The following is a 288,358-nucleotide window of genomic DNA, read 5'->3' as shown; positions in this document are numbered from 1 at the left end:
ATTTCATTTTTTCCAGATCCTCCTTTGTTGCCAGTTCAGGGAGTACAGCTTGTTGAGTATCAGATTTTTCCATCTCATTTCCCTTTGGGGTTGCTTTAGGTGATCTGGGAGTTTGGTTTTGAGACTTGTTTAAGTACCTTCTCATTTCAATACGGGGGCGGGGGGAGGTGTGCTGCTGGTGCCCATGAGGCTCACCTCCTTGGCCCTTGAGGTGGTGGTACACCAGCCCAGAAAGTTCACCTCCTCTGGGCTGGGAGCAGTTCTGTGCCTCATCGCTGGTGGGGGGCTGTGGTATGGTGGCCTGGAAGGTTCACCTCCTCTGGACTGGGGGTGGCTCTACTCCTCAGCACTGGGAGAGGTGTAAGGCAGCCCAGAATTTTGCAAAACCCTATAATTCTCATACATTGCTAAAAGCACTTTTGTTGATGTCTCCTTTCTCAGTTGATAACCACAAAAAATAACAAGCCATATGAGTGAGGAGATATGGACATGTTAGTCGGTCCAGGTAATCAGTCCTGTTTCCAAATTTTCCTACGACCTTCCTCACTGGATCTATTTCTGGAACATATCTTAAACAATCTTCTCTAAGGTGAATTCTATTAGATAAGATATTAGACTCAAGTTTGTCGTGTATAGCGGTTTTTACACATTTCTAGATTTAAGTTGCCAGTATCTTGTCAATAGTTTTCATATAGATGCTCATCATGCATGTTGGTCTGTAGCTGTTTCTTATTGTAATGCTTTCCTCTAGTTCTGTTATCAGGATATTATTATAACCTCATAAAATCACTGTTTCCCTGTCTTGAGTTTTCTGGAAGCAATTGTGTAGCATTGGTTTTACTTCTTCTTTTTTTTTTTCTGGGTACCAAGGATTGAACTCACGACCTTGTTCTTGTGAGGCAGGTGCAGCACCACTGGTTTTACTTCTTTAAATGCTGTTTCATTTTAGTGAAACCATCAGTGGTTGATTTCTTTTTCATGTGATTTGTAACTATGGATTCAGTTTTTGAAAATTTGTTGTAGTCCTATTCAAAATATCTTTTTCATGTTGTATGGTTTGGTATTTTATGGTTTTTAGGGTATTAATCTATTTAATATAAGTTCTCAAAAAATCTGTGACCAATTAATCTATGATGGAAAGTTTTATCTTCTTTATTTATGCTGGGAATACACACACACTCACAGACACACATACACACACACACGCACACACAGCCACAGTTATTCCTCCATAGAGATCTGAATTCTCCCCATACATCCTAGATTCCTGGGATAACTAGGAAGTCTCTGCCCACATCTTCTTAAATGTATCTATTTCTCCAGTCACTTCTCACAAGTTGAGGTTTCTTGTGTTCTTGTCTTATCTTTTCTCTCCTTGCCCTATGTTGTCTCAACAATGCCAGCTCCCAGAGCTTGAAGCTTTTCCTCTCTATATCACTGAGTCCTAAATGCATGCCTCCAGTCTAAGCTATTTCTTCTATGCTCTAAGACTGACTATCAGCCATCTAAGAGAAATCTTCACTGTGCATTTATCTTGAAGTTCAACATTATACTCTACTTCATTTGTGCCCCCTTGAAACCTTCTGTAGGGTGTTCCCTACTTCACACTAGATCTTATTTTTTGGCCAAGGAAAACGTGAGAATACCTCTGGCTCTTCTTTATCTTTCCCATCCAATTAACCACGCAATTCTCACTTTCTCCGTATCACGCGTTGCTGCCTGTCTCTCAACATGACACAACTCTATCAACTGCTCGTTTCCACCTGGATTACACTGCAGGCTCCCCATGTATCTTCCCACTTGTTTATCTTCTGCAGTTTGTTCTTCACACTGAGAACAGTACATTTTAGGAAATTAAAACCTTCCCCATGCATCATTAAAGATGTTATAAAAATTGACCACCAAATGAATGGCTTCAAGCAACAAAGGTTTATTCTTTCATGGACTTGGTAGCCAGCTTCCTGAAATTCAGATGTTGATGTGGTCTTGTTCTCACAAAAGCTTTGAGAGAGTATCCCTTCTTGCCCAGACGTCAGGGGGGCTCATGACAGTATTTTGCTTGTGGAAGAATAAGCCCCATTTCTACCCTTGTTCTTCAAATGAGTCTTCATTTCTCCATTTATCTCTTTGTGTCTTTGATCTCATTTCCTTATTTTTTTCATTAAGTTTATTTGTACATTTTAGGTGTACAATATGATGACATTCATCATTGGAAATTTGTACCTGTACATGATATATCTTGGTTCTTATTTTTTCCCCATTCTCCTGCCCTCTCTTCAACCCCCCACCTCTCCCTATTTACAAAGACTTTGTTTCTGTTTGTTTCTTTTCTCAAATTTCTTCCTTTCCCTTCTTTCCTTTCCTCCACTCCTCCCACTTCCCCTTCCCCTTTGCAACTTTTCTTCCTATTTCATATTATCCATTACACATTTTGGTCCTCATTTACACTTTCAGTTTCTCACAGCAGTTTCTCACAGAAATTTACATGTGTAAATTCAGTAGTTACACATGTGTGCCCTATTTATTCACTTAAGAGTATGGCCTCAATGTGCATCCATTTAGCTATAAATGTCTCCAGTTTCTCATTTTTTATGGCTGAGTATTACTCCATTTTATAAAAAAAACCCACACCTTCTTTGTCAAGTCTCCAGCTGATGGGCAACTGGGCTGTTTCCAAGTTTTAGCTATTACAAACTGTGCCACTATAAACATGAGTGCATGTATATCACTGTGATATGATGCTTTTAATTCTTTTGGGAAGATACACAGCAGGGGAATAGCTGGGTCAAATGGGACCTCTAGTCCTAGTTCTTTGAGGTAATCTCCATAGTGATTTCCACAGTGGTTGCACCAGTCTACACTCCCACCAACAATGGAGAAGGGTTCCTTTTTCCCCACAGCCCCACCGGCATTTGTTATTGGTTGATTTCTTGATAGCAGCCATTCTTTCTGGGGTGAGGTGGGATCTCAGCATTGTTTTCATCTGCGTCTCTCAAATGACCAGTGATCTCTTTCTTTCTTCTGCAAAGACATCAATCATTAAGTTTAGAGCCAACCTAAATCCAGGATGACCTCATCTTTGAGGTCTTTAACTTAATAATATCTACAAAGACACTTTCTTGCTATATGAGGTACTATTCACTTGTTCCAGAGTTTAGGACATGGATATCTTTTAGGGGGATATTTTCAGCCTACCAAAAGGATTCATCGTGTGTTAAGCAAAAATGAAAATGTAAATATTTCATTTGATTGAGAATAACCTGGGTGCTGGAAAAAAATCCAAGGAAGTATGAATCCTAACAGGACTCTTTACTTCTAGAAAGTCATGTTTGGGAGGATGGATAAAAGGAGGATTGTAAAATGGTGTGGATTACCCTGAGATTTATAAGGAGCCATACAGCATTTTGCAGTCAGATGCAATGAAGTGACAAGCACTGCTATCTAAAGTCCAAGTCCAGCCTTTTCCCCAATTCCTGGTTATCTGGCAGAGCAAGCATGGCAAGCAACAGAAGTATGGTGTTGAGATGGTGGGTGTTCACGGTCTACATAATATTAGGTCTAGTTGGCAATCTTCTGGAGTCCTTTGGCAAATAGCTTTGGATTCTACCCATCTTGATGAGTTAGGTCATAATTCGGATATAGGCTTCCAGAATAAGGAATATGCATCAGTCAGCAGGATGGGGTCCCTTTCAACAGCATGTGTATCAGATTCTTTCATTGATACAGTGGCTGCTTCCACCTGTTCACATTGATTGTCATGAATTTTTATATTTACACAATTTTATAAAATTATGTTAAATTATTTTATAACCATGGCAGTGCCTGACCCCTTTCCATTAATGCAACAACCAGAGAAATTAATCAGGTCCATTCTGCTTTAGGCTTCTTGTATTGTTTCCACTCTGTTTCAATCCCAACTGTTCTATTGTAATTGAATTCTGGCAATAATCACCCAGAGATGGAACAGACCTCAGAAGTTGAAGGACATGAATTCCACTAAGATTGTCTTTCCCTCAGATGCCAGTGTTGCCACAGAGATCTCCAGGCCGCCACACTCTTGACACTCTTGGGAGGGAAGGCAAAGTTTCTGTGACCTCTCCTTTTGAGCTGGGTATGTCACATTCATGATGAATCCATTTATTCATGAATCAGGAAGCTCTGCTTAGCTCGTTCTTGGTTTTTATTGGTGTTTCATAATAAAGTCATGATCACTTCAATCATGGGCCATGCGATTGAACTCAACCTCCAGATCCTCTCAGTATTGGTCAGCTGAAGGTCCCAGTACAGTAATAATCTGCTGAGTCCTCCTGGTGACCAGCCCCTTTCTTACATTAGCTTATGGCTCTGCATAAGTCCATTCATTACTGTAACAAGGACACTCCTATAAGTCAAGAAATTCCAAGAGTTTTTGAAGTTACAACTAGAAACAAATACTAGACAAATTCTACACTATAAGGCAGCTTCTGATCAAACAACTTGAATTAATCCTTATCCCTTCCTTTTCCTATCCTATGGACTAAAATCTCTACCTTCTGGGAAAAGTTGGTAAGATGCTACTGTTTATAGAGGACAGTGGTCTAGAATCACAAGTCTCCCATCAGAGTACTGGGACCCTGCTCATTCTTTACAGAGTAGGGTTAAGTAGGCATAGACAGCATTTACTTTATCTTTCATGTTGCAATTTACTCACCTTCATCTTTTTCCACAGATGAAGCCCCATTGCTTATTTTAACAGTTTTATTAAAGAATAATTGATATATGACAGAGAGCATATATTTAAAATGTATAATTTGACAACTTTTGGCACAGATATCCATGAATCCATCACCACAGTCAAGATGATGAATATATCCATTGCCTCTTAAATGTTCCACATACCCCTTGGTAATAGTTTTCCCACTCACTCACTTTTACCTCCTTAGCTAGCTAATGATATGCTTCCTGACATAACTGGGTAGTCTTCATTTTCTAGAATTTTGTATAAATTAAATCATACAGTAATTAACCTTTTTGTCTGGCTTCTTTCACTCAGCACAGTTATTCTGAGATTCTTCCATGTTATACCACACACTGAAAATTTATTCATTTTATTGATGGATAGTATTGCACTATATGGATATGCCACCATTTGGCTACTGTTTCCCTATTGATAACATTTTGAATGCTTTCAGTTTGAGGCTGCAGTAAATAAGATTGCATGAATAGTCACATAAAAACTTTATTAGGACATATGCTTTCATTCATCTTACTGAAAATTGAATGATGAATCCTATGGTAGGTAGATGTTTCACTTTCTAAAAATAAATTGACCAAAAGTGTTTTCAAAGTGGTGCATTCATAAGCTTTCCCACTTCTGGGTCAAATACCTGATACCTACAACTTCAAGGAGGAGGGGTTTATTGAGTTCCTGGTTTCAGAAGATTGAGTCCAGAGTAGATTGACTCCGCAGAAGAAAGGCAGCAGGTGGGTGTGGTGGATACAGCTGCTCATGTCATGGTGGAAGGAAGCAGAGCACAGAAGAAAGCCCCAGAGGAGGAGGTCAGGGACCAGATAGAGACTCCAAAATCACACATCCATAACTCACCAAGACATGTATAGATGTGTGCTTTACTAATCTCCTAGGTAGCTCCCAAGCTAATCAAGTTGACAATTAAGCTTATCAGTCATATTCCATCCCTTGTCTACTTGACACCCCAAAACATCTCCTTTAAACCAGTCTTAATCTCTAAGTGAAGACAACAGCAAGTTCATAATTCTGCCTAACATGATAAAACTAGCCTGCACACAACTGAAAAAAACAATAATTCCTTCCCCCAAAGCCTCAAAATGCAAGTTACATATTTCCAACATTTAATGTACACGGTAAACACTCTCATTCCAAAAGAGAGGACTATGGGAATAAAAAAGTCTGACCAAAGCAAGATGGAAACCTGAGGGGGGCAAACATTAAGTCCTGAAGCAGCATCATGCCCAGCATCCAGAGCACATGGTGGCAAGATGTGAATCTAAAGGGTTTGTGTCATTCCCGCTCTTATGGCCTTGCCAGTTGCAGTCCACAAAACCTTTTGGGTATTTTTTCGGGGAGGGGGGATCTGTCTCTACTCATTGCATGTGTCTTTTCTTGGTAGATGGTCTATGTTCCTGCCATCTCAAACGGGGTCTCCACTGCACCTTCAGTTTCATTCCTACAGCTTCACATACCCATTTCTCAGGGGTACATTACCTGGCTTCCTAACCCTTCCTGGGTGGAAATCTGGGTGGAAGCCTCCAGGACCCCACACTTCTTACATTCTGCATGTTTGAACACCCAACAGTACATGGACATCACTGAAGTCTGTCTCCAGCTTACACAGTAGCTGAGCCCTCTGAGTACCATGGTTGCAATGGCTTCTGAGTCCCTGGGTATCTGAGCATAGTGAGTGAATTTCTGGGGAACCAATTCTGCAAGTATCCCTTCTCAAGAAGAGAGTCCAGAGCTCAACTTTAATGAAATTTGACAATTTTGCACCCCTGAACCTGCAGTGGGTGATGGTTGGGATCTAACTAATTTCTGAGATTTGCTCAATGCATTTTTATTGTACCAGTTAAAATTAAGTGTTTTCTTTTTAATGACATCAGTATCTTTAATGGCAATCACACCTCTTATGGCACAACTTTACACATGATTATTTTAATCCTTCTCTGATTTTTGCTGCAAATTTTCACTACAAATCTAGCTAAAAGCAGCCAATGTCACCCATGCTATATTCGGAACATTGGGCTGCATTGAAATTTTCTTGTTAGATCATTTAGTCTGCCACTTTTAAGTTCAATCTCATACAAAGTCTTAGGACATGGGAAAAATTTACATACTTTTTTGGCAAGGGTGTAACATGCACGACCTCTTGTCCAATTCCCAATAGAATCCTGTTCCCACCTGAAACCACTTGGCCAGGCCTTTACCACCTGCATCCTTATCAGTATTCTGATCTAATCTCTGGCCAGAATTGGCCACCAGGCTCTGATCTTAGCATTCTACAACTTCTTGGGACAACATCTCCAAATCTTTCCAAATTCCTCCCACAAAGCAATTCCAAAGACTTCTGAAACACATGTTCAGCTCTAGTCAAACTAGTAAACTCACTTATCTGGCACAAATTTTCTGTACCTGTCAACTTTCCCATTGCTGGAAGTGTCCCATTACTTGGGACAAATACCTGACATTTGCAACTTTAAGAGAGAGAGATTTATTTGGCTCATGGGTTCAGAGGATTCAGTCCATGATTGCCTGGCACCAAAACTGAAACATATGGCAGGAGGATAACGTGGTTCAAAGCAGCTCACTTTCTGATGGTAGATAGGCAGACAAAGGAGAGGAATGACAGAAAGTAGGGGCCAGGGGATGTATATACACCCCAAGATCACAGCTCTATGACCAATCAGATACATACAGAAATGTGCTTAATTAATCCCCTAGGTGTCTCTCAAGTGAATCAAGCTGACAACTGACATCATCCCAAGTTGTAACATTTTATATTCATAGTAACAGTACAAGCATCCCACTACACCCTTGCAAATATTAGGTAAAGTTCATCTTTTAAAATTTTAGTCATTCCAATATAAGTATAGTGATAGCTCATCATACTTTTAATTGAATTTACTTAATGGCTTATGATATTTGGCATTTTTTCCTGTGATTTTTCATTATATACCATCTTTGGTGAATTGTACCTTACCAGATTTTATAGCACTTGTTGCTTTTTCATTATTTTAACAGCATCTTTTGAGAGCCTGTTTTCATTTTTATAAAATAGAGTTGAACTTTAATAGATTATACATTTTGATAAAATAGCTAAAAAATAATTTTCTAGCCCAAAGTCTTAAAGAAATTTTTTTCTAGAAATATTAGTTTTATGATTAATATTTATACCTAATTATAGTACAGTATTAATGTTAATTATATAACAAACTATTTGTGCTCTAATTTTGTAGAAAGCACCAGTCATAGATTTTGTTTATTCTCTCTGAAATAACTAATTATTTTACCACTGAATTGACTTTGTAATTGGTCACCTACGTGTAGTTCTATTTTAGGACTGTCAATTCTGTTCTAATTGATCTATTTGTCTACTTTGAACCAATATCATATTGCCTTGCTTAAAGTTGCATTATTATTAGGTTATAATCAGATAGTGTTAATGTTCCCACTTTATGCTTCTTTTATGATTTTTCAGTGATTCGGAATTCTTTATATTTCTATTTATTTATTTATTTATTTATATGTGTTTGCAATTCATGCAGTTTACAACAATCTTGGGAGAGGTTACATGTACATATTACAGCTTGTTTCTTTTTTTTTTTTTTAATCTCCTTCCCCTTCCCTCCCCCTCCTGGACCAATTTCCCTATCCTTTTTTTCAAACTTGTTGATATTATTTGTCTTAGATCTTATTGTGGCATATAATGTTTACATTAATTGGGGTTATTAGGTTACTATACATGGCATATCTTTATTCTTCTTATTTCCCCTTGTCCTCCTCAGCCCTCACCCTTGTTCCCTTGGATGACTTCTCTATTACAAGAGGTCCTCTTTGTACTTTGCCTCTCTCAGATGAAAGATTCCAACAGTATTTAAACTTGTGTGTCTGCTTTATTTTACTCAACATTATATTTTCCAGATGCATCCATTTTTCCTACAAGTGTTTCAGATTTGTCATTTTTATAGCCAAGTAATATTCCATTGTATATAGATACCACGTTTTCTTTATCCAACCATCTGTTGGTGGATATACACGCTGCTTCCAGAAGTTAGCTATTACAAATTATGCTGCTATAAACATTGGTATTCAAGTATCACTGTAGTATGATGACTTAAGCCTTTTGGAGAAGATACCTAGCTGAGAGATAGCTGGGTCATATGAAATTTCTAATTTCAGTTCTTTGAGAAATCTTCAAACTGATTTCCATGATGGTTGTACTAGTTTACATTCCCACCAACAATGAAGGAGGGTTCCTTTTTCACCACACCCTCGCCAGTATTTACTATTGTTTGAATTTTTAGTGATTGCCATTCTTTCTGGACTAAGATGGAATCATAGAGTTCCTTTAATTTGCATTTCTTTACTAGCAATATATGATACACATGTTTTCATATTTCTGTTGACCTTTTGTATTTCTTCTTCTGTGTGTCCGTTTCACTTGCCCATTTCTTGATGGGGTCTTCAATTTTGGGTGGTTTAACTTTTTTAATATATTCTAGATATTAGCCCTTTGACTGAAGAGTAGTTAGCAAAAAAATTTTTTTGCATGCTCTAGGTTATATCTTCACTCCACTCACTGATTCTTTAGCTAAACTGAAGCTTTGTAGTGTGATTTAATCCTATTTCTTGATCCTTGATGTTATTTCTTGTGCAATTGATATTCTTTTAGAAAATCTTTCCAAATCTATGTTTTCAAGTGTTTTACCTATTTTATCTTCTAAAAAGTTTAATGTTTCTGTTTTAATGTCTAGATCTTTGATCCATTTTGATTTTAGTTTAGTACATGATGAGAGATAAGGGTCCAGTTTCAATCTTCTTCAAACAGATAAGCAGTTTTTCTCAACACCACTTCTTGAACAGGCTGTCTTTCCTCCCAGATAGGCTTTTGGTCCACTTTTCAACAATCAGATAGCTGGGTATGTCTAGTGAGGTTTCTGTATCTTCACTTCTTCTTCATTGATATACATGTCTGTTTTTGCTCCAGTACCATGCTGTTTTTAACACTATGGCTTTGTAGCATAGCTCAAAGTCAGGTGTTGCAATGACGCCTGCTTTCCTCTTGTTGCCAAAATTACTTTTGCTGTTCTGGGTCTCTTCTGGTTGCAAATGAATTTTAGGATTGTTTTTCTATATCTATAAAGTATGCTGCTGCTATTTGGATTAGGACTGCATTGAATCTGTATAACAGTTTTGGAAGCATGGTCATTTTGACAATATTGATTCTTCCTATCCAGGAACAGGCAACATCTTTCCATTTTCTAATGTCTGCTTCAATCTCCTTTTTCAGTGCACTGCAGTTTATTTTACAGAAGTATTTCACTTCCTTGGTTAGGTTAATTCCTACATAGTTTCATTTATCTTGAAGCTACTGTGAATGGTATTGTTTTCATAATTTCCTTCTTATCCCATTCATTGTTGTTGTACACTAATGCTAATGATTTTTGTGTGTTGGTTTTGTATCCTGCTACTTTGCTGAAGTTGGTTAATATTCCTAAGTGTTTTTTGCTGGAGTTCTTTGGATCTGCTATGCAGCATATTATGTCATTTCCAGATAATGAGAAATTGATTTATTCTTTCCCTAAATCTATACCTTTTCTCTCTCTTGCTTAATTGCTTGGCTAATTTTTCAAGTACCATGTTGAATGGAAGATATCATAGCAGGAATCCTCATCTTGTTCCTGATTTTAAAGAGATTGCTTTATTTTTTCCCATTTAGTATGATGCTGGCTATTGGTTTGGCATAAATACCCTTTATCATATTCACATATGGTCCTTTAATACCTGTTTTCCTCGGGGTTTTTATCATGAAGGGATGTTGGATTTTGTCAAAATCCTTTTCTGCACTTACTGACATGATTATGTGGTTTTTGACCTTGCTCCTGTTTATGTGATGTGTTACATTTATTGACCTACATATGTTGAACAATCCTTGGATCTCTGGGATGAAACCTACTTGATCATGATGCATCATCTTTTTGGTAATATGCTGCATTCTATTAGCTAATTTCTTGTTGAGAATTAATGAATCTATGTTCATTAAAGAGATTGACCTATATTTCTCTTGTACAGTTGGATTATATCCAGTTTGGGATCTGGGTGATACTGGCTTCCATAAATGAATTTGGAAGCACTCCATCCCTATCAGTTTCTTTGAAGAGGTTGAGTATTGGTGATATAACAACCAAGGCTATATTTTCAGGTATCATTTCTACAGTTGACGATCCTGAAAGGTTTTGTAGAATTGAGCAGTGAGTCCATCAAGTTCTGGGCTTGCTTTAGTTGGTAGATTCTTTATTATTGCATCAATGTCATTGCTTGTTTGGGGGCTATTAATCATATTTATATCTTCTTGGGTTAGTTTGGGTAGCTGTATGTGTCAGGGATTCTGTCCATTTCTTCAAAATTTGCTAATTTGTTGGAATGCAACTTTTCAAAGTAATTACTATCTTCTGGATTTCAACAGTATCTTTGTGATTTCACCTTTTTCATTTCTAATTGCATTAATGTGAGTCTTTTCTCTCTTTCTCTTGGAGAGTGTGGCTAAGGGCTTATCTATTTTATTTATTCTTTCAAAGAACCAGCTCTCTGATGGGTTGATTTTTTTTACAGTTTTTAGTCTCAATTTCATTGATTTCTGCTTTTATTTTTATAACTTCCTTCCTTAATTTCAGTTTGGAGATGGTTTTATGTTGTTTCTCAAGTGTCTTAAGATTTTTCATAAGGTTATTTATTTGGGCTTGCTCTGTTTTCCTAAGGTGAACACTGATTGCAATGAATTTTCCTCTTAGTTCTGCTTTCATAGTGTTCTAGAAGTTTTGGGGGGTTGTAAAATCATTGTCATTAACTTCCATAAATTTTTAAATGTCTTCTTTGATTCATTCTATGACACATTGGTTATTTAGAAGTATGTTATTAATTTTCCAGGAGCTTTCTCATTTTTCAAAATTTCTTGTCATTGATTTCTATTTTTGTTTAACTGCAGTCTGATAGTATGCATGGGGTGATTTCATTCCCTTACATTTACTTAAGTAGACTTTGCGAACCAGTACGTGATCTATTTTGAAAAAAGTACTTTATGGTGCTGAAAAGAATGTGTACTTTGTTGTAGAGGGGTGGAATACTCTGTAGTTAACTATTAAGTCCATATGTTCAAGGGTGTGGTTCTGCTCTGAAATTCCTTTATTGAATTTTTTGCTTGGTTGATATGTCTCTTTGTAAAAGTAGGGTGCTAAAGTGCCCTACTATGATTGTGTTAGTATTTATTTGATCTTTTAATTTCAGCAGATTTTGTTTTATGAAGATAGGTGCTTCAGTATTCCATGCACATATTTTTCCATGTTGTCTCTTCTTGTTGGATTGTTCCTTTAACTACTACTTCTAATCAGTTTTGACTTGAAGTTTACCATGTCTGATATTAAAATTGCTACCCCTGCTTGTTTTGGAGGTCCTGGAGCATAAAATATTGTTTTCCATCCTTTAATGTTGTTTATGAATATCTTTTTGGATTAAATGAGTTTCTTAGATGCAACAGAATGTTAGATTCTGTTTTTTGATCAGTCAGCCAGTCAAATCTCCATTGGAAATTTGAGGCCATTAACCTTGAGAGATATTACTGAGATGTGTTGGTTATTTATTCTCATTGCCTTTTATCTGTTGGTATCACTTGTTTGTCTTTTCCTGATCTTTTTTGTTGCTGTTTATCTATTGATCTCTCCAGACTCCCCTGTGTTTTCACCTATGTCTGGTTTGTTGTTTCTGTTGAGAATATTCTTAAGTATTTTCTCTTGAGCTAGTTTAGCACTCACATATCTTCTGAGCTTGTCTTTTTCATGGAAATATCTTATTTCTCCATCTATTTTGAAGGATAGCTTTGCAGGGCAAGTTAATCTTGTTTGGAAGTTATTTGCTCTCTGGGCTTGAAATACTTCACTCCAAATTCATGTGCCTTCAGCATTTATTCTGAGAAGTCTGCTGTGATTTGAATTGGTTGACATTTATATTTGATATTTTTTTCTCTGGCTGCCTTTAAAATTCTGGATTTTTTACTGAATATACGTAAATTTAATGAGGATATGCCTTGGCGAACTTCTCCTTTCGTCATAATTGTTTGGTATTCTATGAACATCATTTATTTGTATTTTAAATTCTTTTTTATATTTGAGAAATTTTCTTCCATCATTTTTGTAAGCATGTTAGTGAATACATCTGTGCTATCTTCTAGTTTTCCTCTAACTTGATCAGCTGTAGATTAGTTTTCTTGTCATCTAATAGCTGCTCGATAGTCTTCTCTTCTCTAATTTTTTTTTTGGCTTATTTGAGCTCTTTATTGTAATTCACTATTTTGTCCTCAGTATCAGACACTCTGTCTTCACATTGGTGTTTCTGCAATGTATGAGTTATATACTGTTTTTTTTTTTTAATTTCAGGCATTTCTGCCTGACATCTTTTCAAGGATGTCATATTTTTGTTGAATCTGTCATTCAAATTTTGAACTATTTTGGTTACCTCATCCAGTTTTTTACCTATTTCCCCCAAATTCACTGTGGGCATATTGAGTGTAATTGCTGTGAACTTTTGGTTCTTTTCCTTCTTGACCTCATCTCTTTTCTTCATCCTTTCTAGGGACTTTTCATAGAATTCTGCTACCTGGTATTTGCTTTCTTCTCCCTTTTTGGCCCTTTGCTCTGCCTTGGAAGAATTGGAGGGTTTCAAAGATCTTCTATTTCCTTTTTTCCCCATTTTCCTACTTATATTTGTGTTTGTTTGTTTGTGTGTGTGTGTATATATATATATATATATATATATATATATATATATATTTAATTATATATATATAGCTCCCTCTCCTCCTCTCTTTTTTGAGGGTATTGGGGGTTATCACAGGCTGGGGAATAGAGAAAGGAGGAGTGTTTGTGGCTTTTTGAGGTTTTTAGTAGGATGCTGCCTCCCTGTGAATAATTTTCAGGTTTGTATGTCCATTGTTAGTATTTACTCCTCTATTATTTAATTCAGAGATTTTGTCTCTGTCCCTATGTTTTGCCAGAAGAAATGCTTCTATTTCCTACAGCATTCACAGATTCAGTCTTACAGCACTTCTATATGATAGTCCTTGCAGTTCCTCTTCCCCGCTTTGTCCATTCTCTAAGCACACTATGACTCTTTATTACTTGCAGTCCCTCTGCAGTGAGGTAGGTGAGGTGGGGTGGGGAGGATGGGAGGTGGTTGGGTGAGTGTTAAGTACTAAGGGGGAGGTTGGAAGAGGAGAAGAGTGGCAAATGAGAAGGAAAGGGGGGGTGTGATTCTGATTTTATTGGAGTACTTTTAGTTGAGTTGATGGTTTAGTATTGAGAGTTTTCAAAGGAAATTTTGTGGAGGGTAGGGTGAGATAAGGGAGAAAAGGGTTTCAATTTGTTGTTGTCTGAACTTGTTTATAGGAACGACAATAAGCTAAGTAAGATGAAAGAGCCAAAGGCTTAATATGGAGATGATGGAGGAACTATACTAGTGAAGATAGGAGTGACTATGAGGGAGCTAAATTTGTTGCTTTTAAAAATTTGGGAGGAGGAGTTTACATGTTTGGAAAAGAAATAAATAAATATGTTAAATTGTCTTGGGGGCTTGATGTGAAGAAACCATAGAGAGCTGAGACGAGGAAGAGAATCTAAACACCTACTAAATCAGAGCCAATGAAAGAACAAATACACAAACGTAACATCCTAATAAACACAGGAAACCATAGAAGAACATAACATAGCTCCACATTACTAAATAAATCAAGAAACATACAAAAACTTAAACCAATGATATGTCTGATGGGAACACAGATTAGACACTCCAGTGAGACATCACATATGTGATTCCCAAGTAACCTCTTTGCCAGAGATTCTGGGTGCTCACACCCCAGTAACTCCTCTGATCCCTCCACCCAATGCTGACTCAGACTCGGGACTGTTGCTACCAGGTCGCAGGCATTCTCAAAGTCTGATCCAGGTTGAGTTCTGTGGTGAGGAGCTATTGCTGCTCATCTCCCTGGGTGTATGGTAGATTCAGCAAACTGTTCACTGGCACTAAATTGTCCACTGATATTAGCAATAGTTTTTCTGTTTTTGATGTACTGTTATTCATCATTTTCTTTCTACTTTCTTGTGGTGTAATTTTCCCTTTATTCTCCATGGTTTCCTATGGAGCTGGGATCATTTATTTAAAGACATTTATTTAAAAACATTTCTAATCCTATAATGTTACCCTCTGAGAACTTTATTAAACAATATCCACACTTCAACTACTTTTCCCTTTGGATTTTTCTTCTTTGACCCATGAGTTATTTAAAAGCTGGTTACCTAGTTTTAAATTTGGGGGGCTACTGCAGAGATGACTTAGTTAATGTTCCTTAATTAATTTTTTTGTGGGAAATAATTAACATAGGAAATGAACATACTCTGCATTTCTTCAATAATTCCAAAATATTGAAGCTTTTTTATGGAAAATTTTGCATGTGCATTAGAAAAGAGTATGTATTTAGGCATTATTTCCTGTCATGTTACATAAAATTTCAGTGAGGTTACTTTGGTTTATAATGTTGTTCAATTTTTCTATACTTGTTAATCATTTGAGTACTTGTTGTATTGATTATTAAGAGAGGAATATTGAAATTTCCATTATAATTTCCTCTAGTGTATAATTTTTATTCATTGATTTTGAAACTATTAAAAATATGTCTACTATTTTTATGTTCTTTTGATGAATAATTCATTTATATTTACACTTATAAAATTGCTTCCCAAAGATGTCCTTTGTTCTGCAATCTATTTTGTCCAATACTTAAAATAGCCACAATAGTTCTCTTTTAATTAGTATTATTACTAGATAAATATTTTCCATCCTTTTATTTTTAGCCTATTTCTGTCTTTATTGAATGATGTTTCATGTAGAACACATAGAGTTCAATCTTGATTGTATATCAAATCTGAACATTCTTTCATTTTTATTTTGAAATATTTTAGATTTGCCAAAAAATGGCAAAGAGTATAGTGGGATAGTGCTTATATCCTTCATCCTATTTTTTCTAAGGTTAACACCTGATATAATCATTTTTAAAACTCAGAAATTCACACTGATGCATTACTATTAATATAACTTCAAGATTTATTTGTACTTCATCCACTTTGTTTTCTTTTGCTAATGCCCTTTTTCTCTTCCAGAATCTAATCCAGGATAATAGTTGTATTAGCTATCAAATGACTCCAACCTGTAGCAGTTATTTAGGCTGTCCTTGTTCTTTGTGAGATTGAAGTTTTGGAGGGGCTAGTAAGGCCTTTTGAAGAATATCCATCCATTTATATTCTCTGAGTTTTTCTCATGATTATACTTGGGCTGTGGGTTTTGGGGAAGAACACGGAAATAAGGTTTCATTCTTGTAGCATCATGTTAGACTATACAATCATTTATTTCTATATCAACTTGGATCACTTATGATGGTGCCTGCCAAATTCCTTTACTCTAAAAAAACTATTTTTCATTTTCATTTGTCAAGAGGACATCATGTTCAAGGACTTGTGAGTTCTGATCATGTTCAAGGACTTGCTGGAGTGAGTCAGTTTAAAAGACTTGTGCGTACATGTTAAAATAACCCCAGTAATTAATATATGTTTCAAGGAAGATTATTTGAAGTCGCATAATGTTTCTCTTTAAAGTTGCACTCAGGAGGTCTGTGCACACCCTACCAAGGTCGCGAGTCACGCGGAACATGGCAAATCAGCCTGCACAATCCATTGGACACCCCCACACACACTTCTCTGTACAGCCACCTGGTTCCACACTACAAAGACGCAGAGGACACTGGACCACCAGACAACAGTACTGAGTCCCGCAACTCCCAGCCCAGAGGTAGGGGCTTCTGAGCCACAGTCCCACTGCTCCTGGTCCAGAGGAAGTGGCTTCCCAGCCACCATCCCTCCCTCTGCTCCCAGCCCAGAGGAAAGGGCTTTTGGGACACCATCCCTACCACTGCTCCCGGCCCCTGTCCCACCTCTCCCAGCTTAGAGGACGTAATCCATGCAGGTGCTAACAGCCCCCCACCAGACGAAATGAGAAAACATGTAAATAAGTCTCAAAACCAAACTTCCAGATCACCTACAGCAACTGCAAAGGGAAATGAGATGGAACACTCTGATACTCAACCACCTGGACCCACTGAACTGGCAACAAAAGGGGATCTGGAAAAAATAAAATCAGAAATAATTTCTCAGATAACAGGAGAAATTGTGCTCCTAGTGCAAGACATGATTAATAAATCTAGAGAGGAGCTGAGGAACATGATGGTATCCCAACATAGGAAACAAATGGAATCCATAAAACAGATGCAAATAGATTTCTAGGACATGAAAAACTCCATTGAAAGTCTACACAGCAGAATGAGCCAATGTGAGGACAGAATTTCAGATATAGAAGATAAGATTGCAATTAGTGACCAGAAAAAGAAAAATTGCTTCCAAATTATAAGGGAACATGAGAAATCAACCCAGCAGCTTCTAGATGATGCAAAGAAGAATAACATAAGACTGATTGGAGTCAATGAAGAAACAGGAGAGAGTGCAGATGACATAAAAAAACTCTTCACAGAAATAATGGCAGAAAACTTCCCAAGCAGGGGGAAAGAGCTTGACATACAGATAAGTGAGGCATATAGAACTCCAAATAGCCTTGATCAAAAAAATCTACACATAGGTATATAATTGTTAAGATTCCAGAAACACAACAGAAGAACAAAGTTCTACAAGCAGTTAGAGAAAAGAAACAAATCACATACAAAGGAAAGCCCATCAGAATCACAGCAGACTTCTCAACACAAACCATCAAGGCAAGAAGAGCTTGGAGTGACATATTCTAAGCCCTAAAAGAAAACAGCCTCCAACCCACATTGATGTACCCTGCAAAACTATCTTTCAAAATTGATGGAGAAATAAGATACTTTCATGACAAAGAGCACCTTAGGAACTTCGTGAATACCAAACCAGCACTCCAAACAATTTTACACAATAGCCTAGGAACAGACATTGAGGATCACAACCCCAGGAAGCAAAGCAGAATGAACCCATCTGGCATGACAAGAAATTAAATGTAAAGGGGAAGAACCCAACAAAAAGAAAATGTCATGGCAATGACAAGACAATACATTTCAGTTATAACTATCAACATTAATGGTCTCAATTCACCAATCAAAAGAAATAGACTGGCAGAATGGGTCAAGAAGCAAAATCCAACAATATGCTGCATACAAGAAACTCACTTCATTCAAAAGGAAACTCATAGACTGAAAGTTAAAGGGTGGAAAACAATACTCCATCCGACAGGAACCTGAAAAAAAGCAGGAGTAGCTATCCTTTTTGCAAATCAAGTAGATTTCAAACCAACACTGACTAAGAGAGATGAAGAAGGACACTACATCCTTGTAAACAGAACAATCCAAGAGGAAGAGATGACAATCATAAATATCTATGCATCAAACACTAGTGTGCCCAACTATATAAAACAAATACTAACAGACATGAAAAGTCATATGTGCACTAATACAATTGTAGTGGGGGACCTCAACACCCCACTGTCACAAATAGATAGATCAACTAGACAAAAAATAAGTAATGAAATACTAGAACTCAATTGAGCTCTGTAACAAATGAACTTAACAGATGTTTACAGAGTCTTCCACCCCACAAAATCAGAATACACATTCTTCTCAGCTGCACATGGGTCATTCTCCAAAAAAGACCACATACTCACACATAGAACATGTTTAAGTGCAAAGGAATCGAAGTTATCCCCTGTACATTATCAGACCATAGTGTGATGAAACTGGAGATCCATAGCAAAAGAAACTCAAAAAATTTCATAAACATGTGGAAATTGAACAACACACTTCTGAATAACCAATGGGTCACACAGGAAATTAAAGAAGGAATCAGACAGTTCCTTCAATTAAATGAAAATACAACATATCGGAATCTATGGGACACAATGAAAGCAGTCTTATGAAGGAAATTCATAGCAGTGAATACACATATTAGGAAAACAGAATGAGCCCAATTAAACAACCTGATGCTGCACCTCAAGCTTCCAGAAAAAGAAGAGCAGGACAACCCCAGAGCTCATACAAGGGAGCAAATTATAAAGATCAGAGGAGAAATCAATGCAATGGAGACTAAGAGAATGATACAAAAAATCAATGAAGCCAAGAGTTGGTTCTTCGAAGGAATCAACAAAATTGACAAACCCTTAGCCAACCTTGCCATAAAAAGGAAAGAAAAGGCCCAAATCCATGCAATTAGGAATGAAAAGGGTGAAATTACAACAGACCCAGCAGAAATCCAGAGGATCATCAATACCTACTTCCAGAACCTATACGCCAATAAAATGGACAACACAGAAGAAATGGACAGATTCCTAGATATATATGAATTACCAAAGTTGAATGAAGACCTAAAAATTCTGAACAATCTAATATCGACCAATGAAATTGAAAATGTAATTAAAAACTTATCAACTAAGAAAATCCCAGGCCCTGATGGTTTCACTGCTGAATTCTACAAGACAGTTAGAGAGGAACTGCTGCCACTACTGTTTAAACTCTTCAATGAAATTGAAAGGGAAGCAATACTCCCAAATTCATTCCTGGAAGCAAGCATCACCTTGATCCCCAAAGCAGAGAAAGACCCAACCAAAAAAGAGAACTATAGGCCAATCTCACTAATGAACATAGATGCAAAAATCCTTAATAAGATACCGGCAAACAGAATGCAGAAAATCATAAAGAAGATCACACACCCTGATCAAGTGGGATTCATCCCAGGGATGCAGGGATGATTCAATATAGGAAAATCAATCAATGTAATACACTATATCAATAGAGCCAAGGACAAAAACCATATGATTATCTCCATAGATGCAGAAAAAGCATTTGACAAAATCCAACATGCATTTATGATAAAAACCCTACAAAAAATTGGAATAGATGGTCTCTACCTCAAACTGACAAAAAGCCATCTATGAAAAACCAACAGCCAATATCATACTAAATGGTCAAAAACTGAAATCCTTCACACTAAAATCAGGAACAAGACAAAATTGACAAGACAAGGATGTCCACTATCACCACTCTTGTTCAATATAGTTCTGGAAACATTAGCCACGGCAATTAGACAAGAGAAAGAAATAAAAGGAATAAAGATAGGTAATGAAGAAATCAAATTGTCATTATTTGCAGCTGACATGATACTCTATATAGAAGACCCCAAGAACTCCACCAAAGTCTTCTATACTTAACCAAATTCAGTCAAGTAGCTGGTTACAAGGTCAACACACAAAAATCAATAGCTTTCCTCTACACCAATGACAGACTCACTGAGAGAGAAATAGGGCAAATAATTCCTTTCACAATAGCATCCAAAAAACTGAAATACCTAGGAATCAACCTAATGAAAGAAATCAAAGACCTTTTCTCTGAAAACCATGGCACTCTGAAAAGAGAGATTGAAGATGATATCAGAAAATGGACAAACATCCCCTGCTCCTTTGTAGGAAGGATTAATACAGTGAAAATGGCCATACTTCCAAAACTGCTCTATGGATTTAATGCAACTCCAATTGAGATGCCAGCAGCATACTTCATGGACCTTGAGAAAACAATCCAAAAATTCATTTGGAACAAGAAGAGACCCAGAATAGCAAAAGCAATTCTAGGTAACAGAGACATGGCAGGGGGTATCACAATCCCCAACCTGCAACTCTACTACAAAGCTACTGTGATAAAAACAGCATGGTACTAACAAAGAAACAGACCTGAGAACCAGTGGAACAGATTAGAAGATGCAGAAACAACTCCAGACACACTCAGCCATCTCATCTTCAATAAGGGAGCCAAACACCCTCACAGGAGGAAAGATAGCCTCTTTAATAAATGGTGCTGGAAAAATTGAAAAATTGGGCTTCAACTTGCTAAAGATTAAAACTAGACCTATATCTCTCACCATGCACTAAACTAAAATCAACATGGATTTAAGAGCTAAATATTAAAATAGAAACTCTGAACCAATTGGAACTGAAGGTGGGTAGAACCCTTGAAGACATCAGTGTAGGAAAAGATTTTATGAACAGAACCTCAGTTGACTGTGAACTAGCACAAACAATCAACAAGTGGGATCTCTTCTTATTAAAAAGCTTCTGCAAAGCAAGAGAAACCACCAGCAGTGTGAAGAGACAACCCACAATGTGGGAAAAAAATCTTCACCTGCTCTTCCTCAGACAAAGGTCTACTATCTCAAATCTATAAAGAACTTGAAAAAATCAGACCTCCCAAATTTAAAGACCCAATCTGAAAATGGGCATCTGAAATGAACAGACACTTCTCAGACAAAGAAGTAGAAATAACAAATAAATACATGAAAAAATGTTCAACATCACTGGTCATTGGAGAGATGCAAATGAAAACAACGCTGAGATCCCACCTCACTCCAGAAAGAATGGCTGCTATCATGAAATCAACCAATAACAAATGGTGGCGGGGCTATGGGGAAAGAGGAACCCTGCTCCACTGCTGGTGGGAGTGTCGACTGGTGCAACCACTGTGGAAATCAGTATGGTGATACCTCAAAGAACTAGGACTGGAAGTCCCATTTGACCCCGCTATTCCACTGCTGGGGATCTTCCCCAAAGAATTAAAAGAATCATACCACAGTGATATATGTGCACCCATTTTCATAGCAGCACAGTTTGTAATAGCTAAACCTTGGAAACAGCCCAAATGCCCATCAAGTGGAGATTGGATAAAGAAAATGTTTTTTTTTTTATAAAATGGAGTACTACTCAGCCATCAAAAATGAGAAATTAGAGACATTTATAGCTAAGTGGATGCACATTGAGGCGATACACTTAAGTGACATAAATAGGACACAGATGTATAAATACCTAACAGTTTCTCTGGTGTGAGAAACTGAAAGTGTAAATAAGGACTAAAATGTATAATAGGTAATGTGAAATAGGAAGAAAAGGGGCAAAGGGGAAGGAAGTGGGAGGGCTAGGGGAAAGGATAGAAGAGAATGGGATTAATATGAGAAAATGGAAAAATAGGAACAAAATCTTTGTAAATAGGGAGGAATGGAGGGGTTGAAGGGAGGGCTGTGCAAGGGTGGAAAATAAGAACCAAGAGAGACTATGTAAAGGTGCAAATTTCCAATGATGAATGTCATTATATCGTATACCTAAAATGTACCAATGTTTAGAATGAATAATCGATAATGCAAAATAGGAAGAAAAGGTCCACAGGGGTAGGGGTAGTGGGAGGGGCAGAGGAAAGGAAAGAAGGTAAAGGAAAAATGATGAGAAATGGAAAAAATGGAAATAAAGTCTTTGTGAATAGGGAAGGGTGGAGGGGGTGAAGGGAGGGCTAGGAATGGGGAAAAAAATAAGAACCAAGATGCATTATGTAAAGGTACAATTCCCAATGAGAAATGTAATTGTGTTGTATACCTACAATGTACCAATAAAAGAATTTAACAAAAAAATAAAATAAAGTTGCACTCAGATATTTTATCATTTGTCATGAATCTTGTCCACAGCTTATTGAATTTTGATATTCTAATGGTGTTCTTCCATTGACTTCAATTCTTCCACAAATATTAATTGAAATTATTTTTTCTGGAATAAGATTTGTCCTTTCATTATCCATTATTTCTTTGGTCCTGAATTTCTATAGGTATGATATATTTTTCAGCCACATCCAGTCTACTGAAGAGCCCATCAATTTATTCTTCATTTGTTACAGAGTTTTTGATGGACAATACTTTATATCTGTAATATAATTCCTATATTTTTGCTCACATTACCCACTTGTTCCTGAACATTTTCTACTTTTTCAATTACAATTTTTAAAATATTATTCTCAATTGTGGTAAATTACCTGTCCCTTGATCCACAAATATTTGTCTCATTGAGTTTAGTTCTAATTCTTGCTTTGTATCTTCATATTTGTTCTTTCATGCCTTGTGATTTTTTCCCAAATAGTAGTATTGGCAATCAGCCTAGGGATCTTTTGCTCAATTCAGATGGAAACCATGAGGGGGGAAAAGTGTAGCTCTGCTAGCAGTCCTGACATCCCCAAATGATGCCAGGTAATGCCGGGTGTGAACAACTGACAGCCAGCTGCTGGTCCTTGACATCGGGAATTTCACCACCTGATGCCAGCTTGTGTCAGACACAGTGGATCCACTCTACTGGGCACTGGGTCTCTGCCATGCAACCCATGACCCTCTGCTGTCAGTTTGTGCTGGACTCCATAGGTTGATTCTACTGGACATTGAGTCTGCTGCTGGACTGCATTTGCTGCTGCTCTCTGAAGCTCTTTCATGTCAACAGCTCTGTTTCATCACTCTGTTCACACTACTCAGGATAAAAATCCTAAGTAGAGTTATATGATTTTGGAGCCCATGCTACCCAACAAATAAATCATGAGCAGGCTTACAAGAACACCAAAGCAAGTCTTTATTGTAACAGAGCCTGTGCTGTGATACAGGGCATGACCAGTACATTGGACAGAGCCCACCTGGACTAAAACCTAAGTGGCTGGAGTGCTAGTTAGGTAGCAGTTTGCAGGCCTGTGTCAGTGAGAGGCAGGCCTGAAACCAGGGAATCTGCTGGAAGCCTTGCTGTGAATGCTGGATATGCAAGTAAGAAGCCCAGATCCCTCCCCTCCTGATCTTAGCCACTCCAGGGTGCCCTGTCTGTTCTGGAAAATGCAACAGTATTCCTGAAGTGTGGGAGGGGGAGGGACACCACACTGCCTCCCTGGCTGCCCTCATGTTGGGCTGGAGAAGGGTAGTTTGATAGCCAGGGAGGACACTGAAGCAAACTGTCCCAGGCCAATGGGGAGGGCAGCAGAGGGAAGTGAGGGAGAGGGACAGATAACAGACACCCACTGGCTAAACTGCACCCCCTCTAGGCAACCAGGGAAAATTGAATCAGTGCTTCTTTTCTGTCCGAGTGGTCATGGTGTGTTAGGTAAGCAAAACTGAGGTAAATAGACCTTCAGTGTGTGATTTTATATTACTATGACAAGGAGTTGGTCTGAGCTTAATGTTGACATAGCTATCGATGTCAGAGCATTCAAATCCCCCTGGTATCCTTGGATTTGTCTTCCCTGTTGTCCTTTGGATTCCCTAAGACCTCTTTAAATACAGTCTTCACCTTACCATCTCTCAATATGCTGTTAGACAAGAGGCCTGTGGTGTGGGTGTAATGTCGGGAAGCAGAGGGACATTCTAAAATTAAGAACTCTCAGTGTTACTAGGTCTGCATAACTGGACTGCGAAGTACACAACAATCTTTACCCTTTCTCTCCTCTTAGGGGAAATAGTGCAGAGACCAGAGCCCACCAAGGCCCTAACCCCAGACTGAGTAAGCTCTGCTCAAGCTTTTCTCACTGGAGAATTGACAACCGTTACAGAAAAGGCTTTAAGTGTTTCAAAATTGTTACTTTCCCCTTCCATCTGCTAGCAACAAGAAGGTGGACTTTTGGGTAATAACCTTGGAAAAATGATGAGGTTCATGGAGGTAAACTCAGAAAAATGGGAGAAGAACCCTTAACACTTGATCCCCACAGGTTTGTTACTCTCACATTCAAGTGTGCTCATCCCTCAGAAACTCTACAAGCTACCACTAAGACTTCACCCAGGATTATAACTCCAGGGACTTCTGCCCATGTAAGAGATCACGGCTCTGCCTCTGCCGTCACCTGTCTCTTCAGGTGGGAGTCCAGCTCTCTGATGGGTACAAAGAAAGTCACTGACTTACAGCTTTTCTTCTTTTTATGAGAACAAGAGTGATGACACCCAGGTTCTTTACATATCAGTTGTAAACCAGAAGTCTATTTTGTAAAAATAGAATTGATGACATACTCATACTGAGATGCTTTAATTTCATCTGTGTCTAATTGCAAATATTATTATGCTACTTTATGGACTGCATAAAGACCTAATGGTAGTAAAATTCCATCCTGCCTCCCATCTCTTCTGGTATTTTATATATATATATATATATATATATATATATGTCATAAACAGACAAACACAAAATTACATTTTGCTTTAAATTTCTAGTTACGTTTTAGAGCATTAAAGTAAAAAATGGTTTTATTTTACTTTTATCTTTTCTTTCCAACATTTTGTGTGCATACTTCCAGTTTCTTACATTGATCACGTTCCTTCAGCCTAAAGAAATTCCTTTATTAACTTCTTGTTTCTTATATATTGGGTCTGCTGTCATCTATTTCTTTGGTTTTTGTTTGTTTAAAAATGCTTTTTTTCCACCTTTATCTTTGAAGTATTTCTTGCTATATAGAAAATAGAATAAAAAATTCTAGATGACAGTATATTTGCTTTCATCATTTAAGAAAAATTCCACTGTGATTTGGGCAATAATCCCTAAAGACAGAGTCCCAAATATTATATAAACCTAATGCTGAAATTCTACATATTACCACACATTAATTCCTTCACCAAAATTCAGCTTCCTACCCCATTTATATAGCCTTTTTTTCCCCAAGAGGGAATCGGGGTTTTTTGGGGAGCCGGGGGTTGCTTTCCAGATTTCAAAATACAGTATATTAACCTTTGAGGTTGGCAGTTTGAGATTTTTGGTATTTAGGGATTTAAGAACTTGATCTCTTAGTACTTGAGGCTTCGGGATTGTGTCTTTTGGAAGTCAATCAACACTACACTCCATTGTCTTCTGACTTACATGACTTCTGCCTGTAAATACCATATCTATTTTGTTTACTCTCTCAAATATATATTTTTTTACTTTGATTAAGTTTGAATATGATATTCCAATTGTTTTGTTTACTCGTTTGTCTGTTGTATCCTGCTCAATTGCTTTGTAGTTGAATTATAGTTTTATTGATCTTGAACAATTCATGGCCATTATTTATCAAATGTTTTGCTTTTTTCCCCTCCCATTCAAAGATTCTGATTACAAAATATTTTCATAATTTTCAACAATACTCTTGTATTTCAACTCCTTTTTTATTTTTTCTGTTTATATATTTTTAAAATTGTACATTTTTATAGAATACATTTTGTTGCTTCAATACGTGTATACAACATCCATGAATGAAACCAGGGTTATAATTGCTTCCATCTTTTCATTATTAAACTCTTTTAGTTATTGAAAATTCCACAGTCCTCTTTTCTCATCATTTTGAAATATAACATAGATTGTTTTCCCTCTAGTTACCCTATTGTGCTATAGAACCTGGAGTGACTCCTCCACTCTGTTTTTGGTGCTGTTTATTAAATTTATTTGTTTCCCCTCTCTTTCCCTTGCAGGTCCCTAGGCACTACTATTCCATTCCATTTTTTTCTACAAAGTGGACTTAATAAATGGCATTCATTTGCCTTTCTATGGAATTAGTCTTTCTGTATCTGGCTTGTTGTATATAATATATTAATCTCCAGTTCCACCCATGATACTGCAAATGACAGGATTCTGTTTTCATTTATGACTTCAATATTCCATTTTACAAATTTGCCACATTTTCTTTGTTCATTCATCTACTGAAGGCCTTGTGGATTGATTCCATATTTTAGCTACTGTGAATAGAGCTGCAATAAACATGAGAGTACAAACATCATTTTGGTATAATGATTTAATCTTTGGATATATATCCAGGAATGGAATCACTAGATTATATGGTAGTTTGGTAGTTCTATGTTTAGTTCTTTGAGAATTCTCTCTACTGTTTTTCATAGTGGTTGCATGCATTTACATTCACATCAGCAGTGTATTAGAATCCAATGAGGTTGTTTGCTTAATTTTGCTTTTGGATTTTTTACTATTAGAGTACAGAAAGACTAACTGATTTTTGTGTTGATTTTCTATCTTGCAACACTACTGAAGTTGTTTACCAGATTTAACAGGGGTTTTTTTAGAGTCTAGTGCTTTCTGAATACAAGGTCATGTTATCAGAAATCAGTTACTTTCTCTTTGTCCACTTTCATTTGGAAACCATTTATTTCTTTTTCTTGCTTAACTTCTCTGGCTGCTCCTCAGTGCTGTTGCCTATACTTTATTTACCTTGGACTCTCACATATTCCTGACCCTCCTGCAGGATGGGACTTCATTTTTCCTGTTTCTCTCCTTCAGCTCCTGCGATGTTCCTGTGTATCATGTGCCTATGTTTTTTTGTTGCTCTTCTCCTCAAAAATAAAGACATTTGCTAGGGAATTCTAGGGGCTTCTGTTTATTGAATTTGGTTGCCACTGTTTCCCTACCTATGGTGAAGCTTTCTGTAGAGATGGGGGGAGGAGGCCTACTGGGGTTCCCAAACGAATTTCCAGGAAGGAAAATCCACTAAGAAGATGCAGCACCACTCCCCTTCAGCTAAGGGCTTTCAGGGGCTTTCCTTCTTAAATGAGCTTACACTCATCTCTGGACAGAAATTGAAGTTCAAGTTTCTGCCGTAATTATGGTATTTAAACCACTTATACCTGATTATTATGTGATACTGATATGTTTACAATGAAAAGTTGATATTGCTATCTGTTCTCATTTATCTCACATCTGCTCCTATTTTTCCTTAACTTCTACTTCTTTTGTATTAATTGCCCATTTTTATGATTTCATTTCATCTCCTTTATTATTTATAACTCTGTTATTTTAGTGTTTACTTTAGGGTTTGAATATAAATCTTTTTCACAGTCTATCTTCTAATGGTATTATACCACATCATGTGTTGCATATATGGTACCTAATAGAACATATTTCCTTTTGTCTTTTCTGTCTTTGCATTCTTCCCCTACAGTTTACTTTTGCATATGTTATGCCCCTCTCTATATTCTTATTACATTATTATTGTTCTTATCACTTAAATGGTTGATTATGTTGTAAAAGATTAATATTATTGAAAAAAAGAGTATTGTGGACTTTCCTTTGATCTTTCTTCCTTTCTACACATCATATTTTCTCAACTTTGGCACTATTTATGTTAATTAATAATTACTTAATGAAAGAATAATTATTGATTGATTGGAGAAGTTCTATTTTGCTCATTGAGGGATATTTAGCTGTATTTCTAATTTCTACACACTAGAAGCATCCACCCCTTCCTCAGTCATGACAAGCAAAAATGATTCCAGACTTTGCTAAACATACCCTAGGAGGCAAAATTGCCCCTAATTGAGAATCACTGTTGTAGGTTCATGTTTCCATTTCATAAGTTCCCTTTTGCCTTTAATTGGGTTTTAATTGTAGGCTTGTTAATATATGTTGTAGCTTTTTAAAAAATGAATTGAAATTAGCATAGCATAAACTATTTTAAAATAGACAATTCAGTTGTATTCAGTATATTCAACATATTATTCAAACACAACTTTTAAATAGTTCCAGTATTATGAATACTATTACAAGCATTTACATACAAATTTTTATGAGGGAATATATATTGATTTCTCATGGGAGAAGAAAATAAATAAATCATATGGTAGCTATGATTAGCTATTTTAGGCAATGCCATATTTTTTCCAAAGTACATACACAATTTTTTAATTTCCATCAGCAACATACAAGTTTTCTAATTTATGTTCATTCTCACTAATACATGTTAATGCCTTTATTTATCACCATCCTAATGGATGTGAAGTGATGTCACACTGTGGTTTTGCTTTGCAATTCCATAATGATGGCCAGCATTTTTCATGTGTTTATTGGTCATTTTTAAGTCTTTGGAAAAATATTCAGATCCTTCACCTTTTAAAAATTGAATTATTTGCTTTTTCACACTGAGTTTTACCAGATTTCTATATATTTTAGATACAAGTCCCTCATCAAATCTATGATTTTCTTCTAACATAGAGGTAAAACTTCCCAACAAAGCATGATAAATTACAGAAGAATATGTCATGACCCAGTGGAATTTATTCCAAGTGGGCAATTAATATAATGCACTACATCAAAAGGCAAAATAGAAAAAGTCATATGCTCACCTAGTACATTCTTACAATTATGACTTTAGATAATCAGCTTTTAGGTAAATTATGGGTAGAAGATTATGTTTTTCTTTTATTCATTTCTCTGACATGCTTTCTTATGTAAATTTAGGTTTCTAAGTAATTTTGCTTCTCCCCGAAGAATTCTTTTAGCATTTATTTTACGGGCTGGTTCTCCTGGTGATAAATTCCCTCAATTTTTATATGTTTGAGTAAGACTTTATTTTTACTTCAGTTTTGAAAGGTAATTATAAAGGATATAGAATCTGCAGGATATGGGATTTGCTCGTGTATAAGTAGTAAATTACCTATTTTCAGTTTTGAAGGTTATATGCTTGAACTGAATTTGCATCAATTTCCATGAGTCATTCTATATTCAACTTTTTGGGGAACCACCACACTCTTCCTCTGTATTCCTACCATCATTCCTTAAGGGTTAGAATCTCTCTACGTTGTTATCAACACTTATTACAACTTCCTTTATAAAAATGTTACTATCTTAGTAGCATGAAGTTTTATATTAGTGTGAATCCTCTGTACAGTTCTCTAACATTTAAAGATACTGGTCATGTTTCACATCCTTACTTGCTCTTTGTTTTTTGGAGATCTATCTATTCAAGTTATTTTCCCATTTTAAAATTGGGCTTGTTTATATTTTTTACTATGGGCTAGTTGCTTTGGTTCTAATATTTGTGCCCTTTGAATTTTTCATCTGTACTTTATTACTATTTCTGCATGAACTGTCTTTATACATTGACTCAGCTTATTGTTATGATTGTTTCCACTATTTTATATATAGCAGGCCTTCTCCAGTCTGCTCCTTCAGCTCAGGTAAAGATGTAAATGATCAAGCACACCTTGAACAATATTCCTGCCTTAAGGGCTATTGTCCTTGGGAAAGTGCCATGGCTAGTGTCCTTCGAGGCCCTAAATACATGTGGGCATCAAGCAGTGCTACACACAGAGCAAGGCACAGCACACTAAGCAGAACAACTCTGCCCTTTGGAAAACAGGAAAAAGAGATGAGTCATTGTCTTAATTCCATGGCTGTCATCCAACAATTTTGGATTTTGGGGGGAAAATTCTCTTGAAAGTATGTTTGAAATTTCTGGGGTTTCGTGCTACAGCACTTCCTTTTCATTTCCCAACCTGTTCACCCTAAGTTTTCAACTGTGATCCACACCCTGCCTCCTGATCTGTCTTGCTGACTATTCCCTTGATTTGCTCTCACCTTCCAGCAGTCTCTAACCTCAGATGCCTGTGAAGAAGCCAAGGTTCTGTGCTTTTGTATCTGTGTGGGAATAGATCCGGTCATTCACCATGATCTCCCGTAACTTCTGAAACCCCCACCCATCTCCAACAGTTACTGAAAGTGCTCCTGGCTTCCCTTCTCTTCTTTGATGGGAGAGGAAGCTCACAAGCCTTCATCTTTGCATGACTGTTAATTATTTGTCTGCCATAGAAGTACAAATGCTGAAAAACCCAATGCCCAGAATAGCAAAATAAGCAGGTGGGGAATATCAAGGATTCCAGAAATATCCTTTTTAAAAGAGAAAGAAAAGGAAGGAAGAATAACAAGAAAAGCTAAAAGACAGGTGATTTTGAGGCTAGATCGAGGTCTGTATGTAATACCATCCTTGTTCAGAGTTTCAGTTAGTGTCCCTTCCGTGATAGAATTCTACCTGTCCCACAGTTTGTATGAGACCCTCTACTCTCTACTGAGGTCATCTTTAAATTGAGGACACATATGAGAAGGACACAGGTTATATGAAAGATCATAAGAGGTAACTGGCACTGATTAAGTAACTAACAAATGGTACCTAATATTAGCACATCAAATTATTTTAATAGTCAGAAGATTCACATAACATTTACTTTCTGTTTCATTGTTGTTATTTTTCCTGCAGAAAAGAACCTCTTTTATGTTGTTTTTCTTTCAAAAATATATAATAACTTCAATTTTCCCTTTTCCTTCTTTATCCTCGCAGCCTCTGCACTGGTTTAGAATTTCATCATCTCTCATTTGTGCAATTTCAGGAGCTTAGTAACCAGTCTCCTTGGCAACAGTTTCCACTCTACTCATTGCCTAAGGACTGATTTCCTTCCCTCACTTCCCATACCCTCTTATTCTTCTATCTTCCTGATCAAATAAATTTTAATGGCACACACATAATACATAGTATAATATTGTTTGTGTGCCTGGCCAGGCCTTTTTTGCATATGAATACATGTTTTTTTTTAGTTGAAATGATAGCTATTTGTAATTCACATTCTGATTTTCACCTAACAGTAATTTTACAAGCACTTTGAAGACTGTTAAAAAGCTGTAACAATTATTTTTCTGGGAAACATAAGAATTTATCAGAGAAAAAGACCATTATTCATTTAATTATTATACAAATTCAGACTATTTTCAATTTTTCAGAGTAGTTAAAAGTGATAGTACTTTGAAAGTGTAAGCATATGTTGATGTGTTCCTTATTCTTGATGAATTTCATTATAAGAAAAACTCTAAGGTTAAAATTTTTTATAACATTTGATTATAATACTAGTAGATTTCCAAATGCAATGGCTCAATCTCCAATGACCCTCCTGTGTATTACTGCATTATTTTTTCAAAAATCATAAGAAATGCTCATTATCGTTTATCTTGATTTTACATTTAAGGAATGAAACATTTTCCAATATAATGATTATGAATTGAAAGCAATGGTTTAGTTTAATGATAGCCAAGTTAAATTATCCATGTTTTCTACTAAGTGTTTTATATACTGTCTTCATGTGTCAGAGAGAGAAAGAGATAGTTTGGACCACAACTATGGCTGAAGTTGTTAAGAATACCTGATTAATACAGATAATAATGGCATACCTATGACATTTCCTGTTGTTTTTGTTTTGTTATTGTTCTTGGTCGAGGTAGGGCTTTCTTTTTCCTTTTCTCCTTGTACTTTTTCATGCCATTTAATATTCTTAGTTTCTTGTGTTCTTTTTCTTGTAAGAACTTTCCTAACATCTTTGGGTCTCATTATTGAAAAAACATGTAATGGAGAGTAATATAAGATCATGAATTCTGGGTTAGATGTGCTTCTTTTGTGCTGAAGCTACACCCTCCCACAGCACAGCGAGGTACCCTAAGAGAGACCCTCTCTGTGTCTTCCTAGGACAAATGGAAATAATAACCTTGGACTAATATAATTACCCAGAGACTTCCTGAAGAAATGGATGTACAGACCCAGGTACAGCAATATATACCATCTCTAGGCTCTATTTGCTCTTTCCTGCACTTTCCTTCTTTTGTTATATGTGTGGCATTGAAATTGATTTGATCAAGACATAAAACACTAGGAGGGGATGGGAAGAAATGGAAGGAAATCAGTCCTTAGGCAATGAGTAGAGTGGAACTTGTTGCCAAGGAGACAGGTTACTGGGCTTCTTTGAGTGCCACTTAAGTTTCCTGAGACAGGTCTATTGTAATCTGAGGTTTTCTTAAACGAATTAATGCATCCTCAATAGTGTGAGTGCCTACCAGACAAACAGAATACTTTATTTTATTTGTTCCCTACCATGTATGGCTCGAATAAGGACATTTAAAGTTTATATTGAGTGAAGGCACAGGACATGCTGTGGAGTGTGGTGATTTCAGAAGGTAAATGACTGTGGGCATGATATTTCCAATAAAGTCAGACATCTGAGACTTCAAATGTGCTCTAAGGTCCTCAGAGCAGGATACTAGGGTGGGAAAATGGCATTAGATGTGAGATAATAAATTAGAAAAAGTAAGCTTCATGAAAACACGTACTACAGAATCAGCACCTGGTTTCAGAAATGTTACCTCTGCTTCTTTCCTGGAACACATGAAAGTAGGTCTTGGACAAATTGCCAAAAATGTGCAGTTTATTGGGCAGAAAGTATTTGAAAATTGTGCCATTATCATTGTGTGGTCTGGCTCTTAATTTATTAAACTGACCTCTATTTCATATTTTGAGGTGCTATTATTAATGGTGTGGGTCTTTTAATGATTAATTTCCATTTTTATTGCTACACTATAGACATAAAATTTGTATATTTACAGTCATATATAAGAAATAATAAAGAAGGATCCTGTGTGCTCTTATTGAGTTTCTCCCACTGCAAAAATCTTATAAAACTGTAGAATAATGTCATGAACAGGATATTGATATTGATACTGTCAAGATGTAAAACATTTATATCATCTATGAGGATTTCTAACATTCCCTTTGTATAACCACTTTCACTTACCTACCTGCACATCCCCATCTTTAACAACCACTAATCTGTCCTCAACTTCTATAATTTTGTCATTTCAAGAATTTTATGCAAAGAAAATTTGAGAGTGAGTAATCTTTTGAGCTTGGCTTTTTTACCCAATTGGAATAATCCTCTAGAGATTCATGTAGGTTGTTATATGTATTGATAGCTCATTCCTTTTTATGCTGAGCAGTGTTCATAGAATGGATATACTACAGTATGTTTAGACATTAATTCATTGGTCTCTGAGTTTGTGTTAGTCCACTTTCCATCGGTATAAGAAATACTTAAGACAGTAAACCTAATATGAGGAAAGTTTTATTTTAGCTCATTGTTTCAGAGGTTTTAGTTCATGGTCCAGTGGATTCAGTGCTTTAAATCTGTAGTACTGGGGACAAAGCATCACACAGTAATATGAAACCATGGTTCCAAAATACCCTTCAAAAGCACATTTCCTTCTTAATGTTTCCACCACCTCCCCAAAGCAGCAACATAGGGACCAAAACTTTTACACAAGTGCCTTGGGAAACATTCCAGAGCCAAACTATAGCAGAGTGGTTTCTAGTTCCTAGATTATGAAGAATAAATAGGCTGTACACATTCAAGATAGATTTTTAACTAGGTATAAGTTTTCATTTCTCTGGGATTTCCCAGGAGTGCAATTCCTGGGTAATATAGTGATGGCATTGTGGTGATTCTAAGAACTGACACTTGTCCACGTGGACTATATGTAACATGTGGATTTCTACCAGTATGTGTGAATGGATCCATTTTCTCTAAACAGCATTTTGTGTTGTTAATTTTTTTCTGTTTTGTTTCATTTTTCATAATTCTCACAGGGATGTACTCTCTCATTATGATCTTAGACTGTATTTCTCTCACACGTGATAATATTAACCGCCTTTTCATGTTTTCATTTTCCATCTGTGTACCCACTTTTGTGAAGTGTCTCTTCATTATTTTGCCCACTTTTCCCATTTTTTCTTTCTGTTTTTACTTTTGAATTTTGAGGTTTATGTATGCTAAATATGAGTTTTTGCCTGAAATGTGGTTAACAAATGTTTTGGCCCAGTCTATAATAGGTCTGTTTATGCTTTTAATAGGTCCTTGAGAAAGTCAAGTAATGATAATGATAGTAACAACCTGATTATTATTTGTATTGCTATTATTATGTTCATAAAGTCCAGCTTATGAACTACTTTTATAGAATTTGCTTTTGGTTGAACTCTATTTTAGTTGTATGACCTGAAGATAGCCTTCTCTGTTTTTTTCTAAAATTGTGTTTCCATTTTATATTTAAGTATGCTATTTATTTTGAGATTATTTTTGCATAAGGTAAGACAGTGTGTTTCAATTTTTCTATTCTGCTTCATTGATCAATGTGCCTATCTCTGTGCCACTATTACACATTATACTGTATTAAGATACAACTTACATAAACTAAAAATTATCTTTTTTCAACAGACCAAAGAATGAATACAGGCAATGCTGAGCTACATTCCATCCCTGTTTTAAATTTTATTATGAGAAAGGGTCTTGTTAAGTTGTCAAAGCTTGGCTTCAATTTGCATTACTCTTGCCCCAGCCCCCAAAGTAGCTTGGGTAACAGGCATGTACCACTGTGGCTAAAGTTCACCCTTTTAAAGTGTACACTTCTGTGGTTTTCAATATGTCTACAGAGTATTGCAACCATCACAATTATCCAGTTCCAGAACATTTTCATTATGTCAAAATAAAACCATGTCCACCATTAACAGATCCTATTTATTCCCTCCTCCACCAAAAACCCTGGTAGCTGTTAATCTACTTTCTACCTCTAATAAATTTTTTATTTTGTATATTTTACACAAACAGACTCATATAACATGTAGCCTTTGACCTTTGGTGCCTTTTGTGTCTGTTTTTGTTCAGTTCCCATAATGTGTTCAAGATTTATTCATATTACAGTATGTATCAATGTTTAACTTTTTTCAGCAGGAAGATACATTATTTTTTGACTGTGCACTACCAAATTTTGTTTATGCATTCTTCAGTTAATGCACATGTAGTTTATTTCCATCTTTTGACTATACTGTTATGAATATCCATGTACAAGAATTTATTTCAATGTCTGTTTTAAAATATTTTGTACATTTAATTAAAATTGTTGAGTCTTATCACATTTCAGTGTTAACATATTTTTATGTGCTGTTATATGGTTTTCCAAACCAACGTGGAGGCATCGTTTTACTTTCCCAATAATAATGTAAGAGATTCAACTTCTCAACAGCCTCAACAATACTCGTTAATGTCCAACATTTTTATTGGGCCATTTTAATGGGAGTAATGTGGGTCTCATCATGTTTTGATGGATAGTTATCTGATGACTAAGCATAGTGAGCATGTTTGCCTAAGCTTATTGGCCATTTGGATGTCTTCTCTGGCAACACATGTATTTAAATGTGTTGTCCATTTTCTTTGCTCGGTTATCAGTCTTGTTATTTTTTGAGTTGTAAGATTTCTTTAAATTCTGGCTATTTATCTCTTACCATATGTATTACTTGCAAATATTTTCTCTTACTCTTTTGATTATCTTTTCACCTTTTCATAGTGTGCTTTGAATCACAAAAATTGCTTAATTTTGATGAAGTCAGTTTACTGATGTTTTGTTACTAAAGCTTGTGTTATTGTATCTATGACCTATGACCACATACGACCTTGTCTAATGCAGGATTATGAAAGTGTAAATTCATGATTTCATTTAAGTACTTCTCAGGTTTTTGTGTGAATCTTCAAGTTGTTTACTTTGGTTTTAGGCTTTGTTCTTATATTTAGTCTAAGGTCAATTTACAGTTAACTTTTTTTAATCTGGTGTAAGGATCCAATTTCAATGTCAGCATCTGAATTTTCAGTGTCTTGAGGCCATTTGTTGAAAAGACTATCCTTTCCCATATCCAATTGTTTTGAAGCTCTTGTTGGAAACCAATTGTCCACAAATGTATAAGCTGATTCTTCATCTCTCACTTAGATTCCATTGACCTCAATGACTACGTACATAGCCATACTACATTTTCTTCATTACCACTGTGGTCTGTACGTTCACACTGAAGTCATGTTGAAATTTATTCCTAAAAGTCACATGTAAATAGTGTTTGGAGATGGGGTCTTTGGAAGACAGTTTAGATTAGATGAGATCATAAGGGTGGGGTCCTCCTGATGGCATTGGGGCACTGGAAGGAGAAGAAGAGAGACTAAAGTAAGCATAGTTGTTCTATCTCTTCATGAGATGACCTTCATTCCCTTAGGAATTTGTAGAGTCCTCCTTTAGAAAAAGACCTCACTTATGTAGCTGTCAGATCCTGAGCTTTCTAGCCTTCAGAAATGTCATCTGAATAAACCATATGCTTTATAAGTTACTCAGTCTGTAGTATTCAATTATAGTAACAGAAAATGGGCAATGACCAGTTGTTTTCTGCAAAAAGGAAAATAAAGAAGGCAGACCTGGAAATGCAAGAAGACTGTGTTGAATCTATAGATTAATTTGAAGAGTATGACCATCTCAAAACCATGAATTCCTCCTGTCAATACACATGGGATACCCTTCCATTTAGTTAGTTGAATTTTGTCAAATATTTGTTTTGTTGCATTGAGATGATCTTGTCACCTTTTTAATTTTGCTTTACTAATTTGATGAATTAAATTGATTTTCCTATGTTGAACTACTCTTGCACTTTTTGATAACTATTTTGCCATATAGCATGTAATCATCTTACATGTTGCTGGGTTTTGTTTTCTATTCTTTTGTTGAAAATTTTCACAGAAATATTTGGATATAATATTCATTTTGGGGATGTGTTTTTTATTTTTGGTATCTGGGCCATACTAGGGTCATAAGATGAATTGTAAAGAATTTCTTTTCTAATTTTTAGGAGTTTATAAAAGATTTGTATTCTTCTTTCTAAACATTAGTATAATTGTCCTAGAATATATTTTTATTTTTCAGCTTTTCTTTGTGGAGAAATTTTTTTTTAAAGGAAAGGTTTATTTCAGCTTACAGTTTGTAGAGGTTTCAGTCTACAGTCAGCTGGCTCCAAGGCAAGGTGGCATGGCAGAGGAGCATCACAGAGGAGAAGTGGTTCATGGTGCAGTAGGCAGGAAGCAACAGGCACCACCAGCAGCAGCAGAAGAAAAAGTCTTCTTTCTGTCACTTTATATTCTATCCAGGCCTATTGATTGGTGCCACCCATCCCAGAGTGGGGCCCTCTTAACCCCAGATTCACACAGCCTAGACCCAGTCACCTCCAAAAATCCCCACCTATGACTACATGAGGCTCTGGGGGAACATCTAGACCTATCTCCCCTCTTCTGTGGGAGCTCTCTGCTGGAAACAGACCAATAGATCTCAGAGCCATAGTCCAGCGAGGAGAACCTGGCCCTGCCTTGAGCTGCCCTCCTCACCCTGTGGCCCCACCCAGTCACCATCCTGGAGGCCCCACAGCGATAGGATATCCGGCCTGGAAACCAGGCGGACCGTGCAGGAGGCAGAGTTCTCTCCCAGACCCCCACTCCTCCTCTTCAGCAAGGCTGGTCCTCCTGTTTACCAGACACCATGCTGATGTAGCAGAACCCATCTGTCACACTGCTCTGATGCCAGGTTCTGGACCCCTTTCCCAAAGCACTATTGTCACTCTCTAGTGTTCATGCACCTCTTGCCTCCTTGGTGAGGCTGCCTTTATTCATGCCTTGGAAAGAAGTAGGGCCAGACCCTGCCCAAGCAGGAAGAAGTTCTCTGAGGCCAGAGGACTTGGGACTCCTTTCCCTGCTGTTGCTCCATCCCCAAGATGTAACTTTCTTGGAGAGAAAGTTAAGAAAAAGTATAGATGGATGGGTGGGAGAAGAAAAGTATACTCGCATAGTGGGAAGAAAGGCAGGTAGGAAGAAGGACAGAGAGTGATATCTTCATTCAGAAAGTGGGAGCCATTCCAGCCCCGACAGGTGTGGTGGGAGGGCAGACAAGAACATGAGCACATGTGCTGCCATGGGGCCCACTGAGGTGCTCCCTGACAGGCTGTGTCATCTTTCACAGCTGAGCATTATGCATTGTACATAACTGTGGGTGTCATACATCTATATCACTGGCACTACAGGCCTGTCTACACCCACATCCTCATACACACACACACATGCACACACACAGGCACACAAACAAGTGATGTGCCGCACTACCTTGTTATAGCGGCTATGAATTTCCAGGGCCAAAGGAACGGTAATCTTTTGGGACTGCCTTCATATATTCAGCTCCTTGTTAGCACTGTAATTGCTGCAAATAAACATGGAGGCTGACACATCCCACTCTACCACCTGCTAACTGGAGACTCAAGGCCGATGGGAGGTTCTGCTTTGAAGACAATGTCCCACCTCCCGCTTTATAACACTGTCAGGCACAGAGATTCTCCCCTCTTTCATCTTTCTGTTCTGGGTGGACCCTCGCCTGACTGGAGGAGGCCCCCCACACTGGGGAGGGCTGTCTGGTTGTGCAGAACACCCACCCAGAGGTATTCTCATCCAGAAACACCTTGCAGATACACCCAGGAGGCATCTGACCAAGTGGGCACCTGCATCCCAGTCAAGGCAACATGGAAAATGAGCCATCACAGAGGCTAGGCTGTGTCTCGCACCCTCATGGAGGCAAGAAGTCTCCAGGATGTCTGGTTCTCACACACATCTACACAGGGGGAATTTAACTCAGAACTGTAGGAAACCACACAGAGAGGTGTTGGACAGGCTGCACCCACATTCTGGAATGAAAGTGTATCCTATAGGTGAGCTATAAAAATGCTCAGTACAAACAGGAGTCGTGGTTGGAGTGACTTCCACAGAGAGCCACATCCATTGTGGAGAAATTTTTTTAATGATTATTAACAAATATCATTGCTTATTATAATTCTTTTCTAATTTTCTATTTTTTGCCAGTTTCAGGAATTTGTATCTTTATGAAAAATTTCCCTTTCTTCCAGGATATGTTATGTTGGTTTATAATTGTTTATAGTATTCTCATAAGGCCCTTTTTATGTAAGTTCTCCTTTAGCATTTCTGGCCTTAATAATTTGGACTCTTGTTTTCTTTGTTAGTCTAGCTATACATTTGTCAATTTTGTTGTTTTCTCAAATAACCAATTTCTCAATTGTTGGGTAAATCTCTATTGATTTTTTATTCTATAAATTTATATATTTCCACTATAGTAGTCATTATTTCATTTTTCTGCATGTTTTGCCTTAAGTTTGCTCTTCTTTACTTCTTTTTATATAGTGGGGGATTTTTTTTATGGTACTGATGACTCAACTTAGGGAATGCTGAGCTATATCCCTGGCCCTTCTTTTACTTTTACTGTAAGAGAGATCACACTAAGTTTACCAGACAGAATTGGCCTCAAATGTGCCATTCTCCTGCCTCAGCCTCCCAAATAGCTTGGATTGCAGATATGCATCATTGTTTCTGGTTTATTTTATCTTACTTTCTAAGATGAAAAATAAAGTTATTTGCTTGATATCTTCTTTTTTCAGATAAATATTTACATATATATTTTCTTCTAAATACTATTCTGTGATATTCTCTAAATTTTGATATAGTGTGTTTTCATTTTCATTTATCTCAAAGCATATCCTAATTTTCATTTTGTTTTCTTACTTTACATTACTTATTAAGGAGTGTGCTGTTAACTTCCATACACTTATGACTCCTCCATTTTTTGTTTCTTTGATTCCTAGATCTATGTATGATTTAAATCCTTTTGAATTTTTTGAAAGTCATTTTATGGCTTAGAATATGGTACCCTGGACAATGTTCTGTATGCACATGAAAAGAATGTACGCTAGGCTGTTGTTGGGTGGAGTGTTTTTCGTTTGTCTATTATGTCTAATTGGTTTATTGTGCTGTTCGAGTGCTCTACTTCCATGCTAATTTTCTATCTAGTTGTTTTATCCATTACTGAAAGTGCAGTATTGAAGTAACTAACAATTATGTTTGAATTGTTTATCTCCCAGCAATTCTGTATTGTTTCATGTGTTTGGGGGCTCTGTCATTAGATGAATATGTTTATAACTGTTTTATCTTTCTGATGGATAGAACATTTATTACTAAAACGCCTGCTTTTTTCCTTTAACAATAATTCTTACCTTAAAAGTTGATGTTCCAAATATTAGTATCAGTGTTCCAGCTCTGTCCTTGGATAATGTTTGCTTGGTACATCTTTTAGCATCATTTTATTTTCCATCTGACCCATTTGTGTCTTTTGCTCTAAAGCATATTTCATTAAGAGAGTTAAATTTATTTTCTATTAATTCTTCAACATCTGTCATTTAGTTTTCTTTTAATTAATTTACATTTCATGGAAGTATTGCTAATGTAATAAACTGCCAGCTTGTTCTTTTTTCTATATCTTGTGTCATTTTTGTTGCTCTTCTCCTCCTGTAAATATATATTACTGTGTGTTAAATATATATTCTATTGTGTGTTAATTATATATTTTGCCAGATACCATTTTGATTCCCTTGTCCTTTCTTTGACAGTACATGTTTAAATTCTTTTCTTTGTGGTAGCCTTAAAGATTATCATTAACAGCTTAATTTATAGCAATGTAGTATAGATTAATAGCAACTTAATCACAGAGAACAACTTTGCTGCTTTATAGTTGTGTTCCCTCCTCTTAATTTGTCATATTATTTTCATATAAATTACATCCTTATAGATTTTATTCTCATCAACACAGACTTATAATCATTACTTTAGGCAGTTTCAATTTTATTTGATAGGAATAAAAGAAAAAGAGGCACAGACTCCATTATGTTGTATTTTATATTTACCAAAGTAGTTACATTTACTAAATCTGCTTATTTCTAGCGGTCATTTAATTCAATCCTGATAAACTCCATTTAGCATATCTTCCAGCACAATTTTACTAACAAAAAGTTCTTAGTTTTGTCTGTGTGGTTTTGTTTTTGCTGTTTTATGTCCAGGTAGATATTAATTTCTTCTCTCTCTCTCTCTCTCTCTCTCTCTATATATATATATATATATATATATTTTTTTTTTTTGGAGGAGGAGGGTACTGGGGATCAAACTCAGGACCTTCCACTTGCAAGGCAAGCGGCAGAACCACTGAGCCAAATCCCCAGCCCTCTTCTCTGTATTTTGAAGGATGATTTTGCTGAACATAGGAATTATCGACAGTCCTTTTTATCAGTATTTTGCACATGACATCTTAACTTTCTCTGTCTATCATGGTTTCTTATGAACAATGATGATTGTGTTTGACAGTCTGGTCCACTCTCCCTAGTGTGTCACAAATTCGAGGTCAACCTGGGCAACTTAGTGAAACTGTCTCAAAATAAAATTTTTTTAAAAGGGATGGGGAGGTACCTTGGGGGTTGACTGTTTCTAGCATACATAAGACCCCAGGTTCAATCAGCAATATCACGGAATTTACTTCATCTTTGCCTTTGACATTTTGATTATGATAGTGCTAGATATGAAAGTCTCTGAGTTTATCTTATTTGGAGTTTATAGAACCTATTGGATATATTAATGTTTTTGCCAAGTTTGAGGCTGTTGTTACTCCTTCAAATGTTTCCATTTTCATCCTTTATCTATCCTCTGGACTCTCGTTATGTATATATTGTTAAACTTCATGGTGATTCACAGATCAGTAAATTTCTGCTCCATTTTGAATTCTTTTTATTTTCATTTTTTCAGACTATATGTCTTAGTCACTTTCCTTGCTACTGAGCATAATACCCAAAACTCACAAAGTCAGGAGAGGTTTACTTTGGGTCTTGGTTACAGTTCATTGGCTGCTGGGTCCAAGACAGGTAAGCCTGGCAGAAACGCTGAGGTAGAGGAAAGCTGTATTCTGAGGGCCAGGAAGCAGAGAGCGAGGGGAGGAGCCAACGCGAGAGATACATTGTACTGCGGATCTAGTGCCCTTCCTGGTCACACCCCCAGTGCCCAGGCTGCAGCGACCAGGGCCACTTCCCAAAAGCAAGTCAGCTGATGATCCAGACACCTCAAAAAAAACCCAGCCTATAAGTTCAGGAGGCCTTTGGCAGACATTCTTAGTTCAAATCATAATATCAGATGATCGTCACTGAGCCATTTTTGAACTTGTTGATTATTTTTTCTGTCAACTTCCATATGCTACCTTAACCTTGTGGCATGTCATTTTTTTCACTTACTGTATTTTACTTTTCCACTACAAAGTATATATGTTTAATAAACATATAAATATCACATTGATATATAATTTGTGAGGCATTGTTAACATGTCTTTCATTCTTCAAATATGGTTTCTTTTGGTTCTTTGAAATAATTCATGTAAAATAATTGATTTAATTATATGTGTGTAAGCTCATCTTACAAGGCATTTGGCTTTCTAAGGGAAAATTTCTATGGATCCCTTTTATTCTTTCTTATATGAGCCACACATTCTTGCCTCTTTGTACTCCTATTTTTTTTAAAACTAGCCTTTTAAATAATATATGTCACCTCTGTAAATTATATTGCTCCATCCCAAATGATTTGTTTTTATTTCTTGTTGATTTTTTTGATTATTTAGTGGGTTTTCTAAAATAATCTTATAGAGTTAGGGTTTTGCTATTTTCATTATATCTTATAAATTGTGTAAATGTCTGCTTCTTTTCATTGCCTTTCACTTCCAAGAGCACACAGTCAAGGATTTTGATCTGTTGCGGTTTGTTTTACTGTCCATCGAATAATACATATGTTAATGAATGAATAAATAAATGAAACATAAGAGTTTTTATTATTTTACTTTCAACTTGTTTACATTTTATTTGAAGTGAATTTCTTAGAGACAATCCAAACCATGGACATACTTTTTTAAATTTATTCTGCCAAATTGTTCTGGATTTTCATTACTGTTAAGCCACTGAATTTAAATTTCATTACTGACATATGAGGACTTAAATCTACTATTTTTTCTATTTGTTTTTCTTATTTCTCTATTAAGTGTTTTATTATCTTTTTCCCTATAAGATTCTGGAATGTATTTTGAAATCCATTTTGGTTTACTTGCAGTGAGGTTAGATGTACTTATCTCTTCAAGTAGGTTTTATCTACGAGTGCTCTGCTTCCTCTTTTTTATTACAGTAATGTGCTCAGCCTGCATGTAGAATTTCAAGAGTAAATCTACAATTTTTGCTTCAACAATCAAACATTATTAAACACATTTAATAGCAGAAGAAAATTCTGTCCTATGTACTCATAGATTTTGCTTTTTGTTTTCTATCTTATTTCCTGATGCTCCAAAATTACTTCTTTTATTGCTTTCTTTCTGCTTAGATCATTTGATTATTGTTATAGGACATCTCAAGTGACAATTCTTAAACAAACTGTTCAGTTTTTCTTGAACTGAAAAGGCCTTGGTTTCTGTTTATTCCTAAAATATATTTTCAGCAGATGTGGATTCCAGAATAGCATCCTTTTCATTCAGAACTTGAAAATTGGGCCCCCATGGCTTCTGATGAGAAATTCACTGTTTCTGGAAAACTGCTTTTCTCCTAAAGGTAAGGTGTTGTTTCTCCTCAACTGCTTTCAAAAGTTTTTCTTTGTGATTTAGTTTTCTAAAGTTTGATTACATTGTATCTTGGTGCCCATTTCTTTGGGTTTATTCTGTTTGGGCATCATTCAGCTTCTTGAGTAAATATGCTCATGTCTCTTGTGAAACTTGAGAAGTTTTCAGCCTTTATTTCCTTGAGTGCTTTTCCTGGCCTGCTATCTTTCTCCTCTCTTTCTAGAATACGCACCTACAATACGAAGCTTAGATCTCTTAGTATTAGTGTCACAGGTCCCCGAGGCTCTCTTTCCTTATATTTTCCCAGTCTATCTGTTCTCTGCAAATGTAATTGAAGGATTTCTATTGTCTTATCTTCAGGCTCATAGAGTATTTTCTCTCCCCTCTCCATTTTTCTGTTCCTCCTCTCCTGGGAACTCTTTGTTCTACACTTTGCTACATTCACCTATTAGCTACAGACTCTGTTAGTTCCCATAAGATTGTGCATAAACTTGATTATGCTGTCTCTGAATAAAGACAGCTATATCTTTTCCTCTAAAATTTGTAAAGATCCTTTTCCTTCAAAATCCATTGTACCACACAGAGCTATAAGTATGATGGTGAATACAAATGGTAAAGTAGACACTCAGTTTTATTCCTGAAATTATAAAGAAATCATTCAGCACTTTATTAATAAGTGTGAATTTAAGTATGCTTTCACAAGGGACATTACATTCAGAGAGAAAGGCGGAGAGAAGAGAGTGCCCTCTGTGAGGGAGTGGGTGTAAACCAAGACCATTCTGTAGCACCACCTGTTTGTAAGAAAAATGGCACAGCTGCTTTTGTTCCTCAAAGGCTGACCTAAGAGAAGCAGTAGTATTCTATGGTGCCTACATGAAAAGAATTTTGGTCTTTTCCCGAGTTATACAGTTGATAATCCTCTCGACTTGTTACTTGTGCTCTCCCTCCAATTATGCTGATGTATTGAGAAATTTCTTTGTCTCACCTAATTTTTCAGGTTTATCACATAAAGGTTTTCAGAATATTTCCATATCCTTTCAATGTTCATAGTATGTTGGGTGATACATCATTTTTTCATATATATAATTGGTAATTTTTGTATCTTCTCTTTTGTGACTTGCTTACTTATAAGCTTATCAATCTTATTGATCTTTCTAAAGCATCTGTTATTAAAAATCTTCCTAACTAAGGGAAAAAACCCCTGCAAGCTCATATACCTTCACTGCTGAATTTTATAAAAATTTAGGAAGATATTACATTGATCTTACAAAAATATCATTAAAAAGAAAAGGGGACAAATTTTTTCATATTAGGATTATTCTGGTAACAAAAGGAAAATGAACACATTTTAGGAAAATTAAGATTAATTTCCTCATGGGCATGGATATAAAATTCACAATAAAATATTTGCATAGTAAATACATCAATATGTAAAAAGATATAATAAATCTTGATACAGTGGATTTTATGAAAGTTAGGTTTAATGTTGAGTCAACCAATGTAATTCATTATTTAGTGAATAATGGAGAAAATTATAGAACCATCTCATAAAATGTAGTGAAACCATTGGATTAAATTCAACCTTTATGTATAATAAAAACTATCTAGTGGAGATTAGAAAATACTTTCTCGAACTGGTATAATGTCTAAGACAAACCTACAAACAAAGTCATAGTTATTAATAAAGTGCTGAATGATTTCTTTATAATTTCAGGAATAAAACTGAGTGTCTACTTTACCATTTGTATTCACCATCATACTTATAGCTCTGTGTGGTACAATGGATTTTGAAGGAAAAGGATCTTTACAAATTTTAGAGGAAAAGATATAGCTGTCTTTATTCAGAGACAGCATAATCAAGTTTATGCACAATCTTATGGGAACTAACAGAGTCTGTAGCTAATAGGTGAATGTAGCAAAGTGTAGAACAAAGAGTTCCCAGGAGAGGAGGAACAGAAAAATGGAGAGGGGAGAGAAAATACTCTATGAGCCTGAAGATAAGACAATAGAAATCCTTCAATTACATTTGCAGAGAACAGATAGACTGGGAAAATATAAGGAAAGAGAGCCTCGGGGACCTGTGACACTAATACTAAGAGATCTAAGCTTCGTATTGTAGGTGCGTATTCTAGAAAGAGAGGAGAAAGATAGCAGGCCAGGAAAAGCACTCAAGGAAATAAAGGCTGAAAACTTCTCAAGTTTCACAAGAGACATGAACATATTTACTCAAGAAGCTGAATGATGCCCAAACAGAATAAACCCAAAGAAATGGGCACCAAGACACAACGTAATCAAACTTTAGAAAACTAAATCACAAAGAAAAACTTTTGAAAGTAGTTGGGGAAAAACAACACCTTACCTTTAGGAGAAAAGCAGTTTTTCAGGAACAGTGGATTTCTCATCAGAAGCCATGGGGGCCCAAGGGAAGTGACAGAACAATTTTCAAGTTCTGAATGAAAGGGAAGCTACTCTGGAGTCCATATCTGCTGAAAATATATTTTAGGAATGAAGTCGAACCAAGACATTTTCTGGTGAAAGAAAAGTACAATAAACTATTACCAACTACTGTACTGCAAAAATGTGTAAAGAAAATTTTCTAATCTAAAAGAAAGCAGAGAAAGTTCAATATTGAGAAGGAATTTGTTTTAAAAATGATGAAATCAATGCTATTTTATGCCCTCTTTGTGCAAGCTTTACCTCAATATTATAAATTTTTGTTCTATTATTTCTTATCAAAATTTCAGTTTTAATTTTTGCATTTTGGAGTATGGCATATTTTACTTCATGTGTATGTGCTGTATAAAATATTTTTTATTTCTTTATTGCCATTTTTGCAGAATCATTTATTGAAAAGATGACCTTTACCCTATTGAATTAAGTTGACATTTTGACCAACAAAAAGCAGTTGGCCACGCATATGTGTGTTTGTATTCCCAGATTTATTCTTCTAAATCGTTGATCAATATGTCTTTCCTTAGGCAAGTAACATATTGTCTTATTTACTATTGATTTACAGTGTATCTTTTGAAAAGTGTTTAGGTGTTCTAGCAATCTCCATATGAATTTTAGAATAAGCTTGATAATTCCTATCAAAAATGATATTATGGGAATGTATTTGAGATTGTATTGTAGCTAAGTGTCTTTCAGATATTGAAAGTGAAAGTGAGTTTTCTAATCTGTGATCTTACTTAAGTCATCCTTAGTTTATACCAATAACGTTGTAGTGTTCACTGTGAAACTCTTTCAACTATTTTGTTAAATTTATCAGTAAGAGTTTTAAAATATTTAATGTCATTCTATGTATTATTTTAAATTAAGATTTCCAATTGTTATTAGTTGTGTATTGATATTTAATTGATTTTTAAAAATATTTTTAAATCGTATAACCTTAATAAATTCACTAATAAATTATAATCATTTTTGTATGTTCTTTAGAAGGCTTTCAACAGAAATAACCATTTTGTGTACAAATAAAGGCAATATTATTTGTCTTTAAAAATATTAATATTTTAAAAAATTATTATTTTCATAGGGCTTGCTAAAAAATGTTCTTTCTTTCCAATTTTTATTTTTTATCTGTACATATTTGCGGTAGATAATGAAACATTGCTCATGAGGATGGTGCATGTACATAACACACCTTCATTCTTTTTCATCCCCATTTCCTCCCCTCCCACCTTCCATCTATCTCCCTACCTTCTATTATCTGTTCTTTCTTTTCTACTTTATTTATATATTGGCTAAAAATGATTATTTTACTTGAATTTGTGGGGTACCATGTGATAATTTGATGTGTGCATACAATGTATAATAATTAAATCATAGTAATTTACATTTACATTTTCTTAAACATTTGATAGTATTTTTATTAACACATAATTGTCCATATTTATAGGATCCAGTGTGGTGTTTCAATGCCTCTATACAATACGTGTAGATCAAAGAAGGATAACTAACATATCAATCTCTTTATCAAACCACATATCTTCTAGTTATTTGTAAAGTATGCAAGATATTATTGTGAACTATGAGCTCCCAGGGTTCTGCAAAGCACTAGAATTTATTCCTATGTCTGCCTGTGTTTGGGTTGTCTGACTTCCCACCATTCTCTCTTCCTCCCACCCTTTCCAGCCTCTAGCTATCACTGTTATAAATTCCAATCACCTTTTATGTTTTAATATCCGCATATGAGAGATAACATGCAGAATTTGTCTTTCTGCATCTGCCATGACTTATTTCATTTGAATAATGTCCTGTACTTCCATTCATTTTGCTGCAAATGATAGAATATTCCTCTTTTTATAGCTGAAAAATATTCCATTGTTGGGTGAATGGTTCAAGTTTGATCTCTTATGTTCCACTTTTTGTGACATTTGTTTATTCATTATTTTTCTTGATTAGAGTGCCGGGGACTCACACAAAACAACGTTGACCAAAAGTTGCAAGAGAGCTCATCTTTGCTGTATTTCTCATCTTAAAGAAACTCTTTATCAAGTCTGATGATATTTGTAGGTCATTCATAAATACTTTTTATCAGATTAAAGGTGTCCTTTATCACTAATTTATTGATAGATTTTATAGGCAAATGAATGAGTTTTTCATATTAACTTCTTGCATAGACTAAGATGATTCTGTATTTTTGCCATTTATTATATATTATTTCAATATGATGCTCTATTATATTATATATTAGTATAAATATAAATTACCTTGATTGATTTTTAAGTCTGTAATTACCCTTATATTTTAGAGATAATTTCTACTTGGTCCTGCCCATTAGAAATTTTAATATGTCTCAATTCAATTTATTAACATTTTGTTAAAGATTGTTGCTTATATGTTCATGGTGGAAATTGATCAGCAATTTTTCTTACTTTTACATTTCTGCAAGATCTGGTTTTTGTATCAAGGTAACAAGACTTTTATAAAATTAGTAAGAAAGTGTGGAGAAAATGGCTAAGCCATGAGGCTTGGGCCGCCAAACCTTGAATAGTTCTGAGAAAGTCATATTTTCAGAATTGACACTTGCCTGATACTAGGATTTGAGCTTTTATGCCACAGGGATACTGTTCTGGTAAGAGCACTTTGGTATGCCTGAGTCCTTGGACCACAGGGTATCAGCTTAACCAGAGAGCTCAAGCTAACAATATGTTCATAATGAATCTCTCTCTCTCTCTCTCTCTCTCTTCTCTCTCTCTCTCTCTCTCTCTCTCTGCCAGGGATGGCTAGATTCTGAGTATCTGTAGTTAGTCTTGTACATGTGGCATGCCTGTGTGTGTGAGCTGCAATAAATACCCTTGTCACTAAAGCTCAGGTGAACTTCTCTGGTTGATAACCCTTCTCCTGTATAATCATATCTTTTTTGCTGGGAGAATTAAATACATCTGTGAGACTCCACAGGGAAGGGCAGTTAAAAGTTAACACTTGCTTTCTCTTGGTCTTTGCACCATATACCTTTGCCTTTTGTTGTTTTTAATGTTTTCTTTTATTGACCATAAAGATAACAGCCTATCTCAGATCTGAGGGTGGTTTTGAGAATCCTATTCACAAGTTAGTGCCACAAGTGGAATTCACAAAAATGATTCTCACAGAAGGATGCTAACTTTTTGTTTTGTTTTGTTTCATTTGGGAAAAGGAACATAGTAGAGCAAGAAATGAAAAGCTTATGATGTATGATGGGTACAAAATCAGCCACTTTATGGAATGTTATTTATGTTGTGATTAGTTACTGAAGAAGAAAAGTTACCACCAGTAGGATTTTAAAACAATAGATCTAATTCCTAAAGACTTGACTCATTGGATACTTATGGAAATTTAGAGTAATTATTTAAAAATTATTATGATTTAAAATAATACCTTTAGTATTTTTAGTTATAATAGCTAAAATTAAAATAAAGGGTATTGATGGGGATTACTCTAGACCTGCCCCAAGGTTGGATTTTGGCCAGTCTTCATTGTCACTCTATGATGGTTAATAGAATATCAACTTGACTGAATTAAGAAATGCCTAGGAAAGGAATAAAGCACATTTCTGGCTATGTAAGGTGTTTTCAAAGATGACTAACATGTGGACCAGCAAACCAAGAGGCAGAGGAGACTTCGCTGAGTGTGGATGGCATTGTGGGATAGGCGGGTGCCAGGATGGAATAAATCAGAAGGTGGGAGTTCCCTCTCTCTCTCTCTCTCTCTCTCTCCTTCCTGGAGGCCATGTGGTGAGCAGCTTTCCTTGACCATGTTTCTGCCTTGCCCCAGACCTAAAGCAATAGAGTCAGTTGAAAATTTATTTCAGTTTCTCTAGACATTGTAAGCCAAATAAACATTTCCTCTTAAGGTTGATTTATGTCAGGTATTTTGTTACAGTGAAGGAAAGCTAAGTGACAGTAAACTGCCACTAAGAAGTGAGGTTGCTGCTGGAACTATACCTGACAATATGATTCAGAACCTTTTGGGACTGCTGTGTAGGGGGAGTTTAGAAAAGTTTGAAGATCAGGGTGCAAAAGCCATAGAATATTGTAAATGCAGCTTAACTGGACATTTCTCATGAGAGGACAGAACACCAAAATTTTGATAGGAAGGTGGGCAGTAATGACTGTTTTCTTGAGGTTTAAGATGGGCTTTAAGGGGCCCGGGGATTTAGCTCAGTGGTTTCGCCGCCTGCTGTGCAAGCGCAAGGACCTGAGTTCAATCCCCGGTACCAAAAAAAAAAAAAAAAAAAAAAAAACATGGGCTTTAAGGGCTCCATTGGGAATGGGACTAAATGTCATTTGTGGTATTCTCTGCAAATGAAATTCCTACACTTTTTTAGAGTCCCCATGGGGAAGTCAGAGGGCACTGGAATGTGGAATGTCTGTTGAGATAAGCTGCAGATGGGAGCACAGCCAGCTCAAGAAAGTGGGTGTGTGAGCTGCAGCCAGCAAGGCCATAAAGGTGGGACTGCGACACCCTTTGACACAGGGCATGGAGACAAGGGATTTAATATCTGCTCTGCTGGGGCTTTGTCTTGCTTTGGTTCCATCCTTCCTTTCTACCCCTCTACTCCTCTCTTTTAGAATGGGAATATTTACTTGTTTGGTTTTTATGGGGAGCTACAACTAAGAAGTTGTCTAGAAACTCAGAGAAGATTTTAGACTTAGGGTTTTGAAACAATACTGGAAACATTAGGACTTTCATGACTCTTTGAGGTGGACTCAATGCATTTTGAATAATAAGATAGATATGAAAGTTTAGAAGACCAGAGATAGAATCATATGATTGTTAATAATGCTTCCCAAGGGGCTCTTTGTTTTGAAGTCTTTGTTGACAGCTGATGAGTTTAAGAAAGTGCTTGGATCATGAAAAGACTACTTTTGCCAATGGATTAATCCATTGTTGAGTTCTTAGTTTTGTGGGCTTGTTAGGAGGTGGCACCTAATTAGATGAAGCAGTTCAATAGGGGAGTGGATTTGAAGAGTGTATTTTGGGTCTGATTCTTTCCTTTCTGACAATTTCTTCTCTCTGCTTCTTTGCTGCAACAAAGTGAGTGGCTTTCCTCAGTCATGTCCTCCCCCCAGGATTATCTGATGATTATCTGTAAAATGTGAATCAGGTTAAACTATCTCTTCAAACTTATATCATTTATATGTGGTAAAAACTTTCTAAATACTTATTTCTATCTTTATGAAGCGTGTCATACATCATATTTATTTACAGCCACCCTGCTGTACAATAACACACCAGAACTTCTTTCTCCTGTCTAATTGTAATTTTGTACCTACCAATCAACATTTTTCTCATCTCTTTTCATATTCTGGTTACCACTATCCTACTCTGAATTTCTGTAAGATCAACTTTCTTATACTTCACATATGAGGTCAGGCAGTGTTTGTCTTTCGTGCCTGGCTGATTTCACTTCACACAAGGATCTTCAATTCCATCTATGTTGTTCCAAATAACAGGATTGATTTTTCAAAAATTATTTTTCTCATTTCTAACATCAGAATAAAAGTCAAAACAGATTTCCCACATGTGAGAAGTATTTATTTTATACTTGTTATATTTTATAGGGTTACCATTGTAATTAGATTGGGAGGGATTTGGGACTTGATACAGATTTTGTGTGCTATATAATAAACTGCACTGATAACATCATAAACTAACAAAATATGACTAATCTAAATTCAGTGCTAACACACATAACTAACATTGAATGGTTGATACAATTTACAAAGATCTATGATTCTTCCTTAATGGTGCAATTCTACTGAATAACTAGAGCAAGAGGCTTCTTTTGCGTTATACTACCCAAAACAAATGTTTCTGTCTCTGCCTGTCCCCTAAAACTAAGCAAGAAGTACAACATCTGGCTGGATTATTGGATTTTAGATGTTGCATATTCCAGTGAAAGGATATCACTAACTCTTATTCACAAAACTATTCCAAAAGAAGAATATATTTAAATGGGATCCCCAAAAATGGTAGTCTATGCATGAATTGCAAAATTTAGTGGCTCGTTAGTGCTATTAGCCCCTTATGATCCATATTTAGATATAATTTTGGAAATACCTACAACTCACATTTACACATACTATAGTTTATGGCAAAAGCTTGTAAGTGTCACTCTGCAGTGTCAGTTGGGATTTTAGTCTAGATTTTCAGACAGAGAAATACATTACTACTGGTATTCCACGTTAATTGTGAATGTCTCTAGGAAACCTGAAATAATCATAATGTCTCAGATAATGTTAAAGAAACATTCTAATGAGAAACAAAGTTCCAAGAAGAGCTCCACAATATAATGGACATGGCCTTTACAGACACATGCTACAAGAGGAAAGCAAGGTGGGGGAATTTAGCTCAGTGGTTCCACCACCTGCTGCGCAAGCTCAGGGACCGGAGTTCGATCCCTGGTATGAAAAAAAACAACAAAACAAAATGTAAGAGGAAAGCAAGGTGATACTCATCAATTGATGAGGGCCAACTTTGGAACCACCTTCAGAGCTGCCATATTTCATTGTTACATGGGTAAAAAACCTATAAATAGCTCTTGATTGACCAACACAAAGCTGTTTGATTCACAAATGGACATCTTGTTTAGAAGGCTGCCTAGAACTATAACAAACTGATGGAAAAAACTGTAAGTGGAAATAAGAACAATTTAGTTCAATACTCAGAATTTCATGCTTTCTTCCTTGTAGTGACGGAATAGTTGATCACCAAAACCTCCAATGCTCGGTAATTTAAGGAGTTATAGGGAGGACCAATGGCTTGGCCATATTTTCAGGAGAATGGGCAATAGAAAACTGGTCTATTTAAGGTTGTTCATATGGGGTAAGGTCCGATGGGGATTTAAGAGTTGTATTAAAGTAAAGTATGTTTGTTCCAAAGAATCTGCTTCCATAATTGCAAAGTAATTGGAACCAGCAAAATGGATATTGTGTGTGATTTCTTCAGGTAGCTACCTTCATTAATAAAATGATTAAATACGAGGATAGTGCAGCATTGATTGGATGGGCTGATCATTGTTATATTACTCTTGCATCTCCATGGCACAAAATACCAAGAGAAACTGCTTGTCCACCAGCAAGAAAGGTCAAAACAAAAGGAAAGGGAGCAGATTATCTAGGGGGAAAGCCTCACACGTAGATGGCATATAGGCTGTATTGTCCCATACTGGAGGAGGTTTCCAGAAAGAATAGCCTCTAGGTTGCACTTTGCATATGTCCCTGTCGTAGATGCAGATGCTTGAAACACTATAAAAGGAATGTAACAGAAGGCTATTATAACAATTTGACTGATAGATTACAAGAAACACACAGCCCTATATAATGCCTAACAATGGGAAAAGATCTCGCATCAAATGGACAACTCACACTGCATGTTGTCTATTGGTAAAGATCTCGAAGAGTTTTTTGAAACATTTATTGTCTAAAATGAGAGTGGATAGGGGCATGAAGGGTTGATTTGCATGCTTATGAATGTGCACAATATGAAGAAGGCCAAGGAAGAGTCCCCATTTAAATCTTTCCACTTTTCTAGAGAATCTGTTCACATAGAAAATGCTACAATTCTTCTGCACATGACCTTAACATTTTTTCTCTTGTCATTTCTTCTTTGATAGATGTGTCATTTACAAGTTTGTTGCAACAAACTTGTGCTTCACCAACAAGTGTTGGTGAAATGTGGAGATATTAAAACACTTGTAGTCTGCTGGTTGGAATGTAAAATGGGATAAACCTATGAAAATCAGTGCAATGTTTGTCAAAAAATTCTGATATGTTTACCATATGAACTCATAATTTCACTTCTAGATATATGCTCAAACAATTGAAAAATCCTTAAGAGATAATTTTATACCTATGTTCATAGTAGAGTTATTCCAGATAGCTAAAACATAGAAAACTGTCCACAAATGAATGAATCAATAAAAATTTGGACTATATATGCAATTAAATAAATAATATTCATTCTTTTAAAAGGAAAGATATTCTGACTATGATATAACATGAATGAAACTTGACATTATGATAAATGCAATAAACCAGTCACTAAAGGATAAATTCTATATGATATCCTTAAGTGAGGTATGAACAGTGGTCAAAGTCCTAGGGTCAGTGATGGTTGTCAGGAGCTATGGAGTTGGAGGAACAGAGACTTACTGCTTAGTGGGCATGGAGTTAGACTCATGCATAATGAGAAGAATTCTGGAGATGGATGTTGGTGATGATTACACAACAGTGCAGATATATTTATGCCACTAAACTGTAAAACTTATAAGTGGCTAAGATGGTAAACCTTATGTGATGTGTATTTTGTCACAGTGAAAATAATTTTTGCAAACTTAAGAAAAGGCTTACTATTTTTCTTCAGACATGGCTAGATCTTAGGATAGGATAAGGACTAAATAGAAGGAAGAAGCCTACATGGATTTATTGAGTTAAGAGAAGTACATAGAGTAGGAGGAAAGACAAAGCCATAAAGAAGTGTAAAAGCAGCTAAAAGTGGAAGGTCAGCTGGGTGCAGCAGGGCAAGCCCGTAGTTCTAGCTACACAGGAGGCTGAAGCAGGAGGGCAGGAGGATAACGAGGCAAAAGTTAAAGATCAGCCTGGGTCACATAGCAAGAGCTTATTTTTTTTAAAGTCAAATAATTGGGATTCCATGACAACCAATGGAACACTGTTTGAGACACTGATTTTCTAGTAAAAATAAACTGCTGAATATAGGGTATGGAGATTGAGATGTTTGGATTTGAGATTTTGGAAATACATACTTTTATCAGTCAGGAATGGAGCATGATTGTGACTTCGCATTAATGGCTTCACTCTGAACAACACCAGAGTAGTCACTCATGGGCAACTTCATGGTGCTGAAACTTGGGGTGGGCATGAAGAACTTGAAAGAGGACTAACTGGCCCATCATTCTCCCTGTGTGATGGAGTAGGATTCCTGGATTCTGGGTCTGTCGTCCCATGCACTTGTTTCCATTTGGTTGCTCTCTAAAGACTCCGGGGCTGCAGTAGCATAGGCAGTTGATGGAATGTGCCCTCCTACACGTGGCTGCCAATCCCTAACTCTGAACAATCTGTATTTCATGGTCTGCTTGTTGGTTTCTTGCCGATGAGTCCAGCCTCAGTCTTACTCCTGGGCAATCATCTCATTCTGCCTTCTCACTCATCTTCCTGCATGTAACTACAGGTCCTTAGTATTTGGACAAGGCAATTAAGACCTCTGATATAGCTCTAGGAGGGAAATAAAAAGCACTCATTTTCTTCGTGTGTGTGTTTTCAGAAAATGATAAGGCTGTTGAGCTTTGACAAGGAGTGGTTTAACAGCTTGACAGAATGAAAGGACATCAGAAAAACTGAAGGAAGAAAATGGGTAGCATTGCCTTAGACTCATAATTTTTCGCTTCGGTCTCCTGGTTGCATTATTTATTCCTAAGGTGCTGAGAAAGGGTGCAGAACTCATGTTCAATCATGTGGCCAGGTGCAAAGCAGCAGTGTTTAAAATCAGGGTGTCCAAGGGAAACCTGGTATAATGGGGTATTTTGTATAGGCTTTATTTCTGAAGACAAAGCCAGAGTGTGTCAGAGATCTGGGAAAGCAACTCCAAGGGAGGAGAGGGGCACAAGAGGGAGCCCCCTCCTCAGAAGAGGCTAGTGGGGCACTGGCCACCCCTTTGTCTCTCTGTCCCCTGCAGGAGGGGGCACAGGGAGATGGGAGAATATTGATTATCTCCCCACCCTACTTCATCTACCCCTTCTCCCTCCGAGTTCAGGGTTGTGAGGGCCATCCCAATCCTAAGTGGTCCACTAGCTTTTTCTGTTTGATATCTTCAAATATTTGCAGGTACCGAGCACCAGAATGGTTTAAGTGGAATCCATATGTTTGGGACAATATAACACTGGGGATGGGAATGAAAAACAGGTTGTAATTAGACAAACTGTGTGTTAATGGCCCTGAGGGCTGAAATGGTATTAGAAATGGAACAGAATTTCAGCACTGAACTCAGAACACACAGATTTGGAAAAATTGTTTCCATTTCAATAATAGCCACTATTTACCCCCATTAGCTTCATTTCATACTTGGGTTCTAGAGAAAATGATGGTGCAGGGGTCATAAGATACCCCGCAGGGGTAAATCTAATGCAGGACACTTGGAAATTAAGGCACTTCAGAGAACATGGTGTCTGGGCTGTGTCTGTGGAGAGGTTTACTTGAGCGTCAGCACAGAGTGCAGCACAGGCAGGGGAGGGATGCAGAAGCCCTCTTTGTGCACCGAGGGGTCTCCACACTGCTTTGTGTACCTTGTATACTAAGGGTCCTCTTTGTGCCTTGCTTTCTTCTCATTCACAGAGAAGCGAGCTGGAGGGAGGCTGGCTGTCGGAGCTACTTCTCTCTTCTATCCTCTCTGTCTATTCTTCTCTCTAGGCTCAAGAGCACTAATCACCTATTTTATATTCTATAACTCTTCAGGCTTAAATCTCCTCCACTTAAGTCGCTTTAATTTGCTGATCTTCTACAGGAAGGTCTAAAGGGAACGCTAGTTTGTGTGCAGAATAAAAGTTTAACAAAAGCCATCAGAGCCTCAGGATTCAGACAGGAAATCACTTAAAGCTAGCGCTGGACAATGAGCGCTGAGTATGTGAGGGAAAATGAGTCATAGGGAAGACAGACTGAATAAGTTAGGAAAGTTTCAGGTAGCTCAAAAGAGGTTTCAGAAGTACTGACAGCCATGTCTATGATTTCCTGCATCCTAAACCTGACATTCTGTGGGCTCTCGCAGGTCAGGGTGAACTGGGAAAAGGGCACCTGTGCTATGGGACTGGACTCAGAGGAGAATGTCTGGGATTGGGGTTGTTCTCTGGGAAGCTGGTGCGCTGGTCTGCCTCCGAGAGAGCTTTGTTTCTGAGAACAAATGTGTGGACCAACAGCTGGGAGGGGGAGTGTGCAGGAGAGAGGGAGGGGCAAGCCATGAGCCCTCCCGTTGAGAGGAGGGGGCTTCCGGCCTTACACTCTCTTCTTTGATGCTGGGCAAGTTCTGCATTGTGCTTGTGTCTCCTTTAGGGTCACGGCAGAAGCAGGGGTGGAATAGTAGGGGGACAGAGAAGGCTTATGCTTTGCCGACCCTCCCCACACTCCACTCCTTCCTTTGGGCTGACAGCCGCTCAGCAGGCATTTCTGTTCCATTCCTATGAAGACAGCCTTCAGTGGCTCCAAACAAACTGCCTCTCTGCCCATCTGCTCCCCGTCCCAATGCAAGTGTGGGTGTGGAATTCTATTTGGGATGGAATATTGGGACCTTCGATTCAGGTGTGGCTGGATGGAGAAGTCCCGATCATCTGTGGTTTAAGATGTGGAATTAAAAGGCAGATGGAATTCGACAAGAGGTGAGTTAACTTGGTAGAGTCAAGGGTGACTTCAAGAAGAGCTCAATAAAATGAAATAAAGGAAAGAAAGAAAAAGAACATAGTCTTATCAGGCCCTAGTATCAGAATGTAACTTCTGCTCAGTGAAAGCCTTTCCCACTTGAGCGTTCTAACCCCAAAGCATGCCTACCTCAGGACTGCTACAGGGTGTGGTGATAGTCTACACGCTCAGCCAAGGACAGGCCACCAGTTACAATTGGCTTCTGCCCACTGTCATGTATGTGCAAATTTTTTTTGTCCTTTTATGACAAAGTTGATTACAGTAGGAAGGGACTGATTTTTAGCATTTGCTATACTTTTCAATGTGGTAAGGCTTATATGTTTGAAATTAGGATTCTTGAGTAAAAGCTGATTTCAGGCCCATCAGTAAAAGGCTGTATTTCTGAGAACAAAGCTCCTCATGAGTCACTTGTGTTGGTAGCTGCAGAGGGCCAGGGGAGGGGGCCTGTGCCTCTGGTCTGGGGAGGGGGGTCCTTTGGGAGCCTGCGCACTTCTCTTTCTGCATTGCAGGGTCTTGTCTGCTCCTGCGCCAACAGTGGCCACTTGGTGGAGGGAGGGGTGTGTTTGGAGAGGTGTGGAGGAGGCTGTATGTTTGTCACTATCTCCCTGCTGCTCCCTCCCTCTCAGTGACGCCATGATTATTAAGAAATTATTTCTCACTTACTGCTGCAGATGTAAACACTTCACAGGTTTGCGCAGCACTTGCGTATGCAGACCTATTGACGTAGGTGGCGGGCTGGGATTTGAGATGGGCTATGAGTATCCCAAATTTGGATGTGAAATACAATTAAAATACCCTTATCATTTGAGAGTTATGATGTGGAATAAAAGGGCAAGAAATGCCGCACAAGACATAATTAAAGTCTGGAGGGGGCTGCAATGAATCTGAGCACTGCTTCCTGTTGACCTCCCCTCTCCCGCCTCTTTGGTTAACCCTGTGATCCCCAGTAACCCTGACCTCCTGGGGGTTCTGAATGAGGCACTGAGGCCTCACCGAGGTCTGAGTTTTACACTGGGCCTCTTCATTGGGATTTGTGAAAGTTTCCCTTATGGAAATAAAGGTGCTGGCAACTGAAAGGAAGCATTCTGTGTAGGGAGTGTGGGCAGATGAGGTCGAGTCTTCCACCTGCGCTCTGAAGTGCTGTCCTGCCAGGTCCAAAGGATCACAGGGTGGGCAGAACACAGTCCCCTGTCCACTGGCTGCTGCTGATGGTGAATGTGGGGTGAAGAAGGTGGCATCTATAGTGCTGTGGGGTTTGAAAAATGTAAATATGCATGTGCCCACTATTACAATTACCCTACGTACCCATTTCTTTGCCCCAAATCTCCTGGCCTTTACCTATTCAACCTTCCACATTCTCAAGCCCCTGGCACCAAACTCTTCAGAAGCTTTAATGTTCTGAATTTTCAAGAATGTTGTGTATATACAATGACACAGTATTAGTCTTTCACTTCTTTTGCTTAGCAGTATACATTTAAGATTTCTCAGTGTTTTGTGGGGCTTAGTAGTTCCTTTTTATGGCTAAATAGTACCACACTTATATAGATATATCAGTGTTTATCTGTTCACTACAGCAGGACCTATAAGTTGTTTACTGAGCACAAGTAGAGCTTATGCAGCCATTTGCATGCACAATATGCATGTGGATGTGGGTTTTCACATCAATTTGTTAAATATCTAGAACTGTGATTGCTGGGTTATATGGTAATTCTATGTTTGGCTTTAAGAGGCTCTGGCAAATCACATTGCACAATGGCTGTACTACATTGCGTCCTTGCCAGCAGTGAGCAACAGTCTTGGTTGTTCCAAAAGCTCCCCATTAACTAGTTGTGTCAGTTGTTTCTAACTTTTGGAATTTAGCCATTTTAATTAGCATGGCAGTATTTTGTTTTAGTTTGTACTTCCTTCATGGCAAATGGTGTGGATCATCTTGTCATATGCTAGTTTTCATTTGCATGTCTTCTTTGATGGGATGTGGGCTCAATTTTTTGCTTTTTTAAATTGAGGGTTTTTTTCTTATTGAATTTAAGATATCATCCCATTGTTTGAAAATAAATACTTTATCTGATACATGTTTTGCAAGTATTCCCTGACAGTATATGGTTTGACTTTTTGTTCTTTGTCTTTCACAAAAGTTTTTAATTTCAATAAAGCCCAATTTATCATTTTTTTCTTTTCAAGCAGTGTGCTTGCTGCTACTATTGTAAAAACTCACCATCAAACCCTAATATACCTAGACATTCTTGTATGTATTTTCTACAAGTTTTATGGTTTTGCAATTTACATTTGTGTCTATGATAACTTTTGAGTTAATCTTTGTATAAGGCATAAAGTTTGCATCTAGATTCATATTTTAGCATATGGATATCTTACTATTACAACATCACTTGTTGAAAAACTATCTCTATTGGATTGCTTTTATTAAAAATCAGTTGGTTTTAATTTATGTAGGTGTCTTTCTGGGCTCTCTATTCTGTTCCAATGGTCTATGTCTACTTCACCAATATCATTCTATCCAGATTATTGAAGCATTAGGTTAAGTTTCGAATTTAGTGGTATGAATCCTCTGGCTTTGCTACTCTTCAGTATGACATTGATTATCTCAGGTCTTTTGTGTTTTTGTAGGAATTTTAGATTCAGTTTATTGATATCTGCAAGATGGCTTTGGGATTTGGACTGGGGATTCATTGAGCCTGTATAACAAATTGAGAAGAATTGACATTTTAACAATGCTCAGCCTTGCAATCCATTAATAAAGACTATATGTCTAATTAGTTAAATTTCACTTGCTTCATTTCATTAGTGTTTCATATTTTTAAAGGTAGAGATTCTGTACATATTTACGCCTAAGTACTTTATTTTGGGAGTGCTATTTGTAAATGGTATTCTTTCATTTCCAGTTCCAATAATTCTTTAGTTATTGGTAAACCATTGTGTCCTGTAATTGTGTTATACTAGTTTCTTATTCTTGCAACTTTTTTTGTAGTTTGGTTGATAATTTCTACATAGACAGTTATATTAACCCATTTTTCCTAATGCTATAAAATACATGAAGCTAGAACCTTATAAAGAAATGAGGGTTATGTTGCTTATATTTTTGAGCATGCAAGGGCATGGTCTCAGCCTTTGGCAAATGACACCACACTAGCAGAAACACATAGTGAGACAGGAAGGCAAAGAGAGGCAAGGGGCCAGACTAGCTCTTTAGTAGCAACCTTCCCAGGAAAACCAACAAGGTCCCACAAGAAATAATTTACTCCCTTCAAAGCGGGGAGCCTTTAATAACTCAGTGACCTTTGGTTAAAGATCCACTACCTCTTGGCACTGCCAATTGGTAAAAAAGCTAGCAGCATCCGACAGGGAACAGATCACAAATCTACAAGGCATCTGTGAATAACATTTCTCCAGTCCTAATACGTGAGCATTTTGTATGTTTTTAAATTAGCTAAGACTTCTAGAAAATATTGAAGAAGAGTAAGAAGAGAGATATCTTTGCCTTGTTGCTGCTCGTAAGAGGAAAGCATTCAGGCCCTCACCTCACCAACAACTTATTAGTTGTAGGATTTCTCCTATGTACCCTTCCTAAGTGAAGGAAATTATTTTATATTTCTAGTTTTTGAGGATTTTTTATTACTTATGAATAATAATTTTTCAAAGACTTTTTATAGTTCAACTTAACTGGTCATATACTGTTTTCTTATTCAGTCTATTAATGTGACAATTCATTTGATTTACAAAGTTTGAAATGGACCTGCATTCAAAGCACTAACCTCCACCTCATTATGATATGTTATCTTTTTATATATTGCTGGATACTGCTTTATTAAGGATACTATGAGAGATGTCGATCCTTAGTTTGCTTTTGTTGTAATATATTTGCCATGTTTAGGTATTGAGGTAATATTCGCCGATAAAATGAGCTGAAAGTGTTCCCATTGCTTTTTTCTTTGGGAAGATATGTTGAAAATTCATTATTATTTCTTCCTTATATGTTTGAGTTTGTTGGTATGTGTTGGGTAGAATTTACAACTAAAATAACCGAGGCCTTGACTTTTTTCTTTGGAAGTCTTTAATTAAGTCAATTTCCATAATGCATGTATGGCTACTCACTTGAATATATTTAATCTTGAATGAATTTTGGTAGTGGTGTCTTACATCAATTTGGCCATCTCACCTAAGTTACTAGATAGGCGGGCATAGAATTCTTCATGGTATGCTGTTGTCACCCTGCCAGTGTCACACAATCATCAGGGATTTCCTTGTTTCACTTCTGATATTGATAACCTGTTTCATTTCACTGTTTAATTCGCAGCCTTGCTAGTGTTCCTCCAAGAACCAGTTTTAGATTGCTTTCCTATGTAAGTCTTGTCACTGGTCTTTTGTAAGCAAGGTCACTTTTTTCTCTGCTTAATATTATTTTTGTAAAGTTTCCATAGGTCCTTGCTTTGTTTTGTATTTATGAGTGTGTGCATACGTAAAGTATTCATCTCTGAGGCTTAAGTATGTATCACTGCATTTCCATGAGGTTCTTGGATCTGTGGTTTGGTGGTGTCTTCCATTAATTTTGGAAGTTCTTGGTCATTATGACTTCAAAGTTCTGTTGTGCTCCATTTTGTTTTTATTGTATCTTTGGTATTACAATTATCAATGTGGTAGACCTTTCATATTATAACACAATTCTTGTATGTTCTCTTTTCTATTCCTCTCTCTCTCTATTTATATTAGGTATTTCTTTGCCTTTCAATTGGAAAGTTTTTATCACCTTATCTGCTACATTGCTGATTCTTTCTTCAGTTTTGTTGAAGATATTGATCATTTCCATCACTGTACTTGTACGTAGCATTTCCATTTGATATCTTTCTTAGTTCTCATTGCTCTATTTACATGGTCCAGTTATTCCTCCACATTGTTTACTTTTTCCATTAAATTCTTTTTGCCCCATTCTTACAGATTGAACTCAAGGTCATGTGCATGTTTTGCAAGTGCTCTACTATGGACCTAAAGTCCTAGCCTTTTTAAAACTTTATTTTGAGATAGGGTCTCTCTAATTTAGCTAGGGTGGCCTCAGACTTGGTATTCTCTTGCCTCAGCTTTCCAAGAAGCTCAGATTACAACTGTGTGCGACGACTCTCAATGAAGAATTGTATGTGTGTGTTTGTGTGTGAGTGTGTGTGCATCAATGTTAGGCAACCACTCTACCACTGAGCTACATCTCCAGTTCTGCCATTTGTGTGCTTAAAATATGAATCATAGCTGTCTTATAATCCCTGTCTGCAAAGCCCAATATCATGTCCTGTCTGACCAGGTTGGCTATGCGATCTATGTTTTTGTTGTCTGGGGACATGGAGGTTTTTCTTTCAAAGCTGCACATGTTAAATCACAAGTTATAGAAATGGCAGTTTCTTAGTTGGTTTTCCAACATGTAATGAAACATCTGAGAATTACAACTTAAAGGATAAAAGGTTTGTTATGGCTCATGGTATTAGACATTTCAATCCATGGTCAGCTGGCTTCATTCTTCCATTTAGGCATGTAGTGAGGCAGAAACATGATGACTGGAGAGTAAGGAAGGAGGGATGGATGGAGGGAAGGAGGAAGCGGGGGAGAGGAGAGAGAGAAGAGAGAGAGAGAGAGAGGCTGTTACAAGGGCATACTACCTTCACCTAGACGCCTCCACAGTGCACCACTTCATAAGGTTACCTCCCAATAATGCATCAATTATGACTTCATCAGTAGATGAATCCACTGATGGATTTAGAACCCTTATGATCCAGTCACCTCCCAAAAACTCCATCTCCAAATTCTGCTGCACAGGCACTAAGCAAGCCCTCAAAACAAGAGAGTTTTGTAAGATGTTTTAGATCCAAACTATAACATATAGCAATTATGACTTTAGATGTGAAGATTTTTGTCGATCTTGCCAGGAACTGTGTTTTGCTGAATGTTTGTGAAAACTCTAGGTACCAGAAGCTCTTTAAATTCCTCTAACAACCATATAAAAGTATCTCCCCTTTTTGCTTTGAAAATTCTCTATGTCCTGCCACCTACAGCTGGTTTGTATTTTGCAGGTATTTCAGATGTAATCAATTTTATTATACAAGTATTACACACTTGATGTGTTCCTCAGATGTGAAGAAAGGGGGAAGATTCTGTAATCTTCTGACTGTATAATGTTTTCAGTCATTTTAGTGTGTATACAGTACACATTCTAGTTTAGTTTAGTTTGGTTGTTCTCTTAAATGAGGAAGTATGGAGGGGATGGAATGGGAGTAAGTTCCTATCCCAAATTGGGCTCAGAATTTATATACACCTGGAATTTATAAAGAACTTCTTCAAGTGAACAAGAAATTGTCCAGCAATCATATTTATGATGGACCAAAAACTTGATTATGCACTTTGAAACAATGACATTGCAACAGTCAACAAATGTATTAAAATTTTTTCAATGCTATTATTAATCAGAGAAGTGTAAAATAAGACAATAAGATATTGATATACAACTACCTGGATAAGTAAAATTGAAAGGACTCAAAGCATTTTGGCAAGGCATGTGGTGGGATACTACACAGTAATGAAAAAATTAAAACAATACACGTAGGACGGAATCGATTAATCCCATGATCACAGTGGTGAGTAAAAAGGGGCCACTGATTCCACTGATAGAAAGCTCAAAAACCATCAGAACAATCTAGAATGATTAATTCTAGATGGCCACCAATTCTCACTTATTGGAAATACTCTAAATCTCGGTGAGGTTGATTGATTACATGTGTGTATGCTTAAATTGTCTTTATTAAGCTATGCATTCAATTCTGTGTATTTTAGGCACAATTTATTATTCTGTCTAAATGAGAAATATAACTTAACCTTGAGGTTTGGGCTCTTCCTGTCAAGTCTGTCTCTGCAAAGGAAGAGCAGTGGAAACAGCCTGTGTGTTCATCCGTGGGAGGGAGCAATCGGCAGGTTCTCTGCGTCAGGCGTCTCAGGGGAGGGTGGTCCTCTGACCTCTTGGTGTTGACAGCAACAGTGTTCTCTTTTCTTTCACCCCTCACAGAAGATTCCAGAGTGGTGCTGCTGCTTTGCTTGCCAGTTCTTACCTGTTGTCCCCTCTCTCAGCTCGTGGGTGTTAACGTGACTTGTTTGATAAGTCACCAAAGAAAGATAAACACTACTTCTGGCAAATAGCCTCTTCCTGCTTGAAAAACAAATGTAACTATGTGAAAGAAAGGTTCGCAGTGGGCTGTGAGGGCTCTAATTTTGAGGTACAGCAAGTCCCTGATATTTTGTGAGCTATGACTCAGAATGGCTAGTTACTGAAATTTAATAAATGGCACTTTTAAATCTGATGGAGTGGAGAAAGAACATTGAAGACAAAAACAAATGAAGGGAAACCGAGGTCAGAAATCTAAGTTCTTCTCTGTGCATCTCCATTCATCTTTTCCACCCTCAGATGACCCTCTCTAAATATGACACTCAGGACATGTCCATGAGACCACCAAATATGTACCCAAAAGTATACGTTGAGCTCTTGTTAATGGTGAGATTCTCACATGCTGTGGGGATGCAGCAGGGCTGGGCTGGCATGTGTCTTGGCACTTGGGTATCCCGGCCTCTCTCTTGGCACAGCATGCACCTCTTAGCTGAATGGGACATGGGCATGACACTAGGAAGGGAGGCTAAGCAGGACAGTGGTGGCTCCTGGGACAGAGCAGACAGGGAGGCTGACTCTGCCTTCACTATTTCAATGGTCCTTTTCCACATCAGCCATCACTATAGACCAAGGAACGCTCACCCACTGCCCTGTCCCAAGGGTGAGCCAACATTATGTAAATATCATTCAAGGAAATAAGCAAACTCAGAAAATATATGATGATGGCATCAAGTGAAACACGAGACTTGGATAAACAGACAAGTGCTAAACTGCAGGAGGCACCACTGGCAAGGAGCTGCTCTGATCCCCCAAATGGGAGGGGTGCCCATGCCTGCCACATTCTCCGCTGAACTTGGCTAAGCCCCAGATGGTTGCTTTGTGCATGGGGCAAGAACTTCAGAGAATGAATCAATGTGAGTTCCCTAATACAAGAAAACTCTCTAAATGGATTAGACAAACTTTAAGTAAAGGGTGTTATAAACTTGTTGGGACACTGAAATATACACCATGGTATGATCAACATATGAGAATGTTTAAATGAGAATGTTTAAATTTTTTTAGAAAGCATTACAGTAAAAGACACATTGCCATTAATTCTCTCAAAATACTCACTTCAGACACACTCATCGCATTACCTTTGGCACTTTCTGAGGCAGTTCTGAAAGTCCTACCTCTTGGGGGTTATTATGAGATGCAGTTTTGAAAAACATGCTCAATGCTGCTGCTATGTGCCATCCAAAGGAAAGGTGGATCAAATAAATATCGTGATGTGTCTTCATCTACCTTATTCACTGGACCCTCACTGTGTGAGTTCTGTTTCTTCTCCAAAATCAACATGACCATGAAAAGTAAATGTTTAGAATGGATGCAGGACATCACAGAAGCCATGACAGTGTAACTAAAGACATTTGTAAAAGTGAACTGCTTCAGAAAGTGATGGGGACAATGGGATAAGTTTGTTGGAAGTGAGGGGGAGTTTTTTGAGTGAGATTAATGCCAGTGTGTCTTTTATGGTAATATACATTTTTAGATTTAAGCATTCACCCTAGATTTTATCATAGCCCATGAGTACGAGTTGGTTCAGAGTTTGGGGTTGAGGCAAGGGGAGACAAGGGCATGCTGTGGGTAAGGAAGACCCTCCAACATGGCAGTCATTCCTCTCTTTGACTGTAGGGCACAAGGAGGAGTCAGGAAGTTTCTATTTGCCTCCTTTCTCTGCTTCATCCCTCTCTTTTCAGGCTCCTGTTTATTAGTGACTGTTTGCAGGCGCTAATGGAGCCTACAGAGTCCTAATGTGTCTTCAGATCCATTCCCTTAGTCTCCTCCAGCATTTCCATCCCCACTCAAGATGTAGCTACAGGTGCTGACGTTCATGTGGAGATATCGCTCAGATACAGGACAAAATAATTTCCCTTAATGATGTCTGAAAAATGATGTGGGATGTGAGGCACCTGAACTTTCATCAAATTTGCTTCAAAGCTTGTGTGGGTGAAATTTCAGGAGAAAATACTTCTGGGAAACTAAAGCCCATCAACAAAATCAGTTCTGCTCCCCAGTGACCCCATTACTCATCCCATACCTCTACAGCCCACATATTTTCATTAAGCAGGGACAGAGATGAAGGGCTGCAGGCATAATGCGTGTGACTCATCCTAAAGCAAAACGAGATGTTTGAAATTGGATCTGTAATGTTCTAAATTGTTGCTCTTGAGCAGAGCTGGCGTCCACAGCTATCTCAAGCTGTGTAAGTGCGTATTTTTGCAGGATGAGGAGATTAGGCACCTGTTTGTTGACCTGCAAGGTCTGCAAACTAGTCAGGCCTAATGAAGCTAAGCTATCAAAACTTTTGGCAAAACTATGCTCTGACTCATTAGTTCTATTGAAAATTCTCAGAATCGTTGTCTGACAATGAGGCCAGAGTGGTTCATGCTGACCACTGGGTTCCTACCTCAGGGCAGTAGAGTCTTTGAAACTGATGAATTGGGGTTCTTAGGTGCAAAGAACAAACAAATAAGACCAACGGCAAAAAAACTGTAAGGAAGCTGTGTGGAGTTCTGATTCTGAAAAATTTTAATGGCAACTTTCTATGTGTAGGAGACAGAAGTGCAAATAGGTTTTGTCCGGGGCTGGAAAGAATCAGCCTGGTGCCTACCCATTTCTTTTGGCACCTTGTAGTCTTCTTCTGACCTTTGTCTCCTTGTAGGGTGAGTGATGAAAAAGGTGTCTTTCTGAGATAGAAGTCCTTCCAGGACTTTTATGTCTGGCATCTGGCATCCTCAGCTTGCCTTGACACATTGTAGGAATGGAAAGGGAAGGTGGATATTTGTTTGCTTTTGATTTAAATAAAATTTACAACAATAGTACAATGCTTCTGTATAACTATATCCAAATTTTCCTATTAATTAACATCTTGCATTAGGATCAGACATTGGCCACAACTAATGAGCCCTCAGGCATATTACTATTCACTACATCTGTGTGTGTTACTTTCTTGTCACTGAGACACAACATCTGACACCCACAACTGAAAGGAGGAAAGATTTATTTTGGCTCATGTTTTCAGTCCACAGTCAGCCATCTCCAAGGCAGAATGGCTTAGCTGAGGGAAACAGCTGAGGAAAACCTTTTTACTTCCTGGCTTCCAGGAAGCAAAGAGAGAGAGATCAGGAGCTGGGAAGGGAGATCCACCCTTCCAGGTCACAGCATCAGTGACCACCTGTAACCATGCCCCCTCCTAACAAGTCAGCTGTACACTTCCTCACCGTGATACAGTTGCCTTGCAGAGACCCTTTATGTTAGCAAAGGAGGCCTCTGGGGGACATTTTTTATCTAAACCATAACGCTGTGCTTTATTACTATTCTCTTAGCTTTGTTTATTGTCCTTTTCCACTTCCAGGATCCCATCCAGGACACAGCATCATATTGATTTGTTATAATTTCTTAGATTCTTCTTGGCTGTGATGATGTCTCCGTTTTTCATGATTTTGAAAGTTTTGGGGAAAAAAAGAGAAAGTTTTGGAAATTCTGGTCAGGAATCTTGTAGGATGCAATTTCACTAATGTTTTTCATGATTGAAGAAGAGTTTTCGGGGAAGAGGGCAGAGGTGAAGTATAATTTCTATCATGTGTCATTCACATAATTTATCACAATTGCGCTAATGTTGATTACCTGGATGAGTTATTGTTTGGCAGATAATCACGGAAGACAGTCACTGTGTTCAGCCTACACGTTAGGAGTCATGACTCAAGCCTGCCCTCCTGGAGGATGAAATAATTACATAAATTTCTCCAAATTATCCTACAAATAGTTTTCTTTTTAGCCCTCTTATCCACATGATTACCTGAATGTCCAAGAGGGATGTGTTATCAAGTATAAGATAACAAAAGTCACTATGTCTAACTGGAAATTTCTTGCATAATCTGCTGTTCAGACTTATAGGAGTGTAAAGTTTTTTTCTTCCTGGGGAAGGAAACTGGCTGCCCAACTCTGAGAGTTTTTGGAGAGCGGGGATAAGAGTGGGCCTTTCCCTGGACCTGGTGCTATAACTGGACACAGCTGTGTTGTCCTGTGTTCCTGGTCTTTTCCTTGAAGCATGGAAGAAGATAAAAGGGGTTGTAAAAGAAAACACAGGCACCTGTTTGGCTATCAGAGGGAAACAGAGATACCTGAGGAGTTGAAGTGGTCTAGCACCACATGCAGGAGCCCTGACAAGGTGAGGAGATTGTCCAAAGACAATTTCCGGAAGAGGAACTGAGGAGGACTGTGTTGAGGTACATTCCCCAAGAGTGAAGTTCTGGGTTCCATTACCCTTGAAATATATGCTGGCTTGCTGTGTCAGTGATAGGTAGCCAGTGTGCTGAGGTGACTGCTCTCCTCTTTGTGCCCACTCACCTGCTCAGACCCCAGTCCCCTTGGGTCCCAGCACGTGCATCATTCTGCCATGCCACTCTAGTCCTGATGTGCTGCATGGCCCACCCATCCCAGGAAGAAATCATACAGCATTTAGACGTGGAAAGGATAAAATATCTGAAACTTCAGCTCTATGACAAAATGAAATGTTAATTTGAAGAGTCTGGAAAAAAAAGGATCCCTTTTTCTAATTTTTTTTCATGAAAACAAATCTTGTACTTCCCTGAAGAAATGGGGTCTATGGCAGACTATTTGTCACCTTTAAGTCAGCCAACCAAGTCCCCCATACCTTTTACTTATAGTCATGAACATTTATTGGTTACACATGTCAATAAAAACTAGAGATGACAACAGATTTATTTGATGAAATTTCTGGGCTCTTGGCAGTAAACATATTAGATTCTTGTAGCAGAAGGAAAGAAAACATGATGTTATCTTGGCAAGGATATTCAAGAATCTACTTGGATGTGGCATTCATTAATTCTCATCTTTGAAATCCAGTCTGTGGCATGGGACACAAGAAGTGTCACCTAAAACTATGGTGAGTATTTAAATTTAAAAATTACTACAGTAAAAGACATACTATCATTAATTCCCTCAAAATACTCCCCCTCCCTTTGAACACACATATCTCCTCATTCTTGCCACTTTCTGAAGAAGTACTGGAAGTCTTCTTCCCCAAGTGCCTTCCGTTGTGTTATCATTGCTGTCTTCATGTTCTGAATAGATTCAAAACATTTACCTTTCATAGCTATTTTGGCTGTGGGAAAGGACCATAATTCATACAGTGCAAGACCCAGTGAATAAGGTAGATGAGCACACATCATAATATTTTTACAGCCTACCTTTCTGTTGGATGGCACTCAGCAGCAACATCCACTGCATTTTTGATCACATTTTGTAAAGGCATTCATGAGAAAAGACTTCCAGAATTGCTTCATAAAGTAGCAAGAATGATGGAATAAGTATATCTAAAGTGAGAGGGACTATTTCAAGGGGGTTAGAGGCAGTGTTTCTTTAGGGTAATAAATATTTTTTAATTTAAACATTCACCACATATTTTGTTCATACCTCATAGACTATGTTCTTCTTCTAGGGAAAGAAGAAGAACCAAATAAAAACAGTGGAATCAACCACAACCCAACCCTTGTTATAAATACTATCTTCTCCCTTAAGAATGCAGCATTTGCTCCTTCTTCAGAGTGAAACCAGCTACCTGTCTTCTAATCACACTATCAGAATCAATGTCCTTGATCCTGTTATATTCTTTAATTAGTCTATATTGGTTCTTCATTATCTGACAATGTATAAAAAATACATTGGCTGCCCCTCACATGATCAACACACTACAATGGGTCAGGGTACATACTCTCAGTAAATCCTCTCCTTTAGAAGGACAAATGTGGGAGTATTGACCATTCATTGCTTTGTAAGAATTCTGAAATCATTCTGGACAGACATCGTGAGACACCCCACCTAGCTCATAGAGTCTTCTTTCACCAATCCCAGTGTCTGCAGCCTTGGGGAAGGTGTCCATTGCGTTGCCCCACCATCTGGGAAGTCCATCATTCTCCATCACTTCCTGCCCACACGGGAGCGGAGCAATAGAGAATGTCCTATGTTTGGTGGGGTGAATATCTTACCGTTGGGCAAAAAAATTGCCTTAAATCTCAAACTGCTAGAAACACTTTTGGCAGTACAACTCACTCCAAATCTAGTTAGATTTTTATTCTGCATAATTTTAATGGGCCAATAGCCACTCTCACAATTCAACACATGCTCCAACTGTAGCTTGAAGTAATCTAAGGTAAATTAAGATCACTTGAAATAGGATTTCTAAGAGTCACATTTTCAGTCTCTTCAGTTTTCTGAAGCTAGAGTTGAACATATTGACAGGATTTCCCTTTACTATTGTTTGGATCTTGAATGTTCCACCAAAGGGCATATGTGCCAAAGTCTTGCTCTCCCACTTGGCATTGTGGGGTGGTAGTGGATTCTTTAGAAGCAAGGCCTTGTGCGAAGATCAGGGGATTGTGCCTTCTAAGGGGATTATGGGAACACAGTCTCTTCCTCTTTCTCTTTGCTTCCAGCCATGATGTGAGTGCCTTTGTGTCTTTGCTGTCCCACATCCCCTCATCCATCTCACCTCCATCATGATGAGCTGCCTCCCCACAGGTCCAAATCAATGGGGTCAACAAACCATAGATGGAGACCTCTGAAACCCTGAGCCAAAATAAACCTTTCCTCTCTGTAAGTTGATTATCTCAGGCATTTTGTTACAGAGACAGAATGGGAACACACTTTTTAAGTAATTCAGAGGTGGTAAGAAAAGTATGTGAGATGATGCATTTGCTTTCATTTTCGTCTTAATTTTTATTTTTATTAGTATAAGTTTGCAGTACATAATGAATATGTTCACTGTGAGGAGTTGGCACACATACATAACGCATCTTGATTTTTGAGGTCTCCTGCCCCTTACACCCCTTCCCCTGCACCTCTTGCTCCCCTTCCCATTTTCAAAAGATCTAACTCTCTGTTTCTTATTATTTGTTATCGTGCTCTTTACTTTATTTATACTTCGCGTTTCTCATGTAAGAGAAACCATGCAATATTTAAGCTTGTGTGTCTGATTTATTTCACTTAACATTATGGTCTCAAGCTGCATCCATTTTCCTACAAATGACTCTGCGTTATGATGTCTTGTTCCTCAATTGTATCTTTAGTTATAATGAGAAGATAAACAAGTAGACTTTCAATATTGTGTTCGAATCCACAGATTATTTTCTGAAATTCGCTCTTTGTTGTAATAAAGGGTTTCTAAGGGTTTCTAGGGTGACCAATAGTAGCCAAAAGATATTACTTTAATTTCCCAATTGAACTGAACTAAACTTGAATTTCCATATCTTTTTTGCCTAAATGCATAAGCTTATTCCAAATTAGTGTGCACAACAGTTTAGCAAGTATTGTATCAATAGAAATAAGGGTCACTTTAATTTTCAAGAATTGATAACAGCTTTGGAACTGGTCATTATCTGGCTCTGAATAAGTATTTTAGTGGTTTGATCAGTGGTACCTCACAACTGGCACTGAGTTCTTTATTGATTTCTTTATTCACTAGGCTACTGCAACAGTAAGACATTAAATCAGTCTCATGTAATAATCACAATTATAAACTGTGCTCTTTTTCACACCTCGTCGGGGAGGCATGTGGTAAGAGCCAATGCAGTTCCCAACATGTTGTCTGCATTCTGGGATCCGGGTTGAAGGACATGCCGTTTTTGTGACAGCAGAAACCAAAGCCATCACAGAAGCACATGATGGCTAAGGGCTCTCAGGCTGAAGTTTGGGTGTGGCATCTGTCACTTCCGCTCCCGTTCCATTGCCAAAAGCATGTCCCAGGCCTAGGCATCAGGTGGGGCAATACATAGTTTAAGAAAGCGGGAGTTAATAATTGGTACTGATAATACAGTCCCCTGCCAGATGAAAAAGAGATAAGAAAGAAATACTCTCATCATGACATATATTCATAGAACTGGCATGGCATTATTGGTACCTGTGTTCTCTGCTTGTTTTATTTCTTTTTTCTAAAGCAAAACAGGACAAATGAGGCTGGGGGTACAAGGAAAGAAGGAAGCAGCACCTTGTTGCCTTTTTCCCTCCTTGCTGGAATCAATGCATGCTAATAGACCTTATTCTATCCTGTTGCTATGGAGATAGAACAAAACATGGCTCAACATCTACTCGCTGTTACCACCTGTTTCCCTGTCCATATGCACTGTAGTCATGGCGCTTTGAAATAGATTAAGGTGATTCCTGACAAAGGTGCCTGCAGCATATACACACAAAGTGTGATAATTAGTAATTTTAAATAATTCATGAAAAAATGGACTTGAATAAGAAGCCAGTAAATGACTGGGCATAAGAAGAACAAACTTAGCACCCTGACATAAACAAAAGTGCTGTGTTTTACGGAGAGCATTTCTGACCCTGTAATGTAAGCTGTATCCTGCTAGCTGCTCTTCCTCTGCTCCGAGCTCATTCCTAGAAACATTTTCTGGCTTCTGGATAAACACAGCTGCCGAGGACTTGCTATGAGATTTACACAATCACAAGCCAGAACATGCAAAACTGGGGCCGGATTTTTAAAAAGCAGTTCTTTAGTGCAAATAATGCTCAGATCCATTTGTTCCTAATTAGCTACTGAAAACAAAGTTTTGAAGCAGACACATGGCAGGGGATGTGTGAGCTATAGTTCTAATAGGAGGAGACGCTTCTTTATTTTTTTTCCCCCAGCACCGGGGATCAAACTCAGGACCTGGTGCTTGTGCAGCAGCTGGGCGCCACTGAGCTAAATCCTCAGCCCTGGAGACACATTTTTGTTTGCAGAAGTAAAAGTCTTTCTACCCAGAGTCGGTCTTGCCCCGATCTGGAAAGCAAGACTGTCTCCAAGACTATGTTAGCTCATCCTTTTCTCTCCATGCAAGATCACTGTTTCATCATGACTTTTTTCTTTTAAACTGGTCAAGTCAGAGAAACACTGACATCTTGAATTAGCTCGTTCTGATACTTCTCTTTATATATTTTCTGACTTTGAAAAATTATATAATACATTACTCTATCAATTCATGTATTCATCTATCTGTTATATGTCTCAAATACCATGTCCTTTTATTTCTACAAAAATTCAATCCAATGTGTTATTACCCCATAAATTTTATGAAATATTACTGATAGTTATACTTTATTACTGGAATTTTTAATGATTGGCACATTAAATTGGCACTTTTATGTACACAATAATATACTTCACAAGCAAAATAATTTCTCTACAGGTGCTACTGAACTTGATAACTTGATATTCTCATTTATAATTTTTGAATAGCATGTTTACTAAAATACAGAGAAAGATTATAAAAGAGATGAAAAGATGAGAATTTGTCAAATGCAAACAAAATGCATAAGACACTAAAATAAATTATAGAAATAAAAATTCAACAGCTAAATTTAAGCATTGTATATATAGTATAACAGCTCAAGTAACTGAATAAGAAATTAGAAGACAGAAAAGTGGCAAATACAAGAAAATAATTATGAGATAAATAATCAAAAATCTACAATTGGGATATCTAGGATACAGTGAAAATATAAAACACATTTGAAATTAACTAGAATGTAGAAATTAGAAGAGAGATAAATGTTCCCAAAATAGTATTTGAGAAAACAAACACTATGAATTTTCTCAAATTGATTCAGACTATATAAATAAGTTGAAGATGTTCTGTGATAATTGAGCAGGATAAATAAAAATTACCATGCTTATACCATACCTACCACTAAAAGTACTGAATATCAAATGTAATAAGGAAATATTAAAAGAAGCCACAGAAAAAGAGTCACATTACATTTGAATAAATAACAATAAGATTGACATATTTTTAAGTAGAAATCATTGAAACCCCTTGCCTGGGCAATTTAGCAACTTAGCAAGTCCAAAAAATAAAATTAAATGAAACAAAATAAAATAAGGCTCAATAAAAAGGCCCTGGGTTCAATCTCTTATCACAAAAATAAATGAATAAATATTGAAACCAGAAACAATGGACAAAAACTAGTAACAAATAGCAAAAGACAATAACTACTGATCAAAATTTATGAATTTAGTAGAAATTTTCTGTTAAATAAAACTAAAGTAAATGCATGCAGAGAAATTCTTCCAACATACCTGCATTAAAAGATACCTCCATTATAATTAAAATTGCTTTTTATTGGACTGAATGTCTGTTCCCCCAAAAAAGAAATTTCATGTTTTTAAACCTTAAACTCAATGTGAAGGTATTGGAGGTGCCCTATAGTAGGTACATTAATTAGATCATGAGGATAGAATCTTCTGAATGGTGTTTGTGCCTTCAAAAGAAGATGTAGTGGGCCAACTAGCTCTATTGTCACAATAGAAGCACACAGGAGGAGGCTGTCTCTCCCCAGCTGGCTCTCCTTCAGCTCTTTCCAGGGCTCTCCAGAATAATCTTGCTGACCCTTGATCTCAAAATTCGCATCCTGGGCTGGGGATTTAGCTCAGTGGTTCTGCCGCCTACCTCGCAAGCGCAAGGTCCTGAGTTCAATCCCCAGTAACAAAAAAAAAAAATCAAAAACAAAATCAAAATTCGCATCCTCCAGAAATATAAGAAATCAGCTTATGTTGTTTTAAACTACCTAGCTTTCTTTGTCACAGCAACCCTAACTGACTAAGGCAAAAGTTGGTACTGAGAACTAGGGGCAGTACTACAGCAAATATCTAAAAGTGTGGAAGCATCTTTGGGACAGGCTGTACATTTTTTGAGGTCCATGCTAAAAAAAAAAAAAAAGCAAAGCTTGTCACAATAAGAACTTTAAAAGCTACTCTGCTGAGGTCAGAAAGAAAATACAAGAGCTGAGGAGAAAACTTCTGTTTTCTTAGAATAAGTCTAAGTAATCCTGAACAAATTGTTGGTAGGAATATGGAGTGTGAAGACCATTCTGATAAATTCTCAGACTAAAATGAGGAATATGTTACCAGAAGCAAGGCAAGGTGATTCTTGTTACAGAGTGACAAAGAATTTGCCTGAGTTATGCTCATGGCCCAACCTTTTCTGCTAAGTAGAATTTGTGAAGTAAGAGATTGGATATTTAGTGGAGGAGAACTCTGAGCAATGTGTTGAGGGACTGAATTGTTTGTTCCTGAGAGCTTAGAATACGTGAAAAATGACTTAGAGATGAAATTATTAAGCAAAATGAAACTAGAACCTAAAGATTTGGAAAATTCTCAAGATAGCCATATTGCACAAACTAGGAAAACGTGTTTAGAAGAGAACTCCAAGGATGTTACACAAAGACCACTTGAAAAGGAAATTAATATAGGTGTGAACCATGAATTTAATCAGTGGCCCTCATAAAAAAACTTTCCCCTGTGCACTTTTTTCATTCCTTTCTGTCTTCAGGAAGGAGATAGAAAACAATGGAAGAAGGCTGTCTGATCAATTTGATCTTACAGAGCACAGAAGGAGACCACAGAGCTATCCAGCCACCAACATGCTTTCTTCTTCAGGACAGGAGAAGAAAGACCCTGAAGGTGATGCAGAAATGACCAGAGCTATTGCCTCAGTTGCAAGGGTGGGAGTCAAGACTGCTTTCAACAGGACAGGTGACCCAGCTGGCCCCGGGGCACAGGGCTATGGTTCCCCAATGCCCCAGGACAGGTCTGCTGCCCAGAATATCCTGGGAAGGAGCACCCTGTCAATGGACTCAGTTGATGGAGCATCAAACTAAAGAGGATTTTTCTGAAGCTTTACAGTCTCAAGAAGCTTGTCTTCCTAGATTCTGGGCTTCCGTAGGTTCCACCCTTCTGTCTTTCACCTCCTTTTGGAATGGAATGTCTAGTTTATACCTGTCCTACCATAATGTTTCCAAAGCACATTACTTTTTTCTTAATTGCAGAGTTTCTCCAGAGGAAGGAATTTTGCCTCAAGATGAATCTGTATTCAAGTCTCACTGATTTAAATGATGCTTAGATGAGACATTAAATGTCAGAGTGGATGCTGGGATGAGTAAAGACTTTTGGGTCTGTCATGACAAAATGCACTTACTTTGTACATAAGTACATGGATATTGGGAGGCCAGAGACAGAAGTCAGTGGGATGACTGTGCCCTTCTCAAATAGAATTTGGATGTGGGGACTCTGAGAAATAATTAGGTCAGCAAGAAGGAACCCTCATAAACATCATCTGTGCCCTCCTAAGAAAAGGTCAAAGAACTCCTTATTTACACTTTCAGTTTCTCACATTAGAGAAACTATTCAGTATTTACACATGTGTGTCCTGTTTTTTTCACATAAGAGTATCGCCTCAATGTGCATCCATTTAGCTATAAATGTCTCTAGTTTCTCATTCTTTATGGCTGAGTAGTACTCCATTTTATTTTTAAAAATCCCACATTTTCTTTATCCAGTCTTCACTTGATGGGCAATTGGGCTATTTAGCTTTAGCTATTACAAAATGTGCTGGTATGAACATGGGTGTGCATGTATCACTGTGAAATTATTCTTTTAATTCTTTGGGAAAGATACCCAACAGAGAAATACCTGAGTCAAATGGGACTTCCAGTCCTAGTTCTTTGAGATATCTCCATACTGATTTCCACAGTGGTTGCACCAGTCTACACTCCCACCGGCAGTGGAGAAGGTTCCTTTTTCCCCACAGCCCCTACCAGAAGTTTACACACCAGATATCAAGGTTTGATACAATATTAAATACAGGGTAGTAATGGAAAAGTGGGACAGAAGGTAGAATGCAGAGCCAGGTCACCATATATTGGCCAGCTGAGTCAAGACCCAGCGATAATGTAAAAAAGTAGGGAAATAATTGTCTTTTCAAAAATGTTCCTAGATCAATATAAATGAAATATTCTTGTTTATACTTTTATCATAAAAATAATAAACTATTGGAATCTTTCAAGTCTAAGTTTTAATGGAAAAGCAAAAGGCTTTTGCAAAATAAAACATGAGAATAGCTTCATGATTTTGAAAAGGACATCTGACAAAAACTCCATTCCCCTGGGGATCACTAGTTTTATTATCAGGAACAAAATCTGAGACAAAGGAACCTCAACATCTCCTTTCCAGAAACTATAAAAGTTTCAGATATCCTGACTTATCTTGGTCTAAGTTAGACAAGATTTTCTTATCTCTCAGGTGGTAAAATATTACTAAAATTACACATATAAGAATAAGGAATTTAGGGAACAAAATTGCACTTCCCTTTTCGGATTTGTGCATGCAACTTTTCAGAGGTGTTCTTTGCAGCTGTGCTTCTTTTTCACAACAGCAGACACCTGAAAACAGCCAAGGTCAGGTACAATGGAGTACTATGTATCAACACAAAGGAATACACTACCAACACATGCAGCAACCTGGAAACGTCTCTAAAACTCAACACAAAATAGTGCCTATAATTGGATTACGTTTATATGATTTTTGAAAACACACAAAATGGATTGTTAAGAAAATCAAAACAGTAGTTGCTGTAAATTAACTAGAAGGAGAATAAGGGGACATTTAGGGTTGGCGTGAGTTTTCTATATTTTTTCCAGGGGTTTGAGTCACGTGAGTGTATCCGTTTGTCAGAACTCATAAGGTATGCTGTATGCACACTTCAGAAAACATAAGAGTCCTTGTAAAAGTAGCAAATATTATGATTTCATTAATAATATGAATGGGTTGACCATCTGCAATTAGTTCTGAAATGTATCCAAAAAGTTAGATAGTTTGAATGGAGAGGTGAATATGTATTTGCTAAAACAAATGTAATAAAATTTAAATAGAATTTAGGTGTTGGGTACACAATTCCTTTTTTATATTTATTTTATTAGTACATGTTTTGTTTGGAGGATGTAGTACACACACATAATCTTGATCATTTTTTATCCCTTCTCCTATCATCAAGGACTTGAAAAATAACTAAGGTTGGCCAGGGTTTGGGGAAAATGGAACCCTTGTATATTGTAGCTAGGAATGTAAACTATCACAACTACCATGGAAATCAATATGGAGGGAAAAAAAGCAACAGAAATTTTTGTTGAACCAACTATACTTCTCCTCATTTATTCACCAAAGGCTTAAAAGTGATCATATTACAGTTATACATGCATACCCATATTTATACCAGCACAATTCACAATAGCTAAGTTATGAAAATAGCCTAGATGCCTGTCAATAGAAAAATGGATAAAGATAATGTCTTATGTTTAAACTTTGAAGTATTACTCAGCCATAAAGAACGGTGCACAATTCTTTAACCTTTCTGTTTGAAATTTTTGTAACTAAAGTGGGTAAAAAAAAGTGGTGGTACATCCCTGTAATCCCAGCACTTGGAAGGCTGAGGCAGGAGGATCACCATGACTTTAAGGCCAGCCTGAACTACACAGAAAGACCCTGTCTAAAAAAATGGGAGTAAATTAAGCAAGAACTAAAAGATTGTGCAAGGTCTAATTTTTGATATTTGCTCCTTGGACTATCAAAATATGTGAAAAATTATCTTTAGCTCTATTTTTTTATATTCTGTACTACGATGAGGTAATTAGAGAGAAACTATTATTTTGTCACACTTAAATTTGATAATACAGTTAAAACAATCATTAAAAAAGACAATAAATGGGTTAAGTTTTCCATTAAAATTACTTTTATGAAGGGCATTTAAGGCAAAAAATATTGGCACCAAAGTATTCAAATTTTTAATGTGTAAAATGTGACTGAGAATGTACTTATAGTTTTGCTGTTTTTGCTCGGTTTGTTGAGTATAATAAGGTGAGCATAATGCAAATTCAAGTGGCATTGTAAAGCTTGGGTTAGAAAATGCCAGGAGAACAGTGCTCTGGGATGTGATGGGACCAGTCTCACTAGGAAACACTAATACTCGTGGCTCAGCACAGAATCCCTTACTGCGGCTGCTGCTGGCCGGTGCTCGTGGCCATAACGGAAGTTGCGGGGGTGAAAGGATTGTAGAATCGCAGATAGGAAGCTGAGCATTCTCTATGTTGGCTTCGTTCTCAAACATCTTTGCCTCCAAGTCTTTCTGCCCACCTTTGTATTGATCCAATCACACTCTCAATCAAAGATGCTCTCGGGACCTAGGATTTGGAGCTGATTTAGAAGTTGTTGAAAAAAAGAAAAATCAGACATACCTTTCATAATTGAACGTATCAGATATAAGTTGTTATTGAGCATTTCCAGGGAATTTGGTGCCTTCAAAATATGTACTTTCGCTCATATTGACCAATCTTGTGGGAATTTTCCATCCCTTTTGAGTGTTTAGCCTTCACTAAGCCTGCATCCATTTACCAGAGACATCGAAGTTCTTATCTCCTCTGTGCCTGGGAAGCACTGAGATTTCTAAGAAACTTGTAAAGATCAACAGCCCTTTGCAGATACACAGTACTTCTGAGATGCAAGGTCCTGTCCCAAAGATATTGTGCAATTCACCCATTTTAAGAGCCGCAGAGCCCTATGATATGAGAACTCATTTTCCCATGCACACATGAGATAACAGCACAGAGAGGTTAAGGAATTTACAGGAAGTCACACACATGAGGGGCAGAATCAGAATATGAACCTGCATGGTTGAGAGGCAGGCTGTGCATTCTTGTCTGCCATGCTCTGCAGTTTTTCCTAGCATCAAAGTAACAATGAAAAGGAAGCTTGGCAAGAGGTTAAGCAACATGTAGAATAAAATGACAGGAACAGCTGCCCATGGTCTATTTAAGACAAGTAATGGAAAATCCTGTGAAAGTTGACCAGGGTTGAGCTAAGAGCTCTGAGAGCCAGAGGGGCTCCTGTGGCCAAATGGCCAGAACTGTGGCACCTAAGGAATGGCTTCCCTGATCTCAGAAACATGAGCTGCTCCCTAGCCAGCTGCTCTCCTCACCCCGGGCCAGCCTGTGAGGTGGCTCAGACTGTGAAGAAGAGCATAAGAGAAGCCATGCGTGCATTGTGATTGGTCTCCAGCCACAACTGGGAAATCAATATCTGGGGAGAAGTATCCAGTGAAAATCTGAGAAGGTTAGGCCCTCTCAGACACAGAGCTGGCAACGTGCACCCTGGTGATGGCACATGCTGGGAAAAAAATCAGTGGCAGCAGCCAATACTGCCTGGTCTGATCATCTGCAGTCCAGATTTTTCTTAATCCTTCCAGTTGCTTCATTTAAACATGAGTGTGTTTCTCATAGAACACAGTATAGGTTGGGAATATAAGGTTGCTTTCCTGTTTTCCTCTCCACTTGAGTGGGCTACTCTCCCCATGCACACCAAAAGCAAAACATTTTTGAGGGATTTTTTTTTCTGTAGTGCATATGCTTGTTCAGATTGATCACTCTATTTGTAACTGTCTTGCTCTGTTTCCCTGTAGATGTTCAGCTTCTTATTCTAGGACTTTGGTTCTCTGCACAACCCCTATGTAAGCATAAAGTGCATAAACTTTCTGATATTCCAGTGAGTGAACTGTGGAATGAATAGAATGGTCACCACGCTGTGGACTACAGGTCTTAGATTTGCACATCAGAACAACCGACAGGATGACCATGTCACATAATGAATCCCAGAATGGCTGTGGGTATTATTACTTTCCTGAGACATATAATGGACACCCAGAACTTAAAGGAGGAAAGATTTAATTTAGCTCATAGATTCAACAGGTTCAGTACGTGGTCAGCAGGCTCCAAGGTAGAAACCTCAGGGTGGATCAAAAATGCTAAATTTAGGGTGGCCAGGAAGCAGAGCAGGGAACTGCACCAGAGGAGAAGGGACAAGGGCCACAGACAGTGCCCACAGCCACCCATCCATCTCCCCACAGAGACACTCACTCACGAGCACACTCTTCTAACCTGCGGGTGTTCCTTAATCCAACAAAGGTGACATCGGGATTGACAGTCACACTCTGCCATCTCTACTCTCAGCTCTTCTCCCTCTCGGCCTTCAAGCTTCTTTATTTATAGACTGGTGGATTCACATCCTCAGTTTTTCACATTTTGATCTTGAGAGTAGCACAGGGGAATCAAGACTCTCCCTTGGGACTGTGGGGTGAGAGATTTTCGTGATGAAGCCAGAGAGACTCCTACAGCCTCCACACCATCCTCCATGCAAAGAGCAGCAGGTCTGCTCGGTAGCCATACTGGTGACAAAGCTCCTGTCCGACGTCAGCATGTGGGAGAGGAATGCAGAAGCTAGGTTACCTGCATGAACTTTTCTCACCCACCCCTTGTTGTCAGCTGTTTCCCCGCACAACACAACTCTCTGCTTTGACTTCATGTAAGTTGGGCAATTCTGCTTATTTTTGTAGCCTATCTACATGCAGCCATGGCTATTTAGCTTGGAGGTGGTATAACGCTGTCTCTGATGAAGGTATGCAGGAAAAATTAAACTCTGTTTCTCTTTGGTTTAAGATATGGAATAGCCACGTGAATGAGGCTTCACAAAGCAAAGGCAGCACTTGTGAGCTTAGCACCTTGAAAAAAGGAGCCCAGGCAGAACCTCTGTCACATGCTCTGCCCACTGCCGTGGAGCGAAGAAGCAGCGGCACCCCAGCTGCTCAGAGTGTGCCCAGCACTAAGGTCATGGTCTGTAAATATCACTTGCCGACAAAGAGGAACAGAGCTTCTTAAGTAAATGTCAGATTTTAGAGCTGGAGCAAGAAAAATACAGGATAAAGCTGAAACCTTTAGCAATGCCATAAAGTAAGGAAGTGGAAAAAAATTGGGGCATATGAAGAGGACACAGAAATAGAACCAAAGAGCTCCCAATGTCCAAACAAGACTCAAAATTTGAGCAACAAAATTAAGGATAGTTTTGGACTATAACACAAGAATAAAATTTTTAAAAATACTCAAATGTCCATAATGATATGAAAGTGTTTCAACACATAAATAAACAGGAGCTAAGGGATAAATCTTTAAGGAATTCTAAAAGCTAAAAATGTAGGCACTGTCACCTGCAAAAAGTGGAGCTTTATTCTCTTTGTTTTGAGTGTTGACTTGGAAACTTGCTTCTAGCAAGTATAGAAAGAGATAAGTCCGCAATAGTGAAATCTGGCAAACAGTGTCTTCCTAAAATGCTCATATTCACATCTCCAGTAATAGGCAATATTAATATGCACATTCTGGTGCTGCATATAAGAAAGGCATGTTCCTGCCGTAGTACGCTTCTCTCAAACAATCAACCTTCATTGAGCAATAATAAAATATCAGGAGGCTTGAATGGAGAGGGATTCTACAAAAGTACCTGGCCAGGCCAGGGATTTAGCTCAGTGATTCTGCAGCCTGCCTCGAAAGTTCAAGGACCCAAGTTCGATCCCCAGCACCAAAAAAAAAAAAAAAAAGTAAAGAAAAGTATCTGGCCAGAAAACCTCAGAAATATAATTTCAAGAAAATCAAGAAAAGAATGAGAAATTGTCACAGATGGGAGGGTCCTAAGTTCACACACTGACTGCATGTAATCTGAAATCTGGGATTGCCCCTAGAGCAGAAAGCATGGAAAAAAACCCTAAAGTCTGAATAACCACTCCAGATAATATTGTGTAGCAGTCCTAATTTGTCAGTTTTGATAAATGCTCTGTTTCTGTTACGTGTTAAAGTTAGGGGAAGCTGGGAAAGGGTACATGGAAACCCTTTATACTAAGTATATAGGTTTTCTATAAAATAATCTCATCTAGAGATTTCCAAAAATAATCTCATCTAGAAAATTTTTAAAAGAGACGTGGATTCTGCCACGTGCCCCGCAAGTGCAAGGAACTGAGTTCGATCCCCAGTATCAAAAGAAAAAAAAAAAGAGAGAGAGACATGGAATAATACTCATCAATTTGCTTATTTAATTATTTGTTTGTTTATTTATTCATTTTTGTGGTACTGGGGATCAAACTCAGGATCTTGCATTTGCAAGCCAGGCACAGTGCCACTGAGCTAAATCCCCAGCTATACTCATCAATTTAAAAGGAACAGATTTATGACACACATCTCACTGAAGATGAATCTCAAAATTGTTACACTGAGTAAAGGGGCCAGGGCAAAAAATAATGCATATGATGCTATTCTATGTATATAAACTTCTAAAAATTGAAAAATAATGTAAAGTTAAATAATTACGTCAGTAGTTTCTTGTTGATATGACTGGGATTAGGGTTACAATAGGACACAAAAGTTGGGGTGAGAGGCATTTATCTTCTTGTATCAATGATTCTGTACATGTGTGAATACTCATTAAGCTGGATACTGTAAATATGTGTACTTTGTTAAATTTACCTTAATAAAATATAGCTGCATGGAAATATAGATGGTTAGATGATAAATAGACACGTATGGATAGTGAAAGAGGTCTTTCTGCTGCTACATAATTTTGAGAGAAGTTATAAATGTAGAACATTGTTATTTCTCAACCCCCAGTTGTAGGAGCTGAGTTGGCCTGGATCACATGTTGAGGCTGCAGCCACCTGATGAAATGTTCTTAGTTCTAGAATATTCAGCTGGTCTCAAAGCATCACTCCATAGACAACTTTTCTGTCCCAGAAGGGAAAATATGTCTGTATTGTGATCAAATCTAACATCACCGAAGAAATGGCAATTTAACATTGTGTGGCTCCTGATGTGATTGAAAAAAAGATACATTACCACTCATGTTTAGCCAGAGTCTAAACCACATTAACCATCAGACAAATCTAGAATGTGGAACATTCTATAACCCAACTTTGTTGGATGCCTGCAAAACAGAGTGGTGTTGTTGTAAAAGGCACATACGTATGGATATGTGTTGGTGGGATGCCAGCAGTCATTGTAGATTAGTAGAGACTAAGGAGAGAAACAAATATTTTGCACAGACCTGGCTTAGATTCTGAATCCAAAATAATTTTTAAAAGCTATATAGGCATTTGGAGACATGAGATGCATACTAAATATTATTGAATTGATTAATCTCTTAGAAGCTCTACTGTCACCATAGTTATATGGTAACAAAACAAATATGTGAAGCGAGATGACAGGTAGGTAGGTAGACAAGGAGGTAGATGGATGAATCAATGGGTAAAATGCTGATGTGCCTAATTGTTAATAATTGGTGCATTTAGGTGAGGATATTAGAGGTGTCTATTTTACTATACTTTCAAGATCTTTGTGGGTTTCAAATTTTTCAAAACAAATGATGGGAGAAGAATAAAATAGCACAAAGGAAAGCAGCATTGTTCTGTCCTAGGCTGTGCCTCTCCTCCTCCTTTGCAGCAGTTCTCCCCATCCGGGTCGCTGACCCCCAAAAGCCTCTCCCGATCAGACTCAGGGATTGGTTGTTGCAAAGTGGCCACATTGTCACCAGATTGTTTGAAATGGAGGGACTTTTTTTTTTTCAAAAAGGTGGTGTATCCAAGCTAATGGGGGGAAACAGGATGGAGGGAGAAAAAAGAATGAGTCAGTTGCCATGGAACCGAGCCATGAAGGGCCCCTTTTTGCTCAGGCTTGATGCTTGTTTATAATCCCGAGAGGTGATGGAGGGGGAAAGAGGAAGAAAGATGGGGCTTAATTTGCTCTCACAGATTCCGGCTGCCCACGGGGCTTATTATCCTTGATTGCCTGTTTTCTGCTTTTTGTCTCCATGGAGACCAGCAAAAACGTGACTCTCCTCAGACTTACACATTTTGCTCACTGAATGCCTTGTCCCTGTGTATCTGCTGGGTCCTTGCTGTGGGACAGGATCCCTATGGAATATGTTCCTGCAAAAGCGTAGGATTAACTTAGGTGGCTGCTGTGAGGTGTGCAGTGGGCCCGATGTGTGGAGTCAAGATGACCCTAGGGAGTTTGCTAGAATAGAGTTGCTATCAGCTTGATTCTTGAGGCCAAGCTGCTAAATCCTGTCCAGGTTCTCAAGGTGGGGTTTAGGAACAATGTGCTGTACTACCCAAGACACTGTGGGGTGAAGAGCCTGCTCCCTATCGGAAGCACATTCAGAAACACCCCAGCTCTTAAAGGAGCGTTGAGGTTCATGGATTCAGATCAGACCCTAAGAAAAGGTCAAAGTGACACAGCCCTGAGAAAGGGTAGGGCTATGTGGAGGGGGGACTTTGCAAGGACATTCCACATGAGGAGGTGCTCTGAGAACGGGCACTTTGTTAAGTGCTGAGAAGAAAGCTAGCATCAAACATCCCCCAGGTTTGAGCAGAAGGCTGGAGAATGGTAGGCAGAGTGTCTGGGAAGGCAGCCCACAGTGTTGGGAAGAGTTTTCTGGGAGCCACGTGGCAAGTGAAGAGCATCAGTGATCTTCACAGTGTCTGTGTCCCCTTCATGGTTCCAGAAACACTGAAGCAGAGCAAAAGAGGGAAATTTGTTTGTTGTTCCTTGCCTGCCCATCTCTGTGAGGGGCCCCATGGTGGCTTGTTTAACACTTGGTGGAATTCACAAGCTCCCTGCTAAAACATCAGGATAGATTTAGATTCATTTTCCAAAGACTGGAGAGGTTCTTCCTTCAGACAAGGGTGCCACTCCAGAGTCAGTGGCTGAAGAATTGAAATGACCACATTGATTTACACACTCAATACAACACCTATCAAAATTTTAATGTTGTTTTTCATAGAAATGGAAAAAAACACGCTAAATTTTACTGAGAACCAGAAAAACCAAAGCAATCTTGAGCAAAAAGAACAAAGCTGGAGGCATCACACCACCTGACTTCAAAATATATTACAGTGACATAAAAACCAAAACAGCATGGTACAGGCATAAAACAGACCAGAAGGACATAAGAGAGAGCCTTAAGTGAACCCACATGTTTATGGTCAACTGACTTTTAATAAAGGTGCATAGAAACACAATAGGAAAAAGACATTTTCTTCAATAAGTGGTGTAGTCAAATGACAAGTATTGAACATGTGGTGAACAAAAGAGAACCTTGATATTTTTGTCTTCCATGAATGTGCAAATTGGTGCAGCCATTGTGGAAAATCGTAGTTTCCTTAAAAGGCTAAAAATAAAACTGCCATGTGATCAAAGAATTATAACTCAAGTCAGTCTGTTGAGATGTCTGCACAGCTATGTTCATTACAAGATTATTCACATGAGCAGTTCCATGAAAGCAAACTGTGTCCATTTATGAACGAGTTAATAATAAAGAAAATGTAGTCAACACACATAATGGAATACTATTCAGAAATGAAAAAGAAAAACTGTTGTTGGCGAGAATATGGAAGACTCTGGAGATCATTATACAAAGTGAAGTAAGATAAGAACAGATAGACAAATACTCCACGGTCTGTCTTATATGTAATATGTTAAGAAGCTGATTTATAAAAGCAGAGAGTAGAATGATGATTATCAAAGGTTTGGGTAGGGAGGAAATGGAATGATGTTCAAAGAACACAAAATTTTCAGTTAGAAGAAATGAGTTTTGGACAACTACTACACAGCATGTTGACTGTAATTAATAGTATTGTATTTAATTGTAATTGTAATTAATTGTATTGTATATTTCAAAATTGCTAAGAGTACATTGCGCATGTTCCCTTTGCAATTCTATGGAGTGAAGGAGAGGTTAGTTAGCTTGATTTAATAAGCCAAATGTATATGAACACAACACATTGTGCCACATCAATACATAAAATTATTGTGTCAATTAAATGCAACATAAATTAAAATGTAAACAATATTTGGAATGAACATGGGGCTGAAATTGAGGTAAATCGAATTTTGACTGGGTCCTGGTTCTGGTTTTCTAGGTATTTAAATAGACAAAGCTGCACCTGAGGAGCTTCTGCTCAGATCTCAGAAAGCATGAGCAGTGCTCCCTGATTTCCATTCTCAAGGAAGGGCTTTGCAGCTCCCCAATCACGTACCTCTGTCCCCAGATTGAACACCAGTTCTACGGTCCATCGCTGCAATGGTGCTCTTTTTCAGCATGAAATGTGCAGCTTCTCTGCTCTCAACACCTCTGGCTGTATCTGACTCTGAGTTGTCCTGGTTTGGAGTAAGCTTAGGAGGTGTGAGGTCCACGTTGAACATGACCAATCACAAGGCTGAGTGATTTTGGAGGACTCCAATTAAATGCTTTAGTCGGCTGAGTCACAAGTTTCACACAAGATTGTGCAAGGAAAAGGAAGTGTCATGAAGCCTGAATTAAGAGAAATAATAATCCCAGGTGCAGAAATACGATCTGTGTGTCCAGTCAGCTACGTTCCTCCTTTCGGGTTTCTAATCCCCACGGTCCCTTTCTTGCCACAGAGTAGGAACACGACCTTGGGAAATGGCTTTAAACCCAGCTGAGCGCATGTGTGCATGTTTGAAGTGGCTGTTTTCTGAGAATTGCTGCTATCTGGGCATCTTCTGGGATTTACACAGAATGGAAAGGAAGTTACTTGCAGCACACAGGCCTTCACTGACTCCACCCAGAAGCGACACACATCATTTCTGCTCATTGATCACAGCTCGTGGCACAATCAGATCAAGGCAAGGTAGGCTGTGGCAGGCGGAAGTACCTGAACATCTGGTGAACAGGACTGACCAAATGCACCTTGCAATGTGACATGAGTGTCAAAGAGTCTTTTTTAGTAATAGAAGTGAAATCCCAGGGTTTATGTCACACCGCAACAGCCAACTACTGCAACTATCCATCCATATCTGTATGGATTTGGCTCATAGGATGGATATCAAAGTCCACAGTTATGAAGGGAATGGTAAAATCTCTGATAGCAGCTCAGGACATGTACTAAAATACAGGGAAGTTTTAGTACCATGTGAGTTCAGAGTTCAGTGCAGCAAATGTCTTTCCTAAGCACTGAATGTCAACAGATGCCCCCCACTTGTCAGCTACTACCAGATGTCCAGGCTTTGGGAAATTCTCACTCTGCATCCTTGGCCCCCAGAATCCTTCTCTGTGAGTGTGTTGGAGGTGCCCACGTTCATGTGTGATTAGACCTCAGAGTGCTCAGAGCCTTTGACTTTGGATTTTGTGTAGGAGTCAAGTTAGCAATTCCAAAAGCAGGTTTTCTGAGAACAGAACCAGTGGCACAAGTGGACAAGGAAAGAGAAAATGGGTAGGCCTTTGTGTTGGCTGCAGTTTTGCTCCAGAGCCTCACTGCAGGGCTATACTGCATGTGTGATCCTGGTTGCTTGGATTCTTTGGGGCTGTCTGGAGAGCGGAGAAGTGCAAAGCTGATCCCTTGCCTTCCTCTCTTCTGACCACAGCCCTTCAATTCCTCCCCACCACAGCGGAGCAAGCAGAGGGCTGTGCTCAAGTCATGTTATCCTGCCATTGTGTCCTTATCAAGCCTTGCACTTAGTGAGCCTGTGAGGGTCTGGTTTCCCATCTCACCTCATTCCAGGATGTCTTTGTTTTCTGGAAGCACTTTTTGCCTAATGGATGTTGGTGCAATGCTGAGGATGCTGAGATAGTATAGAGAGGCATATTTGAGGTAGTATAGGGATAGATGTCCAAAACAGGAGCTGGAGGGCTCATTTTAAATGAAGCCTGCCTTTAGACACAGCCATTCACCATGTATTTCTGCATGCTGTGTTCCTGAGGACAGAATTGGCCACCTCTTACCTGAGGCACCTGTGAGGTGATTCCCAGACACTCCTGAGGGTCTCCAGGCTGGGACAAACCATATGCTGGCTTTCTTTTCTTTCCTCCTTGTGAAACCATCTTCATGCCTGCACCTTGTCTGACCTTGGCTCCCTGCACAAAGGGGTTATGGGTATTATGTGTCCTAGGCTTGATTTATTCTTTCTCCCTCCTTGCTGTTTCTTTTGTCTGAGCTCATGGTTTGTCAAGATCTGTGTTTTGACCACTTGCTATGGAACAAGCTGTCAAGACACCTTCTCAGAAGTTTCTCCTTGCTACACATCTGTAACCCCTCCCCATGTAAAGAGGAGTCCCCAAGGAAGGTCTCTGGAGCTGCCTCACAGAAGTGAAGCTAAAGAAGAGAACTTCATAACTCATGGTTCTACGCATGAAAAAGAAACAGCCTTGGAAGGTGTGCAGCGAAGGCTTCCCTGGACAGAGCAGAGACCAGGGGATATCTGTGGAAGACAGCTTTGCCCAGGGAACTTGATCTTGGGAGGCTGAGCCCTCCTGCCGCCACGGCTGTTTCTGTCCTATCTCTGGTCTCCAGTGATTCTCTCTGCCTACAGGCTGTCAGAGGCACCCATGTCACACTGAGGAATAGGTTCTGCTAGGAAAATCTGTAACAGACTCTGAATCCTGTGATTATAGATTTCTATAAAAAGGGGAAAACCAGTGTAAGGCAAGTGGGAGTGAGACCGGGGCATGGAGAAAATGGGAAAGGAGAAGCTGTTGCTTTAGGAGTTTGGAAGGGAGGTCATGTTAGCTTCTCCTTTAGTGTACACCTCCCATGTCCACCTGGACCCCTCAGTCCTGACTTGTAGCATTCCAGATGCAGAAACAGAGACACCCATGTGTGTATCCACATGATTGTGCATCTGTACCAACCACATGCTCCTAGGAAGTGCTGCTACAAATCTCTGCATTTACGTAAAGAATGATGTTGGACATTGTTATGGTTTAGAACAAGAAGGCCCCCAAAGGCCTCATGTACTCATAGGCAGGGCTGATGGAAGAAGACTGAATCATGGGGTTGAGATATCTGAGCTGCTGTTAGGAGGCGGAGTCTGATCAGAGGAAATAGGTCATGGATAGTGTGACCCGGAAGGAAAATCTTCCTCCCCAGCTCCTCCCATCTCTCTCTGCTTCCTGGCCACCATGATGGGAACAACTCTCCTCCAGGCAGGCCCTTCCTCCCTGCCACCTCTGCCTTGGAGCCAGCCCACCATAGACTATAACCATGAGCCAAAATATACCTCTCCTTTACATTGTGGGTGTCAGGTATTGTGCATAAGAAGAGTAGAATAGAAAAGAAGTAGGAATCATGTGGGGATGTTACTTTGTTCTCCATGCTTAGGCTGGGCTCAACTTTACATTTTACATTACAACTTTACAGTTGCATAGATCAGCTTTACAGAGAGTTGCGTAGAGTTACATAGTTTAATATGCCTGTGGATTCCTTTAATGTTAACATTTTAGCTCTAGAGTATTAATGAAAAATAAGTAACTGAGTGACACAAAACTAGTAACAGCCAGGCGTGGTGGTGCACAACTGTAATTCCAACACTCAAAAGGCTGAGGCAGGAGGATTGCCACAAGTTTGAGGCTAGCCTGGGTTACACAGTGAGTTCAAGGCCAGACTAGACTACATAGTGAGACCGCATCTCAAAAAACAAAAATCTAGTGACATATCTAGACCATCCTCATATTTCACCAGATTGACCACTAGCATTATTGTTTGTGTTCCTGGATGCCTCGTTATATTTCATTGTTAGGTGTATTTCTTATTTTTTGCTGCCTGACAAATTCTCTCATGATTTGCTTGGTAAGAGCTGTATCCATACATTGGCACGTGGTTCTCTGCATGAACCTTTTCTGAGTGGTCGATGGCCAACACTGGCAGCTCCTGTTCCCAGCTCTGAGGATGGTAGTAAGCATTCAGGTTATTGCAAGCTGTTGGCCAGAAGCTGCATTCAGCTCCTTGCCTCAGTGGCTTAGGCTCCATCAAAGCCACAAGGAAAAGAATTTTCCAGGTAACCAGATACCAGAATGTGAAGGAAGGACGTAATCACTGGAGGGCAGTGCCATTACCTTTTGGGTCTTCTGTTAGTTATAAGCCAGTCACCATTTCTGCCACCTTTAGGACAGAACATATTCTTCATCCCCCAAGTGGCAATCTTGGCTCTTTTGAAAAAGACCAGTCGGGCATTTGTAGGATACCTCACAATATGGATTTGTGTTATTATTTCTCATGATTAGAAAAGATCAGTTTTGACACATCTCTAAGTATGAATATGAGAATAACTCTACAGTATATTATTAAGAAATATGAATGTATCTTTTCTTTTTTCAATTTTTATTTCTTATTAGAACACGTTTGCAGTACATAATGGTCACATTCTTTGTGGGGAGCTGGTACATGTGCACAACGCATCTTAATTATTTTTTGCCCCTTCCCCTCTCCTTCCCTCTTGCTTCCTCCATTGCTTGGCGCCCTTCCCTTTTGCAAAAGGTCTATCTATCTATTCCTATCATCTATCTCTTGTTTTGCTCTTTACTTATATTTTTGATTTCTCATATAAGAAAAATGATGCAATATTTAAGCTTGTGAGATGGATTTATTTCACTCAACACTGTGGTCTCAAGGTACATCCATTTTCCCACAAATGATTCAGTTTATTCTTTATAGCAGCGTAGTATTCCATTGTGTGTAAATACCACATTTTCTTTATCCATTCCTCTGCTGATAGACATACACACTGCTTCCAGGATTTAGCTATTATGAGTTGTGCTGCTATAAACATACATATGCATGTATTACTGTAATATGATGACTTTAACTCTAGAAATACAAATTTAGAAAAAATAATAAAAATAAGAAAAGGCAAAATGATGGTTACCTTTATTGAGTAATGAAAGGGATTAAATTAGGGATGTGCAGTGTCTTCCTGTGTGTTTGTTGAAGGAACATCTAGACAGATTCTTTGATATACCCAACCAATTAACCCTTTCTTCTTTCAAATTGTCAATGTAATTGAATTTTGCTTTATTTACTTTTTTTAAAGTACACAATAAAATTGTGTCTCTGTAGGACAATACACACATACATACATACTGGTTAAACCTCGCTAATTAGCTTATGCACTACCACATACAGTTACCATTTTTATGATGAAAACACTTAGGGAAAGTGAACATCATTGTCTTCTTTCAGATTTTGGATGAACATCTTTTAGATTCTCCCCCCCGGAATGTGATTTGTGTTTTCATATATGGCCTTTATTTTGTTGGGGTACATTCCTCCTGTACCTAATTTATTGAAAGTTTAAAAATTATCCTAGGATGTTGAGTTTTGTAAAATGTTTAATCTTGATATTAAAATAATCATGTGGTTCTTTTGTCTTTCATTTCTTAACATGATACATCACTTTTATTGGCCTGACAATGAGGAATCACCCAGTATTCCTGGGTAAATGATCTTCATGTGCTATTGAACATTGTTTGTTGATGAATTTCACAACTGTATTCCCCAGCAATATTGCCTTGTAGTTTTTGTGTGTCATCTGATTTTAGGTAATATATTAGGTATTAATGCTGGTCTAATGACATAATGTTTGGGAGTATTCCATCCTCTAATTTTTGAAGAATTAGAATTAGTATTTTTCTTTAAATGTTTGGTAGAATTTAGCACGGAACGCAATAGGTCTGTGGCTTTTTTTAAATGGAAACTTGTTATGACTGATTGAGTTTTTTTTACACAGTATTGGTCTGTTCAGATTTTCTATTTCTCCACAGAAATAGAAGCCAATAAACTTGATGGATTACACATTCCATGGAGTTTATCCACTTCTTCCAGATTTTCCTTTCTATGGTTGTAATGTCCATAACAGTCTTTACGATCCTTTGTATTTCTGTTGTGTCAGTTATAATATTTCTGTTTCCATTTCTGGTTTTGTTTATTTGAATCTGCATTCTATTTTTTCTTAGTCTTGGTAAAGCTTTCTCAATTTTATTGATCTTTTCAAAAACTCAACTCTTCTTTTTGTTGATCTTTTCTATTGTTTTCTAGTGTCCATTGTGTTTCTTCATGCTCTAATTTTATTATTTCCTTTCTGGTACTAGTATTTGTTCTTTTCTACGTATTTCCTTGAGGTGCAAGTGAAGTTATTTATTGGAGATGACTCTACTGTTTTTCTCGTAGGCATTTATTGCTATAAATGTCCCTTTAGAATGCCTTTCCTGCATTCACTAAATTCTGTGTACTGTGCTCCCATTTTCATTTTTCAATCATGATGTTTATTGTCATGTGTAGTTTTATGGATGCCACTTTTATTTTTGTTAAAGTCCCTTACTGCACCTTATTTTTTGAATGTTTTTAAAATCAGGAATGGGTTTTGGATTTGTCAGATTCTCTTTTTGGATCTTTTGATCTGATCATTTGGATTTTGTCCTTTATTCTCTTAATATACTACATCACATTGTTTTTGTATGTTGAACTCAACTTGTATCCTTTAATAAATCTCCTGTTCACGGTGAATGATACTTTTTATCTATTGCTTGAATTTGAATAACTAGTATTTTGTTAAGGATTTCTGCCTCTGTATGATCAAAAAGCATCTTGGACTATAATTTTGTTTTCTTGAAATGTCTTTATTTGTGGTATCAGGGTAAAGTCTAGAATGACTTGGAAAGTGAACACTTTTCTGATTGTTTTTATGTATTTTTGTTTGTTTTTAAGAGTTTTGATGTATTATTTCTTTATACACTTGATATAATTTATCAGTTCAGTAATTTCTGCCTGGAACATTCTTCATGGAAAGTTTTTAATTTATGTTTTCAGTTTCATTACTTGTCCTGGTTTTCTATTTCTATTCTGTTTAGGTTCTTTGTTTCTTTTTAATCCACCTCAGAATGTTTTTGTCCCTCTAGGAATTTGTTCATTTATTTAGGTTAGGTAATTTTTGGCACACAGTTATTCATAGTATTCCCTTATTTTATTCATGTCAGATTGGTAATTGTGCCTGCTTCCAACGATATATCACTGGCATGCATGCTACCTTTCTGCTCCCTTTATTGCCTGCAGTATTTGGAATCCATTTCTTTAAATTCCTTTTTGCTATGGGTTTCATCCTTTAGTTGAGATAAACAGGTTAAGATAAAGGTTTTGAAGTGGTCTGTTTTTGCCATGGGTCTCAGCCCTTGGTTGAGATAAACAGGTTAAGATAAAGGTTTTGAAGTGGGATCTGACAGTTTCCCTACTTGCAAACAACTTTATTTTATAGAGGAAGTTCTGGGCAATGGATGTGAGAGTCCATAAAAAATGCAAAGCCCCTCTCTGACTGTTTTTCCCAGGAATCTGCTGGTCTCGTGTTATTTTTCCCTCAGAGTCCAGTGATTTCGAAACTCTCCTTAAGTGTTCCCACAAGTTTATGGCTCCACTCCCTCCTCTCCCAATAAGAACTCAGTGGTTGCATCTCTTTACATTTACTCATCTCTCCATATTTTGGGGTGCAAATTTGCACAGTGACCCCAGTTCTCCAGTGGGTTCATGACAAGTCATTGATTTTCAATTTGTCTGGATTTCCCTAATTGTGTGTACAGGAGTGAAACTTTGGAAGCTGTCTATACATCAGAGCTAAAGTCAGAAATGTGTGATATGGATTTTGGGGAAAAATGATACAGGGGTGCAGGTGGGGAAAAATGATACAGGAATGTGCTTTCTCCTTATACTGCCAGTCATAGACACCAATACACTGGTCACTGGTGATGCTAAACCAGGCCGCTTGGTTAAGGTAGCAACTACAACATTTACTCTCCATAAAGTTTCTTTTTTCTTTTTCCATCCTCTGTATTTTAGAAGCAATTCACTATCCCCAGCCCATACCAAACAGGTGACAGTAATTAAGCTTTGTCTCTTAGAGGAGAAGCCATTGAGTAATTTAACAGACACATGCTAAAAAAAAAATCATAATTAGTATTTTGGAGGAGATACTTTGAGTTTTGTAAATACTCTGTTTATGCTTAACGATTCATCAACTAATTTTTGCATTCATCGATGAAAGTTGTTTGCAGTAATTACTTTGATGATGTTGTCATGGTGATTTTCCACTTACTTTATTCTTTTTATGTTTAATATGTGGAATTATTCTGTAAAAACAATCTGTATCTGTTTTATTTCCTTTATTTATTTAGGTAAGAAAACATTTAGGCCTATCTTCCTAATACATTTTAAGTGTAAAATACCATGTTTTTCGCAGGCTTGATCTCTAGAACTTATTCATTTTGAATATAGAAATCGTACACTTATTGAAGACCAATGCTTCATTTCTTCCTCTTCTAATCCCATCAACTACCATCATCCATTCTTGGCACCTCCTGTAAGTGTCATCTTGCAGTACAGGTCCTCTGTGGCTGCCCCATTTCACTTAACTTGGTTCTTAAGATTCATACATATTACTGCATACAGAAAAATTTCCTCTGTTTAAAGAATCAATACCATTCCACTAAATAACTTTCCTTTAAATGAATATACGCTGAGAAGTGTCATTGCTGGGTCATATGTTACTTCTTTTATTTTTCAAGGAATCTTCATACCGTGTCTGTAGTTGCTGAATCATTTTATATCCTCACCACAGTGTGTAAGGTTTCCAATTTCCCCATCTCCTTGCGAACATTTACGTTTTGTTTTATTGATGGTAGCCATTCTAACAAGTATGACTTGATAATTCTTTGTGGGTTTTGGTTTGTTTCTTGATGATTCATGATGTCACACATTTTTCATAAACTTGTTGGCCATGTGTTTGACTTTGGAGAAATGCCTCTTCAAGGAGAATTGCATTGCTCATTTTAATTTAGGCTTTTACTTTGCTATTATTCAGTGTATGGTTTGCAAATATATTTTCACATTCCAAAGGGTGTAGTTTAATTATTTTTATTTTTGTTTGTTTGTTTTGTTTCCTTTGTGGTACAGAAGCTTTTTAGTTTAATGTAGTCTCTTCTCTTTTTTCTTTTTTCTTTTCTTTTCTTTTTTTTTTGTTTTAGCTTTGTAGTTGGCCTGTTTATTCGGTGTCATCACCACATGATCTCTTTCTAGCCAATGTCATGCAATCTTCCCCTTTTGTTTGCTTCAAGTAATTTTACAGTTTCAGGCCTTCTGTTTAAACCTTTAATACCGTTTGAATTGATTTTTTTTGTGTAAGATGTAAGAGTCCAGTTTCATTCTTTCCCATGATATTTCTCAATATCACTTTTCGCAGAGACTGCATTTCCCGATTTTTCACTCTTCACATCCTGTTGAAGATCATTTGACTGTTTTTGCATGGATTTATTTCTGAGCTCTTTATTATGTGATTTCCCTGTTTATTATTCAATTGTTTATTTACATTAACATGGGTTTTCATTAGTACATTATTTTCTGACACTTCCAGATGTTCCTGGTGAATCTTGTTATTTTTTTTTTACTTAGCCCTAGAATCATTTCTCATATGAATGGTGTAATTTTTTCCTAACAGAATAACGGTATTTTAGAACTACAAGTACTTGCTGACACTGGAATGTCATTGTCCCTCTTGGCACTTCCAACAAACAGAATCAAAAAATCTATGTCCATCTTTATGTTTACTCAGATATCTGTATCTATGTATCTATTTTTCTATATCAAAATCTTTGTATGCATACAGGTATATAAAAACAAACATACTTATCATGACATCTGCGAATCTAGCCCACAACTATGGGATTTATTCATTCTCTTCTCTTTCACTATTCACTTTTTGTTGACAGTGAAAGAATTTTTCCCAAGTTCAAGATTTTAATCATTTTTTACATTTCCACAGACTGATCTAACTTCATTTGTTTTGCGCTTCTTAGTATCTAGCTTTCAGCTACTGTGACTTGGGTTGGGACCCGGGGATCTTGGATGAGGTGGTAGGAAACAGCAGGCTTGATCATCTGTTTATAGATGTGGAATTGAGAGCAGATTGGAGTTTGGCAAAGGGTGAGTCAAGAGCTTAGAGAAATGAACACAACCCAAGAACCCTCAAACATGGAGGCAGCAGAGGGTGGGATGTTGGGGCTGATCTTGGATGTGTTTGTGGAGACTTCTGGGGGTGAGCCTTGCCCTGCACTGACCTGCTGAGGGGTGCACAGTTGTAGATGGGAGTGTACTCATGTGACTGCGACACCTGTTCTCTAAAATGCTGGAAACTAGTGTTCACAGGGAAATGCAATGTACAGTCCAGCAAATCTGTGGGTTTTCTTTCTGAAGACAAAGCTGACAGCAGTCATCCAGTGATTTGAGTACTTAGAATGTTTCTCCAAACCTTCATGACCTCATGGTATGCATGGCCTCACTTGACTCATGGATGAGAACTCCTGGCTCTTCTACTTACCCCCTCCCCAGCTCATGCTTCCTCTTAGGATGATTTGCTTTGAGAAAGAACATTACATGCCCTGGCATAAAACCATGAGCTCCATCCCCCTCTTCCTCTTCCCACATTCTTGTTTTGGTTGTGAAGCTATGGTTTTCCCGGTGCTTGTGCTGCTGAGTGCGAGGTCTGATGACAGATGGCCTCACCTGGGCCCTGAAATGGAGACAAGCACTAGACAGCAGCAAGACCCAAGGGCAGCATGGGACAAGACAGCTGCAGCACACAAGGAGTTATTATGGGCCTCGAGGGCCAAACTGCACCCTCAGTGGTCCCCCTGAGTGACAGGCTGCTGCTTGCTAGAAGCCTGCTCACACTGAGGCCTGAGGAAGGCTGCTGAGGTCACAGTGTAGATTTATTGTAAAGCAGCAGGGACTTTTGAACACTTGGGAGGAATTGAAAGAAATGATTGGCTCTGGTTAAAGGTTCCCTTCGGGTCTAAGTTTTGTGGCTTAGAATAATCACAATAGTACAGTAGTTGGTAGAAAATAACCTGGCATGGGTGGAGACAGAAAGAGGACTAAACTTCTGTCTGGGTTGGGGAAAGTCTGCTTAAAGTTGCACGTGTTTGGGGGAAACTGAGGTAAAAGGGAGGAAGTCATTTGTCTTTCTCTTTGGGTTGACCCTTCATCAGCATTATCTCAAGGTGCTTTTTGTGTGTAACAGCTTTATTGAGATAACATTTCCATGCCATACAACTAGCTTAGAGGGTTGTAAGCCAAGTGTGGCAGGACACACCTGTAATCCCAACATTCTGGGAGGCTGAGAAAAGAGGGTCTCAAATGTGAGTCCAGCCTGGGAGAAGAACTGACCTAACTGTACCATTTGTTACCATTTCCTAATCTCCTGTCCTTCCCAGCCCTGTGTGATCACAAATTTACTTTCCACTTCTAAGGATTTGCCTATTTTGGAGATTTCATGTCTTTGAAATCAAAATATGTGGTACCGTATTTTGGGACAGGCTTCTTCTGCTTAGCAAAATATTCTCAGTGTTCATCCACATTATAGAACATATCGATTCGCTGTTCCTTTTCATGGCCAAATTATATTCTATTGATGTACATGCCACATTCTAATTGTCTACTTATCCAGTGGCTGAACCCTCAGGTTTCTTTACCTTTTGGTTGTTATGAATATAAAATATCTGTATGAACATTTTGCTACAAGTTTCTGTGTGGATATATGTTTCCATTTATCTTGAGTATACAGTCACAGATCATAAACAGCAAAGCTGTATTCAGAGAAGTTCTGAAAAATGCATGATCATGTGACTTTTGTGACTGAGAATGAAAGCACAGTGACCATGACATCACCAGGGGATATAAAGTTATAAGACCACTGCAGACTGTGTAGGCAGCTGTTGACTGCAACACTGTTATACTGCACCTGACTGCACGTGTAAGAGTGGGATGGCTGGATTTCATGGTAACTAAATATGAAACTTCCTAAGAAATTAGCAGACTATTTTCCAATCTATGGGCATTGCAATTTCTCTACATTCTCACCAATTCTATTGGTCAGCTTTTTGGTGCTGTGGCCAAACTGTAAAGGAGGATGAAGTTACTTTGACTCATGGCTTCACTGGTTTCAGTCCATGTTTGCCTGGCTCCAAGTCAGCACAGTGGAGGGGCCTAGGGAGAGAATCTCTTTACCAGAAAGACAGGGAACAAATGAGAGAGAAGAAGGGGCCAAGATAGGATAAACCCTTCAAAGGCAAGTCCTTTCAGAAGTTGTCTTAGTTACTTTTCTTGTTGCTGAGACAAAATACTCAACACCCTAAGTTAAAAGGGGAAAGGTTTATTTAGCTCACAGTTTGTAGAGGTTTCAGTCCATAATCTGCTGGCTCCGAGGGGGTTGCACATGGCAGGGGGACAATTATTCATGGCGGGCTGAAGGTAGCAAAGCAACAAGGGAACTGTAACAGGCCCTTTTATCTTTCTTTTATCTTCCTTCCCCTTTTATCTTATCCAGACTACAGAGATTAGGGCGGTGCCAAACCAATCAATGGACTGGGTCAGTAATCACAGGCCCTTCATCCCAGCAGCACACTCTAGATTCAGCGACATCTGAAAAAAGCCTATGACTGCATGAGGATGTGGGGAGACAGCTAGACACAAACCATAACAGTAGTCCTCACTAAACTACTTCTCCCAACTAGGCCCTACCTCCTAATAGCCCATTGATTGAGCTACAAACTCACAAATAGATTAATCCATAAGGTTAGTACCCTCACATTGCAAGCACCTGTGTAGACCCCAACACTGGACACTGCTGCCTTGGGTTTAAATCCTCAGTATATCCATCTTCAGCAGACGCTTCATACTTAAACCAAAATGCCAGCACTTGAGGTTTCTTTTCACTTGACCTCTTTTCCCTTGGCTTCTCTTTATTATCTACTCTATTTCTCCTTGTTCTCTGGCATATCACAAGTTTTGAGAACTGGGTTTCTTGACTGCCCCTGTAATATGCATGTTTATTCCTAAATTGACATTCTTTACCTATGCTGTTTCTACTGTTCTTTATATATTTAAAACACCTGGAGATACATGGCATGAAATTTTCCATTTTAACAGTTGTGAAGGAGCAGTTCACCAGTGCAGAAAGCATCCATGTGGGCCTGCAGTCTCCACCAGCCTCTGTCTCAGGAACTCTTCTCCTGTGACAGGAGTGAGACTCTGTACAATTGAGTAGTAACTTCCCATTTTCCCTGCCCTGCCTCTAGCAGCCGCCGTTATACTTTGTATCTATGAATTTGACCAGTCTGGGTACCACAAAAAGAATGATGCAGTGCTTGACTTTTAGTTATTGGTTTACTTCAGTTAATATCATGATATTAAGGAACATCTGTGTGGTACCAAAAATCATAATCTTCTCCTTTATTAGGCTGTGTAGCACTCCAGTATACACATAGACCACATTTTCTCATGAATTTATCCATCAGTACAATTTTGAATTGTTTGAATTGTTAGGAATACTGCTGCTATGAACATAGGTGTACAGATATTTTTTAAGACCATGATTTCAATTATTTTGGTTATATAGCCAGAAGTAGACTTCCTAGCTTATATAATAATTCAAATTTTAATTCTTCGATGTATCAAAACACTGTTTTCCCTAGCATCTCTAGTATTTTACAGTCTCACCAGCAGTGCAAAAAAGTTCCAATTTATCCACATCCCCACTAACCCTTGTTATTTTCTATAATGGGCATGAGAATGGATCTCATTGTAGTTTTAATCTGCATTTCCATAATAGTTAATGATGTTGATCATCTCTTCAAGTAGATATTGGTCATGTGTATGTCTAATTTGAAAATGTTTTTTAGATCCTTTGTCTACTTTAATTTTCTCTTTGCTCATTGTTAGATCACATAGCTATTAAATGGCTATTCACATAATTCTCATGGACAATAATTATTAATCAAACCTTCACAAGCGTGACTGTTTATCTAACCCGTGCCCATGTGATGATGAGCCACCCGGATAGACTGAGCAGAAATTCATGGGGCAGACACCGTGGAAAGTAGAACATTCTAGAAATGCAGGAATCACTGAGTGATAATTGCAATCACATTTTCGTGTAGATGATGGGAGACATGTGGAGTAAGAAGATGTAAGGAAATCTAGACCTAGGGAAGCATGACTATAGTAGCTCTAACCACAGAAACATGTGCTTTGCTACCTAATAGAATATTTTTTTCTTTTAAAGATATTTAAAGCAAAGATGGGTATTATGGCTGTTCAACACAGTTGAATACTTCCAGAATACGTTATCTGTAGTGTTGATGAGGAAGCCTCAGTCGAGGCTCAGAGGTCTGCATTCTGTGTTCTACACCACAGCAAGTCTGGTTGTCAGCTGGAGTGGAGGTGCAGAGACTGTGAGCACTCAGGCTCCCTTTCTGTTGGACGCTTTTCACAGCATGGACAGTGACCTAGCACCACAGAGCTTTTCCCAGCATCAGTCTCCTTGAGGTTCAGATTACCTTTAAAGGGATCTGGAGATTGGTGGCAAGGTGCTCAGTTTCAGAGAGCACAGGAAGATTTCCCCATGGCATTCTCTTCTTGCCCACCTTCATTACCTTTCTGCCATCATAAACCATTCCCTGAAGAAATAATGCAGTGGTCACTGCTCTATCTACCAGCTTCCTGTCCAGAAATAATTGATCAAGGTTTTGTTTTTGTTTTTGTTTTTTTGTACTGGGGATCGAACTCGGGTCCTTGCGCTTGTGCAGCAGGCGGTGAAACCACTGAGCTAAATCCCCGGCCCCGACCAAGCTTTTTTTAAAAATTGGTAAAATTTAACTTAGACAAGGAAGGAGAAATCTCATATTACATTATTTAAGAAACCGTGTCAGCTTTCCATCACTATTTTGAAAGAGACCTCTTCTGAGAACATCATACTAATTTTTTTTCTTCTTAATTCTTTTATTGGTACACTTTAGGTGTACAATACATTTACATTTATCATTGGGTGTTTGTACCTGTACATGATGTATCTTGGTTCTTATTTTCTCCCAATTACCTGTGAGACCTTCACCCCCTCCACCCTTCCCTATTTACATAGATTTCATTTCCATTTTTTTTCTTTTCTCATAATTTTTCCTTTCCCATCTTCCCTTTCCCCTTCCCCTCCCACCACCTCTACACCTTTGGACCTTTTCCTATTTCAAATTATCAGTTATTCATTTTAATCATTTTAATCCTTATTTACACTTTCAGTTTCTCACACTAGAGAAACTATTTGGTATTTAAACGTGTGACCTATTTATTTCACTTAAGAGTATGTCGTCAATATGCATCCACTTAGCTATAAATGTCTCTAGTTTCTCATTCTCTATGGATTAGTAGTACTCCATTTTATTAAAAAACCACATCTTCTTTATCCAGTTTCCAGTTGATGGGCACTTGGGCTGTTGCCAAGCTTTCCCCATTACAAACTGTGCTGCTATAAACATGGGCGCACATATATCACTGTGGTATGATTCTTTTAATTCTTTGGAGAAGATCCCCAGCAGTGGAATAGCGGGGTCAAATGGGACTTCCAGTCCTAGTTATTTGAGGTATCTCCACACTGATTTCCATAATGGTCGCACCAGTCTGCACTCCCACCAACAATGGAGAAGGGTTCCTTTCTCTCCACAGCCCCTCCAGCATTTGTGATTGGTTGATTTCATGATAGCAGCCATTCTTTCTGGGATGAGGTAGAATCTCAGTGTTGTTTTCATTTGCATCTCACAAATAACCAGTGATGTTGAACATTTTTTCATATATTTCTTTGCTGCTTTTACTTCTTCATCTGAGAAATGTCTGCTCATTTCAGATGTCCATTTTTGAATTGGGTCTTTGAATTTGGGGGATCTGATTTTTTTCAGTTCTTTATATATTCTCGATAGGAGACCTTTGTCTGAGGTACAGCTGCTGAAAATTTCTTCACATATTGTAGGTTGTCTGTTAGCTCTGTTGGTGGTTTCTCTTGCAGTGCAGAAGCTTTTTAATAAGATGAGATCCCAGTTGTTGATTCTTTGTGCTACTTCTTGTGCTGCTGAGGATTTAGAACACCATACGTATAAGCATAACAGGTTTATTTGGGAGGTTTCAATTATTATGAAGGTTTTAATCCATAGTCACATGACTCCATTGCCTTTGGGCCCACAGCACAGTGGTACATCATGGTGGTATATCATGGCGAATGGCACAGTCATGGCAGTACATCATGGCAGATCGTATAGTCATGGTGGCCAGGAAGAAAGTGGCAGAGGTCCCGACAGCCACTCCAAAGTGACCTAACTTCTCTCACCCGATCCCAGCTCTTAACCACTCGACACACTCTTAACAGGGCCATGTGCTGTGGATTAAGCCTTCACATGGGCCTTGGTGGGACTTTTTAAATCCAAACTCTCACATACATCAAAGAGACAGCTTTAGTTTTCTAAGAAGTTAGTTAAGAGTTTAGAGTGTATAAAAACCTGTAAATCACAATCCAAAAGAATCTTAGGTTCTTCTCTGACTAAAATAATAGTAATAATAATAATAGCACTTCTGCCTATGTACTATGTCTCTTTCAGGCTTTTCTTTTTACCTCCTTAGGCCATTTTTGGAGAGATGATTTATGCATTAAATATCTCACTCATTCTGCTGATCCCTTAGCCCCAGGTCACCCTTAAGATGAGGTGTGTTCTGGTTATGGATGGCTGTATAATAAAGCATCACAACAGAGCAAGCACTTTGTTCTTCTCATGAATTCATGTAAAGAAAATTTTCTGTACCTCCTAATATTTGTGGCCTCCACTAGGAAGAAATAAGTGGCTGGAGCTGATCCCACTAGTCAGGCTAGAAGCATCTGGAAGCTCCTTTCCTTACACACTGGGTGTCTGGCAAGGATGATTCAAAGGCTAGCATTGTCAACGTGAATTCTCCACATGGTTTGGTGTGCGCCACAGCACAGAATTACATGAGGGCATTGTATATGCCATAGATTTAAAGAGTAGGCATCCGAGTGCACAAGACAGAACAGCATCCTCTTGTAACCTTGACTCAACTGCCACTTCAAATCCCAGAAATCCTCTGTTAGTGAAAATAGTTCCAAGCCCATCCAACTGCAAAGGGAGGGGCATAGATTCCACCACTTGATGGACTTTGACTCAAAACATTTGTGGTCAACTTTTGCAAACACTACAAGTTTACAAAGAGAGGCAAGTTTCCCTACCCAGAATGTTAAATGGAATGAAAAGTGATAATTCACAATTGAGCATATTGTCTCTGATTGTGTATGTTTTTTGCACAAGTTCTTTAAGAATTTGGAAGAAGGGGACAGATTGAAGAGGCTCACATGAATGTAGCCACTAAACTCATTTATGTTATCATCTAATCCCCAGAAGATCTATTTCAAGTGGAAGATACAAATAAGAGCTAAGATTATTTGCTTGAATGTTATTTGATCTAAAAGATAAGACATAGTCAAGTTTGAAACTTTGCATGAGTTTGTCTATTTTGAGAATACTGCAATTCCTGCTAATGTGTGAGCAGATCGATGTCTGTGGTCAGAAGGGTCTCCTTTCTGCTTCTATTCCATGCTCAGTACACTGAGTGACTTTTGTGACCATAACCAGTTGGGGAATTTTCTGTCTCTTCACATGAATATTTTTGAGCTTATTGATCTCATTCTCCAAGTTTTGATATATAATTTCTTCAAATGATGGTTCTAGACAACACATCCATTCCTCTTTCCTACTCAACTGCCCCAGCGATTTGAAATAAATATTAGGCTGAATTATAAATTTGTTGCCCATTTGTTGACTAGCATTTCAAGCAGAATAAAATCAGAGGAATAAAACATAAATGGGGTTACATATTTACAATGTGTGAAGTAGGAGGCATAAAAATAACAAAAATTATGACTCTAGCTATCAGGATTTTTTTTTTTTTTTTTTTTTGGTACCGGGGATTGAACTCGGGTCCTTGAACTCTCGAGGCAAGTGGCAGAACCACTGAGCTAAATCCCTGGCCCCTAGCTATTGTGATCTTTGAGATACCATGTGGAGAAGAGCCCCCTTATCAGTCTTATGTAGATTATAACATAAGCAAAAAATGAATTAATGTTGCATTAAACCATAGGCATTTGAGGCTAAGTTTGCCAGCACAGTATAACCTAGCCTAAAATAACGCAGACATCACTGGGCTAAAATTACATTAAAATTATGAATGGCATTAACTTAGTGATCAGGTGGCAGGCAACACAGAACCAAAAATGGTAGGTGCCCATATTTTGTGGTGGCCAAGTATAGAGCTATTCTGCTGTCTCACTAAACTGTAAGGTGGACCACATGTTTCCTGAGCCAGATGCTTAAGGAGATATCTGTGGGAAATAGACTCTTAGTTCTGAAGTTGGTTGCTATTGTTTGCAGCCAATAAAATGTCACAAGAAATAAATCACCCAAGAAAAGAATAGACCAGTTTACAAGCAAGGAAGATAATTGATGATAATAATATAGGTTTTCAAGATAAGAAAACAAATGCCGAGAAAAATGTTTAGAGCAGTATACAGCATTCATCTCTGAGAAATGTGCCTGGATGACACAGGGTGGAGTTGAGAAAGCAGAGCAAATGGCTTTCATCTTATCTGAAATGTTTTATTTGCTATAATGAGAATGTATGCATGAATGAATGTAAAATTTGTCTCTTTAATTGGAAGTAAATACAAAGTTTGATGACATACCTTTTTATTTTAAAAATCTAAATTATAGACTTATTGTTCTAGAAAGAAGGAAAGAAAGAAAGGAAGAAAGAAAGAAAGAACTAAGCGAGGAAAGGAATGAGAATTTGAATGAATTTTAAGATAGCCAATAATATCTGTCAACTTGTTAACATATTTCAGCAAAAATATCAAAGGGGGCCCAGGGATCTAGCTCAGTGGTTCCGCCACCTGCCTCGCAAGCAGAAGGACCCGAGTTCGATCCCCGGTACCAAAAAAAATATATATAGATAGATATAGATGTAGATATAGATATAGATAGATAGATAGATAGATAGATAGATAGATAGATAGATAGATAGATCGATCTATATATATCAAAGGGTTGTACCCTTCCTGTCTCTGCTCCAGATAGCTTAAAAGTACTCCTTTTCCTGGACTTTAAAGTGGAATGGAAGGCATGGGAATGACAAGACAAAGAAATTGATGATTGGCAGCCTCCTAAAAGTAATTGTGAGTGTGGCTGTTTGGAAAAATATCTAAAGACCCTCTTTTCCACCTGGAACCACGGAGGTGTCAACGAGAAGTAAAAAAAGGTTCCTGCTGTGCCTGAAACCCTTAAGAAAAAGAAAAGACATTTTGCAGAGCTGAAGGTAAAGCACTTAAGAAAGAAGTTTGCCCAAAAGATGTTTTGAAAGGCAAGGAGGAAGCTCATCTATGAAAAAGCCAGGCAGTGTCATCAGGAGCATAGGCATATGTGCAGGGCTGAGATCTGAATGGCTAGGATGTCAAGAAAAGCTGGAAACTTCTGGGTACCAGATCCACCATGTCTGGGTCAGCGGTATCAATGGTGTGGGCCCAAAGGCCCACAGGTGTTGCAGCTTCTTCACCTTCGCCAGATCTTCAATGGTACCATTGTTAAGCACAACAAGGCTTTAATTACCATACTGAGAATTGTGCAGTCATATTTTGCATGGGGTGCCCAAACTTGAAGTCAGTCAGTGAACTAATCTACAAGCATGGCTGTGGCAAAATCAATAAGAAGTGAAATACCTTGACAGATAACTCCTTGACTGCTCGATTTCTTGGTAAATATGGCATCATTTGCTTGGACAATCTGATTCAAGCGATCTATATTTTTGGGAGGTGCTTCAAAGAGGCAAATACCTTCCTGTGGCCCTTTAAATTATCTTCTCCATGAGGTGGAATGAAGAAAAACACCACCCACTTTGTGGAAGGTGGAGATAGTAGATATAGGGAAGACCAGGTCAACAGGCTTATTAGGAGGAACTAAGGTATCTACCATGTTGTTCTTATGATTTGGTCAGTTAATAAAAAGAGCCTAATTTTTCCAAAAGACTTAAAAGAATCATACCACAGAGATATATGTGTACCCATGGTTATTGTTATTGTGGCACAGTTTGTAATAGCTAAAGCTTGGAAACAGCCCAAGTGCCCATCAACTGGAGACTGGATAAAGAAAATGTGTTTTTTAATAAGATGGAATAGTACTCAGCCATAAAGAATGAGAAATTAGAGACATTTATAGCTAAATGGAGGCATAATGAGGCCATACTATTAAGTGAAATAAATAAGACACATGTGTAAATACCGAATAGTTTCTCTAGTGTGAGAAACTGAGAGTGTAAATAAGGATTAAAAGGATTAATAACTAATAATTGATACTTTGAAATAGGAAAAGGTCCAAAGGGACCAATAAAAGAATTTAAGAAAAAAAAAATGTCTGCTTCCAAAAATAAAAGATCAGAGGAGCAGGTGAGTTAAAAATTGTGCCTTTTCAAGAATTAAAATGGGGCCGAGGATTTAGCTCAGTGGTTCCACCGCCCGCCTTGAAAGTGCAAGGTCCCAATTTCAATCCCCTGTACCAAAAAAAAAAAAAAGAATTAAAATGGCCATGGCGTACAATCATTTCGGAAAGCAGATTGTCAATTCCATATTAAACGTGTACTTACAGTCACAATCAGCAATCCCATCTTAGTTGTTTACCCTATAGAAATGAAAATATGGATCTGCAAAAATAACTTTTCAAAACTATTGATGACTGTTTCATTTCCCATAGTCTCAATCAAGAATCAACCCAAATGTTCTCCACCAAGCAATAGATTCCACATGCTGAACATATTCATACAATGTGGTAAAGCTCTGCAGTTGGAAGGAACTACTGCTTACATATGCCACTGCATAGATAACTAACAAAGGTCTCATGCTCAGAGAAAGGAGCTACAGTAAAAACTTGTTCTGCATAACTCCACTTATATGAAACTCTAGAAAATAAACTCCATCTGTAGTGACATAAAGACTGTCCAGAAAGCCACAGAGTTAGTCAAGTATTTGGGAGAATAGAATAAGGAGGCTACTTTCTGCCAGAAAGTCTTTTTCTCATGGCTTACTCTGACTCAAAATTTTGCCCTCCTCTAAGATCTCTGCATCTGAAGTTTAGAAGTCTATCTTTTTTCCCCAACAAGCTCCTTTATGCCTCACCTTCTGCATTTTTCCTTCCTATATTTGCCTTTTATTTTCTTATTTGTTGCATTTCAAACTAGAAACACCTCACCTCTGCAAGTGAGGACACTTGTTTCTAAGAGGTTATTTCTTTCCCCGCCCCCCCCAACTCTTTTATTGGTACATTTTAGGTAAACAATACATTTACATTTATCACTGGGTGATTCTACCTGTACGTGATGTATTTGGTTCTTATTTTTTCCCCATTACCTGTGAACACTTCACCCCCTCCACTCTTCCCTATTTACATAGATTTTGTTTCCATTTTTTTCTTTTCTCATAATTTTTCCTTTCCCCTTCCTCTCCCACTACCCATACTGCTTTAGACCTTTTCTTCCTATTTTAAATTATCAATTATTCATTTTGATCATTTTAATTCTCATTTACACTTTCAGTTTCTTACACTAGAGAAACTATTCAGTACTTATACATGTGTGTCCTATTTATTTCACTTATGAATATGGCCTATGGGGCTATTTCTGAATACACACACACACACACACACACACACACACACACACACACACACACGCACAGCAAGAGGAAGACCTAATAGGTTTCCTGTGAAAAATGCCTTTCCCATTCCCTACCTACTTACATACATCTGTTCTGGTCACAATGGTGGATTGGAGGTTGTGGTTGAACCCCTGATATTTGATCATGATGGTCCATGGTGGTCTGTTTTTTACAATAAAGTCTTTATTGATATATAATTCACATATCATAATCACCCAAATAACTCATACAGTTTCACAGCTTTTAGAATATTAATATTTGCAAAGATCATCATAGTAAATTTTAGAATATTTTCATCATCACAAAAATCACTACATACTTAACTATCACCACCAACTCTAAGCCACAACTCTTCTGCTTTATATATCTACAAACTTATTTATTCTGGAATGGTCACATAATGGATTCAAATACTATGTAGTCTTTTGTGGTGGGTTTCTTTCACTTAGCATGATGTTTTCATGGTTCATCCATTTGTAGCATGTGTTGGTACTTTGTTCCTTTTTCTTGCCAAATAATATTCCCTTAAATGGACACAGTACATTTAAGTGATCCCATTATGTGATCATTGCGTGTACAGGAGATGACAGTTCTACATGGGCTTAATCCCATGTGATTTGAGTGAAAGCAGTTTGGAAACAAATGAAAAGTTTACTACACAACATAGAAATATGGATTTTGCTACCCATATTCCTTATTTTAAGCTTCCAGGAGGCTTTGCTTTTTTTAAATAAAAGATTTCTCAGAACATTATGGGAGATACACAAAAGGAGGTGGAATATTAAAATTGGAGCTAAGTTGCAGATTTGGTTCTTGACTTGCTAAAAGCCACTGGTGATACATACTCTATCACTCTCACCAAATTCTATGTCACATCCAAAGTCTACACCGGATGCCTCAATTATACCTCAGGTAGATTGAAGAGGAGAATTTAAAAGGTGTTAAAACTTCCATTTCTTACCATTAAGCCAGAACTTCTCTAGGGCTTAGCTTCCTTTCAGAAGCAACTAGAGGACTGAGGAAAATATATGTGAAACAATTGTTTTCAAATATTGAAAACCGGCATCAGAGAACTTAATTCTTAGGAGGAAACAAACAATGGCCATTTCCATTTTCTGCCTGGAGACACTTTCTGAGTGTGATAGAGGGAGGGTGGAGTGTTGGGATAAGCAGTGGGATTGTTCTGAGTAAGGAAGCAGAGGTCGGAGAAATCAGCAGAGAACAAACGCACCACCCATCACATGGTCCCACTGAGTCTGTTACGAAGCCATGCCTGTGTGGGGAAAATCTCCAAGAGGCTGGCCAAGGGCTACCACAGAGCCTCAAAGCGGACAATTCCTAGACGATGGGCAGAGGTAGAGAATATTCCAGCACAGAGGAGATGGAAAGGTGAAGCTTGATTTACCAGCCACTGCATCCAGACACCCAGAAAGGTGACTCATTAGTAAGACAGTTGCACTGTTCCTAGAGTAACAGTAACTCTGAACTCATCCTAATAATATCTTAAAACAAGTCTCCAAATGACTGGGCTGATTTGCAACTTACTTTACTTCAGTCAAAGCAAAGCCTGACAAAATCCAGATAATCAACACAGAAATATTTTCAGTATTCAACATTCATTCAAAATTACTAAATATGTTAAGAAATAGGAAAATGAGACCTATAACTAGGCGGAAACATGTCAGTCAGATTCAAACGTGATAAGATTAGCAGAATGGGCATTATAAGTAAATAACTCTTTTTTCACAAATGACATGTTAGTTTACAATTAAAGTTCTAAGGAATCTTCCAAACAACCAGTAGAACTAAGCAAAGAATTTAGCAGCATGATAGGGTACAAGGTCTAAAATACAAAAATTTATTGTAACTCTATGCTAACAGCAAATGATTTGAAAATAAAAATTTAAAAGTAATAACACTTATGCTAGCAAAAGCAAACATGCCAACAGAAGGATACACCTGACAAAACATATGCAGGACTTTTGCACTAAAAATCACAGACCTTGCTGTTAGTATTGAAGTAAATTTAAATGAGTTAAAATAAATAGTCTGTTCACACATGACAAAACAGCTAAGTAATGTTCATATATCAAGTTCACCTCCATTGGATATACAGATAAAATGAAAACATAAGACCACATGAGGGTTTTTGCAGAAAATTACTTTCTAATTTTAAAATTAATTTTGAAATTCAAAGAATATAGAATAGTCAAAATATTGAAAGATAAAAACAAAGCTGAATAAGTCACACTGTATGATTTCAAGGAACAGTATAGAGAGTTCAGAAATAAGCTCATGTGTATATGGTCAATTAATGTTTTACAGAGTTTCCAAGATAACGCAGTCAGGGGCAGAGAGTCTTTTCAGTAGGTGCTATCATGTGCTTATCTGTTCACGGGAAAATGCAACTCTACTCTTACTATAAGTTATACTCAAAAATTAACTTGGCCTCAGTCATAGAAATAAATGTAAAAGCTAAAATTAGGAAGTATCTAGAAAGATTTATATCTAGATTATGTAAAAAATCTGAAGACTCAAAAATTCAGCAGACAATTCAAGGAAAATGGGAAAAAGTTTAATCAGCCTCCTCATTTGAAAACACATGTGAGTGTACAAAGTTGCTCAGTGTTAGAGAAATGCAAATTAAAGCCACAGTGAAATATCATTATGCACCCAGCAGAACAGTCAAAATTTAAAAGACTGACAATATCAATTCTTAGGACATATGTGAAAAAAATTAAAATGCTTATACTGCTGTTGTGAATATAAAAATAGTATAGCTGCTTCAAAGTACAGTTTGACAATATCTTATAGAGATAAACATAGTCACCATATTATCCAGCAACACTCATCATATATATTTAACTAGAAGAAATAAAAGCATATCTATAGAATAAATTTTACAGAAAGGTACATAACAGCTTTATTCAAAGGGACCCAAAGGAGGAAAAAATCAAATTCCTATCAACAATTAAGTGGGTAAACAGATGCATGGATAAAGAAAATGAAACAAAAAATATATTCCCTCACTCTGCTTACCTTCTACCATGTGTATATAAAAGTACAACATGTTAGACTGGAATATAATAATTTCTAACTTAGGGATGTGAGGTAAAGATAAATGTGATATTTCATGCCACAAGATAGAAAATGAAAGGAGGATAAACTTGAATGAAGACCATGTCAGATTGGAAGGAGAATTAGCAGAGCGTGCATGCGGGAAGGAGCAATGCCTGGAACTCTAGCATCCAGCACTCATCAGATGTGTATGCAGTGGGTCCTCTTGCACCCCTAGGGCCAAGATTCTAATCTGAAAAAGCCCTGTTAGTCCAGGACTAGGGGTGTGGTTTTGACTGAGCAGATGTGTGTAACCTGGGCGTAGAGATCTTCATCAGAAATGTGATAGCCAGGGCAGCAACTACAGGCATAGTTAAAGCTGTTATCAGATATACGAAAAGGGAGCAAGAAGAGGGACAGTAGATAAATTGGGGAGGATCATCCTGAATGGAGTACATTCTTGCAGAATAGGACAGGCACCTTCGCTGTGTCTCTACTCATTGACAGTGGCCACATTGAGCAACTGAGAGAAAGACTGTAAGGTGCAGAAAAGCTTCGCTACCATCCCTTTTCCCTGCCTATTCCACCATCCAGATTGACAATGAGAAATTCACCATTTGTCTGCTCTGATGTGCAAGGTCACTTTTAATGTAATTTCACACACCAATCATTTTCTATAGTTTTAATTGTGTGGTACTGTTATTTTATTGGGGTGTAGATTTCTTAGATTTGGGTCTGGAGTTAACTTCTATATTTTTATAGCTTACAAAGTGGGGTGGGAGGATGCTGGAATCTGGCTAGGAGGTCAGACCTTGTAGGTGAGCAATGGCTCCACAGAGACTGAATTAGGAAAATATGTATTTTAGGAAGCTTTGCCCAGATGGGAAAAATGTGCGCAGTGTTCCCTCACAGCGGCCTTTCCCGGGTTCATGATCCATTGCTGCAGAGTTGATGGGACCTTGCAGAAATTTTTCTGCTATGTCCTCTCAGCAGCTCAGGGAGAATTTAGCATATTAGGGTTGGGTGTGGGTCCTGGGAGGTCCTGACTCCTATGCTGTGTGATTAACATCTGATACTCTCAGCTGACCGATGTGAACTTGAAGCTTCTTGTGGTTTTAGGGATGATTTTGGAAACGGAAATCAAGATTATGTTACAGTGAGCTGCATTTCTCTCTTCAGAGTCCCCAGTGCAGGCAACACTGCTACCGAGAGTGTGTGCACTGACCCTCAAATCCTAGGTCCTGATTTGGCATGAGATTTTAGGGACAGGTGAAGTTTTCTCTCTAGGAAAGTAGTTTCACTGTGGCTCGAAGAGGTGTAGCAAAGGTGGTGGCATTCTGTGCACTCCCGGAAAGCCTCTGTCACCTGCTCGGGGAGGACACAGTGGGACCTTCTGCTGTGTTATGTCATTTTGAGCACTTTGCGGTCTCCTCTGCCCTCCAGCGCCACAGAACCCACTCTGTTCACTGATTTTCTTTCTCCATCTGTCTAATCCCTCCTTGGTGAAAAAGAGAGCACAGCTTCATACCACACGCCACATGCTTCCTGCCCTCTCCTTGGTCCCTTTGTACCTGGCACTGTGGAGGGTACAGAGCTGAAGGGCGCCCGAGGGTAGATGCCAGGCAAATGAGAGCACACTGGGCACCGTGATGCAGTTTAATGGAAGGGGGAATGAGATGCCACAAGAGCATTGGGTATTGGGGGAAGAAAACTTATGCTAATAAAAAGAAATGTTTTCTATGATTTAATCCGTGAATAAAATTGATGCTTCCTTTTCCTGAGGGGTGAGGTCAGCTCTTGAAGAGACCAAATGCTTTATGAATCCTAAATGCAAAGAGCAGCTATCTCTAAGAGGGGAGAAAGAAGAGAAAAAGAAAAACAAAACAGAGTGGTATTTCCTGATCCAGGTCCCCACGTCCCTGAAAGGGGTTCTGCCTAGGCCCTGGAATACAGCTCAGAGGATGTGCTGTTTTATTTTGTTTATGAAAACAAAGAACAGTAATGAGTTCTGACAATGGTGGGCAGCCATGTGAATCTGAGGTCTTGTTCCATGGCACTCAGGGATGGTGGGGCACCTGTGAAGGGTAGAGGGGAAAGTGGCCTCCAGTGGGGAGCTGTCACAGACTCCTGTCCATGGGTCTCTTCCGAGTATTCAAGGCTGCTGTTTCCTACTTCTGAAAGGCTATATGGAAAGGGTTAATTTAGTCTTATCTGCTCTGTCTCTCCCTACCAGCCTTCCTACCACACCCCACAGTAAAGCGTGAAGGGTCTGAAAAATGTGATTTTCTACCATTTCTGTAAGAAAGAGGCTGTGCTATGCATTCATAGTAAAGTTCCTCTCCGATCTCCCCTGAACACATTTGATCAAATCTGCAGCTCTGGAGTGGACCCAGGACTCCCACAAACTTGCCTCAATTCAACTAAATTGAGGTTCTGCTTCATGCCCTGACCAAGACTCATTTATATTGCTCTTATATTAATGTGACATTTATTAATATACATTTTTATGGTCTTGGACATCAAATGCAGGGGCTCACATATGTGGGATAAGCACTCTACCACTGAGCTACACCCTCAGCCTTCATACATTATTTTTATGCATGCATGTATGTATGTATTTGTCTATTTAAGAGACAGTGCTTTACTGTTACCAGGGATGGTCCTGCACTCTTGGGTTCAAAGGTTTCTCTCCTGCCTCAGCCTTTGGGTTGCTAGGACTGTAAGCTCACACCACTGTGACTGTCTCAGATATATTATTATATTGACAACAATATTAATATTATCAAAATTTTAAATATTTTAATAAGCATAGTATACATAACTTTAAATAGAAGTATTAAATAAAATACAAAGGCAACTTTCTGAAACTAGAAAGCAGAAACAGGCAGGCATTGGAGGGGAGTTGACACTTGGCTATTAGATGTGGCCTTAGGTGAGTTTTTGTTTTATGGCTGTTAGCTTCAAGTCACTTCCAAATCCATGCCATGCAGGACAGTTTAACTTCTAGTGAAAACCAGGTGAGAAGGCAGAGGATGGCATTTGGGACAGTGGCATGAGCTGGACAGTGTGGTTGCAGAAGGGAGAAAGTCGGGGGGGAGACCTTAATTCTGCTTCTCACCTCATCTCAACCTTTGTCTGTCCCTAAATATGCAGAGGTTAATCTCAGAGTAACCTGCCTAAGACCTGAACAGAGACTCAATCCCCAGCAGCTGCAGGGGAACTAGAATTTGTGTTCAGCCAAGTTAACTGCACACACACACACACACACACACACACACACACACTTAAGTGTACAGTCATGGGCTACACAACAGTGTTTGGATGCATGATGGATCACACATAAGAGAGTGGTCCTATAAGCTCATATCACCTAATGGCATCTTCATTTAGACAAGCTATGATCTTGCACCCTGACACGATTACCTGGTGATGCATTTCTCAGAACATAACACAGACATTAAGCAATGCAAATATATATATCGTATTACAGTTGAAAATATATAGACATATTACTTCTATATATAGACATATTGCAATTATAAAAATCACAATAGAAAGTTTTTATACTATATTGTTCATAATGGTTAGGACGCCACCCAAGAATATTCACCATATGAAGAAGAAGGAAATTATGATGTGTGCTCAAGAGCAAAGACAATACACATAAACACAACAAATGCTGATTGAGGATATAATCTTTGAAATGTGCAGGAGGCTAGTTTGAACAGTAAAAACCAAGTTTTAAAAATTGGCTTTAGGGAGCCTGTTTGGCAAGAATGACCTCAGATATGAAGGTTTTGAGTGCAGAAGGGGGAATTTTACTGCTGTAAGCCCCAGTTCCCATCTAGAGCCTTTGATCTCTAGAAGTCTCCTCCTATGCAGGCCTCTGGTGACAGATAAAACACAGGGCTGTATTTTACCAGCAATTCAGCAGACAGAAGATTCATTTCTAGATTAAGTATTCATTAAAATTAGACCCCCAAATTAAAACACCAAATCAAAAAATGGGCAACCAAGATGAATGGATACTTCACAGAAGAAGTGGAACAAATGGCCCATAAATGCATAAAGAAATGCTCAACATCACTGGCTATTAGAGAAATGCAAATTAAAAATACACTGAGATTCCATCTTGCCCCAGAAATACTGGCTATCATCAAGAAATCAAATAACAACAAATGCTGGCATGGATGCAGGAAAGAAAGAACACTTGTAAATTGTTGTTTTTTAAACTGAATATGAATTAGTACAACCACTTTGGGAATCAGTATGAACATTCTCATAAAACTAAAACTAGAAACTCCACTTGACCAGCTATTGCCTTTCTACCCTTAGGTATCTTCCTAAAAGAGTTAAAGACACCATATGACAGAGATACAACCACACCAATGTGTATAGCAGCAAAATTCATAATAATTAACTTTTAGATGTGGCCCATATGTCCATTAACAGATGAACAGACAAAGAAAATGTGCTGTTTCTACACCATGGAGTACTACTACTCCGTCATATAGAAGGACAGACTTGAGTCATTTGTAGGAAAATGGGTGTACCTTGAGTCCATAATGTTGAGGAAAATAAATCAGACACACAAGTTTAAACATCACATGGTTTGCTGGAACAGATTAGAAGATGCAGAAACAACTCCAGACACACTCAGCCACTTATCTTTGACAAAGGAGCCAAACACCCTCACTGGAGGAAGATAGCCTCTTTAATAAATGGTGCTGGAAAAATTGGGTTTCAACTTGCCAAAGATTAAAACTAGATCCATATCTCTCACCATGCACTAAACTAAAATCGAAATGGATTTAAGATCTAAATATTAAATAGAAACGCTGAATCAGCTGGAAGAGAGGTTAGGTAGAACTCTTGAAGACATTGGTGTAGGAACCGATTTTATGAACCAAACCTCAGTTGCCCATGAACTAGCACAAACAATCAACAGGTGGGATCTCTTCTTATTAAAAAGCTTCTACACAGCAAGAGAAACCACCAACAGTGTGAAGAGACAACCCACAATGTGGGGAAAAGTCTTCACCTGATTTTCCTCAGACAAAGGTCTACTATCTCGAATCTATAAAGAACCTAAAAAAATCAGACCTCCCATATTTAAAGACCCAACCTGAAAATGGGCATCTGAAATGAAGAGACATTTCTCAGACAAAGAAGTAGAAATAGCAAATAAACATGTTCAACATCACTGGTCATTCGAGAGATGCAAGTGAAGACAACGCTGAGATTCCACCTCACTCCAGAAAGAATAGCTGCTATCATGAAATCAACCAAAAACAAATGCTGGCAGGGCTGTGGGGAAAGAGGAACCCTGCTCCACTGCTGGTGGGAGTGTAGACTTGTCCAACCACTGTAGAAATCAGTATGGAGATACCTCATATAACTAGGATTAGAGGTCCCACTTGACCTAGCTAATCCCCTTCTGGGTATCTTCTCAAAAGAATTAAAAGAATCATACCACAGAGATATATGTGCACCCATGTTCATAGCAGCACAGTTTGTGATAGCTAAAACTTGGAAACAGCCCAGTTGCCCATCAACTGGAGACTGGATAAAGAAAATGTGGTTTTTCTATAATATGGAGTACTACTTAGCTATAAAGAATGAGAAATTAGAGACATTTATAGCTAAATGGATGAATATTGAGGCCATACTCTAAAGTGAAATAAACAGGACACACATGTGTAAATAATGAATATTTTTTCTATTGTGAGAAACTGAAAGTGTAAATAAGGACTAAAAGGTATAATAGATAATGTGAAATAGGAAGAAAAGGGGCAAAGGGGAAGGGGAAGTGGGAGGGGGAGGGGAAAGGATAGAAGGGAATGGAATTAATATGAGAAAATGAAAAAGTGGAAACAAAGCCTTTGCAAATAGGGAGGGATGGAGGGGTTGAAGGGAGGGCAGAGAAAGGAGAAAAAATAAGAACCATGAGAGTGTGTAAAGGTGCAAATTTCCAGTGATAAATGTCATCACGTTGTATACCTAAAATGTACCAGTAAAATTAGTTATATAAAATATATATCACATGGTTTCTCTTATATGAGAAACCCAGAGTAAAAGTAAAGAGTCCAGTGAAAGGTGGATGATAGGAAGTATCGAGATAGCTCTCCAAGGGGAGGGGATCAAGAGATGCACCGAGGAGAAAGGAGGGGAGAGCTATGGGATTTCAAAAGGAATGGAGAAGTGCTATGTACACTACCAAGTCCACATAAGGAATGTAGACATTATCTACCGCAAACATGCTCAAAAACAAAAACAGATGGGTGGAGCGGGGAAGGAGGGAAGGGATAAGAGATGAAAAACATTTAAGATGTGTTATGTACACGTACCACCTTCTCACAAGCAATGTAGACATCATGTACTGCACACATGTGCTAATACACTTAAATAAAATATTTTTCTATAAATAAATAAGATATAGTAGTGCTGCATTGATTTGACAAGCTGGAAACCAGACCGTTTTAGATTGAACCAGTTTAAAGATAGTGTCCAGCCAGTGCCTGCTAATGAAGAGAAAGGAAGTATCTGGCCAGCAGGGAATGTGTTCTGGAGAAGACTTACAGGATCTCTCTAGGCTGGGAAGATCTTGCTCACACTTGCATTTTCTTGATGTAGCAATGAGGACCCTATTTGCACCCTTTCTGTATCCCCACCTGATACCAGGGGCTGGCAGTAGAAGATGTGTGTGTGTGTGTGTGTGTGTGTGTGTGTGTGTTCGCATTTCTCTTCTTAAACTCACAGCTCCTAGGATATAGTTTCTTGTTTTGTTTTATTCATTTGCTTTCTGCATTTCTTTGAAGAAAAGTACAGAAAATTGTACATTCCAAGGGTGAGCTCACTCAGCTCTTCTGAGGTGAATGCACCTGTCTGTCCAGAAGATCCCAGTGGCCCCCGGTGCCCTTCTCTATCCATGCTCCCCAAATCATGCCGTTGTCCTGCCACAGAGTGTGCTTATGTGTCCCCAGAAGAGGCAAACTTCACTGTAGCCAGAGAAAAATTACCCACTTGCAATTTAGTAGATACCCTAAAACCTGCAAAGGATACTGGAGTCACAGAGGCAAAAGATGGACATTTGGAGCAACTGCCTCTTTCACAGAGTATTTAAAGGAGCAAAACGAGATGATTCTGGAAAGCAGAATGAACAAAAGTTGAAACAGAAATCTCATATGTGTGCCTGGACATTTCTTTTCCTCTGTGACCACCAGTATGGCAGTTGGATTAGACTTAGAGTGAGGGGTGGCTGAACAACTGTGGGTGGGTATCAAACAGGTCTAACATAAGCCAGGCTGCTTTCATTGCATCTGCGTAAATACGACATTCAGAGCCATTTGCCTGCAGGCTCCAAGCCCCTCCAGCAATGCTTACACTCAGAGTCCAGAAAAAAGGGTTGCCAAGATAAAAGAGAGGAGAGTTCCCCCCCCACCCCCACCCCCACCCCCACCCTCACCCCCACCCCCACCCCCACATATCAGCCCTTCAACCTTAGCCCTTGCCCCGCCCTCTCCACGGAGCAGGGCTGGTGGAGCCTGCGCAGTTGACTCCGTGCAATGCAGGGACACGTGCTGCGCACGCTCTCAGCTCTTGTTGGGTGGGCGCAGGGGGGCTGCAGAAGTGGAGAATTCCATCTCCTGTTTCCAACCTGCTAGCATCTTACCCCTCCCTCGAGCTAAAGGTGGCTGATTCATTTTTCTGGCTTTTAATGTAAACATAAATGTGGTTTCTGCTAATTAATCTCAATGCTCACAAGCATCCTGCCCTGATTCAATTGAGTTAAGGTTATCCATGTTTGCAGAGGCCCTGGTGTAGGTGCAAAGGGAGGCTCGGATAAGAGAAGATGTGCAGCGAGGAACAACAAAGAAGTTGGGGTTTGACAGAGAGCAAAAGATAAGCTCGGAGAAGAATAGGAGTTTGTTCTGTACAATTTCAAAAACAACAGAGCCTTGAGAAGGGTAGGAGGAAGAGGTTGAAAAGGTCTAGCCAGGCAGACCTGGAAGCCCAGACAGGAGAGGGTAAGGTGGATGTCAGGACTGCTGCATAGTCAAATCCACTGAGCGTAACAAATGTCCCTTAGATCTAACATGAAAATCAGCAGAAACCTGAGCAAGAGTATTTAGATAAAAATAAAAAACCCATGAAAAATAAAGTGGAAAGTGAATGCTTTCAGCAGCTCTAGGGAGAGAGCCTTCCACCCACCATTCCCGCAGGTTGCTCTCTCTTCTAAGGAAAAACAGAGCACAGGCTTCCAACTCAGACTCCAGGGGACTGGGAGTGCGAGGGCACAACTTACAACCCAAGAAAACATTCTGGTGTTCCATGCCAACCCCTGGAGCATCTATGGGCATGCATGGTAACCTCTGACACATCCAAGTGCTCTAGAAGACATCCCATCCCCAGCTCTATTCTTGCCTTGGCCAGGAGCCCAGGGTATGTTTTCAGGATGGATAGGTCCAACTGGAAGTCTAAATAGTAGCTAGTGCCTATGGTGGACATTTCTATATATGAGCAAGACAGGGACATGGAGAATCATGGTGATGATAGATACTGACCCTCATGTTCATGTTCATTAAATAGTTGGTGAAATGTTCTGAGGCCAGGGTGAACATCAAACTCATTTGTATGAGAAACAAATGCCACCACATCTTCACTATTGGTTGTGAAGAATGTATGCTATGTCCTGAAAATTCTGTAGCATTTTATCTGTTGCAGAATGTTTAGCTGCTTCAAAATGTTTGATTCACAAATGTTCCAAAATGTATGACACTGTCTGAGTTTTCTTCCAGATAAGGTAATAAAATGTTCCTGATTGATGGTGTTAACCTCTCCATAGAGCATCCTAAGGAATGTTTTAAAGTGAAACTTCATCAGGATCCTATGAAATAATTAAATGTTTTGAAAATAAAATGATCCACTTCTTCTCTATTGACATTATTTGCTTCTAGAACTTCAGCTTCCTTGAGACCCTGACTTTTGACAAAGGTCCACAATGGGCACAGGGCACAAGCACAGCCAGAATTGTGTTGTTCTAGAAGAGCTACGTGGAGATACAAACTGTCAGTAACATAGTCCCTCCTGCTGCTGTGACTCCATTTTCCATAGAATTTGTTCATTTTCTCAAAGCTTGAACAGCAGGTTCTCTTACTGAATTGTGGAGGTCTTTTATATGATACAATCAGGAAAGCTGAAGTATCTTCACAAAACCTGTGGCTTGTCTTTTCACTTAATAAAAAAAAACTACCTTTTGCTGATTTTAAACCACTGGGATTCATTTTTATAAATAATTTAAGATAGAAGTTTAGCTAGATTTTCCCCAAAGGAGTGTGAACCAAACATTGGAAAACAATATTTTTATGTTTCAAATTTACCCAGTTTATAATATTCTAATTTGTTTGAACACATTTCCATGTGCACTTAATCATAATAATAAATAAAATCTGTGCTCCTCTTATCTCATCAATCACATTGATAGCTTCCAGAGAAATCACGAAGTAGAGGGGCTCTAAATGAGGAATTTCACAGGTACCTGCGGTCAGAATTTGTCCCCTGCAAACATAAACAAACCAAACCACCTGTAGCAGATTTCTCCTGTAGTGTAAAAAAGCTAAATTCTAGATAAGTAAAATTTGAGAGAATGCTCTTTAAGTTGATCACACTTATCACTTACAGTGTATTATTTCAAGTGACTACCCAGCCCATACAAAATTTCAGCAATTTTCCATAGTTCCTTTCAGCAACCTTTCCTAAGGTGCTCCTTTTGATTTATTTCTATAGATTCCAATCTGCCAGTCCCCAGGAAACACTGTTTATCTTTTTCCCTTTCCTTTCCCTTTAGTCAGGTCTGCTGTGCATTTAGATAACTTCTGCAAGAGTTTTTATTGCTGTGTAGGATCCTGAGCCCGGGCGATCAGAGATACCAAAGCAGTTCAGGATCCTGAGGGCAGCATTTTCAGTCGCAAGGAAGTGCCCTGACTTCCTCTTCAACCAAATTCAACATCGATCTGTGAGCAAGGGCGTCCATACCCTTTCTTTGAAGCAGAGGGGTCAACCTTCAAAACGTCCAGTTTGGTTGTTTTCAAATGATTGCCATTCCCATTTGCATTATCCAGGTTGGGATAGCTTTCACAGAGCAGGTTACAGTGCCATCTAGCATTCAGAACTGGAAGTCCCGGACGAAAAGCCGTCTGCTTCAAAGAACCCCCGAAAGTCCGAGGGAAAAAGTGCCGCGGAGCTGAGGGGAGGTTTTGGGCAGCCTTGGGATACACGGGATTCACACAGAGGGGCTGAGCACAGGGCAGTGGCGGAGGCTAGTGGGGCAGGATTTTTTTAAATAACAAAAAAATTGTTTTTGCAAACATGCACGCAGTCTGGGGTTGTAGAAAGTTATTAAGGAGAGCCCCATATCCAACCCCCCATTTAACTTAAGGGATAGGGTCCTTGTTAATATTTACCCGCATTTACAAAAGGGTTGGTAACTCTGAAATACAATCAGAAGTGCCTACAGCAATACACAGATTTCTTTTAAACTATTTTTCTAATTTGAAATTGTTCTCAGGTTGGAATATATTAGATCATTTTCCATCTCACCCTATACAAATCTCTCATTCTTTTTTTAATCAGTTCTATGATTTCTAGTACTATATACACCTTATTTTGTAGTCAGTTACCTATTTAGAGGTAATTCGATCATTTCGAATTTTTCTACTATCACATTGCTTCAGTGGACATTCTTGTTCTCTTTTTAAAAATCTACTTCTGGAAAAATAAAACAATTAGTTCTAAGTGTAGGCATATTTCACACTTTGCAAGCTATTAAAACTTCTCCTTTAGGAGAAGCTTCTCTGAGATCACAGGAGAAAACCTGAGGCTCCTGGAAGCTTTGCTCTGATCTCAAAAAGGGAACCAGGACTCCTGCCAGTCTCATTACTCACTCTAGGCAGCTAATCCCTCGAAGCGCTTCCTGGCTGGGGGACAGGGGTGGACTCCCGAGGACAGGCTTGGAGACTCAGACATGTAGTGATCAAAGTGCTCAGACTGAGGGTGCCGGCTGTGAGATTGCCCACGTCCAGGGAAAACAGGACTCCTGCCCAAATGTGCGCACACTTCGCTCAGGGAAGGGAGGCTGGTGCATGTCCCGTGGGATGCGCGAGGGAGGACGGAGACAGACTAAGAATGCACCACTCTCTTGAGGAATTGTCTTGCTGGTGCCCATACCTGCTTTCTGCTTCTTTTTGCAATCTTTATTCTGCTGACATTATTCTGCTCACTCGTAATCGGAAAGAGAGCTGGAGAAAACTCTTTCCAAGCCTAAGACTCTTGCTGTGCCCCTTTTTTTCTTTGCCTTCCATCCTTGCCTCTGTTCATGGTTCCTAAACTGTCATTTCAGGTGAAGTCTCCTATCCCAGAGACCTACTGATTGATTGATTTAATCACTATTTACTGAGCACCCACCCTCTATGGGTCACTGTCCTAGAAACTGGGGGTGCCGAATAAAGTTACTTGCTCTTGTGGAGCCTACAAACAAAATTGATACTTCAAAATATTCTGTATGTTAAACTGTACAGTAAGAAGGTATTGCATACAGTGAACAAAAATACAAAACACATGAAGATAAAGTGCAAAATGAGTGTGGAACAGTGCAGGTTTCAGACAAGGGGTCCAGAGAGCACTCAGCTGAGGCACATTTTGAACGAAGATTTTTAGGAGCTGAAAGCCTTAATGAACAGGCGTGGAATGCATGCTGGCCATGAGGGGGCCAAAAGCCCTACTAGAGAGCTCATATGTCACAGATGACAAGGGAGTCAGCTTGGCCAGGGTACAGCCAAAGGCAAGGGGTCACCCATACTCTATGTGTGGCATGACAGGACCCTGGCTTCCATTCTGACGGTGATCAGCTGCCTCTGCAGCATTTTGAGCAGAGAAGTCCAATGTGGTCAGATATTCAGCTGTGTTGATGAGATGGAGTGGGGCAAGGGCGGAAGTGCAAGGCATGTTCAGGGGTCACAGTATTTGCCCAGGGAGGGGTGACAGGGCTCAGAGGAGGTTTCATCTCAGCACCAGGCTGTCTGCCTGCTCTTCGGCCTGATGGAACTGTGGGTTCTCTAAGTTCCTCACTTAGGAGGTGTTGAGCTAAGGGGAGAATTAGGAGCTCTGTGGTGTTATCCCTGATATTTGCTGCTCTGAGATATTTGCTGTCTCACTGGGGCTCCAGGTCAGGATGCTGGAGGTGTGGTTTGTAACAGAGCCACTGTGAGACCAGAATGTTTAAGCGCCAATCTACTGGGGAAATGTGCTTAGCTTTAGAGGACAGGGAGCCCCAGGGTGGGGATCTGAAGGCAGACTGGGAGGGGGCCGCAGGACGCGCTGGCGCTCTGCATCTGCTGTTCTGGCTCCAAATGCAGTTTTCTGCCCTCAACAGAACCATAGAGAAGTTAGACACCCCCTGCTCGGGGCCTGCTCTTATCTCCGGTACCTGTGCCTTACTAAAAGTCCCCGATCTAAGAAGCAGGGAAGTCAGAGGTCAGTGGCTGTCTCTTAAAATGTCATCTGAGTGCTGTGAAGGTGGACAGGGCCCTGAAGCGGTCAGTGAGGTCTAAGAAAAGCCTCATTTGGAAATCTAAACTAATTTGACCTGTGCTAATTGAACCACTGTTCACTAGCTTCCCCATTCTAAGCTTTATCATTTGGAGGCCAGGGTCAGGTGCCTAGGGTTCTGTTTTGGCGACACGGAATGTTTAAATCATATTTGTGCATAGAAACATCTCTCAGGGCCACCATTTTACAGCTCTTCATCCCCCAGGCCACAGCTAGTGTCAATCACCTGCAAGGAGAGAGAGGTGGGAGGAGATGGATGGAGAACAGCTTCCAGCGCAGGGAAGGAGGGGGGCCTGCTGGCGCGTGCGCACTCTTTCCACTGCAGTGCAGGGGTCTGCTTCAGGAGGGAGGGGGTCTCCTGGCGCATGCGCACTCTGGACATACTGCAGGGCCTAGGCTCCGGCGGGGAGGGGGCTTCCTGGCGCCTGCGCACTTTTTTGACAGCATTGCAGAGCCTATTTTGCGGCTGCGCCTGTTTGGCACCTTCCAGAAAGCTGGAGGGTGGCCTGGGCGAGGGGACAGCAAGGGAGAGTTGTTCTGCCACTCAATCCTCAGCTCCTCCCCAGCCGCAATCCGAAAGTGTTCTTTTCGGGGTGTTACTGCGCCCACAGGCGGTGGACATCGGCATAGACATTGCCCCTTTCAGCTCTCTGACAGCATCTAACTGGATGTCTGTAGGCTTGGAAATGTTCTGTGTGGGTCACCAAAGTAGAATTAGAGTCAAATAACACCCTAATTTTGGAAAGAGCAGCTGCATGAGGGCAGTTTGGGTAGCTTGACAGGCCGTCCCCAAAAGCCTCCCGTCAGCATCTGACCCCCAGGAATCCCTGGCCCGGTTCCCAGGGGTCAGGCCCACTGGCATGGGCGTCGGTGGAGCTGCTGGCCATCAGGCCTCAGCCCCCCTCAGTCCTGTGTGCACGGACCCCGCCCCCCACCGCCCCGTGGGAAGCCCTGGGGCCTGTTCTGAGCTGTACACCAGGCGAGGCGTGGAGAGGGTGCAGACAGTCCAGGGAAACCCGAGAACTTTTCCTTGCATGGGAGGAATGCTGGTTTCCAGGATCTCTTTCGGAGGCCAACCCGCCCTGCTGGCCCGAACTCTGCTAGAGTGGGCCAATTGTTGCAAGGGCATGGGTGGCCAGAAGCAGAAGAGTAAGAAAGAGCTCCTGGACAGAAATCGGTCGTCCCGAAGCCTGTGTTCACTGGGGCCACAGGATGCCTTCTCTGTGCCTCTGGTCCCTCATGGTTGTTTCATGGTCAAGAATCTAAGGAAGCTTATTAAGGAGAGTTGAGTCTTTCGAAGGCCTTTCGAAGGCCTCTCACTGACGTCCTGATGTCCAGACGCCACTGTTAGGAGATGTTGTTGATGGGTTTACATGTTCATAAGAGTCTGTGGTTAAATTAAGAGTGAAAAAATATGCAATAATGTGGTAACAGGCTACTAGGGTGCACATGTCCCTAACTTGAAATGCAGTTGAATTTTTATGGGGTTTTTTCTTCCACACATAAAAGGAGTGGGAATGGTTTTCAAGAATGGAAAAGCACAGTTCCATTCCTTTTTTTTTTTTCATTGTGATGCTAGGAGCATCATCTTGTGACCTAGAGCTTCACACATGCCAGACAAGTTCTCTACCACTGAGTACACTCCCAGCCCTGTTTCTGACTTCTAGGTGTAGAAATAGTCTGACAATTCTAGTGGATTTCAAGTTAGCTGTAGGATATGTATATAGAGAGTTTATAATAAATCTGAGCCAGAGGTAAAACAATATTGAAAGCCTATTATATTTAAAACTATGATGTATGAGTTCATTCACAAGGTTATGGTATTTAAAACTATGATGTATGAGTTAATTTTCACCTGGCCAAAACATAATTTCCTGTGCTTTCAGTTTATACCTGATGCTCCATTCCAAAGTGTCATAAGCTTGATTATTTTATTATTATTATTATTATTATTATTATTATTATTGCTGTTGTTGTTGTCATTGTTGTCTTTACAGCAGGACTCCACTTTTAGGTACCTATGTGTTTATCAGATAGGTTTGGTGTATCAAAATATTGCCCAAAATTGGTGGCTTAAAGCAATATGTACTGTTTCTAAAGACTCTATGTGTCCTCTTACTATTTTTTTCCTGATCCAGGCCAGCTCCTCTCAGTCTAGAGAGTCTAGGATAGCCTAGATGGTAGCTTAGGTGATGGTTTGGCAAATAACTCTTACTGAGAAGGCTAGACCACTTTTCAATAGTCACAGAGTTCAAGAGCAGCAAGGGAAGGCAAATCCCAGTATACATCTCTGCATTATGTCACATTTGTTATTGTCTCATTGGCCAAAGCAATTGTACATCAAAGCACAGACTCAGTGATACAGGGGACCACTCAATGCACTGGACTTAGGGAGTAGTAGAACACTTGCAGCCATTTTTATACATATAGAAATGTGTTTATGTAGGGAATATCACAATGGCTAAGGAGAATTCCTCATTCCATCATCAGAGTGGGATGATGACTCAGGTGTAAGTAGTTCATATTGATAAAATTGATCTACTATTATTCAGTAGATATAGCATATTCTGTGTAAGACACGGTTTTTTCCCCATAAACACTAACTCAAAATCATCCTGGATAATTCCAATAACATGAAAAATAATCATGGCATCAGGTCCTGATTCATGCCAGTCAGAAGGCACATGGCTTTAAAACATATGACAGGCTCTATTTCCATCCTGGCCAGAATCCTGGTGATGCAGTTGGTAGATGGATGGGCCCAGCTGAAGGCTCCAACATCAAGTACCTGAGATAGATATCTATGTTTAGTAGGAAAACCATGGGTAATGTGACGATACTGCAAAGTATGTTAAGTCATGTAAATGACTGAGGTATTGAAGGCCACGGGAAAATTATAAATAAGAAATGAACCTGTTCATTTTTTCTTTCATTTGAAAATCAGGAATTTATTACATTCTGGGAACACTTCAAAACATTCTAACTACTTGGAGTAGTCTTTCATTTCACAAATATGTCATCAGATGTAATGGATTAGTCATCTAGTTAATGGCAGTGGGAATACACTTTATCATTCAAATTGGGATTGTTTCAACTTTTCTTGAGTAGTCTGTTCAAATACTTAAGATTTTAAAACAATAGAAACAATCTTTAAATGTATATAAAATAGAAATATAGTAAATAAAAGTAGCACTCTATTTCCAGTAAATGATATTATACTTGCATCACTTGATGTCAGAATTTTGGCTATTCACTGGTAGTCTTCATAGCATGGAAAAGAACTGAAACATAATACATTTGTACTCTTATTACCAATTAGAGGGCTAAGGATTTAGCTCGGTGGTTCTGCCGCCTGCCTCGCAAGCGCAAGGACCCGAGTTCGATCCCCGGTACCAAAAAAAACAAACAAACCAATTAAGAGTATCTGTTTTCCCATTCCTTTGCCCATACAACATTATTTTGAAATTGACACTTCCAAGTCTAAAAAAAAAAAAAAAAAAAAAGATTAGTTTCATTTTCTGGATTCCTACGTAAGATTAAGCATCTTGCCATATATTTCATCGAAACTTGTGTCTTCCGTGAATTGCCTTTAGGATATAAGTTCCTCCTTTCTCCAAATTTAGAAGGTTATTTTTTGTTCTGAATCATTTGTAGAGGTTCTCTATGTATTGTGGAGATTGAACCTTTGTCAATAACAAATTACAAATCTTTCTACCCTGTAGGATGACTTGCTATTATTTTAGACAATATTTCTATATTAAACTCATTTTCTAAATGTTGTAATAGGGAGGCTTAACTTTATTTCTAGATCATTGAAACTGTAAATAGTCCCAAAATTATTTTTGTGACTTTGCTATTATAATTTTAAACTTCAAAATATCACAAAGAATTCTTACATTCTCTTTATACAGATGCATCACGTGTTTGCATTTTGGCCCATTTATTCTTATTGTTGTCTCTCTATATACATATGGATATTGTGTGTTTTTCACACACACACACACATTTACTCTAAAATGTTTGAAAAATAAGGCATATTTAACCCTAAATATTTTAGAGTACTTTTCAGTAGCACTTTCTATTACACAAATTAGGATTAATTAAATGCTATCATCTAATGCACATCTATATTCACATTTCCTCATTGTATTAATCATGTCCTTTTACACCAATTATTTTAGGATACAGGTCACGTTATTCACTGGCATTTAATTTTCATGTATATTTGGTCACCTTCTGCCATAATAGTTCTTGTTTCTTGACTATCACCTTTTGAAGCTGTACATATCAGGCATTCTGTATAACATCTCTCAATTTGTGTTCATATATTCCCCAAGAATGAGGTTTATTTTGTATGTGTTAAGTGTGAAGGCTATTATATTGATTATGTATTCATCTTCAAGGACACAGGTTTTCCAATATATGTTCTTTGTCAAGAGGCCCATAATGTTGTTTGGTACCAATACTGGAGATGTTGACTTTCATTGCTTTGTTAAGATGAAATATCGTTTCTCTGTTAACATTTTTCATTTGTAATTGTTAGAGTATTTTATGGGGAGATACTTACTTACACTCCCCTCACATTTTAACACAAGTTGATGATTTTGTTACTCATTTGTCATTCATTCTTTAGTTGTTAGTTGGCATCCCATGGTTATGACAAATGTCCCCTTCACCCTCATTCCTTCATTCGTTAACATATCAGTATAGACTCATGACTCATAATTTACTTACCATGTTAGAAGTCATTATTGCCTTTATTTTTAAAATAAACTTAAAAAGCAGTTCTAAATTTACAGAAAAACTGAATATAAACTCAGGAAGTTCCTATATTCCTATTCAGAGTTCCTACGGAAGACAGAGCAGAAAATCTGACAGTCAGTGTCCAGGTTAGGAACATTTTACATAGGTATGGTACACTGATTACAGTTAATGAACCAGTACTGATATGTTGTTATTAGCTAAAATCCATACTTCCTTAAAACTTCCCCAGGATTTTTCTAATGTGCTTTGTGTGCTCTAAGATCCCACTCAGAGCAACATACAGTATTGTCATGTGACTTTAGGCTCCTCTAGACTGTGATTTTCCTTGTTTTTGATTGTGTGGATACTTTTGAGGACTACTGGTCTAATGTTTTGTAAAACCTCCCTCAACTGGGACTTATTTGATGCTCTACTTGTGATCACATTGCACCCTCTAGTTACTAAAGTCCTCAAACTCTACCTGTGAAAATTCATGTTAATATTCCCTCCCCAGAGGAAAGATGTGACCCCTGAGAACAGCTCTATTTATTTTCTTAGTTAAAATCCACCTCATTCATACATAAAAGTATCAGTTTATAAATGTAGACAATTATAAGAAACTGATCTTATAGCACCATCTATCATCCAGAAGTGGAATTTTCAATCCAGCTACAACTAAATTGCCGGGAACCCAGGAGATGGAAGGTGGTAGTAGTGATTCCAAAAAGAAAGATCAGAGTCCTGGGAAGAACAAAGTTCAAGAAATCATTGGTTATGGACGTCAATAAAAAGCACAGTAAAATGCCTTCTAGATTGCTGAATTAGTAGGTTACTAAAAATATTCAGAAAGTGTAGAAGGTCACAAGTTAAAAATTAAAATATTTACACATAAAACCTCTTTCTACTTAACTCCATACTGCGTTTTTCCATTGTAGTTTTTACATTTGAGTTTCATAATGATTATATTCATCATGATGAACTGGAACATATACATAACATGTAATTTTTACATTCCCTTCTCCTCCTCTTGCTCATCTTCCCTTCATCTCTTGATCCCTTTCCCATTTGCAAAAGATATCAGTACATTCAGGTTTTTCAAGATGTTAATATGTATTCAACTGAATCTACCTCAATATCCATGTAAAGAAAGATGTTTGGATGTAGATATAGATGTAAATATAGATTCACAATTTAATAGCATTTTCAATAGTATTCAATCAAAACCATATCTACCCATGTAGGTTTATATTTCTACATAAAGTACATGAAACAAAATCTGTATTTAACTCAGAGAACTAACTATATATGCTGTTCATGTTTTATTTTCAAAGTATGTTTATTTGCAAACTCTCACAGTGCTCTTTTCATATAATTAGATAAAGAAATGCATTGTTCTTATTAGTATTCAAAATATATGTCCCTTAATTTTTCTAAGAACCACTGATAAACATTTACTTCATTTCTTATTTTTCAAGATTACAGAAAATACAGAAGACCCTTGAAAATTTACATTTCATTAATAATGAAATTGGTAAGCCCAAAAGACTGCATCTGTACCTAACCCAGCTTAAAAGATGTAACTACCAAGTTAAATATCCAATTATTAACCTTATGTATTAACAGTTCATTTTTCCCCACTTGGTCTAAAATAGTTTCTCTAATTTATTTTCGCTGTTTTATACTTAGAACTTTTTTATTTTCTCTTTGAAAAACTGTCTATTCATATGATTTAGTAAAGTTTAAAATATTTGTTGCTTTTTGCTTTTTATTTCATTATATATTCTTCGTATTAGAATACAGTACACAAATAGCAAATATTTCCCAAATAATTGACTACTTGTAGCCTTACCTATTATGCCCATACACTACTAATTACTTCATTAAAATATGTAAATATTTCTGACTTCATGCTATCACCTATATTAGTAAAAACATTTTATTGGTATTTATTTGTATTTGAAATGCAGTATTTCATTAGATCTGGAATTTATTTCTATGTGTGGTCAAAGTGGAGAGCCTGAAGTTATTTTATCAGTGCATGGCTGAAAATCCCCAACTCAAAACTATCCATCCTCTTTGGAGTGCGGATTTTTATTAAATCAAGTTGTCGACTTTGAAGAAAATATACTGAGTGAAGAATGAAGTTGGAAATCCCCTGAAAGTTGTGTGACAATGTCATTTTGGCAAATAACAAGCTTCTTATTGCGATTCTGCTTATTTTTAAAACATGTCTAATATCTTCTTAAGAGTTTGTGCTACTCTGTACCCTATTCTAAAGTTTCAAATCCAGCATTTCAAGACTGAATGCAGCCAGGGAATCTATAAACTGCAGCTTTTCCGCAACAAGGAGCCTTGAAATGCTTTGTCCTTGAAGCAGTAGTTTTTTAAAAAGCTTATTTTACCCTCACTTTATAGATGCTGAAAAATAGCAAGGATGTGCAGATCCATGGTGGGGTGACTGACCCTCTCGCGAGCTGTTTTTATTCTCGCGTGACTAACTGCCAAGCGGGCCGCGGTGCCCCGCACCAAGTACCAGGTACCAAGCGCCAGCACCCGGACCGCCGCCCTCCGCGGACTCCGCAGGGCGCCGCCGACCCCCAAACTCGCAGAACTCAGAAGGTCACGTGGTTGTGGAGCCGGACGGTGGCTCGCAAGGACCGATTCTGTGAGCGTCCGTACACCCTCTGGGAGGTGGGCAGGTGTTGCGTCTTTGCGGTCCCAGGTTAGTCTCCGCAACCGGAGCCGAGTTGGTTCAAAATTAAGGCGCCAATCAGTTTCCCGTCTGAGGTGGGCACCGCGGGACGAGCAGAGCTCAGGGCTTGATCTCCCGGCCTGCTGGACTTCCGGTGTTTAGACCTCCAGGTGTTTTTTTCCTAATATAGAGAGATTGGCTTTTTTCCAGAAACTGTGAACATGTATTTTTAATATCCATTGATTTTATATTCATGTGAAAATCCATAGATGAAATTGTTTAGTGTTCATTTTTAATATTAGTGCTCTCCATTTCTACTTTACTCCTGCTGATCAGAATTGTTTTCAAATGTTTACATTTAGATTGATTTTGAGTTTTTTCGTTTTGTTTAATTGGAAGTCGACATTATGACTTTATATCTGGATGCTAGTTTTCTACATTTACGTTTTTCAGACATTTCCATCTGCTCCAAAACTTCAAGAAACAAAAAAAATCTTCCAGATATTTACACATTATTCTTAAAATTCTGTGGCCACTGCCATTATAAAACTTTTCTATTTAAAACTGCTTTTTAATCCCCAGATTTAAATTCAATAATAAATTATACAAAATTTATTGTAAAACAACGTAAGTTATTTGAGTAAATTAGTAACAAAACAAACACTAGATTTTATTATTGAACCAATTCGCTACATAATTCCTCCTTCACTTCAAGATTTTGTTTCTGATTTAGCCCACCCTTGTTTCTCCCGCGCTATCTCTCAGTTCAGGTTTTTGTGTCTCTTTATTGGCATCTGACACAAAATAAGAATAGGTCGCTTTCTTTGCTATCTGTTGTAAATTGCTTACAATTCATATCTTTGTTCTTTTTAAATTTAAATTATTACACAAGGACAGTAACAAAGAGCAAATCAGAAGCAGGGGAAATCCCAATAGGACAAAATTACTGCAGTGGCATTTAGAAATAACATTCATCTCTATCTCTGTAGTCCTGGGATTGTCTGTAGAATATTCAGAACTACATGCCAGTGATTATTTTGCTACGTGAAATTTCAATTTTTGAAGGAAGAAATTTTCTTAATAAAAATTCAATTTATATGTAGTGAAAAAATGTATAACAAAAGACTGTCTGCCATTTGAATCCCAGTTTGTAATCACCATCATTATCCGTGTTTTGCTGATTACCTTTTCAGACCTATGTTTGCAAAATACATATATGTTTAATTTTATTATTTTTTGTAGTATGTAAACCATACAATGATCATCATATTAATTGTAACTAGTTATATTGTTTCATAACATTGTCATGCATTATTATTAGTGCTTTTTTAATTGGTTAGAACATATTACTTAGGAAAAAAAACAGTATGTGTTCTTACTCTACCCATCACACAAGGGAGGGCACCAAATATGAGATGTGTAAAGTAACACTGAGAGGTTACAGAGACATTCCAAGATGTCTGAACATTGTCTGCTTTGTTTTCTCTACAGTAGCATCCTCTGCACATTTGCGGAGATAAGAATCCCCTCATTTTTCTGATACCTCAGAGTCATGTACTATAGATGTTTAAATATTCAGAAAGCACTCATTTATCTATGATGTTTGTATGGCAATTTATTTTAAGGCTATGCCATGATATATTTACTAAATCATCCATTATTCTTTGATGGGTATAGGTAGCATTTGTTTTCTGTTTTTGTTTATTTGATCTTGTTTAGAGTTTTGTTTTATTTTGTTTGCCAAAAGAAACAGTATTGAAATACACAAATCTGTACATTTACTTTTACTAGAGTCCTATTATTTTGGAGAATATAATTGTAAAAATTGATTGAAGCATGTATGCCGCTGAAATTTTACTATGCAGTAGCAAATTGCTACTCAAACTGTGTTAGTTCTTTGCTTTACCCGCTATTTAAATATTGGTCACTGCTTTGCTTTTTGCTTCACCTTTCACATTCCTTTGGTCACATTTGTTTGAGATCAGCCTTATAGGCAGACTTATTGCAGAGGGGCAAATAACCAGAGGAGAAAACAAAGAGGAACAACAGGGCAAATGTGCTATTTTGGGAGAGCCTTTGAGTGAGGCATTCTCTGGGCACATTGATGCGGGTGATCAGTGGAGGCTTTGGTGTGAGTGCTGCCCAGGTATAATGCAATTTAAATGACCATTTTTAGAACTCGGATTTTAAGGAAAATGCATACTGTATTTTCTTAAAATGCAGTCAGGATTTACTTTTTATTGTATCCAAAATTCAAAACACAAGAGACAAACTTGGAGTTTAGTCAAGGGAACCCACAGAGTCTCAACCACCTGATCTTTCCAGTCGTTCTCAGTGTGTGGCTCATTCTGAGGGTGAGGATCGATTTAGTTCTAGGAGTGTGGAGTAGGACATGAGAGAGGTAGAAAAGGGCCAGTGCAACTCCTCAGGGTGGGCGGGCGTCACATGGACCGCTCCAGTGTAAAATATGCTCACCTCATTTATATACCTTCCATTTGAATTTTCAGCTTTGGACAGGGCATTGGTGGACTCATGCATTGGATGGACTCACCTTATCTTGAATTACAGCTGTTGCCAATTACTAATCGAAGTGTGAGGTGATCCTAGAAATGCTTGGGTTATATTTTTTGACACATAGAATACATTTAATAGTGATTAGCTATTACCTTAATAATTAATCCTCTGAATTTTAAACTATTAAAGATAAAAACAAAATATATAAGCACACCGATTTTTTTAAGATGCAGTGCTAAAACAGAGTACATTTCATATGCTCACACTCTTGTGACAGGACTCTATTAATTAATACTATGTCATAGAGCCACACTCAATTTTAAGCATGAGACAGTAGTCATATCATGAGACATCTGTCATTCATCTTGTGTCTCTGTTCTCTGCTTTTATTTCACCTCTCCTCTAGCAATCATCACCTTTGGGGACACTGTGTTGAAGAGTATTCTGCTGCTTTTGGGTGCAGTATATAAATCTATATGTGTCAATTGGATCAGATTAGGGAATAGTATTGTACAAATATTCAACATCTCTGATATTTTGTTTTTCTACCTATTCTTCTCAACATTGATGAGAGGACAGGAATTGTGAAAAATAATTTTGAATTTGTCTGTTTTTAATTGAGACTGGCATTTTAAAGATGTGTTATTTTGAGCTAAAGAATTAGACTTGCTATTTCCTCTTGATACACTGGTAGTATTGCAAAAACATCTACCTCTCTTCCTCCTCTATTTGAAGTACTGGGGTTTGAACCCAGGGTATTCACACTGAGCTACAACCTCAGTCTTCAATTTGTTCTTTTATTTTTGAGGCAGATTCTCATTAAATCACTAAACTGCCTAAACTGCACTCCAGCTTGCAGTCCTTCTCTCGCAGCCCCTCCCAGAGTGCTAGGATTTCTGATATGCACCACCACACCTGGTTTCAAACAACTTCTTTATTTATAGTACTATTTTTGTATAAAATCTACATTGATTTTAATGGTATCACCATTAAAGGTTTCTTTAGATTGTTGTTATAAAGTCATCTATTTATTGTTTTACCTTTATCCAATGTATGGATTTATAGTCAATATATATTTCTGTAAGCTCTTATTTTTAAGACCAATCTGAGACTCTGTCCTTGAGTTGTATATTTAGATTTTTTTTACATTTAAAGTAATCATCGACCCATTTTTCTTTTTATTGTTTTGGTACCGGGGATCGAACTCGGGTCCTTGCGCTTGCGCAGCAGGCTGCGAAACCACTGAGCTAAATCCCCGGCCCCCCATTTTTCTTTTTAATCTGCTTTATTTTGGGAAAATGTGGGGGTTTTTTTTCAGTACCGGGAATCGAATTCAGGACCTTGTGCTTGTGAGGCAGTCACAGCACCACTGAGCTAAACCCCAGCCCTGGATAATGTATTTTTAATGATTTGATTTTGTCTCCTTTATTGGATTATCATCTTAATTTTTTCTTATTATGCTAATGATTGATTTAGGGTTTATAATGTATATATTTGATTTATCAGCTTCCACCTTCAATTAATATTCTACTATGTAATGTAATGTGGAAGAGCCTTGGAAAAAGTATGCTTCCATGTCTCCCTACCCTTCATGAAAATGGCATGCATTTTGCTTTTATTGGTAACTTCATTCTTTTGTAATTATTTTTGCCTAAAGAGCCAATTATATACTAAATATATTTTACATACTTGTACAGTGATAGATCCTGTGTTTTCATTCCTTTTTGCTGATCCAGTTACTCGTCTGTTATTATCTTCCTTCTGTCTGAACCTTAATATGTCTTGCAGTAAGATTCTACTAGTGATAAATCATTAAAGCTCATATAAGCATAAAAGAAATGTTCATCTTTGTTTTTGAAAATACTTTTGCTTTATAAAGAATACTGAGTTGACTTTTTTTCCTTTTCAAGGCTCTCACAATATTACTACACTATCACCGTGCTTGTGTTGTTTTTATTAATATACCTGCTCTTTCTTATATCTATTGTTCTATATCCACAGGGTTTTTTTCTTTCCTGTACTCTTTAAAAATGTTTGTCTTGAAGCAACTTGATTATAATGTGCTTCTGTATAGAAATCTTCATGTTTCTTGTGCTTAGAATTCAGGGAGCTTCTGAACATGTAGGGTTGTGCTTTTTACCAAATTTGGACTTCACATATAGTAGGCTGCTTTGTGTTGTCCCACAGCTTACTGCTGCTGTCTTCATTTCTGTTTCTTGTCTTTCTCTCTACCTTTTATTTTGGATGACTCTTATTATCAGGTCTTCAAGTTTATTAATCTGTTCTTCTGTAAAGCCTAAACTTCAGTTATTCCCATTCATTGTACATTTTAAACACCACTGTCTTTGTAGTTTTCATCCCTAAAAGTTTTATTTGGATCTTTATATTTATACTGCATCATCTCTTTTTAGCTGTTCAGTGTACAATGGTAAAACTGTTCAATGTATGGAAAATAATCATAGTAACTGTTTTAATGTTAATTATAACATCTGCTTTGTTTCTGTGTCTGTACCAAGTGATTAAATTATCTCCTCATTACGGTTCACATTTTTAGTTTTCTTTGCATGCCTGGAACTGTTGTATGCGGAGTATGTGCATTTTATCTTGTTGAGTGCTATGTGATTTTATATGCTAATACATCCTTATCTTTGTTATGGGGCATTGTGTGGAACAGCTTCATTCTTTTATATCCTGTGTGAAGTATTAATGGGTCCTAGATGCTGTATGTAATCCAGGACCAATTATTCTCCACCTTTGAGGAAACTTCTGTGTGTTCTGCTTCCAATGTCTTGTGAATCTTGGAGTTTACCAGTGTGGATGATAAGAAGAGGCATTATTCCCAACAGTGTGTAAGTGTGAAATATCTCTCATCTTTTCAAGTGATGGTTTTCCCAGAGTCGGAGTACTGAGGAATCCTTTGTCGATCTCTAAAGTTCCAGCTCTGAGAAGTTCCTCATTTTCCAGAATGATGGTCTGGGTGGATATCTTGACATTTCCCTCTGCCTCATGAGGCCATGCCATTGTTACCAAAACAGGCTCATTTTGCCTCCTGCCTAGTATGCCAATTTCTGAAACAAAGTCTTTTGCAAAAGAGTTTATTCATGAAGTGGCCAAATGCCAGAACAAGAGCAAAAGTCTCAAAAGGATATGGTGTAGGAATATTTAAGAGATAAGGAAGCAGGGTGATTTAAGGTAAAGATGATTGGAGGTGACTAGTGGTTTGTGCGTATGTAATCATTCTTCATAGTTCAGCGTAGGGCGATGTTACAAAGATGACATTATCATGATCTGAAAACAGTTGATGTCCTGGTGTCAAATAAATCACTCATCAGACACTTCCTGAGGCCCAAGTGAAGAGTAGATGGCTTCAGTGACAGTGACATCCAAGTCCCTGACAAGTAAACTCCACAAATGTTTACCATCCTGGCCCCAAGTCAGAGGTGTCTTTGGCAGCACAGCCAGGGGGAGACGAACGATCTATTGTTCAGCTTCATGATGGCCAGAGTTGGTGAATTTTAAAGTCAACTAAAAGCAAATATCTAAAACAAGTGAACCTAGAGGGCTTAGTCGGGGTTTCCCTTAGTTTCACCATTGACTGTTTCAGGGTTTGGATCTAAAATGTCCCTCAAAAGCTAGAAGTGGGGTCTCGTTGCAGTAAGTAGGGTACGGGGAGCCCATGAAGCCATACTGGGTCCACACCCCCTTTGTTCTCCTCTGCTTTCCTCTCTTCTCCTCTTCCACACCCTCCTGCCACGAGGCACTGCCCCACTGCAGACCTAGAAATAACATATTCAAGTGACCATGGATTGAAACCTCTAAAACTATGAGCCCAAATCAGTATTTTGTCCCTAAGTTGATTTCCTCCCGTGTTTTGTCATGGTAATAGAAAGTTGACACGCAGTCTATGTGATTTTTGGCTTTTCTGTTGACACCCATCCTGGAAGTTTGGATGTAAGTGATCTGTCTACCAGAAGGTGACCAGAATTTCAGGACATTTTCATTCATGTCCAGACAATGAAAGCCGTGATGTATTTCATGTTACTCCAGCAGTTATTGTAAGTTTTGGGGAAAAATACACAAAATAATATCGACAAAATGTGTTAACTAATACCGAATCGAAAATACTTGTTTAGGTAGATATATTAACAGAGTTGAATATTGAAAACAGAGCAAGGCCATCTCTGGCTCTGGCCAGAGCAGGAGAAGAGGGTAGCGCATCAGAAGCACCCGCTAACTCAGAAGGGAGGAGGGAACGGGAGAGGGCTGAGCAGGAGGGGACCAAGGAGAGAGGGAGGGAGGTGAAGCAGGAGGCTGGGGCAGCCCAGGGAGGAATGCAGCCTGGCGCCGGATCGCGGGTGTCAGCGAGACAGACCCGGTGAGCCAGCCCTGCCCACGAGGAGGCCCGGGCATTTCCAGGAGGGGCTGTGCCCAGGAGGAGGAGGTGAGGGTGCAGACGGCCAGGGAGCATCACCACAGCGGATGGCAGTGGGCGCCTGGCCTTTGGGGGCTCTTTTTCGTGTCCCCCCTCTGTCCATTGGTCAGGCCCCCCTTTCTGGAATGCAGATTCCTGTCCTCGCAGTCATTTTGCAGGCTTAGGCTCTGTGGCTCCTAAATTCAGAGTGGAAAGCTCACGGCGCCACCTGGTGCCCACTCGTCACATCTGACAGGCTGAGGCGAGCTGTGGGCAGCGGGGCTGGAAGTGCGCGCGGAGACGCGGGTCCCACAGCGCGGGCGGCGAGCGACGCGGGCCGCAGAGGTGCGCGGGGCGCGGGGGGCGCGGGGGGCGCGCGGGGCGCGGGGCCTCGGGCGTGGTCCTCTGCGCGCCCACAGGCGCTCTGGCCTGCGTCCGAGTCCTCTCTGCCCTCCGCGGTGCTCGCGGGCTGTCTCCACCGGGTCCGCAGGAGGCTGGGTCGGGCGTGCACGCCGTCCCCTTCTCCATCCCGCAGGCAGCGGTACTGGGGCTGCCCAGGTTTCTCGTCGTGGATCTTTTAAAGTTTTTGCCATTTTAGTAAAGAAAGGAAATCCAAACACCTGAGTGTGCTAGAGTTAATTATTCCTAAAGAACAGCGCGTCCTCCTGTCGGGCAGGCTGTCCACGCCTTTGTGTTTCATTTATTTTTGGGGGTGGGAGGGAGACTTTTATGGGAACTGTTAAACTGTCACTGTTCGTTTGGAAAAAAAACAGTTGCTTGGGGTTTTTTATTTTATTAATCTTATTGGTACATTTTAGGTGTATAATATGACCTTCATCATTGGGGATTTGTACCTTTACATGCTGTGTCTGGGCTCTTGTTTTTTTCCCCCTTCCCCTGCGCTCCCTTCCACCTCTCCCTATTTACAAAGACTTTGTTTCTCAAAGTGTGAATAAGAATCAACATGTAGAATAGATAATGTGAAATAGGAAGATAAGGGCCCAAAGGGGAAGGGGAAGTGGGAGGGGAAGGGGAAGGGAAAGGAATAAATGTGGGAAAAGGGGAAAACAGAAACAAAGTCTTTGCTTGGTTTTGACTAGCTTTATAATACTGTACCTTTTCTCTTTGCACTTTAGTTGGACCTAATTTTCTTTTGAGTGTCATAAGGTCAAAAATTACATATTGATTTTCTTTCATCTTTTCTAAGATATCCATTCAGTGTTTGAATCTTTTTCAAGTTCTGACACTGCGCGACGCTCCAAGGTAACTGTACTTATTGCCCGACCGAGCCTGCTGTCCTTTCTGGCACCACCACCCCAGTGCGTGTGTGCGTGCGTGTGCTTGTGTGCCTGTGTGTGGTATTGAGGATTTAAGCCAGGGGCTGGCACACCCTGGAGAAGTGCTCTACCCCTGACCTGCACCCCCAGCCCCTTATTCGTTATTTATTTATCTTTCAAAGCAGGGTCTCCCTGGGTTTTCATGATCTGTCTTCTGGAATTATTTAATATTTAAGCCTGTGTGTGTCTGATTTCTTTCACTTAACATTGTGATCTCTAAATCTTGGCAGCAGCCTATATGTCCATCAACAGTTGAGTGGATAAAGAACAAGTGGCATTTATACACAATGGAGTACTACTCTGCCACGAAGAAGGATCGATTTCACTCATCTGTAGGAAAATAGATGCACCTTGAGACCATAATGTTAAGTGAAATAAGACACAAAATGTTTAATTATGGTTATGTTCCATATATCTATTTTTTCTTCTGTCACGTGGGCTTTTGGTTCCATATATTAGAAATCATTCTAGAAGCCATTGTTTGTTTGTTGTTGTTGTTGTTGTTGTTTGCTACTGGGGATCGAACTCAGGACCTTGAGCTTGTGAGGCAGGCGGCGGAACCACTGAGCTAAATCCCCAGCCCATAGAAGCCATTGTTTTAACAAATGCTATGAAGAGTGGTTTATATGTTCTCTGCAGGAAGTCTTCTAATTGTAAGTCATATATATTGGGGTATGGTCCATTTTAAATCAAGGCTAAAATCAGTTGACCCTAACTGTAAGGGTTAAGTTTTGGACCTTCAATTTTATTCACTAATCTATGCATCCTAACATACGCTAATATCACAATGTTTTGATTGCCTGTCATTTTGCAGCAAGTTTTGAAATCAAGAAGTATGAGTCTAGCACTCTATGTTTTTGGTTTTTTCAGGATTGTTCTTGCTGTATAGATAGTTTATATTTCCATAGGAATTTAGAATCAGCATGTGTATTACTAAAAAAAGGACAGTTCACATTGTGGTGCTAATTGCATTGAATCTGAATTCTTTGTAAAGAATTGGCTTAACAACATTAAGGCTTTTGCTTAATGAACCTGGTATACTTTCAAATTTATTTAGGTACTCTTTATTTTTCTCAATATATTTATGGTTTTCAGTATATAAATCTTATGCGTATTTTGTTAAATTTTTACTGAATATTTTCTCTTTGGTGTTATTTTATTTAATGAGTTGTTTTTGAGGCACGGTTTCCCTTTCTTATCCAGGCTGCTCTCAAAACCCTCTGCTCAAGTCCCCTTCTTACCAGCATTCCAGTGGCTGGGAAGAGACACCAGCCACCACCCCACCTGATGCTCTTGAAATGTAGTTGTTCTGTGAATTGAAATTTTATTTTTAATTGCTTGTTTATAGAACTATAGTTGAATATTTTTATGGATCATATTTACTGAAACTTTGATGGACTCATTTTGTAGTTCTAATGATAAATTTTTTAAATTTTTAGGATTTTTTTTCTGCATACAAAATAACGTTATTTGCAAATAGATATAATTTGACTTAATTCTATATAGAATATAAATATAAGAAATATCAAGTGCCTTATATTTATTTTCTCCCCAGTAGCCCTGACAACAGCCTCTGCTATACTGTTGACCAGAAACAGCATAAGTAGAGACCTTTGTCTTATTTGTAAACTGAGGAAAAATAGAGGGTTTCAAGATGAACATTAGGTGTTACATGAACATATGTCTGGATGCCCTTCTAAGGTTAAGAAAATTCCCTCTTTGCCTAATTTCTGTTTGTTATGAGGAATAGGCTTTGGATTTGTCAAATATTTTCTTTTCCTCTCTTGAGATCATCATGCAGATTGTGTACTCTATTAATAACTATTGCATCAGATTTTTCTAATGGAAACCAGATCTGCATTCCTAGGTCACATTCCCTTGGTCATAATGTGCAATACATTTCTTATTTGGCTGGGTTTGTTTTACTAGAATTTTGTTGAATATTTTCTTCTCTATATTTGTAAAACATATTTGTCTGTAATTTTCTTTTCATGTAATGTCTGCTCATTTTTTGTATCAGAATAGTGTGGCCTCATGGAATGTGTTGGTGAGTGAGCCCAAGGTCACTTACATCTTGCATCTTGATTCTTTTTACTTCCTCTTTCTTTCCACCTCCTCTTCTCTCTTCTCATCCTCAGATCTTTTCACATATCCACAGTTCCTATCATCTTTCTTTTAGCTTGCTATTTAAATTATTTATACTTGGGTATCTCATATAAGAGAAACAATGCATATTTGACCTTCTCTGATTTATTTCACCTAGCATTATAGACTCGAGGTTCGTCCATTTTTCTACAAATAGTTGAAGTTTATTCTTCTTTATGACTGAGTAGTATTCCTTTATGTATATATAGCACATTATCTTTCTCCATTATCTTTCATCCGGTGATGGGCATATAGGCTGCTTCCAAAATTTAGCTGTCAGTGATTTATTTTTTAAGAGTTTATGAGTGCATGGTATTAATTCCTTAAATTTCTGGAATCACCGCTAGTGAAATCATCCTGACCTGAGCATAGAATTGATGTTGGATGGGAATCTTTCTGAGCTGAGACTTCAGGCAGATCAAAGCCATAGCCATGATTGACAACTAGATTTCTGACCCAGAGAATCTGTGAGTAATGGGTGTGAGATTTTGAATTACTGACTTATGTGGTAATGACATTCATGGAAAGCAGGAAAAATAAGAAAAATCCATTCTTTAGTTAGTAATTTGGGACCGCAGTCCATTTCACAGTTTTAGAAACAAGCTATAGTTACTTAAGGTGTTCATATTAGGGGAAAATGAAAGATACATTAAATTCTTTTTACTACCTCAAAACATCCTGTAATTTTGAAATTGTTTCAAAATAATATTGTTTAAAGGGCATTAATTTAATACTGTTCTCCTCCACAAACACATTAAAAATCCCCAAGGCCTGGAGAACTAAATGGACACCCAGAAAAAGAATACCAGAGTGGCAAACATTATTATGTACCTTTCCAAACACAGTGCATAAAATAATAAAGCTTATTATAATTGATGCGAACAATACATATTTTTTTCTTAAATAATATACGCAAATGCTAACTTAGTGGTTAGGCTATCACAGCTATGTGTCTGTGTGCTCTGTGACTCATACTTTACTTAGTTCTTTATCATCCCACAGGCAGGCACTGCTACCCCTCCCGAGGCCCAGTTAGGAATTGGAGCAGAAGCTCTACAGGAAGAGAACAGGAGAACCTTTCCTTGACTTGGTCTGCAGTCTTTGCTCACATCACCGAGTAGAGGATTTTTCTCCTCTATGGAACACACTGTACAGGCTGAGTATGAGACATTTCCTCTGTGGCTGCTCATGAAGTCATTTTCCTCACAGAAATACTGCATTAAACTGTCTTTATGTTTACATGTATGAGCCACCTTGAAGAGATTTTTGTGTGCATTGTGAGTTTAAACTTCAGCTTTTATTTGCTCCGTGTGGATATTGTTTCCTAGAACATTTACTAGAAATGCATTTATTAGAAATGCATCACACCAATCTTCCCACATGTACATTGAGTAAAGAAAAGTATTCAAAACCTTAGAATGTTGTTACTGATACTTTCAGTGAGACAGAACAACGCGGGTGACAGAGGGAGGAAATATTTGTCTGTGGATCAGTCTGGGGACTCAGAAGTGAGCAGGTGATTTGGAGCAGAGCTGAGAAGAGTCATCTATGGGATGGCAGTGACAGGAAGGGCAGAGCACGGGGAGCTCCACAGGAGAGACGCGGCAGCCAGAATGTGCTGCGGAGCAGCTCACTGAAGAGCACATCCTCTCTGGATGGTTTTGCGTATCTGGGATTTGTTCCATGAAGTGTTTCCCCGGCCCATGAGGTCCTGGCTATCCGGAAGGAATTCAGAACTCTTGGTGAAAGCTAGGATGAGCCCTGGTGTTGATCCACTGCACTGAAGAAAAGCAAAACAAAACCCTAAAGCTTCACATCAAAAATACCCCGGGGACATTGTCTCTCTCCACTCCCGAGGCCCCTGGCCATTAGCAGGTGAGATTCAGCCCAAGAATGAGCAAGTGTGGAGTGGAGCAGGCTCCTCCTCGGGCTCAGAAAGCAGAAGGAAGGGAGCTGCTGGTCACCTGCCCTTCTCCATCATTTCACACCCACACCCAGATTGGATGCCAACTCCTGTCCCCACTCGCATTTTGCAAGGATCAGTGGGATCCTGGATACCAACAGTTCCCAGCATTCAGGCAGGTATGCAGAGGCTGCATATGCAAGCCACTCCTGTTAGGAGGTTATGCAGGTGAAGCCCTGATGGTGCCAGACGAAGGAACCCGGCAGAGAGTGCATGAGGGACCTGGGATCATCAGGGTGTGGCCTTAAGAATGGTGCCTGCATGGAGCAGTATGCATTGATCCACCTGTGTCTTCACATCTGCTTACATGATGTTCCCAAACCTCAGGAGGAATTGACTGTCCCCGAGTGTAATATCTACAGTGGACCCTCAGGTTACCACTGGCCTGAAATACAAATAACTTGGGTTACTTAAGTTAATGGAAGATTCATCTGCCTCTCCTTCTCTATACCCAGGTAAACATCGCATCTCAGCTGTATGGACTTCGTTACAACCAACCCTCGGGAACAGCTCAAGTTCGTAAGTCAAGGGTCCACTGTATTTGGGCCATTCTATTACATTTTCTTTCATATTGAACATATTGCAGTAGTTGCCGAAATTGATAATTACTGGTATATTAATATTTAATGCATTTGCAGCTTAATGAGCAAGTGAAATTTCCCTGAATTAGCCTGCCATTGGTTGATTATTTCTCAGGATGATTAGCATATCTTCATTTGATAGGAACAGCTCTGCATACCCTTTAGTAAGAGATCAATGTGTTATATTGTAGTTTTTCATTGTTAACACGTGTATTGGTACTTTAAATCTCTCCCTAACCTCTGCTTTCGTTGACTTCTATACATTCTGATAGGAGACGTTTTCATCTTAGTTGCTTCAAAATATTTACAAATATGTCATAATATTTGTTTGTTTGTTTTGTTTTGTTTTTTGGTACTGGGGATTGAAGGACTTGTTTTTTTAACCTGGTGCTATGTGAAATGTGTTTAATCTTCAAGAGTTTTTTTCTTTTTCCTGTTTCCTTGTGAGATACTTTGCACCTGAAATATCTCCTTTGCATACCAAATAGAAAGTACTGTCCAATGAGTGCTTGACACCAATATTTGAGTACAAGATTTTCTGCTCATTTAATTGACCCATCCTGGATCCCAAGTATGTAAATAAAAGCACAGGTCATATCCTCCAACAAAACTTGAATCTCAGCTTCATTAAATATATTCACTGGAAACCATTAAACACCTCTCCAATTTTAACATACCCCAAACAGTTGGCTAGATAGCAAATGGGTGAAGAAAAATATTTCCTTAAAAGTATAGTTAGTTCATCTACAGGTACAATGAGTGAGTATAAGTGATTTATAAAATCCCCATACATTTGTTTGGAAAATGACTGAACAGTAGGAGAAAAAAGAAATACAAATGCAGTGAGTTAGAAAGTTGAATTTGTTATGGAAGAGAAGGAGGGCAGTGTTCACGTTACTAAAATAATATCAGAAATCCTCAAGTTACCGATTTTTCTCACTCTTTGAAAGGCCACAGCTCAGGGCAACCCCTCCAGTAATGCTTTGCCTCTGCTATGTTCCTTCTCCATGAATTTTCTCAACCACAGTTTAGAAAATCATCTCTCCCCGTGAGTTGTATTTTGTTCTTTCTCATTTGCTCTCCAGGTCTCTCTCTAGTGAGCAGTTTGTCCTCTGGCCCTGCTCTGATCCCCTGTAGGGGTTCGTGTGTCTACACTGCCTCTCACGGTGCTCTATGTCTCTGTCCTTGTGGGCAGCTGAATGCCTACCTGTCTGGCTTGGACCTAGTCTTTCCTCACACTGGAACCTGGTTTATTGTACCTGGCACCCTTGAGATTCCTGTCAGACCTGTGTCCCCTCTGTTGATATAAAATGTCCACTCTAAGGAGAGTCTGAGTGTGGCGGGTCCAGCTCTGGAGAGGGGCTCGAGTGAAACACAGAGGAGGCAGCTGCTGAACTGGCTGAAGACCCTCAGTGCCATGGCAGAGACCCCAGAGGCCCGAGGCCACTCCAAGGCTGATTGCACACCCTCACCAGTGGCCCGGAGCTCATGCAGTGCGTGTGAGGGAGGGACTCAAGTTTGATGCTTTATTGGGCATCAGAGTCTTGTGCTAGTGAGTTTCACACCCACAGTTCTCACTGTCCAGTTTAGAAGACGTCATTGTGAGTTCCATGGGCTCACACTATGGCTGAGTGCTGGGCATTGCTACATAATTTGCCCAGCTCACTTTTTAGTAAAAATCGTCTTTTTGTGGATTCCTTAGAAGTTTTCTATATACAAGGTAAAGACATTTACAAATGGATATAATTTTACCTTCTTTCCATTTGTAAAATGATATGTAAAGAATAGAAAATGCATTGTATTTGTTTTTCTCCCCTAATACCCATGAAGACATCGTCCAGTACAATGTTGATTTTAAATTGCAAAAGTGAACATTTTTTTTTATTGCGCATCTTCACAGAATACCTGAGACTTTCAGGATAAACATGTTACGGTTGTTTTTAAATGCCCTTTTTCAGTTAAGAAATTTTTCTTTTCTGAAATTGTTGAGGGAGATTGTTTTCTGAAATTATGAATGTGACTTGGGAATTGTCAAATATTTTCTCTGACTTTCGAGATGATCTTGAAATTTTTCCATTATTCTATTAATGTATATGCCATTATTTTCTGTTATTTATGTTAAATCTATATAATTGAATAACATTACCTTCATTATAGTGTATATTTTCTACTCATTTTGCAAGGTTTTATTATTTTTTAAAATCAATTCTCTTAGTACATTCGTTACATCATGATCACATTCATCATAGGTAGTTGGTATGTGTGCATGACATGGCTTCACTTTTTACCCCTTCCACTATTCCGTCCTCCTCCCTCCTCCTTATATCTCTGGGACCCTTCATTCATTCATATACATGTATATGAATATTATCATGTGGCACAAATATGCACACACACACACACACATTCCTTGTAGGGACTTGGCGCATATACTCAAAACTGCACAATTCCCCCTTTTTAATCTCATTGCCCTCCCCTTTGTCCTTCCTCTATCTGTTGCTTCCTGTCCCATATGCTAATATTTTCTGGAAGATTTTTTCATGTATTTATAAGACATACAGATATGTTTTTTCTCTTATTTTATTTTTGAGTTTTCTGTATCCAAGAAATCTGGCCTCACACAATAAGTTGGGAAGAACTCTTCTCTCTCATGTATCTTTTCAAAGAGTTTCTGTAGGCATTGTATTATATCTTTCATTGTTTGAATCCCTCACTAGTGAGACCGTCGTGCCCTGAGCATGGAAATAACCCTGACAGCACACTCCGGCTTGGAAGGGGATCTCCTCTCAGCTGCGTCCCAGTGCAGACCTTGATGTTGGCATCCTCTGCACCAGGATCCCTGCTCTGGACTGGCTGTGAGTACCGTGTGCGAGGCTCTGAGCTGCCCAGTGATGTGGTTCTGTGCTGTGCAACAACTAGTAATTAACAAACGTGCCAATGAACTGAAACCAGAAATTCACTGGTATCCTTGGCTTGATCCTAAAAGAGGAAAAAAAAATAGCTGCATTTGTAAAAAACTCACTAAAATAAGCAATTCTGTAGTTCATAATTTAGTGCTTTTCCATGACTGTCTAATTCACAGGTTGTTTAAGCATACTATCCTCAGACAAGGTGTTCACATGATGGGAAGTGAAGGACACAAGAAACTCTATTACCTTAAAACTCTGAATACCTAAATGTATTTGAAAGTAATATCATCAAAGGAATTAATTTACTACACCTCCTTCTGACACATACCAATACCAGGGCCTCTGGAGCTGCATGAGCAGACCTATGCAGAGAAGAGCAGAGCCACTTCTCTTCTATCCTCGCTTCCTAACCCAGCTGCCCCTGCTTCACGAACACCCTTCAAGCTTTAGGGTCACTGCTCCTTTCCTCCACAGCACACACCCCATTGACAGTCTCCGGTTACCATGTCCTTACACACAAATGCCTGGGCCTTGCATCTCCAAAATAATCCATTTTCAGATATTATCAGGTAGGTTATCAGCTGAATCTACTGAGGCTTTTTCAAATACATGACTTGTGAGCAGAAGGATCTGTGTGTTAGCTTTCCATCACAGGGACAAAGTACTTTCTGTGAGGAGCTAATAAGGACAAGTGTTTCTCTTAGTTCACTGTTTCAGAGCTGTCGAGCCACGATTATTTGGCCATGAGAAACTTTTTCTGTTCCTATCATTTTGCCTGGGACTCTTATTGTGTGTGATTGAATTAATTGCACTGCAGTGCTGCATTTCAACACACACCTTGTAATCGATCTTTCTGTATAGTGTGAATATATTTCTTCCACAGATGCCTACACATAGGTGCACAACCATGCAGGTCACACAGGCACATCAGAAAGTGTCACAGGTAGACAGGAACAGGGAAACCATGTCAGAGTGGGAACCACTGTTAAGAAGCCTAACTGGGCACGGTTAAGACAGCACAGGAGACAGACACAAAACACTGCACTGTAATGTAACCACTTGTCCACAGGACACAGTGCTGACCACCCCACTCCCATGCACCACTCTCTGATAGCACGAAAGGCAGGAGTTCCCACAACCCACAAATAATTTGAAGACTTTTCCCAGAGACTGGCCTTGCCTCCAGAATACTCAGAAAGTTTCCATGGTAAACATTTTAAAGGTGACCACATTATGAGGCAAGAAACCAACAGCCTGTATCTGCACTTTACTAAAGAGACTAGATTGTCCAAGAATGCAAGAATCAAATACTTTAGATCAGGCGACACTTATAATTCCTGATACTGAATTAATAGGTGCAACTTCCAGCCAACAGTTTAAATTGTGCATTGTATGAAATTATTTCAATAAAATTCCCAGCAGCAAACACCAAGACTCATTGCAATTTCCATGTTCTCAAGGGAGACTTAGTCAAATAGCAAAGGAGGACAGCAAAACATTTCTGAACCCTGTGATGCATCTGCATCTGCACTGAAGGCACATGGACTGATGCGAATGATTGCCATTCCTGTAATTAAAGACATGAATAGGGAAGAAGAAAAAGTTAGATACACAATTGTTTTGGATTCAATAATTAAACTCAAGATACAGCTTCAAGATGGTGTTGGTCATATTTCAAAATTCAGGGCACACATTCTCCACATACAACATTCTCTAAGTCTTTAGAAATCTGCACACTTTCAAGCATTTCCTTCATATTTCTATCTCCCTTCAGATAGATGTCAAACACAGTTTAAAACCTTATGTCTGAATATAAATTGCAGTTTTGTTCCCGGTTAACTGATCCTTTCAGTTGTCTCTGAATAAACTCCATCTGTGAGTCTCCTGGGATGCAGGAAACTCACCATCAGGCTGTGGAATTTATATTATGTCTTCCATTGGGTACTTCTTTACCCTTGTAGGTGACCTAATGTCTGAGCGTGACAAGTGAGGCAGTGAGCCTCTCACCGGAAAATTCTGTACACCAGCATGGGCCTTTGTGGTTTTGTCTGCCATGTGTGCAGTTCATTCCTAGGAAGTTTTCCAGTCATGTGGAGAACACAGAAAAACAGGGAAGGATCGGGTGTTGGGTCAGAGAGACCCAGGCTGCGACTCAGTAGGACACACGCAGTAACAGCAGCATCGTGTCGGTACAGACCTCACAGAGAAGCCAGAGCTCCCTATAGGTCCGGTGGGATGGAGCGAGTGCCCTCAGCCCCGATGCTCATGTGAGAATTTTAAATGTTTGTTCAAATTAATGCTGAAACACTATGAAATTATAGGCATTCACTAGAACATAAAACAATAATCATGGTATTACACTAAAAATTCTTACAACTAAGAGGAAGGTAAATCAAGGTAGTCAGCTCCTATGAAAGTAAGTCTAAGCATGTTTTGCTCAAAAATCGGCCTGAAACAGCACATTAGCACCATGATTTTACCTGTGAAATGGGAAATCACACAGAAAAGTTGCTCATTACACTCATAGTACAATATGCCCTTCATCTTGAAAATTTCCGGGCACCTTAAAATTGATATTATAAAAATATTATTGGCCAGAAAGTAGTATTAATGTAATTATACTCATCTACACTTGCTCCAAAAGAACCATTGGCCCCTCACAGTGATACCATGTTTGTCAAATTTGGCAGAGGGTCTATCTGTAGCTTGGAAAGATAATTTCACAAGGGTATTGTAGGATTTTCCTGAGATATCCTGCATCACCACAGCTCCAGATTTTCACAGGAAATGATTATATCTAGAAAATTATCTATAAGTGAAATGAGAGAAGACCTAGAAGTATTTGGAATGAATTGAAAAAATTTAAAATACCTTTGTTAATATATTTTACTTTTATATTGCATGTCATCTAGGAATAAACATAAGATTGACTTAGGATACATACTTGCTGAAAGATTTTTCAGATAATTAGATAAAACTAAATAGTAACCAAGTTTGTTCATAATTTTACAATGTTTTTTTCCACAGTTACATGAAACAGTCATATGATAAATAATACAAATTATACCAAAAGATATCAGTATAATCAAAATATAGATGTAATGTTTACTTAGTCTAAACCTGCTAGTAACGGTATACAGGATTTAGGTGTTCTTAGATTAGTGAATCCTCCCAACACCTGCAGAGGAAGGCTTGATTACTATTGTCAAGGTCCAGGTCTGAATCTTTCCAAACGCCCTACAATAAAGCAACACAAAAGAAACTTAGGATTGACTCAGTCGGTCTGCAGTGTTAGGATAGCTTTCTGTTACATGAAACATGCTTTCTTGGGATAAATTTAGAAATTTTTCCTTACCCAATTGTCATGAAGTTATTTTTTGTTAGGATTTAATGATAAATTACATTGTATTTATACTTAAAGGTATAAGCTGACAGGCCCCACAAGCAAGACCCCTGCCCAACTGAGAAAGAAAAACCCCCAACAGATGCGTGGCCTGCAGGAACAGCAATGACAGGAAGCCAGCTACCACCTGGCTCATTCACACATGCCAGGGGTCCCATTCTCGAAAAACCACAAGGCACCCGCTGTACCTTGCTGTACCTGCCTTCGCCCTGTTCCCCTCACCCTGTCCTGTTCACCAGCTTCATGCCTATCACCCAAGAGACACCAAAATTTGCCACACTGTGAGCTGACACCCCCTGCCCTACTTAAACTCCCCTCTATAAATTGCCTGCGACCTCCTTCCTATTCCAGTGGCCTTTTAGCCTTTCGCCCATCTGCACCCAGATGGCAATAAACTCATCGCATGGTGCTTAGACTTTGCCTACCTCAGTGGTCTCACTCCTGGTTCAGTTGAACCTTACATTCATTCGGTGGCCCATATGGGGAGGTCTGAGCTCCCCTCTCAGGAGGGTCTGAGCTCCCTCCGCCGAACACCACCGGACATCTTCAGGCCACCTCTGACATCTGACCTCTGGACTCTTCCCTCCTTGGCTCGCTGTTAGTCCAGGTCCCCTCTTCTGGTCAGGGGGGTGACACTTTTACTCAACCTTTTCACCCCCTGCCTCTCTGACCCTCTCTCGCCCAGATTTCTCTGTCTGACCCAGTTCACGTTCAAAGTGTGCTCATAACCCAGTACTGGTCACACTCTCAGGAACCTGGTTCCCCTGCCTGCAGCCCAATCTCTGGGACGCCTGACTTGATCAACACCCACTCTGCTGGGTTTGGGAAACTGATTGAAGACGTTCTTTCCTTTCCCCAAAAGATGTTCTTTCCTTTTCCTGGTTTCTGGGGTCAGACATAACTATGAGACACTTTCCTTCCTCTATTTCCCCTTCATCTCCCCTTGCTTGTGTTCTCAAGGACCTCAAGCCTCTTCATCTCCCCAGCCTGAAGACAAAATGTCTTATTTTCTCTTGTAATATGGCCTGAGCACAATACAACTAGATAATAAATCACATTGCCCCAGTCGTGGCACTTTCAACTGTTCATCTCTGTGAGAACTAGACAGTTATTGCCTCCAGCTAGGAAAATGGTCAGAGGTCCCATATGTCCAAGCATCCCTGGCTAGTCAGAATCCCCTCTCTCTGTGCCTCTTGTGACCCCACTGAACTTCCCATCTCAACTCCTCCATCAGCCCCCTCCCCTCTGTCTCCCCACTAGGACTCCTCTCTGACCACTGATCCTTCCGCCCTAGGTCAGCCTCCCCTGACCCCGACAACCTGAGCCCATTCCTACCCCGCCTCAACCTCAACAGCCTCCCCCTGTTCCCGCCTCCTTTCTGCTCTCCCACCCCCTCCCATACAAGGTCTGGGCTCCCTTTGGGCTCTGGTCCAACCCTCTTCCCCCTTTAGCTGCAAGCACTGCAGCTGCTCAGCTTCCTTCAGGACCTCCAACTGTAACTTCCTCTGCTCCAGCCCCCTCTCTCCACGTACCTCACACCTCCAACCGCCTCCTACCTGAACAAGCCCATTCCGACCCCTTCTCACGCTAGATCTAAACTGCCCTTTGGTGTTTCTTCCCTAGCCCTACTCCTCAGCTTCTGCTGCAGGAGGTAGGAGGGATAAAATATACATATACATATTCAGTCCCAGTTCATGCCCCTTTTCTGTTTGATCTTTCTCAGATTAATCAGTATTTTGGCTCCTTCTTCACAGACCCCACGAAATATGTTCAAAAATGTCAATATCTCCCTCAATCTTATGACTTAACCTTCCTTCTAGTGTCATCCTTCCTTCTACACTCTCCCCCGAGGAGCAAGAAAAGACAGATTTGGTCCCCAGCTCAATCCTACTACAAAAATAGGTGGCTTGAGCCCATTTTAGAGGACAGAGCTACAGCCATTGCCCGGCGAAGCCCCCATGGGATTTCAATCACACTGATGCACAGGGGCGGGTTCCAGCAAGGCAGTGCCAAGACTATATGGTAACATGCCTGGTTGAGGGCCTAAAAACAGGCGGCTGAAAAATTAGTTAATTATGACAGATTTAAAAATTACTTAAGTGTGAGATAAACGTCCCTCCCGGTTCATGTCTCACTTAGCCTCCACTCTAGAAAAACCTTACTGCTCTAAACTCTGAAAGTCCAGAAGGGCAACTTATTTTAAAGATAAATTTCACTACCCAGTCTGCCCCAGATATTCACAAAAAGGTCCAAAAAATTCAGGCAACCCTCAGATTCCCATCAGAAATTCATCAATCAAGCATTTCAATAATTGTGAAATGGCTGCCCACCAGCAGGATATTTCTGACTCACAACTACTAGCATCCACTGTAAGAAAGCCACCAAAAGGGCTAAAAGCCAATCAGGGGCCAAATAAAAACAGTGGGGATCCAAAAGAGGGGGTCCAGGACCCTGCTTTAAGTGTCACCAAATTAGCCACTGTGCCAAAACTGTCCTCTGCCACGACTCCCTCCCAAGACGTGCCCCACATGGGGAAGCCCTTCCTGGAGGCTGACTGTACTGTGAGGACCCAGCCCACCTCAGGGGTCCCCTCCCAGGACCACTCTCTGGGGCTCAGGTGCCCTTGCCATCCTGATGTGTTGGAACTCCGATGGCTGACATGGCTCAGAGGTCTTGGTACCCTTGGGACAAGCACAGCCACCAAACTATGGGTAAATCTTGCAGTGCAAGGTGAGACGGGTTCATTTCTGATCAGTACAGGGTGATCATTTCACCCTCTCTTCATTCTCAGGACAGCTAACTTTAGCCTCAATGACTGTTGCAAAAATTGATAGCACGGTGGCCAGGCCTCTCAAACCCCTCTGCTCTTACACCAATTAAAAAGCCAAGGTTTACTCATTCATTTCCAGTCATTCCCACCTGGCCAGTCCCACGCCTCAGATGAGATATTTTAACAAAGCTCTCTGCCAACCTCACTGTTCCAGGCTCTGCTCCCCACCTTATCACCATTCTTTTCTCATACCTAATGCTATGCCCTACCACTTATCTTCTTCCTCCCTCAACCATCCTGTCTAGAACATCTCAACCCCCTCTGTCGCTCACCATCACCTGCCTCTCCACATCCCCCTAAAAAAAGACCACCCCTGCCCAGTGTCAAGTCCACCTATCTGACCCACCCTCTAAGGACTAAAACCCATCGTCACTCACCCTCTCAAACAGAACCTCCTGATTCCCACCAACTCCCCATTCAACACCGCCATCCTCGCTGTCTATAAGTCTGATCAATCACACTACTTGGTATAAGATCTCCAATCATCAACCAAATTCTCCTCCCCATTCCTCCTGTAGTCCCAAACCCTTATATCCTCCTCTCCTCTATGCCCTCAACCAGCACCCATTACTCAGTCCTTGACCTAAACAACGCATTCTTTACCTTCCCTCTGTATCCTAACTTGCAGCCCCTTTTGGTTTCATGTAGACAGACACAGACACCACCAGTGACAGTGTTCCGGAAATCTCGGAAAGAAATACATGGAGACACAGAATTTGGGTAAAATAATAAAAGTTCGGCTTGCAAGCAGGCAGGACAGCCAGAAACCAGTCTGGTCAGTATCCGTGCCCCTTTGTTCAGCATTTTCCTTTTTATATCCTTTTTAGCCATTATCTCATCCCTAGTGGTCTTTGATGTGTAAATACAATTCCAGTTCCTATTTACAAGTCACAGACACAAGATAGGCCAAATACATTGTAAATTCACCCAGGCATTGCAGCTTCGTTAGGTTAATGAAGTTACTGGTCAAAGAGTCAGATTACTGTCACCTTAAACAAATCTTAAAGGAACACATGACTTATTTTGCTTCTACAACTACCTTAATATTCAATCTAAGTTATCTAAAACTTTTCCCTATCAATAGCAACTCACCTGGGCAGAACTGCCCCAAAGTTTCCAGTGTAGCCCTCACTATGTCAAACAAGCCCTTGTCTGGGATCTTTCCTTTCACCCCGCAGCGTTTGGCTTATTACAATATATAGACTGTTTCCTCCTCTACAGCTCTGTTTCAGTGTCCTATCACCAAGACATCCTCTCCCTACCACAACGCCTAAAAACGAGAGAATATCCACCCACCCCCAGACCCCCACTGTGGGCCCACTGCTGGAAGTGCCTGCCAGAAATCTCAAGTGCTCTCCCCCACCTCCATTCTCCTAAACAGCATTTCCAAAATATAGATGCCCTGCCTAGTCTGCCAGTTCATCAGTTCCCTAAAGCTAGCTCCCAGCACTCACCCTCCTCAGACTCATTTGTTGTAATCCCTTCTGCTCTGGACAAAATGTCTCCTTTTCCCACCCCCAAATTAATTCCCAACATTCAGACTGGACTCACTGGAGTCCCCATCCCCAAATCAGCTCACTGGAGAGGATCTACTACTGGCTACAAGAACTAGCCTCTCCGGCCCCTTCCCAACTCCCCCTCAAACAAAATACACCTACTCACCTTTTTCCTTTCCCTCAACCTGTCCACACCTCCCACCTACACACCACTCCACTGCCCTGCGCACCAACATTTCATCTTCCTACTCACCCACATATCCCTGGCCCTTGCATTCATCACTAGCTTAGCCTCCATCACCCCACCGAACTGGAACAACTCTCCTTGGTGTGTCCTGGTAGCCACATTCCTTCTTCTAGCAGAATTTATACTCATTCCTCTTTGTTCTCTTAAACATGACCACAATGGATAGATACACCTGCCACACGCCGGGTACTCCCCTCCTCTCTGTCATTCCCTTCATATCTCCATCTCCTTCCAAATTGGACTGATTCTTACCCTGTTCCATGACTTCCAACCCCAGTCCCAAAACAACGTACAAGTCACTACCCCAACAGCCTAGGGCTCTGAGACAGGACCACAAACCCCACAACCTCCCCAAACTGTCTGAGCTGCCTCTCCACCTGAATAAGTCTATAAACTTAGCCAACTGTCTGCTAAACCAGTTGCAACCCTCACTGGGGAAGGACTGCTAGATGGGTCTCTCAGAGTCCACCTCAGCAACTGAGGGTGCACTTGCCCCCCTTCAACATGGGTAATGTCTGAATTTGCCTGGTTCCTGCCTTTGAAACTCATTCTTGGGAGGCTGAGGCCTGTGCCAACACCATGCTGACAGGTTCCTCTGCCCATTCAGAAACTCATCGTCACATTCCCAGGGAAGTAGCCTAAAACATCACACTCTCCTCCCCAGCCACCCTGTGCCTCTCCAGGAAAGGCCCCCGGGATTCCCTTGGAAACCTACCCTCTTCAAAATGTAACTTCACTCTCAAATGCTACTTTCACTGAGACCAGAAAAACCTCTTGTCCTAACCCTTTCCTACTTTCAGGATATCAGGTCTCCCAGCTGTAGAGACCACCCAGCTCTGAAATGTAAACTCCCAATTTTGTTCATCCCAACAGCTACCCTATCCTCAAATCCCTTGGAGGCCCCATCCTCAGCAGACCCACTCTCATTGACTAGACGCCAGATGGATGCTACCCCCAAGCAGTGCCTTCTTCTGCCCAACCTGAGGATGCCTCCCAGTGGCTCTTGACTGATAGGGTTAGATTCACCTTACACTGGCAAAATAAATCCTCCAGGTGCCACTGATAAGGTCCCTCCTGGCTTTGCCCCTCCCTTTACTGGGGCAGTCTGTGCCACAAGCATGGGACACTGACAGAAAGAAAGATCCCAATGAAAAAGTTCCTATGGATGCATAGGTTCTTCTCCCTAAATACCTCCAGGATCTTCCTTTACATTACCTTCACCAACCACTGCCTGCCCACAAACTGGACTGGCACCTGTACTGTGGAATTCCTGTCTCCCAGAATAGATAAAATTCCCAGACAATCTGACCTTCCAATTCCAGGCCGAATCCCTCTCCAGCGGGAATGGAGAGCAGCCTCAATTCTCATACCCCTACAAGTAGGTCTTGAAATCTCCACAGAAGTGGGAACAGAGTCCCAGGAACCAAAATCTCCACTATGAACTATCAACAACATTCAGACGAGCTGGAAATAATACTTTTAAAAATCTCTGACTCATTCCTGGCCTTATAAAAAGAGGTAAACTCCCTGGCAGGAGTGGCCCACCAAAACCAGTGTACACTAAATTTATTAACCACAAAAAACTCAGGCAAGGGCCGGAGATATAGCTCAGTGGTTTCACAGCCTGCTGTGCAAGCGCAAGGGCCTGAGTTTGAGTCCTGGTACAAAAAAAAAAAAAAAAAAAAACTCAGGCAATATATTCTTCCTGGGAAAAAAATCCTGTTTTTACACAAACATGTCAGGGGTCATCTACCTGGCAGTACAGGAGCTCTGAAAAGAAGCCACAAAGCTCCAAAAACAGGTGGGAGGGTGAAGATTATCAATGAATGTGGAGGCTTTCTCCAAATGGGTTGGGTACCCTGGCTCCTCCCTATGTTGGGTCCCTCATTCCAATCTTTCTACTATTACTGTTTGGACCCTGTGTAGTCAAATTTTTTTTTTACCTATATAGGTATTCTTTCTACTATGATTTCCTTCACAGATTTGAATGTAGCTTGCTGTACTGAAAGCTTTTACATCTTGCTTATATACAAAGGTTTTCTCTTCAGTGTTTCTTCCTTCAGTGCAACTATAGTATAATTTTCCATATTGTGCATATTCATGGTTTCATTCTAGGATTTGTCTTTGCATGCTTCTGAAAGGACTGGATGTCAGTGCAAATTTTCCCATGTTTGGAACATTTAGACAGCTTCTCTTCAAATCCCTGATACTCATATGATTCGAGTTCAGTGGTAGTTATGATGGGCACAGTTGATGATGAATGACCAATCAGGAGCTTTCTATAGGCAAGGCCTTCACATGGTTCTGTACCAAATTGTTTCATATTCGGATTACTACCTGGAGTAAAAAAAAAACCACTTCTCCATGTTGATACCATAATTTGTATTCACAGCATTTCTCGAACTCTTCACCTCTTAAATTTCCCCTGCAATTTCTGTACACATCTTCAATCCCAGTTTCTCCCTATAGCAGCTACATTCCTAAAGTTTTCCAACATCACATCTCTGTAGAGCTTCTTTTAGAATAGATCTAACAAAGCCCTGTCTTCCATGGTGAAGTTCACAGCCACATCATCGAAGGACACTGCCTCCATGGTGATAGTAGTTTTTTCCTGTGATGACATCATAAACAGTCTCTTCAACATTCTTTACCATTCTAAATGATGCTTCTTGACTATGGTTCATTGCGTGGCTTGAGGGTCTTTCAGGGTCCTTTCCATGAAGGCTGCAGTCAGTAGAAATTGAGAGCTGGCTCTCTGCAAGGTGCTCTGCACCAGGGCTTTGGCGCCAAGAAACAGAGCCCACCTCCCTCAGTCCACCTGATTCTGTAGTCAGATTTTTAACAGATTACATCCAGGAACAAATCTGATCCGTAACATACAAACAAACCCTCCTGACCCACCATTACATCTCCATTGGGCAAGATTTCAGGCTGACCCATAATGACCTCTCCCTTCCTCCTTTTTTTCCTTTTCTCCTCACAGGATGCCCACCTTGCCCCTGGTGCCACTCAAGGAAGTCATAAGAAGCTATGTCCCTTTTCCTTTTATTTATAACACAACAGGCAGGAATAACAGGGCCCCCAAGTGAGAAAGCACCCAACTGAGAGAGAAAAATCCCAACAGAGGCATTGCCTACAAGGACAGTGAAGACAGGAAGCCAGCTACCACCTGGCTCATTCACACCCGCAAGGAGAGTGATTCTCCAAAAAACCACAAGGCACCCACTGTACCTTGCTGTACCTGCCATCACCCTGCTCCCCTCACCCTGTCCCGTTCGCCAGCCTCAAGCCTATCACCCAGGAGACACCAAAATGTTGCACTCTCCGAACTGACAAACGCTCTCCTACTTAAACTTTCATATGTAAACTCCATGCCCCCTCCTTCCTATGCAAAGACCTTTTCACCCTTCGTCCATCTGCACCCAGATGCCAATAAACTCACTGCAGGTTGCTTGGATTTTGCCTGCCTCGGTGGTCTCACTGGTGCTCCAGTTGAATCTTACATAACCACTGGGAATAGATTTACATGTGATGTGAGGTCAAGGTCAGATTTTATTTCCTTGCTTGTATATTGCTTCCTACAACATTTAATGAATAATTAGCTTTTTCCACTAACATTTGCCTTTATGTACTTGAGTGTGTTTTCACTTGTCCTCTCTCTTTTTCAGTTTTATTTCTCTTTGTGCAAACATTTTCTTAGTCAAATTTCCTTTCATTAAACCAACAATTTCCCCTCCACAACTTCCTCTCCTAATCACAGACTATTTTATAATGAAGAAAACATGTAATAATGTAAATGCCATGCACTAGTGCAATACTTTGGTTGCACATTGAGTCGAGAAAAAGATTTAATACTGCACAACATTGTTATTAACTTCGGTCTCTAGAATCCCAATGAAGGTTAAGCAACTCCTCACCATACTTCCTACCTGATATATGACTTCACTCTGCCCAAATTAGATTTGATGCCACATCCTCCTCCCCCCTCAACCCCCCTCTGGAGCCTCGGGAATTTCCTGCTCCATCAGCAACATCTAGGAGAGCAGGAGGCTGTATAGGTAACTTCAGTTCCTGCAGCTCAAGCTCAGAGGACCCAGTGGGAGTGGCCTCTGCTAGACCACGCCCAGGAAGGTCAGGCCACAGTCACCCAGCTGAGTTCAGCCTTTCTGTGGGGTCCACATAGGAAAGCAAAGGTGCTCCCCGCCCGTCTTCTGAGGGTGATGTGAAGTCAGATTTTTTGTATGGAGAATGACAGTGTTAAAGAATCATTTTGCAGATTAACAACACAGTTCAGCCTCAGGCCTCGCCTTGTTCTATTTCTTCTTGTCTTTTATTCTGGCTGCAAATATTTACAATTGAGTGCAAAGTTGAATTTTTGGTCCCATAAATATGTACAGCCATATATTTCTATCTATCAAGGACACTCATTTCTGTCCTTAGAAATCATTTCCAAGGTTACTTTAAAATATTTTCATCTCTTGAAGCTTCACCAATTACTTAATTGAGTGAGAATATAATTCTATTAGGAGAAACAGATGCTACACATTGTCTCTTTGACGTTTTTGGTTACTTCCTTGAAAATACCTTTGGTTTTAAAAGACAGGCACAAAGAATTTTCTTGGAACCAAAAGGAAATATTTGTTCCAAGTAATATTTGTTCCAATTATTTCATCATATGACACATGAGTGAAATTTCACAAAGGCACTAATATTATTTAGATGCAATTCTAAGACTCCCTGAATGCAGATGAACCACTGTCACTGGGCACATGTACGCCTTATCATATTGTTTTCTCTTCTCCTTCCCTAAAAACTTTAGACATTGGCTGGACTACTTGATTCTCTCCATCTCAGTTCTGCAAAAGTCTACTTGGTATTCTGTGAGGATGAGAGAATCTTGTGGACAGAGGGATGAGTTGGAGCTACACACCAGGAGGCTGTCAGGTAGTACATGACGTGTGCAGTTGGCATCGATGGACCCTGAGAGTACATTTTCCATTCACATGTGTACATGTGGATCTGATCTTCTCTTTATGACCTCTCACATGTTCTTTAATATTCTCATTCAACTCCCTTGAATCTCTCGTGTTGAGTAATTTGTGTCCATTTGGATTTCTTTTCCTACATAGCAGCAATTGCTTATATTTTTAACTTGTGGGATATTAATATTCAAGATATTTGCTAGCCTAGCAAAAAGGAAATTACCCCATATTAGCAGCTCTTTCACTGATCATTTCTGAACCTTAGTATCTTCTCATTGGAGAAGAGGAAGTTTAGCTCTGCATAATGTTAAGCAAGGATCAAGTATGCAATGTTGAATATTTCTTTTTCTTAACACATGTATGCAGTGTTGTGCATCTTCACTTAACCTCTGATTTTTGGTATGCTATAAATTTGTATAAGATACACTGTAACATTTATATATTTTAAAATATCTACTAAGATTTCCTTTTTTACAAATGCGCTATTTTATGTGCATTTAACATCAAAGATTTAGGGATGTTTCCATTTTCTTTCTGTGATTGAATTTTAGTTTACTTCCACTGTGACCTGAGAGTAGACATTCTGTGAAAAAATTAATTGAAATTTGTTTAGGCAAATTTAAAGACATGAATGTGGACTGTCTAGTGATGATCCATGTAGGCTGGAAATGAACGTGCATTTTGTGTTTGTTGGATGAAATACTAGTCAAGAGATCTCAAATATCTCATGTGATTGATTCTTCTAATGACTTTCAGTATGTCCTCATATTTCTGTGTGCTGGATGTGCCTATTTCTAATAGAAAGTTATTGAAATTCCCCTATTAAATTATAGTGATACATGAGGTCAAAGGTTTCTAAATATAAGATTACAAAATGAAAGTAATGACTGAGAATTCAAATTAGAGTTACCTTCAGTGGGTGAAGAAGGATGATATTGGGTATGGAGGATGAAGGCAGGTACAGTGTTGCTGATGTTCATTTTATTAAGCTCAATGGTGACGTTCAAAATTTTAAACTTGATTTTGTAACCTCAGAATGGACAGATTTTGCAATAGTTTCCATGTTGTAGCAGAAATTTCCCTTATCTCTCCCCTACTTCCATTATTATTCATCTCTTACACTGGCATGCAGTTTACTGTAACAATCTAATAATATACATTGTCATTCACTGACACCAACACCTGATTGAAATTTGCTTCTTTTTCATTTAATATACATTGTTTTACTCTGGAATCTCATCCTGGACTCCATAACATATTTAGATATTCTGTGTGTTTATGTTCTTATGGTTGTGACAATTTTTTACATATTTTACATATTTTATATTTTACATATTTTTTCTTCTTGGACATCCTACGTTTTAATTTTTCTCATTTTTCCCATGACTGTGTTGAGTTATTGGTCTTTAAGTAGAAAGTCCACAGAGGTAATCTATCATCCTCAAAACTGCACACCATAGGCCATCCTATCAACTTACTTTTCTTCACAGTTGCTACTAATTTGGTCACATGGATGAGCTTGTGTTATCAGATTCATCCTCTATTTAATTAGCTTTTATTCCCCTCTCTTTTTTGGAAGCAAAGAAAAAGATGAAATTTAATCTTTCTTTAGAGGACACTGAACAATATGAAATTATACATAGAAAGAAGAAATCTCTTCAGAGGACAAGCTTCATATACTAGGTACAGTTTGGAAATATTCAATTATAGTTTCATTGGAAAAAGTTTCATTGGAAAGAGTTCTTAGAAGAGGAACAGGAAGGTGAATTTACACCAAACAGTACACAGTGAAAATTTGATGACTCGGCTGTGCAACCTAGAAGATAAAGGTTTCTCAGCGGCCTGAAGATATTTGAAATGGCATCCAGAAAGAACAACCAGATCAGTTTTCTATCTTTTCACTTAAGAGATTCAAGGTTGGATTTATTACATCACAATGAACAAGGGATACAATCCTTTCAACTGTCCCACCACGTGTAGAGTGTAGAGTGGACACAGACATCCCTAGTTCCTGTTGTGCCCTAAAGTCTGCCTTAGGACACTGATGAGAAATGGGACTAACCCATGATTCCCAGCTTGCTGTCTCTGGCCCTGGCAGCCAGCTGTGATGTTTGACATTGTCCCTTTCGCTTCCTTCTGGATATTAGTGTGGGCGTGGGGGAGCAGCCTGGGGAAGACAAGAGCTGTTCTGCATCTAACACAGTCTGAGTCTGTGCATCTTTTTCAGTGACAATATTCCCTAAGGGTCTTACCATGAGAATCATAACTCGCAATTCATTAGATACAAGAAGCTTCACCAGGTTGAGTATAACTTCTGTTTTTACAACCACTTTAATGCATTCCTTTGGACTTTTGGTAATATAACAAATATCCCAGCAGCTATCTGCTAATACTTTATGATCTTTTTAATGTAGGAGTTGAAAAAAAGTAGAAAGAATTTGCTCAACCATATCTAATGGGGCTGCAGGATCCTTGTTATAACAAAGGTTCCAAAGTGTTCAGATAAGAGTATGTAAGTAGGGGCCGGGGATTTATCGCAGTGGTTTCACTGCGTGCTGTGCAAGTGCAAGGACCCGAGTTCGATCCCCAGTACCAAAAAAGAAAAAAAGAGGATGTAAGTAACCACTTCCTAAACATCACATATCACATATCACATACCCGATATGCAAGAAGAGCCAAGAGTAGATCAACTCTATCATATTTGGTAACAAGTCAGGGTGAACTGGGCCATCACCTGCCATGTTTTCTAGAGTTCACACAGCCTCTTCACTAGTGGGAGCAGAGGGAGATGCAAAGAGTAAAAGGAGTGTGGGCTAGGACCTCCATCCACCACAGCCTTGGTCTGTTCTAATGACCCAAAGCAATGACACTGAGTGTCCAAGCAGACCCAAACACAATGGGAGTACAATCAGTTCTGCCCAAGAAGAACACAGATCTTGGAATCAAAGCATCCTGGATTATGGTGATGGCTGGGTGTGGGGGGCTGTTTTTCATGAGATATCAGTTTCCTAGCAGCTTGAGGAGCTTGTGGCTGGCTTTCCAGATTGTTCCTATGTATGCTTTACAGTGTCGTCAACACAGCGACTCACCAGAGAGTGCCCTGGTGGTTGTGCTTTTCCTAGAGTGGTGAAGTGGCACGATCAGGAAACATTACATTTCTCCTTCTCAGCATGTGGTCCTCCTCAGCTTTGCCCAGCTCCACATTAACTTCTATTCTGTGCCACCTCATTTCTGTACTGTCTTCCCCTTGCTCTTGAATCTACTCAGATGGACACATGGTGATGTAGCCTTTTCTCTTTTTTTTTTGAATTCTTTAAAATTAATTTTATTTGTACATTTTAGGTATAAAATATGATGACATTCATCACTGGAGATTTGTACCTTTACATAATATATCTTGATTCTTATAGTTTCCCCATTCCCCTGCCCTTCCTTCAACCCCTCAACCCCTCTCTATTTGCAAAGACTTTGTTTCTATTTTTTCATTTTCTCATATTAATTCCATTCTCTCCTTTCCCATACCCCTCCCACTTCACCTTCCCCTTTGGACCTTTTCTTCCATTTCACATTATCTATTATACATTTTGATCCTTATTTACACCTTCAGTTTCTCACACTAGAGAAACTATTTGGTATTTACACATATGTGTCCTATTTATTGCACTTAAGAGTATGGCCTCAATGTGCATCCACTTAGCTATAAATGTCTCTAGTTTCTCATTCTTTATGGCTGAGTAGTACTCCATTTTATTAAAAAACCACATCTTCTTTATCCAGTCTCCAGTTGATGGGCACTTGGGCTGTTTCCAAGTTTTAGCTATTACAAACTGTGCCTCTTATGAACATGGGTGCACATATATCACTGTGGTATGATTCTTTGGGGAAGATACCCAGCAGGGGAATAGCTGTGTCAAATGGGACCTCTAATCCTAGTTCTTTTTTTTTACTTCTTTTATTGGTACATTTTAGGTATACAGTTCATTTACATTTATCATTGGGTGTTTGTACCTGTACATGATATATCTTGGTTCTTATTTTTTCCCCATTACCTGTGCACCCTTCACCCCCTCCACCCTTCCCTAGTTACATAGATTTCATTTCCTTTTTATTTTCTTTTCTCATAGTTTTTCCTTTCCCTCTTTTCCTTTCCACTTCCCCTCCCTTCACTCCTTCATCTTTGGACCTTTTTTCCTATTTCAAATTATCAATTATTCATTTTAATCATTTTAACTCTTGTTTACACTAAGTTTCTCACACTAGAGAAACTATTCGGTATTTACACGTGTGTCCTATTTATTTCACTTAAGAGTATGGCCTCAATATGCATCCATTTAGCTATAAATGACTCTAGTTTTTCATTCTTTATGGCTGAGTAGTACTCCATTTTATTTTTAAAAACCACATTTTCTTTATCCAGTCTCCAGCTGATAGGCACTTGGGCTGTTTCCAAGCTTTACCTATTACAAACTGTTCTTCTATGAACATGGGTGCACATATGTCACTGTGGTATGATTCTTTTAATTCTTTTGGGAAGATACCCAGCAGGGGAATAGCTGGGTCGAATGGGACCTCTAAAATTGTTTTTCCTTTTTGCTTTTTTGTTGTTTTTTGTTTTGTTCTGTTTTGGGGTTTTTGGCAGTGTTGGCTATTGTTTCTGAAGTTTTATTTGACTCCTGTTCATTGTGAATTTGCCACATCATTATCACTTGGGTGTGTTTCTTTCCTTGATTGGTTGTGGGTTTTGTAGCACTTTATGACTACATGACACTGGTCCCCACTTCAAGGACATTGTGTCAATTTTTTGTGTGTATAACTCATATCCTCCATGTTTTAAGTCCTCATTCCTTTTATTGGGAACTAGTGTGAGAATCAATGCCTGGACACAGTGTGTAAACTCCACTCCTGAAGTGTCAATAGGTGTGAATCCTGTGAGTCCTGTCAGCTTCCTTTTTCACTGACAGAGGAGAGAATAAATATTTGTATCTACCAACTCATACATGTAAATATATTATCAGAATTTCTTTTTTTCTTTCTTTCTTTCTTTTTCTTTTTTTTTTTATACTGGAGATAAAACTCTGGATCTTGTTTTTGTGAGGCAGGTTCAGTGCCACTAAGCTAAATCCCCAGCCCATAAATATTTCTACCTGAGTCCATATGTGTACATAGATATGTGAAATTATCCATGAACTCCTACTGATATCCTGGGTTATGTTGTTGGCTGAGTTGGGGGTCTATTTTTCATGAGAAATAAGCTTCCTAACAGCTTGAGTAGCTTGCAGCTTGCTTTTTAGATTGTTCTGATTTATGCTTTGACAGTGTCATCAAAATAGTGATTCACCAGTGAGCGCCCTTGTGGTTGTGGTTTTCCTAGAGTGGTGAGGAAACAAGCTTACATTTGTCCTGTTCAGCATCTGGTCCTCCTCAGTTTTGCCCAGCTCCACATTAACTTCCATTCTGTCCCACCTCATTTCTGTACTGTCTTCCCCTTGCTCTGGAATCTGTTCAGATAGACACATGGTGAAGTAGCCTTTTCTTTGGGGGACATAGTTAGGAGACAAAGAGAGAAGGCTGCCTAGTGAGCTCAGGCGGTGATGTGGAGCTCACAGGCAGCAGACAGGCTGCCCTGCAAATGTCCACCCAGGCTCAGCCCAGAAACAGTGCATATTCTGTTTCTTTGGGGGTTTTTTCCATTTAGTTTATTGGTACATTTTAGGTATACAATACAGTTATATTCATCATTTAGATCTTGTACCTTTACATGATGTACCTTGGTTCCTATTTTTTCCCCATTCATCTGCCCTCCCTTCACCCTCTCCACCCTTCCCTATTTGCAAAGACTTGGTTTCCATGTTTTTCCTTTTCTCATATTTTATCTTTTCCCTTCTTTCCTTTCCCCTTCCCCTCTCAATTCCCCTATTCCTTTAGACATTTTCTTCCTATTTCACAATATGAATTATAAATTTTTATTCTTATTTACACTTTTAATTTCTCACACCAGGGAAATTATTCGGTATTTACACATGTGTGTCGTATTAATTTCAGTTAAAAGTATAGCCTCAATGTGCATCCATTTACCTACAAATGTCTCCAGTTTCTCTGGCTGAGTAGTACTCCATTTTATAAAAAAGAACCATATCTTCTTTATCCAGTCCCCAATTGATGGGCAATTGGGCTGTTTCCAAGTGTTAGCTATTGCAAACTCTGCTGCTATAAACATGGGTGCACATATTTCACTGTGGTATGATTCTTTTAATTCTTTTTGGAAGATACCCAGCGGAGGAATATGTGGATCAAATGGGAACTCTAATCCTAGTTCTTTGAGGTATCTCCATATTGATTTCCACAGTGGTTGCACCGGGCTGCACTCCCACCAACAATGGAGAAGGGTTCCTTTCTCCCCACAACTCTCCCAGCTTTTTTAATTTTAACTTTTTTAATTGGTTGATTTCATGATAGCAGCCATTCTTTGTGGTGTGAGGTGGAATCTCAGCATTGTTTTATCTGCATCTCTCAAATGCATCTCTCAAATGACCAGTGATGTTGAACATTTTTTCAAATGTTTATTTGCTATTTCTATTTCTACTTCTTTGTCTAGGAAATGTCTGTTCATTTCAGATGCCCATTTTTGAATTGGGTCTTTAAATTTGGGAGGTTTGAACTTTTTTAGTTCTTTATATATTCTAGATAGTAGACCTTTGTCTGAGAAACAGCTGGTAAACCTTTTTTCCCACATTGTAGGTTGTCTCTTAGCTCTGTTGGTGGTTTCTCTTGCAGTACAGAAGCTTTTTAATAAGATGAGACCCCAGTTGTTGATTTTTTGTGCTGGTTCCTGTGCTGTTGAGGTTTTGTTCATAAAGGCTTTTCCTATGCCAATGTCTTCAAGAGTTCTACCTAACTTATCTTCCAGCAAGTTTAGTGTTTCTTTTTTAATATTTAGATCTTTAATCCACTTCAATTTTAGTTTAGTGCATGGTGAAAGATAGGGGTCTAGTTTTAATCTTTGGCAGGTTGAAATCCATTTTTTCCAACACCATTCATTAAAGAGCCTATCTTTCCTCCCGTGAGGATGATTGGATCCTTTGTCAAAGATGAGGTAGCTGCGCATGTCTCAAGTGGATTCTGCATCTTCTAAGCTGTTCCACTGATCCTCAGGTCTGTTTCTTTGCCAGTTACATGCTGTTTTTATCACAGTGGCTTTGTAGTATAGTTTCAAGTTGGGAACTGTGATATCCCCTGCCATGACCCTGTTGCTTAGAATAGCAAAAGCTATTCTGGTTACAGATGAACTTTTGGATTGTTTTCTCTAGTTCTGTGAAATATGCTGTTGGGATTTCAATCAGGATTGCATTGAATCTGTATAGCAGTTTTGGAAGTATTGCCATTTTCACTATATTAGTTCTTCCTACCCAGGAACAGGGAATGTCTCTCCATTTTCTTATATACTCTTCGATCTCTTTTTTCAGAGTGCTGCAGTTCTCAATGTAGAGGTCTTTTGCTTCCTTTGTTAGATTGATTCCTAGATATTTCATTTTTTGGGGTGCTACTGTGAAAGGGATTGTTTCCCTAGTTTCTCTTTCGGTGAGTCTGTTATTTGTGTATGAGAAGGCTATTGATTTTGGAGTATTGACCTTGTATCCGACTACTTTACTGAATCTGTCAATTAAATCTAGAAGTCTTTAGGCAGAGTTTTTTGAGTCTTCTATGTAGGGTATCATATCGTCAGCAAATAATGACAGTTTAACTTCTTCCTTTCCTATCTTTACTCCTTTTATTTCTTTCTCTTCTCTAATTTCTGTGGCTAATGTTTCCAGAACTATATTGAACAGTAGTGGTGATAGTGGACGTCCTTGTATTGTTCCTGATTTTAACATGAAGGTTTTCAGTTTTTGACCATTTAGTATGATGTTGGCTGGTGGTTTTTCATATATATCCTTAATCAAGTTGAAATAAACATCATCTATTCCAAATTTCTGCAGAGTTTTTATCATAAATGCATGTTGAATTTGGTCAAATGCTTTTTCTGCAACTGTTGAGATGATCATATATTTTTTGTCCTGGACTCTGTTAATATAGAGTATTACATTTATTCATTTACATATGTTGAACTATCCTTGCATCCCTGGGATGAATTCGACCTGGTCAGGGTGTATGATCTTCTTGATGACCCTCTGTATTTTGTTTGCCAGTATCTTATTGAGAATTTTTGCATCTATGTTCATTAGAGAGATTGGCCTGTAGATCTCTTTTTTGTTGATTCTTTCCCTGGTTTTGGAATCAAAGTAACACTTGTTTCAGGAATGAATTTAGAACTACTCCTTCCCTTTCAATTTGATTGAAGAGTTTAAAGAGTAGTGGCAATAGTTCTTCTCTAAATCTCTTGTAGAATTTAGCAGTGAAGCCATCAGGACTTGGGCATTTCTTTGTTGGTAAATTTTTAATTACATTTTCAATTTCACTGATTATAATTGGGGTGTATAGAAGTTTTATATCTTCTTCATTCAACTTTGGTAACTCATATGTATCTAGAAATCTGTCCATTTCTTCTGTGTGTTCCATTCCATTAGAGTACAAATTCTTGAAGTAAGTATTGATGATCCTCTGGATTTCTGCTGGATCTGTTGTGACTTCACCTTTTTTGTTCCTAATTGCATGGATTTGAGCCTTTTTTTTCCTTTTTTTGATAAAGTTGGCTAAGAGTTTATCCATTTTATTTATTCTTTCAAAAAACCAACTCTTCAATTCATTGATTTTTTTTCATTGTTCTCTTGGTCTCCATTGCACTGATTTCTGCTCTGATCTTTATAATTCCCTCCATTGTACGATCTTTGGGTTTATTTTGCTCTTATTTTTCTAGGAGCTTAAGATTCAGAATTAGGTTGTTTATTTGAGCTCATTCTGTTTTTCTAGTGTGGGCATTCACTGTTATGAATTTCCATCCTAGAACTGCTTTCATTGTGTCCCATAGATTCCTGTATGTTGTATTGGCATTATTATTTCTTTGTTTAAAAAAACTAATTTATTCTTTAATTTCCTCTGTGACCAATTGGTTGTTCAGGAGGGTGTTATTCAATTTCCATGTGTTTGTGAAGTTCTTGTGGTTTCTATGTTATTGATCTCCAGTTTAATTGCACTAGGGTCTGATAATACACAGGGGATAACTTAAATTCTTTTGCATTTACTTAAACATGTTCTAAATAAACATGGTCTATTTTGGAGACTGACCATGTGCAGCCAAAAAGAATGAATATTCTGATTTTGGGGGGTGGAACACTCTGTAGACATCTATTAAGTCCATTTGTTCAAAAGCTTCATTTAGTTATAGTTTTTTGTTGCTGATTTTTTTGTCTAGATGATCTGTCTATTTGTGATATTGGGGTATTGAGGTCCCCCACTACAACTGTATTAGTACTTATCTGGTTTTTCATGTCCCTTAATATTTGCTTTGTATAGTTGGGGGCATTAGTATTTGGTGCATATATATTTATGATTGTCATCTCTTCCTCTTGGATTGTTCCCTTTACAAGGATATAGTAACCTTCTTTGTCTCTCTTAATTAGTTTTGGTTTGAAATCTACTTTGTCTACAAATAAGATAGCTACCCCTGCTTTTTTCTAGTTTCCTGTCACATGGAGAACTGTTTTCCATCCTTTTACTTTCAGTCTATGAGTTTCTTTTTAAACTAGGTGTGTTTCTTGTATACAGCACATTGTTTTATTTTGCTTCTTAATCCACTCTACCCATCTATTTCTTTTGATTGGTGAATTGAGGTCATTAACATTGATGGTTATAACTGATATGTACTGACTTATCATTGTCATGTTATTTTCCTGTTGTTTGCTCTTTTTTTATTTTCCCCTTCTCCCTTTAATTTCTTGCCTGGCCTAATGGATTTGCTCTATGGGCCTCATGGAGTTGTGACCTTCATTGTCTTTTTCTAGGATATTGTTTAGAATTGTTTGGAGTGCTGGTTTGGTATTCGTGAAGTTTCTCAGGTATTCTTTGTCATGGAAGTATCCTATTTCCTCATTATTTCCCCACTATTTTGAAAGATAGTTTTGCAGGATACATCATTCTAAGTTGGAAGTTGTTTTCTTTTAGGGCTTGAACTATTTCACTCCAGGCTCTTCTTGACTTAAAGTTTTGTGTTGAAAAGTCTGCTGTGATTCTGATGGGCTTTCCTTTGTATGCGATTTGTTTCTTTTCTCTAACTGCTTGTAGGATTTTGTTCTTCTGTTGGGTTTCCAGAATCTTGATTATTATATGTCTAGGTGTAGATTTTATTTTATCATGGCTACTTGGAGTCCTATATGCCTCACCTCTCTGTATGTCAAATTCTTTTGCTCTATTTTGGAAGTTTTTTCTCATTAATTCTGTGAAGTTTTTTTTTATGTCATTTGTACTTTCTCCTGATTTTTCATCGACTCCTATCAGTCTTATATTATTCTTCTTTGTATCATCTAGCAGCTGCTGGACTGATTTCTCGTGGTTCCTTCTATTTTTAAGAGGTCTCTCTTTTCATGGTCACTGACTGCCATCCTGTCTTCTATATCTGATATTCTGTCTTCAGATTGGCTCAGTCTGCTGTGTATACTTTCAAAAGATTTTAATCTCCTGGATATTTGTTTGAATCTGTTTCATGGATTCCATTCCTTTCCTATTTTGAGCATTCATGATTTCCATTTCTTTTCTATGCTGGGCATTCGTGGCTTCCATCTTGGTCCTGAGCTCATCTATTTTTTACCTGTTTCTGTCCTAGAGTCTCTAATCTTGTCTTTCCTTCTGCTCACCATCTCTGTATTTATCTGGGAAGTTATTTCTGTTTTGAATTTTTCTAGAGCCTCATTCACCTGTTTTGTTCCTTCCTTTGCTGTCAGTTCAGGGTGTCCAAATGGTTGATTATCAGACTTTTCCACCTCGTTTCCCTCAGAATTTGCTTTTCCTTAGCTGAAAATCTGGGTTTGTGCCTTGCTTAAATGTCTTCTCATTTCTATTTTTGTTTTTGGTTCTGTCCTTGGTTTAATTCTTGGGTTGATACTTCAATATTGCTTAATGTAAGTAACTTTGTTGCTTGTATTTAGAACTCTTATGGAATGATTGCTTCTCAGAGGTATCTTCCAGATATAACTGGTCTTTAGGTTTTGGGTCTCTAATGACTCTGAGGCTATCTCATTTTCATTATACCAGGAAGGACAACCAATTAGATCAATCACAATGCCTTAGCACAAGTGATACAATCAGCAACACAATAGCATCAAGCACAGCTTACAAAATGACAATTTATGGTAGTTATTAATCTGTCATCTTTAACCATATGAATTAAATCAAAATAGAGGAACAGCCTTAAATATGTTTATAGTGAATAAACTCTTCATTATACCAACTTTACCCTTTGGGATGAGGACTTAGAAGGAGTTGGGGAGGGAGGGATAGATAGGTAGAAGGATAGGGAGAGGTTAGAAAGGAGGCCAGAGGACACAAAAAGATCACACAAACTCTAGTAAACTGTTGAAGACAAGAAGAAAAGGCAGAATGAAAGATAAAAGCAAGAACAAAGCAACCTAGCAGCAATAGGGAACCTAGAAACTGTATTTACTTTCCTTTGAAACTAATGACAATAGAGAGAAGGAAAAAAAGAGCAGACAAGAAAAAAAAGAAGAAATCCAAATTAGGGCGGGAACATGATCAAAAAGGGAGACGAAGAACAATATGAGAGAGAGAGTGAGAGAGAGAAAGAAAATAAAAAAGGTAGAAAGAAAAAAAGAAAAATTTGAAGAGTAAAAAAATTAAAAATAAGATAAAAAAATTTTTGAAAATAAAAAATAAAAATAAAGGGCCTCCTTCAAGGTATGTCTCTGCTGTCACAATAGACAACGTGGGCAGCAGTGTGCAGATCTAAGTCAATGAGTCTCAGCAAGCCAGTAGCAAACCCCTGAGATTCAGGCTGATTTCTGGCTGCAAGGCCCAAGTTGAGCTCCCTGACCTCTTGCAGGTTTGAACTCTGCAAGGTCCTACTGCAGGTTCCAGCTGCCCTTCCCCTGAAGACAGTCCACGTTCCAATGGGAGGTGATGATGCCTGTAATGTTTCAACTACGGTGGTCTGGTGTGCCTTTATTGCAGAGATCCTCTTCACTTTTCCAGTGGGCTTCAGTTTTCCTCAAGGAGCCTGAGAGAGGCCCTCGTTCTGTTGTTCACTTCTGCTCTATCTTCTAGAGTTCAGGGCAACAGCCTTTATGACTCCCTGTGTCTCTGCGATGTGGACCCTTGTCCCAGGGCAGCCAGGAAGCCAGCGGTGGTGGGGGGGTGACTGCGCTAGAGTGGTGCTCCACAGGAAGCGCGGGGTGGGGTTGGGGCAGCAGCTCAGCTCCATGAGGCTCAGCGCCTCACCAGTCCATTTGTCATTCAGAGATCAGCTTCCTTTTTCACTGAAAGAGAAGAGAATAAATATTTGTATCTATCAACTCACACATGTAAACATCTCATAAATATTTCTTTCCTTTTTTGTACTGGGGATCAAACGAAGGACCTTATGTTTGCGAGGCAGGTGCAGTGTCACTGAGCTAAATCCCCAACCCAAAAATATTTCTATTTGAGTCCATATGTATACACAGATATGTGAAATGATCCATGAACTCCTACTGATATCTTCAGGGCCACATGATCTAACTGATATCACCAGGACCACGTGGTCTAATCATGTACTACATTCATTAGGGCTCCCATTCCCAATTATCTGCCTGTTATCTATCAGTGAGAAACCCAGGTCCATTAAACTTTATCACTGAAGTCTAACATACATACACACTTGCTTCAGGATTATCAGTCCATGCCCCACAGGAAACAGCTTTACAAAGTTACTCAGTGCTTGTACACAAGTTCTTAAAATGGAGAATCCCCATCTGTTCCTTAATTTACCTAGTTCAGTCATATTTTTCCCATTGCCTTCCACCAACTTATTCAAAGCATGTTATTATTCTCATTAGTCTCTGTAATCATCTAGCCTATTAAATATTTTTATTTTACCTATATTCAGATTCACAATTTTTATTACAAAATTTAGTAAAAATTTGCAAAACAATGTTATGTATCCACCATTACAGTATTCAGGAATTTTTCACTATATTGTAGAAATAACTTAAATTTTACTTATTCAAAGTTATTCTCCTATCTACCACAAGAAACCACTGATATTTTTGTTGAGTGTTTAATTTCACCTATTCATGAGTGTAATGCAAATGGAGCTGAACTGTATATAGGGTTTTTTTGCATTTTATTTTATTTTTTTAGTTCTTTTATTGGTACATTTTAGGTATAAAATTCATTTGCATTTATCATTGGGTGTTTGTACCTGTACATGATATATCTTGGTTCTTATTTTTTCCCCATTACCTGTGCACCCTTCACCCCCTCCACCCTTCCCTATTGAAATAGATTTCATTTCCATTTTTTTTCTTTTCCCATAGTTTTTCCTTTCCCTCTTTTCCTTTCCCCTCCCCCTCCCTTCACTCCTTTGTCTTTGGATCTTTTTTCCTATTTCAAATTATCAATTATTCATTTTAATCATTTTAACCCTTGCCCTGCTGGGTATCTTCCCAAAAGAATTAAAAGAATCATACCACAGTGATATATGTGCACCCGTGTTCATAGCGGCACAGTTTGTAATAGCTAAAGCTTGGAAGCAGCCCAAGTGCCCATCAACTGGAAACTGGATAAAGAAAACGTGGTGTTTTATAAAATGGAGTACTACTCAGCCATAAAGAATGAAAAACTAGAGTCATTTACAGCTAAATGGATGCATATTGAGGCCATACTCTTAAGTGAAATAAAGAGGACACACATGTGTAAATACCAAATAGTTTCTCTAGTGTGAGAAACTGATAGTGTAAACAAGGGTTAAAATGATTAAAATGAATAATTAATAATTTGAAATGTACTATGTATAATTTTAAAGCAGAATTCTTTCACTTAGAAATATGCTTTTGAGACTAGCGTAGTATATGTTACTGTTTTAGATTTAAATTCCTAAGTCTCTAAAAGTTCTGAGCACCTTTTCATGTGCTTACTGGTCATGTCTAGAGCTTATTTAGAGAAATGCTTATTCAAATCATTTATCCATTTCATTGGGTGTTTGCATTTTTTTATTGAGGGAGATGCCTTAATATATTCTGAAAAAGACACTAATGACCCACTTGGTTTCTAAATATTTTATCCCATCTTTGGGTTGTCTTTTTTTAAATATTGTACTTAAAATAATGCAAGTTTTAAATTCAGACAATATTCACTTTAGCCTATTGACTCTTGTTGAGAATATTATAGAAAATATTATACAAATCATTGTTTAACAAAAGGCTATTGGAATTCATTATTTTGTTCTCTTGTACAGGTTTTGTAGTTTTAGCTCTTGCACCAGATCTATGGAGCATTTTTTGTCAATATGTATGTTGCAAGAGGGAAGTGCCCAATTTGCATGTGGTTATCCTCTGTTCTCAACAAAGCTGAAAAATTTGGTACCACTGCCCAGGATATAGCTCAGTGGTGCCGCCACCTGCCTTGCAAGCTCAAGGTCCTGAGTTCAACCCTAGAACCAAAAAAAAAGTGGTACCTTTGAATTGTTTGTGGAATCTTTTAAAAACTGATCTTCCAATTACGTTTTAAACTTTTTTGACACAGGGTCTGGGCTGGCTGTCAATTTGTGATGTATCCCATGTGGGCTTAAACTAGTGATCCTTCTGCCTCAGCCTCTGGAGTACTGGGATTATAGGTATGTGCCAATGTGTTCTGCCCCATGGTTAATTATTTGAACTCCCAGTTCTACTCTGCCCCTCTATATCTTTGCCTTTGTACTAGTAGAAAAATATCTTGATCACTAACATTTCCAGAAAGTGTTGAAATAGTAATATGGGGAAAGTACTTCTTTTTCTCTTTTTTTTTGAATCAGTATTATCTTGGCATTTCTAATTCAATTTTAGAAACTGCCAATTAATATAAAATAAGTCCACTAGAAATTGGAGAGATTCTTTTTTCTAACAAATATATTTTATTGAATGTATAGAAATATTTGGGACATATTTCCAATATATGAAACATTCTGATCAATGAAGGTGAAGTTTCTAATCCTTCATATATTCAGGATTTTGTTTTTCATACATATGTGTAACCTTAAGGATACATAACTATTGTGATGTTTTATTCCCAAGAATTCCTCTTGCAGTGCTAGTTTAAAAGGAATTCCTGTTTGAATATCTAGGTTGCCAATTCCTAGTGTGAAGATACAGTTAATTTTTATATACTGAAATGGTGTTAGTCTACCTCCATGAGGTTGTTCTTTAGTTTTAATCCCATGTCAAGGTGTTTCTTGGCAAGTCCTATACTCAAAGTGGTGAATCACACAATGATGACAGTCAGTTATTCTTTATAACATGGATGCTTTATATTGGTCTGTTTGTGAAAAGTCATGGCTACAGATTCTAGCACAAAGTTGAACAGAATTAAAAGAGACAGCAGTGTTATCTTGCTTCTGATCTTAGGGAAAATACTAAACATTTAGGATAACTTAGCTTCTCTGAGATCTTTATGGATGTCCTTTGTGGTCTCAGCAGATTCCTTTTTTATTTTCTATTATATTCAGTGAATTTAATCTTAAAGAGCATTGACATAGTCAAGTACTGTTTAGACATTTTTAGATTATCAGGTGATTTTCTGCTCTCTTCTATTGATGAGATTGCTGAGTGTTGTATCTTGGAAATCCTCAGGTGAATGTGTAGAAGGTCTGGTATTCACATCGGGAATATTTTCAGGTGGTAAAATCATGTAGAGATGTGGGCTAATAGAATGAAATAAGGGCTTTAGGAGTTTACTCTTGAAAGAGAAAATGGGATCCTGCCCATCTTGTCTCTCTGTTATTCCAGATGCCTTGATGTGCTCAGTTTCCTTTGATATGTACTTTCACCATGATGTGCTGCTCTGACACAGCCCCAAAGGTAACACAGTCAGCCAACCATGCCTGAACCTCTCAACCCTGACACCAAATAAACCTTCCTGCTTACAAGTCATTTATCTCAGATATTTTGTCACAGTCCAAGGCAAACTTTCCAGGAACCCTTTGCCATTACTACCTTCCTTCTCAATAGGTTTCATGAATTTTAGTCTAGTACACAACAGTGCAGTTATAGTGTTCTTGTTTCTACTTTGCTTCTGAGGTCTCTTTCAGCAGAATAAGTTTATAAATTCTACTCCTGCCCTAGCAGAACAGCAGGAGATTTCAGCATGCTTTCATAGGATACCACTTATCCTAGTGGACACCTGATGTCTAAGCCCTTTTCTTTCCCCCAGCACTTTGCCTCTCAGGAAACTTACTTTGGACCTTGTCTGACCAATCTATTTACACCAAATGTGCACTGCCTCAGAGAGCCTTGGTGAGAAAAACATCAGGATCTGAGAGAGGTGAGGTCTAACAGAGAAGACAGAACTCCCTGAAACAGATTAAGAAACACAAGCAGTACAATATTTACAGATCCCAGAGAGGAGAGAGCAGCACATCTCTTGACAAATGAGGAGGAGAAGATTCGAAGACAATATTATCAACCCATGAGCCATGGGTGACAAGGGAGGTGAGAGTGAGGGGTGTGAGTTGGAACTAGTTTGGGATCAGGACCTCCTGACGTGTTTTCTGAGCCCTTCTCATTGTCTGGTCTGAAGTAAGCAATGGGAATTTCCATGGAGTGACACCGTGCCTGGGAAGTGATGCTGCTTCAGATTTGCACAGTCCCAGTGGGATGTGCGGTCCAGGGGCTGCAGTGAAAGATGTTGTTTGCAGCCGTCCCTTAGGGAATCTGCAACAGGTAGATGTCTGGACCAAACTCCTGGAATAAATGTTGTCAGACAGGTACCTGGAAACTATGTCATGAGGGACTAAGATCTGCTTTTGGACCTGGGGCCTTGGATTTGATTACCAGCAACTTTAAATAAAAGACCACCTTCTGGTTATGACCAAGTTACTTTAGTTTCTAAATGTATGCTAGGCAAGGTAGAATTATAGAAATTAAGTATAACATATGAAATACAGATCATCCTCATTAAACAACCTACCTGTTTAACAACTGTTCAGACTTACAACCTGGCACTTGGACTTATGACTCAAACTTTTTTTTACATAGTTCTGTATATCTTGTTTACAGAGCCACAATATTTTTAGTGTACAGTATACCTTGTTTACATAGTACTCTAACTTTTGCTGATTGAACTGCATGGTACAGTGCAGTAGTTTCTGTTCTGTTATACATTACACTACTGCATATAACAGTTATGCAAATAAAAGCAAAGAATTCAGGTTGGAGTTTCCTTTGCCCATTTCTTTGTTCTGATTATTGTAATGTACATACTATATACAATTCATTTAGTGACCAATTCAATAATGACCTAGTTCCAGAAACATAACTCTGTGTTAAATACAAAGTGTCTGTACAAATTCTAGTATTCTAGGCTCCTATCAAGAAATCAACCAATCACAAATACTGGTGGGGGTGTGGAGAGAAAGGAACCCTTCTCCATTGTTGGTGGGAGTGCAGACTGGTGCAACCACTGTGGAAATCAGCATGGAGATACCTCAAAGAACTAGGCTTAGAGGTCCCATTTGACCCAGCTATCCCCCTGCTGGGTATTTTCTCAAAAGAATTAAAAGAATCATACCACAGCGATATATGTGCACCCATGTTCATAGCGGCACAGTTTGTAATAGCTAAAGCTTGGAAACAGCCCAAATGCCCATCAACTGGAAACTGGATAATGAAGATGTGGTTTTTTTATAAAATGGAGTAGTACTCAGCCATACAGAATGAGAAACTAGTGACATTTATAGCTAAATGGATGCATATTAAGGCCATACTCTTAAGTGAAATAAATAGGACACACAGGGCCGGGGATTTAGCTCAGTGGTTCCGGTGCCTGCTGTGCAAGTGCAAGGACCTGAGTTCGATCCCCAGTACCAAAAAAAAAAAAAAAAGGCACACATGCGTAAATACTGAATAGTTTCTCTAGTGTAAGAAACTGAAAGTTTAAATAAGGATTAAAATGATTAAAATGAAAAATTTATAATTTGAAATTGGAAGAAAAGTTCCAAAGGGGTAGGGCAAATGGAAGGGGAAGGGGAAATTAAAGAAAGGAACGGAAAAATTATGAGAAAAGAAAAAAATGGAAACAAAGTATTTGTAAATAGGGAAGGGAGGACAGTGAATGGGGAAAAAATAAGAACCAAGATCCATCACGTACAGGTACAAGATCCCAGTGATGAAGGTAAACGTATTGTATACCTAAAATGTGCCAATAAAAGAATTTAAGCAAAAAACTTTCTACTATTCTAATAACTCTGTTGCTTGTAATAGCTAGGTGGTAGGTAGGTATTATTGGTCAACTTCTTTGCGGGGGGTTACTGGGGATCGAGCTGAGGACCTTGTAGTTGAGAGGCAAGTGGCGGCACCAATGAGCTAAATCCCCTGCCTGATCAATGTCTTTGAAAGCATACATGTGTTCTTCAGTAGAAACCAGAGACGGGGGATAAGACCCAGTTGTTTTTCATCTGACATTCCCTGAGAAACCTTGTCTACTCCACCAGTGCTAGATAGAGTACATATTTTCAAGTCTCTAAAATAGAGATTCATCTTAAAAATGACAGTCTCAATGTACTATGGACCAGAGTTAGCCATAGTGTGATTGTTCTCAGGACACTTTCTAGGATTTGGGAGGAAAACCTTCCCCTGACCTCTCCCCATGACATCCTCAGCCTCTGCCCTTGCAGAGGGACTGTCACTAGGATGATGAGCTCATTTCATGGGGAGTAATGAATGCAGGGCTTTCTAGGAAACTTCTAATTGGCCCTAAGAGTGATGATACATTGGAAATGACAGACATGATGCATAGCCTGTTTTTATCTCCTTAATTTTCTCTCATCTTACCTTGCTTCCTTTATTATCAGTAGACGTTTCTGATGCATAGTAATCACAACTGAACTGCAGGTTGGTACAAATCCCTGTGGCATCTTGAGCCTTTTCCACCCTTCCAGCCTCCTCCCACTCAGCCCTCGCACAGCTTTGAAGGGAATTGTCTGATAAGTTTCATTTTTTTATTGTTAATGCTTGGGGTGGGAGTTCACATGCATTTTCACATTGATCATATATATCTCAACGTGCTTGGATTTAGTATTCAGTTGTAACACAATTTTTGTTTGTTCCTTTGCATTTTTTATAGACAAGATTATGTTTGGAGCCAATAGATGTTGTTTGGCTTGTTTTCACATGGAAAATCATAAGAAATATGATGCCTTCTATTTCCTTTTCTCTTCTGATAGCTCTGATGGCAGCCTCCAGTACAATGTTGAGTAGAAGTGGCAAGAATGAGCATCTTTCTCTGATTTTCTATGTTCAAAAGTGAGTCTTTTACGTTATGGTATGATGCTACTTGAATTTATCCAGATTCTATTTTAAGGGGAAAATATTCTTTTACACCTAATTAGGCTTTTTTCAATCAAATTCCTGGATTTGCACATATCCAATATTTTATCTGAGTCTTCTGAGATGTTTTTATTTTCCTGTGCACATTACATCTCTTATTTCTATATGTTACAACAAACTTGTACCATGAGTCACATTGCCTTGTTCATAGTTTTTAATACTTTTTTCCTTTTGCTCAGTTTTGCTTAGTAATACTTCTTTGAAGGTTTTCACATTTGTAGTCATTAAAATCTGTAAATTTCATTTCTTGAAATGTGTTTGTCTACTATTGGTATCAAAAAATTACCTCTTATGATTAGTTAAGAAATGTTTTTCTCTTGTGTTTTGTTTCTTTTGGGGTTTTGAGGGGAGCCCACATTTGCAAAGGTGTGGTATTAATTGCTTATGTTTGTCTGCAATTACCAGTCAAATCCTGTTGTCCTTGCAGAACAGTGAATTCTAATCACAGTCACAGGAGCACAGAATAGGACCCTTCTCCATGTGAGCCTTCAGTGCACAGTCAAGCCCTGACCATGACCACATCTGGATTCCTCACCCCGAAGAAGCTGTGAGTCATGAGTGTTAGGGTTTCAGCCACTTGATCATATGGTAATACGTTACACAGTCACAAAACCTGTCAGGAAATCAAATGCATTAACCCACTTGAACCTAGAATGAATCCTGAAATGGAAAGAAGTGATATTTTGACAAAAGCAAGAAAACAGGCAGTTCTATGTTTAGTTAGTATTTCTGTAACACTGTCAATTTCAGTTCATGTAACACGCTCTGGTTAGGTAAGGTGTTCAGATTTTAGGAAGGTGAAAGATACAAAAAACAGCCAGTACCAAGTTGAAGCTTTAGGTAAAGGTACAATTACTTTAAATTAATATTCTTCATGTGACACTGAATCCCACAACTCTCCTCCCCCAACACATTAAAAGGCCTGTGGTCCTCAGGAAGTAAATTGACACATAGTGAGAATCTCAGAGCAGCTTCTGTTACTGCCTACCATTCTGAAGACAGGAGTCTCAGCTTCAGGAGACTCCTTCAAGCTCCTGTAACACCCCTCCTATTTTTTCTATCCCACCATAAGCCCTTTATCAGTCACCTATTTGAATCCCAGCAGCTACTTATTCAAATACACAATCCATTAACTAACCTGGACCCAAAACTCCATTTTTGAATAATGTGTGATAATTATTATGAGTATCCTGCTGATACTTTTTTCAAATTTATGACCTCTGAACAAAAAAGAGTTTTATGCAACTGTCAGGTATCCATTTCTTTATCCAAACACTTGAAAAAATAAACTTCCAAAGAGCATTATTTTAGTTAACAACTCTGGAGGTAGCAGGTCATAGTCAGATGGATCCATTGCTTTTAGGCCAGTGGTGAGGAAGTCCATGCCAAGGGGCATTCAACACTCAAAGCTGCTCATCTCATGACCAGGATGGAAAAATAGGGGAAGATGACCAGGGTCCCAAAGTCCCCTTGAGGTCATTACCCCAGGGAGTAAAACATTGCACCAGCCTCTACCTCTTAGAGTTTCCACTCCCTCCCAATACTGCCAAGCTGGAACCAGGCCTGTAACACGTGGGCTTCTGTGGGACAAACGATGGCACCATGATTGAGAACTGCCAGGAAACACCATGCAAACAGAAACCACCATTCTGGATTCAGCAGAATATTTTTTTACCAGGGTTACCTTCTTAAATTTTCAAAATACAGTTGCACTTTTAAGAATTTCCAAAAGTCTTCAGAGAAGAAAATTCTTTCATTTTATAGTTGCAATCATTTTTTGTGTGTGTGACCATGTTCTGCTGTTGCTTACACACTGGAATTATTCTTTGCTAAGCCCTCGAGTCACAGAATAGTTACTGTCATGGCATCTGGTTAACTACACATAAAAAACCAAATTAATAGCATGGTGCTTTAGTCAAATTCTAAATTAGAAACATGTAGAGATCAATCTTAGACACCAGGCATTTGTCTGTTGAAGGTAATTAGTGATCAAATGTCATGTACCTTGATGGTGAAATCTGACAACAGCAAAACAAATAAATAAAATAACAACATGATCCAATTCCCCCACCTCCAACCCTACATAAGGTGATCTAACAGACAGACATGAACAGAATGAAGACTCTACACATATACTGCATAAAAAAGAATCTCACAGCAAAAAGGCCCACAGCTCATATCCACACAGCTCCATGCTCACCTGACACTTCTTGTTTGGGCAGCACTGGGATTAGTTGGTAAACTCCGTGGACAGCTGACAGGCAGGACTCCTGATTTTATGTTCTGCAATCATGGGGCTTGTTCTCCACATTACATTCATAGCTTCAGTGGGAACAGTGATTTCTGTGGCCTAGCGACCTTAAGTGAGACAGAAACATGGTCTGGATCACTTTTCTCCCTTGGGAGATCAGTGAGAACAGATACTTAGCTCCTTTATTTTAGGCATTTGTAATTTAACAAATTTTTTCACCCCCCCCTTAAATGCTTATCTCTTTCCTTGATAAAGGACAAACAGTCAAAATCCACATAAACACATGGAAATGTTTTCTCTTCACATTATTGTAACTGGAGTTCTTCTAAAATTTTTTATTAGTGCATGCTTGCAGTTTATATTACATTCCTTGTGTGGAGTTGGTATGTGTGCATAACACATCTTAATTCCTTTTTTCCTCCCCGTCTCCCTCTCCTTCTATCACTTGATCTCCTTCCCCTATGAGAAAGTAAGCAATCGTTGCCTCGGTTCCTTTCTCCATTTACATATCAGCGACTACAGTCTGACCTATCATGCGGTGTACTATGAAAATATTTCTTCACCAAAAACTCTGCATACACATGAGGGCCAGGATGGCTTGGCACCTATGGGTCTGAACACAGAGTTACAGTCTACACTGACGTTAATGAGCCCTAAGTGCTCAAGGCCAGGGGAGGACAGGTGATGGACATAAATCATATGGATGTGATGTAACAGAGACAGAGGACATGGTGCTGAGTACCTACTAAGTGACCTGTGACCAGATTTCACAGAGGCTTACCTGACCCCTAGAATTCTCAGTAAAACCTCACTGCAAACACCCTGTGACACCACACCATGAGACGTGAACCCTGTTTCTTGTCCCTACACTTGGCTGCATGGATTATGGTGTCCTACAAGGCACTGATCAAGTGTTTGACACTAAAACTTGTTCCTTATCCAACATTCCTGGTGCTGAATCAATGGGTGCAAGCTCAGCCAACACCTTACATGGTGAATGGTATTAATGCCTTCTTCAGGGTGCACCTGAGGGAAACACCAAAGCTCATTCCAATTTCCAACTACACTTAGAATAGAACAGAGTGACAAATGAGCAGATTGAAATATTGGATAAGACCATGATGCATCTACCTCTGCAGTGACTGTTCTCAAAATGATTTGTATATTTTTCTTTCATGTGATTTCAAATATAAATGGGGAATAAGAAAGAATTTGATATACAGTTGCTGTGGATTGAACAAGTAAATTTGCAAGGGAGCATTTTCAGAGGAGCATTGTAAATATTTTCAAGTGCGGGTCAGGAATTCTAAAGATATGAGGCATAATCAACATATAGAGTGCATATTTAAATTTCAAAATTTTGATACAGTAAGACACATTGCCTTTAACCCTCTTCAGAAACTCCCTCTGACTTCAAGTAAGCTTATCCCATCCACCTTGCCAAGCTGTTAGCTGTTCTGGACGTCCTCTTTAGTGAGTATCTTTAGGAGGTATGATCAAGTAACAGTGCATGCTGTGGCTGAGTGTCATCCAGTGGGCTAGTAAAAACATTACCTTGTGTCCTCGTCAACCTTGTTTTCCAGACCTATAACCAAAGTCTTCTCGCTCTTCCCCAAAGTCAAATGACTATGAAGGGTAATGTTTTGAATCTACTAAGGATATTAAGGCAGCCACAATACTACAACTAAAGAAACTCCCAAGAGGGCTTCCAAAACTGCTTCAGAAAGTGGCAAATACAATGACATAAGTTGGTTTGAAAGAAGAGAGAGTATTCTGAGGGGAATTAATGGCAATGTGTGTTTTACTAAAATGCATTTTTGCAAATTTTTAATACACCTTATTTTTTGATCAGCCCTCGTACAACTTCTTGCAAGTCATTAGAAAACAACATTTTATTTTCTTCAGTGGATTTTTGAAACACAATTCATAAATTGTCTCTGTATATATTTATAGTGTTTCACTTTGGATTTATACTTGAGGTCTGTCTCATAAAATTTCAAAAAATTTGATTCTGGAGATTTATAATATTCATTCATGAAATACTAGTTTATGCATGTGGATGGCCTGCTGTCTGAGTGTCCACGCAGTGAGCCTGTGTTGGACAAGTGAGACATGGAGGAGGGAAATCACCAGAATGAATGAAGAAGCAGCAGCTAAGTGTCACCCAGAGAAAAGAGGTGACACAGTTCTCGGCACCAGCTCGACGGATGCAAGTAGCTAAGCCTTCGTTTTGATATTTGAAAGTTAAACTGATATTCAAGTGGATGCTGAAATGGTATAAAATTATAGGAATTCACTTTAATATATGAATAGTATCTACAGTACTCTACTGATCACTGAAACAGCGAGGTGACTGGGAAGTATAATTGGTCATTTTCTATGGAAATATATATAAGCATGTTTCCTCATTAATAGTCTAAATAAGATGACCTACTGTGATTTATATGTGAAATTAGACTCACAGAAATTTTTGTAAGGCACTACTAAATGCAGAGGTTCTATATTACATGCACAGAATATTTAAAGGCCAAATATTGTCAAATGACAATAAAAATAAACCCTTCCTCTGTATCGCAACATCCCATCACTTCTTGGCCTTTTGGCTAAGATCAATTGTAATATATTGCAACACCCCAATATTTGTTGGAGCCTGGTCTCATTTACCACAATTACACTGCACATAAAAAGGAAACCGACACTCCAGCAATGTACATTAACAGTGACATTTATATTAGACAAAGGCAAGATGATTCAAGAATGCTTTATATATCTGTGTGCCTTGATATCGGATGCATATTAAAATTGTTGCTTCCTCTTGTTGAACGGACATCTGTTTCATTATGTAATGACCTTCCTGCACTTTACTTCTTTTAATTTAAAATACATTTAATCAAACTGCTTGCTTTGGACTCCACATGCATGTCTTATCTTATTCTATCCCTTAACTTTCATTCTATGCATGTCCTCAGAGCTGGAGTGCATTTTCTGCAAAAAATGTGTGTGTGTGTTTTATATATGTTTTGCAAACAGCAAATTTGAGTATTTAGTATTTGAGCCTTGTTGTTTTACCCATTTAGCTACTCTATCTTTTAATTGGAGAATTTAATTCCCAGGCAAGCAAAACTTAAGAGGACATATACCCACCTGAACTCCCATATAGGAAATATGAAAATGAGTTCTTAAAACTAAAAGAAAGAAACATTTATGAATAAGAACAAAACATTGGAAGGTATAAAACTCACTGGAAAGAGTTCTACTGCTGGAATTAATGGTGCTTAACCATCCACATCATTAATATAAAGATTTTCAAAACAGCTAAACAAATATCTGCATTAATATGATAATATATAGACAATATATTGAAGATGTGAAATTGAACACGGAATATTCAAAATGTGGGGAAAATGGAATGCAAGTATACATCTTTGTATCTCTATTTATTTTTGTTTATTTTCTTAACTTTATGATCATGTGAAGTTGCTATTATTTCAAAATAGCTTCTTATAATCCAAAGTCTGAAAGCCTCATCTTAAACCCCAAACCACAATCTATTACAGATAAACCATAAATAATTGAGTAAATCACAACAGCAAAGGAGACTGTTAAGAGGTTGCAAGAGGTAAAAGGAACAACAGTGATACTAGAAAACAAGTTACAAAATAGCTATAACAAGTTCCCCCAGAATAATGACCCTAAAATGTGTAGCACGTGTTACAGTTTGGATCTGGGTTGTCATCCAGAAGTCTCTGTGAAATGCTTGCTTCTCAGCCTGTGGCACTGCTAAGACGTGCTGGAAGTCATAAGAGGCCGAGCCTGGTGGGAGGTTTGAGTCCCTGTGCGTGCCCCTCAAAGGAGATGGTATAACCTCACTGTCTTCTTTCTTTTTCATGCCTGAACCATTAGCTGAGTGCCATTGCACTGCCACATTCTCCCGTGATGAAGGGCCACCACCAGTTCAGAGGGATGGGACCATCAGCATGGACTGAAACCTCCAACCATTAGCCAAGTTAAGGCTTTCCTCCTGTGAACTGATTGCTTCTGGTACTTGGTTACAGTAACAGAAAATTAACACAGTAACACAGACCTTAATATTAATGTCAAATATAAAGTACTGTGCATCATTGCATGTGCTCTACTAAATGGCAGCATAGGAGGTGTGTTTACAGCAGCATCACCACAAACATAGGAGAAATGTTTTGCACCATGATATTTTTGAAAATTTTCATTTTATTGGTATATTTTAGGTATACAATATAATGACATTCATCATTGGAAATTTGCAACTTTACATCATCTCTCTTGGTTCTTATTTTACCCCCTTCCCCTGCCCTCTCTTCAACCCCTCCATCCCTCCCTATTTACAAAGACTTTGTTTCCATTTTTTCATTTTCGCATATTAATTCCATTCCCTCTTTCTTTTCCCATACCCCTCCCACTTCCCCTTCCCCTTTGCCCCTTTTCTTCCTACTTCACATTATCTATTATGCCTTTTAGTCCTTATTTACACTTACAGTTTCTCACACTACAGAAATAATTCGGTATTTACAGGTGTGTCTATTTCTTTCACTTAAGACTATTGTTTCAATCTGCATCCATTTAGCTATAAATGTCTCTAGTTTCTCATTTTATATGGTTGAGTAGTACTTCCTTTTTTTTTTTTAAACCCACATTTTCTTTACCCAGTCTCCAGTTGATGGGCAATTGGGCTGCTTCTAAGTTTTAGCTATTGCAAATTGTGCTGCTATGAACATGGGTGCACATATATCACTGTGGTATGATATTTTGGGGAAGATACCCAGCAGGAAAATAGCTGGGTCAAATGGGACTTGAAGTCCTAGTTCTTTGAGGTATCTCCATACTGACTTCCAGAGTGGTTGCACCAGTCTACACTCCCACCATCAGTGGAGCAGGGTTCCTCTTTCCCCACAGCCCCGCCAGCATTTATTATTGGTTGATTTCATGATAGCAGCCTTTTTTTCTGGGGTGAGGTGGAATCTCAGTGCTATTTTCATTTACATCTCTCAAATGACCAGTGATGTTGAACATTTTTTCATATGTTTACTTGCTGCTTTTACTTCTTTGTCTGAGAAATGTCTGTTCATTTCAGATGCCCATTTTTGGATTGGGTCTTTAAATTTGGAAGGTCTGATTTTTTTTTAAGTTCTTTATAGGTTCGAGATAGTAGACTTTTTTCTGAGGAATAGCAGGTGAAAATTTTTTCCCACATTGTACGTTGTCACTTCCCACTGCTGGTGGTTTCTCTTGCTGTGCAGAAGCTTTTAACAAGAAGAGATCCCACTTGTTGATTGTTCATGCCAGTTCATGGGCAACTGAGGTTTTGTTCAAAAAATCTTTTCCTACACCAATATCTTCAAGAGTTCTACCTAACCTCTCTTCCAGCTGGTTTATTGTTTCTCTTTTAATATTTAAATCTTTAATCCATTTCAATTTTAGTTTAGTGCATGGTGAGAGATATCGGTCTAGTTTTAATTTTTGGCAAATTGAAACCCAATTTTTCCAACACCATTTATTAAAGAGGCTATTTTTCCTCCTGTGAGGATGTTTGGCTCCTTTGTCAAAGATGAGGTGGATGAGTGTCTCTGGAGTTGTTTCTGCATCTTCTAATCTGTTCCACTGGTCCTCACGTCTGTTTCTTTGCCAGTACCATGTTGGTTTTATCACAGTACCTTTGTATTATAGCTTCAAGTTGGGGGTTATGATACCCCCTGACATATCTCTGTTACCTAGAGTTGCTTTTGCTATTCTACATCTCTTCTTGTTCCAAACGAATTTTTGGATTGTTTTCTCAAGGTCCATGAAGTATGCTGCTGGGATCTCAATTGGAATTGCATTAAATCTATATAGCAGTTTTGGAAGTATGGCCATTTTCACTACATTAATCCTTCCTACCCAGGAGCAGGAGATGTCTGTCCATTTTCTGATATCATCTTCAATCTCTCTTTTCAGAGTGCAATAGTTTTCAGAGAAGAGGTCTTTGATTTCTTTCGTTAGGATGATTCCTAGGTATTTCAGTTTTTTGGATGCTATTGTGAAAGGAATTATTTGCCCTATTTTTCTCTTAGTGAGTCTGTCATTCGTGTAGAGGAAAGCTATTGATTTTTGTGTGTTGACCTTGTAACCAGCTACTTGCCAGAATTTGGTTATTAAGTCTAGAAGACTTTTGGTGGAGTTCTTGGGGTCTTCTATATAGTGTATCATGTCATCTGCAAATAATGACAATTTGACTTCTTAATTACCTATCTTTATTCCTTTTCTTTCTTTCTCTTGTCTAATTGTTGTGGCTAATGTTTCCAGAACTATATTGAACAAGAGTGGTGATAGTGGACATCCTTGTCTTGTTCCTGATTTGAGTGTGAAGGATTTCAGTTTTTGACCATTTAGTGTGATATTGGCTGTTGGTTTTTCATAGATGGCTTCTATCAGTTTGAGGTAGAGACCGTCTATTCCAATTTTTTGTAGGGTTTTTATCATAAATGCCTGTTGGATTTTGTCAAATGCTTTTTCTGCATGTATGGAGATAATCATATGGTTTTTGTCCTTGGCTCTATTGATATAGTGTATTACATTGATTGATTTTCGTATATTGAACCATCCCTGCATCCCTGGGATGAATCCCACTTGATCAGGGTGTATGATCTTCTTGATGATCTTCTGCATTCTGTTTGCCAGTATCTTAGTAAGGATTTTTGCATCTATGTTCATTAGTGAGATTGGCCTATAGTTCTCCTTATGGGTTGGGTCTTTCTCTGCTTTGGGGATCAAGGTGATGCTTGCTTCCAGGAAGGAATTTGGGAGTATTGCTTCCCTTTCAATTTCATTGAAGAGTTTAAACAGTAGTGGCAGCAGTTCCTCTCTAAATGTCTTGTAGAATTCAACAGTGAAGCCATCAGGGCCCGGGCTTTTCTTAGTTGATAAGTTTTTAATTACCTTTTCAATTTCATTGGTTGATATTGGGTTGTTCAGAATTTTTAGGTCTTCTTCGTTTGGTAATTCATATGTATCTAGGAATCTGTCCATTTCTTCTGTGTTGTCCATCTTATTGGCGTATAGGTTCTGGAAGTAGGTATTGATGATTCTCTGGATTTCTGCTGGGTCTGTTGTAATTTCTCCCTTTTCACTCCTAATTGCATGGACTTGGGCCTTTTCTTTCCTTTTTCTGACAAGGTTGGCTAAGGGTTTGTCAATTTTGTTGATTCCTTCGAAGAACCAACTCCTGGCTTCATTGATTTTTTGTATCGTTCTCTTAGTCTCCATTGCATTGATTTCTCCTCTGATCTTTATAATTTCCTCCCTTGTATGAGGATGGGGTTGTCCTGTTCTTCTTTTTCTAGAAGCTTGAGATGCAGCATCAAGTTGTTTAATTGGGCTCATTCTGTTTTCCTAATATGTGTATTCACTGCTATGAATTCCCCTCAGAAGACTCCTTTCATTGTGTCCCATAGATTCCGATATGTTGTGTTGTCATAGTCATTTAATTGAAGGAACTGTCTGATTTCTTCTTTAATTTTCTTTGTGACCCATTGGTTATTCATAAGTGTGTTGCTCAATTTCCATGTGTTCACGAAATTTTTTGAGTTTCTTTTGCTATGGATCTCCAATTTCATCACACTATGGTCTGATAATATACAGGGGATAACTTCAATTCCTTTGCACTTACTTAAACATGTTCTATGTGTGAGTATGTGGTCTATTTTTGAGAATGACCCATGTGCAGCTGAGAAGAATGTGTATTCTGGTTTTGTGGGGTGGAAGACTCTGTAAACATCTGTTAAGTTCATTTGTTCAAGAGTTCGATTGAGTTCTAGTATTTCATTACTTATTTTTTGTCTAGTTGATCTGTCTATTTGTGACAGTGGGGTGTTGAGGTCCCCCACTACAATTGTATTAGTGCATATATGACTTTTCATGTCCGTTAGTATTTGTTTTATATAGTTGGGTGCACTAGTGTTTGGTGCATAGATATTTATGATTGTCATCTCTTCCTCTTGGATTCTTCCCTTTACAAGGATGTAGTGTCCTTCTTCATCTCTCTTAATCAGTGTTGGTTTGAAATCTACTTGATTTGCAAAAAGGATAGCTACTCCTGCTTTTTTTCAGGTTCCTGTCACATGGAGTATTGTTTTCCACCCTTTAACTTTCAGTCTGTGAGTTTGATTTTTAATTAAGTGTGTTTCTTGTATGCAGCATATTGTTGGATTTTGCTTCTTGACCCATTCTGCCAGTCTATTTCTTTTGATTGGTAAATTGAGACCATTAACATTGATGGTTATAACTGAAACGTATTGACTTGTCATTGCCATGACTTTTTCTTTCTGTTGGGTTCTCCCCCTTTACATTTAATTTCTTGTCATGCCAGATAGGTTCATTCTGCTTTGCTTCCTGGGGTTGTGATCCTCAATGTCTGTTCCTAGGATATTGTATAAAATTGTTTGGAGTGCTGGTTTGGTATTCACAAAGTTCCTAAGGTGCTCTTTGTCATGAAAGTATCTTATTTCTCCATCAATTTTGAAAGATAGTTTTGCAGGGTACATCAGTCTGGGTTGGAGGCTGTTTTCTTTTAGGGCTTGAAATACATCACTCCAAGCTCTTCTTGCCTTGATGGTTTGTGTTGAGAACTCTGCTGTGATTCTGATGGGCTTGCCTTTGTATGGGATTTGTTTCTTTTCTCTAAATGTTTGTAGAACTTTATTCTTCTGTTGAGTTTCTGGAATCTTAACAATTATATGCCTATGTATAGATTTTTTTTGATCAAGGCTATTTGGAGTCCTATATGCCTCACTTATCTGTATGTCAAGCTCTTTTCCCCTGCTTGGGAAGTTTTCTGCCATTATTTCTGTGAAGAGTTTTTTTTATGTCATCTGAACTCTCTCCTGTTTCTTCATTGAGTCCAGTCAGTCTTATGTTATTCTTCTTTGCATCATCTAGAAGCTGCTGGATTGATTTCTCATGTTCCCTTATAATTTGGAAGCAATTTTTCTTTTCCTGGTCACTAATTGCAATCTTATCTTCTATATTTGAAATTCTGTCCTCACATTGGCTCATTCTGCTGTGTAGACTTTCAATGGAGTTTTTCATCTCCTGGAAATCTATTTGCATCTGTTTTATGGATTCCATTTGTTTCCTGTGTTGGGATTCCTTCATGTTCCTCAGCTCCTCTCTAGATTTATTAATCATGTCTTGCACTAGGGGCACAATTTCTCCTGTTATCTGAGAAATTATTTCTGATTTCATTTTTTCCAGATCCCCTTTTGTTGCCAGTTCAGTGGGTCCAGGTGGTTGAGTATCACAGTGTTCCATCTCATTTCCCTTTGGGGTTGCTGTAGGTGATCTAGAAGTCTGGTTTTGAGACTTATTTATGTGTTTTCTCATTTTGACTGGGGGGGGGAGCTGTTAATGCCTGCACAGATTACCTCCTCTGAGCTGGGAAAAGTGGGACAGGGGATGGGAGCTGCGGTAGGGATTGTGGCCCAAAAGCCCTTTCCTGTGGGCTGGGAGCAGCAGGAGGGATGGTGGCTGGGAAGCCCCTTCCTCTGGACCAGGAGCAGTGAGATGGCGGCTCAGAAGCCCATACCTCTGGGCCAGGAGTGGTGGGAGGGATGGTGGCCCAGAAGCCCCTTCCTCTTGGCCACGAGCAGCGGGACAGAAGGTGGCCCAAAAGCCCTTTCCTCTGGGCTGGGAGCAGCAGGAGGGATGGTGACTGGAAAGCCCCTTCCTCTGGACCAGGAGCAGTGGGACGGTGGCTCAGAAGCCCCTACCTCTGGGCCGGGAGCAGCGGGACACAGTACCATGGTCTGGTGGTCCAAAGTCCTCTGCATCTTTGTAGTGTGGAACCAGGTGGCTGTACAGAGGAGCAGGGGGGTCCAGTGGATTGCAGCTGGGGCGTGGGCTGATTGGCCATGTTCCACGTGACTCGGGACCTCAGTAGGGCGTGCACAGACCTGCCTGTCTGCAGCGGACTGGTTCAGCATGTTCTGCATGACTGGGGACCTTCGTAGGGCATGCACAGACCTGACTGTCTGCAGCGGGGTGATTTGGGGTCTTCCATGCAAACTAAGTGTGTTTCTTGTATGCAGTATATTGTTGGCTTTTGTTTCTTGTCCCATTCTGCCAGACTATTTCTTTTGATTGGTGAATTGAAACCATTAATATTGATGGTTATAATTGATATGTATTGACATCATTGTCTTGACTTTTTCTTTTTTTTGGATTTTCCCACTTTGGATTTAATTTCTTGTCATGCCTGATGGATTCATTCTGCTGAGCTTCCTGGGGTTGTGATCCCCATTGTCTTTTCCTAGGATATTGTCTAAAATTTTTTGGAGTGCTGGTTTGGTATTCATGAAGTTCCTAAGGTGCTCTTTGTCCGGAAAGTATCTTATTTCTCCATCCATTTTGAAAGATAGTTTTGCAGGGTACATCAATCTGGGATGAAGGCTGTTTTCCTTTATGGTTTGGATTACACCACTCCAAGCTCTTCTTGCCTTGAGGGTTTGCATTGAGAAGTCTGCTGTTATTCTGATGGGCTTTCCTTTGTATGTGATTTGTTTCTTTTCTCTAAGTGCTTGTAGAACTTTGTTCTTCTGTTGGGTTTCTGGAATCTTAACAATTATATGCCTATGTGTAGTTTTTTTTATCAAGGCTATTTGGCATTGTATATGCCTTACTTATCTGTACGTCAAGTTATTTTCCCCTGCTTGGAAAGTTTTCTGCCATCACTTCTTTGAATAGTTTTTTTATGTCATCTACACTCTCTCCTGTTTCTTCATTGACTCCAATCAGCCTTATGTCATTCTTCTTTCCATCATCTAGCAGCTTCTGGATTGATTTCTTGTGGTCTCTTACAATTTTAAAGCAATTTTTCTTTTCCTGGTCACTAATTCCAATCTTATCTTCTATACCTGAAATTCTGTCCTCACATTGGCTCATTCTGCTGCATCGACTTTCATTGGAGTTTTTCATCTCCTGGAAATCTGTTTGCATCTGTTTTATGGATTCCATTTGTTTCCTATGTTGGGATTCCATCATGTTCCTCAGCTCCTCTCTAGATTTATTAATCGTGTCTTGCCCTATGAGCACAATCTCTGCTGTCATCTGAAAAATTATTTCTTATTTCATATTTTCCAGATCCTCTTTTGTTGCCAATTCAGGGAGTCCAGGTGGTTAATAATCAGAGTGTCCCATCTTGCTTCCCTTTGGGTTTGCTGTAGGTGATCTGGAAGTCTGGTTTTGAGACTTGTTTACATAATTTTGAAGGGGCATGTGTGTGTGTTTGTGTGCTGTTGGTGCCCATGCAGCTCACCTCCTCTGCACTGAGAGCAGTGGTATGGCTGCCCAGAATCCTCCTCTGCAGTGGGAGTGGTGCTATGGTGCCCCAGAAGCCTCCTCTGCACTGGAAGCAGTGATACAGTGGCCTAGAAGCCTCCTCCTCTGTGCTGCACCACGAAATTATAGTGACTATGATCTCACTAGCCATGAAAACTTTTTACCTTCATTGTCATTGTAATGGTAATGATAATGGCAATGGGATTGCTACTGTCATATTCAGGTCGTATTGTTGACAGAAACACCATAACACAGTCTATGTTGTATGCATTATAGTCTGCCATGATTATTCTGTTGATAGTATCCCTCACCAAAGTAAAAGAAAATAAAAACACAACATAGTAGGAGGCTATAAAAACATGACCTAAATATGGACTCAGAGTGCCCCTCTCCACATCACCAGCATGACCATGAGCGGAGTGCTCAGATTTAAGAGGGGATGTGGTCACTAGTATTCTCAGAAAGAAGCTGATAGAAACATCCCAAGGGCTAGAACCACACCACAATGGAAGAACCCAATACCCTATGTCCCCTGCAGCCTGAACAGAAGGCAGAGCTCAGTGGATGAGTGGTTCATGGATTTCAGATCTGAACTTGCTGTTAACTTGAGAATACAGTAAATTTCTAAAATTATATGAGTTTGTTCTTCATTCAGTTTATTCATCGATTTATACCTCAGTCCACTTATCTTCCCAATAACCAAAAGGAAAGTTGTCCACAGTAACATGTGGAGAAGCATCAGTATTTTATAAAAGTCATAATGTATTTACATCCTTACTGACTGATAGCAAAGTGATTTACTGATGGAAAACATAAAAAGACAGAGATACAGACTTACTCTTGATTGAGGTATTAAAATGCAAATTACAGGGTTCATTGTTCCTATTTCTAAGATAAAAGCAAACTTCCCAAGCTACAGGATGGCCCACATCTTTAGAAAGCTACCATATTAGTGAATGCTTTCAAGTAACTGATATTTCTGCCATCCTTCTCAATTTTATAGAATGACCTCTACACATTTGTTGCAGCTTTTATACCTGTAGCTTGTTCTTCAGATCTTTCTGTGTACACTGATGACAAACTCCACCCCAGCCCTGACAGAATTAATGTCCTTGATGTTTACAATGTGCCTATCACAGAATACTTCTGTGTCCTGGTTGATACCCTAATGTCTAAATATCTGATCCATGACAAAGTTCTCTCTCTCACAGAAAATTTTTTCCCATAGCAGATCCCTTTTGTTTATCATTTGCCTTGTGACCACTTTATTTCTACAAAATAGCTCCTCTCTATGATAGTTCCGTCTGAGAAAGAAGTTAAAGTAAGGTGTGATATTCAAATGAAACACACGGGGAAAATCAACAAAACACATGGATTATGAACAGCAGCATACGATGTAAGGATCCCGGTGAGTAGAAAACAGCATACCATTCAGGGCCAGGGAAGCAAGGAGCCATCCTGGATAAAAATGCATAAGGAGAAATATATAATTAAATTCCTGTGTGCTGTGGCTTCAACTGGGTTCTGCAGTGTAACTCAAGGAGACTACTCAAGAAGAGTTGTGATTGATGAGTTTGCAGCAAGCAAACAGTTATTCCAAGAAGTCATACAGTAAGTGAGAAGTGGTCACACCAGGATATCTTCACAGCCCATGAAGGAAGTGGGACCCTGTTAGGCAATTCAAGCAGAAGACACATTGCCACTAATCTGACTGAAAATATATCTCCTTGTCACAAAGTTCTTGCCACTTTCTGAAGCAGTTCTGGAAGTCCTCTTTCATGAGTATCTTTACAGGTGTGATAAAATACTCAATGAATGCTACTGCTGGGTACCATCCAGCCAAAACACAGGCTTGTAAAACCATTTCAGTGTTGTCACTGACACAGGATGTAGAACAAGGGCAAGTAAACAACAGAAAGCTACAAACAAGAATCAAGAAGCCAGACTGAGCAAAGATGGCTATGTCAGACTATCAGAAAGCAGATAAATGTTACCTTGCCCTCCAAAGAATCCCAGGCACGCAAAAACCAAAACTCATTACCCTGGCCTGTGAACAGCATCATCAACATTGTGGGTTTGGCCCACCCCATGCCCCACCATGAGCTTTGGATGCCACAACACATCCTCTAAAAATGTGTATGATCAAAAACTCCCTTTGAGACAGGTGGCCAATGCTAGTACCCTGCTGAGCCATGACTCTTGCCAGTCCTCAGGTAGAAGCCACCCCATAAACCCAGGACTGTACGAGGCCCAGTGCCTGCCCCTCTCTGGGCCATGAACCCTTCCCTCTGGACTACTCCCACCCTGTGGAGTGGACCATTGCTTTTTTCACCTACTCTTGTTAATCCTTCTTAATAAATTTTACTCTTGCTGATCTTTCCAAGTGTCCTGCTCAGTTCTTTGTTTGAAACACAAAAAAACTCAGAACCACTCCCTGAAAAGCCCCATTCAGTAACAGTCCGCTGTTGTCCACCTTATTCACTGGCTGGCACTGTGACTTCTACTCTGCAAAGACAAAATAGCCATGAAAAATAAATACTTTGAATTGATTCAGGACTTGGAGTTACCCATGACAGCACACTAAAAGCACTTACCAAAGAGGACTTCCAGATCTATTTCAGAATGTGGCAAGAAAATTAGGATAAGCATGCCTAAGGTCAAGGGCAGTATTTTGAGAGGGACTAAAGGCAATATCTATTTTACAGTAATAAATTTGTTTTTCAAATTTAAACATTCACTGTATTTTTATCACACTTTAGGGGATTATTTATTCCATTTAAAATGAGGTTCAAACACCCCGAAACATTGTTGTTAAACATTTGAGTAGCTGTAGATCTACAGTACAATTGCATAGGAGGTAGAGAAAGTGTCTATATTCCTATCGATCCACAGTTTTCCTTATTATTCCCTTATGTCAGCATGGCACATTGTCGTAACAACCCAATACCATACATTAGCACTCACTCTCATCCACACTTCACCCTCATTTCTTAGTTTTCTGTTAATGTTTGTTTTTAGTCCCAGGATCCCATCCAGATATCATTTTAGTATCCTGTATGCTCAGTATTCTTTGGCTGTGGCAGTTTCCCAGACTCATTTCTCCTTTGGGATTTTTCTGATGTTTTTCCCATGATTACACCGGATTGTTGGGTTTTAAGCAGGAGATTCTCAGAGGGAAATGGCATTCTTATCACCACGCATTGAGGCCACATAATATCAAATGCTTTCTCACCAGTGATGCTAATTTCAGCACCTGCATGAGTTCATCAGATTCACTCTCTGTAAAATGATTCTCCTTCCCTTTTTTGTGCTCTTTGGAAGGAAATTACTGTACATGGTAGAAACTGAAGAAATAGACTTTTGTGGCTTGGGATTTAACTCAGTGGCACTGCGTCTGCCGCACAAGCGCAAGGTCCTGAGTTCGATCCCCATTACCAAAAAAAAAAATTGACTTTCGTGTTCTACCTTTATATGGATTAGGTATCTATAAAATTACTTGGAATTTTTCCAGCATTGCTAGTTTGCCAATTATCCCTTATTTGTTAAATAATTACTCACTCGGTTATGTATTTTATATCTTACATGTGCTGCTTTATTTGTTATTTTACTCAATTTTTCTACTTTTTGGTTTATTCATTCATTTCTTTGGAGTACTGAGGCTTGAACATAGGGTCTTCACACTGAGCTATATCCCCAGCTCTTTTCATTTTTTTACTTTAAGACAGGACCTTGCTAAGTTGCTAAGTTGCCCAGCATGGGCTTGAACTGAAGATCCTCCTGCCTCAGTCACCTAGAGTGCTAGGATTGTTCATGTGCACCACCGCACCTAGTCTATCAATTGCCTCCTGTATCTTTTTGAAATATCCAAGTAATTACAAATTTATTTTGCTTCTTTATTTGCTTGGGATCGCTTCTCAGCCTTTTGGCTAAGATCAAGTGTAGTATCTTTATTTGCGTAGTACGTTGTATCTTGGTTTACTATATTCTTACTTTTTGTCACTACAATGTGCTTCAGAGTAATGAAGTGAGTTTCCTAAGTGAGCCACCATTTTTTCAAGGAGCTGGAGCTCTGTTTATTGGAGATGGCACAGATCATAATATCTGGACAGTCTCTCCTCTTGGTTCCTGATACTTCTTTCTATAAATCTCACAAATTGCCAGTTGGCAGTGGGACAGAATATTTGTATACACTAACTCACACACATTAACCTATCTATCAGTCTTTCTACCTACCCCCGTATGTCTCTATATTAAAGATTAATTACTCTTGTTCCTAGCACCTTGTGAACTCATCCAGTACCCCAGGAACTAAATCACCCATTCCCACCTATTTACCTTAGCCTCCTAGTCCAGTGATGATCAGTTAACTACATTAACTTCATCATTCATTAAAATACACAGAAAGTTGTTTCAGGACTGGCAATACTTGCTGACATGGAAAGCAACTTGTCCAAAAGTGGATAGTTCTTTTAGGAAAGTCCTCCAAAATGTAGAATTTCTATGTATTTCTGAATTTACTTAGACCAGTCCTCTTTTCCTTGCCTTTCACTAGGGCATATTAGACACAGCCCTAATATGTGTTTTTTTTAATTTTGTCAGCACTGCACCCTGTGATCTCACAGAGTAATACATATATACAGTTTTACATGTGTGGGTTGGCACTTTGTGTCTCAATACATCTTCCATTGTGTTATCTCTGCACCATTATAGTATCATACAGAAACTTTTTCATTGCCCAGTAGCAATCCCTGGACTTCAATTATTTGAGTTTCTTCTCTAACAAAGCACCAGTAAACACTAATATTATACTTTGATTTTAATTTCAACTTTGCTGTAGTATTATTTAAATGAAATTACACATTTTTTTCAAAAAGGCTGCTTTCATTTATTAATACGTCTTTGAGATTTGTTCAGCATACTTATGCTGTTTTACATTTCTACTGCTCTAATAATTAAAGGTGCCAAACACCTTTTCATGTGTTTAATGGGTTTATCAATAACATGTTTGCAGCTACCAGGTGTGCGGGCACGTGCCTTTAATCCCAGCACTTGGGAGGCTGAGGCAGATGGATCACCATGAGTTTGAGGCCAGCCTGGTCTTCCTAGCATGTTCAAGGCCAGCTGAACTACATAGCAACACTCTGTCTCAAAATAAAAAGCTTTTGAGAGAAGTGCCTCTTCAAATATTTTAATCATTAAATTTGGATATTTGCATCACATTTTGTTATTCATTTGTAAGAGTTTGCATTGTTCAGATGACTATTTTCAACAAAAAACTATTTTCAGCAATGTGGTTTCTAATTATTTTATTCCACTCTTTGAGCTGTCTCACTTTTTGATGAAATTATAATTGCAAAAGTTTTAAATAGTGATAATGTCTGATTTACCTATTTTTCCTTTTCCTGTTTATATCATTGTCATCATATCATCTTAGAGAAAGTCATTGAAACTCATTTTTTGTTCTCTTCTACAGGTTTTGGATCTAACATTCAGGTCTACCGTTCATTGTGTTTCAGTTGAATACAGGATGTGAGAAAGGAGTCCATCTTGTATGTGGATACGTGGATACCCACTTGTGCCAAAAACATTTATGAAAATGCATTTGACCTCTTTGAATTGTCTTGGCTTATTTGTAAAATCAATTGATCATAAATTTAACAGTTAACTTTTAGCTTATCAGTTCTATCCATTTATCATTATGTTCATCCTTATTAGTACCATAATATTTTGATTACTATAACTTTGAAGTAAGTTTTGAAATTAAGGAGTGTAAGTCAAGCACTCATACCTTGGCCTTCCTTATCAAGATCGTTCTGACTATTCCAGATAACTTACTTTCTCATGAAAATAGTATAAACAGCTTGATAAATGCTGCAGCTGAAATTTTGGCAGAAATTATTTCAACAGATAGATGGTATTAGTCTAAGGTTCATTTGGAAAATATTGCCATTTTTAAAATATTAAGCCTTCTTTCTGATTAAATAATAATGTATTTTCCCAGGTATTTGGGATTTTTTCAGTATTTTTTTTTCTGTTTGTTTGTTTTTTTGGTACCAGGGATTGAACTCAGGATGTTGCACTTGTGAAGCAGGTGGCAGATCCACTGAGCTAAAACCCTGGCTCTTCAGTATGTTTAATAATTTTCAATTCACACAGCTTACACTTACCATGCTTAAAGCATTCCTAAGTATTTCCCTTTTTTCTTGCTTGCTTCAATGGAATTATCTTATTTTCATTTCTAAATTGATAATTGCAAGCATACAAGATAATGATTCGGGTTTTTTATTTTTATTTTTTTCCTTAGATTCTTTTATTGGTACATTTTAGGTATGCAGTACATTTACATTTATCATTGGGTGCTTGTACCTGTACATGATGTATCTTGGTTCTTATTTTTTCCCCATTCCCTGTGCTCCCTTCAACCCCTCCACCCTTCCCTATTTGCAGAGACTTTGTTTCCATTTTTTCCTTTTCTCATAATTTTTCCTTTCCCTTCTTTCCTTTCCCCTTCCCCTCCCACTTCCTGTACCCCCTTGGACCTTTTCTTCCTATTTCACATAGTCAATCATTCATTTTAATCATTATTTACACTTTCAGTATTTACATGTATGTCCTATTTATTTCACTTAAGAGTATGGCCTCATTATGCATCCATTTACCTATAAATGTCTCTAGTCTCTCATTCTTTATGGCTATGTAGTACTCCATTTTATAAAAAAAAACACATCTTCTTTATCCAGTTTCCAGTTGATGAGCACTTGAGCTGTTTTCAAGCTTTAGCTATTACAAACTGTGCTGCTATAAACATGGGTGCACATATATCACTGTGGTATGATCTTTTAATTATTTTGAGAAGATGCCCAGCAGGGGAATAGCTGAGTCAAATGGGACCTCTACCCCTAGTTCTTTGAGGTATCTCCATACTGATTTCCACAGTTGTTGCACCAGTCTTCACCCCCACCAACAATGGAGAAGGGTTCCTTTCTCCCCAGAGCCCTATCAACATTTGTCATTGGTTGATTTCTTGATAGCAGCCATTCTTTCCAAGGTGGAATCTCAGTGTTATTTTCATCTGCATCTCTAGAATGACCAGTGATGTTGAACATTTTTTCATGTGTTTATTTGCTGCTTTTACTTCTTTGTCTGAGAAAAGTCTGTTCACTTCAGATGCCCATTTTTGAATTGGGTCTTTGAATTTGGGCAGTCTGATTTTTTTCAGTTCTTTATATATTCTACATAGTAGTCCTCTGTCTGAGGAAGAGCTGGTAAAACTTTTTTCCCACATTGTAGGTTGTCTCTTAGCTCTGTTGGTGGTTTCTCTTGCAGTACAGGAGCTTTTTAATAAGATGAGATCCCAGTTGTTGATTCTTTGTGCTAGTTCCCATGCTACTGAGATTTTCTTCATAAAGTCTTTTTCTATGCCAATGTCTTCAAGAGTTCTACCTAACTTATCTTCCAGCAAGTTTAGTGTTTCTGTTTTAATATTTAGTTCTTTAATCCACTTCAATCTTAGTTTAGTGTATGTTGAAAGATAGGGGTCTAGTTTTAATCTTTGGCAGGTTGAAATCCTTTTTTTCCTACACCATTTATTAAAGAGGCTATCTTTCCTCTCGTGAGGATGGTTGGATCCTTTGTCAGACATGAGGTGGCTGAGTATGTCTGGAGTTTTTTCTGGATCTTCTAATCTATTCCACTGATCCTCAGGTCTGTTTCTTTAGCAGTACCATGTTGTTTTTATCATAGTAATTTTGTAGTATTGTTCCAGAATCATGGAAAGAAATGTACAGAGACACAGAAGTTGGGTACAAAAAAAAAAAAAAGCCTTTACTTGCTAGCAGGGTGGGACTGCCAGAAATGCATCTGATCAATCTCCGCCCCATTCTTTTAGCCATTATCTCATTCCTGGTGGTCTTAATAAAATTTCTGTTTCTCTTTTACAACTAGTTCCTATTAACGGTTAAAGTCACAGACATATAACAAACAGATGGTGCTTAAAACACATACATTGTAAACTACCCAAACATTTCTACTTTTCTTTTCTCCAGGTTAAATGTTATCTACAGCTAGGTTATAGGTCAAAGTTTCAGTTAGCCATCACCTTAAACAATAAGAGTTCAGGAAAAGTAAATCTTAAAGGAATGCATTACTTATTCTACTTCAACTACCTTAATAACTAACTTATTGTTTAAATTTTCTCTATCATTCCTCCCTTTGTCTGCTTCAAGATGATTCTTCTATCCATAATATGTCTTATTTAATTTATCTAATTTTTTATTAGCATCATTTGATAATGTTGAGCATCAGCAATATGCTGATGGATAAATTTTGAAATCCACTTGACAACACAAGGACCAAACATCAGCATTAATATGATAACAAAGAGAGGGCCCAAAAGGGGTCCTATCCAAGTTTTCTATTCTTTCCAAGTAAAATCAATTCCATAAGATGGCTCTCCTGTACCAAATTTATTATCAAGAGTCTTAACTCAATCTCTTAATTTATCCAGTGATTTTTACACTGTACCAGACTTATTAGCATAATAACAACATTCTTAACTAAGGAATAAAGAGGTTCTCCCCTTTTTGAACTGTGAGCAAATCAAGAGCTCATCTATTCTGCAGCACCACATGGGCTAGAGAATCTAGCTGAGTTTCTAGGGCTTGGAGTGCATCTCGAATTTCCTTGAGGTCTTTTCTAATCTCTTGTCCTAATAAAGTATACTGTTTTTGCCCTAGGCCAATGGCTGTCCCCCCCAAAACGAGACTGCCAGTGATTGCAAGTCCAGTTAGGACAGGTAGCACCACCGGGCCTCTCTTTGTTTGAATTGTTTGCACCAGGGAAGTGATTTGTAAAGGCACATTTTTTTATGGCTGCTGGGATGTAAACAGATAAATTTGGGATTAGAATCCCTAAAGTACACTTTGTGGTGGTTTTTCCCGAGATCACCTTGTACACTCCATCCCCACAGATGAAAAAGGTCCCATTAGGTGCTTCATAGTTGTTTTCCTCATTCAACAAGACCAAGTTGGTGCAGCTTTCATTATTTTCCTCATTACTCCTATTCTGTCCTAGGAAACAAGTCCTGTTTCCGATTGTCCTGGGTGGGTATCTCAAAAGTGAGTGCATGGCTGTTCTGGTGATGTTAAGGGTTATGTTGATGTATATTCCTATTGCTTCATAATTCATCAAATTTAAGGGGGTACATAACCAGCAATCTGATGCCAACTCCTAATTTGCTTGCATCAGCAATTAGATTTATCATTATCTATTCCAGTATAATTCTGAGAGTGCCCTTTCAGCATAGCTTGGATTTCTTGAAGGGCAGGGGTCTTTCCTATCTTAGGGGGAGCAGTTTTCCACACCTTTTTGATTTGTAATGTCCACTGCTTCATCTTTTGAGATCCATGTTTGGCGGTGGACTGATACCTTATATAAATCTGAAATATTTTTCCTTGCAACCACGTGAGATTCCATGGGTCTGGCACATACATGGACATAGGATTACATTGACCTCATTCAGACTTATCACAATTGCCAGCAACACATCCAGCAATCAAGTTGTGGAGCCAAACCCTTATTTTTCCTTTACAGTATGACTTTTCAACTGAGTATCCCCCACAATCAGAAGCTATCCCAGGCTCCCCATAATGTTCTCTTGGGCAAGCATCAAATAATACAGTGAAAGGATAGCCCTCTGGTTCCCATTTTACCATTTTGAAAGTTACAAAATGTTCATCACTAGGCTTAAACACTCGCAGTTCAAAAACAAAGAAATTCAGAGCAGTAGTGATCTGGCATAGCACAAGAGTCCATGCTGTCTTTCCTGGCACTCCCATTCTTCAGCCATGCGTTGACTCACCAGCCTCTGGAGTGGTGAGAGCAGGGCTTTGAGTGCACTGTCTCTTGGCTTTCTGTGTCAGCTTTATTGTTACCTTATGTAATGAAGTCTTTGCCTATCTGATGTCCTGAACAATGTATTACTGTGACATTGCTAGGTTCCCACACCTAGCAACTGTATAATTTCCTGTCTATTTTTGATTTGCTTCCCTTCTGCTGTGAGAAGACCTCACTCTCAATGAATCATGCCATGGAGAAAATGCATAGTGAGAGTCTGTATATATTATTTACCTTTTTACCCTTTGCCCATCAGAGTGCCTGCATGAGTGCCCAGAACCTAGCTCATTGTGCCAATCAGCCAAAAGTTTGGGGCCCCAGCTAGGATCACCCCATCCTTTGTGGTTATTGCATATCCAGCATGATGAACCCCATCTTCCATGGAGCTGTTCCCATCCATGAACAGAACAAGGTCAGCATCAGACAAGGGTACCATTTGCAAGTCAGGGCAGCTGGAAAAGAGCTCATTGGTGACACTCAAGCAGTCATGATTGGGAGAGCCTGTCTCTATGGGCAAAAAGGTAGCAGGATTTAAAGTTTTTACAGGAATAAACCACACATGGGGGTTCTCACAGAGAAGGGCTTGATACTGAGTAACCCAATTATTTGAGAGCCAATGATGCTCCCTTGTGTTCAGCAGTTCTAGGACCATGTGTGGAACCTGCACAGTCAGTTTCTGAACTAAAGTCAGCTTGTCTGCTTCTTGAATCAATAGAACTGAAGCTGCTAAGGCCCAAAGACAAGGAGACCATCCTTTTGTTATGGATCTAAATTCTTAGACAAATATGCCACCAGTTGATTCCATGGGCCTACTTCTTGGGTCAATACTCCAAGGGCCACATAGTTTTTTCTCAGTCACATATAGAGTAAAAGGCTACTTTATATCTGGTATGCCTAGGGCTGGGGCAGCTGCTAAAGTCAATTTTAATTTCTTAAAAGCTTCCCTTTGTTCAATAGTCCAATGCAGATGATTCTCCTCCTATCCCTTTAGGGCTTCATAAAGGAATTTAGAGATTTCTGTAAGACCCAGAATCCAAATTCTACAGAAGCCTACCACCCCAAGAAACTCTCTCAGCTGCTTCTTTATTTGGGGTTCAGGGATGGCACTAATAACCTTTAATTTCCTAGGCAATGCATGTCCTGTGTTATTTGAAGTCCTAAATATTTAACATTCTGTACACAAATCTGGGCTTTCTTCCATGATACCTTATACCCAGTTTTCTTGTAAGTCCAGCCACAACATTTTTGGTGCCTTCCCAGCATTGCTTTTGGGTTGGGCTACGTAACAGCAAGTCATCTACATATTGCAATAGGATGCAGCTATAGTGTTCCATGGGGAAGGTAAGCAAGTTCTTGGCTAGGACTTCCCTGAAAAGTGTGGGTGAGTTTTTAAATCCCTGTGGCAATCTAGTCCAAGTAAACTGAGTCTTTTTCCCATCACTCAGGTCTTTCCATTCAAATGCAAAGATAGGTTGACGGAGAGGAGAGATGCAAAGGCAAAGGAAGGCATCTTTTAAATCCAAACAAGTAAACCATGCTGACTCTGGGGGTATCAGACCCAACAAAGTATAGGGGTTAGGGACCACTGGGTGCAGCATTACTATTCTGTCATTACAGCCAGTAGATCTTGCACTGGCCTATAGTCTCCATCGGGTTTCTGAACAGGCAGCAAAGGGGTGTTCCAAAGGTGACTTACGTTCTTTAATAAGTCCAAATTCATCTCATGATATGGGGCCTGATTTCAATTCAGGCTTGCCTGGACATCGGATATTGTTTTACAGCAATGGGGGCTGAACTGTCTTTTAATTCTATAACTATGGGTGGATGATTCTTAGCCAAGCCTGAGGGTGATTCCTCTGCCCATACTCCAGGAAACAAAGTTTTTAATTCTTATGGAGCCCGGCAAACATCATCCACATTGTAACACTGTCATTCATCCTCCTTTTTAGTTGTTATCATCATGATGAGATCTTTTCCAGGATCTAGATGCAGGGATGCATTTTCCCATTGGATGAAAGTTATTGTAGCTCCCAATTTAGATAACAAATCTCTTCCTAATAAGGGTATAGGGTACTCTGGCATATACAAAATTCATGCTTTACTTTATGTCCTCCAATTTCACATGTTCTTTCATAGCAAAACTGGCTTTTCTGAAATTCCAGTGGCACCAATCACTTGGATGTGCTCTCCGCTCAGAGGGGCAACTGGAGCTGTTACTACTGAATGTTCTGTGCCACTATCCACCATTAAGGACATATCTTGGCCCCCTATCTTTATATCAACCATGGGCTCATGGGGGCCTAGCTGCATTGAGCCCAGTCTGTGTTAGTCATTTTCTTCCATCACAGGCAACAATGTGCCAGTATCCTTCCTTTCCTTCAAGTCTGCTTTTTCTTTTTCTTGAGCCTTGGACACTTATTCTTATAATGTTCTTTCTCTGCAATATGCACACTGTTCTAAGTCCTCATGCCAAAAACCTTTCTTCTGTCTTCCTTCTACTTTTGTTCCTTGTCTTTCTTTTTCCTTCTCTTGCTTGGCTCCCATAGCTACTGCTATATAAGGAGCTCTCCTCTGATCCCACTCACCTTCCTTCCTGGCTCTCTCTTTCTCTTTCACTATCTCTCTATTCACATACACTTTCCCAGCTAATTGCAACAATTGCATTATATTCATGCCTTCCCAAGTCTCCTGCCTTTGGATTTTCCTTACAAAAGTTGTATTAATTAGCTGATGGTTTTCTGGTACTGCCGGGTCAAATGGTGTGTACATTCTGTAGACCTTGCAAAGCTGCTCATAAAATTTCTCAGGGCTCACATTTGGCTCCTGCTGGGTCTCTGACACTTTAATCATATTAGAAAGTCTTTTACTTGCAGCCCACGTTCCTGCTAAAAGGGCTGTCAAATAATTTCTCAAGTTTTCCTGTCTTTCTTGGGTATTGGGGTCCCATTTGGGCTGCACATTTACTGGGAATTGCTGTTCATGCCAAACATCTGGATTCTGCATATCATCTGGCATTCTAGTGCCATTAATCTTTTTAATTTCCCCTCAAATTCTCTGCATTTCTTTTTACAGTCCTCCCAATTAGGACAGTGGGTAGCAAAGATGGAATCAAATAATTGAAGAATTTTGGAGTGGTCTTGGCAGAGAATAAATGACTTTTTTCTCTGGACCTAGCCTCCTTTTGTCCTTTTTTAAGTCAAATCTCAAATACCACATCTTAGTCTGACATATTTGTGCCTTTTCCCCACAGTTTTTTTCTAACTCACTATAAAGGAAGAGGTCGCATTGTAACCTGTTGGCTCTTAAACTCTTTGAAGATGACCAATGTACACATATTAGTAACATACTTAGAATTTAACCCTTTGATGACAACCAATGTAAACATATTTAAACTTTTCATAAAAAACTTGAAACCAAGAAACAAACATACATATTTTCTTGATAAATAATTTTCACACATCTTTTGACATACCTAAACCTTCTGGTCTTGTATATTTTTTTATCTTTCTAACAAGACAAACATACAAAATTTCTTATATCAAAATTGCATCTCTTTTACTTATAGCTTTTTAATATTTTTATCTCACTTACTATAGACCTTTTGTCACAAACTTGTCTTTAGCTGTTAAATTTTTAAAGTGTCCCTTTTTGTTCTCAGATTGTTACACTTTAAATTTGGTTGGCTGCCAATAGAACCATAGGGACCTTGAGGTTTTTTATCAACAAAGTACAGAAAAGAGCAAGTTAACCCTATAATTACAATTGAAGAATTTTCAATGAACAAGAAATATTTTAAGCACACCAATTAAACATCAACTCAAACTGAAACACAGATACATTTTTCAGTTAGCTAAAATTTGTAACTTGATTCCTATTGTAAAATTTCTTACTTTCTCTGGCTTTGTTTTATGCCCTTCAGAGCTTTCTTAGCTGTTTTCAATGCATTACTTATTTTCTCTTTTCAATTCTATTTTTCCAACTTGAATTCAAGCCCTATTCGATCCTCTCTGAGTCTGACCGCAGCATGCACCCTCTGGTGCACTAAAGTCAAGCAGTTCTCATGCTTTTGTCCCCACCTCCTCTGCACCTCTGAATTTAGCAACACAAAAGGAGGGGCAAAGTCAAAATTCTCTTGGTCCTGATCTGAAAGGACTGGTTTCTTTCCAGCATCGTCCTCTTTCTGATGGAGGACCAGGATATTGTTTTTTGCTTCCAGGGCGGACATATGAAGCCAAGGAGGCATTCTGTGACACAATTTGAGCCATAAATCAATATAGGGAAATTGATCTGGATGTTCCCATCCAGGGGTGGTGACTGTTAGCCAGATGGACCAGATGAGACCCTCATCTAGGGATCTCTCAGTTGGCCCAGCTCAGCAAAGCATTGGCCATTCTAACTCATAAAAGGCTCTAAGTTTTGGGGGTTTCATCTTAATACCATAATTTCCAGTAAAACCTTTTTTAAAATTCTTAAGCATGCATTTCAAAACAGTAGGATGAGATATTTCTGTCCCCACAATTGGCCAAACAGAGTGTTGGTATGTGTATGGGTACCCTTGTATGGAGACACAAGACAAACAAAGGTGGGGATCACTCTCTCACCTGCCTGGCTGTGGGTCTCTCAACCACTTTAAGGTCCATTCAGGCTAAGGTGGGCTGTTGCTTAAGCTCACCATTGTGCCTTTATTAAACGTGACCACATAAATTCTGTGACTCAAGGAGGACTCCTTCAGCAGTGCAAGCACCTCCTCCCTTTGTCTTATTCCACAGCTTGTTCCACTCACTCTCCAATCCAGAACCCTTTCACTCCAATGTTTATTCAGAAGTTATCGCATTCCCTCCCGGTGACCCCCGTAACCATAACCAAAACAAATGAAAGAAGCTACCTCCCCAAATGGCAAAGTACAAGAGGTAATCAGGCCCCTGCACTATTTTTGCCCGAAGTTCAAGAAGTGAACCAAAACAAATGGGAGGAGCTATCTTCCTAAATGGCAAAGCACAAGGGGTGATCAGGCCCCAGTGTTGTATTTGTGCAGAGTTACAAAATACAAATTCACAAAGTGAAACCAAAGCAAAACCAAAAGTTAACAACTAGGGGGTTTCCCGGGGTTTCTTGCCCAGCAAAGGAAAGAGGCAGACAAGACACCAACAGCAGCAGCCCTCCTTCTGTCATCTTCTGTCTCGAGTTCAGGCGATCTGCAACTGGTGAGTGGATTTCTGTGTCCTGTTGGGAAGCCTAAGAAATTAGTCCCAGGGGCACACCTTTCCTCTTGAGGAGACAGAGAGCCTCTCCCTTCAGTAGACTTCGGGCCAATGCCCCAAAAGGCCACTTCTTTCCTGATTCCCGGTCAGAGAACCAAATGTCCCAGAATCCCAGAAAGAAATGTACAGAGACACAGAACTTGGGTAAAAAAACAAAGCCTTTACTTGCTAGCAGGGTGGGACTGCCAGAAATGCATCTGAATCAATGTCCACCCCGTTCTTTGTTTTAACATTTCCTTTTATATCTTCTTTTAGCATTACCTCATTCCTGGTGGTCTGTGTAAAATTTCTGTCTCTCTTTTACAACTAGTTCCTGTTAATGGTTAAAGTCACAGACATATAACAAACAAATGACACTTAAAATACAGACATTGTAAACTACCCAAACATTTCTACTTTGCTTTTTTCCAGGTTAAATGTTATCTAGAGCTAGGTTACAGGTCAAAGGTTCAGTTAGCCATCACCTTAAACAATAAGAGTTATGAGAAAGGTAAATCTTAAAGGTATGTGTTACGTATTCTACTTCAGCTACCTTAATAACTAACTTATAGTTCAGATTTTCTCTATCAGTATAGTTTCAACATGGGGACTGTGATGCACCCTGCCATGTCTCTGTTACCTCAAATTGCTTTTGTTATTCTAGGTCTTTTCTGGTTTCAAATGAATTTTGGGGTTGTTTTCTCTTCTTCTGTGAAATATATTGCTGGGATTTCAATTGGCATTGCATTGAATCTATGTAGTAGTTTTGGAAGTATGGCCATTTTCACTATATTGGTTCTTCCTACCCAGGAACAGGGGATGTCTTTCTCCTTTTTTATATAATTTTTTATCTCTTTTTTCAGATTGCTGTAGTTTTCAATGTAGAGGTCTTTTGCTTCCTTTGTTAGATTGATTCCTAGATATTTCTTTTTTTTGGATGCTATTGTGAAAACAATTGTTTCCCTAATTTCTCTCTCAGTGAGTCTGTTATTTGTGTACAAGAAGGCTATTGTTTTTTGAGTGTTGACTTTGTATCCAGCTATTCTACTGAATCTGTCAATTAAGACTAGAAACCTTTGGGCAGAGTTTTTTGAGTCTTCTATGTAGAGTATCATATCATAAGCAAATAATTACAGTTTAACTTCTTCCTTTCCCATCTTTATTCCTTTTATTTCTTTCTCTTTTCTAATTTCTGTGGCTAATGTTACCAGAATTATATTGAATAGGATTGGTGACAGTGGACATCCTTGTCTTGTTCCTGATTTTAGCAGGAAGGTTTTTCAGTTTTTGACCATTTAGTATGATGTTGGCTGTTGGTTTTTCATAGATAGCCTTAATCAGGTTGAGATAAAGACCTTCTATTCCAATTTTCTGTAGAGTTGTTATCACGAATGGGTACTGGATATTGTGGAATGATTTTTCTGCATCTATTGAGATGATCATACTGTTTTTGTCCTTGGCTCTGTTAGTATAGTGTATTACATTTATTGATTTATGTATGTTGAACCATCCTTGCATCCCTGTGTTAAATCTGACTTGGTCAGTGTGTATGATCTTCTTGATGACCCTCTGTTTGCCAGTATCTTGTTGAGGATTTTTGCATCTATGTTCCTTAGGGAGATTGGCCTGTAGTTCTCTTTTTTGGTTGGTTCTTTGCCTGGTTTTGGAATCAAAGAAAAACTTGCTTCCAGGAATGAATTTGGAAGTATTGCTTTCCTTTCAATTTCACTGAAGAGTTTAAAGAGTAGTGGCAATAGTTCTTCTCTAAATGTCTTATAAAATTCAGCAGTGAAGCCATCAGTTCCTGGGCTTTTCTTCGTATGTAAAATTTTAATTATATTTTCTATTTCACTGATTGTAATTGGAGTGTTTAGAATTTTACACCTTCTGCATTTAACTTTGGCACTTTGTATGTATCTAGGAACCTGTCTTCTATGTTTTCTATTTCATTAGAGTACAGGTTCTCAAAGTATGTATTAATGATCTTCTGAATTTGTGCCAGATATGTTGTGATTTCACCTTTTTCATTCTTAATTGCATGGATTTGAGCCTTTTCTTTCCTTTTTTGATAAGGTTGGCTAAGGGTTTATCAATTTTATTTATTCTTTTAAAAAAACAGCTCTTCAATTCATTGATTTTTTGTATTGTTCTCTTAGTCTCCATTGCATTGATTTCTGCTCTAATCTTTATAATGTCCTCTCTTGTACAAGCTTTGGGTTCGTCATGTTTTTGTTTTTCTAGAAGCTTGAGGTTCAACATTAGGTTGTTTATTTGAGCTCTCTCTGTTTTCCTAATATGGGTGTTCACTGCTGTGAATTTTCCTCATAGAACTGCTTTCATTGTGTCCCATAGATTCCTCTATGTTGTACTGTCATTATCACTTACCCGAAGAAAGTGTCTAATTTCTTCTTTAATTTCCTCTGTGACCCATTGGTTTTTCAGGAAAGTGTTATTCAATTTCCATGTGTTTATGGGGGTTTTGCAGTTTCTCATGCTATTGATCTCCAATTTTATTGCACTATGGTCTGATAATATACAGGGGGTAACTTCAATTATTTTGCATTTACATAAACATGCCCTATGAGCTAGCATGTGATCTATTTTGTAGAATGACCCATGTGCAGCCAAAAAGAAGTATATTTTGATTTTGTGGGGTGGAACACTCTGTAGACATCTATTAAGTCCGTTTATTCAAAAGCTTGGTTCAGTTCTAGAATTTCATTGTTAAATTTTTGTCTAGATGATCTGTCTATTTGTGACAGTTGAGTCTCCCACCACAGTTGTATTAGTGCTTATTTTATTTTTCATGTCCATAAATATTTGTTTTGTATAGTTGGGGGCATTCGTATTTGGTGCATATATACTTCTGATTGTCATCTCTTCCTCTTCAATTGTTCCCTTCACAAGGACATAGTGACCATCTTTGTCTCTCTTAATTAGTTTTGGTTTGAAATCTACTTTGTCTGCAAATAAGATTGCTACCCCTGCTTTTTTCCTGATTCCTATCACATGGAGAACTGTTTTCCATCATTTTACTTTCAGTCTATGAATGTCTTTTTGAGTTAGGTGTGTTTCTGGTATACAGCATATTGCTGGATTTTGCTTCTTAATCCATTCTGCAAGTCTATTTCCTTTGATTTGTGAATTGAGGCCATTAACATTGATGGTTTTAATTGATAAATATTGACTCAACCTTGTCATGATGGTTTATTGTTGTTGGCTCTTTTATTTTTTATTTTTCCCCCTTTCCCTTTAGTTTCTTGCCCTGCCTTGTGGCTTCACTCCATTGGGCCTCATGGAGTTGTGACCTCCATTGTCTTTTTCTAGTATATTGCTTAGAATTGTTTGGAGTGCTGGTTTGGTGTTCATGAAATTTCGCAGGTGTTCTTTGTCATGGAAGGATCTAATTTCCCCATTGATTTTGAAAACATTTTGCAGGATACAACAGTCTAGGTTGGAAGTTATTTTCTTTTAGAGCTTGAAATACTTCACTCCAGGCTCTCCTTAACTTGAGGGTTTGTGTTGAGAAGTCTGCTGTGATTCTGATGGCCTTTCCTTTGTATGTGATTTGTTTCTTTTCTGCTTGTAGGATTTTGTTCTTTTGTTGGTTTTTTGGGATCTTGACTATTATATGTCTAGGTATAGCTTTTTTATCATGGCTACTTGGAGTTCTATATGCCTCACTTATCTGTATTTTGTCAAATTCTCTACCTCTGTCTTGGAAGTTCTCTACTATTACTTCTGTAGACAGTTTTTTTGTCATTTGTACTTTCTCCTGCTTTTTCATGGACTCCTATCAGTCTTATGTTATTCTTCTTTGCATCTTCTAGCAGCTGCTGGATTGATTTCTCTTGGTCCCTTACTATTGTGAAGAAATCTCTGTTTTCATAGTCACTGACCACAATCCTGTCTTCTATATCTGATATTCTATCTTCACATTTGCTCAGCCTGCTGTGAATACTTTCAATGGAGTTTTTAATCTCCTGGATATCTGTTTGAATCTGTTTCATGGATTCCATTCTTTTCCTATGTTGGGCATTCATGGTTTCCATTTCTATCCTATTCTGGGCATTTGTGACTTCCAGCAGGGTTCTGGGCTCATCTATTTTTTTATCTGTTTCTGTTCTAGAGCTTCTACTCATGTCTTTCACTCTGCTCACCATCTCTGTAGTTACTTCCTGTGCTATCAGTTCAGGATGTCCAGGTGGTTGATTATCATATTTTTCCACCTCGTTTCCCCCAGAATTTTTCTTTGTTGAACTGGAAGTCTGTGTTTGTGTTCTGCCAATATGTCTTCTCATTTTTAATTCTGTTGTTGGTGCTGTTTTTTGCTTTAATTCTGGGGCTGATACTCCAATATTTCTACTTTGACTATCATTATTACCAGTGTTTAGAGCCCCTATGGAGTGATCACTTCTCAGAGATATCTTCCAGATATAGCTGGGCTTTTTAGGCTTTGAGTCTCTAATGCCTCTTAGGCAATCTCATTTTCAGTATACCAGGGAGGACAACTGATTATATGAATCACACTACCTTAGCCCAATTGACACAATCAGCATCAAACACAGCTTAGAAAATGACAATTGGGTTCCACCTCACCCAGCCCAGATAAAGGGACTTCTGGGCCAAATACCATCACTCCCAGTGCAGAGGAGATGAGCCATGTGGGCACTAAGAGCACCCCAAGACCCCGTTGAAATGAGAAGGCACATACACAAGTCTCAAAACCAGACTTCAAGATCACCTACAGCAATCACAAAGGGAATTGAGATGGAACGCTCTGATACTCAATCACCTAGACTCCCTAAGTGGCAACAAAACAGGATCTGAAAAAATCAAATCAGAAATAATTTCTCAGATAACAGCAAAGATTGTGCCCATAGTGCAAGACATGATTAATAAATCTAGAGAGGGCACAGATAAGAAATAGAGGATCTGAGGAACATGATGAAATCCCAACACTGGAAAAAAATGGAATCCATAATACAGATACAAATAGATATCCAGGAGATTAAAAACTCCATTGAAAGTCTACGCAGCATAAGGAACCACTGTGAGGACAGAATTTCAGATATAGAAGATAAGACTGCACTTAGTGACCAGGAAAAAAAAACTCCTTTAAAATTGTAAGGGACCACAAGAAAGCAATCCAGCAGCTGCTAGATGATGGAAAGAAGAATAACATAAGATTGATTGGAGCCAATAAACAGGAGAGAGTACAGATGACATAAAAAACTGTTCTCAGAAGTAATGCCAGAAAACATTCCAAGCAGGGGAGAAGAACTTGACATACAGATAAGTGAGGCATATAGGGCTCCAACTAGCCTTGATCAAAAAAAAATCTACACATATATAATAGCTAGGATTCCAGAAACCCAACAGAAGAACAAAATTCTACAAGCAGTGAGAGAAAAGAAACAAATCACATACAAAGGAAAGCCCATCAGAATCACAGCAGACTTCTCAACACAAACTCTCAAAGCAAGAAGAGCTTTGAGTGATGTATTTCAAGCCCTAAAGGAAAACAGCCTCCAACCAGATTGATGTACCCTGCAAAACTATCTTTCAAAATTGATAGAGAAATAAGATACTTTTATGATAAAGAGCACCTTAGGAACTTCATGAATTCCAAACCAACACTCCAAAAAATTTTAGATAATATCCTAGGGAAAGACAAGGAGGATCACAACCCTAGGAAGCCCAGCAGAATGAATCCATTGGGTGTGACAAATTAAATGCAAAGTGGGAGAATCCAACAAAAAGAAAACGTCAAGGCTTTTAAAACTTTTAACTTCATCTCCCTGATAAGTGTATTATTCAATCTTGTTATTGGACTGATTAGTATTTTTCTGATTCTAGGGTTGCACACCTTTCCTTGTGCAGTACTGGCTATTTATCATCTTCTTGTGTCTACTTTTTAATTGGGTTGTCTATTAATGAGTTGTAAGAGTTCTTTATGTATTCTGGTCATACATTATATGCATTGTAAATTTAGTCTGTTTAAGGACTACTTTTCATTTTAACAATGTCATTTAAAATTCTAAATTTTGATGGAATCTCATTTATCATTTTTTCTTTTATACATCATGTTTTTTTGTATCCTAGGAAGTTCTTGCCTACCCTAAATTCATAAACATTTTCCCTTATAATTTTTTCTTAAAGTTTTATAGTGTTAGTCTTTCATATTTAGCTTCATAGATCCTTTCAAGTTATTTTTATGTATGGAAATAAAGGATTGAGGTTAATTTTTTATATACTGATACAAGGTGTTCTAGTGCCATTTGCTGAAAACACTCTTTTCCTCTGCTCTTGAATTGAGTTTATATTCTATAAAATGTTAATGTTAAATAATCTTTCAAAACTCAGTAGACCATATATGTGTGGTTCTATTTCTAGATTCTCTGTTTTATTCAAATGATCTATATGTCTTTTCTTACACCAACACTGCCTTGATTACAGTAGCTTTAGAGGAAGTCTTACAATCTGGTACTAAATGTCTTCCAACATTGTTTTTTTCTTTTCTTTTCTTTTTCTTTTTACTTCTCTAGGTCCTTTGTACTCCTACATAACTTTTAAATTTTAACATCCAATTCTTCATTTATAGCAAGTATACATAGACCTGAATTTTTATGCATACCTTGTGTTTTCTAATCCTGCTAAATTCAAATACAAGTTCTAGGGGATCCTAGAGATTTCTTAGTATTTTCTCTGCAGATGACCATTTCAACTACATATAAAGATTTTGCTTCTGCCTTGCCAATTCTATCCTAATTGTGTCATTTTATTGCCAGACTATTTTGGTTTAGGCCTATGTTTCAAAGTTTAATGCACAGATGAAGACTAGCCATATCTTCCCTTGTTCCCCACCTTAGGGAGAGAGCATTGTATCTTCTCCATTCATATAAAGCATTTTTGCTGGAAGTATGGAGTACATGTCTTTAATCTGTTGAGAAGATTCTGTTCTACTTCTAGTCTTCTGATAGCTTTTACCATGAATAGCTGTAGAATTTATTCTGATACTTTTTCTCCAACTAGTGACAGGATCATATGGTTTTTTCCTTTCCGCTGTTAAAATAATGACTTCTGGGGGTGGATCTTCCAATGCTGAACCAACACTGCCATCCCTATAACAAAACCACTTTCTACATCCTGCCAGATATGACTTCTAATAGTATGTTTTGTTAAACACATTTCTATCTATGTTCATACTTTTTTCTTCTATTATCTTTATCCACTTTTAGGATTAGCACAAGGTTGATTTCTTAAAATGAGGGGATAAGTGTTCCTTTTTTTTCACTTTAAATGTTTGTATAATTTATCAGTTAAAATGTATACAAGCCTGTTGTTGTCATATAGGTAGGATTTTAAGCTAGGAATATACTTTCTTTAATAGGTGCTATTCAAATTTTATATTTCCTCCAGTCAGTTTCATTAATTTGTCTTCCAACATACTTCTTAGAAGTGTCAAATTTATTTCAAAAAAGATTTTTGTAATATGCTTTCTATATCCTTTTAAATTCTGTAAAATCTGTGATAATGTCTCCTAGATCTTGATATTGTAATTTTTAAAATGTATAATTGATATTGTGTAATAGGAAGTAAGGGGCTAAAGGAACATGGGAAGTGGGAGGGGTAGGGGAAAGGAAAGAAGAGAATAGAAAAAATATGAGAAAAGAAAAAAATGGAAACAATGTCTTTGCAAATAGGGAAGGGTGGAGGGGGTGAAGAGAGGGCAGGAGAAGGGGGAAAATAAGAACCAGGATACTCATGTAATGGTACAAGATCCCAAAGATGAACGTAACTGTATTTTGTACCTAAAAGGAACCAATAAACTTAATGGGGAAGAAAAAAATCTGACCTCCCATATTTAAAGACCCAATCCAAAAATGGGCATCTTAAAAGAACAGATAATTCTCAGACAATGAAGTAGAAATATCAAATAAACATAAGAAAAAATATTCAACATCACCTGTCATTCAAGAGATGCAAATGAAAACAACTCTGAGATTCCACCTTACTCCAGAAAGAATGGCTGCTATCAACAAATCAACCAATAACAAATACTGTCCAGGCTGTGGGGAAAGAGGAACCCTGCTCCACTGCTGGTGGGAGTGTAGACTGGTGCAACCACTGTGAAAATCAGTATGGAGATACCTCAAGGAACTAGGACTGGAAGTCCCATTTGACCCAGGTATTCCTCTGCTGGGTATCTTCCCCAAAGAATTTAAAGAATCATACCACAGTGATACATGTGCACCCATGTTCATAGCCACACAATTTGCAATAGCTAAAACTTGGAAACAGCCAAAATGCCCATCAACTGGGGACTGGATACAGAACATGTGGGTTTTTTATAAAATGGAGGACTACTCAGCCATAAAAATTGAGAAATTAGAGACATTTATTGCTAAATGGATGCACATTGAGGTGATACTCTTAAGGGAAGTGAATAGGACTCACATGTAAATACCAAATAGTTTCTCTAGTATGAGAAACTGAAAGTGTAAAAAAGGGCTAAAAGGTATAATAGACAATGTGAAATAGGAAGGAAAGGAGCAAAGGGGAAGGGGAAGGGGAAGTGGGAGGGGTAGGGGAAAGAAAAGAAGGGAATGGAATTAATATGAGAAAATGAAAAAATGGAAGCAAAGTCTTTGTAAATAGGGAGGGATGGAGGGGTTGAAGGGAGGGCAGGGAAAGGGGAAAAAATAAGAACCAAGAGAAATGATGTAAAGGTGCAAATTTCCAATGATGAATGTCATTATATTCTATACCTAAAATGTACCAATAAAATAAAATTTAACAATCAAAAAAAAGAAAATGACAATTTGTGGTAGCAATTAGTCTATCACCTTTAACTATCAGAGCTAGATCAAAATCCAGGGCCAGCCCAAAATATGTTTGTAGTTAAAAAAAAAAAAAACCTTCAAAATGACAAATTTACCCTCTCGGATAAGGATTTATCAGGGTTTGGGGAGGGAGAGGTAGAGAGACAGAGGAGTAGGGAAAGGTTAGAAATGAGGCTAGAGGACACAGGAAGATCATGCAAATTATGCGGATCTGTTGGAGACATGAGGAGAAGACAAAGCGAAAGAAGAGAGACAAGTACAGAACAAATTGACAGCAATAGGAAAGCTAGAAATTGTATTCACTTTCCTATCAAAGTGACAGTTGAGCAGACAGAGAAAAAAAATTCAGAATGGGACAGGAATAAAGAGGGAGAGAAATATAGAGCCAGAAGGTATATATAGAGAGAAAAAGAATATATATATATGTATATGTATATGTATATGTATATGTATATGTATATATATATATATATGTTTGGTTATATATATATATATATATATATATACATATATATATAGCAGGTTCCAGCTGTCCTCCCCCCATGTGAGTCCAGGTTTCTATGGGAGGTGCTGATCCCACCAACTAACCAACCACTATGGTCCAGCGTGCTTTTATTGAAGAGTTTTTCTTCACTTTCCCAGTGGGCTTCTATTTTCATTGAGGAGCCTCAGAGAGGCCCTCTCTGTTCACCTCTGCTCTATCTTCTGGGGCTCATAACCCCTTGTTCCCCCTGAGGCCTCTGCTGTGAGGATTCAGATGCTGCACAGTGTCTATGCAACCATGGTCTCCGGTGGGGCATGGGCTCCATTTTTTTTTTTTTTTTTTTGGAGAAGTACAGTGTTTGTTAGAGAACAACAGAGGAATCAAGAGAAGGAGGAAGAGAAGAAGAAAAGCAGGAAGGGAGAAAAGAAATAATGAAGCGTAAGTAGGAAGGAATTTTAAAAAATCAACAATTAGTTTTGTATATAGAACTTGTATATTGAAGTTTTGCTGAATTTATTTTTTAATCTAATTGCATTTTAGCAAATTTCTTAGCATTTTTGTACACTATGATATTTATTTGTGAATAGAGTTTGACTTTCTCCTTTCTAATCTGGATAATTTTTATTGATTTTTATGTGTAATTGGTCTGAGTAGAATCTAGTACAATACTGAACAGAAATGGAAAGAGTAGCATATTTATATTTCTAATCTTGGGGAAAGTACCGAGACATTCTAGATAATTCAGAAAGCTGTGTGAGTTTCATATGAGTGCTGTTTATAGGCTGGGCAAATTCCCCTCTTTCTCTGATATATTGAGTGGTTTTTATCATGAAAGGAGTATGATTTTTTTTTAAACTTTCATTAACATCATATGGTGTCCATTTTAATATGGCAAACAAGAAATGGTCAACTTATGATGGGATCATGTCCTGTAAAGCTCATAGTAACTTGAAAATATTGTAAGCCAAAAGAGTACTTACTAGATAGAGCTACCCTAGCAAACAAGAGATGTTAGATCTTTGCATTTTACCCTTGTGATCCTGTGCCTAATAGGAGTCGCTGCTCACTGCTGCTGCCCATGGTCACTGAGTGCTCCATCCCACCCACACATGCTACAGGCATACCAAAACTCATAGCATGGTGCTACTGAGAACATTCCATTTACACGATGATAAAATAAAATGATCACACATTTATCATGAGTTGGGGGCCCTTTTATATGAACTGTTTCCATAAGTGGGACCAAACTCACATTCCTAGGAAAATCTCCTTGGCATTACATATAATCCTTCTTATATGTTGCAGGATTTGGTTTCATATTTCCTAAAGGACTTTTGGCTCTATACTCCTAAGATACATTGGTCTGTAATTTTCTTTTCTTCTAATGGCTTTGTTTGATTTCTCTATCAAGGTAAACTGTCCTTAAGAATTCAGGATGAATTTGAAGTTTTTTATCTTATTATGTGCATGTGTGTGTATATTTGTAAGAGTTTGTGATTTGGCATTCCTTCTTTAAACATTTGGAAAACACACCTGTGAAATCTTCTCAACCTGGGGAAGGTATTGAACACTGACAGCAATCACAATATCTTGGAAGATGATCCTTCCCCAGCTGAGTCTTCAGCTGAAACTGAGTTATTGAAAAACATCCATCCCTTTATCCTAGATCCTGAACATTTTGAGATTTATCTTAAATCACAAACCTAGGTAATAACTTGTTACTCATGGATATACAAATAATAAATCAAACAACTAATTGCAATATGGTATCCTAGATTAAAAAATTGCATTAATGAAAAACTGGGTAAAATACAAAGACATCTTTAGCCCAGTTTATACTTTTGAATTATTCTCAATTTCATATTTTCCATAAAATGTTATAGTTAAATAAGATCACAACCTTATAGGAAGCTGAAGTGTGGATGAAATTCTCTGTACTATCCTAGCAATACTCTCTTAATCTAATATTACTTCAAATTTTAAAACACTTAAGTATTAAAATAAACAACAGCTTGCTGGGATGGCTCACATGTGTGACTCCACCTTCTTGAGAGGCTAAGGTAGGAAGAATACAAGTTTGAGGCCAGTAACTTTGAAGCCAGCAAGGCTAGGAAACTCAACAAAATCCTGTCTCAAAGACTTTTTACTAGGATTAAGGATGTAAGTTCAGTGGTGTAGAGTGCATGTGTGAGGCCCTGAGATAAAAACTCAGTACCACACAAAAGCAGGAACAACAACAAAAACTTTGCTAAGGAGATGGAAAAATAGGTGGGTAGAAAATGGTGGAGCAATTTCCTTATCCAGCTGCCATTTTAAACACAGGCATTCCTGCTTCAGGAAGAAGCCCTCAAGTTCCCGGCACTGTCTTCCCCTTTCTTCTTCTCCATCATCCTCCATGTTACCTGGTCACCTGTCACTAACCACATCCTCCAACAAAGTTGTCTATGCCTCACATATCTCCCAAAGCCCTATTTTCAGAATTCTCTGCATAGTATGCACAGGATCCTACTGAATCCATTTGGGAGACATGACTTCTGAAGGGTAGAAGCCTAGACTGACAAATGTCTGTGACAGGAAACATAAATAAGATTCTGCATTCAGGAAAAGTTTTTTGGTGCAAGTTTGCCTCATGTTTACAAAAGATAGCTATACTTTTAAGCCTTTGAGAAAATCATGTAATGATGAAGTTTTCTTCATTCTGTACTCGAACAGAATTCTTTGAGACCATGACTTCTGTTGAACAATAGTACCAAGCCCAAAAGCCATGGGCTGGTGAGTAGACTCGAAAAGTTTTATAAAATATTTCACTTTCTTGGAATGTCTTCATGCAGTTGTGATATCAGGATAAAACCTGGCCTCAGAGAACACATTGAGAAGTGTTAACTTTCATTCCCCACTGTTTTATTGGGGGGGGGGTGTCATGAAGGATATACTCTTGAAAGCCTTGAAATAATTTACAGGAAAGTCATGTGAAACTGGGAAGCAAATGACCCCTAACGACCATGCGAAGCGTAGAAGGGGATCCTTCCCCAGCTGAGCAGAGGAGACCTGCATCTGCATTGTTGAGTCAGAAAAACCATCAGTAGTATGTGCATGTATTTGAACCTCTGCACTATGAGGGAATTTGTTATACAGCATTTAATAAGTAACACACTTGACAGTAACTGTGATGTGATATCATAAAATTATATACTGGAACAGAAAAATGGCATTAGTGGGAAACCTTGGAAAATATGAAGAAAGACTACAGTATTGTAAATACTATAGTTAATAGTATTATTAAACTTGATTTTTTCATATATATTTGGTAATAAGTACGTGAAAAAATGTTCAGTACCTTTGGCCATTAGAAAAATGAAAAAAATACCAACAATGAGGTTCCATCATCAAGATTTCTCATTTTTCTTACATATGATGTTACTATTACAGGAAGCTAGAGATGCATGAAGTTCTTTACTATCTTTGCATCTTGCAGTAAATATAAAAAATATTTTAAGATAAATGTTGTTGATAAGTGTGTATTTTATGTGTAAATACTAACACAAATCAAACCATAGACAAAATATATGGGCTTAAGTAAAGGCATGTAGTGAGAGGATGGCAAAGCTTTTCAGTTATCTAGAACTCCTAGAAACCCATAAACACATGTGTCAGCAAGATTCTTTCAAACTCTAAGGAATATCCTCCACTTTCTTCTTCCCTATCAGAGTCTTCATTCCCAGACACTAGTTAAAGCATGAATAGCTACTTCAAAGACAGATGTGTCACATATTCCAGAAAGACCAGTTTTCCAACAACATTTCCAGGCAGTACATCTATCTGTAAGATTCCACTAAGGTCAGATTAAGGCTTGTAAGATTCCAGTAAAACCAGATTAAAAGCCAAGATTAAGAGTTGTCAGTGTCAGGGAACATAAAACACCTTTCTGGAGTCAGCAATGTTTCCATGGTACACATTTCTTTTTTTGAGTATTGAAATTATAACGGTACCTTAAGGGTTTTTTCATTCTCCAGACTAATTCCTTAGGGCAAGATATTCTGTTAACACTAAAATTATTGAGTTACACTACTCATTACAAAGCCCCAGTGCCAAGTGTTGGGTGGGAATGTTGCCAGGTAAGCAGGGTACAAACTAACAAACAGGACACTTAGGAACTTGGGGACCAACCCTATTGCTTAATCTTTTCAGGTATCTTTTGGCTACTGATTTTAAGTAACTGCTTATCATTCTGAGAACAGACATGGTATGATTTTGATTCTTGTACATTTGCTAAAATCTATGTTATATTGGACTCTTGATGTGGGTCCAAGTTGGTGGCTGAATACTTAATGAGAATGTATATGTTCCACCCATTATTGAATGAGACAGTCTGTGGATATCAGTTTTATCCCTTTGATTGAAGGCTTGTTGTGAAACAGCCTGGTCCCAGTGTATTCTTTTTTTTGTACCAGGGATCAAACTCAGTACCTTCCACTTTTGAGGCAGGTGGCAAAACCACTGAGCTAAATCCCTGGCCCCCCAGGGTATTCTTATACTGGCCCCAAAGTGCCTCAAGACTGAAGAAAAGGAGGCAGACAGATCTATGTTGCACAAAGTGCAATTAACTAGTGGCCTTATTGATGGAAGCATGATCCTGGGCACTAGCAGGACAAGTTGGGTCTCAGCAATTTGAGTCACAAAGAGGGGGCTATATATGAATTAGGGCAAAATTAGTTCATCCTATGGAAATGTACCTGGTTTATCTTAAGCCTAGATCACGGAGTCAGGCACATACATGGCACCAAGGATACATATAAATATCTACATACTACTCCAGTGGTTTTGTCTGTTTTTAATTTCATAGGGAATTATGTGCTATTCTAAGGCAATCATGTCAGTTAATAATTCAAGATGACTGCACTAAAGTCAAGAGAAGTCCATGCAGTTCTATGTAGTTAAGCAATGTCTTTTATGAAATGGTGCTTGTTGTATCTGTCCACTTCAGGGAGAGGGTGTGTTCCAAATGTAATAATGGGTTCATTCTTTCTCATAATTTTAATAATTTATGCATCACACAGTATGATACTCTGCTAGGTGCTTAAATGGAAAAATATTATATCTTCTTAGAGAACTGACTAATTTATGTAATATCCTTCTTTGCAACCTGCAACGCTATAGAGGCAGAGCTAACTAAGTCATTTGGAGTTCACATCTTTGCTCCAACTCTTGGTCATGGAGCTACAGGATTTAATATTTGTCTTGCTAAATTTTTATCTTGTTTTGTTTCCATTCCTTTCCAGTCCCCTATTTACCTCTTTTGGAATGGCAGTTTACCCTGTGCCATTGTGTGTTGGAAGTGTTTAACTTTGTTTTTTATTTTTACAGGTATTCACAGCTAAGATTGCCATGAGTCTCAAAGGAGACTTTGGACTTGCACGTTTCAGCAATGCTGAACTGTTAAAACCCGGTCAACTTTAGGAGATAGACTAAATGCATTTTGCACACAAAGATGTGCATAAGTCTTTACACATGGTTCAGGGGTGGAATGTTATATTTTAGATCGAGAATGTCCCCTCTAGAGCCCCCTGTAAATCAGAGGCAGGGCTTTATGAAGAGGCAGTGATTTGATGATAGGAGCACTATATTCACTGGTGAAAGAATCTACCAGTGAATTCAGAGGTCAAGTGTGCTATTGGCAGGTAGGGTCTGGTTGTAAGCCCTGGGTCACTGGGAGCATGATCTGAGTGGTCTGTCTCCCTCCACAGATTCTCCTTTTCCTCTCTGTTTTCAGGCTGCCACCATGTGAGCAACTTCCCTCAGCCAAGACCCACCCTTCCTTGGAGCTCCCCACCTTAGGCTGAAAACGTGAGCCAGGTAAACCTCTTCTCCTTTAAGTCGTGGGTGTCAAGTACGGCGTCTTCACAATGAGAAAAGATATACTTTGTAAGTTTCCTTGCTTTAGAGACTGCTCTGTCTGAAATCAAGGTAGTTGCTATTGTTTTCTTGGATTAGTGTTGGCATAGTACAGCTTGTTTCAGTCATTTACTTTTTACACGTATATTTATTTTTAAAATATTTTCTTGGTTTCTCATATAAGAGAAACCACATGATATTTAAGCTGGCTAATATATTAAAATTTAAAAATAAGATTAAAAATGTTTAATCAGGCATTTGAATTTATTTTTTTAAATTTTATTTTATTGGTACATTTTAGGTATACAGTAGAATGACAATCATCATTGGAAATTTGCACCTTTACATCATCTCTCTTGGTTCTTATTTTTCCCCCTTCCCCTGCCCTCCCTTCAACCCCTCCATCCCTGCTATTTACAAAGACTTTGTTTCCATTTTTTCATTTTCTCATATTAATCCCATTCCCTCCTTTCCTTTGCCCTACCCCTCCCACTTCCCCCTCCCCTTTGCCCCCTTTCTTCCTATTTCACATTATCTATTATACCTTTTAGTCCTTTTTTACACTTTCAGTTTCTCACACTAGTGAAACTATTTGGTATTTACACATGTGTCCTATTTATTTCACTTAAGAGTATCTCCTCAGTGTGCATCCATTTAGCAATAAATGTCTCTAATTTCTAATTTTTTATGGCTGAGTAGTCCTATATTTAATTTTTTTAAAAACACCACATTTTCTTTATCCAGACTCCAGTTGATGGCCATTTGGGCTGTTTCCAAGTTTTAGCTATTACAAATTGTGCTGCTATGAATATGAGTTCACATATATCACTGTGGTATGATTCTTTTAGTTCTTTGGGGAAGATACCCAGCAGGAGAATAGCTCCATCAAATGGGACTTCCAGTTTTAGTTCTTTGAGGTATCTCCATACTGATTTCCACAGTTGTTGCACCAAACTACATTCCCACCAGCAGTGGAGCAGTGTTCCTCTTTCCCCACACCCCCACCAGCATTAGTTACTGGTTGATTTCTTGATAGCAGCCATTCTTTGTAGGGTGAGGTGGAGTCTCAACATTGAGATCTCTCATCTCTCAACAATCTCACATCTCTCAAATGACCAAGTGATGTTGAACATTTTTTCATATATTTATTTGCTATTTCTACTTCTTTGTCTGAGAAATGTCTGTTCATTTCAGATGCCCATTTTTGGATTGGGTCTTTAAATTTGGAAGGTCTAATTTTTTAAAGTTCTTTCTGTATTCGAGATAGTAGACCTTTGTCTGAGGAAGAGCAGGTGAAGATTTTTTTCCCACATTGTGGGTTGTCTCTTCACACTGATGGTGGTTTCTCTTGCTGTGTAGAAGCTTTTTAATAAGAAGAGATCCCACTTGTTGATTGTTTGTGCTAGTTCACAGGCAACTGAGGTTTTGTTCATAAAATCTTTTCCTACACCAATGTCTTCAAAAATTCTACCTGACCTCTGTTCCAGCCAGTTGAGCATTTCTATTTTAATATTTAGATCTTTAATCCATTTAGATTTTAGTTTAGTGCACAGTGAGAGAGATAGGTCCAGTTTTAATCTTTGACATGTTGAAACCCAATTTTTCCAGCACCATTTATTAAAGAGGCTATCTTTCCTCCAGTGAGGGTGTTTGACTCCTTTATCAAAGATGAGATGGCTGAGTGTGTCTGAAGTTGTTTCTGCATCTTCTAATCTGTTCCACTGGTCCTCACATCTATTTCTTTACCAGCACCATACTGTTTTTATCACTTTCTAGTATAGTTTCAAGTTGGGGATTGTGATACCCCCTGCCATGTCTCTGTCATGTAGAATTGCTTTTGCTATTCTGGGTCTCTTCTTGTTCCAAAAAAATTTTTAGATTGTTTTCTCAAGGTCTGTGAAGTATGCTGCTGGGATTTCAATTGGGATTGCATTAAATCTATACAGCAATTTTGGAAGTATGGCCATTTTCACTATGTTGACCCTTCCTACCCAGAAGCAAGGGATGTCTTTCCATATTCTGATATCATCTTCAATCTGTCTTTGCAGAATGCTATAGTTTTCAGAGAAGAGGTCTTTGATTTCTTTTGTTCAGTTGATTCCTAGGTATTTCACTTCTTGACTGCTAATGTGAAAGGAATTGTTTACCCTATTTATCTCTCAGTGAGTCTGTCGTTCATGTACAAGAAAGTTATTGATTTTTGTGTCTTGATCTTGTATCCAGCTACTCTACTGAATTTGGTTATTAATTCTAGAAGACTTTTGGTGGTGTTCTTGGGGTCTTCTATATAGAGTATCACGTCATCTGCAAATAAAGACAATTTGACTTCTTCATTTCCTATTTTTATTCCTTTTATTTCTTTCTCTTGTCTAATCACTGTGGCTAATGCTTCCAAAACTATATTGAACAGGAGTGGTGATAGTGGACATCCTTGTCTTGTTCCTGATTTTAGTGTGAAGGATTTCAGTTTTTGACAATTTACTATGATATTGGCTGTTGTTTTTTTATAGATGGCTTTTATCAAATTGAGGTAGAGACCGTCTATTCCAATTTTTGGTAGGGTTTTTATCATAAATGCGTGTTGGATTTTGTTAAATGTTTTTTTCATCTATAGAGATACTCATATGGTTTTTGCCCTTGGCTCTCTTGATATAGTGTATTACATTGATTGATTTTCGTATATTGAACCATCCCTGCATCCCTGGAATGAATCCCACTTGGTCAGGGTGTATGGTCTTCTTGATGATCTTCTGCATTCTATTTGCCAGTACGTTATTCAGGATTTTTGCATCTATGTTCATTAGTGAGATTGGCCTATAGTTCTCTTTTTCAGTTGTGTCTTTCTCTGCTCTAGGGATCAAGATGATGCTTGCTTCCAGGAATGAATTTGGGAGTATTGCTTCCCTTTCAATTTCATTGAAGAGTTTAAACAGTAGTGGCAGTAGTTCCTCTGTAAATGTCTTGTAGAATTCAGCAGTGAAGCCATCAGGACCTGGGCTTTTCTTAGTTGGTAAGTTTTTAATTATAGTTTCAATTTCATTGTTTCATATTTGGTAATTTCAATTTTTTCAGTCTTCTTTGTTCAATTTTGGTAATTCATATGTATCTGGGAATCTGTCCATTTTTTCTGTGTTTTCCATCTTATTGGCATATAGGTCCTCAAATGAGGTATTGATGATCCTCTGGATTTCTGCTGGGTCTGCTGTAATTTCACCATTTTCATTCCTAATTGCATGGATTTGGGCCTTTTCTTTCCTTTTTCTGATAAGGTTGGCTAAGGGTTTTTGTTTTGTTTTGTTTTGTTTTATTCTTTCGAAGAACCAACTCTTGGCTTCATTGATTTTTTGTATCATTCTCCTAGTCTCCATTGCATTGATTTCTGCTCTGATCTTTATAATTTCCTCCCTTGTATGAGGTTCGGGTTTGTCCTGCTCTTCTTTTTCCAGAAGCTTTAGGTTCAGCATCAGGGTGTGTAATTGGGCTCATTCAATGAATTTCCCTCATAAGACTGCTTTCATTGTGTCCCATAGATTCTGATATGTTCTATTGCCATTGTCATTTAATTGAAGGAACTGTTTGATTTCTTCTTTAATTTCCTCTGTGATCCATTGGTTTTTCTGAAGTGTGTTGTTCAATTTCCATGTGTTTATGAAATTTTTGCAGTTTCTTTTGCTGTTGATCTCCAATTTCATCACACTATGGTCTGATAATATATAGGGGATAACTTCAATTCCTTTGCACTTACCTAAATATGTTCTATGAGTGAGTATGTGGTCTATTTTGGAGAACAACCCATGTGCAGCTGAAAAGAATGTGTATTCTGATTTTGTGGGGTGGAACACTCGTAAACATCTGTTAAGTTCCTTTGTTCAAGAGTTTGATTTAGTTCTAGTAATTCATTGCTTGTTTTTTGTCTAGTTGATCTATCTGTTACAGTGGGGTATTGAGGGCTCCCACTACTATTGTATTGGTGCATATATGATTTTTCATTTCCGTTAGTATTTGTTTTATATAGTTGGGTGCACCTGTGTTTAGTGCATATATATTTATGATTGTCATCTCTTCCTGTTGGATTGTTCTGTTTACAAGGATATAGTCTTCTTTGTCTTTCTTAATCAGTGTTGGTGTGAAATCTACTTGATCTGCAAAGAGAATTGCTAATCCTGCTTTTTTCAGGTTCCCATCGCATGGAGTATTGTTTTCCACCCTTTAACTTTCAATCTATGAGTTTCTTTTTTAATTAAGTATGTTTTTTGTATGCAGCATATTGTTGGATCTTGCTTCTTGACCCATTCTGCCAATGTGTTTCTTTTGATTGGTGAGTTAAGAGCATTAACATTGATGGTTATAACTGATTCATATTGACTTATCATTGTCTTGACTTTTTCTTTTTGTTGGATTTTCCCACTTTGGATTTAATTTCTTGTCATGCCTGATGGATTCATTCTGCTGGGCTTCCTGGGGTTGTGATCCTCATTGTCTTTTCCTAGGATATTGTCTAAAATTTTTTGGAGTGCTGGTTTGGTATTCATGAAGTTCCTAAAGTGCTCTTTATCATGAAAGTATCTTATTTCTCCATCAATTTTGAAAGATAGTTTTGCAGGGTACATCAATCTGGGTTGGAGGCTGTTTTGCTTTAGGGCTTGAAATACATCACTCCAAGCTCTTCTTGCCTTGAGAGTTTGTGTTGAGAAGTCTGCTGTGATTCTGATGGGCTTTCCTTTGTATGTCATTTGTTTTGATAGGGAAAAGTTTTAGATAGATTTGCTTTTCCCATAACTCCTTGTTTAAGGAGATAGTTATCTGACTCTTTAACCAGTAACTTCATTAACCTAAGAAAGTTGCAATGCCAGAGTGAATTTACAATGTATATGGCCTATCTTGAGTCTGTGCCTTGTAAATAGGAACTGGAATTGTATTTACACATCAAAGACCACTAGGGATGAGATAATGGCTAAAAAGGATATAAAAATGGAACCACTGAACAAAGCGGGCACGGATACTAACCAGATCTGTTTCTGGTATTCTGGCTTGCTCACAAGAAGAAATTTTATTATTTTACCCGAATTCTGTGTTTCCATGTATTTCTTTCTGAGATTTCTGGAACATTTGGTGTGTTGGCCAGGAATTGGGAATTAAATAGCCCTTTTGGGCATCAACCCAAACCCCACTGGAGGGAGCAGCTCTCTGTCTCCTCGAGAGGAAAGGTGCACCCCTGGGACTAATTTCCTAGGCTCCCCAACAAGACACAGAGACCTGCTCACTGGCTGAGGATCACCTGAACCTGAGATGGAGATGACAGAAGGAGGAGTGCTGCTCTTGGTGTCTCGCCTGTCTCTTTCCTTTGCTGGGTGAGAAACCCCAGGAAACCCTCTAGTCATTAACTTTTGGTTTTGCCTTGTGAATTTGTATTTTGTAACTCTGGGCAAATACAGTGCAGGGGCCTGATCACTCCTTGTGCTTTGCCATTTAGGAAGATAGCTCCTCCCATTTGTTTTGGTTCAGTTTATGAACTTTGGGCAAACAGTGCAGGGGCCCAATAACCCCTTGTGCTTTGCCATTTGGGGAGGTAGCTTCTTTCATTTGTTTTGGTTACGGTTAGGGAGTCACCGGGAGGGCATGTGATAACTTCTGAATAAACGTGTGAGTGAAAGAGTTCTGGATAGGAGAGTGTGTGGAACGAGCTGTGGAACAAGACAGAGGGAGGAAGCGCTTGCACTTTAAGAGTCCTCCCCGAGTGGCAGAATTTGTGTGTGGTCGCATTTAACAAAGGCACAATGGTGAGCTTAGGCGACAGCCCACCTTAGCCTGAATGGACCTTACAATGGCCAAGAAGCCTGCAGCCAGGCAGGCGAGTGACTGATCCCCCACCTTCGTTTGTCTTGCATCTCCATACCAGGGTACCCATACACACCGACACTCTGATCAACTGATCATGGGGAAAGAAACCTCTCGTCCTACTGTTTTGGAATGCATGCTTAAGAATTTTAAGAAAGGTTTTATGGGAAATTATGGTATTAAGATGAAACCCCAAAACTTAAGAGCCTTTTATGAGTTAGAATGGCCCAAACTTTGCCTAGCTTGGCCAACTGAGAGATCCCTAGGTGAGGGTCTCATCTGGTCCATCTGGCTAACAGTCACCACCCCTGGATGGGAACATCCAGATCAATTTCCCTATATTGATTTATGGCTCAAATTGTGCCACAGAATGCCTCCTTGGCTTCATATGTGTGGCCCAGAAGCAAAAAGCAATATCCTGGTCCTCTGTCGGAAAGGGGATGATGCTGAAAAGTAACCAGATCTGGACTGAGAGTATTTAGACTTGCCCCCTCCTTTTGAGTTGCTAAATTAACAGGCTTGGAGAAGGTGGGGACAAAAGCATGAAAACTGGTTGGCTTCAGAGAACCATGCTGTGTTCAGACTCAGAGAGGATCGAATAGGGCTTACACTCAAATTTTTAAAATTAGTAAGAAAAAATAAGTAATGGATTAAAAACAGCTAAAAAAGCTCTGATGGACATAAAGCCAGAGAAAGTAAGAAATTTTACAAGGGTTACAAATTTTAGCTGATTGATAAATGTGTCTGTGTTTCAGTTTAAAAAGTTAGAAATTTTAGTTAATTCATAAATATGTTTCAATTTGAAAAGTTAGAAATTTTAGTTAATTGATAAATATCTGTTTCAGTTTGAAAAGTTACAAATTTTAGTTAATTGATAAATGTATGTGTTTCAGTTTGAGTTGATGTTTAATTGGTGTGCTTAAAGTATTGTAAATTGCAAATTCTTCAATTGTAATTATAAGACTAACTTGCTCTTTTCTGTACTTTGTTGATTAAAAAAAAAACCTCAAGGTCCCTATGGTTCTATTGGCAGCCAACCAAATTTAAAGTGTAACAATCTGAGAACAAAAAAGGGACACTTTAAACTTTTAACAGCTAAAGACAAGTTTGTGATAAAAGGTCTGTAGTGAGATAAAAAATTATATTTAAAAGCTATAAGTAAAAGAAATACAACTTTGATATAAAAATTTTTGTATGTTTGTCTAGTTAAAAAGATGAAAAATATACAAGACCAGAAGGCCTAGGTATGTCAAAAGATGTGCAAAAGTGATTTATCAATAAATATGTATGTTTATTGGTTGGTTTCAAGTTTGTTATAAAAAGTTTAAATATGTTTACATTAGTTGTCATCAAAGGGTTAAATTCTAAATATGTTACTATGATATGTGTACATTGGTCATCTTCAAAGGGTTTAAGAGCCAACAGGTTACAATATGACCTCCTCCTTTATAGTGAGTTAGAAGAAAAGACTTGGAAAAAGGCACAAATATGTCAGACCAAGGTGCGGTATTTGAGATTTGACTTTAAAAAGACAAAGGAGGCTAGGTCCAGAGAAAAGGAAAGTCATTTATTCTTTGCAAAGACCCTTCCAAAATGCTTCAATTATTTGATTCCATTTTTGCCACCCATTGTCCTAATTGGGAAGACTGTAAAGAACTTTGTAAAACTTTGTTAACCTCTAAAAATGCAGAGAGTTTTAGGAGAAATTAAAAAGATCAATGCTCCTAGAATGCCAGCAGGCACACAAAATCCAGATGCTTGACATGAACAGCAATTTCCAGTGAATGAGCACCCCAATTGGAACCCCAACACCCCAGGAGGCCAGGACAGCTTAAGCAATTATCAGACAGCCCTCCTGACAGGGATATGAGCCATGAGTAAAAGGCCTACAAATATGATTAAAGTGCTAAAAACATGGTGGGACCCTGATGAGAGCCCTGAGAGATTTTATGAGTAGCTCTCTAAAGTATACAGAGTGTATACACCTTTTGATCCTACCGTTCCTGATAATCATCAGTTAGTTAATCAATACAACTTTGTGACCCAGTCAGCTCAAGATATTAGATGAAAATACAAAAATAAGAAACTTGGGAGGATATGAATATAACACAGTTGCTACAATTGGCTAAAAAAGTGTGAAAAGAGTCGGTGAAGGAAAGGGCTAAGGGAAAAATGAACGAGATAAAGAGACAGCTGAGGGAGTTTCTTGGGGTGACAGGCTTCTGTAGAATTTGGGTTCCTGGTTTTGCATAGATCACTAAACCTCTTTATAAAGCTCTAAAGGAAAAAATCATTTACTTTGGGCTATAGAAAAAAAAGGCTTTTAAGAGACTAAAACTGACCATAGCAGCCACCCCTGCTTTAGGCATACTGGATGTAAAGCAGCCTTCTGTTCTTTATGTGACTGAGAAGAACCACGTGGCCCTTGGAGTGTTGACCCAAGAAGCAGGCCCATGGAATCAACCGGTGGCATATTTGTCTAAGAATTTAGATCCAGTAGCAAAAGGATGGCCTCCTTGTCTTTGGGCCTTAGCAGCTTCAGTTCTGTTGATCCAAGAAGCAGACAAGCTGACTTTAGGTCAGGAACTGATTGTGCAGGTTCCACATGTGGTCCTAGAACTGCTGAATACAAAGGAGCATCATTGACTCTCAAATAATCAGGTTACTCAGTATAAAGCCCTTCTCTGTGAGAACCTCAATTTATGGTTTATTCCTATAAAAGCTTTAAATCCTGCTACCTTCTTGCCCATGGAGACAGGCCCTCCCAATCATGACTGCTTGAGTGTCACCCATGAGCTCTTTTCCTGCTGCCCTGACCTACAAATGACACCTTTGTCCAATGCTGACCTTGTTCTGTTCATGGATGGGAGCAGCTTCGTGGAAGATGGGATTCATCATGCTGAATATGTGGTAACCATGAAGGATGAGGTGATCCTAGCCACGGCCCCTTCCTTAGTTGGCACAGTGTGCTAAGCTCTTGGCACTCATACCGGCACTCCGATGGGCAAATGGTAAAAAGGTAAATATATATACAGACTCTCACTATGCATTTGCTACATTACACATCATTGGAATGATTTACCAAGAGTGAGGTCTTCTCATGGCAGAAGGGAAGCTAGTTAAAAATAAACAGGAAATTATACAGTTGCTAGAGGCAGTGTGGGAACCTAGCAAAGTCACAGTAATATATTGTTCAGGACATCAGAAAGGCAAAGACTTTGTTGCACAAGGTAACAATAAAGCTGATGCTGAAAGCTGAGAAAGACAATGCACTCAAAGCCCTGCTCTCACCACTCTGGAGGCTGGTCAGTCAATACACAGCTGAAGAATGGAAGCACCAACAAGGACAACGTGGATTATTGTGCTGTGCCAGATCACCACTGCCTTAGGTTTCTTTGTTTTCAAACTGCAGGTGTTTAGGCCTAGTAATGAAAAGTTTGATGAACAATATGTGACTTTTAAAATGGTAAAATGGGGGCTATCCATCTACAGAAGGCTCTCCATCTACAATATTCTTTGATAAAAACATTATGGGGGATGTGGGGTAACTTCTGACTGTGGGGGGCTATTCTAATGAAAAATTATATTGCAAAGGGAAAACACAAGTTTGGATCAACAGCTCCCTTCTTGGATGAGCCACTGATAATTGTAACTATTGTAAACAAGGTCAATGTAATCCTATATCTATGTATATGCCAGCCCCATGGGATCTTATTTGGCTACAAGGAGTAATATATTTCATTAGGACAAGAAATTTAAAAAGATCTTGAGGAAATTCAAGACACACCTCAGGCTTTAGAAACCCAACTAGATTCACTGACCAATGTCATTACAGAATAGGCATGCTCTTGATTTGCTCACAGCCCAGAAAAGAGGGACTTGCTTATTTCTTGGTGAAGAGACTTGTTAATATGTTAATAAATCTGATGTAGTACAAGAATCACGAGACAAACTAAAAGATCAGATCAAGGCTCTTGATGAGAAATTTGGTATAAGAGAGCTGTCCTATTGGATTAATTTTACTTGGGAAGGATGAAAAAAAACTTGGATAGGACCTCTTCTGAGTCCCCTTCTTGTTATAATATTAATATTAATGTTTGGTCCTTGTTTCATCCAATGGATTTCAAAATTTATACAGTAGTACAATGCTGCAGCTCAAGACTACCAAATGCTAGTGTTAAGAAATGTAGATAAACTGGATAGAACTTATAATGGATAAAAGAATTATCCCAAAGTAAACAGAGGGAAGAATGATAGTGAAAAGTTTTAGATAGATTTGCTTTTCCCATAGCTCCTTGTTTAAGGTGACAGTTATCTGACTCTTTAACCAGTAACTTCATTAACCTAAGAAAGTTGCAATGCCAGAGTGAATTTACAATGTTTATGTGCCTATCTTGTGCCTGTGACTTGTAAATAGGAACTGGAATTGTATTTACACATCAAAGACCACTAGGAATGAGATAATGGCTAAAAAGGATATAAAAAGGGAAACACTGAACAAAGTGGGTGTGTATACTAACCAGACCTGTTTCTGGTATTCCCGCCCACTTGTGAGAAGAAATTTTATTATTTTACCTGAATTCTGTGTCTCCATGAATTTCTTTCCGAGATTTCTGGAACAGTTTCTTTTCTCTAACTGCTTGTAGAATTTTGTTCTTCTGTTGGGTTTCTGGACTTAACAATTATATGCCTATGGGTAGATTTTTTTTGATCAAGGCTATTTGGAGTCCTATATGCCTCACTTATCTGTATGTCAAGTTCTTGTCCCCTGCTTGGGAAGTTTTCTTACATCACTTCTGTGAACAGTTTTTTTTATGTCATCTGCACTCTCTCCTGTTTCTTCGTTGACTCCAGTCAGTCTTACATTGTACTTCTTTGCATCGTCTAGCAGCTGCTGGATTGATTTCTTGTGGTCCCTTACTATTTTAAAGCAATTTTTCTTTTCCTGGTCACTAATTGCAATCTTATCTTCTGTATCTGAAATTCTGTCCTCACATTGGCTCATTCTGCTGTGTAGACTTTTGAAGGAGTTTTTAATCTCCTGGAAATCTGCTTGCATCTGTTTCATGGATTCCATTTGTTTCCTATGTAGGGATTACATCATGTTCCTCAGCTCCTCTATTTTTTATCTGTGTCTTCTCTAGATTTATTAATCATGTCTTGCACTATGCGCACAATCTCTGCTATTATGTGAGAAATTATTTCTGATTTTATTTTTTCCAGATCCTCTCTTGTTGCTAGTTCAGGGAGTCCAGGTGGTTGAGTATCAGAGAGTTCCATCTCGTTTCCCTTTTGAATTGCATTAGGTGATCTGGAAGTCTGGTTCTGAGGCTTGTTTATGTGTCTTCTCATTTCGACAGGCAGGTCAGATGGTGTCGGTGCCCATGCAGCTCACCTTCTCTGTACTGGGAGTTGTGGTAGCTTGGCCCGGAAGCCTCCTCTGTGTTGGGAGCTGTACCACATCAACCAGAAAACCTCCTTTGCGCTGAGATAAAAAAAAATTTTGAAGGCAACATACAATCCGTTCATTTGTTTTAATCCATTGACTGTCCTTGTGTTTTAATTAGTTCATTTATACCATTTGTAAAATTATTATTGAACTAATTGAATTAGAATCTATGTATCATGTTTGTTATGGTTTTCTTTTGTTTTTCTTGGTTTTTGTTCTAATTTTTGTCTTCCATTTGTTATCTGAAATTGTTGTTTTAAAGGAACACTTCTTATAATTCTATTTTCCTTCCCTTCTTAGTTTTACACTTGTGTTAGTAGCTGCCCTAGGAAATAAAAACTTTTATGCTCTCCAATATTCAAACAGATAATAGTTTGGAGAAAATAAGAATAGCAACAATATATTTCATTATGTATGATTATGTATTTATGGGCATATGTGTCCATATTCAAGTAAAATTAATGAAAGAAATAATAATAGCAATTGGACAGAAGAATTAGTATTATTTCATAATCACAATGTACTCACACTAACTCTGAATGTACATAGTTTTATTTGAAAAGTATCTTGAATTGCTTTTAAGTGTAATATTGCAAACTCTTGGGAAACTACTAGAGCAGGGGCCTCGGTTCCTTACTGGCTGTTGACCAGAGACTCCATTCAGTCCTTTCAGTTGCTTACCTTCTTGGTTTCTCCTATAAGCAGAAGGCTTAAGGAGAAGAGCAAGAGAGACAGACAGACAGAGAGAGGTTTAGAGAGAGAGATTTAGAGAGTGAGATTGAGGATGTTTACCAAGAGCTAAGTCACAATGATATGATGTAATCACCCATGTGACATCCTTCCATCTGTGTAGTAGTGTGCAGTTTCAGCACAACTCACAGTTCCTAACCACACAAAGGAGAAGTGGATTGAAATTCAAGGTCAAATATAAACAGGAGGTGGGCAGCATTGAGTGCTAATTTGGGGCCTACATGCCACATCAGATTCTCTCTTATCTGCTACAGTTTCCCACTCTTCACTTATTTTTCATGCCCCTTTTAAAAACCAGGAGTCAGGCATGTCATAGAAAGTACTACTGTTCTCAACTTCTGTGACCCTGCCTCAGTGGTGTAATGAGGCACAAGGCAGCCCAGCCTGTGTGTGAGCTTTATAATTCTTTTCTCCCCACCTTCCCACTGGACATGGAGAGAGACTTGATGCCTTGTTCTCCAGACCCTCAGTTCCATTTTCTCAGCTGGTAGTGTCTCTAGAATCCACCCATACCATCTTCTAGAAATTCTGCAGAAGCAATAAGCATGGGCCATATTAGGATTGACACTGTTGTTCCACATTTCTCAGGTATCACTGTTCTTCACTATTTCCAATTTTTGTTTTTGCACATAGTAAGACATATTCCATTTCTATTAGTCTCTTCTCGACATCTTCATTGCTCCTGCAGTTAATCATTACTGTGCCCCTGGCTACATGATTCTTTCAGCAACATTCAGATGAAAAGGGAAAATATTAGTGAAATCCATGGAAAAGATATACAAGTGAACTGGCATTTGTGACCCTAAAGGAAATATCACAATTAGTCACTGCATGTGAATGGATCAGGATTGAAAGAATCAAACCAAAAGGATAATGTTTCAATCAATTAAAGTATTATATACATAATAGACTCACTTTATTAGAAATGTATTGAAGAATCACATTTAGAATTACAAAGATAAAGATTTTACTCTGCAAAAAATTAACACTATTGAAATTAATTCATCAATGAATTTCTATATATCCTGACATTCTGATGCTGATTGTTCTGAAGTAGATTTTGATCCAGTCAAGGGTGTCATCACATCACCCCCTGTGACATGAAGACTAGTGCAATGAAATAAACAAGGTTGCACCATTGTCTATGTGATTTCACCCTTTCCTGTGGACACTTGCTCTGCATGTCTTTATCAGGTGATTTTAACAGAAAATGACACAACAGCATTTCTGGGTGGGTTAATCTACATGCAGACAATGAAATCCATGGCATGGCTGCCTCCTGGCCAACAGCAATCATGATAAAAATTGAATTAAAAGCATAAATAGTAAGATAAATTAAATGTGTAATTAGTAAAGATTTGGAAATATCTATCAAGAAGCTATTTTAATAAGACCCACTCTTACAGAACATGAAGGTTTTACTTAGTGTTAGGGGCAAATGTGTCCTGCAGAAAGTAAAATGTACAGGTGAGTTGAGAAGCAGCACAGCCTCTCACAGTTCTTCACAGTGATTTGTGAATGGAAAGGCCACAAAAGAGACAGAGATGGAAGTCAAGCCTCATGCCCTGTCCTGAGAACTGAAGGAAGGAAAGGAACAAGTTAGTCTTCCAGTTCAAATCCTCCTTAATTCAAAGAGAGTTGCAAAATACTGGAAAGTGTGTAAGAATATAGGAGAGGAGTTGGAGGAATTCATTCATTCACATGCACTACCCCATACGAAGGAGAATGTTCTATTTTTCTCTTTGTCCATTACATGTGTGAAGCTCACAGAGGAACAATAGAGAGTTTAAATATTCTCAGAGATTTCAGTCCAGTGGATATTCAGCAAAAGTAAGGCACATGTAAAGTGAAGAAAGAAGAGCTGCATTTGTAAGTCAGAAGACAGTACTGGGCCTGGGATGGAAGGAGCAAGGAAAGTCTCGGTTGGCGGGAGAACATTGGAGGAGGGACAAGAGGGCAGTGGATTTGAAACGCAGCTGGGAACATGGTTATTGGAGGACGGCAAGGGTAAGGCCCCAGCATGCGCATGTTGAACATCGACCCAAGAGAGGTTTTCCATGGATATTCAGGGTTCACACTGGTGCCTGCTCGTTCTTGGTTATTCTCATAGAAACCTCATAATTTTTGCATTTGTCACAAATTGTAAAAATATACTATAATTTTTATCAGTTACTCTCCTTTAAAATTATACATGTAACAATAGTTACATACATAAATTTATTACATGGGGATTATTTGTTTATACTTAAATTATTTACCAGTTTTTTTAATTCCCTACTTCAATATGCCTTTGGTTGATTTTCTTTTAGTGATAGTGTCTCTAGTCAGCATCTATATAAGCAAGTGTTTTGGTGGGGTTTTTCTGGTTAGTTTTGTATATGTTTGTGTTGTAAAAACTAGTATACTATGAAAATTAATTTGAATAAGTCAATTGCTTTTTCATCATGTTTTCAGTGTCATATAGACATCATCTAAAACCAAATTTTTCTATGGTACGTTCTTTGAAAAGTGAATTGATGTTTCCAATAAATTTTTCCATTATGTTCATCTTTCTAAACATCTCTCTTTCCTAATTGAATGGGAACATCACTTTCATCAGGAAAGACAGATGTTACACATTCTCTGCTTTAGTGATTTCTGGAAATTTACTCTGAAATAATTTTCAGTGAACAGAGACAAGATTCTAAAGGAAAATATAAGACAACATTTGCTCTGAGTCTCATGATTGAAAGACTTGTGAAAATTGCCATTATATGTCTTAGACTGCTGTGATTCTGAATGGTACACAAAAGCATTCATTAATATAGAGAAAATGTTAATAGTTTATCTGAAACATAGAGATCAACCAAGTTGTTATTGTGTGAGGAGAATGAATTTCATATTTTTTAATTCTACCTTAGCCAAAAGCTACAGCCATTGATCTTGTCTTTCATTCTTCCCGCCTTGCTTTTGTAATTGTCTGTATGGCATTGCTGTTTACTGATGTGTCATAATACAGATATGTATTATTTACTTATTCTTTGGTGTGTAATAAATAAAATTGTTTTCACTTTTCAGTGAAAGAAAACATGCCAATCAGAAAATGTATTCAAACGCCTGCTGGTGGCAGCATGTATTTTTGTACCATTGGCTTTTACAAATGGAAGTGCATTATTTCACTTGTTTTATTTTATATTCTAGAATAATTTTTTTATACCAGGGATCAAATTCGGGTCCTTGCACTTGTGAGGCAGGCAGTGGAACCACAGAGTTAAATCCCCAGCCCTAGAATAAAATTTTTTAAAGATACTCATGTGCTCTTTTCAGATTTTAATTTCTTTAACTCAGTCAATATAACTTAAGCACATTCTTAATGTTTATCTTACCTGTTTGGGTCCATTGTTTGCAAGGGAAGCCTTTGATACTTCACTGACACAAGTGGTATATAAATGACATTTCTGTTCTGCTCTGCTCTTATAAATTGAAAGACCTACTTAAGTCATTTAATAATATAGTAAGTTGTTCAACCCTACCTACCAAGTAATTATAGGAAAGGCAAACCAAGGTCCTTGTTAGGGTGATGCCATGGACATGCACAAAACTTACATCATCAGTTAACAGTAGTTATCTTTGGCTTTTTGAAAGATAGCTGAGTCATACAAAGTGCTGTGTTTTTTGGCAATAAGAAATAAGTTGAAGGGTTGAAGGCCAAGCTCACACAAATGGTTTCTCCTTATGTCCTTGCCTTTTCTCAGAATTGCTTCTAGATTTCTGTGATCCATGTCTCATTGCTGCAATGATGGCACACAGGAGTCTTGTCTCCGTAGGCTCGATTACACCCCGTCCTTACTAGTAGAAGTAGACAACAGTTTAATGAAGTGGGTTGATGTACACCTCAAGGGCAGCAATGTACAGTGTCTCCCACACTCTCTTCTTCTGCAGCTAGAGTTCTGGGATAATTCAAGCAAATGTCACATCCCAAACAGCCTCTCTAACTTAGAGCAACTTAAAATGTGGTTAATAATAGGAATGTGGTGACAGACACCTGAGGAGTTGACTCTGAGGCTTTCATTGCTCTCCCAATTATTACAATAGTACTGGTCAGTTACTAAATTCTTGGCTTTGAGGAGTGTAACTTAATGGCAGGGAGCTCACCTGGCATGCATAAGCCCAAGAACTCAGTTATCAGTACTGCAAAAACAAATAGATAAACATGTAAAGCCCTGATTTCAGTATAGGCCCCATGCTAACAGTAATTGACTGTTTCACATGGGCATGTGGGATTTAAATACATTAGTAGCAGTAGCTAGTACATATTCTTGTTCGACAGTTCTTAGTACAGTGGGACCTTGGTCTGGGAACTTAATTTGTTCTATGGCTTTGGAAAAGATGGTCACATTTGTGTTTGTGCAGAAAAGATAGCTGCAGTTGTGTTTGACACTTAATGTAGTTTGCAAATGAAACCAAAATTTTGCCAAACGCTTCTGTTTGCAAACCAAATTGTGTGGAAACAAAAGCCTTTATGAACTGAGGTACCACTGTATTGTTACTTTCTGAGGGAAAATTGTTCCTAAGCTGATGAGCAGTAGAGCAGACTGAAAATGCTACACAGAAAAATTATGTCACTTCTTTACCTATAATCAATTCAGCTACACACCCCTGATTCTGGATGTCACGGTCAAGAGACGCACATGAATAGGCATGCAGGGAGCTGGACATGGACATTTAAAGATGGATTACTTCATGAAAGCTGTTCCAGGAGGCACAACCTATACTAGGATTCTGTCTGCACATTCAGTGGCCCTGCAGGGACAGCATTCCTAGAAGCTTCTAACATGTACACTGAACAATAAAGGTGTCAGTTTATATGAACTGTAGTGTTAACATCCACATGAATTGTCACCCCTATGCTTCACAATACAATATCAGGATTCTCGTTGCTGCCTTAAAGATCAAAAGTGCAAGGCAAAGTGAGATTAAGAAATGTGCCAAGCTACATAAACAAGAGCAGTACTGGGACATGGGCCCTAGTAACCAGAACTAACACTTCTTCATCAGTGTGAAAATCTACTGCCAGCATGGACCTGATGGGGAATTAGGGACTGTAAGTGTCATCTCTAGCTCATTTGCTCCAAGATTCCAGGTTTCATTCCCGTGTACTTCAGCCTTACATTCTTTGAATACCACATGGGAAAATCCCCTGGTGGCTCATGGGTGGCCTTGCTGTAAGTGACAGAATAAATTCCAGGTTTATTTCTGTATAGGTAATGGCCTCAAGATGTGACCCCTGATAGCAAGTGGCAACCTCCAAAACGAACTAACCTACCAAGTGGCATTTACTAAAATGCCAAATTTTCTTTTGTTTTGATTTTGGACTTTGCAGGGCTCAGGGGTTAGGTGGCTTGTGTTCTTTTCTTTTGCACTGCAAGGGTTCAATCCACAGGACTTCTGCACTGTAGGCATGCCCAAGACCTGAAATACCAAGGTTTTATAGTAAAATATGAGACCCAAGTGCTCTTCCTCATCAAAACCACATAAGAGAATGATATTGTCAGTGACAAAGCCCGACACTAGCTTAAGTGGGGAGGACAGACTTTAATTAGCAATGACTACTACAATTGGAAAGAAGGCACAGCATGACTGAATTCAACTTTACTTTCGTACAAGTAAATTGTATTTAAAGGTATAGCAAGGAGAAGGGATGGACCGAAAGTTGTGCTTTAAAAGCATGGACATCTCAAAAGTTACAAAGGGTACAAAGGGTCGGTCAGTGTGTGATTAAGCCGTCATTGGGAGGGAAGGTAAAGTGTGAACTGAGCTCAACTCTGATTTCCACAGATGTGAATGGGTATTTGAAAGGAGAATAAAGGAGTGGATTTTTACAAAGGCCTGGCAGTGTAGAAGTGATTAGGCCAGCTGTGTCTGCTTGCAGGCAATTATTGAAGACAGGAGTTTATCTCTCCAGAGACACTCAAAAACAGATCCTGTTCCGCCTGATGAGAAGATTTCAAATGAATGGCTTTCAAGTCTTGAGAAAGCTTATGCATCTCAAAGGAACAGAGGAAAGATTCACAATTGCCAATTTTTTCCTTGTAAGTCCCCCAAGAATGGTTGGGGTGAAGGCTATACTTAGGTGTCAGCCACAAGGATGAATGTCCTAGGCAACCTTGAGTCATCATAGAGTTGCAGCCTTGAGCTATTAGAAACCATTGTTGTTTGCCTAAGATTTTTATGTGGAAGGAGGGGAATGGGTAAAATATAGTAGATTGAGAGTATAGTATTTATAAAACAAAGTTAAAGTTTGTTGCAGAACAGCATTCAGAGGAGCTCAGCCAGACCTCTCAAACAGATGGTCTTTACATTATCAAAGACAAAATTCAAACTTAAATTCATATAGAATCTCAGACTTCAAAAAAACCACATCAATCTTGAAAAAGAAAAAAGTGGGGGTCTCATACTTTCTGATTTCAAAACTTATTACAAAACTACAGTGATTACAATAATATGGTTTTATAAGGTCAGGTATTTTTTTAAATATATTTTCTAACTAATGCATAAAGTCATAGGATAATGGTTATACACATTCATAAGTTTCATTTTGGCATGTTCAAATGTGCACTTCATATACTTTAATCATTTCCCCCATATTACCCTCCCCCAGTTTCACATTTTGGGGAGTTTCAGTACATATAATGCCTTTTGATCGTATTCATTCCCTCTCGGTCCACCCTTACACCTCCCAGCATATTCTCTTCCTCTTGTCTAATAGTAATCTCCCTTTTACGTTACTGTCATCTTTTTAGAACATGTGACATTTGTCTTTCTGAGTTTGGCTTATTTCACTCAACATGATGATGTCTAGATCCATTCATTTTTCTGCAAATGACATAATTTTGTTCTTTTTCATAGCTGGAAAATACTCCATTGTGTATATTTGCCACTGTTTTCATCTGCTGCTGGCTACCTAGGCTGGTCTCATATCTGGGGTACTGTGTACTAGGTAGCAATAAACTTGGGTGTGCAGATGTCCCTGTAGTGCGCTGACTTTAATTCTCTCATGTACATACCAAGGACGGCAATAGTTGGATCAAGTGGTATTTTTCACTTTTTGAGGAAATTCCATGCTGTTTTCCATAGTGGCTGTGCTAACTTACATTTCCACCAAGAGCACAGAACATTCATCTTTTCTTCCCTGCTGTACAGTAGAATGCTGGAACTTTTTACTCCTATCTCTGTGATCAACCTCCCCATTTCCTCTCCCTGTGACCCTTCCCCAGACTCTGGTAACCACCACTCTAATCTCACCTTCTGTAAAGTCAACATTTTTAGATTCCACACATGAATTAGATAATGCTGTATCTGTCTTTCTGTGTTAGGCTTACTTCACTTAACATAATAATCTTCAGTCCTTTTTTATTTGTCATAAATGAAAGGACTTCATTCTTTTCATGGCTGAACAGTATTCTGTTGTGTATATGTACTACACTTCCTTTACCCATCCTTCAGCCCGTAGACACCTGGGTGACTCGATATCTTTGCTACTCTGAATAGTCCTGCCATCATTGGGATTTTGATTGGGTTACTTGCATTAAATCCGTAGATCATTTGGGGTAGTATGGGCATTATAACAGTATTAAGTGTCCCAATTCATGAACAGAGGGTGTCTTTCCCCTTAGTTTTGTGTATAATTTCTTTCCCTGATTTTTTGTACTTGTTAGTATATGTCTTTCACTTTCTTACATTTATTTCTAAGCATTTTATTCTTTTCTTTTTTTTATTAAATTCTTTTATTGGTACATTGTAGGTATACAACACAATTACATTTCTCATTGGGAACTGTACCTTTACATAATGCATCTTGGTTCTTATTTTTTACCCTTTCCTAGCCCTCCCTTCACACCCTCTACCCTTCCCTATTTACAAAGACTTTATTTCCATTTTTCCCATTTCTCATCATTTTTCCTTTCCCTTCTTTTAAGCATTTTATTCTTTTTGATGCTTTTGTAAATAGAATTATTTTCTTAATTTCTTTTTCATATTGTGCATTTTTAATATATAGAAACACAACTTTTTGCCTGTCTTTCCCTCTATTACTACCTGGCTTTGTGTTTGTTTAAATTTTTTATTTTAATATAATACAAGTAGATATTAACAAAGAAAACATAAAAGCCATTTTATGAAAAAATAGTTTTTCATAACAAAAATTATTAAAGAACAATGGCAAATGCACTGGGTATCATGATCTTAAAATAATATATTTTCATTTGCTAACCTCTCAGCTCATTTCCCAATAATACTATACATTTTTTTGCATAAAACATTTTAAGTATTCACAAAGTATCTCAAATTTTGTACAATTTTGAACAATTTCATCCTATTTCATAATATTTATTATTCTTTTTGGTCCTTATTTTCACTCACAGTTTCTCACAGAGAGACAATGCAATATTTGCACATATTTATAGTGGCACAGTTTGTAATAGCTAAATCTTGGAAACAGCCAAAATGCCTATCCACTGATGAACGGATAAAAATATGTTTTTTTTTTTTAAATATAATGGAGTACTATTCAGCCATAAAGAAAGATAAACTTGAAACATTTCTAGTCTCAAGTGTATACACCTTCAGAACATACTCTTAAGTGAAATAAATTGAACACACATGTGTAAAGGTCAGGTATATTGACGAATAGAATTGAATGGACAGCCCAGAAATAAATCCTCACATGTATATTAAAGGAGTTTTCCAGTGTATCATAATGATGTAAACACGACGACTGTGACTTTGCATTGGTAACCCAGTGGTCCTCACACATGCTAGGCAAGCACTCTACCACTATTTGCTCACAGGTTTTTTCATATGTTTTTGAAAATCTGGTAAATTCAATTCACCCAACCACTAAACTACATTCTCACCTTTTTTATTTATTTGTGTACTTTTGGATTTACTTTGTGGAGTAGGGATTGAACCCAGGTCTTTTGCACTGAGCTACATCCTAGTCCTCTTTTTATTTTTTTAGTTTAAGATTGAGTATCCCTAAGTTACCTAGTCTGAGCTCAAGCCTGAGATCCTCCTGCCTCAGCCACAGAGAGGGCTGAGATTACAGGTGTGCCCCACCAGATCCAGCTGTTCCTTTTTATTGTAACAGAATTTTGCTAGGATTTCCAGGCTGACTTTGAACTTGCAATCCTATTAATTCAGTCTCTCAAATAACTGGAATTTTACAGCTGTGCCACCACACTCAGATTCTGTAAACACACACACTTTTGAAAGGATTAATGATCTACATGAATCACAACTTAAACTCCCTAATCTAAGCTGATTGAATCTTTTTCAAAGTACTCAGCTCTTCTTCAAGTAAACAGATTGTGGGACTGGGGATTTAGCTCAGTGGTTTCGCTGTCTGCTGTGCAAGTGCAAGAACCCAAGTTCGACCCCCGGTACCTAAAAAAATAAAAAAATTTTTAAAAATCAGATTGTTCTTTTCATAGTTACAATATACAAATACAACTTAAATAAAGATATTGATTTTTATTGTTGAACTGCTGAAATTATGAAGACACAAATACTAAGCAATGTTTTTATACTGAATTCTTTTTCAACTTGGTGCCATAAACTTTCCCTCATTTATTTATGTTCATCATTCCTGAAGATTGCACCAATTGTTTTCCACATGCTAGGGAAGTCTTTTACAAGCAAGCTTCCTTCTCAGCTGAAGGATCATAAACTTAAATCAAAGCAAATAAACAGTATTTGCTTTTCAATGAGAATACCAGGCAAAAACACTAAGTATTTTTTAAGCTTTTAGAGATTTTTATGGCATGGTTTGCTTTATCAATTTGTTGAGCCCATGGAAGAAAAAAAGACATTTGAAAAAAATCAAAATATAAGATACACATGAATGCAATCCATTTACGCTGAGAGTGCATTTCTATTCTGTGCTAAATAAAGCAAGATTTTGTACAGAAAATGTATTCTTTCTACTTTTCTTTTCTTCAGTAATATGATGTGGGCAATATTTTATTCAAGTATTAAATATATTTTTGTCCATAGGAACCACTTAGAGTTTCACTGCCATTTCTGTAAAGAATAATGTAAATACTCATAGCACTGTGAAAATGCTAAGATGTTACATTTATAGATTTGCCACATGCAGGATGTCCAGTAAACCTAAATTACTATTTTTGTCAAGAAATATTTTACATATAACATCGGTACATTTAAGATACAGTTATTGTGCTTATTTATGGGGCACAGTGTGAGCATTTGATGCATATATACAATGTGTAATTATTTAAGTAAGACTAATTATCATTTCCTATTCCTAAATATTTTTTTGCAGTTGAGAAACTTTAAATTTCCTTCTACCAGTTCTTTATAAAAGTAAACTTCAATGAAATATAGTCACCCTGCTGTGTTATTGAATATTGCAATTTATTCCTCCTATTGTACTGCATTTTGATGCCTGTTAGCCAGCTTCTGACTCCTCCCCTGCCCCTCCTAACCCCTACTCTAATCTTTCTTTAGAAATCAACATTTTCACTTCCATCTAAGAAAGAAATCATGTAGTATTTGTCTTTCTGTGCTTGGCTAAGTTCCTGTCAAGAGATGCTATGGTAGTCTCAGCATCCACATGATGACATATTATTTGGCCTGACCAGACACCTAGCCACTTTTTTATGAAGGTTAATGGTCTCTTAATGTTCTTGGTGACCCAGTCTCCTATGTTACATTTTTTATTTGATAATTAAACTCTGTTAAGGATGTCCAGATTTATTGGTGAGATTTCTGAGCATGTAAGTGAAAAGGGGAAGTTAGGGTAGCAGAATTACATGGGATTATGTTGCCATAAGACATTCAGTCTCCGTCAGTGCTGAAAAGCAAGCAGGAAGTAGCCATTCAAAAGAGGCATGTGTGGTAGCTGCCTCAGGAAAATTATGTCCCCATGATCTGAGAGAATGGTGTACTTCAGTGGAAGTTTTCTGCTGTTGCACATTCCAGTCAGCATGCAAGAAGTTTATAAACTGTGTTTTTTCCCAAGCAACCCATACTCACCAGTGGGTTTTTCCCCTAAAAGGATCCCAGAACATTCCATGTATGCACCAAGCAAGGTCCAAGAACCAAATAGAAATCTGTATTGCACGCCTGCTTTTTCTTCTTTTTTTTTTTTTCTAAATGATAAGAGTCTTCTTATGTTGCCCAGGCTGACCCTGAACTCCAGGGCTGAAGTGATCCTCCTGCCTCCAGCTCCAAAGTAGCAGAATCTCCAGGTATGAGACAGCATGCCCAGCTCCCCCATTACACTGAGAAAAGTATGTGCCCTTTGGCCTTCAGTGGAGACTCAGATACCACCGATTGTTCCCTAACTATAGCATTTGTCCTGAGCCACTTGAGTCTGCAATTTCCCTGTATCAAAAATGTGTGCCAGGGGCTGGGGATTTAGCTCAGTGGTTCTGCCACCTGCCCCACAAGTACAAGGACCTCAGTTTGATCCCCGGAACCCAAAATAATGCATGCCAGCTGGGCTGTGTAAGGGTTCCCTGGCCTTTCTCATCTGTCCTTTGGACTGTACTTTTCCCTATCTGTTAAAGCCAGAATTGCACATTGTCTTCCCTGTTAGACCACAAAGACTGTCAGCACACACTTTCCAAGCTCTCAGAACCCACCAATGAGCTATCACAGAAGTGCTCAGCAGCCAGGGATGGCGCTCATTCCACATGCCTTTCTCCCTGCCTCAGTCACGTACTCAGCTCATTCACATCTGTGAAAAGGCTAAAGTGCCTCCTGTCACTGATATCACTCATCCTTCCCTACAATTCATCCAGCTGCATGAACGAATCCTGTATCCCCAGGCTTCATACAGAGGGCATTGCCCCTCATTGTTTTCCAGAATGGTGATAGTTGTGGCAGACCAGACCCTGCTCCATACACTAATTATATAAACCGGGTTCACTAGTAACCAACACCAAGGGAGGACTTCCACTGTGTGGAAAGATAGCAGATCACTATGTCAACCATCAAGAACAGAAATTCAAACCCTTCTGGCTTCTGCACCCTGGGCTGTAGTTTTACCAATTGTCTTGAGTTTAGGGGCATTAAAAAAAATCACTCACACACAATTTGTGTAAAGCATATCTGTTACAGATAGCTAGTGTGAGGTTTTTTTAAAAGCCTTCATTGTGAGAAGCATCCATTGTGAGAGAGTCCTCCATGGCTGTATTTATCCCTAAAGTTGACCAGGGAACAGAAAGCCTTAACTACAAATGCCCCACTTCGCTATGGCTAAGGGGGCGCAAAAGGAAGTCTCCCCAGAATTACATCCTTCCGGGTCAATGATTCACTGGAAAATCCTTGGAGGACAGCTTGCCGTCAAAGGAAAGAGGAACAAAGCCCAGGCTGCTCCAGAAGTCTTTCCCTACCCTAGATACTGCATTACCACCACATTGTATATTAATACTTGAGAACTACAAGTGAGAAAGAAGGGCAGAGTGGGTCCATCTAAGGCCAAATTGCCAAAGTGTTGTCCAAACTCTCTGCCATTTTGGCATTTTTGTTTTAATATATAAGTGCTCAATAATTCTAGCACTATTTGTTGTAACTGCTACCTTTCCTCCTTTAAATTTCTTACCACATTAGTCCAAAATTTAGTGACCATATAAATATAGTTCTGGTTCTGGATGCTACATTGTTCTGTTTAGCTAAATGTCCATATTTGCACCAATACCACACTATATTGATTAAATTGATTTATATTAATTGTTAAGATAGATAACTTGTGCCAACTGGAATTGTTCTTTTTCTAAATTGGTTTGGCTATTGAGAGAGTCCTTTGCTTTTTTGTACGAATTTCAGAATTTCACTTTCTCATATTAATTTATAAAAATTATAATGGGATGTTCCTTTGTGATTGTAGCAAATGTATACATAAATTTGTAAGAATTGACCTGGTAATCTTCCAATCTATGCAGTTGGTGTATCTCCACATTTATTAAATGTCTTTATTTCCCAATACAAATTTTATACATATATTGCCAGATTTATCCTTGTGTATCATATCTTTCATACTATTGTGAAATATATTTTTCAATTTAATATTCAATTATTATCACTATATAGAAAGGCAATGATTTTGACCCGTTCATTTTTATAAGCTAAGAAAATTGGTAACCATGTAATATGTACATGTCATGTAAGGTATGCACAAATGAACAGCCAAAATAAATTTATTACTTATTTAACACCTCAGCGAATCAAAGGTTTGATTAAGCAGGCAATATAAATCAGATTTGAGTGCTAGAGATAGAGTTTGGTGGTAGAACACTTGCATATGCAACAGTCTGAGTTCCATCCCATCATCAGCAAAAAACGAAAAAAAGATTTAGAGCTTTGCAATAGGGAATGTTCATTGTTTTGTGCAATGCATAAGAAGCTCACAAATGCACATGTAAACTAAATTTAGGTGATCACTGAAGAGCAATGCATGGTGACACACACCTGTAATCCTAGGAATCTGGGAGGCTGAGGTGAGGAGACCACAACTTCCAGTCCAGCATGGGCAACTTAAGACTCAGTGAGACCTTGTTTCAACATTAAAAAAATAAATAAATAGAAATTTTAAAAGGGCTCTGTGAAAAAGCCCTGGGTTCTATCCCCAGTACCACACACACACACACACACAGTCATTTTTGTGATTTAATAGACAAAAGAATAAGTTTTAAACTTCACAAGAAAAATATTAGGCACTTTGTCCCCTATAAATGTTCATATTTTATTCAGATTTATTGTATTCATCAGCTACTATGTGGTCTACTTTAGAACACAGCTGGTGTAATTGTAAAATAAGAATATAGGAGCCCTGTAAAATTGAAGGGAAAAAAAATGGGGTTTAGAGAGCAGACTGTATACAGGCAAAGGAAAAGTACAGTATTGGATGTAGGAAATGAGAGACAGCTAAGGTCCCAGGAAAAGTGGCCACAAAAAGCGTTAGTGTTTTTGTCGAGTTAGACCTTCCTGTGAAAGTTGTTGAACCAGACCATAAACCATCCCCATGGAAAGACAATTCAACTCCTAGCGCAGGTTGCTTTCCTGCCTTAGACTCACAGACTCAAGTCACCCCTGTGCTCACAGCGCCATCTAGCATCCAACGAAACAGGCGGCCCATGACAAGCGTCATGAAAATCTCAATAACAAGGAATTACAGTACTGTGTTCATTTGAGCAGGTTTTTTTAAGTGTTTATTTCAAAATTTAAAATCCACAATCGCTGCAGGTGGGATGTAATTCATAATTGCATGCAGACTTTTCCTGACACTCCTTCCACAACACGCTAGGGTTAAAGGTGACTTTGAATCCCCATAGGCTGATTGGTTTCATTTACAAACAAGTACACAAGTCTATTACTAGAGCACACACAGCTCATGTTTGTGAAACTACTTCACTGACTTTGCATTCCGTGTCATTTATCTTCGAGCAATGGCATGTGAGTACGTGGACACACATCATTTTTCTCTTTAGTCCCAGGATACATCATAAAGTGAATGAAATCTCTTACGCTAAAGGGCACGTTTTTGAGTGGTACAGATGGGTCGGGCGTATTCGCGCCAGCCTCCCGCTGCCGAGCTCTTGATGACCTTCCACCCTAACCTATACCACAAGTCGGCCATGAACTTCCGGACCGTGATCCTTTGGGCCGGAAGTGCGCCATTTCTCCGCACCCGCCAACAAGCCTGCGGAGCGCTGGTTAGGACGGCGGCCGGGAGGGGGCGTTCTGTGCGCGCCAGCAGAAAGTGAAGTGAGGGCCGTCTGGCTCCCGCTGGGTTTCCTTTTTGGCGTCCCAGTTGGTCCTGGTCTGTGTTAAAGCCCCGCTGGAAAAGGCGCTTGCACTGCAAAGACTTTAACGTGTAACCCTGTCTTCAACAAATAGTTTTTGAAATAGACCACAACTAGAAATATTGTGGCTCGGGAACTTTTACGTGTCCTCTTATATTAAAGTTTTCTTTCTTTTTTTCTTTCTTTTTCTTTCTTTCTTTCTTTTACGTGTCCTCTCATATTAAAGTTTTCTTTCTTTCTTTCTTTCTTTCTTTCTTTCTTTCTTTCTTTCTTTCTTTCTTCCTTCCTTCCTTCCTTCCTTTATTTTCTTTTTTTTTTTTTTAATCAGGAATCAAACTCAGGACCTTGCGCTTACAGGCAGGTGCAGCACCAATGAGCTAAATCCCTGCCTATTTTATATATTATCCCTAAATTTCGCTACTGATTCTCAACTTTTGTTCCAAAAAAACGAAAGAAAGAAAGAAAGAAGTCACAATATTCAATTAGAAAATACTATTTTTTAATTTTTAAAAATTGTGCAAGGTTAAAAGAAGTTTTGCAAGTATATTTTTAGACAGCTATAGACCTTAACTTTCTGTGTAGAGTTCTGTATAGAACTTAACTTTCATGACTTTCCAGTCCAGCACAGTGGCCCTTACCTTGTCACTGATCACTCAATGCCCCAAATCCCAGACTTGTTTTTCAAATTCAATTGACCCTGCGTCAGTGTTACCTGTGCTACTCTCCTAATTCAGGACTTTGCTTTTTCTCCTTCTTTACTTTTCTTAGAAAAATATTCTCTAAATTCCTTGAGTTCAGCATATTTTGTTATTATAAAGAGCCACATCTCTATTAAGCTTTGTGGGCCATTTGAATTACTTGGCAGCTGGTCACCCCTGCCAATCAAGTAGAAAAGCAGCCACAGAGTTTATGTAAATGGAGGAGACTGGAGATACCCAGTAAAGCTTTCTTTATATACCCATCCATGCTTTGGGGGAACAAGATCGTTTATCTGACTCTCCAGCACTCCCATGTCTTTGTTCACAGTAAAAAGTGCAGTTCATGAAACACAAAAGTGAAGAATTTTTTCTTTTGTTTTTAAGTATTTTATATTTCAGCTCCATTTCATAGTTTTGATGAATTTTTAAAAGCAATATTAGAGAAGATAAGAGAAAAGTGTGGACCCTAAGGCATTTTATTACTACTAAATTTTAGCAAGCACCCTCAAAATTTTGCCATTTGGTATTGTGAATACTATACAGTTTATAAAATTGCTGTCTTCTCTCTAGTTTTCCAGACTACAGAATTTTGTAATTGTTTTGATTTTGTTTGTTTATTTTGGTACTGGGGATCGAACTCAGGACCTTGTGTTTGCAAGGCAGGTAGCGGAACCAGTGAGCTAAAAATCCTGGGCCCAATTGTTTTGATTTTGAATATTAGAATTCCTCAGATGGCTATAAATTTGAAAAAGTATAGAGAAAAGAAGCAGCAAGTAAAATACAATCAAAATAACATAAAACAGGAATCATATTGGGAAGTGTTTTCTGATTTCTGTAGTTTTTTATTTTATTAACTTATTAGTATACAAATACACCTTTTATTCACTGACTTTTGCATCAGTTTATGATTATAAAAGTGTCAAATGAAGACAGTGCAAATATGTATAATTCCAGATCTCTTCCAATATAAACTTTCAAGGGTGACCACTATCAAAATCTTAGTGCAATTCTTTTCTAAGGACCACTATGATTATAAAATGTTTATGTGTTTTATTTGTGTGAGAGTCTGTCTCTATCTCTGCATGCTAGTTTGTGTGTGTCTATGTGAATACACATTTGAACATGATAATGACAAGGAAAATTGTGATGGCACAGTATGTGTCTGAACTGTTATGACTTCTTTCATTAAAATAAAAAGGTTGAATTAGATGCTGTTATTTGAAAGTATATGGGTAAATAAATTAAAGATGTATTTCTTCAAATAACTGTGCAGATTGGTAGAGGTCTCACTGAGATATTTTAAATAAGAACATGGGAATCTATCTTTATAATAATGAGGACTACACTCTTAATCTCAGTGATGGACTAATTCCTTAAATCAGGTCAGTTTTCTCAGACCAACTAATCTGATAAGCATTCTATATATATTTGTTAGAGTTCAAAAGGCTAACCCCCATTTCATTCTTCATAGAATGGCTCAAAAGTAGATTTTATCATTAGAAAACACCTGCTTATACATGAGGAAGGAAGGAAAGACTTTAAATCCATTGTTAGTCATTGATTTTTGCATTTTGTTCTGGTGTATTGCATGGTTACTAAACATAACGTACAGATCAGGGCTGAGAGACAGTTTCATCTCCACAGCTTCAGGCAAGAGTTTTTGGTCATACAACAGGAAAAATTTCCTGGGGTTTTATGAGTGCACATCTCTCTCGTGGATTCTGAACACTGTATAACAAATATGTGGTCAATCCAGGTCACACTATGTAAATGCCTCTACTTCATTAAGAAAAAATTATGAAGAATGAGCTTCTGATCTTAACAAATCCCTGAGCTCTGAGCTGCTTAATCAACAATGTAGATGATCCAGAGGATCAGCCCCTTGATAGCTAACACCATGTGTCCTTGATTCTGGGGATGTGAATGGTGATCGTGACAAGGGCTTTGTTGTACTATTTCATCTGCTATGCATAGCACACAGTACCTTTACCTTCTCTGAATTACGATGGGGCTGTAGGAGGCAGTGCTGGGAAGACAGAAAGCAGGGCTGGAGTGAGAGTCACGTATCTGCCTGGTTCTCTCAAGATCCTGCAACCTGCAAACTTCACTTCTCATTTCACTGTATGCCAGTGAATATACACATTCTCAAAATAAAGCAGGCAGCCTCTGTCATTTGTACTGAAGGAAGCACCAAAGGTAATTAACCATTTAATAGAGAACTGGCATTCCCAAAGGATGAGGAGACAGGAAAGAAGCCTTCCGGTGAAGGATTATCCCGACATGCCTTTCAGTAGTACTGTTTAATTTATAGTGCTGATTAGTTCTTACTCTCTAATGTACCATGCATTCACCTCTTTTATTTATAACATTAGATAGATGGAGAGGAGAATGGGCAAGGCAAGGAAGGGAGATCATGAGAAGTAGAGAACAACTATAAATAAGGTGTAGAGAGAGTTGGGAGATAGGAGGGAAGACACATTACAAGAGGGAGTAGGCCAAGGGGGACACTCCTGAAATTTAAAATATTGTAATCAACCAATACCAATAAAGAAGAAGTAAAAGAAATAAGAGTATGAAAAATGAAAACAGGGAGCACATAGAAAAGGAAAGCAATCAAGATGGCCCAAATCTATACCTAAAATTACCAACATAACAATAAAAAAGAATAAAAGCCTTCATACAGTTGGTATGGCATTGACCCCAATTCCATACAGCTCCCTATAGCATGGTATGACTGTATGGTTTTTATTATCTGTATATTTTCCCCTTGTGGTGCAGACAATTGCCTGTCCAAAGCGTTGAGAATCTTTGATTTTCCTAACTTTTGTCCTGATTTTGAGCTCTGGGCATGCCCTTCTGCAGATGTCCATGGTTCACTCACTTTGATCAATTTGGAAGATAAATACCATGGACTTTTCTTTGTCTTCCCTCCACAGATTTTCCCTGCCTAATACGGGCCCAGAAAGCCTATAGCCCAGGTGCTGACCCTACAGATGTGTTTCAGCCCCGCCCACAGAAGCAGCAGGAGGGCTCTTTCTCTGGACTTTGTTCAACGTGATTATCACAGAACCAGTTTTCCCGTCCTTCTGAGTTGTCCTCAGATTTTGCTTCTTGTTACTGTCACAGCACCGGCTCTGCCTTCCTGCATTGCTCAGTGGCCTCCCACCCTGTCGAAGTCCACAGTCTGGGGTGGGTGTTAAATGTTCCATGTACAGCACTCTCATTGTATGAGTAGAAAATAGGTGGCTTAAGTGGTGGCAGTTGTTGCTGTTGTTGCTGTTTGTTGTTGTTGCTGTTTTGTTGGGAAAAAATCTCTTTCCCCATTGTACCACTGCTCACCAGCTCTAAAGGCATGTGTGTAGGTGTATGGCAATTATTAAATTTCAACCTGTTCTGTGCTCACCTTGAATGCTTGGACTGGAAATGTCTCACTTCACCATGCCCAGAGGGGAAGAAAGTGTAACTGTGGATCTACTCACCGATGGGCCCTGTTGCTCCTTCCCTCAGTCCCAAGATGGTGTGTGCCCTGAGTCTGCGGAGGTACGTGGGGTACTGTGATCCAGGAGTGGGCTGGTTTCCCCTCTCCGGCCCTCAAAACATTGGATATTAGCCCTGCTGGATTATGTTTTCATTTATCCTCCTGTATCAGACTGTATCAATTATACCATTGACCCAGTTTCCATATAGCTCCCTATACCGTGGTATGACCCATGGTATTAGTATTCACCCCTGCCTGAGGGTAATTGCTTTTCTTCAGCATGGAAGTGAAGACACTCACCTTGGCTATCAGCCCCTAGCAGGCCATCATGTGTCTTCTCTGTAACCATTATTGTACAGAGTATTTTCACTGGCTTAAGGATATCCAAACATCCTCCTTCCTAAACCGTCAGAAACCACTAATCTGTTAATTATCTCTATGGTTTTACCTTTTACAGAGTGTGGTGGATAAACTAATGGTCAACTTGAAACACGCAGCTGAACTGAGGACACATAACTTACAGGATTATTTTATAATATTCACCCAAAAAGTCAAATGCAGATGAGTGCAAGAAATCTGTCCACATGCTAGAGACCTAAAGAATCCAGCCAAGAGCCTAGATCCCATGGACAATGTCCTTGAAATAAATAGGACACACGTGCATAAATACTGAATTGTCTCTTTGGTATGAGAAACTGAAAGTGTAAATGAAGACCAAAATGTAAATAGATAATGTGAAATAGGAAGCAAAGGTTCAAGGGGGAAGTGAGAGTTGAGGAGAAGAAAAAAAATATATATGAGAAAAGAAGGAAAAAATGGAAACAAAGCTTTTGTAAATGGGGGAAGGGGCTAGAAGGGAAGGCAGGGGAATGGGAAAAAAAAGAAGAACTAAGATATATCAGGTACAGGTACAAATTTCCAATGATGAATCTGATCATGATGTATATCTAAAATGCACCAATAAAGTTAATTTTTAAAAATACCTTTTTTCCCTCTCAGGTCATTTTTCTTGTATAAATAGAATGGGCTGCATTTGCTTACTCCAGATAGAATCAGGTCTCTGTTTACTCCATACTTCGATGTCTCTGTTTAGTCTGTTTGGAGACTTTTAGGTTTTCCCAGCCCCTCACCAATGGTTCAAGCTCCACAGGCCCTGGACCTTATCAGCACACTTAGAGCTATTACATTCTCCTGAGCTGAAGTTTAAAACTACAGCTTGTAGGAATTGTATCAATAACTAATGACATCTCTTTTGCTTTGCAATTAGCCACCAGCTTCCTGTCTTCAGCCTGCTAATGCCTGACTTTCTGCCTCACATCATGACGGTGTCACTCACTCTCCTCAAATATTATTCTCCAGTGTGAAAAACCACAGCCAACTTATACTTGGTGAGTAATCCCAGATTTTAATGTTACCTCTGACTTCTGGTGCTAAGACTCCAAGGCTGATTCCTCTGAATTTCCACAATATATTCTTCACACATTGCACTGAAAAAACTGCCTTGAAAACTCACCCATGGTCTGGCTTTTTTGTAAAAAAACAAAACAAAACAGATTTACATCTGTATGAGTAGTGGCCTCAGCTATAGCCCTAGATAGCAAGTGTCAACCTCTAAAATCAGCTGACTACCATATGATGTTTCCTGAAATGCCCACGTTTTGGTTTGGTTTAGTTTTTGTTCACATTTTGTTTTGTTTCAGTATGAAGTTGGGTTCAATTGTTGTTGAATTGCTGGAGATGGGACCCACGTGGCTCCTGCATGCTAGATATCTGTGCTCCCCCTGGGCTACAGCCCCACATCTGAAATATCATGATTTTAAAGTAAAATATGAGACCCAAGGGCTCTTCCTCATAAAAGCCATAAGAGGTAAGAGTATTATCAAAGATAAACAAAGCCAGACAGTAGTTTAAGTGACAATGACAGTTTTTAATCAGTAATGATTGATTGCGATAGGAAATAGAGCCCAGAATGACTGCAGAATGACTGAGGTCAACTTTGTAGAGAGGTGTATTTTGTTTTAAAGGGAGAATTCAGAGTTTGGAGGAAGGAGAGGAATCAGGCCCTTAGAAGTATGGAAGTCAAAACCTACAAAAGATTGGTCCTGAAATGGGGATTAGGCCCTCCTTGGGACAGTTAGTTGTGAGCCACACTCAACTTTGACTTGGAAAGATATGAATGGGCATTTTGAAAGGAGTGTGCAGCACAGTGGGAGCATGGCCTTAGTAGAGACAGGGAAATGAGAAATTACAAAGGGTTGGCCAATGTAAAAGTGATTAGGCCAGCTGCATCTACTAGTATTCTATTAAGGAAGATAGGATGCTATCTCCAAGAGACAGTGGGAAACAGATCCTGGCATTCCTGATGATTAAATGTCAGGGGAATGGCTTTCAAGTCCTTGAGAAAGACACTCTTGAGTGGAAACACAAGCATTTACTTGTTAAAGAAACAGAGGAAGATTTCTCCATTGTAAACCCTTTCCTTGTAAATTCCCTAAGAAATGGTTGGGGTTGAGCTATGCTTACGTGTTAGTTACAATAAATTCTTTTGGCAATCTTACATCTTCCTAGGGTTGTAGCCTTGAAAGATTAGAAACTGCTAGTGCTTAGGTAAGTGTTTTAATGTGGAGGGAGGGAAGTGAGTCAAATAAACTAGTTTGAGAGTTTGTAGATTTTGTAAGCCATGTTTAAAGCCTCATCTAGAAAGGAGTTCAGAGGAGGCCAACTACAGCACTCTGTGAGGGAATCTTTGTCAGAATCAAATGTAAATTTAGGGACCTGAGATTTAGCTCAGTGGTTCCACTATCTGCCTAGCAAATGCAAGGTCCCTAGTTCAATCCCTGGTACCAAAAAAAACCCTAAATATAAACTTAGGGTCCTAAATTTTATATGGAATCTCAGGGACTCTGAAAAGCTAAAACAGTCTTAAGAAAGAACAAAGTGGGAGTTCCCATACTTCCTTATTTTAAAACTTACTACAGTAATTAAAATAATGCAGTTTTTATATCAGATATATAGAACAATAGAATTGAGTGAGCAGCCTGGAAATAAATCCTGTATACTAAATAATTTCTGCATTTTTTCAGTATATCATAAAGATATACACAAAGGAACATGTTTTTGTTTTTGTTTTTGTTTTTCTTTATGAAACGGGGAACTGTCTTAGTTACTTTTCTCATTGCTGAGACAAAATACCTGACACCCAAAGTTAAAGGAGGAAAGTTTACTTGGCTCACAGTTTGTAGAGGATTCAGTCCATAGTTAGCTGGCTCCAAGGCAGGGCGGCACGTCAGAGGGGCATCACAGAGGAGAAACAGTTCATGGAAGGCAGAAGGCAGCAAGCTATAAGTGACCAGCAACAAACAATGGCACGGTTTCTGTCCCTTACCTCTTATCCAGGCTACTCATCATTAGGGCGAGTAGCACTCACACCCTTAATCCTAGCATTGCATCCTGGATCCCAGCATCACACATCCTCGACCCATCTACCTCTGAAAAGTTCCACCTATGACCACATGAGGCTTTGGGGTGATGTCTAGATACAAGGCCTAACAGGAATCCAGGGCCTAGAGCCTGGTAGGCAGTGACTATACCGCTGAGATACATCTCTACCACAACAACAGTAATTGTTAACCTGTGCTGGTTTATTTTTCATGGTTTTTTTTCATGATGTAAGCCATATATAGGGCCAGTAATATGAGTGGTGAGAATAATTTACTGAGGAAGGATAATATAAAATAATTTATTCAGGCAGAAGACACCATCAAGAGGTACAGTGGATGCATGCCAAAAGAGGTATTGCACTTTCAAAGTGAGATATTGGGGTTTTTTTATAAAGGTTTCAGCTGTGCCAAAAGGGTCTAGGCAGCAAATGAGATTACCTAACGAGTGTCTTTTTCTGGACCATCTAGGTGGTGTGGATCTTCCCGGAGCCCCTGCAGCATTTCTGAAGGTATATATTGAAAGTTCCAATTTGACCAGACCACTTCTCCAACCTTGCGGAAGAACTCTTAGCTTCGCAAAAGGAGCTCTATACAGTACATTTAAACTTTCAGAAAAGATAGATCAGAGAGAAATAAGTGGGTCAAAGATTGTTTTGATTTCCTGTGTAGTTCTGATTAGTGCTGATGTATTGTTTTTGACCACTCCATGAGTATGGGGCAGGATGACTTTAATGGAGCAGTTCTACTGCTAAGGGTTTTAACCCTTTTTTGCCATTGTGTAACCACTGCATTTTTAAATATCTGATGCATTCAGTAGACCCATTCCATAGGAAATTATTTGTACATACACAATTTTGTGATACTAGGAATTGAACCCAGGAATGCTCTTTCACTAAACTATATCTTGAGCCTTTTATTTATTTTATTATTTTTTATGTCAAGACAGGATTTTGCTGTTCCTAATACTGTAATTGAATTTGCAATCCTCTTTCTTCAGCTACCTGACAGGCTTGACTACAACATACACCACTGCGCCTGGCTTCCAAAACACACATTTTACAAAAGATTCATGATCTATGTAGAACCAGAGTTAAACTCCCTAGTCAAGACTAACTGAATCTATTCAAAAACCTCACTCGTTTGCATGTAAACAGGTAGTCCTTCTCATAGTTATCATATAGAAATTCTACCTGATGAATTTCTTTTTAATTTTGAACTTCTGAAATCATAAAGATATATAAATATTAAATTTTATACTGCATTCTTGTTCAATTTGTGCCATAAAATTATCTTTATTTACTTACTTCCCAATCTTAGAAATTTTATTAGTAGTATATGTTGTGATCCATAATATTACATTCTTTGGGGGAACATATAAATATGTATAATTTTAATTTTTTTCCTTTCTACCCTTCCCCAAATCTATTTCCCAATATCCAAAAAGTCAACCTCTCTGTTTCCTATCACTTCTCCTTTATTTTGAGCATTAAGTTATTTATATTTTGTGTTTCTGATATGAGAGAAATCACATGATGTTTATCCTTCTGTGTCTGGCTTATTTCACTAAACATTTGGTCTCAAGAGCCATCATTTTCACATAATTCAAAAGCACCCTGATTTAATGCTGAGTAATAATCCATTGTGTATATATGTTTCCTTTATTTATTCTTCTGCTTATGGGCATCTAGGTTGTTGCCATAATTTATCTCTGGTGAATTAAGCTCTGACAAACATGGGAATATATATATCACTATAACATGATGACTTTAACTCTCTGGGGAAGATACCCAGAGGCAGTGTAACTGGCCCAAATGAAACTTCCAATTTCATCTTTTTTGCAGTCTCTGTACTGTTTACCACCATGGTTATACTAGTTTACATTCCAACCAACAAGGTAGGAGGCTTCCCCCGCAACATCACCATTTGTTAGTTTTTGAGTTTTAAAGTTAGCCATACTTACTGGAATAAGGTGGAATCTCGGTTTTGTTTTAAATTGTATTTCCTTAATTACAAAGGATAGCAAATATTTTTTTCAGTTACTTATTGGCCATTTGTACTTCTGAGAAGTATCTATCCATTTCAATTGCCCATTTTTTATATTTAAATACATAGTTTTTATATTTTCTAGACATTGCTCTTCCCAAAGAAGAACAGCTGGTAATTTTTTTTTCCATTCTGCAGATTGTCTCTTCACTCTGTTGGTTGTTCCTCATGCTGAACAAAAGCTTTTAAATATTATATAATCCCATTTGTCGATTCTTTAAATTATTTATTATGTAATCGGTGTTCTATTGAGGACATTCTTGTCTATGCTTATGTCTTCAAGATTTTTATGTTTTATATTTCATCAGATTCAATGTTTCTGATTTTATATCTGCATTTAGATTTTTAAAAAATAATCCTAAGAGGTGAACCAAGAACTTTGCACATGATAGGCATCTGCTCTACCAGTGAGCTATGCTCACACCCCAAGGGTAATAATCTTTTGTTTTTTAATTCTTTTATTGGTACATTTTAGGTATACAATACATTCACATTTATCATTGGGTGCTTGTACCTGTACATGATGTATCTTGGTTCTTATTTTTTCCCCATTCACTGTCCTCCCTTCACCCCCTCCACCCTTCCCTATTTACAAAGACTTTGTTTCCATTTTTTCATTTTCTCATAATATTTCCTTTCCCCTTCCCCTCCCACTTCGCCTACCCCTTTGGGCCTTTTCTTCCTATTTCAAATGATCAATTATTCATTTTAATCATTTTAATCCTTATTTACACTTTCAGTTTCTAACACTAGAGAAAGTATTGGGTATTTACACATGTGTGTCCTATTTATTTCACTTAAGAGTATGCCCTCAATATGCATCCATTTAGCTATAAATATGTCTAGTTCCTCATTCTTTATGGCTGAGTAGTACTCCAATTTATATAAAAAAAAATCCACATCTTTATCCAGTTTCCAACTGATGGGGACTTGAGCTGTTTCCAAGCTTTGGCTATTACAAACTGTGCCACTATTAACATGGGTGCACATATATTGCTATGGTATGATTCTTTTAATTCTTTTGGGAAGATACCCAGCAAGGGAATAGCTGGGTCAAATGGGACCTATCAGTAGAATAGATTAGAAGATGCAGAACCAACTCCAGACATACTCAGCCACCTCATCTTTGACAAAGGAGCCAACCACCCTCATTGGAGGAAAGAGAGTCTATTTAATAATATTGGAAAAACTGGATTTCAATTTGCCAAAGATTAAAACTAGACCCATACCTATCACCATGCACTAAACTAAGATCAAAGTGGATTAAAGACCTAAATATTAAAACAGAAACACTAAACTTGCTGGAAGATAAGTTAGGTAGAACTCTTGAAGATACTGGCATAGGAAAAGACTTTATGACCAAAACCTCAGTAGCACGGGAGCTAGCGCAAAGAGTCAACAACTGGGATCTCATCTTATTAAAAAGCTTCTGCACTGCAAGACAAACCACCAACAGAACTAAGAGACAACCTACAATGCGGGAAAAAAATTTTAGCAGCTGTACCTCAGACAAAGGACTACTATCTAGACTATATAAAGAACTGAAAAAAACAGACCCCCTCAAATTCAAAGACCCAATTCAAAAATGGGCATCTGAAATGAACAGACATTTCCCAGACAAAGAAGTAAAAGCAGCAAAGAAACATATGAAAAATTGTTCAACATCACTGGCATTCAAGAGATGCAGATGAAAACAACACTGAGATTCCACCTCACCCCAGAAAGAATGGCTGCTATCAAGAAATCAACTAATAACAAATGCTTGCGGGGCTGTGGGGAGAAAGGAACCCTTCTCCATTGTTGGTGGGAGTGCAGACTGGTGCAACCACTGTGGAAATCAGTATGGAGTTAACAAGGTTAATAATCTTAAATCAAGGCAAATAAATTATATTCAAATTTTAATAAGAATACCAGGCAAAATGCTTAGTCTTTCTGAAGCTTCTGTATATTATTTGTTCAAATAATTAAGAATGCAGGGCTGGGGATTTAGCTCAGTGATTCTGCTGCCTACCTCGCAAGCACAAGGTCCTGAGTTCGATCTCTGGTACCAAACAAAACAAAAAAGAATGCAGCTAGCTACCTAATAAGATATGGCATAGGAACTTGCTTTATCATTTTTTGATCCTTTATAGGAAAAAAGATAACTGAAAATGATTTCAAATATAAGACATACACGAATGCAGTCCATTTACAATGAGAATGCATTTCAATTCTGTACCAATTAAAGGAAAATTCTGTACAGAGAATTTTATTCCATTTACTTTGCCTCCCCTAAATAATATGATATTCAAGCATTAAGTTTGTTTGTATTTGTAGGAAAAACTTTACAGATTCTCTGCCATTTTTATAAATGATAATTAATAGTAGCATTATGAATATTCTAAAATGTTGTATTTGTATATTTGATACATAAAATGCAAGATGTCTAGTTAAATTTCAATTATATGGGCTGAGGATTTAGCTTAGTGGCCTGCCTCACCAGCACAAGGTCCTGAGTTTGATCCCCGATACTAGGAAAATAATTTCTCAATTATATCTGAGCAACAATTATTGATGTCATGAAATATTTTTATTGACATATAGTAATTGTACATGGTTATTATTTGCAGTCTGAACATTCAGTACATGTGTATATTGTGTAGTGATCTCGTAGTTAGCATTTGCAATTCCTGAAACTTTTATCATTTTTTTGTATTGAGAAGCTTCAAATTCCTTTCTTCTACATTTTCATAGAATGCATAAAAAATTGTGGTGATATAAAATCACTTTACTATGCTGTGGAATATTAAAATGTGTTGCTCATTAATCCATGCATTTTGATACCTATTATCCAACGTCTGACTCCTCCCCTCTTTTCTAACCTCTAGTGACAAATATTCTTAATCTCTCCTTTTGAGAAATCAACATTTTAGCTTCTACATATGAAAGAAAACATGTGGTATGTGTCTTTTTTGCTAGGCTTATTTTGTGTAACATAGTGTCCCTCAGTTTCATCCACACTCCCACAAATGATGAGGTTTTATTTCATGATGGAGTCATATTCCATTGTGTTTATGTGCCAATTTTTTATCCATTTATCCTTCCATGGGCACCTCTGTTCACTCCTTATCTTGACTCTTGTGAATACTGCTATAATAAATATGCCAGTCAACAGCCTCCTTGGTACACTGACTTCATACCCATAGGATATATGCCCCGTATTGAGAGGGCTATATTGTATCACAGTTCTATTTTTAGTCTTTTGAATAAACTCCAAACTGTTTTCCCTAATGCTGTGCTAATTTCCATCCTTCACAACAGTTTGGTAAGCTTTCCATTGTTTGTATTCTTGCCAGCACTTGTTATTTCTCTTTTTTAGACAATATCCATTCTAACTAGGGTAAAAGGATATCTCACTGTGGTTGTCATTTACATCACCATGATGATTACCAGTGCTGAGCAGTTTTTCATATGCCCATTGCCCATTTGCATATCTTCTTTTCAGAAATGTCTGTTCTGATCACACATAGTCAAATAATTTTCCAAGAGTGGCAAAACCATGCAATTTAGAAAAAATTAATCTTTTTAATAAATGGTATTTTGTCTACCAAAGTTTCCTGTGTTAGAATCTTGGACCCAGTGCAGAGACACTGGGAAGTGTTGAAATGTTTAAAAGGTGGGGCCAAGTAGAAGGTACTTATGTCACGGGGGGCATCTCTTACAGAAGAGATTAATGTCATTCTTCCAGAGCCCTGCTTGGTTCCCATGGGAGAAAATTTCTATATAAAATGTAATCTCCCTGGCTTCCTGTCTTAACTCTCATCCACATACACCCCTACCCTTGGAATGCCATTCATTGTAAATCCCTCAGCAGAAGCAGAAAAGATGAAGCTTCCTGTGCTTGGATATTCAGCCTCCAGAATTGTGATCTAAATAAGCCCTTTCCTTTGGAAGTGCACAACTTAGGATTTTGTTATAGAAAAGAAACTGGGTGAAGCCATACATACAATGAATGCTTACCTTCTTCTCCTTTATTTGCTAGTCACTGTTTTTTTTAAATGAAGACCATTAAATGGGAGCAGAAATGCTGAGCAAGGTGTTTGATTTGCAAATGGCCACTTCTCCCTGTGTATCCACAGTCTTTTCTGTCTGTGTGCACCACCCTGCATGTTGTTTTATGTCTAAACTTCCAGTGTTAATAATGACAACAGTCAGATTATACTAGTTCCCTGCCCCCAATGTCCTCATTAACTTAATAACCTCTTTTGAAATCCTTCCTCCACACAATCACATTCTAAGATACTGGAGGTTACAGCCTTTTGTGAAATGTATTTCTTTATTTACTACAAGATTCATGACTGACTGAGACTCCCTAAACAAATCTCTTATTAGTAAGAGAAATTCATTTATTTAATATGAATTTTAAATGACACAGGAAGGAGGGAAGGGAAACGAATGTAAAAAGGAATTGGGATGTGCTATGTACCTGTACCGATTGCAAACAAGGAATGTAGTCATTACATACCCCAAACATGTACTAATAAAAAATAGATTTAAAATGAGCAAAAATATATTGAACTCTCAAAATAGATCCAGGGAAGCTCTTTATTATTATGGAATTCATGCCAAAAAACAGGAGATGGTACACTGTGGTCCCTTTTTCCATATTCCTTTCTCTGCCTCAATAGAAGTCATTCCATTCACATGCCAGGGAAGACAGACTCTTAAGAACAAATGCTCGGCCGATGTGTAACTAAGTAGTCCCAAAAGGCAACCTGCCAAGAGTTACATCCTTCAGGGGAAACATGGCTCCAGGACATCTTGCTGTTAGAGGAATGAGGAACAAAGCCCAGCTGATCCAGACGTACTTTCCGCAACATGATACTGCATTGGCAGCTAATTCTATAGATATTCTTGAGATATTCTTTTCCACAAGTAAAAATGAGAAATAGATTTACCCAAGCCCACTCCAAGAACATCTCTGCATCAGCACTTCAAAGAGCTCCACAGTGCCTTTTTGGAATAATCATCCCCCTACTCCGCCTTGACAATGATTACTGTAATTAATGTAGCTTGACAGATAATTGATCACAATGATCTCAATAATGTTGCCTTTTCCAGATTGCCAAATGCAGTGATACCTGTGTATTCAGTGTTAACTAGTTTCTGGAGGCATAACAAGTACCAAACAAATTGTTTTGGCTGAAAAGGGTAGAGCAACTCATGACACAACCAACACTGACAATTTCTAGCTTCCACATAGATTACCAAATAAACAATGAATACTGGAGCAAAACTTTCACACCAAAATGTGTCAAGTACCAAATGTGAAGGGTGTCAAAGCCATTAAGTACCAAGTTATGGTTGTAAATGAGATCATTCTGCATGAAATAATTTGTCCTGTTTTTGCTTACTTATTGTAATGCTTTTGAAATTAATTCATATTATTTCATTTGTCAGGGGTGTGTGCCTTTGTAATGCTGAACTGTAATTTATTGAATGGATATATCACAATTTTCCCATCTTCTTGTCATTTGATGGATATTTGGACTGATTCAGGATTGTGGCTATTGTAAATATTGTTTCTACAAGCATACAGTTTCATTTCTCATGTGAAAATACCTCAGAGCATAGGTTACAAGATGGAATAAGGTTACTATATGGAATAACTATGTAGCTCACTTTACAAAAAGTCACCAAGACTTGTCCAACGTCTCTGCCTATTGCATTTCCAACAGCCAAATAGGAAAATCTCCCTTGCTCCACACTCACCAACATTTGGTATTAACAGTGTGTGTACAATTCAGCTCCAAGCACAAAGTGTTTGCATGGCTTAAACTCACCTTGCAGGAGTCCAAGCTACTCTGTGCTCTTGAGAACCACTGACCCCTGTACTCACACCCAAAAAGGGGGGCCAATGACAAGCTTAATGAAAAGTTCGGCAAAATAATGACAAGCCAAGGACAAATTGCTGTGTTCATTTGAGCAAGATTTTTTTAAATATTTCCAAATCGAAATATAATACACATTCGGGGGGTGTAATTCATGATTCCCTGTAAAGATACAGGGAAGACTGGCCTAGCGCACTTTTCCTGTCTCTTCCTACACATAACACGCGGGTACAAGATTAATGTATATCCTTGTAGGCGCACTGATACACAAATATGATGTATAGAGTATGTTACCATAACCACATACATAGTTCATACTTGTGAGACTAGTCAGTTCAGTTTGTACTGTCTGACATCCCTGAGCAGCTGTGTATGGGTATTAATGAGGTATGCTAATGTTTTCTTCAAATATACATTATAAAATGAATGCAATCTCTTAGGCTAAATGTCACGTTTTGCAAAGAGACGGAATGCTGGGGCTATTCTCTCCAGTCTCTGCAGCCGAGCCGAACCTTTAATATCCCGCTGTTCCTCACTTTGACACACTGACATCAATCAGCACTTCCGGACCGTCGCCCGTGTCCGCAATTCCAAATCGCACTACACTGACCGCAATCAGAGGCTCCGAATGGGAACCGCGGCCGACCAACACGTTTGTCCACAATTCCAACCTCCGATACATTGAATGTAATCAGAGCTTCCGGGTGGGAAGCAAGGCGCACTGGAAATGCGTCATTTGTCTGCGCGGCCAAAAGAGCCTGCAGTCCGCGATGTGACTGTATCTTGGTAGGACGGCGGCTGACAGGGGCCAATTAGTCTGATTTAGGAGGATCGCGTTGTGAGTGGCGCCTCCCAGCGGGTTTTCGTTTTCGAGCTTTAATTTCGTCTGGACTCCTCTGTGCCGCCACTGTAAATTTCCCACGGATCGGTTGCACTTCAAAGACTCTAACGTGTAACATACCTTCAACATTTTTCCTCTTTAGGGTTTGTATCTTTGCCTTAGTTCTTGTTCTTTAACGTTTTATTAATCTCGAGATGGATGGTGAGGTTTTTTTAACCAAGAAAACCAGTTTTCTGCAACATCCCCTCCTCTTTTTGTAAAGACAGCCTGAGACTGTAATTTTATACCCTTCTCTTTCAGTATTAATCATTTTAATTTCATGTTTTTAACATCTGAAAATTCTGTTTTTTCAGTAATACTGAAGTTGTCATTTTTATTGAAATACAGTACTCTTAATTTTTTATATACCTTAAGTTTCCCTATTGAGTCTTTTTTTCCCTTATTTTTCTGACAAAAAGTCTTCAATATGAGAGGACTTGCAGAGATTTCAAAGTGAGTAGTGCCCTGAGTCTATATTCAATTCTAAGATACTACTTTTTAATTTTTAACAAATAGTTCGAGGTTAAAACAATTTTCACGATCATATTTTAAAACAGCTAGGAGGGCTAGGGATATAGCTCAGCGGTGCACTGCCTGCCTGGCAAGCACCAGACCCTGAGTTCAATTCCTGGTACCAAAAAAAAGCAGCTAGGAGAACTGCTTTTTCTGTATATCTTGACTTCCCCTACCCCATCACCTTATCATTCAGTCCCCAAAACGCCAAAAAATTTTCAAATGAATCCTCCCTCTTTGTAACCTATTCTACTCTCCTCATTCTGAATTCTCTTTCTTTTTTTTTTTCCTCTCCTTAGGAAAACTATTCTACAAACTCTATTTAGAGGTCAACACAGGGGGGTGGCATTTGGTCTTTCTGGCAGGTAGTTACCTCTAAAGGTTAGGCATGAAGGCAACCTTGGATTTTATGTAAATGAAGGCGTGTAAGATACCCAGTAAAGCTTTACTGTATTTACCAATGCAAACTTTGAAGAAAAAAGTTAGTTTCTGTCCCTACAGTTCAGTCAGTTCCTTGCTGGCAGTAAAGGATGTTGTTAATAATACCCCAGAAGTGAAGGGCATTTTCTTTTTCTTCTTAAGTATATTGATTTTACCTCCATTTCATATTTTTCAGAATTTGTAAAGCAATTTAGACAAGGCTCAAGAAAAAGTGGCAATGTCCATAAATGACACTAAGGTTTCCTAAATGTGTTACTTGATGCTGTTATTACTTTTCAATATGCTTTTATACTTTCAGTGATATTCACCATTCTAATTTTTTTAAAAAGAGCAATACATGCTGAGGATAACAAGAAAGAAAATGGAGAAAGAAACTAATTGTAAAGAAAAGTTCATCTTCTACCTCTGATTCCAGTCAGTACAAATTATAACTAATTTATTACCAACATTAGGCTTTGGTGTCCTTTTTTTAACATCTGCTTATAAAAATACATTACAGGGCTCAGGATTTAGCTCAGTGGTTCCGCTGTCTGCTTTGCAAGCACAAAATCCTGAGTTCAATCCCCAGTAAAAAAAAAACAAAAATACATTACAATCTATCATTACATTTGTTTTATTCTATATATGTTTTGAAAAAAAATGATTTAGTGATACTTGTTAAAGGTCAGACCACTATCATCTTATGTACAAGAATTATGACAATGAAATTTTGCATATCTATAATATTTATTTTATCCACTTATATATATCCCTTACTGTGCCTGAAGAATTTACAAATATTAGCCTAGTTACTGAATGACAAAGAACATGAAAATCCTTCTGTTTCTAACCATTTGGGATATTTTCATACAGGTTCTTTTCTTTTCCTTACAGGAATGTATTTCTTTAAGTTTTGCAATCAGCCTTAGTAGCATTCTTCTGGTATACTTATTTTTAACTTTTATTTTAACTAATACATAAAAATATTTAAAATATACATTTTATAGCATGTTGAAAATGAGATTTTTTGTGCATTAGAGAAATTGTCTGAACTCAGAAAAAAAGCATGGGCATGTTGGAAATTGTAGCAAAGAATGAATGGAGATCTGTGGATTAGAATTTACTAAGAGATAACACAAGATGGTAGACAGATACTCACTAAACTGAAATATCAAGATTCCTGCTGAAGAATGTTTCTAGCAAAGGTGATCAGTCATCACCACCCAGAGGGATGCAGGAAGATGAGGAAACTGATCATCACCCCAGGAGATGAGGAACTCTCGAGGGATAGGGGTTTGACTTATCAGGGTTCATCCTAAAACGGGATTTTAAAGGAAATATACCTGTGGGGCAAGAAGATATTTCAGAAACTTGATTAAAGTTAATCAATCTTTTTTACCTCCAGGTCTTCAAGTATATTATAGACCATACATAATAGTAATACTAATTTTAGCTATGACTTAATGGTTGTTTTGAAATAGAAAATATATGTTCAATGTGTTCTATGAATCTGCTGTTTACACGAGAAAGAAAGTAAAAATGTATTTACAATTTTAAAGCAATAATTAGTGTGAAAGTGTATGCTCAAAACCACTCCCCTGCCTGCAGAAACCCTGATCTTTACCATGCTGAGATGAACACCATCACATGCTTTTTACTTGCTAATTGCCCGAGGTCCAAATCTTGTCCACTAAATGTTAGTGTTTCCTTTTTAATATAATTTTACTGGCATGCAGCTATATTCATTTGTTTGCATGTCTATGACTGTCTTCATGCACAGTGGCAAAATCCAGTGGTTTTAAGGGAAATGATGTGATCCATAAAGCCAAAATTATGATCAGTGTGCTTTCACACCACCCAGGGTTCAGTCTGGACCCCAGGTAGTTCAGTCTTTGGTATCGTAGTTAGAATGAGATGCACACTTGTGCAGGGTGGAAAAACTGGATGAAATTTTAAGTTTGTAAAGAATTCCAAGAGATAAAAACTACCTGCAATCAGACAATTTTATAGATTTCCAGTTTTCCTTTGGCTCCCCTTTTCGGCCCTCTGGTCAAGATTTAGCTTATTTTCAGGATAAGTATTCAGAGGACATAAGGAATGCAAAAGCAAGGAGGGCGCTGTGTCTATTTTTCAGGGATAAAAGTGCATGCTTAGCATAGGCTAAGAGGGGCCCTGTGTTCAATCTGCACCACAAGCCCCCCCCACACACACACACACAGCAATGGAGAGTGGCCCTATTCTCTTAGATCTCCTAAAAACACTACAAAAGACTTTCTCCTACTCTTCCATTTTGATCTTAGCTGGCACTGTCACCATGGCAACTGGCAATCCTGAGGATTGGAGCAGGAGAGATTGAAGAAAGGAAGAAAAGATGGGGGAGGGAAGGGAGAGTCTGTACTTTGTTCCCTTTTCAATCCTCTGATTGGAACTGGAGGGCTTCTGGAACCTTCCCTCTGCACTACAGTGATTACATCTGGGTTTCTGATGTTATAATTCAGGATAGGGTGTAAAATGAAAAGAACAACAAAAATGAAAACATCACCAGTTCAGCAGTCTTTAACAATACAGCACTGGGTTTTTGTTTGTCTATTTGTTTTTGCTTTTTGGGTTTGTTTGTTTGGTTTTTGGTTTTTGGTTGTGGGGAGGTTGTTTTATTTTGGTTTGGTTTTGATATTTAGTTGTTGTTTTGGGGGGGCTGGGAGAAGGATCTCTCAATGTAATTCAGGCTGGCCTTGAACTCTCTTTGTAGCATAGGCTAGCCTCAGACTCACAGTGATCTTCCTGCCTCAGCCTCCCAAATGCTGGGATTACAGATGTGTGTAACTATGCCTGGATCAGCATTCTTTGACTTCCCTTTTAGCACTTACATTTACAATCTTGAAATAGGTGTTGCACCTGTATATCAAAATTGTATAGTGATAATCAGTGGCAGGGCTCAATACAATTTCTTTATCTTTCACAAAATGTAAATTTAGTGGCCTCATCAAAATAATAAAATTAATTTTTGATCATAAATTTGTATTTATACTTTTGATTTATCATAGTCACTCCAAACATCATTTCAGTATTTCTGCCTTTTGGTTCTTTTAATATATGCGCCCTTCATAAATTTTCAGAATTATTCATTGTAATGGTGTTGACTATCACTATTTCCTTATTTGAAAAATAATGCTACTTTTAATATGAAATACTGAACAGATTTTAGCAAACATTTCTTACTTGAGTTTTTCCGTAGTTTCTTAGTGTAGCACACCTACAAGATATCAAGATAGGCAAAGAACTATTGTCTGGGACTCATGTTACTTTTTAAATTTCCATGAAATTTACCTAATTTTCTAATTTGAAAATACATTATATGATCCAGAAGATTTTGGCAATCAAGTGTCCCTTGATTATGAAGGTACATTCTGTTAGAAAGTTTCATAATTGTAAGAGTGAAGTAGGATAGAAGAAATAAAGGTAGGTAGAAAAGCGACAAGCAACAACATAGTTTTAAAATTGTACTTTTATGAAAAGTGAACCTTCAGTTGCCCAAGTTACACTACCTTTTTTTTTTTTTTTTTGGTACCGGGGATCAAACTCAGGACCTTGTGCTTGCAAGGCAGGCAGCGAAACCACTGAGCTGAGCTAAATCCCTGGCCCTACACTGCCTTTTTTCTTTTCCAGGAAATGCACTCAAAAACTTTAAGGATCTTAAAGATCCATAAGCATATACATTGAGTTCATGCTTTTCACCTCTAAATTGTGCCTGTACTTTTCCTACCACACTAGAGATGCACAAATCCCAGACTTCCATCCTCACATAAACACCCCTAATGAGTGAGTAGCACATCTTTAAAGATAAAATACAAGCAAATGGTTTGCATTCTAACCTAGCCCACTAAACATGAAACCTGATAGACCAAATGAATGGACATGGTAGATCTGTCTTGAGGATACCCCAACAAAACATAGAAACCCAACCACAGACTATACAAGCCTCACTCCTGAGCATCTGCCCTCAACTTTTCCTGAGTGTGCACCTCTTTACCTCTGCCTAGTAAAGTCTTGCTATGCCTCCCACTGATGTGGCTGCATTTTTTTCTCTGTGATACGTCACCATGGGTGCATGGGGTGAGGTCACCATCTTCGCTTTCAGGGTTCGCCTTGGAGCCCATCAAATGACAAGATCTTGCCAAGGTGTACTTATGCAAACGAAGAGGCAAAGACCTCACTAAACATGATAATCTGTGGACTGCCATCCAGCATGCAAACTGCAGTGCAGTCCTTCACTGACCCCAACATCATTATGAGCCAGCTGGAAACCTGACTGAATAATACAGTGAGTTTTAATGGAACAACATTTAACATTCAGTAATTCCTGAAAATATATTTTTTGTTGACATGGGGTATATTCAAACTATTTGGTCAATTAGGAAAGTTTTTCATCTCCACAATGCACTTTTTTTTCTTTTTTTTGTACCAGGGATTGAACTCAGGACCTTGCACTTATAAGGCAGGCACCCGAACCTCTGAGCTAAATCCCTGGCCCAACAATGTACTTTTTTATATGCATACCTTATCCCTTATCCATTCTTCTCCTCCAAATCAATAGTGACAGTTCTCTCTTCTACTACAGAATGCAAGCACTACAGTCACTGTTTAGAAATAATGTTCTTCTCACTAGGATATCCCTGAAGTCACTTCATGACTATTTGTCCTACAGAAAGCACCCTCCAAATTTTCTATGTGGGTAGTGATTCCTATACTGCCTGCAGGTTTTCCTTCTCTCTGATCGGCTCTCCAAAGTACACAAAATATAATAAATGGATTCTCATTTTTTGAAAGTTAGTTACAAATCCTTGGATGGTTTTAAAGTTGAAGAAAGTGTAGAGAGAAGAGAAGCAGCAAGCAGAATACAATTAAAATGACAAAATAACAAGAATAATGTTGCAAAGTGTTTTCTAATTTACTTCTCTAGTATTTTATTTTTTAATAACTTACTCATAGGTATATGAACACACACTGCGCTTCACTTACTTTCTTGTCAGTTTATCGGTGTAACCTCTCAACTGCAGACAAGCAAGTCTGCACATCTCCCAGATATCTTTCAGTTTCAAAGTTCAGTGGTGAACACTTATCACTTATTCTTTCCTAAATAGCTGGACTGATTAGAAGGTATTTATTTGGTTTCTCTGTCTGAGCATGCATTGTTATCTCTGCGAGGGAACTCACATTCAAGATGATAATTGTAGGGGAAAATATTCTAGACAGAACTCTGATACCACTGCATGTATCAGAACTCGATTTTACTGCATTTCTTGGATCTATAAAAAGGTCATGTCATATACTATTATTTTGGTGATTAAGTCAAGAAATTATGCATGTATTTCTTCAAATATCTTGTATAGAATGGTAGCTGCCTTATAGATATAGCATCACAAGACTGAAACCTATTTTCCTAACCATGGGGGCTATGCTACTAATCTCACTGATGAATTAAGTCTTTAATTCTGGTCAGTTTTCTCAGAGAAACTACTCTGATGAGTATTCTGTTCATATTTGTTGACACTCAAAGGCCTAACCTGTGGGCCTGCTCTGTGGTCCTCACTGAATGGTTCAAAGCTGACTTTATTTAGAAAGCACATCCTGAGACCCAAGGAAACCATCAAAAGAGGAAATTCCTTACTGCGCTTCTTGTCATTCATTTTACTATAAGTGCTGCCAAAGGGAGCACCTTGTCATTCATTTTAGAGTTTTGTCCTGCATGATTACTAAGCATGATGTAGAGTTCCGGGCTTATACACAGGGTCTTCTTATCTTTACCTTCAGTCCAGAGCGTGCTCATAGAGTAGAGCTAAATTTCCTGGCATATGCCTGGAGCATAGTTCTCATAAATTCTGGGTAATGAAAAAAATTGTTGGCCAATCTAAGTCACACTATGTACATGCCTTTACTTCATTAAAAGGAATTACACAGTATAAGTCTCTGAACTTAAAAAAATCCCTGAGCTCTGAGCCATTTCATCAGTAATGTATATGACAGGAAGGAAAAGCCACCTGGATAGACAGAATGTTTAATTTCTTCTTCAGGGTAAGTCTAATACCATGGAGGCCAAAAAAGCTTTCAGGAAAACTGTCTCACATGAAGGAATCGTTAAGCCCTTATGACGCTAAGGCTTAGTAACCAGGTCTAGTGCACAGTGAGTTAAATCCTCCGTCTGTCAAGTTAGGAGTCAGCACTCGTGTCCTAGGTTCTGGAGAAGTGATCCATGACTATAACTGGGGCTTTTTTGTCTTATTGTCTCAGAAACCACAAACAACACAAGGTCCCCTCTTTCTCGAGGTAATTAACACATCACTGAAGATGGGCAGGGGTGGGCATCCAGGAGGCAGGGCTACAGCAGAAGACTCAGTATCTACCTGGCTCTCTTGAGCTCCTGCAACCTGGAAACTTCACTTCTCATTTCACTGTATGCCAGTGAATATACACATTCTCAAACAAAGCAGGCAGCCTCTGTCATTTGTACTGAAGGAAGCACCCAAGCTAATTAACCATTTAATAGAGAACTGGCATTCCCTTAGGATGAGGAGACAGGAAAGAAGCCTTCCGGTATCTCCTCCATTCAGGGAAAATTCTGATTTGCTCTGAAAAAACAGAAAATGTATTGCTATTACTATCTTAACAAATATGCTAATCGCATATAATGTATGTTCATAAAGATGAAGCAGTGGTCAGACTGTGGCTTTAAGCATGTAGCCAGCTCCCTACTATCCCCGTTTCCCGCCTTAGAGTCGCTTTCAGCGACGCACGCCACGTTGTTGTTCTGGCGTCAACCCATCAAACCTTTAAGGGGTTTATCTTCTGTTATAGAGGTGGAGGTGAAAAGACCAAGGAGAAGTCTTCTCCTTTCATGGACCTGTGCTTGTCCATCCTAGGAGGTGCTCCGTCTTTGTGCCGTTGACTAGATTTCTCCTTTGTACAACTGAATCACATTACAACCCTATAGGCAAAAGATTCTCGTGGTCTCCTTTCGTGGAGACCCCAATGGAAGAAGACCCGAACAGAAAGAAGGCGTCACTGCCCCTGCACCTGAGGTGTCGGCTCCCAAGGCCAAAAGCAGTGCCTCTTCCTCATCGCTGCTTACACCCTAGGAGAGAGCAGCCACCTGGCTAATTCACTCGGAAAATCTAAAACCATCACGCGGCTTTAGATTGATGGCATGTGCTATTTGTCTTATCGGCACATTTTCCCCTTTCCCATGGCAATAATAACCACCTCACATATATCTTCTTCTGCATGTTTATTATTTTAACAAATCTAAATAATCATGACCAGATGATAAATAAAAGGCTCAATAAATATTGGATGTCTACTCTCCCCAGCCCTGTTATCTTTCTATCACAATAAGAAGCAGAGTGTGTGCTGGGGATCTTCCCCAAAGAATTAGAAGAATCATACCACAGTGATATATGTGCACCCATGTTCATAGCAGCACAGTTTGTAATAGCTAAAACTTGGAAACAGCCCAAATGCCCATCAACTGGAGACTGAATAAAGAAAATGTAGCTTTTTATAAAATGGAGTACTACTCAGCCATAAAAAATGAGAAATTAGAGACATTTATAGCTAAGTGGATGCACATTGAGGCAATACTGTTAAGTGAAATAAATAGGACACACATGTGTAAATACCGAATAGTTTCTCTGGTATGAGAAACTGAAAGTGTAAATAAGGACTAAATATATAATAGATCATGTGAAATAGGAAGAAAAGGGGCAAAGGGGAAGGAAGTGGGAGGGCTAAGGGAAAGGATAGAAGGGAATGGGATTAATATGAGAAAATGGAAAAATAGGAACAAAATCTTTGTAAATAGGGAGGGCTGGAGGGGTTGAAGGGAGGGCTGGGCAAAGGTGAAAAACAAGAACCAAGAGAGACTATGTAAAGATGCAAATTTCCAATGATGAATGTCATTATATTGCATACCTAAAATGTACCAATTATTAGAATGAATAATCTGTAATGTAAAATAGGAAGAAAAGGTCCAAAGGTGTAGGGGTAGTGGGAGGGGCAGGGGAAAGGAAAGAAGGGAAAGGAAAAAATGATGAGAAATGGAAAAAATGGAAATAAAGTCTTTGTAAATAGGGAATGGTGGAGGGCGTGAAGGGAGGGCTAGGAATGGGGAAAAAATAAGAACCAAGATGCATTATATAAAGGTACAATTCCCAATGAGAAATGTGATTGTGTTGTATACCTACAATGTACCAATAAAAGAATTTAATACAAAAAAAAAAAGAAGCAGAGTGTGGGGGGAAGCCACACACAGAAAGAATAATACACCTCCTTCACTTATGAGAGTAGTTATAACTAAACACTTTGGTCTGGAGGCAAGGAAAAGAGGACTTCCTTAAACAGCTTACTCACACACAGGCATAAACAATGAAAATAAGTCTGTAAAACTTGGTATACAGGTTAGTAATTTACAAACAAACCATGTTTTCCATTCATGGATTTGAAAGTAGGATGAACAGAAAAATAGGCATAAATTGGTCAAGAGGTATCACATCGAATTTGCCTATCCACACCAGAGTGCTGGTAAATAACTTTATTCTACAGAAATTCCAAATTATTTCTGTGTTGATTGTATAATGAAAGAGATACTGATGTTTAAATTTTTTAAAGGACACTCAAAAATATGTACATACAGGGCCAGGGATTTATCTCAGTGGCGCTGCCACCTGCCTCACAAGTGCAAGGTCCTGAGTTCAATACCCGGTATAAAAAAAAAAATGGACATACATTGCCAGTCATGGTGGTGCATGCCTGTGATCCCAGCACTTGGAAGGTAGAGGCAGGAAGATTGCTGAGTTTGAAGCTAGCTTGGGCACCATAGTGATTTCGGGGCCAGCCTGAACTACAAAGTGAGAATCTATCTAAAAAAAAAAAAAATACACACACATACATAAGCTGCAGGCAGAACAAAATTTGAAACACTGACGTGTAGGAAGGGTGTTACAATATTTTATTTCTTTTCTTTTACTCATGGTCATAATATTTTATAAGCTTTTCATGCTTGGGAGATTTTTAGATTTTCATTTATTGTCTTACTTAGCACGTTGTCCATCTTCCTGTTCTTGGTTAAATCTGTTGATGCTCATTTTTTTCAGGCTGAACATCTGACTCTCCTCTGACCCATGCTGTATGTGAATGGATGCTGAGTGCCTCGCTAGGGAAGATAGGATTCCTCAGCCTGAATTAAGTAGGGATTTCCCACCTGAGCCACACACACACACATACGGAAACAAGAAGAGATCAGAAATGCCTCTGGGCCCTGAGAAGCCGACTACTGTGGGGAGGGCACTAATGCTAGCATGACTGTGTAGAGGGGAACATTTTCTAGTGAAGGTAATTCATTCCCACAGGTGCATCTCAGACTCAGTAGGATATGGGTGCTGTGCAAGTAATGGAATCCTCAAAGTAGTGTCTGATCACTAGAATGGGAGAATTAAGGACTTTTTTCAAAGTGTACAACATCTGTTCAAAAACAAACCAAAAGTATTAATATCTTATGAGTAAGTTTGCTCCCAAGTTTATACATACCCATAAATTTTCTAGATATATTAGTCTGTGTCCAAGCTATAATGAAATGTATATTGTGTATAAAGAAATTAGATTTATTTAGGTTACAGCTTTAGAGGTTCAAGAGCTGGTGTCAATATCTGTTTGAACCTTGTGTGAGCCTCTTTGGCTCTATTAAATGATGAATGGCATTATGATGGACACATTCATTAAAGGGAGGGATAGTGTGATGCGACAGGAAGAGAGAAAGCAAAGGGAAACAAATTTTGATACTTTAAATCAACACTCTTAAGAGAACTAGCCAGAGTTCCATGAGAACTGTTAGGGTAAACTGAGGCACAACGGACACCACCGAGTCAGGAGAAGTTAAAACAAGTGGAGTTTATTTCAGCCTAGGTGTAGATGGGCCAAGGGTGAAGAGACCATTGGCCCCGAGGGCGGGGTGAAAGGAGACTTTTATAGGGTGGTTTGACCAGGGGAGGAGAGATCGTCAGGGAAGAGTGGAAATGTTTGAGACTTGAGGAGGGGGAGGTCTGTGGGGGACGGGATGTTTCTTGTGGCTGCTGGGCATGCAGGTCTGCAGGCATTGCTGGGTGCGGTGCGCACATGTTCCTCTGGAACCCGTGTTTTGGCTTCCTGTTGTTGTACATTTCTTGGAGGTATGAAGAGCCCAGGGAAGCTGTGGAGAGCTCTGTGCACGGCTGCTGCGAGACGACTCTCTGTTCTGCCTGGGCAGGCAGACCTGACGGTCCCCTCTGTTTGTTATAAGAGAAAGAAAAAAGGGAGGGGGCGTAGATTCTCAAGGCTTCTTCGAGCGTGACTAGGGGCTGTGTGGGCATCCTGCAAGAGATAGGGAGGGTAGGGTCTCTGTAGGGCGTGTCTTGAGGTCCTTGAGGCACAGCACTGTAGCAGGCAGTCAGGAGTAGCTGTCTGGTGGTCGTGGACTGCATCTGTCCTTGGATGCAACCTACCAGGAGTTTTAGGTGACAAGGCCGAAAGAGAAAGGTTATAATGACCATGCCCCTGGGGCCCAGGATGGGCGTGAGCCGTGACATCCAGCTGTTCCAGGAAAAGGTCCAGAAGCCCTTTGATTGGGCCAGTTCCTTAAGCCTGTTAGCCTGGTTCTCTGGGTTTTTTGCTGCTTCCTGTTTGATGCCAGATTGGTTGTTATAAAAGCAGCACTCTTCTCCCAGAAAAATGCAAAGCCTGCCCCTTTCTGCAGTCAGTAAGCCCAGTCCTCAGCTGTTCGAGAGAGAGTCACAGCAGCTAAGGAGTCAAGTTCACTTTGTAAGGTCAAGATAGACCTGGATATTTCTTTTAGGCTACCTGAAATTCCTTCTGATAGGGACTGGTATGTTGTGATAGAGGTAGCCAGGACTGCTACACCAGCCCCTACTCCTGTGGTGATGCCCAAGCCTATTAATAGAGGGATCAACCCTGGGTTTCTGAAATTCCTGGCAAATGTGTATACAGGGACCTTAAAACTCTGGTTTCCCTTCCCCATGTCAATTTGGGGGCTCAGGTGTACTAGGGTGTATGTTCTGATCCAGTTAGCGGGGAGTCAGAGGTAAGCTGAGGTCCCCAATAGCCAGAAGATTCCTGAGGTGGCCAGGCAGAAGTAGTTGTGGATGGTAAGCTGGGAAATCTGACAGGTGTTTTCATTACTTCCGGTAACCTACAGAGAGTGCTAGTGTGGCTCCTGTCAGGGGCGGGGCCTGGCCTGGGTGTGTCATTTGACTTGCTCCCTGAGCTTTATTTTCCCAGTGTAATAAGAAAAGTGTGGTATCTAGGTGAATTGTCTCCTCACTATTGGTCAGAAAGGTAGGCAGGAGAAGGCATTGGAGAGGCTGGAGTTTGCCCCAGTGTACTGGGGGAGCCATGAGTTTAGATCTATATAGGGCGCTGAGCAACCTATGCAAAAAGTGGAGGGCTTTCTGTTGTTGACTGTGACTGATGGTGGCCCTGATCGCCAGTCCTTATCTCTCCAGTAGGAAGGGTAAGCTTTTTCAACTGGAGTAAGGTATGTACTGTGCCCTTGGGATGAGGACATTGTAATGGTAAGATTGCAGTTCACTGGATCTCATGTACCTAAGGAGATACTGGACGTCATTTGTCTGGTGATACAGACTTAGGCCTGGAATGTGGGTTGTATTTGGGAGGCTGTTTGGTCCGAAGATGGGTTTACAGTGGAGGCAGACCTTTGCTTTGCTTTTTACAAGGTAGGCCTTTTCGAAAGTATGGTAGATTGGGAGTTTTGGCCCCTCGTGTTGGAATTCTGGATAGTAATCAGAGAGGGCTGTTGTCCACCCTGAGGGCAGGGCGGGGTGGCTACATCAGAGGTTGACAAAATAGAGATGCAGAGCCAGAAATTCTGAGCGAGAGTAGGATTAGCCATGTCTAACATGGTGTGGATTAAGCCTAGGGTTTTTATAGTTAAGGGGGAGAGGAGAAATGTCCTGGGTGAGAGAGGGAAGAGGCAGGTGAGAGGAAGCCTGGTGAAAAGGCTGCCCTGGATGAGAGAGAATGTTATGATGTGGACTTTAAGGCACACAGTGGGGCGAGAACTGGCCCTGTCAAAAAGAGAGATAAAAGCAAGGCGGCCTCTTTTTGTGTTGGTCCAGTTGGGCGGGGCAACTGAGGTGAGGCCTGCAGTGAATGTGGAGGCTAGGTGTAGTAGGAGAGCAGGAAGGGAAGATGACAGTACATGTGTGGGATGACCTTCAGGCAGGAGGTGTGGAAAGGCAGAGGAAGAGGAAAAAGGTGAGTAGGTGTGTTTTGTCAGAGGGGAAGTGGGCAAGGGCCCTGTGGAGGAGAAGCTCTCCTAACCAGTGCTAGAGCAAAGAGAGTTCCCTGAAACTCAATCCAGAGGAGAAAAGAGTCAAGGAGTTAGACTGGGGGTGGAACCAGGTGCGGTCAAAGTTTCAGGAAGTGGGTAAAGCAGCAGGTTAGGTAGGGATCAGGCATTTATTCTTCTGGGATTCAGGTGAGTCAGAGGGAGGTTAGGAAAAGTACTTGCGATTTCCAGCCAGCTTGGGAAGCCACTGGGTCTGGGGGTGAGTCAGGAGAGTGAAGTTTCAGGTGTGAGCATTGGATCCAGTGGGGAGAGTCCTGCAAACAGGCGGCTGTCAGAGTGCTGTGGAGGACGGTGTGCAGAACTGTCTAGGACGGTCCTACCAGCCAGGGCTTCCTCATGGATGGATGTTGGGGGAGGCAAGATGAGGTTAGCAGCCCCAAGGATCTGTTGTCTGACTAGTTGTAGGTATGGGAAGATAGTCTCACAGGGGCTAGTTTCTGGGGCGGTGCTGAGACCTAGGAGAAAGGAGCAGCCATAAAGCAGCTCAAAGGGGCTGTACCTGGGGAGTAACGGGGTGGGGGACTTCCCTGATTCTAAGGAGGATGGTGGGGAGTAGGGAGACCCGATCCTTTTCTTAGCTGTAAGGGGAGTTTTGTGTGCTGGGACTTGATTAGGCTGTTGGCTTTTTCTACTTTTCCTGAGGATTGGGGATGGTAGGGGTGTGGAGGTTTCAGTTGACTCCAAGGGATTTGGAGACTGAGTCATTTGGGCTATGAAGGCAGGCCCATTGTCTGATTGGATGGAGGTGGGGAGGCCAGATCAGGGGATTACGTCTGTCAGGAGGCATCGAATGACTGATCTCCCCCTTCTGTGGTGGTGGGGAGGCTTGAACCCATCCTGTCAATGTGTCTAACCAGACTAGGAGGTCTGTGTTTTAACTCGAGGCATGTGTGTGAAGTCTACCTACCAGTCTTGGGCAGGGGTGTGGGGTAGGAGGAAGGATGGAGGAAGACTTGTGGAGACTGAGTGACAGAACAGTGGGTTGTGACCTCTTTCAATGTGTTTTTCCAGGAAGGGGCAGAGATGGGAGTCAGTAGCAGGCGACTGAGAGGTTTGTAGCCTATGTGAAAGCTGTTGTGGAGTGAAGAGAGAATTTGATGGGTTTGGGAGGTGGAGAGGAGGAATTTTCCCTGTTCTAGGAACCACTCATTAGCCACAAGGAGTGTCTGCTATTTGGAAGCCTCTTCAGGGGAATACTTGGAGTGATCCCTGTCAAGGAAAGATATTGACCTTGGGGTGGTATTGGTGTTTTGGTGGATGAAGCAGCTTCTTTGGCAGTTTTGTCTGCAAAAGAGTTTGCTTGTGTTATGGGGTTTGAGGATTTTTGATGGCCCTTACAGTGGATGACTCCACTTTGGGTGGGTAGAAGTGCTGCTTGTAGGAGGGCCTTCATTAGGTGGGAATGTATAATGGAGGACGCTGGTGTCGTGAGAAACCCCCTTTCTTTCCAGATTGCTGTGTGGTTGTGAAGAATGTGGAAAGCATATTTCGAGTCTGTGTATGTATACTGACTGTGTGCCCTTTTGCTAGGGTGAGTGCTAGGGTTAGGGCAATGCATTCAGCCTGTTGAGAGGTGGTGTGTGGGCCTAGGGCCTGGGCTTCAACTATTGAGTGTGAAGGGATAACTGCACATCCTGCCTTTGCTGGTGAGGAAGGAGTGTGTGGCCTTGTAGGAGCTCCCGTCTATAAGCCAGGCATGTTCTGGGTCTGGAAAGGCAAGGTCTGAGATGTGTGAGAAAGGGTTACAGTGCATGTGTTTGAGGAGAACACAGTCGTGGGATGGGGTTTCTTTCCATTTTGGTGATGGGGGAACCAGGAAAGAAGCAGGGTTGAAATCGTGGCCCAGAGTGAGGGTGACTGTGGATGTCTCTAAGAAGAGGGCATAAAGCTTTAAGAGTCTGAGGGCTGAGAGTAGGTGAGGGGAGTGTGAGGAAGTCGTGAGGCCTGTGAGATTTTGAGGGGAATATAAAGTGACAGGCACCAGGGGAGTGAATTTTAGGGCTTCTAAAAACATGGCTGTGACAGCTGCCGCCGCCCTCAGGCACGGTGGCCATCCTCTGATCGTGGGGTCTCACTATTTTGGTAAGAAGGCAACAGGGCTGGGGCTTGGACCTTGGCTTAAGGCTGTGGAAGTGCATCCCTTTCTTCTAGGATGTGAAGAGAGAAGGGATGTGAGAGGCCTGAGAGAGACAGAGCTGGATCTAACATCAGGGCCTCTAGAGCTTTTTGAAGGAAGAGTCGGAGAAGGATTTCTTGTCTAAGTAGCCCAAGGGGTGGTCTGGGTGAGCTTAGAGAGGGGCTTTGTGAGAATTGAGAAACCTGGAATCCAGAGGTGAAAGTAACCAGTAACTCCCAGGAAAGAGAGTAGTTGTTGAGTCATGGTGGGCATTGGGATTTGAGCAAGAAGTAGGCAGAGGGGCTGCAGAGGAGAAGGTCATCGATGTACTGTAGCAAGCAGGAAGCAGCAGGGTGGAAGGAAAGGAGGTCATCGGCCAGGGCTTGGCTGAAATATCGGGGACTAACACAGAACCCCTGGGGCAGGACAGTCCAGGTAAGCTGCTGTGACTGGTGGGTATCTGGATCTGTCCATGTGAAGGCAAAGGGGGTTGCAAGTCAGGATGTAGGTGAATGATGAAGAAAGTAGCATTTAGGTCAAGGACTGAGTAATGGGTAGTGGAAGAGGGAATAGAGAAGAGAAGGATGTAAGGTTTGGTTAGAGACCATAGAGTGGATAAGAAGGACTGTCTGGTTGACAGTGCGGAGGTCCTGGACCAGGCAGTGTGGCTGGTTGGCTTTGCAAACAGCGAGAATGGGGTGTTAAGAGTTTATGGGAATGAGTAGGCCATGTTTGAGGAGGCGTGTGATGATGGGCTTTAATCCTTTAAGGGCTTGGTCTGACAGGGGCTACTGGTGCTGGGAGAGATAAGAATGGTCCTTTTTAAGGGGACTGCAAAGGGGAAGGTGGTGTCAGGCAATCGAGGGAGTGAAAACATCCCAGACGCATTTAGGGTTTAGGGAAGGAGACACTATGGGGTATTTGGAGGGAGGGTCAGCGGGAGTAAGAAGTATGGCAGTAAGGTGGGGGCAGTGGCTGGGATAATTAAGGTAGCAGAGAGCTCAGTCAGGATGTCTCGTCTGAGGAGGGGAACTGGACAGGTGGTGATAACTAGAGCATGGGGAAAAATGAATGTGGTTTTGGAGTTGGGATAAGAGCGGAAGAATTTTGAGAGGCCTGGATAAAGTGCCATCAATCCCCACAACAGAAACTGAAGCTAAAGTTAGCTGTCCTGAGAGTGAAGGAAGAGTGGAATGGGTCACCCCAGTACCGATTAATAACGAAACACTCTTACCTTCCACCATGAGATTTACCCGGAGTTCAGTGGCTGAGGTGGTCCAAGGGGCATCTGAGTCCTCCAGGGTGTGTCAGTCGTCTGAGGTCCCACCAATCATGTCAGAGATGACATCGGTCCCCAGTGGGCGACCCTGGGAGGGGACCCCACGACAGGCTCGGCTGCCACAGGACAGTCCAACTTCCAATACGGCCCTCCACATGTGGGGCAGGGTTTGGGGGTAGCTTTGGGTTGGGACCCTCTTTGGCCTAGTGGCCAGACTGTTGACACTTAACGCAGAGCCCCAGAGGGGTGGACCCCTTTTTTGTCTCATCAGAGGTTTTGTTCGATCTCTGATTAGCCTTCGAAAGCCTGGACGGGTTTCTCATAGTGGAGGCAAGTAACTGTAAGTCAGAAATATACTGTTGCCAGGCAACCTCTTCACAGTTATTGCAGACATTGAACGTCTGATTAATTAATTTCTGGTGGGGGGGTCTGAGGGCGTGTCTCAATCTTTTGGAGCTTTCTGCAGATGCCTGGAGCTGATTGGGTGATAAAATGAATTTTAAGAGTGAGTTGTCCCTCAAGACTCTCTGGGTTTAGGGCTGTATATTTTCTTAGGGTGGCACCCAAGCAAGACATAAACTGGGCCAAATTTTTGTCTCACGTCTAGGTGATTTCTTTAAGCTTGTCACAACTGAGGGATTTGTGAGCTGCCTTTCTGAAGCCTTCCACTAGGCAGGTTATCATGTAATTTGGGGCCTCTTTTGCTGGGTAGTGATCTTCCGCATCTCTTTGATTAAAACCCCATTGGGATTTGGCTCAGGAGACAGCCATGGCTCCATCTTCCAGGTTAGGCTGGAGCTGGTGGCACATGTCAGCATAAGCCTGAGCAACAGTCTAGACCTGTTCCCATTCCTCAGGTGAGAGAGTAGAGGTCAAAATGACACTGATATCATCCCAGATGAGTTCATAGGACTGGGAAAGATATTGGAGTTCGTGAATGCAGGTAGAGGAATCAGAGAGAAAAGAACCAAGGTGGTGACTGATCTGTGACAGGTCAGTGAGAAAAGGACATGGGCATGAATGATGCCCTCAGCACCAGCCACCTCATGGGGAGGCAGCTGGGTGGCAGGGGCACCCAAGGAGCTGAATGGGAGTCCAGAGTGGGGGTGGGACAGGGGAGAGCAGGTGGACAGAGAGAGGTCAGAGGTGAGGCTGGGGGAAGGGAGAACAACTCTAGAGAGTCAGCGGGGGTGGACGGCTGAGGTTGAGAAGGAGCAGAATGGGGGGTACTGGGGCCATGATGGAGGGAGGGAGCCAGAGGGTGGACTGATGGTTAGGGAGGATTCATAGACAGGAGGAGGACGGGAGGGGGCAGGAGGGGGCGTTGCGGCAAGGACGAGTTCATTGGGGTCACAGGTGGTGCAGAGCCAGGGGAGAAGGCGGAGAACAAAAAACGCCTGGATGTATGGGACTTCGGACCACTTTCCCAGCCGGCGGCAATAATTGTCCAGGTCTCGGAGAATTAAGCAATCAAAAGTACCATTTTTGGGCCATTGTGACCCATTATCCAATTCGTATTTTGGCCAAACCTTATTGCAGAAAAATATTAGACGTTTTGGCTTCAGGTCGGGAGTGAGGTGGAGAGGCTTAATGTTTTTTAGGACACAAGCCAGGGGGGAAGAGGCAGGGACCGAGGAGGCAGAGTTGCCCATGGTGAGAGCTGACGCAGACTCGGCAGGGGCAACTCAAGAGCAGGGGAGAAAGTCTCCAGCCGATTTCTTGAGGACGTGCAGAATGGGTGGGTGACCAAGTCAGGCGGCCCTGAGACTGGGCAGCCACCGGGGGGTCTGACCCCCAGCAGTGTCCGTGCCCAGTACAGGGTCTGAGGCACTCAGCCCACGTCGGGTCAGCGGAATCACCTGGGCAGAAAGAGGAAGCCGGCTGCAGAGGGGCTGGAGAGCAGGAGGTAGAGGGACTCACCCAACCTGAAGAGGAGACCTGGGTTAGCAGCAGAGCCGTGGCGGGAAATGGCCAGAGGTCAGATGTCAGGGATGATCTCAGTCAGCCCCAGTGCGCTCTGGAAAGAGAGACCGGACCCTCCTAGGAGGGGGTCTTGTCCCGCCCAGGTTTCAGGCCCAGATGTTAGGGTAAACTGAGGCTCGACCGAGACCACCAAATCAGGAGAAGTTAAAGCCACAAGTGCCGTTTATTTCAGCCTAGGTGTAGATGGGCCAAGGGTGAAGAGACCATTGGCCCCGAGGGCGGGGTGAAAGGAGACTTTTATAGGGTGGTTTGACCAGGGGAGGAGAGATCGTCAGGGAAGAGTGGAAATGTTTGAGACTTGAGGAGGGGGAGGTCTGTGGGGTACGGGATGTTTCTTGCGGCTGCTGGGCATGCAGGTCTGCAGGCATTGCTGGGTGCGGTGCGCACATGTTCCTCTGGAACCCGTGTTTTGGCTTCCTGTTGTTGTACATTTCTTGGAAGTATGAAGAGCCCGGTACGTGGCTGCTGTGAGATGTTGTTTTTTTTTTTTTATCTTCCTGGGCAGGGGACCTGACAAGAACCATAAAGCCTGTCAAGGGCATTATCCCCAGTGACCTATTACTTTGCACTGTTGGGCTCTTAAATTTTCCACCGCCTGCCAGCATCACTCCCCAGTCTTCCAGAACATGAAACTACAGGGACAAAACACAGAATGAGATGGCACATTCAGGGCTCAAGCCTTAGTGATGTATGGAGATCTCAAGATTAAATCTTGGTTTAGGAAATTCCCTCCTCTTTATTCTGTTATTATACTGGATTTAAGCATAGTTTACCTTAATTTCACGACAGATAAGCAGCAATATTGTAAGCCACGCCAACTCCACAGGCTGTGGTGTTTGTGTAATGATGGTGAAACACCAGATGAACACCAACTTTAACAGAAACTGGAGATTTTCTTTGAAAAGACATAGAAGAGATAAGGCCCACTTGTGACTCTTTCTTTTATTGATAATTACATTCTACTCTTAGAAGTAGTCAGTTCTGTGTAAAGTACCTTATAATATAGTGGATTTATCGGCGCACATAGCCAGAAATCCTAGGAAAAGCAGGTTTGATCTAGATGGATACTTCAACCTGCCAATACCCATAATTTTCTCCATGTCTACAGCATATTACATAATCTTCAGATTTTTTTGCAAGATAGGCAGGTCACAGAAAGGCCTCCATTTTTGTAGTCAGAAACAAGGCAAAAAGTTTGAGCCAAATCCATTCAAACAGCTGCTACTAGTATCTTTGCCTTTCTTTTTTCTTTTTTGAGTTGCTCCCAGACCCTGTCCTCTGTGGAGTAATGATAAGATGGAGCATCCCTACCTGTATGCTCAAGGGTCTTGTTGCCCTCGCCTTTCTTTACTACTGAACAGGAAGAATGGCTTGAAATTTTTGAGTATCTTGTTTTCCACACTCTGAATTCCATATTCTCAAATCTCAAATCAGAAAATCAGCTTAAGTTACTTGTCACATCATTGCAGGGAAATTCTCTGGAAGCCATAGGATGGTGCAGTAACAGGGGTCATATCGTTGCTTCATATCGCTCAGATAGAATGATTTCTTTATCATTTGATGTACAGGGTCTTGCAAAACACTGAACCATATAATTTTCCAGTTTTTGTTTTTACATGTAGCAGTCGTAGCCATTCTTGTACCTTTTTTCTATAGATTCATTCTTTCTGTCACTACCCACCCATCCCTGTACCCATGAATTTATGACTATGATAAACAAAGTTAAAGCGAATAAGAAACAATCTAAATGATACAGCGAAATCAGTCAAGTGAACTGGCATGTGTAACCCTAAAGGGAAAGCCAGAATTGGATATTTCACGTTGTTGAATCATCCACTGTATAAAATGAATCAAACACATGAATCAACAGATTATATCACCGTCAGTTAAGCCATATACACTTAGGAGATTTGAACATATTGTAAAAGTAATTTTAGCATTGTAAACACAAGTTGTAGTCACGAAAAAATATTGGAAATAATGTACGAATTAACAATTCTCGGGCCAGGGATTTAGCTCAGTGGTTTCGCCGCCTGCTGCGCAAGCACAAAGACCCAAGTTCCATCCCCGGTACCAAAAAAAAAAAAAAAAAAATTCTCTTTCTATTCTGAATCTGGTTGTTCAGAGTCAGATTTACATCTAGAGTCGTAGATCTCTTCACCTCCCCTTCCACGACATGAAGACTGAT

General features: G+C 38.9%; 1 protein-coding gene, 1 long non-coding RNA gene and 3 pseudogenes across 7 annotated transcripts; 4 read left to right on the top strand and 1 right to left on the bottom strand.

Annotated features, from left to right (window-relative positions):
- The first annotated feature begins 106,024 nt into the window (after positions 1-106,024).
- LOC101719744 (large ribosomal subunit protein uL30 pseudogene) lies at positions 106,025-107,081 on the top strand (annotated as a pseudogene).
- A 34,638-nt stretch (positions 107,082-141,719) lies between these two features.
- LOC110350707 (uncharacterized) lies at positions 141,720-249,979 on the top strand. 6 transcript variants are annotated; one of them, XM_087188256.1, is made up of 11 exons: positions 141,720-144,413; positions 144,750-144,813; positions 147,593-147,730; positions 160,580-160,704; positions 175,410-175,500; positions 176,648-176,719; positions 177,072-180,160; positions 180,672-180,791; positions 218,653-218,740; positions 224,073-224,155; positions 247,414-249,979. In XM_087188256.1, the coding sequence occupies exons 1-4, from the start codon at positions 144,225-144,227 to the stop codon at positions 160,597-160,599; spliced, it is 411 nt and encodes a 136-aa protein (XP_087044382.1). In that variant the 5' UTR covers positions 141,720-144,224; the 3' UTR covers positions 160,600-160,704; positions 175,410-175,500; positions 176,648-176,719; positions 177,072-180,160; positions 180,672-180,791; positions 218,653-218,740; positions 224,073-224,155; positions 247,414-249,979. The 6 variants fall into 6 exon arrangements, with proteins under 6 accessions (XP_087044382.1, XP_087044380.1, XP_087044378.1 ...); XM_087188254.1 differs by lacking the exon at positions 160,580-160,704 and having other exon boundaries at positions 180,082-180,160; XM_087188252.1 differs by lacking the exon at positions 160,580-160,704.
- Positions 162,470-166,195, bottom strand: LOC101719395 (importin subunit alpha-1-like; annotated as a pseudogene).
- LOC147824839 (U2 spliceosomal RNA) lies at positions 197,745-197,909 on the top strand (annotated as a pseudogene).
- Positions 249,980-254,582: 4,603 nt separating the features above from the next.
- Positions 254,583-261,243, top strand: LOC147824838 (uncharacterized). The gene is made up of 3 exons (XR_015441639.1): positions 254,583-255,276; positions 256,482-256,602; positions 259,123-261,243. It is a non-coding gene; the product is annotated as an uncharacterized LOC147824838 (long non-coding RNA).
- Positions 261,244-288,358: the final 27,115 nt, after the last annotated feature.

The sequence above is a fragment of the Heterocephalus glaber genome, unplaced genomic scaffold, assembly GCF_053883595.1.
Source record: "Heterocephalus glaber isolate CG9 unplaced genomic scaffold, H.glaber_assembly_v1.0 deba00001531, whole genome shotgun sequence".
Lineage (NCBI taxonomy): Eukaryota > Metazoa > Chordata > Mammalia > Rodentia > Bathyergidae > Heterocephalus > Heterocephalus glaber.
Note: the sequence above shows the minus strand (reverse complement) of the source record. Positions and strands in the feature narration are given on the sequence as shown.

Coding starts and splice junctions, on each gene's coding strand:
- LOC110350707 (XM_087188254.1), top strand. CDS start 144,225: ATGAGCAAGTGTGGAGTGGAGCAGGCTCCTCCTCGGGCTCAGAAAGCA. Junction 144,414..144,749: donor AGTTCCCAGCATTCAGGCAG/GTATGCAGAGGC, acceptor CTCTATACCCAG/GTAAACATCGCATCTCAGCT. Junction 147,731..175,409: donor ATCCCTGCTCTGGACTGGCT/GTGAGTACCGTG, acceptor TTTTTGACACAG/GGTCTGGGCTGGCTGTCAAT.